Source organism: Nematostella vectensis, chromosome 13 (assembly GCF_932526225.1).
Source record: "Nematostella vectensis chromosome 13, jaNemVect1.1, whole genome shotgun sequence".
NCBI lineage: Eukaryota > Metazoa > Cnidaria > Anthozoa > Actiniaria > Edwardsiidae > Nematostella > Nematostella vectensis.
In genome coordinates, this window is record NC_064046.1 from 4003532 (window position 1) to 4283614 (window position 280083).

The window sequence follows — 280083 nt, forward strand, 5'->3', positions numbered from 1 at the left end:
GCTGAAGAAGTGGCAAGCTTTCAAATAAACGTCTGCTCTGGGATGGCAGACTTGCCACTGTGCGTTTGCGGGCAAACCACTGGTGAGTCCGCGAATGCTACCTCGTGTTGACACCGCGCGTCAGTGCTTGCCGTTCCGGCGGTGTTCACATGACGTGCTACGTGTAACGCCCCGACGGCTAAAGCCATCAAACGACCGCAGCGTAGAAACAGGCTTCCGCACAATGTGCGGAGCTCGTTGTTGATGATGTAGTCGGACACTAGGTTATTGTGAAGGTCGACCACACTGTCTATCGGCAGCGCCATGCCTAATAGCTTGGTCGTAAGCTTCAGAAAGCAGTCTGCCAGGGCGTCTGTAGTCCGGCTGGCTAGAGCGGTCTCGTATCGCTTCTCGTACTTCCTCACCTCCTCGGCGCTCATGCGTTTGACGTCGTCGTGAGTCAGGGCCTTGCCTACCATTTCTCTCGACTTCCCCGAGGCTACGAGAATCGCGAGTTTCTCCCTCGCGTCTGCTACCTCAGTTTGCTCACCTCCGGTTGCTGTTCCGGCAGGATGCGTCGAGCAGTCAAACGACTGCTCGACGCGGCGGCGCCCCCCTCAAGAAGACTCTCAAAGTATTCGCTCATCATTCACCCCCCTGCCGTGGCTAAGGTGCAACACGTGTGATTATATATGTATATATACGTTATGCCCTAGGGCGTACGTGGGCGGTGGTTTACTGCGCTTACCGTTCAACTAGGGCGATGGTATAAGGGTGACGCAAGCAAAACTCTAACTTCGAGAAGTTTTTCGTCTTGAGTGCTTTCATGTACTCTTTCATCTTCTCTTCTGAGAGCTCCGCGCCGTAGTCATGCAGGATAGCTTTCATGTCCGCCTTGCTCGGGGTATAGAAGACCACCAAGGCCGCGATGTCCTCACGGAACGGCTTCGTGATGCTGATGAGCTGCTGCGTGATCACCCACACGCTAATACCCACGTGGGGCGCGCTGAACGCCAAGTTGACGAGCTGGTCAGAGCGCCTCTTTACGTCTTTCGGGGCCGCACGGTCGTCGAGTATGATTAGCGTATTAGTACCTTCGAAGAGAGCGGAGACAAGCCTCAGCAGTATGTCGATCTGACCCGCCTCAGGTGCGATGACAAAAAGACGATTGTCGCCCTCGCCGAAGCCGTCTCATGTCTTGTTGTAGACAAAGGTAGGGCACATGAGTACGATGTAGTCAAACTTGCCCCGGAAAGGGCCGCGCAGCCGGTCTACTATGAATTGGGTCTTCCCGCATGACGTCGGGCCCACGATGAGAGCGTTAAATGGGATGTTTTTCGGGTCCATACCGCGCTGCCGCAGCGCTTCGCGCAGAAACACGTTTCGGTGTCTGTGCTCAGTATTGTATGGACTCTAGCTGTCCGTTCATAAGGTTCATTTGGGCGTCGGCCACCACAATCACGGGACAGTTTACGGTACCCGTGCCGCTTGCCGTGCGTTTTATCTCGAGGTGCACAACGTCGCGGGTGTTGACCAATCGGAGACCACCCCCATGGATAGCACTGCCGTCCGTCGTTTGAAGGTCGATCCACAGAGCAAACTTATTATCGCCATAGAACGACTCGGGGCCGATTGCCGGGGCGGCAGGCGCTCCGCTGTGCCCCCCCCCCCCCCCCCCCCCCGGGGAGGGGGTGGACGAACCGCCTTTTCGCCTCCCTCCAGAAATCCGTGGGGCGCAGCCCCTGGCTGAAGACCTTGTTTGGCATGCCGTCGATTGTAACGCGAACGCTCTTGATGTCGGGGTACACGAACTTCTCAGAGTCGCGAGCCCCTGCCGTGTATGGCTCCACAAAGAGGAGCAACAGACCACTCATAGACCTTCGCTGCAGGTTGACATTCTCGATGATTATGCTGTCCGCCCCTTTGCTAATCACAAAGGTCTTGTGGAGGTTCACCTGCTCGTAGAAGAAGGTTGTGCCGTTTTGGTAGGCGGCGGCTGCAGACCGGGCGAGGTTGTCGTCCCTTAGGCTTTCGTATTCCAGCTCTAGATTTTTGATGCCATAGGATAATTTGGTAGCGTCGCTTCCGACTGCTACCTGGTCAACCGTTGCGAGCGTGATCTCGAAGAGCAGCGCCTCGGAGAGCGCCCTTGGGTACAGTACGCCGTGGTCCGTCAGCAGAGAATGGTCTAGCGGGACGGTGTACTTCGCCCCGTGGGCGTCGTTTAGAGCGTTCTCCTTGGCGTTGCTAGTCGCTTTATCGCCAGCCTTTGAGCGAAGCTTGCGCGTGTTTTCTGACTGTATGCCCTGCTCCAGGCGGTCCTCTCTCTCGACCTTGGACAGGTAAAGCTCCTCATACGTCTTGAAGACGTCGTAGCGGTTGGTGTCCTGAAGCGTTTCTCCTGCAAACGTGATTTTCAGGCGGCTCACGAGATTTCGGCCGACGTTGTTCACGACGGTGTTATTTGCGTGGCCTGAGATGGAGAGATCGAGACCGACCCTCAAGGAGCCAGGCACGAGCGTGACGCCTTCCGATAGCTTTGGGACCGCCACATATAGCGTCTCGCCTGGGGAGGCCGTCGACGGGTTGAGAGTGACCCGGTGAACAGTTCTCTCGGCTTTTAACCCCAGAGGAGTTGTGGGTGTTCGTTGGGGGTCAAGTTTATCGCTGACTGACATTACGTATATTATATATCGTATGCGTATGTATACATAAAGTACAAAGCCGCGGGGCTATGGTGCGGACTGTTAGACATGTCTCATATAGCATAGCACGAGTTATGCGCACGCATCATGGGTGATGTTGACGTCGACATTGACGATACCTTGCCGGGTGCGTCCGCCGATCGCGGAGCGGGGGACGACGAGACGACGCCCCTTATCCCGTTTGACCCCGACGATGGGGAGTCGATCCCAATGACGAGCACGTCGTCGCGTATGCATTCTGCGCATAGCATGGCTACGCGAAGCGCGTCGCAAATGACCGCCGAAACCTCGCTCACCACAGAGGGTGCAGCGACATGACTCGGTCTCCAGTCCCTCAGGGAGAAATACCCAGACCTTAACGAGAATCTGATACGGTTCCAGTCAGACCGGAGGGGAAAGACGCTAATACAGCTTCGCAACCTCGGCAAAGAGGGTTGGACTAAACCAAAACAGCTGTTCAATGAGGACGGGGGCGTTCGACAGGACGTTGCAAAGCTTAAAGGCTTCAAGCTAGCGATGGGGTCCGTGGCAGAGATAGAGGCGGTCATCCAGGAGAACACAGAACGAGTCCAAGATACAAGGGGTGGTAGCCACAGACAGGGAGACCATCGACGACCGTAACACGTCAGAGAGTAGCCGCCAAGAGGCCCGTGAGCGCAACGAGGAGAGGCTATCAGAGATTGACGAACTAGAACGCGAAAACCGAGAGCTCGAGAACCAAAAGCCACTAAGAGAGCGCATCAAAGCCATCTTCAAAAAGTACGGCTTTACCGTCACCGCTATCGTCTTGGCCGTAGCGACGACGATCGCGGCCATTGTGACGTCGCTCGGCAAGTCGCTCTCCTCCGTGGCCAGAGGGGTCGGTAACGGTCTTAAGGCTATCGGGAAAAAGCTAGGCGAGCTTCTCCCTGGGCTAGTAGGCAGCATCGCAGACTTCGTGTTTAATGCTGCAGGAGAAGCGGTGAAATTCCTTTGCGAAAATGCGTGGCTGCTCATTCTAGCCGTAGCCGCGTTCTTGGTTCGTCGAATGCAAAGCAATCATCGGAACAAGTAATACGCCGCGGCCACCGCGAGTGCCGACAACCCCGCCTTGAGGGCGGTGTGGTCACTTTTTTTGCCCGGTCCAGGTGCGCTTGCCGCTCCGGCGGCAGTCATGCTATGCGCAGCATGCATACGTGGAGAGGGGGCGGAGCCGCGCCCTCTGCGTGCACCTCCGCAGGGGCGGAAGCCTTGCTTCGCCCCCGGGACGGCACCCGGTCGATCCCGGGGTCAGTCAAGTGTTGCACCCTAGGATGCCCACCGGCCATGTTATGAACACCGACTGCCTTTGTCTCGGTGTTGATCTCGTTTGCGCCGAGCGTCATGGAGTCTGTGGCTTTCTGCAGCTTATTGTTGTAGCCCACGACGCTTTGCGTGTTTATCACCAGATCGCTCGGTATCAGCCACACTCCTGGTGCGACCGCGGCCTTCTTGTAGGGGTTACCTTTTTGCGTGAACGGGCTGACGCCAGGCAGGGGGGCGCCGAGCTCGTAGAGTATCCTCCGGGTGGTAAAGTAGACGTGAAACCTTAGAAATCCCCTGATGACAGAGGGGAGCGTGGCGAAAGCGGGGTCGACTAGGGACACCCCACATCCGGCGGTTGCGCACCAGACCGCAAAGTTGAGTTGCTGTGGCCAGTACCCATAGGAAGGCTCCGATAGCCACCGGCGAGACTCCTTGGCGGACTTGTGCGTGACTACTGTCTCTTTAAATATGTCTCGGACCCTAGTCGTGAATGATTTGTCCTCAGCCACGTGTATCTCTAGCTGCGTGAGTAGTGGGGTGATGTCTGAGGTCGTGCTCTCCACGGGGGTCGCGGGCACGGCGTAGAGCAGCTTTTGCGCGAGGGTCAGAGACCTAGGGAAACCGGTTTTTGCGCGTTTGACTTGTTCGGCTATAGCGTGCTTGATATGTTCGGCTATAGAGTCTCCAGCCGCAACTGCCGCCTTCTTCGTCTCCTCCTCCTCCCTTCGGGGAATCGCCTCCTCGTTCTGCATTCGCCAGCCCTCCCAATCCATGCTCAGCCCTATTAAACACGAAGGCGGGCTATGTTCAACACAATGGTGGTCCTACATGCTGTGTTCACCGAAGGCGAACTGACGCTCTTCTTCGAGCAGCCGATTAGGCGCCCACGCTTCGTGGCGCTCCGGCAGTGCTCGCTGTTTAACAGCTGGTATAATCTCGAGCGGGAGCATCAGATAACGACCATAGCCTCCCTCCCGCCCATCGCTACTCTGCCAGCCGGGGACCACACGGCCGAGTCCATCGTGGAAACGATCAACCGGGCTGAAAGCAAGATTCTGACCGCGAAGGTAGAACCCCTCACCGGGAAGATCGCGCTCATGTCCAAAGGCGTTGCGTTCCTGAATGCCGAGCTTTGCGCACTATTTGGCCTAGAGGCTAAACACGATCAGTTGGGGGGGAGGGGCCTCGCACTGCCCGTGGGGGGCCCCCACTTAAGGTGACTTTGCCGAAAATAGAGGCCCTCTACATCTTCTGCGATATCGTAGACCGCACGCAATGCCTCGCCTTAGACAGGCCTTCAAACGTTCTCGCTTGCCTGGAAACCCGCGGGAGGTCGCACGAGAAAGTCCTCTATGGGCCCGACATCCCCGTTTGTGTCGCAGCATCTTCCTCTGAGTTTGTCTCGAGTATCCGATTATGGATCAGGGATGACCGCGGTAGACGGGTGGACTTTAAGGGCAAGCCTGTTCGCCTCGTATTAGAGCTAACCTAGGTCCGACATAACAAGCATGGCAAACAGCGACGTTAGCAGCGGTGCCATATACCCCTCGCTTCCCAGCGTCTGCCCCCCGACTCGCCCGCAAACGCACATGACGCCCACCGCTCCGGCAAGCATCGGCGGCGACGTGCAAAGCTTCCGACTCCAGAAAATATGTGACACTCAGGCGGTTCTAGACAACGAGATAACGCATCATCGACAGGTGCGGAAGAAGTATAAGCGCGCCTTCGCCGTTACCCATGCTGTGTCTGTGGCATCCGGCATCGCTGCAGGGGGGCTTTCCAGCGCAGGGGTGGGGGTCTCTTTGAGTGGGATAGGGGTTCTGATCGGCGGTCCGCTGGCAGGTGTCGCTGGGCTGGTCGGTGTCGTGGGCGCGGGCGCGGAGGTAGTCTCTAGGGGTCTTACGACCAAGGTGGCTAAACACGAAAACACGATGGTTTTAGCGGAGAGTAAGAAAAACTCGATCAGCGAGCTGGTCTCTAAGGCTCTGCAGGACGGGCATATCTCAGACGAAGAGTTTCGGCTAATACTTCAGGAACAAGAGAGATACTACGCGCTCAAGGCCGCTATCAGAGCTCGACACGGCCTCGCACCGCGTGAGAAAAAAAGCAGGAAAGGGCCCTCCCTGGAGACACGCGAAAAGATGAAAAAGAGGCTGCGAGAAATTCGCGAGGAGTTCGGGAGCGAGGAGTTCGAATAGAACTCAGGTTTAAACGCCACGCCAGCGGCTTTGAATTTACGGCCGAAAAACGGTTGTTCCGTGCCCCGTAGGTTGGCGGCCCAATCCACGTTCCTCGTTTTCACGGCCCTCAGGTCCTAGCACAAGGCGCTGGCGTCCCCGACATAGACTAACCATCGCTATTTATCCATCTACGCGGAGTGTGTTTTGCGTAGACCTACTTCTGCTAAGTATCCATCTACGCGAAGTGGTCCCGACGTAGATTAATAACCAGCAATTATTAATCTACGCGAAACGTGTCACTGAAAGTCCCCAGCCTGGAATGGGGCTGGGGGGTCGGAGGCTCTGGGCCCCTCCCAAGCCTAAGACGGGGCTGGGAGGCCCGGAGGGGCGATCCTCACCTCCCACTCGTTTCTCTGAAAGTCCCCAGTCCCTCCCTTATTTGGTGCAACATTTCATTATCATTTCACAACCACACACCTCTACAAATCGAGACCTCGGGCATTGTTTGGACATATACTTATCGCGATTCTCAAAACATCGCGCCCCTGCGCCTTGACAACAGTGCTTTTGGTTAGTTCGTGGACGTCAATCATCCGCTTTTCCATAACGATCGTAGTTTCGCAGTCAACTTCATTTGTTTGCCGAGGGTAGAAAATGCAGGTTGCAGGTCGATGCAGGTTTTTTGTTTTTGTTTTTTTTTGCTTTCTCTATTTCTTTCAATTTCTACCGCTCACGTTATGCGTTAAAATATTAAATACTGAGATTTTCGTTTATTACTAAGCAATGACGTGACTGTGGTAATAATACGAATATCTCGCCAGCGAGTTGCTGCTTTCAGGTCTATCAGACCAGCGTTCTGATGAAGAGAAAGAATCTATTGTAAATGAGTTTTTCCGACGATATGAAGCTGAAGTTGCTAATAATCCCAAGAACCATGGCGCGGATATTGAAGATAATGGAATAAGGTCTTTTACAGGAAGCATCTTTTTTTTTTCTCGCCACGACTTTATTTCTACATTAGGGAGTGTTCATTAAATACACTGAAGGGGGAGGGGGGGGGATCCGAAAAGTTTTAACCGCAAAAAGAGGGGGGGGGGGACTCCGGAAAAAAAGATCCTTCAAAGGGGGTGGGGGGGCTCTGAAATTTTTAGGAGCCGTACTTTTCAGCTTAAATATTTTACTGATATGATCGATTCTAAATTACCAATGCATTTAATACTTTTGTCTTTATAAACCATAATATAGATATTTCCAGCTTTCAGTACATAACAGTTGGATTTACTGATACAGTTTATTATCAGTTAACAGGAACAAATGAAAATAAACTTCTAAACAGTGGTGGAGCCTGCAAATCTACAAAACAATATACAACGTTTCATACGTTGGACATTATCCCTTTTTATACAGAAAAATATTCTTAACAAAAACAAATGTATACTTCTTCACAGGCGTCCTTATTGGCGGACCATTTGATTCTTAACAAAAACAAATGTATGCAAATGTATACTTCTTCACAGGCGTCCTTATTGGCGGACCATTTGATTCTTAACAAAAACAAATGTATGCAAATGTATAATTCTTCACAGGCGTCCTTATTGGCGGACCATTTGAGTTTTGAGGGGGGGGGGGGGGGTTTGAAAAAAAAAACAAGAGATGTCAGAATGAAATAATGATGAACTTGACTGGATCATCAACTCGGAAGAGTGCAACTTTGCAGTATTCATTTTCCAGATTTTAAGATTTTTTTGTTTATTGAGGTCGTAAGGGGGGAATCTGTAAATTTTGGGGTTCTGAAAGGGGAAACAAATGATTTCCAATGTAAGAGGGACTCTAAAATGTTGAGGTGTCTTGAGCGAAAATCTTCCTTTCCCTCCCTCGGCGTATTTTATGAACACTCGTATTTTATGAACACCTTCCTTAGCTGGATTTGCTCCCAGCAAAGCTCGCGGGCAAATTCACCCTTGCTGTTTTTTCTTCCGACGTGATAACATAGTAGCTACTTACACATGAGCTGTAGCTACAATAAACGTAAAAGTTGAATTGAGGCTTAAAAAAAGAACACATGTTGACATTTGTTAATTTTTTTATTTCATAGATTGCTATCTTTAAAAACGAGTACAGAAGCATAAATGATGAATGTCAATAGTTAAATTACTACACTATTAGAGACTTCGACATAAGTCAATGGTGTTTGTCCATGGGAAAGGCGAGCCCTGCAACTAACCTATAACGTAAGTTATTGTCCATTTCCAAATGTAAACCATAAAACGTTGATAACAGCAGGAAGCACCATTCCACGGACTCTACATCATGACCTTGTAGGCGATAATAGCAATGGCAACCACAACCGCTGCAGGAAGAAGAAATGATTGAATCCTGGAAGAAAATAAAGTGGAATTTAAAGCGGGGTTAATTATGCAAATAAATCAGGTGGCAGGGAATTCAATTAACAAAGACTTGGGTTGAGGCAATAAATATAGAAGTAAATAAAAATCTAGTTTATGGGAGAGTTTATAGTATCAACTATCTGGGAGTAGCCTTTTCCACAACAAAATTTTATCCTGTGTTTCCAACTTTGCGGGTGCGCCCAAATGTAAGTGACCTTTAAGAGCGCACTCAAAGTACGCTGGATCCTCGAGCATGTCCAATCTATAGAATTTTGAATTTAAGATTTATACAAGAAGACCCCATGCCCTACACAAGGGAAAACCCTCTCACAACTAAATAAAATATTATGAGGAGGATAATCCCGTGAGATAATTCTATCTATAGTAATCCACATGGCTCAGTCTTCATGCTACAGTTTTTAGTGTCATACACAAAGACTTTAATGGTTTGCAATTACACAGCTTGCATTAACTTTTATTTATGACATTCTCGAAGCAAAGCATGCCGATTTGTTTTAGCTCGGCTACTAAGCCTCTGTCTTGTCTAGTTTAGAAGATAAATCTCAAGATATCATAAAGTACAATAATGTGTAACCAATGTTTGCTACACAGAATATTTTTTAAAGGATATTAGATGCGAAAATGAATCACAAGGCAGAAATGGCTTAATGACAAAGAAATCCGTTAGACAGGGGTGTGTGAAGTAAACCCCTAGACTTGCCCAAAAGTCGCCCTCTTTGATTTTTTCCAATAGGAGCGCCATCTAATGGGTATTTTCCTCAATAATCAGTAAAAAATCAGGCGTGCGGAGAGGACGACTTGTTACATTTGCACGATTTCGATTTTAATTTGCAAATTTTTGCCGTGAAAAACATATGCGCACGCTATTCTTTATTGCGCACATGAAAATAACGAAACTTGAAATCGTTTTTGCTTCAAAATCTTTCCAGTCTTTATTTCTTTAATGTCAAGTGACCAGGAAAGACTGAAAATTTAGTTGTCTTTACTAATGATGTTAACCCGAATTTGATATCTTACGAGAACGAAAGAGCTGCAAGAAACAAGATTTCTGAAAGTAACCATGACGTTTACTATGGCGTCGGCATCATTCTCGTGCTTCGATTGGATGTTTATGAGACACGTCACCGACCTAAATCTAGGTAGGTAAAAATTGGCGGACAGCGAACTAGAAAAGCCCGTTGTACAGCAGAAGCCAGTTTCTAAAAAGCTGGCCAGAGGACTTTGAGAAAGTCTATAAACCCGCCTGCCCTTGTCTGTGCAGCCCATGTGGTAATGTATAAGGAATTACAGTACCTGAGCCCGGGGGCTTGTACTGTCTCACTGTACTGAGCTGGAAAATGTTTAACAAGATGTTCAAAGACATGGATGGACTTTTTTGTTTGATGTCTAATGCATTTTTATATTAAGCAGTTATGTTACATAGTAAGTTCCTGTACTACTGTGAGTGGTTTAATTCGAAATTTATTGCAGGAGTTATTCTTAACTGACTTTATGACTTCTGATGTTTGGGTGAACCAAGTGAAAATTCAAGCACAATTTTTTCAACATTTTTTTTTCAAAAATATTTTAAATAATAATAATAGCAATCCAACGATTGTGTTGCTGTTTTACTGGCTGCATTGACTTGACATTTTCAAAATAAGAAACCAATAATGTCCCCCTTAACCTACAGAGAATATTATTGGTTCCTTTTTATATTATTACTCTTATGTTACCACCAATTTACTTTTCGGCCAATAATAATATCTGATGATTTTGAATGAAAAAAAAATATTTCAAAAAATAAATCACAAACGTGTGTCTATTGGAAGTTTCTTTTAGGATTTGAGTGACAATTTAGAAGAGTTTAAGAATAACATCTAATAGAGTTTGTCTTTTGTTGTTTGAGGTTTCTGTCAACCTGCCAGAGGTAAACTGGTCAGGTTGCTGCTTTAATGGTACCACACTTACCATGAAGATCCTTCACTATTATCAGGAGCTGGGTAGGCAGTGTTCTTGGGCTGGTAACAAAAAAAAAAGAAAAGAAAAAAAAAACTCTTAGAGATACATCTGTACAACATTTTACATGGGACTTGTTCCACTTCATACTGTTCAAGTTTTTGTTACAGGAACTGTGGAACTGGTCTTATCGTCAGGCAGTCAGTGTGGCCCTGTTAAGCCTCAACAGGAACTAGTTGCATGAAAGATGGAAAAGTCAAGCTAAAAGCTGAGCTGAAATAGCTGAGATTAGTGTGCACACGCATTTTGAGAGCCTGTTTCGCAGGGTAGACCCAGTTTGGTGGTATTGGTTTCACTGCTGGCCTTGTTTTGTGCCAGTGTTAACTTGACACCAGGTTCAAATGCTTGATTCATTCAGAACCCTCTTTACTTTTGGTTACTTAAATGTTTATAACTGGATAAAAAATCATGTCCTTAGATAAGATAAAGATATAATATAATAAAGTATCCCAATAAGGGTTTTTGATGCATAAGGGAAGTACGATTGCCATGTTTATGTGAAGTCTATTGACCTTGATCAAAAGGAATAAAGAATGCTTAGAATAGATAAACAATTAATGTGCTTTTTAAATAAGCACATACCTTTACATCGTCTTTCCTATCAGCCTGTAAAACATAAAGCCAAAACATCAAATTTTAGTTACTCTTCAATGATCATACAAACAACAGGTGGCCACTATAACTTGATCTAGCATGCATACAGATGCTAACCTGGTTACAATTTACACACTTTGTCTCTGCCTAAAGTTTGAGTTGGACTAGTAGAAAACCAATAGGCTGGTCATTCAATAAATAATCAAAGGATAATAATTTTTAAAGGCCTTCAATTTTGTGCTGAAGTAGCAATTAATTTTGTTTTATTGGATCAAATAATTTGATTATGTACAATTTCAGAACATGTTTTCTAGATATGCCTTGAATATTATTTCTGTCCATTTAAAAACTTACCTCTCTCAATTCACCAATACAATATTCATTCATTAATTCTCTAGCATCAGATGAGTGGCCAACATCCTCAAAGCTTTCAGAAGCATCTCCACCTTAAAAAGGGATAATAGGAAAAAGATATGAGCTTAATAACTACAGGATCTTGGATCTCAAGCTTGTTCCTGAAGGCCTTATCTGTGTAATCAATATGTGATATCCAAAAGCCAAAAGGATTTTGATGTAGCATGGCCACAACTGGGTTCAAAATAACTTTTTAAAATCTTCTAGATTTTGCCAGTTTTCTGGATTTTGGTGGCGAAAAAAGACTAAATTATGAAAGGGAAATACATAAAAAAAGAGCCAGCAATGACCAGAAAACAGCCGGCTATCGCAGACAGCCGTGCACTATTTTGAACCCTGCACAAAATTACACTGAGCAGGTTTGGTGAACAACACAAAATATGATGGACTTTTTTGGTTTTTATCTCAAAATGACTTGACAAATGCACAGACCATCATGTTGAAGGGCAGGTGACACTCTGTCCATGTAGACAGGTGTACATACCTGCTTGCTCAAGAAGAACCTCCTCGCCTCCTGGATGCTAAAAGGCAAATCATAGCAATCATCAGAATAGTGTAAAAATCTTTAGACTATACAGCAAGAATGGATTGGCTCAAGAAGGGTGGATACAAAAACGGGGGTTAATATCATCCCTTTACCCCCCCCCCCCCCCCCTTCCTTCCCCCCAATTTCAGGGTAAATACAGTAATAGTCATGTAGTATAAATTAACAAATAAAGTGTTTAACTTATGTTCGGAAAGTCAATTCCCTTGACCACCTTATAAAACTCTAGTTCTGATCTTTATTAGGGGGTGGAGGTTTTTGGGGAGGGAGGACAGAATGCTCCACATAGGAAAAATGATGGTAGATATCTTGCATCACACTGTGATAAGATAAAAATGTCAAATAAGTTAATATTATGCAATAGTAATATGATGAACGGGTCAGCTACAGAAAACGGATCTTTGATCAAAAACAAGAAAACTAGAAACAGGCAGGTTAAATACAATATGGGACCACATTTATTTAAGCAATAGAATAAAAAAAGTGTGAATCCGATATCAAATGAAGCTACGAGCGATGGGGTCAAATAACTACAAATGAGCGTGCAGTCGCTCACATACCTCGTCTAAAAACTTTGTCACATCAAATACTTTGTTGTGTATAACTAGCCAGCATCCTCCTGCTTTATTGTGGTTTTTTACTTCGTCAAATGTGTAGAGCTTTTTATCCTCGTTGTCCGCCATTTTTATAGACGCTTTGCAGAGGTCCAAGAGTTCGAAATGACGTAATTTGAACCCAGTCTCTCTCAACTCGTTAGGCGCACAGGTAGTACAAAATTGACGAATTACGCAAGAAATATTTTTCCACCGTCCTGTGATCGAACTATAGCAGCTTTTTCAGATAGAGTGTTTGTTCGTTCTTTCTTCTCTACCATAATCTTATGTAATTTAAGTTTTTTTTCAATTTCTATAGACTGTGTCAATGATAGCAGGGAAATAAGTAATTCTGCAGTAGTAAAATGTGGTTTGTATACACCTATTTAAAAAAAAGTTTGACGATAAGAGAATGGAAAATAGAACAAAGTTTGGCCAATAATAATGTTTCCTTGTATTTAAAATTCGTTCATTAATTACAAGGACCTCGCTACAAACTTAAGTTAGCCTCACTAAATGTCATACATGACTTGTTTTCCCTAACAAGCGGTGTTTGGCATTCATCATTTTCCATTTTCTCATAGTCAACCTTAATGAAATAGCAGGGGAATAAGTAATTCTGCAGTAGTAAAATGTGGTTTGTATTGGAGCTCTTGAAGTAAGAACGAATCTGCCGTTTGTATTATTCAATCACGTACGTATCACAGTCAACACAAATCTGATTGGTCAGTAAACAATTGCCGGGGGTCATGTCGGAGGTGGGGTCCAGTTTGGACCAACCAGAATAGAGAAGTCTCAGCAAAAAATGAATGTTTTATGAACCGTGTTCTGGAGGCGAGTGATTTTCGCAGACGACACGCGATTTTTCGCTTCTGTTCCTCTTTTGCCCGTTAAAAACACGAGGATTAATGCCAAGTGAAGCCAAGAATCCTGTTGAACACGAGGTAAGGCGACTGAATTGAAAGTTCAAGTAGAATTTGCTTGGGTTTAGTGTTATGGTGACACAAAACGTGGCACAAATTACCATAACTTACAAACGATTTTGATCTTCGTTTCAATCCAATAGTAAATCTTCTAGTACAATCCCTGTGTATATGTGTTATTTATTCTCATAAAAAAGAGCTATATAATTTTTTTTACGGAAATGTTATGTCCCTGCACATGGGTAAAATTGTCCACACTACTTAGCTTTCTTCGCTTGAAGAACATAGGTCAAGAATACAAGAGTATTCTGCTGTTTACTTTTACTACTAGATGACGCTCAGGCTTCAATCAAGGGGTTTAATATTCTCTTCATTTTTTGGGACATCACTTCTGTTATGTGAGGCTTCGATGTGTATGATTCGGTCTAAAAGCCTGACATAGATCCCACCGGGGTATCTCTGTTTGACTATATCGCGATCGATTCCCTACGATGCGACGAGTCTTTTAGCATTCAAGAAAAAAAAACAGCCGAAAATATAATTACTCTAAAATCATCAACCACAGCAGCTTTTATCAAAAAATTCTTTTTTCTAAACCCCTAGCGTATGGTTTGAAGTCAATGATGCACATTAAAACTAGTAGCATTGCGTAACATTTCGTGTTATCTTAAAAAAGTTTTCCTACCATACAACAGTTTAAATGCCCTTTTTATTTGAAGGAGATAGCGCTTTTTACTAAAGAATCCACCATAAAATAATTGGACAATAAGCTAAAATTATGTGTAAACTTGTAAAAAGCTAAACTGCAAATTTCAGATACTAAGGGGTGAATTTGTATCTTTTGTTTACACAGAAATGTAAATTGAAACGCGCGTTGTGACTTTATAAGTTGATGCGTTTTCCTATTTTCTAATAGCTCTCAGCATGCATAGCAGGATATTATTCTCGTATAAGTTTGTACATTTTTTTCCTCTCTTCCAATTCAACGGATGATGAAATGTGAAAGTTTCCCAAGTTTTAAACTACTATTTATAAGATGATAAAAACATAGCAAATTGGTACTTGTGTTTATATTTTTTAGTGTTTGATATTTTTTGGCCTGAATCACTTCAGAAAATGACCTTTAGAAAATGTGACCCAACATTCACTTTACTATGGGGTGGATGATTCTCGATCAAACAAAACTTTGGGCGGTTACAAAAAAGTTTGAAAGCGAGTTGCACGTTTTGCCACAGGTAGCCCAAGCTCTTTATTTGTCCCTGTTGATTTTACGGTAAACATAGGAACAAAAACAAAATTAGTGAAAAATTAAAAAACAACGTTCGTTTAAAAATTCCAAATCGTGAATCTTGAATCTTGAAAAAGGCGCTTTAATACGGCCAAAGAACACACAAAAAGTAAACATAAACACAACACTAGACTACACACGTCTTTTCAACAAGTTGTTTTTTATTTTGCATTAATTTTGTTTTTCTTCCTATGTTACCGTAAAATCAATCAAGGGACAAATAAAAAGCTTGGGCTACCTGTGGTTTTGCCACTGGCGAAACCAACTGTTACAGCAAGTTTTTTTTGTCACAAATTGAAGTAATACTGATTTTTGATTGGCCAATGCAACTGCTTGCATATGCTTGAAGTCCCTTTGCTGTGAGAAAAGTTGGGTTGTTGTAGTAATACTTTTTTCAGCAATTTTTTGTACTTACAACAGCATGTTTTTCACAGCAATGCTGCCCCAAAAATTGTTTGATTATGTTGCTTGTATTACTGTCCCTTAGCTACATATTTGCACAGACAATTCTGAGAGAATTTTAAACAAACCCCATTTTCCTATTCACTTCAAATCTGCAAACTTATTAATTTTTTCATCTCTCAGCTCAACATGATTGAACCTGTGGAGGTCAACAAGAAAAAGAAATGGCTCATTCAGTCATCAGTGTCAGCTAAGAACACTTTTAACCCAATCAGAGCAATTGTTGACACAATGAAAATCAAACCCAACCCAGACAAGCCCATGATTGCTCTTTCTATTGGTGACCCTACAGTCTTCGGCAACCTTCAACCACCAAAGGAAGCAGTTGAAGCTATTACAGAGAGTGCTCAATCAGGAAAGAACAATGGCTATGCCCCATCTTCAGGGTATCTCAAATCAAAAGAGGCTATTGCTAAATACTGCTCACGGCCAAATGCTGAGGTTGAGGCCAAGGATGTGGTGATAACCAGTGGGTGTTCACATGCCCTTGAAATGGCTATAAGTGTATTATTAAACCCTGGGGACAATCTTCTTATACCGTTACCTGGATTTAGTATATACCAGACTGCCTCTATATCTAAAGGCTATGAAGTGCGGCACTACAATCTGCTGGTAAGGATGCACATTGTTACAATGATTTTTTTATTTGTGTCAATGGCAGTAAGAGCAATGATGATGATGACCATGATGATGATAGGGTGGTTAGGCTATTGGGAATAGTACTGATAATATACAAATCTGTTGATTGATTGATGACAGGTGCATACCCAGGATTGGCTGAGGGGGTGCGCAGTTTCATAGGTATCATATGGAAAGAGCATAGTATTTGAAGATTCTCTAATAAGGAATGACTCACTTTTGGCCGCCAAGGGGGCATGGACGCACACCCTGCGCACCCCCTTGCGATGTGCCTGTATGATGATAATGATGATGATAATAATAAGGAATGACAAGAAAGGTTATGATCATCACTTTTGCCAACAAATTCCAAATGCACCATTTTCTTTAAGTCCAATAGTCACATTCATCACATTTTAGTTCTTAACATGTGTTTAACACTGGTTTAATATCGTCTTTGTACGCCCCTTTCTAGCCAGAAAAGTCATGGGAAGTTGACTTAGAGCACATGGAGTCAATGATTGACTCACGGACAAGAGCTATACTGGTGAACAGTCCGTCTAACCCATGTGGGTCTGTGTACAACAAAGAACACCTAGAAGCTATAATTGCAGGTAAAGAAAATTATGTTCACATGCAGCTATTTGTCAAACACCATGAAACGTCATAATATATAATATTCATTATATTGACATGCATAATATTCACAAGCACTCAAGAAAGGCACACTGCTTAGGCTTAGTTCCAGGCCTTTGTTGTTTTGCTTTTAGGTGCACCATGTTTTGCTCAGATTTTTTTAGGCGAGAGTAGTTATGAGCTAGAGGGATCAATCTGTTCCACTCGATTAGGAAAAAAACAGCATCCCACCCAAACTGCAAGATCCATCACTGGAATCACATATTATACAAGATTCGTCATATGAAAAAATATCACTTTTTGGTGGCTTAAGGATGTTAGGGTGTATTACTTGTAACAGGTTTTGAACATTTACAGTTGATTAAAAAGGGAGAAACGCCAGTCTAGGACTCGCATAACTCGCCAGTTTTAACTAATTTGGTCTTTTAATTTGAAGTTGCGGAGAAGCACATTTTGCCTATCATCTCTGACGAAGTGTATGCTGACGTGGTACGTACTGTGAGGGGGAGGGAGAGTCCGGGGAGTGTCCACCAACCAAAGACTTGCATAGTAATCTACAAGAGAGTTGTAGGTGGGAGGGTGACGGGGTGACAGGTGCTGAATCGATGAGGAAGAATATTTTGACCTGAAAAAGAACACACCCAGTTTTTCGAAACTTTTTATGTTTTCCAGTTTTTTCCCTGTTGATAGTTGTTTTTTTTTTGTGTGTCAGGTTTTCTCTGGACAAACATTCTACCCGATGGCGAGCCTTTCAAAAAATGTCCCCATCTTGACGTGCGGCGCTGTATCAAAAAGGTTGGCTAGACTCAATAATACACCTTCCCCATATCTTCCCACAACTATTTCCGACACGAGCCTGAAAACGAGGTCAGGCGTCAAAATGGTAAACAAGATGGCAAATTTTGTTTTTATCCTCGTTTTCACGTGCGCGTCGCAAAAAGTTGTGGGAAGATGGGGGGAAGGTGAACGCTTTGTTCAAAACATTGGGCTTGATTATTGTACCCAGGCCGCGTAGCTAGAACGGCCAAATAAAAGGAATGAATGATATTGCCCTGCTAGACATAGAAAAAATATTGTAGCTACGACCTTACGACCGGAATTTGTAAACTCTATGTAAACTCTGAAGTTTTCAATAAGAACCGAGACTTTAAGTGCATCGAGGCTAGCTTTAATTGAGATAATACAGGCGCTTTTTGACATTTATGTATAGTTATTAAGAAATGCCCCCCCTTCCAAAAAAAAAAAAGTATAATAATAATAACAACGGGAAAAGTGGTGGAGAAACCGGGATTGTCCCCGAAACAAAGCGATATGACGGAGAAGAAGCACACGTGCTGCCCTCTTCGATAGTTTTGGGCGGACGCCTCCCCCTGAACTTTGTAATCGTCTAATCTCTATGTTATGAGTACAGAAAGCTAATGGATGTCGATATTTCCGCTTCAGGTTCCTTGCGCCAGGCTGGAGGGTCGGGTGGGTTCTTATACACGATCGTAACGGAGCATTCGAGGATGAGGTAAAATGTAATTTCTTGAAATAGTTTCACGTTTAATAAATGTGACCGCATTGTCAAGTTAAATTTAATTACATGTCTATATGCGGCACATTTGCTCCAAACCGAAGTGTTAATAAGTCTAACCACGCAGTCATTTTATCCTCCCGCACAATACAGTTTGTCAGTCGCGAAAGCGCTGCGAAGGAGACTTAAACCCAGTCACTCGAGCAAGGAGCTGAGATGCTTTCAAATATCGTTAATAAAGTATCACTGTCTTCAAGCGTGGAAAACATAATAATCTTAAACAAAAAATCAGAAATGACTATTTTCGTCACATCAGATAACGACGAAAAAATAAAATGTTTAAATGAAACTAAAGCCTCTCTGAAAAAATGAATTTTGTTTTTTTTTCTTAAGTGCTAAAGAAGTTGCCCTTTTGTTGCTGTTATTTTGCCGCTCAAAGGCTGAGCGCACGCTAGTTTACCACCCAAAAAGTCATGTGACCTCTTAGCGCAAGTCCCCTATTTGGAAGATTTCTAGCAAATAAACCGTTTAATTTCTATTAGATATACATTGTTATTACAATGACAAAAAAATGGTTGAGTGGCCTTAGTTAAAGCACCCCACTCAAACCCTAGCAACGAGCTAGGAAGTACGAACACGGACACGATTGTCGCTGCCGGGTAAGAATGTCGAAAAAAACACTCCTTTGTTTTTGTTTATTATTGAAAATTCAATGGTTTATTCGCAAGGAAACTTCAAAATAACATATTACGAATGCAATCTGATGCGTTATTGACTATATTTGATTATAATTATCTTGGTTACTCGCTTGAATTAGCCGATGGAAATGGATGCTTTGTGTGACTCGGCATTGAGCGGGAGCATAAAATGGCGGCGTGGTTGGCCTTTTTTACTGATTGAATCCGCAGTGGTTATTCAACAGTGCAGGCGTGTACACAGGGGGTTCGCGTCCCCCCCCCCCCCTCCCCCCCTTGGCGGCCAAAAAGTTGATCGTTTCTTATTAAGGAAACTTCAAATACTATGCGTTTCCATATGATAGCTATGACTGCGCACCTCCCTTCAGCCAATCCTGGGTACGGGCCTGCAATGTTTGTCTTTGAGCTAATATTATTCGTCTTGATGGTTGTCCAGGTACGGCCAGGGCTAACTGCGCTGTCTACCATCCTTCTTGGCGCCAACACCGTGATCCAGGCAGCGCTACCTGACATCCTGGCCAAGACCCCAGACAGCTTCTACGAGAACGCCATCAACGTCATGCAGGTATACCGACATTACCCGATATTAACGCCACACAGTTATACCGACATTACCCGATATTAACGCCACACAGGTATACCGACATTAACGCCACACAGGTATACCGACATTACCCAATATTAACGTCATGCATGTATACCAACATAGCGACATAATACGACATCAGTATATCATTATGCAGATCTGATATATGTTAAAGTTCTGCGATCGATTTATTTCAGACTAATGCCAAACTGGTGTACGAAGAGTTGTGCAGAATTCCGGGACTGACTCCCATCATGCCTTGCGGTGCCATGTACATGATGGTAGGGCGCTTGTCCTTTCATAGCATCTTTTTAGATCAATCAGCAGCAATCCCACCAGCTTACTTCCGGTCAATGACGTAAACATTTCCGATGATTTTTAACGGACAACCCGAAAAATATTTCAAAACTGTAAAACCAGTATGTCTTTTGAAAGTTTCTTCGAGCATGTGACTGATAGTTTAGGGCGGATGGCCTGTTGGATAGTGCAGATTCTAATAGATTCTTTTGACTTTTGGTTGAGGTTTCTGTCTGCCCTCCGGAAGTAAACTGTTGCAATTGCGGCTTTAAATTATTGTGGTTCCGGTCGTGACGTCACTTCAGATGCCCAGTAAACGATGAACTTAGAAATCTAGTGTATAGAGAATGATGTGATATTATTGCCTTTTTAACCCTACCCTACCGCTTCCATTACGTATATTGGAACTACTTTATGTAGTTAGGCATTCGTCTTCCCTTAATCTTATCTTGTCGTGCCTTGCAGGTTGGAATTGACATAAGTCAATTTCCAGACATTAAAGATGATGTGGACTTCACTGAGAAACTTGTGGCGGAGCAATCAGTGTTCTGTCTTCCTGCAAAGGTAGTCATTTCATTGTTTTGGACTATTTCCTCTTGGCTATCATTGCTTTGTTACCAAATTTCTGTAAAAAGGGGGGATTGAACTCTTTTGATTTTATGAAACAGCGTTTTCTCTACCCTTAACTTTAGGTATGTTTTAGAGCACCAATCTCTCCAGTTTATTCCGTCAGGCCGACGAAAACCTCAACAAACACGATACAAAAGAACCTGCGCTATTTAACAGGCCATCCGCTCTTAATTATCATCAGTCACTTCCTTGAAGAAACCTCCAATAGACGCCCTGCTTTTACAGTCTTGAAATATTTTTCTCGTTTACCGTCAAAAAATTATCAAAGATTGTTACGTAATCGACCGTGATTTCTCAAACCCTTATAATTTTGAATGTTTTTATTCCGAACCGTTGTGTATGTTTAACACAATGTTTACACTATCATAACCATTATATGTATTTTGATAGAGTGTTTCTACTATAAAAAAATCGATTTATGTATATTTTATTTCTCAGTGTTTCCACTATCCCAACTATTTCCGTATCGTTTTGACTACACCTGAGCCGATGACGAAGGAGGCGTGTATTCGGATTGCCGACTTCTGTGCGACACATCGCGACTCCGCGGAGAATGGCTTGTCGAACGGTCACTCGCAGAAAAGGTCGACCTCCGTTTAATCAAAACCAACCATCGGGTACTCGGTATACAAGCATGGAGGGTTCCGATTTGTCGGGGGTGAAAACATTAGGATAAATATTCAGGGGTTTACCAAAAGGGAGTTAAGTTTTTATAACGAAGTTGAGTAATATTTTAATCCTGGGTATTTATTTACTTTTTTAAGTTAAGATATTTTGGATGCATCGTACTCCCCCACCCTACCCCCCTTCAAGTATTCTCTCCCCCACACCCCCCCCCCCGAATCATGAGACTCCTTTCTATTTGAACGTCAGTTTTAGCCATACGAATTTAATGTGGGGCCAGGGATTACACGACCGAGTGTGCGCACATTAGGTCTAATTTATTTAAGGCTTAGAGACGGACCTTTTGATATTTGACGGGGGGAGCATTTTTTTTTTTTTTTTTTTTTGCTCGAATTTTTTTGTCAGGGCAGTTTTGCTGTTTGATTTTTTCCCGAAGTATATTATTTTTGTCTGCCAGTCTTTGCTTTCCCGCCTTTTTAAGGGCCTGCGCCTTGCTCGAATTTTTTTTTCGTTGAATCAGCTCCTCCCCCCCCCCTCCCTCCCCGTAATATACCAAATGGTTGGTCCCTAAGGGTGTGGTCATAGGTAAGGTGCACTAGAACTAGTGCTCTTACTTATATAAAGCGAAATTTTGTTTTACATCGTGAGAAGGGGGAAGTTTCAAATGCAATTTTCCTGACATAAGCATGTATCGCTATGCTATAAGCAATGGCGGTTTTCTTAACGTGTTTGAATTAAACGCATGAAATGCGGTGTTTTAAAAATGGTTAAAATAAAATATTTACGCATGAGCGTACTTTGTTTTAAAAGTGTGTTATCCAATATTTCATAATCTGCTTGCAGGCTTTTAACCCGGTGTTTTTGTTTTTTTTTTGCTAGGCGCCGAGTTGTGGCCGCCAATATTGTTTTTTTTTTTTTTTTATGCGTGCCGAGTAGAACAAATCAAGATGGCGCCTAGCGAAAGCAAGCGGTTGTAAACATAGCGAAAACCCAATTCCCATAATTTCCCTCAAAGACAGAGAAGGTCGGCTCTCATGTCAGGTTGTCTCACTCATGATTTCGACTGGATGCAACAGTCTGCATTATATCGGTCATTTGATGTCATTTTATTTGGGGGCGAGCGCGCGGAAAACCTGCAAAGTAAGCGCGAATTCCAGCAAGTTGACGTGGAAATTCACGACGTACACAGTTCTGGGATGATAAAAAAGCGATTGCTATACTGCGTGGGGTAGGATGATAAAAAAGCGATTGCTATACTGCGTGGGGTAGTCCGCATCTATACTAAGGGGGGGGGGGGGGGGGGGGGGAGAGACGGCACGAATTAGCGGATGATATAGCTTTATTGTTTCAAAATTGCTGATAACAGACCATCAAGAATTGTATTTTTTCATTTTGTTATTACGATCCACTTTTCATCTCGCCTTTAATAGCAGTAAATGTTTTTTGTGAGGTGCGAGTCGCGTTCCCATTGCAGAACATCAGAAAGTTCGTCCGTCCCAGAATGCTTTGCGCACCTCGTCAGTCTTCATGACTTGGTATACGAGTCTGATTTTTAAAACACAATTGATAAAAGATAAAAGCGCTTTAAGCATCGTAATTTTTATACAAACAGCTAAGAATACTGCAAAGATAGAAATTAACAATACCCTACGGAACCCGAGGCTGGGACCTTTCTCTTTTGCTAACGGTTAGCATATATGATATGGACCTCGGTTTCGCTTCGTTCCTTGTCGGAAATCGAGTCCCTGGTTTCCAGGGTACGGGGAAAAAATACCCGACCTCGTACCCAGGCCCTCTTCTTTTTCAATAATAACAGGAAAGGGAAAGGGCCTGGGAACGAGTTTGATAAACTACCGTGAAAACGAAAATCCCCGAGTTTTCATTAAAACACCTCATAGAGATACCGGGTGCCATTTTTTAAGGCTGCCTGTAGCCATTTCGTCCGGAGTTGAAACGATTAACCGAGGCTTTTTGCTTGAATTCCATCATCATCATGTCTGGATCTTCGTCTGCAGTTTGACTTCGGATAGCTATCTCGTCTTGACCGTGTCGTATTTTTCTCGTCTGTCGGTCGTGAGCGTTCGTGAGCATATTTGCTTTTTGGCTTGAATGACATTAGCATCATGATGGGTTCTTCTTGTGCCATTGTATTTCTGCCACACTTCTCTGACAAATAAAAAAAATACAGAAACATTCAAAGTTGTCCCTGTTATTGTAAGAATATTAACATAGCCAATAACATTTACTAATTTACCAATTCTTTACCGATGCATTCTCAGAGTGATAAAAAGAGTTTTAGATTTTTTTATGAATTTCAGGAAACAAAACTGGACGTCTCCTGAAACAAACTTCAACATTGCTATCTATGTTTACGTAAAACGTAAAACGAATTAAAAATTGTTAGGGAAAAAGGGATGTAGGTTTCTCAGGAAATTAAGGTGGATTTTTCTGTCTGTAGGCGTACAGGACTCGGCAAGATGCAAGAACTTAAACATAAAATTCGAGATCTGTACCAAATTCAAACTGTTTTTTGTGTGTGTGTGTGTGTTTAATTCTCCAGCCTGCATACAGGCTCGCAAGAGATCTACCTTCGGCAGTTGATGACTTGACATCTGTGGGACGCTTTTCTCCAGCTTTTCTTTTAAAAACATTTATAAAAACAAATTTTGGCATTATTCTCCGCAGCTATCCTATTCACTTACTTTTACCCTTCGCCGCAGAACGAAGGTGCTTACATACTAAAGTGTTTTGATATAAAATGTATTTACAAACTTTTATAATAGAAACGGGTCTGTTTATTGGATCTTTCGTAATCACAGTCGTCAGTGTGACGTCAACCAAACTCAGGCCCAATCTCCTAGCCGCATGAATTGAGCGAAGGCAAGCTATACACGATTTGAGGGGGGGGGGGGGAGGTTCTTAACGGAATTTATGACTTCTCTCCCCCTACTAAGGAAAGAAAAGGTTGGAGGCGCCATTTTCGGTAGCACTCAAATACCGTCGAAATTCGAGAGTAAAAAACAACAAACAAAATATTTTTATCTCGCAGACCTATGCCAGGGTACACTTACATTCGATATGTGGCAACAAAACATCCGAGCTACTATTTTCCCTTGCCGCTAGCCGTATTTTAAAACTTGAAAGTAGCCAGGATTAGCTATAAAATTGCCTTAAAACGTAGAACATGGCTTAATTTTATTGACAACATTTCACAAAAAACGCTTTACTCGTCCCCTCTCAGAACAGCCGAATTCCGAGCTACGAACAAGCAACCATTCCCTGGGCTACCTGTGGTAATTTCGCTAGTAACACCTTCCAAAATACAATTTTGACATCTAAGGTACAAAACTGTATTGTTCTGACCCTTAATTTGCCTAATAAATAATATTGATAGCAAAATGTTTGTCAATACCGAGTCTCATTTGATTGATTTCAAAGTCAGTTGATTTATCCGAAATTCTAATTGTTAATCATCACTTGACGTTGTTAATGACGACTTGACGTCAGCATACTGGTGAATGTGAAGGCAAGCTTCAGCTTAGCCTGCGTGCAGCCGGAAATAGTTCCAATATTAATGAATAATGGAGCTATTTCCGGCTGCACTCAGGCTAGCTTCAGCTAGGCCACAGTTCATTTTCGTGAATAGATCAATACGCTATCGGCTTAGCCTCGTGAATTGCTCCCCAAGCTATCCGACCCATCCTCGGGCAGGATTCCCCGATAGACTAGCTAGGTTTATATCCAGCTGTCCTCGTGACGGACTCGCCAAGCTATCGGTCAATCCTCGGGAAGGATTCGCCGATAGACTAGCTAGGTTTATATCCAGCTGTCCTCGTGACGGACTCGCCAAGCTATCGGTCCATCCTCGTAAAGAATTCGCTTTAGCTAACCGTCATCCACCAAAGTAGCCAAACATGAAACGCTCACGAATAAGTGGGGAGCGGGTCTGGAATTTGCGAAGACAGGGAAGTAACAAAAGAAAAACGAAAGAAAAGAAAAACTGGGGAAAAAGGCACGCAGAAAACAACACTCCAAAAGGCAACCCGGAAAAACGTAGAGACTTTATGCGTCCAGTCTGCACTACTCTTACAAAAAAATCTAATTGAAAAAACTTGTCTCAAGAATACTTGATAAAATCTATTTCATTTACACACCATTACATATAACTCCGGTGATAAGATACCTATACTATTCTACAAATCTTCTAGGATAATGCGAGAGATTTGTGGTCCATTTTTGAGGGAACTTAATTATTATTTTTCATCATAAGTTTGGGGGTGTTTCTTTGGGAACAATTCCGCCACATGCAGACAAAACTTCTTCGTTATTTCAACTTAAGTGCTCTCGCTACAGGAAGTTAATTTAAAAACACATTCATTATTATTCGAAGTTCGTTCTATCCATTAAAAAATCCGCACATGCGATACTTAGATATATTGCTGGAACGTTTTAAAAGTTTAAAAAATTAATTCTTTTTTGTTTAAGTTTCTTTCAATGAAAATTTAGTATTTATTTTAGATTTTCGAAAAAAAAAAAGGATGATTAGTGCACTTGTGTTGACCACCCGTTTTCTCTGCTTGGGAGCTATTAAAGTTCCTAGAAGTTCTAGAAGTTTTATAGCCCCCAAGCAATCGCCGCTTTAACGGTCGACACAGCGATAACGTTACATGCTGAGGGAAATTTATTTTTATATAGAAGTCAAAGTGACTCAATGCTCTTAAGCAAGGCACCAACTAAGAATTAGCTATTAACAAATATAAAAATTTGTCAAGAATGCCAATAATTGAGGCCTTACGTCTGATATTTTTAGAAAATTTTAAACTTAGTTATCACGCTTTCACGTATTGGACGCACAATGTAAACAAAACTACGAGTTATGTTTCTTAACGACACTATTCAAGTCCTTTGTATTCTTCGCAAAAATGCGAAATAGCGCCCTAAGAAACCATTAATAATTAACCATTTGCAAAGATCAGTGATATCTGAAAAGTCGACAGAACTCAAGGGGATGGAATCTAGGATGGACTCCTTGTGTTGCTTTTACTTTGTTTTGACAGTTTTTGGTAAGTACAAAGAGAAATGCTCGTTGAAAGCACTAATGATGCCAATCTTTAACGTGATGCCCACCGAAAAGGGGAGAAAGATTCCCTAAAAATAATAATAACTACTCATTTATTCATCTATAACATTGTACAGTTTCAGTTTTACTGGGGGATGTGAAATGCGATGCCGTTTGCTCCGATGGAGAGGTATGTCTATGGTAAAGACGTGTAGCTCATGTTTCATCAAACTTGAAGAAACATATATAAGTCTAGAAAGTTTGTTTTTATTTCTTCTGAAACAAATAACAAGCTCTTCGAAATCCTTAAACATCTATTATAAATTCTTCTAAAATTCCGTCGAATTGTATGGTGTGTTTGCGAAACAAATTTATGCATTTTCCCTTAATTTTTTTTTTCACAATTTAGAAAGATACTTTGAAATCAGTTTTACTTAATAGCTTGTATCATTTTAAGACTTAAACTAGTCCTCGTTTAGCCGTTCTTAGTAAGAGCCTCAAAGAGATAAGTAAAAACATTTTTTGAAAGCACTTTATCGGAAGAAAAAAAATATATGTGTTAATTTTTGGCAGAACTAAGAGAGACGACACATTTATAAAATTGATTTAGAAATAGTCAGATAGTCTGTGCACATAAGGTGCCAAACCTAATAAATGGCGATATTCTAGCGCAAGAAATTACCCTTTATTGCGTGTGTTTGCACTTTTAAAGTCTATTTCGTGCATTGTCATTCAAATGAAGAAGCACTTTAGAATAGTTTTGGCGGCAAAATAAAACTAAAAAGTAGCTTATTGAGCGCCTGAGAATCAGCCAGATATAATTTCTCCGTCAGAAAGGGCAAACTGTGATGCATAGCTCTTCAGGATTCTAGAGGCTCGAATGTATATTTATGAGAGCGCCAAATATACACCTTTTAACAATTAGGCGCTCGCAACATTAAAGCCAGGTATCCCGGGGCCCACAGCGAGATCTAATAGAGTTTGCATTCGAGTGAAATTTAGTTCGACATAAATCCTGTTGAAAAAATATTCTGACTTCATAACAGACTTCATAAGCAGTTTGACGACCTAACTATGGTATTTAGCCCTACTGCCGCTCAAATCCGCTGCAAATTAGCATTATTTTATGCAAACAAGATTTTCTACACTCGTCGTGTAAGAAGCTTGGGCTACCTGTGCTAAAAAAAAGTCGCGTCATTCAAATTACAGTCGAACCTCTATTAAGCGGTCACCCCCGGGACTTAGCTTAGTGACCGCTTAATAGAGGTTGACCGCTTTATAGAGGCTTCGCTATTTTTGCCCCTGAATTAGCGTAAATCGGGCTGTAATTATACGTAAGAACTTTTTATTATAATAAACAACAGTAACAATCATGTTAGCCCTAAGACGGGCCTGGTGCATTCAAATTTGACCCAGAAATGTTTGAAACCGCCTAGTCAGTTTGTTTTTACGGCCCTTGTGGCTTTGCCCAATTCTATGGGCATGAGCTACTTTCGCTGGCGTTATGTAAAGTAAATGAGTGCGTTAAGGTGATGTTACACGCGTCGTTTCCGTCGATATCCGTCATTAAGCGTTTGCGCGATTTTGGAAGTCGAATCAAAAACTCGCAGTGCGTTGCCGTACCCAAAAACTCACAAATCTGACCCAGTTGCATTCATTCGGGGATACCATAAATACATGACTGAGTGGGAACCAGCACTAGAAGATGTTTACAAACTTATGCGGGAACCAACTAACATAAAGGATCCGAATTGTGTTGCAATCGTAAGAGAAAAAGCCGACAAAACGGTGATGGATGGAGACGGTCACCCGAATACTCTAGTTGACGATTACGAAGTTATGAGGCATATTTCCAAACTGATGTCAACGTGGGTTACCAAATATCTCAAGAGACCTACGAACTGTGAGAAAGTCGTAGTCAAAGGGAAGTGGGTGAACAGAGGTGGTGGCTATGGACTCGAGATTCCTTGTGAATACATATTTGAAGGTGACAGTTTTTCTTCTAGCTGGCTAAAGCGGAAATTGGTAATCGAGGAATTTGATGCGACTGATCCGCACAAGACCACACAAGTCTCACAAGACGATTAGCCATAGTAATTAGATTAGACAGTTAAAAATATGACGAAATATGACGTGCACTATCTGTTGTCATGCTGACAAATATTGATGATGACCGTTTAATAGAGGTGAAAAACAATGAAATCAACCAATTGGGACCCTCCTTTGGTGACCGCGTCCGCTTAATAGAGGTGACCGCTCAATAGAGGTCAAATTTACAGTAAACATAAGGGGGAAAATTTGGGACATTGGTAAATGACCGTTGAATAGAGGGTGACCGCTCAATAGAGGGCCGCTTAATAGAGGTTCGACTGTATATGGTAATGTCGGGGTTTTAATTTCGCGCTACATAAAGTACGAATATAAATAGCGTTTGACATTAAAAATATTTCAAAATTAAAAGCAGTTTTGTGGAAGTCGTGTTCGTTATACCATAGAAATAAATGGGAAAATCTCAATAATTGTCGTTTCAAAACTGCTAGAATATTCACTGTAGTGAGTAAAGGTTGTCAAGGTGTGACAAATATAATATGTTGTTTATAGTGTGATGGCAGAAGAGTGAGGCGAAGCCTTGGGGCGCAACATACGAATTGTACGGGAGGGAGAAATACCAGCGAGGTAAAGATCACCATAATTATCATGATAACCGTCATTATTATCCATCGATTACATCATCATCTCACCCTCCCCCTCCTTCTCATCATCATCATAATAACTATTAATAATATTCATCCATCAATAAACTCCTCCGCGTGATCCATCAACATTCTCACATAATAAAAGTCATCCTAGAAATCATCATAATATGATATTGTACTCAAAACCAATACATCATTGTCGTCATTTTGTTTTGTCATTGCTTAAATCTTTTTATTCACTAAAATAAAAAGAAGTTCCAAAATGTTTCTGTATATTGCCCTCTCTCTCCAAATTTTTAGACATACAGCTCTGCAATAGAATTGTTTTTTTTAGTGTAGCAGTTAAGCCAGAAAAAGAGAGAGAGCAAAGACATTCGAGTGTGGTATAACTGAAATTAGTGTATACCACGGGTTTAAGAGAACTTCTCACGATACAATTATATGTTTTTATTTATAATTGCATTGCATTAGGTATTGCCTGACCTTCAAGGCTTCGATGCCATTATCACCCATAACAACTACGATAACGTTACCATGGAGAATAAACAACTGTTCATATCGACCACGGCAAACGTGTCGGTATCCCTGTGTCGCGGGTCATCCCTCGGGTCTCCCGCGGTGGAGGCGCCGGGCGCTGTTCACGGGAGCGTGAAGGCCCAGAGAATAGAGTGCACGAGTGACGCCTCAACAATGACCAGTCCGGACTGCACTGGCTGCTTAGAGAAACAAGCAGAGGTACGTGGAGGGGAACCCGGGACCCTTGATATCTTGGACATGACAATATCCCGTTGCTCGACGTGTTTTACTTTGCATACAGTTGACCCTCGATATCTTGGACATCACTTCACGGCTTATTGCTCGACGTGTTTAACTACACATACAATTGACCCTCGATCTCTTGGACATCACAATAACTCTAAGCTTGAGCTGTTTTTCTTTTTATAAAGATGACCCTAGATATCTTGGACATCACGAAAACTCGTTGCTCCACGTGTTCTACTTAACATACCAATTGACCCTGGGACATTCCAATGCTCGGAGTTCGATGTGTTTTACTTTATATACAGATGACCTCGACATATTAACCCTCTATGTAGCGGACTTCACACTCTTCTATCGCTCTTTACTTCCGCTGAAACCGCACAGAAACTTGCCACTCAGGCTTATTGGTCTCTGTTTCCCCAGTTCTCCGTCTCTGCCGATTTAACCTGTCCGAATGCGACCAACAGCAGCAGTGACTGTCCCGGACTCTGCCTTGCGACCACGGCCATGTCCAAAGACCTGTACCGCAACCGCTCAACCGTTTGTCTGACCGAAGTTGTGCGGGCCCAACTCTATGACCTGTCCGGCGGACAGTCCCTGACCAATGGCACGCAAATGAACGTCACGTTTATGGTAAAGCACAAGGCAAGATACCAAGTAAGTGCTTACTGCTGGAAGCGAAAGGGAATGGCACTAGGAACGGATTGGTTATTTTCTCCGGCTGAAAGGGGCAGGGGTAATCAATTTCGTGTCTGCAAAGAGGTGAAAATTAGAGGAAGTGGCATGCGTAGAATTCACCCATAATTGGGTCCACGATCACAGCGGTATAAGAACACAGGTAACCCATGACAGCGGCCAAGTAAATATACTAAACCTTTTATCATTCTGTTCACTTTTAGTGTCAGTTCTGGAAGGACGGTGATTGGCAGCCCGACACATGCACTACGGTGTACCTTTGGAAAAGGGAGGCATTCCACTACTATCATTGCCTATGTCCTTTAATCGGAACCTTGTGTATGTCTCTACCACGAACTGGAGGAGGTAAGATAGACATAAGTGACTAAGGGGGTGGGGGTGGGGGGGGTTGGGTTGTGGTCGGTCACACCCTAAAACGTGATGATAAGAGGGTGGATGTCGTTTATTTCCTTTTCTTTATACAGTTATTTATTGTTGTAGTATTATAGATAAAGTATTATAGATAAAAAGAATTTGAGCATGACAAGGAAGCCTAGGGAAACTGTTTAAGCTTGTTGGTTTAGCCTCCCTTGTCTAGGGTTGCAGATACCTTATTATACTTAATTTTCGCGTCACATTAATTTTGCAAATTTCGCGATTTAAAAGATTCGCGAAAATAAAGTCCACTAGTTTGAGTTCAATTTGATGAAAACACACATCTCTCGGAATTTCCTCCGTAAAGGAGCTATGAATTTTAATGAAATGACATATCAGCCTTTTCATCAATCTCAGGAATTTAGAATAGATTATTTCTTCTTCAGGAGGCTCAGACAATACAACATCTGGTGAAGGAGGGGCAACTCAGTCCCCAGGGGGTACCACACAGTCTAGTGGAGGAGGGTCGACACAATCATCCGGGAACTCAACACATTCTGGTGGAACAACTCAGTCTCCTTGGGGTACTACACAGTCTGGCGGAGGAGGGACAACTCAGTTCCCTGGGGGTACTACACAGTCTGGTGGAGGATCGACTACGCAATCCTCTGCGGGAGGGCCTGCAACTACACAACCTGCCCCAGGTAGATTCCTTGATATCGATTTCTAGTTTTTGCATTCTTCAAGTAGAATAGTACCTCCATTAGGGAGTCTGCCAGCCGAATTTTTGTCATCCTAGCAAAGTAAGAATTGTGAGAAAGCATCCATTTCCATCTGATTGTTTGGCGAAGACATTGCGATATTTTCGATTAAATTTGGCGAATAAAGCAAAAGGTTTTATTTTAAGGTGATTTCTTCTTGTAATTTGTCTTCCAATATAGTTGAAAACAATGACAAATGCTGGCATATTTGACTAGTCGAAGCGTGATAGTCAGTAGAACACAAAAGAGAACAATACACTCTTTTTTTATTAGAACCTTTTTTATAAGAACGTCCAGCCTGAGATTTCACCAGATTTTAAGAACATGCAATAATGGCTAGGCTCAGATAGCAGAATTTTTTTTTCCTGACAATAAAGTATAATATATAAGTGTAGTTCACGGGTTAATGAAAATCACTCTATACTAAACTGCGAAGCCACAGTTTTTGAATTCATTGAACGATCCAATAGATGAAGGAATGATCGTCAATGCTATTCTTTTTCCATTTGACAGCTATAACTGCGCCCTCTACCCAACCCCCCCCCCCCTCCCGCCATCATCAACCATTCCAGCCAAGACTGTGTACGCACCTTAAAGCAGCGCTAAAACATTCTATTCTTTTTTTAAGGCACCGCATTGTTCATCCAGATCCACTTTAGCGGGAAATGCGAGGAGATAATCGACACGCCTAAAGAACCCAAGTTCTTAGAAGACGCCAAAAAGAATATCGTACACATGTTTAATGTCCAGAAGGACAAGATCGTGAACCTAAGAGCAAGGTAAGTTGGCCACTTACTTTATTATGGATACTCAAGCCCCCCCCCCCCCTCCCCAATAATTCGAGGCCTGCTACGGCTATGCGACACTATAGCACTAGTTGCGTGAAAACAGAAAAGCCGAGCTTAGTTGCACGAAAAAACGGAGATCATAGCGAGCAGATTTAGAGCCTATTTCCGGGAGCTTTTACGGGGCGCGTTTCGAGAGCCTATTCGCAGGCTACACACACTACAGCTTTGATGATTTTGTCAAACAAATTCCAGTTTCATAATACGTACGCCTTTCTGGCATGTGACCAAATGTAAGCCTTGTCCCAGGCATTATTACCGGGTTCCTGTGCTTAAAAAATAAACCGTTCGGCCGCTTGGGGTAGGGACAAGTTTTTCTGTGATGTCATACATCTTACGAACCACAGGTAGCCCGATCATAAACCCGGGTAAGATAGCCTGGGACTAGTCTGACCTAATGAGTAATGTTTTAAGGTGCGGCTCAATTATCGTCGAGTTTGCCATCAAGTACGATAGCCCCGAGGCTCTCCAGGGCGGTTCACAGATCATGGCTCAGGTCGCGAGTACAGGCTATCCGCCCGTAACTGTCGATAATCAGATGTTTGCTTTCGCCAAAGCCCTCAGTGGACCGAACCCGGGGAACATGACAGACGTCACGGTGAGCATACACAAAATTAAAAAATCAAGCCGCCATCTTATGCTCCCGCTCAATACCGAAACACACAATGTATTCATTTCCATCTGCTAATTCAAGCGAGCAACTAAGATATACCCCATCCTCCCTCTCACCACACCCCTCTTCACCCGTCCTAAATCTGTTTAATATCCTCCCTCATATACTACTCTACTCAAAACAGCCGGCAACCCCATCCGTCCTCACACCTTCAACCCCCCGTCCCAAATCTGTTTACTTTCCTCCCTCGTATATTACTTTACCCGGAACACTCGGCATCCGCAACCTACCTTCCATCTCCCCCCCCCCCCCCCCCCCCGTCCTAAACCCGTTTAATTTCATCCCTCATATGCTACTTTACCCGCAACACTCGTCCACCGCAACCTTCCTCCTACCCCCACCTCCCGTCCTAAATCCGTGTTTACTTTCCTCCCTCGTATACTACTTAACTCGCAACAGCCGGCACCAACAACCTCAGGACCAACTACCATCCGCTACCCTCTGGTGTTTGACTACACACCAATGATGATGGCCGTTGCCATAGTGTTCGCCTGCGTCGTGTTCTTTGTGTGTTGTTCGTGCATCATGCACTCGTGGTATCTGCGTAAGAAGAAGTTCACTAAGTATAACAGTATGAGTGCCAAGGAGTACGAGCAACGTCAGAGGGCTGAGGAAAGAAAGAAAAGACTGCAGGAGACGCAGGAGAACGAGTACGAAATGACGGGTGAGTCATACTTTTAATGCTGCTATGCTTCTAATGCTGACACTCGATCACGTGATCATGTACGATTATATGGAAGCTCACCATACGATCATGTACGATTATATGGAAGCTCACCATACGATCATGTACGATTATATGGAAGCTCACCATACGATCATGTACGATTATATGGAAGCTCACCATACGATCGTGTGCGATTATATGGAAGCCCACCATACGATCATGTACGATTATGGAAGCTCACCATACGATCGTGTGCGATTATATGGAAGCTCACCATACGATCATGTACGATTATATGGAAGCTCACCATACGATCATGTACGATTATATGGAAGCTCACCATTCGATCGTGTGCAATTATATGGAAGCTCACCATTCGATCGTGTGCAATTATATGGAAGCTCACCATACGATCATGTACGATTATATGGAAGCTCACCATATGATCGTGTGCGATCATATGGAAAAAAACTTTGCGATCGGTTGGGATTGTTCGGTCAAATTAGCTGCGGGTTGCGGGTGAATAGTGCGGAATAGGGGTTAATAGTGCGGGTTGCGGGTGGATGGTGCGGGTAGCGAGTGATAGTGCGGGTTGCTGGGGAATAGTGCGGGTTGCGGGTGAATAGTGCGGATTGCGGGTTAAAAGTGCGGGTTGCGAGTGGATGGTGCGGGTAACGAGTGATAGTGCGGGTTGCTGGGGAATAGTGCGGGTTGCGGGTGAATAGTTTTGGTTGCGGGTAAATAGTGCGGGTTGCGGGCGAATAGTACGGGTTGCGAGTGAATAGTAAGGGTTGCGGGTGAATAGTGCGGCTTGCGGGTGAAAAGTGCGGCTTGCAAGTGAACAGTTGATGTTGCGAGTTAATGGTGCGAGTTGTAAGTGAATAGTGCTTGTTGCGGGTGAATAGTGCGGATTGCGTTTTAATAGTGTGGGTTGAAAGTGTATAGTGCATATTGGGGAGAAAGAGTATGAATTAAAAGGTTCGTGGCGATGCTTGAGCTGTATTTGTGGCTCGCAGTTGTGTGAGAGTAAAGCCCTATCTACACTAACAATTTTTAGTTGACAATTTTTATGTGACAATTTTTATTTGCCAGCGTAGGAGGAGCAAAATCGGCATTTTTATGTGGCAACTTTAGTTGCTCAAAAGCTAGCAGGTTTGAAAAATTGCTAGTGTAGCAGCAAACAAATATTGTTGTCAACTAAAAATTGTCAATTGAAAATTGTTAGTGTAGCTGCGGCTTTGCATGCTGACAGAAGATGAAACAAGTCTGACAGGGTGTTGATGACAGGAAAGCTTCGCGACCCCAGTAATTGTGTTATCATGTCTAAATTCAATTCACTGTCCCTTCAGCGCATAACGTAAAAGTTGCACCCGAGCCCCCAAAATTCGACATGACGAACAAAAGAATGCCTAAGGTGAACGAGACAAGCTTCACAAACTATGACTGGGCGTACACCTCCCATCTCCCGGCTATGCTCGCACGACCATCGGCGACCGAAAATCATTACGACGTGCCTCGGCTCATCCTCGACAGTGACTCGGAAAACGAGGACAACAACGGTAGAATCTACGAGAACGACCCCCTCCCCTGCACCAACACCTCCCACTTGTCCCTCGACACCGCGTCCGTCCACTTCAGCAGGAGGTGCTCGGGGGCGAGCCAGGGGGGACTCGGACCACTTGGAGAACCGGAACCGCCGGCAGAGGACGAGTACGAGGATATTATCATCAGTGATGCACCCCCCGGCGTGCCGGATTACGAGGCTATCCCAAGGTCTGTTTCTCCCAGACCAGGGGGGACCCCTGATAATCCTGACCCCGGGTATGAGAATCTTGCGGGTCCGCAGTACGATAACGTCCTAAAGCCGCCATCGCCGCGCCCCGGGACATCCTCCCGCCCCGGAACCCCTAAAGTGGGAGGTGCTCCAAAGTATGAGAATTTGGAAAAGGAGGACCCTCTGGAGGAATACCAGAAAATGATGGATAAAGATAAAAAACGGGGGCAAGCCTACGAAAACATGCCACCTCAAGATGCTGACCAAGCCTACGACAACCCCATCACCGACGATGACGAGAAGCCCCCAGCCACGCCCAAGCGTCCCGACACAGGGGGGAAGGCCACGCCCAAGACTCCCGATACAGAGGGCAGACCAGCGTCACAAACTAGTGAGAGTCGCCCACCAAACTCGGCTAGAAAGACGGCTAACTTAAGTGACCTTGGAGTTGAGTCATTCGAAGACCCCGACTACGAGGCAGTGATGTGATAATTATCTCCTTTTTCTTAGAATGAGATGACCCTGTCCATCTAAGGAATATGAATAGTTTCTAAACATCTTTCCTTTCTTAGAATGAGAAGACGTTGTCCTTGGAATATGACTAGTTTTTCAACATCCTCACTTTCTTAGAATCTGATGAAGCTGTCCTAGGAATATAGCTAGTTTTTCAACATCCTTCCTTTCTTAGAATCAACAGTTGCTGTTCTACGGATATGACTAGTTTATCAACATCCTCCTTTTCTTAGAATCAGATCAAAAGATGCTGTTCCACGGATATGACAAGTTTAACTATACTTTTCTTTCTTAGAATTAAAAAAACATTGCAATTTGATTCCATAAACTCGCAATGATAGGAAATTAAGGTAATTCTAAGAAATTTAAAGAAAATTGCTGAGTTTTACACATTCACGTTGTCCCTACAAGAAAAGCTTTTTGCCGAATGGTAAACCATCTTTCCAAATACAAAACACATTTAGGGCATTTAGGACACATTAGTTAAGTGTCGAGGAGAAGTGATTGACGCTCAGGGAAATGCACACTATCTTATATGAAAATACTGGTGCCATATTTCTCATAGTAAAATTTCTAGTTTGCTTTAAGTACTATTACACATTCATACAACTTTTTGTAATAATTTAGATAGAAATAAACACAATAAAATCAAACACATGACACTTGAAGTTTTGATGCGTTTCTAAGATCAGAATCAGATATTTGTCAGGTGAATTTTGATCAGTAATAATTGGCTACAAAAATAGTATCTGTTGGGTTCCCTGTGTTGTTGTCCTAGGGCATTCCTCCAGTACTGCATGCAGGCCCGTACCCAGGATTTTTCTTGGAGGGGAGGGGGGGTGCGAAATCCTAAAAAGTGGACCTTTTTTTTCTGGGGGGAGGGGGAGGGAGGGAGTTCTCTGATAAAAATCTAACCACCTCCGAAAGAACAAAAAAGGATTTTTTATGCCTTTGCAGCATGCCTTTGCCTTTTGGCCGTTGTGTGTGTGTGTGTGTGTGTGTGGGGGGGGGGGGGGGGGGGGGGGGGGGGGGGGGGGGTGCATTCCCGCCCTGGGTACGGGCATGCGGTTCAAAGGCGGACTGCATTCACCTTCCCACGACTCTTTGCGACGACGCGCGCGTGAAAACGAGGATAAAAACAAACTTTGCCATCTTGTTCACCATTTTGACGCCTCGGTCTCACGTGCGCGTTTGTTTTGGTATTTGGTTGTATGTTTGTGTTTTGGCTATTTCATTGATCAGAACATAACACAACGTATAAACCAGGGACGAGTTACTGCGATTTTGAACATTCAGCGAAATCTTGCCAACAATTTCCAACAGCTAAATCGACTTCTGGCTTCCGTTATTCAAATTCCTTGAAGCGTTTGGAGCGAGCTTAACGAAAGTGACGCAAAATACGAAAGTGCAATATAAGATAAATACAGACTCGTACCCAGTCGCCAAAATGAGAAGAAAAAAAGGGAAACATAATTTATGCGCGGTAGCGGAAAGCGAACTTACCCGATTTTTTCAATAAAATATGTATCATAGTAACGTTTAGGTGTATTTATCTCAGACTCGTACCCAGTCGCCAAAATGAGAAGAATAAGGGAAACATAACTTATGCGCGGGTCGCCTGTGGTGATTAACTAGGCACGCGGTGCCGTGTGGTTTGACGCGCGGTGCCGTTTGGGTTGTATTTTACCCACACGGCACCACGCGCCTAGTCAATCACCACAGACAACCCGCGCATAAATTATGTTTTCTTCGCATTTTGGCGACTGGGTACGAGTCTGAGATAAATACACACAAACGATAATATGGTATTTTATTGAAAAAATCGGGTAAGTTCGCCGGGTAATCGGGTAAGTTCTCCATACGAAAGTACAAAAAAAATACTAAAATTGTTAGAGAGAAAAGGAAAGAAATGGAAGAATTTCTGTATGGTAAAATAGCTTGGAACTTACAATTATGGGAGATTATCCAAGTTGTTACTCTTATCTATAAATAGAAAAGTATATTTAATGTGCACGTTATTGTGTGGTAACAGTTTCAGATAGATATTAAACGTCATGTGCGATAATTAAATGATATTGTTGTATACGTAAATCAAAACTAAAGCTCAATACTAAAATCCTTACTTAAAACAATATACATTTGACGGAAAACTAAGATGAGGAGACAACGCAACCGGAATTTCCAAAATTATCCTGCCCATGTATTTATATAGCTTCTATCAACTTGTCAACATAATGACGTGTTGAAATATATGATATTTTTTTAAACCTCACACCATTAAACTCATTCTTAAAAAATAAACAAACGAGAAAAGATTTTGAAATTATTATCGAAATGTGGTTCGCACATTTTAATAAGCGATTTCTAAACAAAATGTCGTTGGGCTAAAAAAAACAAATTAAGTTATAACTCTAAATTACATTGAGCACCCAACTCTGCGGACGAGCGCGTGTTATTTTTGCTCGAAAGTTGCGTCATTCAGAGATGGAGATCTTATTCTAAAATTATCTAAAAGAGAATCTCATTATATTACTTCAATTTCTGAGGAATAACCTCAAGAAAATTTTATGGGTTCATTATTTATGTATGAAATAGTTATCCATTATGAGTAGATCGTAAAAACAATATTTGTGTCAATAGTTTTAACAGTGTCAGACGCTATCTTTTTTTAGCTATTTTTTTACTCAAAATTATCACTTTAATCTCATACAAATGAGTAATGTGAAGAAAACCCTTCAAAAACACTGGATTATGAGCACGTACAGTCCCACGCATGAGAAAAGACATAATAGATCACTGACAAACTGTCGGAGATACGGAGACTCAGTCAAAAGCCTGCATAGCTTATATAAATGACAATAGGATATTGCAAGACAGTATGTCATACATCAAAAGCGAGTGGTAACAACGATTTTGAGAGGTGTTATATATAACAAGTCTTAAATCTTTGTATAATATTTGGTGAAGCTAAAAAGCAAGACAGTATGTCAAACATCAATAGCGGGGGGGGATAGCGAGTGGTAACGATTGTAAAATTTGTAGCGTCTTTGAGAGGCCTTAGGTAAAACCAGTCCCAAATCTTTTTATAACATAATAAACGTAAAGTCATAAAGCTGTACAAAGCTTTGCGGGAGTAAAATCGCCCTACACTTATTTACTTTTTCTCGCGCTACTCCACCCCCTACATTTATTATATATCTAGGCATTTTCCCGTCTTTTCAGTAAGTGAATCTGAATTTCAGGTGACTGTTATTTTTCGCGTCATTTAGATTTCGCACTTCTAGTTGTGGGTATTAAACTGGCTAAAATTGATCGACAAATTGCTGGAATGTTTATTTACGTGATTGCGTGAATTCTCGAAAGTTGAAGAAAACACATTATTTTATACATACAAACACACCTCTTAAATACCTCTATCGTAAATATGGCCAGATGTTAAACAAATATTTAAAGAAGTACCTGCCTATGTTCTTTTAGAAATGGACGTGGGCGCATTTCTATTCGCGACATAGAGTTCGTATTTACAGTTCGCGAGGGAAACTGCACGCAAAAGTTCGCACGAAGGGACTGTTAATAGTCAAAATAAAAACACGTCTTTAACATTTAATGCCAGGGGCGTAGCCAAGGGGGTGGCTAAGTGCCCCCCCTTCCAGCAGCCAAAAATACAGTTAATGTATGAGACATTATCTAAAATACAGGAGAAAATGCCTTGAAAGGGCCTTTTAGGCCCCCTCCTGTTACAAATCCTGGCTCGCCGCTGGATGCCGTGGTAGCTTTCTTGCAGACCATAGATGGTGTTACCGCAGAAAATTAGCGGGATCCCGCGGGATAAAGGACAAACGGAAACATTGCGGCTGATTAGTATGGCGCGAGTTCCCGCAGTAACCACTATTCACCCCCTGAAAGAAGGCTAGCTCTGTACATATAAATCCTATTCTTTGTAAAAAAAAATATGTTGGTTGAATCATTTTCATACAAGATTCTGAAATGAAGTCGAGTGGTAAGGCCGCCGCCGTTCGGCGTTTGATTGCCTTGCGTTCGGGAGTTCGGCGACACGATTACCTCGATTACAAGTTTCAAGTCAATTCACGTAATGCTGTTATTTGAATCATTTATATTTTAAGACAACAACAAAGAAAACAGCAAAGAAAACAAGTATTATAATTCTTACAAGAATCCGACTTTTTAAAACATATTTTAAATCCTAAAATACGGTAATTACTCCATTACATCTAAGCTTGTAGATACATCTGCCTTGGATGGATCATTTAGGGCATAATTCGAATGATTATGCGTTCTTGCGGAAATCTGTAGGTTCTTCTCGTCGATCAGTGGTTCCATAATCTAAAACGCTTCTATTTATGATAAGAGGTAATCAAGGGATTATTGAGCTAAAAGACGACCACAATGTGTTTTATGGGGTATATAATCCGCTTTGGAGATATATGTTGTGTACAGACTAGACTAATCCACGGATTGGGTTGAAAACAGCATTAATAGACCACTATACTTATATCTTGATGATTGAGGCCAAGGATATGCGTGAATGAATACTTTTGTCTCTTAATGGGAAAAGTGTCATGTTCACTGAGTTCAAGTTCGACTCAGATAACGAGGTTTAAGAAAGGTTTTAATAATTTCATTCATTGTATAAAACCTCATTCAATTATCCTAGAATACACGCCCATTTTCACGTTGAAATCATCAGTATACACTAAAAAAAGCAGCAAAACAATATTTACAAGAAAAAGGGTTTCAACTGGTTTGGAGTCCCGCGTGAATTTTATTGACTCAGTTCACAGGGGTGGAACGAAGAGAGGTCCCAAACTCCCCTTTCTATACCCTCCGCTTCTAGTGGCCAGAACTAATGTATGGGACATTATTATAAAACACTTTATCAGCCAAATCTCTGTTATTGTTTTTATAGAAGATTGAAAGACAATTAGTTATTGTGTAGTTCCAGAAAATATGGGATTGGAAATTTCGGGGGGGGGGGGGGGGGTGGGGGGGTTCAAACGCCCACGAATTTCCGGAGGGGAGGGGGGAATGTCCTTTTTCCTTAACGGTTATTACTGTATTTTTTTTCAGGGGTTTGGAAATTCCAGAGTGGTGGGGGGTCACACCTCAGACCCACCCCATGGGGGTATGGATATTTTCTGGAACTACACATTTCAAAAAATTTTGAACCATTTTTATCGGTGAAAATGTATTCTTTCTCGCATTTGATGACAAAATGGTGGCTGATAGACCGCACTTCCCTTTCCTTTACCTGTCTACGCCTCTCGTATACTAAAGCAAGAGGAAAACACTGAATATTATCGCTCCAATTATTACGCTCAAAAATACAGTTCTTTTTGTAGCATCAATATGCATCAGATTATTGAGATATGAAAAGTTTGAGAAAAACAAATGATCCGCTATGCTAATTGGCCAAACCTATATTGCAGTCATATCATAACATCAAAGATAATAGAAAAAAATAACATTGGAAGTATAAACATTGGAACATTGGAAATATATCGAGAAAGAATATCGAGAATGAAAAGAAAAGGAATTATATTGTATTTATGGATTTTATGGAGCTAATAAAAATACAGATCAAAAACACAGGAAAGGGAAGAGAAATAAAAAGCTGGTTTAGAGATTAGAAACGTCACTGAAGATACCGTTGAACCAATTAGTCAACTCTTGTTTCTATAAACACTGGCGGGTTCTTCTATACTATCCCCCCGACAGCGAAACCTATGCGACATACACAAAAGAAAGTCTGTTGAATACAGTCCATGTGGGTTGGGAAATTAACCCCCTAGCCCGTCAAGGCATCTTGAAACGTCTAGAGGTATTATATTGCTTCATATATTGTTTGCAATATATATATATTTATATTTTTGTGGTGCTTCAATGTCATCATTTTCGGGCAATGTGATGAAAGCAAACAAATGTATCTCTAAAATATCACGTTTCCTTACTCGGAGAACAAAAACAAACCGACGAATTATAACTAAAACAGCCCTTCTCAGGCACATATTGGAAGACGATTTATGAGAAGAAATCTCAAAATAACAACCTGAAAATAAATTATAATGGTTTATTTACCAAATTAAGTCGAAAATATCCTTGCAGCTTCCTCAAATTAACCAATATGAATTAATGTTTTCTCACACTTCTCAAATGCAAGAATGACAAAACGGCGGCTGATAAGGACTTTCCAAAAATTAAAGAAAACCCAGTTTTTTAAATGAAACCCGTTAAGGGGGGACGTAGGGGTATCTTATTACCGCAATACCGCACGAAATTTTGAAAATATCGCATACCGCACAAAAGGACGAGGTTTAGAAGAGCATGCGCGACATCCCGTTAACACTGCAACATTTTATTTTTTTACCGCAAGAAAAATCTCGCAGCTTGCAGTGTTTTGAAATACCGCATCGCCACATGTTTTTTTGCTCTTTTACCGCAATATCGTACAAAAAAGGGCCAATAAGGCAAAACCCAACCGTTAAAAATAGAAGCCGGAAGCGCATGGATAAAAAAACGTGCCCAGATAGCTGCAAATTTCACCTCTGATCTTTAGTCTTTATACTTGTTGGTGGATTAGGCAAAAACCGGATAGCGAAAACACTAATGCGTCTATGAGCAAGTCCTTCTTGAAATGTAGGATTTTTGCGATTTAGAAAGTGGGCGGCAGACGGATTTACTGTGAAACGAGCACGTTAACCTTTGAAAATAACCTCATAATCTAATAGCGTGGACAAACTCATAACTTCTCTCTCGACGATAGGTAATGAAACAACAAGTTCTAATTGCCTATACTGAGTGGAAACATGACACGTATATGTGATTAGCGAGGTGTGGTTAGTTTTGAACTCCGAGAGGTTAAAGTTTAAGAACCAAAGAGGAGAAAATAAGATATCAATAACCGCAAATATTGTACTTCCCTTCACAAATAGATAGGGATGAGTCTGATAATCTCTGTTCACTCTAAATTGTTTCAAGGGTTGAAAAAAACTAAAAAAAATCTTCAGGGTGGATACTAGATGTAAAAAACATTTTAGGTTAGCTGCAAAGCTCTCAAAAATAACGCAAAAAAATAACAATAATAAAACCACTTTGCCAAAAAGGTGAACAAACAATAAAATATGTTGTCAGCAAAATATGTAAAATGTCTAGTGTTACCTATTCAGTACTTTTGGCTATGTTAATTCAAGCACTCTAATAGTCACCCGAAATTTTGATGTGCTCGCATGCTCGCGCAATTTTTTCCGCCGTGCTCGCATTGTATTTTTCGATTTGCTCGCTGATCGATTTATTCAACAACTAAAAATGCTCGGTCTTGCATAAAAAACGGGGTGCTCGCAAGCTCGCAAGTGCTCGCCAAAGACCATTCGGGTGCCCTTTTTAAGCCTCTGTCAAACGTACGGTGTCGCAAATACGTGAGCAAACAAAATAAGAGGAATACACCAAGCCTCCTCGATCCAATATGCCTAGCGATATGAGATATATCATGAGCAACAAAAAGTTACACCGGAAAAACAATAGCCGCGCGTGTCAAAATCATATCTTTTAATTATCGTAAAAATAGAATAAGGACTTCCCACTCTTTGGGTCGCTTTCATAATCCTTTGAACCTGATAAGATCGTCATTTAACATGTACTTTCCCTAGGGAAGCCAGGAAACCGTGAATACAGTATTAGTATTCCTGTATAATTTAGTCAATTTAATACACTTACTTTTTAGAGCGACAATTATGAATTATAAAAGTAAACTCTATTAATCAGAGTCATACGATAAAGTTTTGAAAATCTCTGTCTTTTATTAATACAAATAAATGGAATATTGTAGGACCTCGATTTCGCATTAGGGTGAAAAAATATATAAACAACACTCGTGTCTTGCTTACTATCGGCAATTAGATGGAAAAAAATATCCTTGAAAGTAATTTAGATTAAATCTTAAAGGTGCTTAATCTTAAAGGCGTAACAAAATATTCTAAGGAAATATGTTGCTGTTTTTCATATATTCCATGTGTCGTGTCTCGCATGCAATATTTATCGCATTGAAAATTCGTCTCGGATCCTTCCTTTGAAAGCGAGCCGATATCCTAAGGCTTTGTGGCTGCACTCCCCCAAACGGAACCTTCCACACTGCCCCAATGTTTATTTAAAGAAAAACTGAAGGACTTCGTTCATAAAAGGTAAGGTCTCCTATTTAGCGCAAAACACTTTCCAGCGCGAAAACAAAACGCTGTGCCAATGACGTCATGACTCAGAGATGTGACGTCATTGAGGTAATGGTAGCGGAGTGGGAAGCCCCACGTTCCCATTTCTAATAAGCGCGAAATCATATCAAACATATTCCCCACGGATAGTGTCCTTCGTATGCATTGCCTTATATGGGCATTGATGCCCATATTTAGAAGAGCTAAAGTTTTCCCGCTCCATGATCTCCAGAAAACATGGTGCAAAATGCTGATTCCTGTCAATTTGAGACTCGAGGCAAAAATGTGTCAAAAAAAAACTTTATCGCTTGGTCAAATCTTTATCACACAAGCCTTGAAAAGCCCTTAGACCCAGGCCTCCAAGAGATTGGCCGAGCGAGTTTTAAGGTCACCCAAATATTGATATGCTCGCACATTACGCTATTACACAAAGGATAAAAACAAGTAAAGAATGGCTGAGATCTATTACCGTATCATATTTATTCTTGAAGAAAAAATATGAGAACCATTATAAATCTTTTAAAGGCACTGAGAATATTTGTACGGCTACACGACTTAAGTGGAAGTAAAAATAGTGTTTATTTTGACTTTTTTATGACATAAGCTCTTAATTTATTTCATCTATGTACTTGTGTAATAAGTGTTGCGTCGTTGTGAATTAAAAGATTAAAAAAATCCATGGTACGCTTCTATTTCCCGTAGAGAGAGAATTGAAGAAAAGACTTGATGCTTTGAGCTCCAATAACAGTCAAACGTATCATCGCCATTCTTTAAAGAAAAGGACGTTTTTGGTTGAAAATCATTATAAAAATCTCAATCAGGATAAGGGTATTTTAGTAATCGAATGCTAAAAAGCAAGGCGGGGCTTTTGCCTGAATGCGCACTGAAAGGGTGGAATTACGCGATAAGATCGCGATACACGCGAGTTGTTTACTGTACGTGAGAGTTTCTCACGTATCGAAAATAACCACCGAAGATGGCCTTACTAGGAAGAGCTGTAAAAAGGGCGACAGTGTTTCAGAATAGATGCATATAAAGATGCAAGTCTTTTTACGCCGCCGAAAAACCCTCCGGAAAAAAGATACCATAATTTTAGGATATCGAGCAGGATTTGCAAATTGAGATCGGACTCGCCAAAACATAGTTGCGACCATTGTATTCATTTTCTTTCTTAAACGAAAGGAAAACTTTATTGTAGAACTTGGGCTATGGCCGGTATGATTGTGTAACCAAAATAAAAATACAAATAAAACAGTTTCTTTTATTTTTGCGAGTAGGAAGCATTAAAGGCAATTTTTGATTTGCTTAATTGCATCTTATTTTTGCGTCCCCTAGTGCGCAGGAATGACGGAATTGTGCAATAGAAACAACGAAATCTAGATTTGACCCGAGTGTTGAAGACCGACAAAGCTAAGACTTGGATCCTCATAGCTACATGACGCGCGCAAATACTTACATACGCATATAGCTAGAAGGTCATAGCACTTGGATTAATAACCGAAAAAAGCGCTGCCCACTAGGGAGAGCGTTTTCTATTTGTCTATCCGTTGAAGTCGCTTCATGTTGATTTACAAGACAACGAGAATCTGCATGGTATTTTCTTTTGTCTTACAAAGTGCGAAGACAGGAAGTAAACTACGTCTTAGCTATATCAGGAGATGATCATTATTTTACTTAAATCACGAATCCCGGGTTACTGTCTCGGGGTCTCTAATTATGTGTAATGTTTCAGGGGCCAATGAAAATCGTCAGTGACGTAGGCTAAAATAGATATAAAAAGCACTTGATACGGATGAGATCCAGTTGCAATCGAATCTGTTTACAGTGTGTCTGTCAGAAATACAGCAAATCGGAAACATAAATCACGACCGAAGATTTATACCAAGGAAAGTATTTCATTTGGACGGGGGTGATTTTTTCGAGATACATTTCGGAGGAGCAATTTTGGAAGATGGAAAGAAAGATGAATTCAGAAATACCATGTGATAAAGTTACGGACGAACCGAAAGGCGACTCGACTTCATCGCAAAGACTTTTTTACGCGCGAAGTGCATTCTCTAAAACAAGGAAAACTTCTAATTCATTGAACGAGGCGAAAGTCAAAGTACAATGGGGAAAACCGCCGTGCAAAGTCACACCATTCACGGAGACGGTATCTGCAGCTAAGACTTTAAATTCAAGTGGAATGCTTGCCAAACAAGAGACGATAGAAAAAATAGAAGAAATAATTATAGAAAAAGAAACTGTAGAATTGGAGGACAAAAAAGAAAACAAAAGCACGACGAGTGAGTTTACGAGCGAGTTAAAAATACAGAGAAGAGTTCGCGTTGGCTCATGCAAGCACCCGGCCAAGAAAGCAGACTTTGAAACGGTCTTCGGTGACGTTGCCAACATTATCCCCGAGTACTTCCCTATGGTGTGTGAGCATAACAGCTTGGACGATAAAACATGGACAACACACGAGGCGTGCAAACGGCGAGCACGAATTCTAAAACAGACTTCGATAGAGAAAATTGACAGAGAACTTGGCGACAGAGAAACAAAACTTATTGCGGATTCTTGGCTCCAAATTTACAGTTGAATATTTGCAAACTATGTCTATTTATAAATTCTTGTTTGAAAAAAAAAAACATTTTTACAATCGAGAACGAAAAATAAATAACACTGTTATATAATTCTCAGGCTTTATTTGTCCTACTTGGGAATAAAATATATTTTTTTGACTACTCGCATGTCTTAGTTTAGGGTTATCAACTTTTTCATAAAGTTCAATTTTTAGCTTTAATCTTCCATGGGAACCTATTAACGTCTGTATTACGTATTTTTTTATCCTATTATTTTAATTTTTAGCGAGAAGCGGTCCCTTATTTTGTTTGTGGACAAACGATTAAAATAATTCATGAAAGTCGCTCGCTTCGTTTCAACTTTTATAATTAAAGGGAATTTAAGTTTTGTTAGTAAAGTGAAAATGACTTTTTTTAGTTCTACACTAATCATTGATTCGTTTTAAAATACTGAAATTGAAAATGCACGTTTTCTAGGGTTGATTTCTATGGTGGTGGAAAAACAACATTCTGTATGTAACCAGTGGGTCTGGAAATACAATTAAAAAAATCGAGTCCCACAACCAGAATCTATATAAGCCGACGCGGTCCAAACCACGATCTCTTGTAATGCTATTCAACAATTGCACTCTTTCACACTATCCGAAAGTTAAATCTATTGTCTGAAATCATTTTAATGTGAATAACCTATTTGAAAAATAATCCTAAAATTGAATATTTCCCTGAAATGGAATGGGCAATATCAATCAAATATGCATTAGTATTCACTGATGAAATTATCGGTCTTAAGTGTCCAATCCGAATTCTGGCTCATACCCATTAGACCGACGCTAGGATCCATGCTGATGGGATATGATAAATGATGTAGGACCTCAAAATGTTGTGGACCAAAAATGTAAACACAATTAATCCAAAAAGGTACCCAAGTGCGAATACGCACAGCGAGTAATTCATTTATGTAAAATCGTTACTATCGGAAATTCTCTTTCTTTTGTGGGATGTCTCCGGTCATCGGTAACTAAATAAAAGCTGCTCCACAGTAAAGGTCATGTAAAAGAAACAAGAACCTTGAACGCCAAAAAGTTGCTCATCCCTTATAGAATGACTTTAAATATTTTTTTCCATAATCCTATAAATACTTTTTCTATATCCCTTTAACTGCACACATCTCCACCCTATCGACCGACAAAAAGTGGTTCATTTCTTCAAGAGCGGACTTCAAATATTATACTTCCAAACGTATGACGGCGCAACCCTATTCACCCAGCAAATTCTGCCCCCTTTTAGCGTGTATTAGTGTCATATACTTTATTGAGTAATGTGGGGAGAAATTAAATTGAGACAGGCTTTTATAAGCCATCACCTACGATACTACAGTATCTATGGCACTATTATCTATATTCACTCTTTTTTTTATAAGAACGTCGGTCGAGAACGTCTAATTTTCTGTTGAGGCTGGCCCGTTCTTATTTCTGGAGCGTGAATTTGTTCTTAACGATGTTCTTAAATTTTAGTGTATTGATATACAAATATAATTCCCAATAAATTATTAGGAAGAGAATTTTACAAATGATCAATAGTAATAAACGGTTGTTATTGTGAGCACAATTTGATTCTGCATTTTTTAGAACGCATCAGGACTAAAAAAAGCAATATTTTTCTGATATCTGAGCCTCGGCATGTTCTTTGCAAGTTCTTCAAATTTGGTGGAATCTCAAGCTGAACGAATAAAAAAAAGAGTGTAGTATTTCGTTGTCTTCAACGATTTCTTTGTAGTTCCATTCTAATTGCAAAGATTCATTATATAGACTGTATTGCGTTACGTAACTATCGTAGTTTATTTGAATGCCAAGCAGGTATAACGTATTAAGAGTGAAATATAACATACGACTTCCAAAATCTATATACGAAAACGAGAAGGCGGGACATTCTTTCTTTTATTTCCCGAACCATTATTATTTCAAGTTACATTGATATTTTACTGCTAGAAATCTAGAAAGTCAGTGGCTTCATGGTTATGTGCATAAATACATTATTATTGGTTTTATACAATAAAAAAGATTATTTTAAAGAGTGTCAATCAGCCCGCTCCCGGCTCAGCACCGAGTCAAACAAGGCATCCATTTCCATTGGCTGATTCAAGCGAGTAACCAGTTCATTCATTCACTTAATTCATTCGTAGATAGTTATTTTGAAGTTTCCTTGCAAATTAACCGTTGAATTTCTAATTATAAACAATAACAAAGGAGTGGTGGATCGGCATTCTTTAAAGAATGTCGATAGCCACTCTTTTATTTTTGTTTACAATAGCAACGGTCTTTTTGCAAGAAGACCTGATAAAAATAATCATTAACAATGAAAAATAATCATTAACAATTGAAGTCCAATACTTAGATAACAATATTTGATTAAAATCATATCATTCATTCGCTTGGAAATGGGTATTATCTGTGACGCGGTATTGCACGGGAGTTGAACGAAAAAAAGTTCCTGTTCACTCAATCAGTGTATAGATAAAAATAAAACAATTATTTGTGATATGGGTTGACGGAGGTTTCATTAGGCCCCGGCGACCGGCGGAACCGCCAGCTATTTTCCAACGAGCGCCGGCTACTTAAAAAAAAAACTTATAAAATAACTTCCATCCCCTACTTGTCAATCTCCACCGCCTACCCTGAAACTTAATTAAACCTTGTGATTAGCCTGAGTTAGTTCCTCTAAAAAAGTTCCTGTTTAGGTACTTCATTCGTCTATAACAGTTCAAACAAAATAACAACAAGGAACACATCACGACTTACTGTAGAGAAAAAAAAAACACCACTTTCATGAAGTTTCACCTAAAAATTTTTCTCGTGAAATTTTATTTACTTGAATACAAATATTTGTGTGTTTTTCCTTTAGTAGATGCACAGAAAGCATCACAGTGTGTCATGAAAAATGGAACTGGGTCTTGTTTTAACATCATCTTTGCATTTATTTTAGAGGAAAAAAGCAAGCCAAAATGAGAGCTATTTGTTACATTCAAATTATTTATTGCCCGACCTTGACGAATCCAAATCCCTCGTCTTGTTTGGGAAAAGCGCATAATCAGATCCAAGCTTTGGGAGTTGTTTGTCTGGTTTTGATTGTTTGGTTTGATTGACTGCGTGTTTCTCCCAAATAAAGAAGGATTTTGGATTCTGGCAAGTTGTGCAGCAACAAATATGGCTATAAATATAATGTATCAGGGCCGTGTAGGAGGGGAATTGGTTATTTTGGGCCCTTTATGGTAATCTTGGACCCTTTTCTGGAGTTTGGAAGAGTTAATCCTCCATACTTTTCAGGATGCTCCAAAGTCCATGATTTTGGTGTAGCTGTTTCACTTGATCTTAAAGTAGTCTCTTTTTCCTGGGTATTTGTTAACTGTGTCCAATAATTTGTTGATCCCAAATTATCCAAAGTGGTTCTTTAGGGCTGTAGATAATAAATAGGTCTTCACTATTTAGAAACAATCTTAGTCTGCAAACACTTGCTTTCAAATTCATGCCATCACCTTTGCTGTTGTCTTTATCCTCACCCTTGTGCAACAAGTACTGTACATCCCATGTAGGCCATGCTATAAATTTCATGTACATTTCAGCCTGCAAGACTTCACTATCAGCTTTATTTATCAAGACCTGTCCTCACCTCATCATGTAGCAAGCCCTGAGACCTCAAAAGCTGCCATATTCTCTGCCTTGTGCAATACATACATCTTTATGGGGAGAGGGATAGGAAGTTCCTTAACTTTCCTGATAAAATCTGAATGCATGACATCCCTAATAACCATGCGACAAAGCTCTCGTAGAGAGCCTGTACACTTCTTGGGCTTGTAGTCATAGACCTTGATAAGATTTGTGTTATTTTCATTTACGCTGACAACCAACTGTCCAAGATGATTTAACCTTATTTGGCCAAGTGGGTCTATATCTGTTGCAATCTCCTGAGCCCACAAGCTTTCAGTATCCAGGAGTGCTATTCCATCTTCATTGAACGCTACAATTACATGGTCTCCATCATATGCTATACCACTCACTTTTACCAGACACTTTAACTCATAATCAATAACAAACCGTCTCATAATCTTTTTCAGGGCAGAGTTATTTGCTGAATTTACTGTCGCATTAAGTGGTTGATCTACATCTGGTCTAGCCCTTTGAAGATGTTGCTCTTTAAGCCATGTAAACTCGGATGTGAATACTATAGATTCACCTAGACAAATATACTTATAGTTGTTGATATCTGGTTCCAAATATACCTCACCCTCCTCAAGGAAATCATCTGCAGGGCTCTCTCCTAGTAATTCACCTCTCACTAGCTTAACTTTTTCCCAATCAAAGAAAAGTTCTCGAATTTCTTCACTATTATTTCCATCTTTCCCAACAACCACTAGTGTTTTTTCAGGCGTGACATAAATACCCATGGAGAATAAAAGGCCGAAATCTCCCATACAAAACTGATACGCATCAAAACCTTCATCTTTCCTGATCAATATAACAATCTTCCCAGGATTGGTTAAGCTAACAATGCAGATTGAAACTGCTATTATATTTTCAGACACGAAAGCCAAATCTTTTGCGTACGACACCATTTCATTGTCGATATTGGCAAGAACTTTGCAACATGCTGGGTCCCACAGATAAACACCACGGTTTGATAATGTGGCAAAGAAACCCGAAGTTGGGTTATAATCAGAAGTAATAACATCACCTTGGATCTCATCTGGAATACGTATTTCCCGAATAAGATTATCTGGAACGGTTAGTTTCTTTGCTTGTTCCATTTGTGCCGCGTTTTCAACAAGTTCAACCTAACAATCAACAGTTCAAATTTTGTTAAGGTGTTCCACCAGAACAAGAGTGGGATTAGGCCCTAGTTTTACTTACACAGGCAACCCAAATGAAAGACTCGAGATTCCTCAGATTCACACATTTCGTACAGATGAATGCTTGTCCGTTCTCTTGAATTGTTTTCAAAACGTACGATTGAATGCCCCAAATTAAGCATATTCCCAAATGCAAATTCTCAAATAACAAAAGAAAATACTATGTTTAGATCAACTGCACCTATATTTCGGCTGTTTACAATAGCCTTCCTCAGTATTTTCTCATGTTACTAGTCATATTGTATCGAGAATCTAGTTTTGACAGCACAAAGAAATGCTTGAGATTTATCTATCATAGCTGTCAACTCACCAGCATTATACAGGTGTAGATTTTGGACCTCACGTAAGCATAATTTTTGTGAGAATGTTCATACATTCTCTGTTTTCACCCGCATTGGCTCTCTTGGGGTTTTTCACGTATTTAATGTATTTCACCCGGGGAGGGAGGGGGGGGGGGGAGGGTGGGAGGGAGAAGGGGGAGGGGGCTGTAGGGACAACATTGGTTCGTGTTTGCATGCTAAAAATCGAGCCCAAGTTGCCCCGCCCGGGGACGGCCAGGATGAACGTCGCTTTGTAGCCTCCCCTTGTTGGTCGGAAAGTAACAAAAAGGGTCGACACGCATGCGCACTTTAGGCAAAGTTGTCCCTAACCCCGGGAAACTCGGGTTGGCAACTCTGTGCCTATGGTTATTCCTACCTTCTAGACCGAGAAAGGTCGGGCCCTGGAGACGAGTGCGGACATTGTTCACCCCCCCCCCCCCCCCCCCCACCCCGACCCACCCCTCCTGCTGCTCTAATATCAAACAGTCACCCTTACAGGAATTCCTTACAGGGTGGGTACAGACGCTAGTAGGTGCGAAGCCAGGATTTGCTGAGAGGGAGCGGGGCGCAGTCAAAAATATCATATCCAATAGATAGAGGATCCTTTAATAAGGAATGATTAACTTTTTTGGGCCAGGGGGGGGGGGAGGTGCACCCCGTGCACTCTCTAGGTTTTCACCTGGTGAGGTAGGTAGGTATGATTTATACTTTTAAACTTTCCTCTAAAATCGTTTTGACGAGATCAAAACATCTCAATAGGCCATTCCAGCTATAAATTCGCACGCGCATTGCCATAGAAACCTACCTCAACTACCAGAATGCAGCGCGCGCTTTTTAAAGCTTGCACCACACGAAGTGCGTACTGCATGACGGCAATTGAAGTGAATAGTGAATGCGCATGGTCATACCTGGAATGGCCTATTGCAGTGAGAAAATAAATGTATAGATGATTAAATTGTTATTTATTAAAGAGGCATATGGTTACAAAAAATGTTTAGGCGCAATTCTTCACAGTGGGAACTCGAACAATCGAATATGCGGATGTTAAGACCCCCTTTTTTCCTTGCAGCTATAACACAAATGTGCCTAACTGTGAATTTTCAGTCTAAACTTGTCCCCAGGTGTCTCTCACATTTTTTATAACATCACTTGATTTCCCGCTTGATTTCCCGTCGTGCTCCAAGAACGTCCGCCATTTTTTAATCGGAATAAGTAGAGTTTGTCGAGAGTAGCCTGGGGGCGAGGATCATTTCAGTCAATGCGTTTTGCAGTCATTCTTACTAAAGACCCCTTTCTGCACGTTTCTCGTATAAGCTCCGTCCCCAGGATCAAAATTTCCTTGTGGATAGTACCGTACAACAACGTATGCGCAGGTTCCTGTCATTTCGGATTTCTTTGCTATTCCAATCCCAATTTTTTTGCTGCCTTTCCATACCATCTGAGTAAAGTGGTTGGCGCCGGGTTGGGGTCCTCCGCTGGCAAAATCGTACTTGCAAACCTCGTTATACCTGATGGAGAACCACATGGCGTTTTTAATGAGTATTAATGAATGATCTAAAAGAGCGAGCGGGACACCTGTGGCAATCTAAAACATTTCAATCTGGGTCCATCGGGATGGCAGCCCGTGATAAACAAAAAATCTGCAAGTTTGAAAACTAGCGCAGTCCTAGGGAGGTAAACAAAAAGCGAAAATATCATTGGCCAATCTAAGCTCCTGCAACCAAGTAACACAAAGAATCCGCTTCCATCGGCTAATTGGAATAAGTAACTGACAAAGTTTCAATAAAATAAAATCGTCAATAAAGTATCCGACTTCATTTGTGCATGTCTATTTCTAAGTGTTCTTGCAAGGCCTTTGTTTTTTTTCTAAAATTACAAAGAAATTGTCAAGAAGGGGCGTGGCTGTTCTCCTCAAATGTGCCCCCCAGTTTTCCGATTACGACCGTTACGACCCTGAATTATAAGCGACAACGAGCAACTAAAAAAGAGTGACATGCAGTGTTCAACAGGCTTTACCATTTATTGATAGCGTCGTTGATGCTAGCGTCCAGTCCCTTGCCGCAGACTATCGTCACACTCTCCCCTTGCTCGGGACGTTCGCTGTACCCAGAATGCACCAGCGTGTCAAGATCGGCCATCTTCTGCGCATACTCCTGTGCCTGTCGACTCATGTCGCAGCTCAGCGACATCGCGGTCGCGTTATGCAGGGCGCGGTATTTGTTATGTGTTTCCATGACGCGCTTCATGACTTGTCCATCTTGAAGAAAACAGCCTATAAGAGAGAGCATTGACGTTGTTGAGCCACAGTACATGTAGGCAAAGAATATAAATAGTTGTATATTGATTTTGGCGCTATTAAAAGTAAAATAGATTAAGAACTAAAATAAAAAATCGTAAATAAATCGATTGAGAACTAAACTTTATTAGCGATAAATACAGCACATACAGGGAAATTCATTGTTTATAAATCGATGACAATATCGTTGAAATATGAGAAAGCCAATGTGAACTAAATGATATGAAGATTTATACCATTCAGTGGCGCTTTTGTTGGGAGTTCTTAAAAATGCAAAATTTCAGCCTGTAGGTTCTTAATCTCTAAGTTCTTTTATACAGGTTTTATTTTACTCTATATTCACGTACCGTTGGGTGTGGGTGGTGACGCTGGGCATATGCAGATGTTGAACAGTCCCTCTTGAGCTGGTGCAGGCTTTGTAGTTGGGATCGTCGAGCTGACAGGCGTCGTAGTTGGCGGCTTGGTTGAATTATCTGCCGCTATAGGTTGTATCGTTGGCGTCGTTGTATTTCCGGTCGCCGGCCCTGTCGTAGGCGTCGTTTGAGTTGTAGACTCGATCGTTGGCGTCGTTGTAACTTCAGGCGTCATAAGTTCTGTCGTTAGATTTGATGCCTCTGTTGTTGTTGGGGTCGTAGGCTTTATCGCTGACGTCGTTTTGTCTCCAGACGTCGTAGGCCCCGTCGTTAGATACGCTGTATTATCGGCTATCGTTGGTGTAGTAGGCGTAGGCTTTGACCTTGTTGAATGCCCTGTCGTAGATGTCGTGGGCTCTTTCGCTGGCATCTTTCTACCTCCAGACATCGTTGGGGTCGATGTGTTATTCGATGTGATAGGCCCTTTTGTTGGTGTCGTAATATTTCCAGGCGCTGCTGTAGAAGTTGTAGCGGCAGTTGTAGTCGCTTGATCTTCTAGTGTAAGCTTCATGCTTAGTCTTAGCCCTGACTTGCTGATTGAGAAATCACCTTCCCCGACTCCGTTTGGAATATGAAACTTAAAACTCCCTGTTCGTTTAATTAAAGGTTGTGTACGCCGAAGAAGCATTCCTCCAACGTGCCTAGACATTTGCCTCCTTTTGAGGCGTCTTCTTAAAAGTTCGCGCAAGAATCGGTCAACTAATTGCTTACGTGTCGAAACTTTTAGAGAAGATTCTTTGTCAGGCGTGTTTTCCTTTTTCTTAATGAGACTCTGTCCATGTAACAGCTTCAGATGATTTACCTTTGACTCCTTTCTTTCCATTGCAAGTTGTTGCTTTAGGTTTTCTATTTGTTTTTCTCTGCTTAAGTGTTGAGCTTTTTGTTTCAGCCATTTGTTCTCTTTAGCTGTATGTTCTCCGGTAATAATGCCGGAGACTTTCTCACCTTCAGTTATGTGTTTTGAACCTGATCCAATTGGTTGTGCCATTGTCTTTGCCAATCTACTTCCCAATACCGCACCTCTTTCTGGTCCCGTGATCGTTCTGAAGCCCGCTGATGATCCCTTCCCGTGAATCACCGGATTCTTCAAGTAGAGTTCCCTTAACAAATTCTCAAACACGCCGTTCTTCTTCAAATTCGCTATCATATATTCCTTACTCCAAAGTCGTTGCAAATTGTTTCCAAAAGAACGGGACGCTTTATGAAGATCGACAGTCCTTCTTGGAAAATCATAATCTTCTCTTGGAGAGGTTTTCAGGGTTCCGAACAGATGTTGCACCGAGGGCATGTTCATCATGACGTCATCGTTGCGCCGCACACCGATTGGTGCATTGATAGAGGTGACTAAAGACAATATATAATAACTGTACTTTCTTCTGAGAGTGCATATTAGCCATTTTCAACCTCGTAACTAAGGGCGCGTTTTTTTTTTTTTTCTATTCGAGTCATTCTGCTACGGGTAGCAGAATGGGTGGAATTGCCTTTATTCCATTCCGGAATAGGAAAGCGGGATAAACGAACGCGCGCTTTTTCTATTCTAAACATTCTCATTCCGGAATCACAAGTAAAAAAAATATATATATATATAATTATTTGAAATCAAAGTATTACTCGTTTCCCTTGAAATGTGTTATCATTATAGAGAGCCAGGATAGTTAAGTGATACGGGATCCGCCCCAGTGGACTGGGGTTCAATCCCAGATCAGGCCAGCTCGGGATTTGAGGTAAAAACTTGGCTCTTTACATTTGGGACTTTGTATCCCTTGTCTTAAGAAAATTAAGCCGGCGGTCCCGTTCTACTCAAGCTGCATTAACCTGTAAAGAACCGCTGGGGACCCTGGCCCGTGGTACCATCTTCAGTTGTTGTTGTTATTGCTGCTGCTGCTGTTGTTGTTGCCGTTGTCGTTGTCGTCGTTGTTGTTGTTGTTGTTGTTGCTGCTGTTGTTGTTTTGCCGTTGTTGTTGCCGTTGTTGTTGTTGTTGTTGTTGTTGTTGTTGCCGTTGTCGTAGTCGTTGTAGTTGTCGTTGTTGTTGTCGTTGTTGTTGTTGTTGTCGTTGTCGTTGTCGTTGTTGTTGTTGTTGTTGTTGTTGTTGTTTCCCTGAAAATACTTTTTAAATTTGGCTCCACAGTGAAAAGCCTTTTTTTATGCCCAGGTTAGTACATTCAAATTTTGATATCATTTCCTTATATTACGAAGAAAACCGCGAATCTGTTTCTTTGATAAAGAAAGAGATTCATGGTTTTGTGGTATTACTAGATAAACTAAATACAAACTGTAAAAATAATTATTGTTCTAAGTAGGCGGTGTAGAAATAAATTACCACAGGGATGAAGTGATACTGCTCGAAACGCCAACGAATCTACTTTTTCAAAGATGCGATTAACCACTTCAAACCTGAGTTGATTTATTTCCCTTCATGGTTGTTTGGTTTCACAATAACTTAACGTACCTCTCACAGCAAATAACTCAAAGGTCAACAGCAAGGCGACAAGAAATTTGTCTCCCATTGTAAACTCGCCCTATCCTTCAATCAACAGCGATTACTTCAAATTGCCATTACCTTAAAATGGCTGTTCTTATTTGTGATCTTAAATTTCTGGTATAAAACTGTGTCTTGTTTCTCTGAGGTTTTTATTGAAGGCGCGAGTTTTTACACGCCTTTGGTTAATGGCGTGAGACAGGAAGGTGCTCAGTGGCCCTCGACATATGAACAATAGCGGTACTTGTTCGAGCCATGCTTTAGTATTACGGACACATCGTGAAAAGCACGCTACTTATACAAAGTTTTGAGAGCGAATCAGCTTACGATAATCATATTTGATTGACGAATTAGGAGAATTCTTTCGTGCTTTCGTTTTCCTCGCTTGTTGACTACGTGAGGTTAATGTAAGGCCCCGTCTACACGTATACGGAATCGAATGTATCCTCAATTTTTTCTTTCCGTAATCGAAATGTTTCCCGTCCACACGTAGCATAATCGTATCGTTATCGCCCGTCCACTCGTATACGGCGACTCTGTAATCGCTCTAGCTTTACACATTGCGACGCCATCTCGTTTTATTCTACGGTTAGAGACTAAGTAGGATTTTGACGTCATCGTAATCGAAAAGTTACGGATTCAACCGTCCACACGGATTCCGTAATCGAAAAGATTCGGATTCGACCGTCCACACGTATACGGAATCGTAGCGTATTCATTTCCACCTGCTACACCAGCTTCACCCGCTACACTACCTTCACTAGGTACCATTGTCTACAGCACACCAGCCATATTAGTGACACCAGCATGGAATCGCTATATTCGTGACGGTAGTCATAGAATTATAACCCGTTTCGTTCCGCTTTTGTTTGCGGATTTAAAAGGTTGCGGATTCGCCAGCGTAATCGTCGTATACGTGTGGGCGATAGCTGTATCCGAAACATAAAATATAGTTGCGGATTCATTCGATTCCGTATACGTGTGGACGGGGTCGTGGACGGTGTCTCGCATCCTTATTCCGCACGGTAATGCCTAGTGCACACTAGCGACATATCGACATAACGACATGGGCGCGCGCACTTTTATTTTCGACATAACGACATGGACATAACGACTTTTATGTCATTATGTCGGGATAAACATAGCGCGCGCCCATGTCGTTATGTTGTTTTGTTGCTAGTGTGCACTAGGCGTAAAACTTAATTGATTAAATATACTATTTTTATTTTCCAATGAATTATTACTCAACACTGATACCCCTGTTTGTTTTTCAGATGACATCGTTTTCAAATGAAAAGTATTAAAATTTTAATAGGGATATTTCGTCCATCACCCAAACCTTGATTGTCCAAACGTCTGGTTAACTGTGGTTAACCATTATCTTCCATTAAATTAGGTGCCGTTTTGCCGTTTTCGTTCTCGCAATAAACCAAGTGTGAGAAAGCACCACTTCCATCGCCTGATTTGGGAAACTATTAAGATAACTTTGATCGAAACTGCTAAATAACGTATAAAATTTCTTTAATTAATTTGTCTTGGAATTTGGAACAAAAGCAAAAACTGTAGCTGACAATGGCGTTTAAATCAATCCCCCTGGAGGGTGGTCTTCTTCGATTCCTTCTAGGGTCACATTTCTGGTGAGAAGACAAGTAAGCATTCCTCTCTCTCCCCATAAACAATCGTCCAGGGGTTACACAACTGCTTAAACATTGTTGCACGCTTCCTTTGCCAGTGACAAGCTCGGTTAAACATTATTACAATAGCTGGGGTCAAATTTTCCGCGAAGAACTTTCTCCTTGAACTGGTTGTTGAAGTTCCCCGGTGGTCGGTACCTCCCAACGACGAACACGCAAGGTATGCCATTTAATTTCCCCGTCGCTTTTCCCATACCGAGCTCAATACTGTCGGTCCACACAACCTGGGTAAAATGACCGGTCTCCATAGCGAAGGCGCCATTATTGAAGTCATACTTGCAGACCTCGTTATACCTTGAAGAAATAAGCACGTGAATGCGTAACATTTCTAACAATGAGTCATATGTTTTTTTAGAAGGGAATTTAATCAACGACAAAGGCAACACGAACGGCGACGGCAGAAAACAAGTGAAATTCAAAGAATCAGACGTGAAAAACACTCGGAAATGGATTCCGTCTGATACATTTCTGTCTTTGTCCTTCAAACTACAACGTGAAAACTCCAAGTTTCACGGTCTAAAGAGGACGGGGACGTGTGCGATAAAACTAGACTTTCCTTGTTCGCTTTGTTGGAAATATGATTCTAGGCTTGTCAATAGTTTTTTGGGACTACAAAAGCGAGTGAATTTGATCAAACCAGTTTAGAATTGAGCGCAAAGCGTGAAAGGTTTTTCGGGGGTTACGTTATCCTTGCCATCATCACTGCCGTAGTTGCTTAAATTCCCTAGACACTGTGTTGTGTGGTATGGCATGGTGTCGTGTGGTTTAGGGGCAGTGTTGTCTTGTGTGGTGTCTCACATGGTGATGTAGTACGACTTTATGTCAGTGGCGTAGTTTTTGTTTATCTTGGCTCTCACCAGCCATACCTTTGTCATTAAATCATGCCAAGAAATTTCGAAATAATCATCTAAAAACAAAGTTTTATTCATCATTCACATCTAAAATACCCCAATCGCGTCCCAAACTCAGCCGATGGAATTTGATACTTTCTTCAACATTTTGCTAGGATGATAAAACGGCGGCTAAAAGAGACTATTCAACGTTGCATATCCCTCACCAGTTAGTGACAGCCTCTTTGCCCGTTAGAGGCACTCCGAACGACTTGCATCCCACGGCGAGGTTCTCGCCCACGTCCTCTCCCCGCTCACCGCTGGAGGAATGCTGCAGTGCACCTAGATTTGCGATCTTTTCTGCATATCCCTTTGCCTGCAAGCTTAGCTCGCGGTTTAGCGTCATGGGAGGCGCGTTGTGAACTTGACGGAAGTTGTTATGAGTAAGCAAGGCCTCTTCCTCAAACTCCGCATCTCCTAGAAAATTTCAAGTTATACGTCAACGTCCAATGCGAAAACAGTGGTACCTCTATTAAGCGGCCATCCCGGGGACCGTGCTAAGTGATGTATACAGTGGTACCTCTATAAAGCAACCACCCTTGAGACCGTGCCAAGTGATGTATACATTGGTACCTCTATAAAGCAACCACCCTTGAGACCGTGCCAAGTGATGCATACATTGGTACCTCTATTAAGCGGCCACCCTAGGGACCGTGCCAAGTGATGTATACAGTGGTACCTCTATAAAGCAACCACCCTTGAGACCGTGCCAAGTGATGTATACATTGGTACCTCTATTAAGCGGCCACCCCGGGGACCTTGCCAAGTGATGTATACATTGGTACCTCTATTAAGCGGCCCCCTGAAACCGTACCAAGTGATGTATACATTGGTACCTCTATTAAGCGGCCCCCTGAAACCGTACCAAGTGATGTATACATTGGTATATCTATTAAAAGGCAACCCTGGGGACCTTGCCAAGTGATGTATACATTGGTACCTCTATTAAGCGGCCCCCTGAAACCGTACCAAGTGATGTATACATTGGTACCTCTATTAAGCGGCCACCCTGGGACCGCACCAAGTGATAAAGTGATGTATACATTGGTACCTCTATTAAGCGGCCACCCTGGGACCGTACCAAGTGATGTATACAGTGGTATCTCTATTAAGCGGCCTTGCCAAGTGATGTATACATTGGTACCTCTATTAAGCGGCCACCCTAGGGACCGTGCCGAGTGATGTATACAGTAGTATCTCTATTAAGCGGCCACCCTGGGGACCTTGCCAAGTGATGTATACATTGGTATATCTATTAAAAGGCAACCCTGGGGACCTTGCCAAGTGATGTATACATTGGTACCTCTATTAAGCGGCCACCCTAGGGACCTTGCCAAGTGATGTATACATTGGTATATCTATTAAAAGGCAACCCTGGGGACCTTTCCAAGTGATGTATAGATTGGTATCTCAATTAAGCGGCCACCCTGGAACCGTACCAAGTGATGTATACATTGGTACCTCTATTAAAAGGCAACCCTGGGGACCTTTCCAAGTGATGTATAGATTGGTATCTCAATTAAGCGGCCACCCTGGGGACCTTCACAAGTGATGTATACATTGGTATATCTATTAAAAGGCAACCCTGGGGACCTTTCCAAGTGATGTATAGATTGGTATCTCTATTAAGCGGCCCCCTGGAACCGTATCTATTAAAAGGCAACCCTGGGGACCTTGCCAAGTGATGTATACATTGGTATCTCTATTAAGCGGCCACCCTGGAACCTTACCAAGTGATGTATACAGTGGTATATCTATCAAAAGGCAACCCTTGGCTACCCCTTGGGTCATGCTAATTGGCCGCTTGATTGAGGTTAGCCGTAAGTATAACAAGGCAATGGAACTGGAAAAATATGGTTCAATCTCCTCAGTTAATGTCGCGATCAGCTGCAGGCGAGTACAGGCGAGTGGATGCGCACCCCCTTCCCCCCTGGCGACCAAAAAGTGGATCATTTCTTATTAAGGAATCTTCAAATAAAAGTTAACCACGTCCTCTTGGACATGGAAGGTGGTAGTCTGCTTAGCAGCCGCTTTACAGGTTCCACTGTATTGTCGAGAAAACAAGAAAACACGTAGAAAACAATGCTTGTGGGGCAGACAATGTTTTGTCATATGACACAATGTTGTCTGCCGCTGCAAGGCTTGATAGAGAGATGGGGGTTCTAAGAGCATGTACGTTACTCAACAAAATTTCGCAACTTGTAGTGTAAAAGAAGGGGTAAAGAACACAACAGTTTCTTGACGTGCTTATGTCTATGATAACCTATATGATAGCTTTGTTACCTTGTTCTGTCTTTGGTCCTACGCTTGGTACCTTGTCACCTCCAGGGGTTGAACCAGTACTCGATGCCGGAGGAGGAGGCGGAGGAGGAGGCGGCGGAGGAGGGGGAGGCGGAGGAGGAGGAGGAGGTGGTGGAGGACGTCGTGGACGTGGGCGTGGTCTCCGGTACCTAGACCTTCCCCTTCCCCTCCCTCTGTTCCAGCGGTAACCTTGGCTACTAATTGACAGGTCAGCTGGCTCGATGACTTCATTGCTTTCCAGAGGAATATCAGTGAATATGGCGTTTGTTTTTAGTTTTTCGAAGGCTTTGTAACCCTGGTTGGCATTGTCAGTTCCATTTAATCTTTTGATCATCGCTGAGCTTTTATTTACTTGCACATTCTTTAATCCATTTTCTTGTTTAGTTCCATTGGAGCTAGAGGGAGGGTCGCCAGACACTACTTGATTCGGTTTTAAAACACCATTATCAGCAGGTTTTGATATATCGACGAGCATTCCTTCTTTAAGTATATTTGCAGCTTTCCCCATGTCGGCTCCGTTTCTTCCAATCTCGGTAGAAATAGTGCCAAATCTGTCTTGCAGATTATCTGAATCAGTTGTTGACGCGAGAGTAGTGCCTTTAAGATTTGCATCAAAGTGCTTTTGGCTAAAGCCAACACCGTCGACCTTAAGTCCTTTTTGGGTGTCGTTCATCGTAGTAGCTCTTTCTCCCTCTCCTTGGGTCTTGTTTTGGTTAGGGTTAGGGCTAAGGCTAAAGCTAGGGTTATGACTAGGATTAGGGCCAAGGCTAGGGTTAGGGTTAGTGTTAGAGCTATGATTACGGTTAGGGCTAGTGCTAGGGTTAGGACTAGGATTAGGGCTAAGACTAGGGCTAGGATTAGAGCTAGGGTTAGGGTTACGGTTAGAATTAGAGTTAGAGTTACGGTTAGGGTTAGATATTAGGTTAGGGCTAGGGCGAACGCTAGGGCTGGAACTAGAGCTAGGGCTAAAGCTAAGACTAGGGTCAGAGCTAGGGTAAGGACTTGGGTCAGAGCTAGGGTTAGGGTTAGTATTAGTGCTAGGGTCAGGGCTAGAGCTAGGGTCAGGGCTAGGGCTAGAGCTAGGGTTAGGACTTGGGTCAGAGCTAGGGTTAGAGCTAGGGTTAGGGCTAGGGTTAGGGCTAGGGTTAGAGCTAGGGTCAGGGCTAGGGTTAGAGCTAGGGTGAGGGCTAGGGCTAGGGTTTGAGATAGGACTAGTTCTTATGCTGGGGTTAGAGATAGGGTTAGAGGTTTTCTGATATGCAGTTAATTCTTTATAATCTTTACTAAAATGCTTGTCAAATGTTTGACTTTTGTGGTCGTTTCCTTCAGATTCCTGCTGAGCATCATTACCAAGTGCCTTATCAGATATGCTTCCAATCCTTTTGTCATACGCTTTTCTTATCGAACTAACATTGCTGCTCGAAACATTCACCTCTTCTACAGAACTGCCTTTTTCCAGTAATGGCTTATTCCCCTGGCTAGTAGTTTGATCAGCATTTACTATTCCAGGTATTCTGTCCGAGTGCATCTTGTAACCAGCCTGTTTAATTATCTGTCCAAGGAATGGAGCAGGTCCTTCACTTGCAGCATTCAATGACTGCGCTCTCTGTGATGCATTTAACGATGTCTGTATGTTGATCAAAGAATCCTGTCCAGTATTATTCTTATTTGCTTGAAAGGAAGGCAGTCTCTCAAAATTCTCAGCAGATTCCACTTTCTTGGAATTACTCGTCTTATTGAGAACGTTCTCTGACGTTGACGTCGTTGTGTGGTGTGCTGTACGAAGATGAGAGGGTTCGAACCCGGCCAGGGGTCTTCCTCTTAGTGGCATCGTCACTTCTTTTACCCCTCTATTTCTCTCCTTCTTACCATCAGTATCATCATCAGTAAATATCTTCATTGTCCGCTGACTTTCCATTACATCTTGGAAGGGACGGGTTTTGCTACTGTCCATGCCATCTTGTCCAGATGGCCTTGATGAAGAGTTTTCTGATGCGTTTTTCACTGAAACATTTTCTCCGCCATGCGTTACCTTCGTGGGCTCACTTACTGGGTTTCTTTCTTCTTGACCTCCCAGTTTTATAGCCTTATGCTCACCCACAGTAGTCGCAGTAGAATTATTTACATTTCCATCATTTCTTCCAGGGCCAGCATGCTGGTTTTGTGTTTGAGTTGAAGACACATCTTTGTTATCATCAATGCCAGCTGGTGGTGGGATTTGCTTCACCAGAATTTTCCTGATACTAACAACGCCTTCGTTTTTAAGGGGATCTACTTGAGTGCCTTGACTAACATCCCTAGCACTAGGGATAGGACCTCTTGCCAGTCCATTATCCATTGTCCCTCTTTCAGACAAAGCAACAACAGGTGAGTCTTGATTGGTGGCTGTTTCTACGGGGGTATCCATAGCAACTGTTTTAGTATTCCCCTGGGTGCTGTGTTCCTGAAGAGGTCCTGCGTTCCCAGGGTTCAGCGGTAACCCTGTCAGTGTTAGAGAATCAAGAAGATGTTGAGTTGCCGTGATGTTGTCTACTTTGGGATCCCCCTTTGAGCTTGCGATTACCGCACCGCTTGTTAATGCTATGAGGAACGTTAAATTGTGTTAGTGTGGTGTGCCACGAGCTTGATACTGGGGCCTAGTCTCCTGTTTTAGATGACCTGTTTTGGCAAGACGAAATAAATACTTTAAAAATGGGGGTGACGAACTGCCGGAATGATGGTAAAGTAAATCATTGCTTGTGTCGAAATAACGTACGATGGGGTTTTAAAAAAACACCTGTTTTATTTTCTTGGATGTTGCGCGAAAAAGGCGACAAATCCACAACGGTAAACGAAAAAAATATATGTTACACTTACCGATAACGATGACACATCTAATGAGAACCTCCACACCCATTCTATCGTAAGCTGGCGAACTTAGGCCCGTATAACTACTTTTTTTGTCCTAAGTAAGGACCAAACATTTATTTTTTTCTGACGGATAAAATGCATCCATTTCCGCAAAAAAAATAATTTAGCGTCTGACAGGTCGTCAACTTGAACTATTACGCCATCATTCTTAGGTCAAGTAGTTTTCTCTTGTATGTAAACGATGAAAAGAGGAGACCTGCCAAGAGCAACGAGCCATGGGAATGTTCAACTATTGTTAACGGACTACATACTCTGCTCACACAGTTTCAGTGTCATTATGACAACAGTTTGTTGGTAGTTTAACGATTGCTAACAGACTCGATAAATCTTATGCTGCGCCTGGTTTCATTTTAGTGTGGACCCAGCTTGCTTTTTGTATCCTATATCGACTTTCCCGAATTCAAACCAAGAAAGCTGGGAATCATTAAACCTTTCTAAGAGCGAAACGCGCTTCGGCCACCTTGACGACTTTTAGAAGGCTGGCCAATTAGGATTAGAGAAAGGCTACTATCGACACGAATCGTCAATCAGTGTGGCAAAAATATAATACTCAGAGCACGTAGCATATCCTTTCTTGGTGGTCACGGTAGCGCGCGTCACAATGCAGAGACGTAACCGCTCCATATGCTTTATTTTTTTCTTGGGTGTTTGGAATCTTCGATTGTTGGGTTTCTCAAGCTCGTTGCCACGCAATCATTCTTGGCGGGTTGACATGACGGAAAAACCTGCAAAACGCACAATTCCAGATAGAGAGAGAAGACACAATTTCTTACAATTGCTAAAGTTTCCTTATTACGGACTGATTTTCAAAACACAAATAACGCGAGGCCGAAGTGCAGATAACCAGATTTTGGCTTTTCAAGATAATTTTTCCTTGATCATCATTGTCCTATATATCAGTTCAGGGACGAAAAGCTCAAATTTGAATGACACTTTACAAAAGTCGCATCAATTTTAAAAAAGTCGCACTTACTAAGTACTCAGAGAAATTCTGCGCCTTATTCGATGTGAAATGGGCTTATTTGAAGCGTCACGTCATGTTTTTCCGTCCTGCTTGGCGGGTTGTTATAAAAATCAAAACAGTTCAGGGTGGCACGGGGAACTAATGAAAAACAGTTATTATGTTCACGCACAAGAACTTGTTCAGTGAGTTGCGTTTGATACAATAATAGTCGAACCCCTATCTGATGATACCTACTTAAAATGGCTCTGGCAGCCGCCATTTTGTCATCGTAGCCTAGACCAAGTGTAAGAAAGCATCCCAGCCTAGTCCCGGGCGTTCTTACCGGGTTTCCTGTGCTCGGAGATGAACCGTGAGGTAGCCTGGGGGCTGGGACAAGCTCAACCACAGAACGGGGAGATGGGTTGTTTACAATTTAAAATCGGATATTTCGGAATGAGATCCCAGTTTTTCCGGGATGCTATAATGGTGAAAAAAAGTTACCTATATATTACAGAATTTCCAGGGTGACTTATGTACCATTTTCTTCTGTACCCAGAACTTCTACTTTTGGGGTCCTGGGGAATAGTGGCCGATGGGGGCCTCGGTCAAATAATTCTATGGGAAACTGCAAATTGTACACGATTTCCGGAATTTCCGGTATCCCCGGTGAAAGTGGACTACCTCTCAAGCAACTCCACACTTTCCGTTAATTTTCCAGTGTTAGGAATTTGTACCATTAACAAAATAACCAGAAGTACCGGAATTTTCGATTAAATGGTAAACAACCATGGTTTCCTGTGACGTCACAACCCTTACCATCCACAGGAAACCCAATAACAGGAAACCAGATAAGAGCGCCAGGTACTAGGCTGAAAGCATCCGTTTCTATCGGCTGATTTGGGGAGGGTCATACGATATTTTAGATTGAATTTAACAATAACAAAGGTATCACCTAGCCTCTGTCAGCCGTCATTTTGTCATCAAAGTATCAAGTGTGAAAAGAAGGAAGGGAAGCCAATGCGATATTTTCGATTGGATTTGGAAAATAAAGTATCAATATTTGTAATTTGGTTATTTTTAGATTTTAACAAAGGTGTGTCCAAGAAGGGCACTTTAAAACGTGGCTAAGATGTCACTTGTAGTGCATTATGTTATTTATCAAAAACCCGTGAAATAATATTTAGTCTATTAAGTACTAATACACTAATTTCTTTGTTCTCTTTTGTTATGGTTTGACTATTACAGTTAAGGTTGGTTCTCACTAGGACTCAAGCGCAAGCGTAAACGGAACACAAGTGATAATCGGTCAAACACAAGGGCAAGAAAATCAAGCAGTTGAGTTCTCTTGCGCTTCCGTTTGCGCTTCTAATGTTCTAATGAGAATCGGAAAATTACGTGCGTTCCGCTTGCGCTTACGTCCAAGTGAGAACCAACCTTAACAACTACATTTTGTTGCACGGGATTTGGAAAACCACTCTATCAGACAAGTACTAAAAGCAAGAGGCACTTCTTACATGGACAGGTTTAATTTACAGGTAAAAATGTGCACAAAATACATCTGAACGAGTTAAGAAATATCACAAGAGAAGAAAAAGCGAGAGTATCAAAACTGGAGTCCATTGACGAATTGGCACAAACGCGGTGGACTGAGAAGAACATAAAATAATAATTAGCAAGCCTTTAATAGTACGGTAAGCATAGCACAGTGCTCCCCCAATATAGTATAGTAAGCCGACGAAAGACACAACTTTGTTTTTGGATGGATCTTCGAAATTCATGTGAAAATATCAGGTAAACAAAGAAGTGTCTTTCAAACCAAACTGTGGTCGATAATGATCAAAAGATATTAAAAGCTCGTGGAATTGTCGAAGAATGCCGCTCACAAAAAAAGCACTATCAGTACGTGACGCCATGGTACGGACAAGAAACATCAGGTGTCATTCGTCATGCAACACACATCACGTGTCCTAAGTCACACAACGCACATCACGTGTCATTCGTCACGCAATGCACATCACGTGTCATTCATCACGCAAGGCGTACCACGTGTCATTCGTCTCGCAACGCACACCACGTGTCATTCGTCATACAACGCACATCACGTGTCATTCGTCACGCAACGCAAGACGGAGTAAAGCATGCTCTGAACATCTCATGGTAGTATGAGTCATTATATAGATACAAAAGTGAGTGAAGTCTAGTAAAAAAGCGTCAACCTAATCCTCTTCCCCATCCTGTTTCTTCTCTGGTGGTTCCCCCTCCCCCTCCCCCTCTTCTTCGTGCTTTCGCTTCCTCGTCTGTGTAGACCCTGACTCCTCCTCAGCAGCCTCCGCCTTGGCTTCCTCCTCACCCGCATCAGGAGCTTCATCAGTACCTGGGGCTGCTGGTTCTTCGACCTTCTCTTGTGACGCCTTGACGGCCGCTTCAATGGCTGCCTTGGCGGCTGCTTCTTCTGCTTCCCTTGCCTCGGCTGCCGCCTTCTTCTGGCGCTCAATTTCAGGGTCGATTTTCTCAAATGCAAAGGCAAGGTATAGGCCTGAGGGAAATGACATATACTTGGAATTATCAAACTGTTCCATATTTTAAAGTCAGATGAAAGTCAAGATAAGCTTATATGCATATGCACAGGATTCTTCTGTTGTCTGACTGTACATTTGTTTGTCAATCCATTTATATGACTAGAAAAGCTACAGACAGAAAAACTAGGCGGTCTGCGTAGGTGCAGTGAAAAAAGGGAAATAAATCAGCACTAGGTTACAAGGGTATGTTTCACATCTGTTTGAAAAACAAAGTAGTTTTGCTGACGTTTCAAGCGTTAGCCTTTCGTCGGAGCAGAAGAGACACTAATTATGTCCTTCCGTCTGTCCATCAGTCCGTCTAGTATCCGTCAGTCTGTCTATCCGTTTATTCATCAGTCCATCCATCCATCAGATTATCTGTCTGCCAGTATGTCTATCCGTCAGTCCATCTATCTATCAGTCTGTCTATCCGTCAGTCTGTCTATTTATCAGTCTGTCTATCTATCAGTCCGTCTATCTGTCAGTTTTTCTATCTATCAGTCTGTCTATCCGTCAGTCTGTCTATCTATTAGTCTGTCTATCCGTTGGTTTGTTTATCCAACAGTCCCTCTATCCTTCAGGCCCTCTATCGGTCAGTCCCTCTGTCTATCCGTCAGTCTGTCCATTTATCAGTCCGTCCATTTATCAGTTTGTCCATTTATCAGTTTGTCCATTTATCAGTCCATCAGTCTGTCTATCTGTCAGTCCATCAGTCTGTCGATCTGTCAGTCCATCAGTCTGTCTAAAGGGAATTCCACTTGCCTACTGCTTCCCACTCGTCTTTGGATAGCGTTCCCTGAAAAGCAAATATTAACTATCAGTGGCGCAACGGAATAACCCATAACTGAGAGACCATTAAAATAGTGAACCTCCCCCCCCCCCCATAAAAAAATGTGAATAAATGCTAATCGATGTCTATCGATTGATGTAAAAAAAAACATGTTTTTTTTTATGGCAGTCTAAACATCACAATCTAGCTATAACCTAACTATTTTTAAATCATAGAATTCATGTTGGTACACAGTTTTGGCAGTGTGGTGCTTGAATTTCTGATTTATTCTCTCATGTATATAGATACAGAGACGAGTTTCAAATTGATCACTCACCACTACGTTGTGTGCTCTGTGGTCGCGATATCTACTTGATGGGGACTCCTCAGTCTTGCTTGCTGCAGCATTAAGACCATCCAGGAAGTCCTTGGCATGTGAATAAGCATTCTCGTTACTAGAGGCTTGTGATTCGCCCTCACGTTTGGGGTAGGTCTGGAAAAGATGCAACCTTGAATTGAGCAATTTTCCAAACTTACAATAGTTCAAATCTAAACAACAGGTCTTTTTTTGGATCTCAAGCTAACCCAACAGCTTTTGCCACTATCTTGAGGGAAGTCAGTGGGTGAGCAAAATCAATTTCAACTTTTCTCTCCCCCACCTATCCTTAGAGAGTGTCTCCCACCCCCCCATCCATCCCTAGAGGGTGTCTCCCTTCCCCCCTCCATCCCTAGAGGGTGTCCCCTCTCCCCCACCCATTCCTAGAGGGTGTCTCCCATCCCCCCATTCATCCCTAGAGGGTGTCTCCCATCCCCCCATCCATCCCTAGAGGGTGTCCCCCCTCCCCCACCCATTCCTAGAGGGTGTCCCCCCTCCCCCACCCATTCCTAGAGGGTGTCTCCCATCCCCCCATTCATCCCTAGAGGGTGTCTCCCATCCCCCCATCCATCCCTAGAGGGTGTCCCCCCTCCCCACCCATTCCTAGAGGGTGTCCCCCCTCCCCCACCCATTCCTAGAGGGTGTCCCCCCTCCCCCACCCATTCCTAGGGGGTGTCCCCCCTCCCCCACCCATTCCTAGGGGGTGTCTCCCATCCCCCCTCCCCCACCCATCCCTAGAGGGTGTCTCCCATTCCCCTCCCCACCCATCTTTAAAGGGTGTCTCCCATCCCTCCCCCATCCATCCCTAGCTTTTGAGCCTGTTATATGTGAACTACACAGCACTGTACCTCCAATGCATTCATGCGATACAGCAGGTTAAGGGAATCATTTTGGTGGTCATGGAAGAACTCATGGAAAGTCTTAACAAACACTAGTTTCATGTCGTATTTTTCTGCCATCCTGAAACACAAAATATATTCTGTTTATCTCTTTTCAGCATTGTGAAACCCCGTACAATAAGACAAGCATGGATTTTGAAACAAGCAAGTTCAAAGTCATAGTTTAGAAAGGGAAGTTTGCAAAGTGCAAATAGTGTTGTAGACATTGAAGGAGACTGTAAATAACAAGGGTGAGAATTACATTGTAATAATAACATTATAATAATTGTAACAAGAAAATGAAGAGTTTGCCGCCAAGGAAAAACACTCACTTCTCAAAGAGTGGAAAGTAGACCAGAAACTCTGGACAATCCACGACTCCTTCAAGGTGAAAGTCATATTTGCAGCCATAGAGAGGAAAGTCTTCCTTGTTTTCAAACTTAATTCTGTAAACTTCGTTCCCAAACTCAAGACCCTCTGCTTCCCGCAGTCGATGTCTGCAAGGAGAGACATTTTAATGCATTACTTTACAGTAGGTTCATTCACTTAACCTGTTGCCAAGATGGTACCTAAGTATGGCTCAAGCTAAATTTGTTCTTATTACAATATTAGAAGCGCACTGAGTATTCAGATCTATTCAAGGCCATGTAGTTATGGAGGAAATTATGACAGAGAAGAAAGCAGAGACATAACATGCTTATATTGTGGGTGAAAATTAGCTTTGCAAATGGGGACGGAAGAAACAGAGCAGTTTCTTTCCTTTCTTCCTTGTGTACAGTAGAATCTGCACTATATGGGGTGATGAATTGCAGCTTTTACTGTAAATGCACTGGCCAACATTGGGAGACTTGTACTAAGAAATCATGTGACATTTTGGGTGACTAACTTGTGCACGCTCTAGTTTTTCGCAACAAAATAACAACAAAACGCAACTTATTCAGCACTTATGAATCAGCCAGTTATTTCAGAGCTTACTGTATTTTTATTACTTTATTTTTTTCATCACTCTCTGGCTGAAGGTCCTTAACATTTCTGTGTTTATTTTGGCGCCAGTTTGCAACTTAAAAAGTCACATGATTTCTCAATGCAAGTTGCCTATTTGCAAGACGAATTGTTGTGGTAAACCCTTCTATATTATAGCATGAGTACTTACACAAGTTCTGAGCCATTTGGAGTCGTTCCGATAAAGAACCCCCCTGGTTTAAGCTTCTCACATGCATTTTTGAGCATCATGTCTGCTTGTTCGTAGCTCTCAAATGAGTAATGGTAAGAAAATTGGCAACTTGTGAGGTCAAACTGTAGTTCAGGGTCAGTAAACTGGTCTGCAATTCTTTCCTGGAAATATAGAAGAAAAAATTACCAAAAAGAGAAATATAAAAATCTATTTTATTGGTCTTATAAGCTTTGCCCTATTGGAAATACAAAACAACCAACAAGTGCTTAAGTGTTTTTTCTTGGTCACTCCATCGCCATTGTTACATCATTTAGTTCCTAGTACAATAATACACACACATAATTATAAATGGCATAGAGCAATCAGTATCTTTAGATATATAATGCAGATGAAAACATCACTATTGATACAGTATTAGTTCAAAACCAATACAAAGCATTTACCTTACTGCAATCTGCAGTTATAAACTGTGTGTAAAATATCCCATCACGATATCTTCTCTCCTCAGCTGTCTGCTTCATCTCATTATACCTCTCTTTGCATTGATTGACAGACACCTCCGCGATGTCAGCACACACGAGTTGCCTTATCCGGCCCCTCTGCCATTTGAGTAAATCTCCACCTTTTCCGCAACACAAATCCAGAACGCTGATGTCTCTGTAATTATACCTTTAAAAATACGCCAATGAGTGCACAGTTTGAGGTCCAAATAACTGCACATATAAGAAACCTAAAATTATCAAGATCAGGCTGAATAGGTTTTTATAAATTGGGGTACCCTTTGACAAATCAGGCTGTTTAGGTTCTTGTAATTGGTTCTTTTTTTTTTTTCATATACACTGAACCATAATGACCACTATAACATTAACAATTGATGCTAGAAACAACATAAGCCCATGTTGTATTTAGCATACAATGCATCAAACATTTATTAAATGTATATTATCTCTTTTGTACTCAACAGTAAATCAGAATTTTATCAAAACATTTAAGCGATCTTTCAAAGAAGAACCTATGTTTTCCACCAGGCTGATTAGATTCTTATAAAAAGAGTGCTTGAGTGACAAGCTGGTAGGTTCTTTATCTCTAGGTTTTTATAGGTTGGTCTTTATTGTGATGTATTTAAGATGTTATAGTCTACCACTCACCTTTTGATTTTGTTCAAGAAGTCACCAATCAACACACTTTTGACCCAGTTGTTGAAGTTGCGCATGTGGAATATCCTGCTATCCTTACGACTCTCCTTACTCCCCTCAGGGTGCTCATTGTAGTGCTTAGCAACTGTTGCACCCAGAGCACCTTTCTCCTTTTGTTCATCTTCAGATTTTTTATCGTCTGTGCTACTCCCATTCAAAGCTTTCGGTGCTTCATCTAGAATCACAATGCGTACCTTATTACACTTAATTTTCGTGAATTTCACGATTTTAAAAGATTCGCAAAAATAAACTTGGTACCAATTGTTTCGGTTTTGATGATTACAGTACATTATAATTCCACTTGTTTTGCTTGATTTTATTATCCCAAAATCGTGAAAATAAAGTGATCTGATCTGATAGGAAAATCGTGCAAATAAAGTGTCAGGAAATATCGCCATCTCAAAATCGTGAAATGTTGAAGTCGTGAAAATTAAGTGTAACAAGGTAGTCGATCTCTGACCCCTATCTTAATTTTGTAGCCCAACCAGGCAGAGACAAGGCTTCGGGGTTCAGACTACATTTTCTGTATTTATAACTTGATCCTGGTGCAAATTCTGTTAGTAACTTGGAAGGGGGGTGCGGTGACAAAGTTGGGGCAAATTCTTCCTTTCCTGCAAATCCCTGCATTTACCCGAGTTAGAAGGGGGAAGGGGAAGGTTTTCAAGTTAAGCGCTTACAAGTTAAGAGCTTACATCCTAGTTAAAACCAACAGTTACAGCTACTTAACCCTCCATGCTTACTTTAAAGCATCAGTTAACAATATAATTTAATATAGATATTTCGCGTTCCATGTTTAAACGAGGTAAATCGCGTTTTGGCTGCTTGTGTCTGGTTGCTATTTTTTTCTTCTCGTAGATGGGATTTGGACGTTACCAACCACAAGAAATAAGAACTCGCATAGATTTTTGAGTTCCGACTGGATGAAAATACTTGAAAATCAGCGAAATACCTGGCGAAACTGACCAAAATCCAAAGATATTCTTATTTCAAACTAAACCACGTGTTTGTAGAACGCTAAACTTTTTGAAAACTAGATAAGTTAGTGCCGGCAAAAACCAAAGTTTCGCACATTTCATAGATAATGGTAGTACATCGTATAGAAATTTCCCCTACCTGTCTCTGTCTTTTCTTCAGAAGAAGTTTTTTCGACGGTTTCGAGCGCATCTGTACATTTTTCTGCCTCAGACGTTTGAACCACCGTTTCGGTTTCTTCAGCCACGGCCGCCATTTTGAGAAATGCGAAGGAGAAGAGGAGAGACTGGGACGGGGAGCGTCAAAGAGGTTGGCAGAGGATTGTGGGTATCAAAGTCTTGCAAAGATTCGATGGGGAGGAGAGGGGGTGTTTGCGATTCATATTAAATTTGAAAACGTAAGGAATAAAATGAACACCTAAATCCTTTTATTATTTTATTTTATTACTGCGCTTCAGGGGTGTTTTCACATAAAATGCAGGGTTGGATCTATTTACTGACATCGGAAATTTTTTGAAAATAGAAAACAATTTTTCAGACCCTTTTACAGGTGATTGCGCAGAGTGTACATACACCCCCATGGCTGCAAAATTTTGGTTATTTCTTATTGAAGGACCCTAAAAAATATACTTATATATCTATGTGATACCTATGACTGCGTAAAATCCCTTAGCTTTTCAAGTGCCCAAAGCTAGGTAGACTGCGAGTAGGAACATGGAGTGGAAATTACTTCACAATCTTTTAATACACAGCGATCTATAACATAACACACACATTTCTAAATGCACAACATACATGAGTGCAAACTCTAAACCGAAGCGCTTCTCAATTCCATACATTCCATTGATAAACACTAAATGTTTGTCCTCTTTAAAATACAGTTTAGTGCTGTACACTTTCTTCAAAGTTAAGAGTAAGTTTAGCTCTGTCCTTTTCATCTTCACTTTTTTGGTCTCTATATTATCTACAAAACAAAAGGAACAAAAAAGCAGACAAATCAAGGGGAAAACATGATGTTAAAATCAGAACATTAGAGCAGAGGCAGTCCACAACCCATGGAAATGCTGTTAGGTAAAAATAGAGACATGCAATGTTCAGGGCATACCATGGATTCGCTGAGGGGGGGGGGGGGATACGCAGTCATAGAAATTGAGAAAAGATATTATTCCACAATAACTTGAAAACAAATGACCTACTTTTTGGCTGTTTATACACCGACCTGATGTCTAAGGAGAATCAGGTACACAAAGAGAAGCAAAATACTTTTTATCAGAGAGATGCAGAATGTAGAATCAGAATGTGTTTATATACAATTGACCTGAAATCAGATTGCATCTGTGCTGTTATTAATCAGTTGTGTAATTCTGTTATTATAATCTGATATACAATAGTGTCATTGAAATTTATATTTATATCTGCATTTTCTCAAAAGATAAGAATGGATCATCAGCATCAACTGAAAATAAGACATTCTCATAAACCGTAAAAAAACAGCATATCGTGCAACATCAACTAACAAAAATAATAACAAGCATCTACTAAAAAACAATAACACAAGCCACTTCCTTGTATAGAAATTCCCTTCACAAAAAGACAATCATTCCCTACTCTTTAGTATCTTATAATTAACACAAGTTATCTTCCTTTATTCAAAGCTCCGCACAGCGATCCATACTAACAGAGAAAAGAAAATACAAATCGGATTATATTTTCAAACAGAAAATGGGTACGCTTATACTGTATTAGCTGTATTTGTATCTTGTGGTAAATTGGAAAAAATATAAATAAACTTAAAAAATCTTGGAAGTTTAATTAATCTAAAGCATGAAACAATAAGCAAACAACGTTTTGGAGTCCTAAGTAGAAATAATTTAGGATTTCTACGAAAGTCATTCAATGTTTGTTGTCGAGGATCGAAACATCGCCTTATGATTTTAGAACATTTTGACTTGCATCTCTTTGTAAAATGAAAGTTGAGACGTAAATTGCCATTTAATACAATGTCTGGATAATATTTATAGCTATCGCTGTAGTAATACTACCTGCCATAGTTAATCCTTGACGCTAGACGGAGACAAACGAAGCAAACAAACACACTTTGCCACCGCCATCTTGTGCGATAGCATGTCGACCCTGGTTCCGCAGAGGTCCGCATATACTGAATATAGTTGCGGCGTGTGGCGCACAAACATCAGTACTCGCTATCATTTGCACCGAGAACAACACAAGTCTACTCAATATGTCTTCCACCGAAGCGAAACCCGCCAAGAAGCCTGCAGAGCATCCCAAGTACACCGAGATGGTTGCAACAGCTATCGGTGCACTGAAGGAACGCGGCGGATCTTCCCGCCAGGCCATCGAGAAATACATCAAGGCCAACTACAAGGTCGGAGACAAAGTTAGCACCCAACTGAAGATGGCTCTCAAGCGCATGAGCGAGAAAGGCACTCTAGTCCACACAAAAGGCACTGGAGCTTCTGGCTCGTTCAAATTGAACAAGGCAGCCGTGAAGGCTGAGAAGCCAAAGAAAGCGAAGAAGCCAGCGGCAAAGAAACCCAAGGCTGCCAAGAAACCCGCCGCCAAAAAACCTGCCGCTAAGAAAGCCAAATCCCCCAAGAAAGCAGCAGCTAAGAAGTCACCCAAGAAGGCAGCGAAAAAGCCTGCTGCTAAGAAACCAGCAGCCGCCAAGCCCAAGAAGGCCGCGGCAAAGAAGCCAGCCGCCAAGAAAGCAGCGAAGAAGCCGGCAGCAAAGAAGGCCGCAAAAAAGCCAGCCAAGAAGTAAAGCGACTATACAGTCACTTTACACCAAACAACGGTTCTTTTAAGAGCCACACACTTATACGAAAGTTATGCCACACCATCTATTTCTACGTATTCCTTCTCTTTATACGACCAAAAATACAAGTGTACATAAAGCCATTAATTCGCAACGATACCTTGACCTAGTGAGCAGTCTATCGAGTTGACTCTCAATAAATTTTCACATAACGGGTATGCTATTATTTTTGTTTTCCAAGTTTTTACTTTCCTGGACTGTGCTCCTCTCTTTTCTCGCAAAGCGCACCGTTTCCAATGCCTTGATGAAAACGACTGGTCAGAAAGATCTCTCACTTAGTTTACAAGTTATTACTCGCAATAACTTAGCAGAGAAATATGAGCTGGAAAATGGACAGGGAAGTATTCAAGGTTTTTTATTAAAATTTTTATAATATGAACGTGAGGAAGAATATTCTAATCACGGGGAAGCATGGACCATTGACTTTATTGCATGTGGTGGCTCCTAAAAGAGCCGTTTTGTTGTGTTCTTGTGAGGAACTGTTTACGCTCTCGCCACGGATGCGGCGGGCAAGCTGGATGTCCTTGGGCATGATGGTGACTCGCTTGGCGTGGATGGCGCACAAGTTGGTGTCCTCAAACAGACCAACGAGGTAAGCCTCGCTAGCCTCCTGAAGAGCCATCACGGCAGAGCTCTGGAAGCGCAGGTCGGTCTTGAAGTCCTGAGCGATCTCACGGACCAGACGCTGGAAGGGCAGCTTGCGGATCAGAAGCTCGGTCGACTTCTGGTAGCGACGGATCTCTCGGAGAGCGACGGTACCGGGCCTGTAACGATGAGGCTTCTTCACTCCACCGGTGGCGGGAGCACTTTTACGTGCTGCCTTGGTGGCGAGCTGCTTACGGGGCGCCTTTCCTCCGGTAGATTTACGGGCGGTTTGCTTGGTACGAGCCATTTCGTCTGCAAAGCGGTTGAACAAATAGTAAGGATTGAGTGTCGAGGGTCAGTTCAATAAATTTATACTTGCCGCCTCTAAATCTGATTGGCTAGAATTTGCCCGATCTGATTGGTCAGTCTTCTACTAAGAAAAGCCCGCCAAGTCTTTACTGTGTTTTTGACTGCCAAGTTTTCCTAAAATATCTTTCGATCCCAAATGTTATATCAAACAAATTTACATTAATATAGTAGATTTAATTACTAATCGTCTTCCGCCGCTAAATTTACAAGATATATGTGAAAGAGCAATGATTTAATAGAAGTTAAATAGGCTCGGACCAATGTGATCGGATCGAAATGCTAGTCTTTTGAATTGTAAATATCGGTTGGACTCTTGACCCTTGGGTTAATTATCATACACAATGGGTCTATCGGGTATATAAACCCCAAACTGCCAGAGCAGGTTGTTATTCAGGTTTGAATTCACACTCATCATGTCTGGTCGCGGCAAAGGAGGAAAAGGTCTAGGAAAGGGAGGCGCCAAGCGTCATCGCAAGATCCTTCGGGATAACATCCAGGGCATCACCAAGCCCGCCATTCGTCGTCTCGCCCGCCGTGGTGGAGTCAAGCGAATCTCTGGCCTTATCTACGAGGAGACCCGTGGCGTTCTCAAAGTCTTCCTTGAGAACGTTATCCGTGACGCGGTCACCTACACCGAGCACGCCAAGCGCAAGACTGTCACCGCCATGGACGTGGTCTACGCTCTGAAGCGACAAGGCCGAACCCTGTACGGATTCGGCGGCTAGAGTGTCTAGTCAACTCAAACAAACACCGGCTCTTTTAGGAGCCACCACATGCATTTAAAGTTATGATCGAATGCATTCAAATGTTCCTTTGTGTGTACTGTTATAAATTGTTTTCGTGTCATCTACAAATCTGCCTTATACTTTTGGGGGGGAAGTTCGCAAAAATCGCGCCATCAATGAAATCATTTTTTCCCGTGAATTACCACTCGTTCGCTATTTTTAATAGTTAACGGTTTTTGGCGGGAAACTAGCCCTATATCCTTCGTCACTGAAAATAATTGAAATGTAGCTTTTACTTGATTCCTAATAAATAAATCAATCAAATTCTTTACTAGGGAATTACGAGTATTTTCTTGTGTATATTTGGACATTTTTCTAGATCCCCAAAAAGATAAAGGCAATGTCTTTAGTGCTAGGGTATCTTGCGAGCCCAGATCTGTGCTGTAATAGAGCGGATGTTAAGGTAGGAGGAAAGAGACTGCATGTTTGGCAATGACTTTGATGTCATTTGGGTGGCTCCTAAAAGAGCCGTTTGTTTGTGCAGCAGTAGAAACTGCTTATGCCTTGGGCTTCTTCTCGGTCTTCTTGGGCAGAAGCACGGCCTGGATGTTGGGCAGCACACCACCCTGAGAGATGGTGACACCGCGGAGCAGCCTGTTCAACTCTTCGTCGTTCCTGACAGCCAACTGCAAGTGACGGGGGATGATCCTGGTCTTTTTGTTGTCGCGGGCAGCGTTGCCGGCCAACTCGAGGATCTCAGCGCTCAGGTACTCGAGCACGGCGGCCATGTAGACCGGTGCGCCAGCACCAACACGCTCGGCGTAGTTGCCTTTGCGCAGATGACGGTGGATACGACCGACGGGGAACTGAAGCCCTGCACGGGATGAACGAGTCTTGGACTTGGTGCCCTTAGCTTTGCCTTTGCCGCGACCTGACATTTTGCAAGTTTGGTAATAATACTCTGACGAGAGAATAAACCGAAATACTGCCTGTTTCGAGTTTATGTACCCCCAGCTTGGTAATCACCGGATCGAAATGCACCAATCACAAATCACTATTTCCTAATAGAACCATGACCTGTGACATCGAATATTCATGTCTATGTTTCCTAAGAAGTAACCTTACCAAATTATCATATTAACTTTAAATCAGCCAATCACAAATAGGGATTTTCGATCCGCGACCCTATGTTATTCCTCGTCGGTTGGATATAAATACGGCCACTTACCCTCTGAGCGGCTATTGTCAATTTGCAAAATCAATAGCAAAATGCCGCCAAAACCTCCAGTCGGGAAATCCACAGGCAAGAAGGCCGTCAAGAAGCAGGTCGGAGAAGGAAAGAAGAAGAGAAAGTCAAGACGTAAGGAAAGCTATGCTATCTACATCTACAAGGTGCTGAAGCAAGTCCACCCCGACACCGGTATCTCAAGCAAGGCCATGGGCATCATGAACTGTTTCGTGAACGACATCTTCGAGCGCATCGCTGGTGAAGCTTCCCGCCTGGCGCACTACAACAAGAAGTCCACCATCACGAGCAGGGAAATCCAGACGGCCGTTCGTCTGCTCCTTCCCGGTGAGCTGGCCAAGCACGCCGTGAGCGAGGGAACCAAGGCCGTCACCAAGTACACCAGCAGCAAGTAAACGGCGCAATCCGTGCTGCACCAAACAACGGCTCTTTTAGGAGCCACCCAAATGACACGAAAGTCATGACCATGCAATCAATATCCATGAGACCCCTTTGATATACACCTATTACACAAAAGATTGTCAGTGCAAATGGTAAATTGCTTATGGGTTCTAATTATTTGTAAAATTACTGTCGAATCCGTTGTATCGCGACCCGCGTTTTCAAAACACAATTTGTTTTGGTATTCTGTTCCATCAGTAAAACCATTCTGAGCCAATCAGAGTCTCGCTTTGTGCACTTCCCTGGCTATCCTCTGGACGAAAACCAGACAGTGTCGCGACAGAAAGCCGGGCAACTGCACTAGGCGAGAGATGGCAAGAATCTGATTGGCTTAGAATAATTTGGCTGTCGGAAAAGAACAAATCGATGTGTTAAAAATGCGGCGTCGCGATACAACGGATTCGACAGTAAAAGTGTTAAATAAAGTCCAGCAATCTCAGAGCAAAGCATTGGTAACCTTCAATAATTGTTTTTATTTATCCATCTTCTTCGAGACGCATGGTTACTTTTGGTCGTAAAACTGCCATTTGCACCGCCTTAGTCAACTACAGTTAGTCAAAGTAAAAATAAAAACATGGTAATCGTCCGGATAGGATCAAAATAGGAAGCATGCGGCCCTTTTGATTTATTATTTTTCATTTACTTCTTTTCTCTCCTTCATCAAAGATTTGTACGATTCACAAAGGATATTCCCGCGATGTTGCGAACGGGTGAAAAAAATGTAAAAGAAAAGCCTTGAAACGGGAACGTCTGCCTTTATTTCAGTGCCCAGGCACCGCCGACGCACGAAATTTGAACTTCTGAGGAACAAACAATAAAAAAGCAACAGAAATAAATAAGTCGCAATTTCCGATCTCTGAGAATAAGCAGGGTTGGGACTGGACAGACCCCTCGGGACATATATGCCTTCAACTAATGTACCTGAATTACACCAGTTGGCAGATGGACGATATATTTTTTTAAAATTTATTAATAACTTAGTACATCAAAACATTTGTCGGCATGTATTCTTCAAACATTACAGGGATAATTTCTTTGTATAATGTAGAAATTTTTAAATGTACATGGCTCTTCATGAATCCTTTATTAGGCAACAGACAAATTTCTAAGACACTCTAGGACATTCCCTGCTAGCAGAGGCCTCTTTTCTCTGTATTTCGAACGCCAGCCCAGCTAAAAAAAGTGAAGAGAGGCCTCTGCTAGCAGGGAAATAGGACATAGTTTTAGACTGTGATTGTTAATACTTCTGGGATTCATGTCAAGACTGGAAACTGAATTTGGGGGAAAGTTGAAAATTTATGCTTAAATGGGCAGATCAAGGGATTGGCCTAGAGGGCATCGGGTCCGCTATTTTCTGAGATTTTGCTTACAGATGTAAAGAGTTATCCCATGGAAGAGCAATGAATCCAGCCCCTCCTTTATGAAAATTCTAGCTTTCAACCCTTTTCGTAGAAACTCCTGGATCTTTCTGGCTTCTTTCAAAATTTCAGTTGTATGTATTCCATTTAATCCCTGTGAAACATCACACGACATAGCCAGGGCAGCTGACAGGTAGCCCAAACTCTTTATTTGTCCCTATTGATTTTACGGTATACATAGGGTGAAAATCAAGTAACTAAATTGTTAAAATTTTTGTCATAGCAGAGCGGATACAGGGGGGTGGATTGGGTGGATATCCACCCCCCTTTTTGAGTAAAAAGTTACTTTGTTTGAAAATAATTGTCTGAGGGTCAGGAGGTACTGTCCAATTTCCTTCGCCTGCATGACTTTGTTGACGCTACAACTCCAATTCAGCGTGAAGTAATGTATTGAGATCTATGTAGTGACCTACCAAGAACCACTGGATCAGTTATAAGCCATCTATCCGGCCATTATCCACCCTCCATTTTGAAATTCTGGATCCGCCCCTGCATAGGACTGAAAACCTCAGTCATAAACATGGCCTGAACAATTTCCAGCCCTGCATGAAGAAGCATACCTTTTTATGTTCTTGAAAAAAAAATTGTGCAGACATACTACCAACATGCCTCGCCCGGACACATTTCTGCATGGTTGCTTATTATGTAACCTTCTTTACAGTACACGATGAACGAAAACTAAATCTAGATCCAGGCACATCTGCTAGGGGTGATTGTTTGGTGGGCCCAAAAAAACAGTAGTTTCTATAGAATCACCAAATCTTAGATTTTTTGCATGTGATATCTCTGAATGCACACCTTTCTCCCCTTAACAAACCCTGGCTATGTGCCTATCAACACTATCAAAGTAAACATGTGAATATTTTTGAATAACCAGAAGATTAGAGCTGTATTATCTGGCCTGGTCTTTGTTAAGTGTTGGTGAGTCAGGGTCAATCTGCATTTCTTGTTCTTCTGACTCACATCCTGCAATAGATGATCTTACTGTCATCAGGTCACTAAAGTCTATTGCCGTGCCTTCCTTTTCCTGAGAGAGTAAAAAATAATAGTATGTAAGCTTAGCAAAATTGTTTGTATCCAGTTATTTATTGTCAAAGATTAAAATGAAAGACATATTGAGGAAGGTCAGCCAGATATAATATATTACCGAGGCAAATTTGACCATCAAAATCAAAAAACTTGACTATTTGTTTGTTTTTATGTAAAATGGTAGAACCAGACTATAATTCATATGGTAATTGGTAATATGGTAATTGTATGAGCTTGCAGTCTTTTTTAATAATATTGGTTCTATCAATAAAACATCCTTGGTTCTAATTAACTAAACAAATAAGGCAAATGCCACACTTTCCCCATGTTGGCTAAGGCCCGGAAAAGCCTTGGTATGGGTTGTTTTGGGAATTTCAATGGATACATTGCTCTGCTAAAGCAGGACTGCAAATTATTTCTTCACTTTATATCAAACACTTGTCAGCCCCTGGGAAACTTTGTGGAAAAAATGCTAAATTTGGTGGGATATCAAGGCCCATTTATAGGTCATTATTTTATACATCAATGAATAAGTAACTTGACTTACAGCCTTATAATCTAGCATTGTCTGTTTGAAAGCCAGGAAATCTGTAAAACTGATCAGTATATCATAAATGTCTCCGTCTATCTGCTCTGGTCTCCGTCTGAAATACAAATATAATAAAAAATGATATTAGTTTCAGTCTATCACAGAGACATAAAAAGTAAAATAAATTTTTTTTTATCTATTAAGAACCAAGGGTCCTAAACACATCACCCAGAGATGGGGTGCTTATTATCCATGACCACTCACTTGGGAGGTTACCCCCACCCAGGACCGCTTACATACTAGGGGGGGGGGGGGTATCACACAGGACCATAGCAGTAAAGCCTCTCTACCAAACAGAGAGTTCCAACTCTCATGACCATTTGACCATGCTCTCTCACACCCACCCAATGAAAGTTCAATTTCTCATGACCATTTGACCATGCTTTCTCACACCCTCTCATCAACCCTTCTTATTCATAAAAAAAATTAAAATGAGAGGCAACATTTGACCATATCCATTAGAGCTAATAAGAGTATTTTGGTCTGTCTTTTTACCAATTTGGATAAAAATGTGACTATTCACTCTCAAAGACAATTTGATCACAGCCCGATGAGAGCTGAAAAAGAGAATCTAGAGGCTTAAGTCTAAGAGTCCAGCTACTATTCCTTGGACAGGATGCTAGTCCATTGTGGCTCCCTCGCCTTATGCTAGCACCCACGGAACAAGCACAAGTAATATTTTTATCTTTTTGGTATGTTGTGGCTGGGGCTTTTACCAATGACCTCCCCCTCAAGAATTAGAGTCCCTACCATTAATCCATCTTAGCTGTAAGGCTAAAATATATTTCAAGGTTAAATTTCTAATTCTTGCCTTCATTAATAAAACAGCTATTTGAAATGGTATGTTTTATCCCTCTGGGATTAGATTTGCTAATGTTTCAGGTGTTACTGTAAGCCATTTGCTCTGACAAAGAGCTAACACTCAAGGCCCTATCACATGCAAGCTAGGCATGTTGTCAGAGTAGGGATAGGGATAGGGAAATGGCCTGTTATAACCTAGTGGTTAAGGCAAAGAATATTGGCCTCCTTATGTCTCTTATCCCAGTCCCAGTGGCTAACACCCATGGCTATGGCCTACAGTCTGGCTCAGCGACCGTTGCCCCGGTTACTAAGCAAACTGACAAGCTGAATAGCTTTTGTACATATCGCTATCAGTAGTATTTATATATCTATCTATTTTGACTGTATGCTGACTGCCCTGTAATTCAGGTCTAACTACGAATTATTCATTCATTCAGAATTTCAGCAAAGCTGATCTGTTTTCACAGGGCGTAAAACATAACCTCCTTGTTTTGATGAATTTCCCTGATTCTACCACGCCTGAGCAGACTACCTTGTTATTCTACAGCTTGTCTGTTGTTTTTCTAGCGATATCATTTTATGAAGTGGTTATAATATTTTACCATCACAAACTTACTGTAAATTTTTCATGAACTCTTCCATGTTAAAAGACTGCATTCTTCTATGCAACTGTTCATCAATGTATTTTTCAATTTTATTAACCTAGAAAATAAAAGACTTTGTAAAGTTACTTTCACTTTTCACTTTGAAAGTGGATGAAGTGGATTTAAAGTAAGTAGGGAAAAATATAACAGTAGCACACAAACTTACATATTCTTTAAATATGTCTGTATATATTAACTTGTTTTCTTCTGTGTCCTCAAAATGCTGATAGTGTTCCTCCATAAAATTTTTGACAATAGTCTGAAAAGACTCCTCTACAAATAGAACATAATAATAAACATTTGCAGAGAAGGGTACATATTAATAGAAAAAAATGCTCCTCTACAAATAGAAACAAAAAAAAATACATTTGCAGATAAGAGTAAGTGGAATATCCTTCATTGCAATATTTCTTGGAAAAAATCCACAACACACAAAACCCTACCCATTATGATATCTTCTAGATGACCAACTGTTGTGTCAAACTTTTTATCTGAGCGACTGCTTGACCTAACGAATGCGAACAAATAGCATGAGATGTGTTATTATCCATGAAACAAAAAAATAAAATCAAACAGACGAAATTTTATGACGTCTATGTAACTGTGGGTAACTGTGGGTAACCACTATCATGTACTTCAACACTGGTAAATAAAGTAATTTCAGGTCAGAATCATGCTAAAAACAATAGTACAATTAGATCAATATCCAAGCAACAAAAACATCACTTAAAAAAGAACAACAACATAAAACATTCCACAGATTTTCACCTCGAAATTACAAACTAATCTTAAAAACAGCCACATTTTCAATTTCAATTCATACAATTATGATCATTATAAACCATAATGTTCTACCACTGATTCGAAAACAGACAAAACATCTTGTCTTCAAAGGAGTCAAAAGTATGCTCAAAAACCAAATCGATTATTCTTATTTAAAATCACACCCACCTTCCAACAGCCAAATTTTCCTCCATATTTAAAGGATGTAGCCCTATAAAATGGTTGAAAATAATTTGTTAGGGTTTTGGTCACCAGGTAAAACAAGCGAGAGAAAAAATATAAATGTTTTGTTCTTCTCACCCGCCATCTTGGATTCTAACTGCCATAATGGGAGAATCCGCTGCCCCTGAGATTGCTTTATATAAACGGGATGACGCGGGATAGAACGGGACTACTGCGGGTTAGTGTGGCCCTTTCTAGCTCACGGATTTATTATTTTTTTTGTTGTTGTTGTTTTGAAATGGAACACTTTATGGTCACATAAAATGTCTTACTTGCTTTGAATAAATGTTTTGGAATATATATTATATCTCAATAAAATGGGAACTTTGCCCAGTCCCCTAGCATACGCGTCCCAGCCTCGAATTTCACGTGTAATATTATTCGGAAATTGTCCAGACCGACTCCCGACAGAGTCTTCCATGCAAAGGCCATGCGAGATCGAGCTCATCGAGCAGACCCATTACACGAAGAAGTATCATCTCTTAAATCCATCACTTAAAATTGATGTCGAGGTTTGAGAGGAACCTTTGAGAGTGTGGTCCATATTTTAGTGCATAAGTGAGACGAATTGGACCCAAGACTCCCCTGCTAACGACGTGAGAACGACCAGTCGACTACCAAAATAAACAATTCACGATCAAGAGAGAAAGAACAAAACTTTCAAGCTCCGAGAAAACGTAGCCGAGATTCTTTTGGAGACCCTTCAAGTGCCAATGTGGTTTAGCATTTGAATGGGTTCCGCATAATGTTGACAATTTGACGTTGGCTGGTTTGTATTCTTTTGAGTTCCTTTGGGAACCATGGACGTCTGGGAGGATAAAGGCATGCGATAATGATGATCTCTAAGCCTGGGAAAAACAAGTAAACCACGATGGGCTGCTGTGGAACGAAATCGAGAAAGTCGATCGATTTGGACGGTGGCTCTTATACCAAGGAAATCAAACTCGGGCTGAAGTAAGTTCAGTTGATTATACATTATAGTGCTAAACATGATCATTCCTAATATATTGGCATTTTGGACACTGCAAAGGATATACTTTTTGTGATGGCGTTGGCGATAATTTTTACTAGGGCGAATCTTCGTGTGTTTGAATTTTAATGCGCAGAATTATTTTCCCGCTTGGATAATTATTGATCATTTTGCGCCCGAGCGAGCTTTTAAATTTCTCGTGTGTGCGAGAATTCTATTTCTGGTTTCCGGAATAATTGACGCTTTAATTAATGACTCAGAACAAGGCAAAACATATGTCGCCATGAATGAATGTTTTAAGGTTGTTTTAAATTGTTGTTTTTTGTGTGCTAGTAAGTGAATTTCACCTAACCGTTATGTACATTTCATGGCATGATACATTTCCGTGTCTTGTATGACATATAGCTCAATTGGATGATAAGTCTTGCCCGATTATAATCTAGAAGAAAAAAATAACCTTTAAAAAGCAAAAACCGCGATCTTCTCTATGAAAACAGTTGTTTCACGTTTCTGGTAAAATGTAATGCTACCTTCCTCACACGGGATAACATGCTGAGCCATCACAAGTGGACCTTATTAATTTCTTACTCTTCATTCATTAAAAGACATTAAACCTCATAAAAAGGGCTTAATAAGGTTTAAATGCACTTCAACGCCAAGTTCTAATTCTTTTTTTGTAATTGAGAATGGATCATGATAACAATACCTCATCGAGCCAAGTCTGTTGCGCTGGAATAAAATAGGGTGTGTTAACCTCTACTCCTGTTTGCAATTATTGTAGACACCTGGTCATGCTCATTCGTTGCTACTCGGATAAGTCAAACCCCCCGCTAAATCAAGCTAACATTGTATTCCCTAGATGTTAATTTTTATTTATTGCTACTCGGATAAGTCGAACTCCCCGCTAACTCAAGCTAACATTGTATTCCCTAGAAGTTAATTTTGATTCATTGCTACTCGGAAAAGTCGAACTCCCCGCCAACTCGAGCTACTGTGAGACACGATTAATAGAACTCGGATAAAATTAAATTTAAAGCCGCATTGTCACCAGTTTACTTCCGGTCGATTACGTAACAATATCCGATGATTTTTAACGGAAAACGGGAAAAATATTTCAAAATATTGAAAGCAGTGTGTTTATTGGAAGTTTCTTTGAGGATGTGATTGATAATTTAGAGCGGATGGCCTGTTTAATATCTCGGATTTTAATAGATTCTTTTGTCTTTTAACGGTTGAGGTTTCCGTCGGACCTCCGGAAGTAAACTGGTGACAATGCGGCTTTAATATGAGAGGGGAGACTCTGCATTAATCTACCTTTAGGGGTATACAAAAATTTTCTCTGCTATCCCTTAGGGGGTCTTACCCCAATGTTGATCCAACGCCCGAATCTTTTTTTACCAAAAAAACACAAGTCAACTGAGCGCAATACTTCCGCCTTTATTGTCAGTACCTAACGGAAGAGCTATCTATAGACCACGCCCAGTGTGCTATCCCTTAGGGGTAATAATTGCTGTTGACCACACCAAAATTACTATCCATGTAGGGTTTATTTAATTGTATTGCAAATTGTGTAAATTTATTTTGCCGAGGATAACGCCCATCGGTTTTAACGTATCACACTCGCGATGTTTTTCCCATTTTTAGAAATCCTATGATGCTCTCCTTTTATTCACGAGTGGATTAATGGTTCCAAGTGCGGCATTATAAAAGCTTTTAGAAATAGGAAGATAAGATGTAGGGTTTTAATGCCATTCATTTATCCTCTCCTATGTTTTCAAGTGTAATATGATAAGGGAAATTGAAGGAGTCTTTTTGGACTCCTAGAGGCTGGTTCTCACTAACTATGCTAGGACGCATGCGAAACAAACGCAATTTTACCGATTCCCACTGAAACGCTAGTTCAAGAGCAATAAAAAGATACACTTCTTGATTTCTTGTCTTCTTGGCGTTCGTGTCCGACCCGTTCTCACTTGTGTTGCGCTTGACAGATTATCTCACTTGTGTTTGTTTGACTGATTTCCACTTTATGTGTTGCGTTTGTGTTTGACCGATTTTCACTTGTGTCGCTTGCGTTTGTGTTTGAACGATTCTCACTTGTGCTGCGCTTCTGTTTGACACCGATTCTCACTTGTTGTATTGCACTTGCTTTTTGTTTGTCCGAATGAGTAAAAAATAAATAAAATTATAAAAAAAAGACTAAACTCAGTTTTAAACTGTCTATCATGTCATTTCATGTTGTGTGGTATCCAAATTTACCCAGAAAAAAGTTATGGGTTTAATAAAGACGGATATTATAATTTCCATGAAAAGACTTAGTAATTATTTTTGTGACAGTTACGGAAACAGATTTTATGATGTTTATGAAATGATGTAATGTCACACCAAAATACGTGCTCATATTGGAGAAATTTCCCTTGTTAGGTTAATGGGGAATGATGTTAAGTTATAAAAAGATTCACACTTAGATATCACGTGACTTTTTGGGCGGCAAACTGCGCGCTCTGCGGCTTTAGGCGGCAAAATAACAACAAAAAACAGTTTTTATGTTAGAAGGGTTTTTTTGGTTGAAATATCTCTTTTTTTGTCGCCCTCTGGCGTGAATCGAGTAAAAGCTCATGAGACGCGACTCGTCGTGACATCTGCTTGTCAATGGATGTCATATGTTTTGGGGCTGACGCCAATAGTTAAGAGGCATTTTTGTGATTGGCTGGGGGGGGGGATGCGCAGGCATAGGTATCATATGGAAAAAGCATAGTATTTTAAGATTCGTTAATAAGAAATGCGCACCCCCCTGTGCGTACCCCCCTGTGTAATTGCCTGCCAAATAACCACCGTCCAGGGGAGGGAGAGTATCTACAAACATCATTGGTAATCCTGTGATTCTCCTCGAATGTTTGCTTATTGTTGAAAAGTAGTCGTACATACATCATGTGAAGTTTAACTTTATTTTGTTTTGACAAAAATTTCAAACTCAAGGAGTTTTACATCGGAGTTCTATAATTATCCTGAAAGTGTACCGAAAGACATATGGATACTTTACGACGCAGCTTAAGGAAGGTTCGATTTAGGTATGAATCATGTCTTCCAAATTCTGAATAATTTTATATTATTGTTGACTCATTACACACCAGGTCCCATACAATAACCATTATCTTTTGACCTTGTAAAACAGCTTTCAGCATAAAACTGCCAAATCTTAGAGCTATAACTACGATTTATAATCACACTTTATGAAAATATCTACTCTTTTTAATGTAAGTATGCTTAGTGAGTCATAAGCTTGTATATTGGTTTTAACTATATATTCAGCTATATATTGATAGTTTATTTATTAAATCATAAGCTTGTGTATTTGTTTTTCAATGTATATTTAGCTATATATTTATGGTTTATTTAGAAAGTCATAAGAGCTTGTATAATTGATTATACCTAGTAATTGAGATTTATATTCGTCCTTTATTCAGGGATACCAAACACGGCAGCTACCAATCCCTTAACAGGCTTAACGAAGTGGCAGCCACAGAGAACTATGAATCACCGACTAAGGACTTCCAACTCTCTCTCCCAAACTACGAGTCGTCCACAAAGGACTTTCACTCAAGCACAGAACTGGTTAAAGAGTCTACGACATCTCTTGAGCAGTTACTGGGCAAAAGACACAAAAAGCCGTCACAAGGGATCAACGGAAAGTACTCTGACGGCCGCCGTGTACACTCGCTTGAATTCCTGGATTCTACTGGTGAAAGGGAGGGAAATAATTTGTCACGAAGCACAGGCGCGCTATCACCGGGGTCAATAAATGTCGATATTAACCCGATAGCTAAGCATAAAGACGACCCTGGAATGGGGATTCACTCACTTGAACGGGAGCCACGTAGATTGCAACCGGCTAAACGAGAAAAAGAAAAGTGGAAAAGTGAGCCGATTTTGTCTGAATTCCCGGACGATGAACGCCGCCCAAAGGAAAAAGTCGGCTCATTCCCCAACGTGTTGCAAGAGCCCGCAGAAGAACGGACCAGCGGTCGTAAACACAGACGTGCCCATGCGCGTGGGGATCCTCAAACGGTCGACGAACTTCGCGCGCAAGTGTTCATGGGGAATTTGGAGGTTAAGGTTCCGAACACAGATAAGATTGTGCGGATTTTCACCAGTTCTACGTTTACTGGTAGGTGAGGGATGGCCAGAATTTTCTGAACGAGAAAGGGGTGCGCAGATAGACACCCTGTCCCCATGTATCCGTTTTCGTTTGACAACGCAACTTTTTTGTTGCGGATACGGGTGGCCTCCACACGGAAACGCGAAAACGATGACCGAAAACGGAACAATTTGAAAACGATACCCTTTCGTAGCCGTGGGGACGGACGAAAACGGAACCTTTCAAAAAATAACTCAGGTCCAGTCCACTTGGCGCGCGAGTACGCATGTGCGTTTTCGTGGGACGGGTCATATCAAAATGAAAACGCTTCGTGTGGACGCGGATCGTTTTGAAAAAGGAACAAAAAGGTCGCGGATAACGAATACGTGGGGACCGGGTCCAAGGGTGTATACTGAGAATCCATGTGTCGTAGATCGCAGTGCCCCATGGGTATCACATAAATGAGCAAATAAGGAAAAAATCTTTAGGTTTAAGAAATGATTGTATTTTTGTTTGTGTACCTGTTAACAATAATATGGTTTTCAAAGATCGCGATTCAACCTTTTATACGGCACCCATGAGCCACCGCGGGCTACGACCCGTGGATTCTCAAGTGCAACGTTTTAAATAGGTGTAGATGTCACTCAAAAAAACCGTTATACAACATTGGATGCTCCAGTCACGCGCAGAATTCTAGACTTATTTTATGGCGTCATTGCTATGACGTCAATGTGCATCTGCCAGTGAGCATGCGTTTTACTAGTCAATTCAAGTGCGTATTACCATAAATCATTCAGTTCTTTCTCAAATATTAGACTTTTCTCCCGTGGGGGGACTCTTCCTAAACAATGTACATATTATGCTCTTCCTATTTCTTAGGATATAAAATTCGCCCCAAGTGCTATCCCTTAGGGTCTTCTGGAAATCTGCTATTCCTTAGGGTATAAAATTCGCCCCAAGGGCTATCCCCTTAGGGTCTTCTGGAAATCTGCTATTCCTTAGGGTGTAAAAGTCGCCCCAAGTGCTATCCCTTAGGGTGTCTACCAGAGGACCCGACCCCCCAAAATTACAAATCACACTTCCTGTTAGAGTTTTTAAGACTTTCTGTTTAATCAAATTTCAATCAGGCGTTAATGAATCCCAGAAAGCTGGTTATTCATTTGTTTTACCTGCTATTCTTAGCGGGGAAAAAACAGAAACCACGCCCATTTTGCTATCCCTTAGGGTTAATATTCTCGATGAGCATATGTACAATTTTCTTAGGGAGTGTCCCCCCGGAACTTTTCTCCATATGCATTCTGCCCATGCACCCGTTTTTGCAAAAAAAAAAAAAATCAAACTAGAGAATGCTCAATCCGGCCGCTGCTTTATCACGCGGTCTCTCCACCAATCAGAGCATTGTTTCCTTATCACACGATCTCTCCACAAATCAGAGCTTGCAATCTTTATCACACAGTCTCTCCACCAATATCGTTGTTTTAGACACGCAAGCTGAGCGCAACACACTGATGGAGCGCGTCTATCCCAAGCTGAAGGAGTTCTGCCAGGAGCATGGGTACGAGTTCCAGGTAGTTGACATGCGATGGGGTGTGCGTGACGCCAGCACAGATGATCACGCAACCACAGAGCTCTGTCTTCGTGAGCTAAAAGCATGCCAGAAGCTCTCAACTGGACCCAACTTTGTGGTAAGATAACAATGCGAGGTTTCAATTGACTACAGTGTATATTTGGACTTTTGAAAGGGAGCCTCTAAAACGCACCCCTCTGCTCCCATCCCGTTTCCAGCCCAAGGACCTGAAGATAGTTAAAGACCATCTTTTATACACTTTTGATTTCTGACTTTTTTTTGTCGGTTTTGTCGTTGACCACGTAGAAAGCGCAAAGGATAGGGGAAGTAGGTCCTTTTCCGCGTGTCGTTGACCACGTAGAAAGCGCAAAGGATAGGGGAAGTAGGTCCTTTTCCGCGTGGGCCCTCGTGAGCCATTTCCTCCCAGGGGCGGCGGAGTGGTCCCATAAGTGGGGGGGAATGGGGGCGAAAGTTTAGGGGAGGGGTGGGTAGTAGTTTCAGGGGGAGGGGTGGCTGGTGGTTTCAGGGGGGAGGGGTGGGTGTGGTTTCAAATTTTTAAGCGCTATTTATAACGCAGGGGATAACCTAGGTTTTTATGCACGGGATTTTAAACTGTTCAACAAATTTGTTGTCGTTTGCTTATGTACCGCTTGGTTTAACAAAACGTTCATATATAAAGAAACATCCGCTCAGAAAAGTGGGGGGCGCTACCCCCCCCCCCCCCCCACTTTCAAAGGTGAGGGGGGATGGTGCCCCCTGCCCCTCCCCTTCCGCCGCCCCTGCCTCCCTTCACGCGCCATTCAACGCTGTCTTCTTGCGCTTGTCACGTGGCCTATTCGCCATTCAACGCTGTCTTCTTTCGCTTGTTACGTGGCCTATTCGCCATTCAACGCTGTCTTCTTGTGCTTGTTACCTGGCCTATTCGCCATTCAACGCTGTCTTCTTGCGCTTGCTAGGCAGGCTCATAGCACAAAGCATCCGCGTTTCGGAGCTATTAGAAAACAGTTAGGGAATTCTGTGCAGCGCTTCGAGTGACGGACGCTAAGGGGAAACCTTTCGTTCTTTTGTCTCTCTCTCTCAGACATTCTTTGGACAAAAGTACGGCTTTCGTCCTTTCCCGCCAAAGATCCTCTCCACGGAATACGACAAACTTTACAGCGCTGTGGACAATACCGAAGATAAGAAACTCCTTGACGTCTGGTTCAAACTAGACGAGAACGCCGTCCCCCCGGAATACGTGCTTCAGCCAATCAGCTCTCAGTTCCCGGCTTTTGTGGACCCCCCTAACAAGGAAGCTCGTCGCACGGCCCAGAGGGAATGGTGGGACGTCTACTTGAATCTCCAGAATACATTGCGGGCCGCGGCAAAGAAGGTGCTTAGTAAAGAGGAGGCCCATAAATACTTCATGTCAGGTAACAGAATATGCGCCTTGTGTGCTTTCAGCTTCCCCTTATCTTCCCACAACTCTTTGCTACGCGCGCGTGAAACCGAGGTTAAAAAGAAGCTTCGCCAACTGTTTACAATTTTGACGTCTGACCTCGGTTTCATGCGCGCATCGCAAAGAGTTGTGGGGAATGTGAATTGGAATATATCTTCTAGAGACACGGGGCGGGTACCCAACGGAAATATCTCCAAATACTTTCCATTACCCTTATTAAATTATCTGGGAGACATTTTTTGCCAACCAAGACATTTAGTAACATTTTTCCTTTGTATTTCTCTTTTATTTCTCAGTGACTGAGAATGAAATTCGTCATGGAATCATCGAGTCATCGCAGCCAAATGATAAAGTGCTATGGTTCAAACGTACAATAACCGATATCGGCGACAACATAAAAAGCGAGAAGTCGGCTAAGTTCATCGACATTGTCGAAGTCGCGAAACGGAAACGAAGTAAGAACTCGCAAGTTCGGGAAGTCGACAAGCCCGCTCAATACCTACTGAAGAATCTTCAAAGTGAGATTCGTTCGACACTCGACAAATCGAATATCTTTTCTTACGACATCAAGTGGACATCGGAAGGTGTCACACCCGAGGGTAACTTGACACACGGACAGTACCTAGGAAAGCTCTGCACGGAGTTCTACGATGTCATGAAAAAGAAGATCACAGACGCCATAACAAAGCGAGCAGCAGGCGAAGTCCGAGACAAAGAACATTTATTCCAAGAGGTAGCTCAGCACGCGACTTTCTGTAACCTAAAATGTGAAAACTTTCACGGGCGAGAGGATATTTTAGAGAAAATTCGCACTTATATCTCGGGCTCCGGTCAAAAGCCATTGGTCCTCTATGGAGACTCTGGCTGCGGAAAGACGTCACTGGTTGCCATGACAGCCAAGCTGGTACCGTCGTGGACTGAGTACGAGCCTGTTGTAGTTCTGCGGTTCCTGGGGACGACTCCTGACTCGTCAAATATCCGTCTTGTTCTTCGCAGCGCTTGCCTTCAGTTATGTAAGGCTTTTGGGACCAGCACTAAAGTAGTGCCTCAGGTGAGTTATCTACCGGTAGGGGCGTGGTCAGTGGCCTTTTTGGGCCCCTCATATAGGTGCCTTAGAACCGGCGCTTGCCATCAGGGGCGGGGTCAGTGGCCTTTTTGGAGTCCCTCCTACAGGTGCCTTAGATTCAGTGCTTGCCATCAGGGGCGTGGTCAGTGGCCTCATGGGGCCACTCCTATAGGTGTCTTAGATTCGGCGCTTGCCATCAGGGGCGTGGTCAGTGGCCTTTTGGGGCCCCTCTATAAGGTGCCTTAGATTCAGCGCTTGCCATCAGAGGCGTGGTCAGTGGCCTTTTGGGGCCCCTCCTATAGGTGCCTTAGAACCAGTGCTTGCCATCAGCTGCATAATGCCCATGCGAACAGCGCCGGATTACAGGAGAAAAGTACAAAATATTTCTGGATGTTTTTTTACACTGCGTTGTATTGAGTAGCGAGGTAGTCTTATGATCAACCGAGCGAAGCCTGGGACGGAGAAATTGCGTCCACTGGGTGAGGGAAGGGAAATCCTCGGCGTAAGAGGTGCGTTTTTCAAAAGCTTAAAAAGTGCGTTTTTCACAAGCGTAGAAGGTGCACGTTTCAAAAGGGCAAGAAAGGTGCATTTTTCAAAGGGTAAAAGGTGCGTTTCTTTTTTCAAAAGCGTAAAAGGTACACGTTTCAAAAGCGTAAAAAAGCGCACGTCCCTAGTGTATGAAAAATGGGCGCGCAAAGGCTAAAGCGTTAGTTTTTAATAATCTTCATTCCATTATTCCATCTTTTGTCCAAAGGATTACCAAGACTTGCTACGTGAGTTTCAAGACCGGTTAAAAATGGCCAAACCAAACCGACCAATTGTAGTGATTCTAGACTCCGCGGACCAGCTCACCACCACTGATGACGCACACCAGATGGTCTGGTTGCCAAGGAAACTACCCAAGCACGTGTACGTGCTGGTCAGCACGCTGAAGGATCCGAAGTACGTGTGCTACTCAGCGCTAAAGGTAAGATCAACCAGGAGCCTGAGATCAAAGGAAAGATTCTCTTTCCTTTGTCAAAGGTAAGACAAATCGAAAGCCTGAGGTCAAAAGAGAAATTCCTTTCACTGTCAAAGGTAAGACCACTCAGAAGTCCTGAGATCAAAAGAGAGATTCTCTTTACTGTGAAAGGTAAGACCAATCAAAAGTCCTGAGATTAAAAAAGAGATTCTCTTTACTGTCAAAGGTAAGACCAATCAAAAGTCCTGAGATCAAAAGAGAGATTCTCGCGAACATTAAAGTGGAAAAAGGAAAACGCGAAATAATTAGGATATTTTCTCGGATATACGCGCATTTTACTATTACGTACTCATCGGTCTTGTTTGAAATTTTTCCACCTTTTTTTTCAGTTTTACTTTTTTTACGTTTACAGTTTGCAGTACTCTATTATTATTTTGAGGTCTAGTCATTTTGTTACATTTGGAAAGAGTAAAATATTGTCTTTCTTCCGTTTCAGAAATTACTTCTTGACTCGAATTGTTTTGTGGAGGTATCCAGTCTCCCCTCGGAAGTCGCCTGTAACATCCTGACATCTTGGCTCAGCAATGACAACCGCAGGCTCACTGACAGTCAGCGGAAAATTGTGCTAAATGCGTTTAACCGCTGTCCGCTTCCACTATACCTCAGGCTCGTGTATGACCACGCGGTCACGTGGAAATCTTACACGCCACTCGAAAAGTCGGTTCTCGAGAAAAACGTACAAGGTACGTGTACATTGTAACTCGCATAGAGGGAAACGGCTACGTGGGACAAAGAAAAAAAATGGCAAGTTTTCCCAAAATAAGTTCTGGTTAACTTCGGTAAGCTTGAATTTTTGCATAGAGGTTCCTTATAAAGCCAACTTTGCTCGCTAATATCTAAATTGCTATGCCTTGTCCTTATCTCCCTTTTGTTCCCCCCCTCCCCCACTCACCCAGGCGCGGCCAAAAAGTGGGTCATTTCTTTTGGGTGAATCTTTAAATACAATGCGTTTTCAATATTATACCTATGACTGTGCACCCCCTACGTGAAAAGGCTTTATTGGTTTATCTGTGTAGTCTAGAATGGACTTTGGTTTTTTATTGCCCATGTGATATTGTGTGAGACACGCTTATCTTTCTCTTCTTCACTAGGTATGATCAAGGCACTGTTCAAGCGCTTGGAGAGGCGTCACGGCACGGTCTTAGTACGACACGCACTTGCTTATATCACGGCAGCCAAACACGGTCTGAGCGAGCCCGAGCTCGAAGATATCCTGAGCTGCGATGAGGAGGTCTTGGACGAGGTCTTTCAGTACTGGACGCCGCCTGTTAGACGCATACCTCCGTTATTGTGGGCCAGAATACGCGCCGAGTTGAACTCGTACGTTGTCGAGCGTGGTACGGACGGTGCTCGGGTGGTGACGTGGTATCACCGACAATTTCACGAGGTCGCCACGAAGAGATATCTGACCTCAGATGATATGGACTTGAAGACGGTGCACTCTGTTTTGGCGGATTTTTTCCACGGTCGCTGGTCTCAGGGAGCTAAAAAGGATGACGGCAAAGGTGGGCTGAAAAATCGGCACGTGTCCGCCCAACCGTACAAGTTCAGCCCGACCGTATACAACCTGAGAAAGTTGAACGAACTTCCTTATCACCTCATTAACTCGAACGATGTCGAGAAACTAAAGCAGCACGCCTTGTGTAATCTCGAGTTTTTGTCGAGTAAGCTAAGCGCGACGTCGCCACGACACCTTCTCGAAGACTTCGCGGACGCGCTCGGGGTCTTTCCGGCAGACAAGGACATTAAACTCGTCTGCGAGACCTTACAGCTGTCACGTGACGCTCTGACAATATCCGCTGACCAACTTCCGGCTCAACTAATCGGCCGTCTCTCCTCGCCTCGTTCCCCCTCGGACGTTATCGCGCGGTTGCTAAGACAAGCGCATCATCCAATCAACGCCTCGTTCATCCCAAACATTGCGTGTCTTACTCGGCCTGGTGGAAAACTTGTTCACTCGTTACCAGGCCTCTACGGCTCGCTTGTTCTTAGCAAAGACAGTTCCAGGGCGCTTTCTGGAACACTCGGTAAGGTATTAAAATTATGGGATGTTCTGAGTGGACACGTATTGAAGTCCATTGAGACATCTTCCGAGGTTGGACAGATTGCGTTTTATTCCGATGAGAAATACGCTGTAGCGTCGCTCCGGGGGGCGATCCAGTCGTGGGATCTCAACACAGGTAAGATGGAGAATGATCTAGAAGGAGCAACGCCCCCGGCGCCCATCACGATTGCAGGGGATCATGGGAATATCCTCGTCGCTATTCTGGACACGTTTGTTAAGATTGTTGATCTTTCGAAGCGATGCCAGCTCAAGAGATTCGAAGACGAGGACTACGTTCACGACAGAATTGCGAGCCTGAAAAACCACGTCGCCTTCGCGAGCTCTTCCGAACGCTACGTTCGAGTCTTCGACTTGTCAAACCTCGAGCTCCCGAAAACGATCGAAGCGTTCGGAGCCGACTCGCCCGACGTCGTAAGCACGTTAATCCTTAGTCCTTTCAACGACGGTCAACTTATTGTATCATCACAGAAGTCCTTCAACCTAAGGGTGTTCGACCTGGGGTCCTTGAATTGCCTGCACGTGCTGGGCCCTGATATTCTGTACCCTGCCGTGACCGGGGATGGTCGGTTCATGCTTTGCGCCAATTGCTATAACGACGTTAGTGTTTGGAATGTGGAGACTGCGACCAAGGAGCGAAACGTGATCAGGCACCCGCCCACCACCGCCATCACGCACATCGTCACTAATGACATGAAGATCATAGTGACCGTGTCTGACGACAAGCTCGTCAGGGTCTGGGACCTAGAGCGGGAAGAGGTGAGGCCAGTGTATGACCTTGACCTTGTGTATCAACTTGACCTTTTGTATGACCTTGACCTTGTGTATGAACATGACTTTGTGTTTGATTTTGTGTAAGAACTTAACTTTGTGTATGACCTTGTTTATAATCTTGACCTTGTGCATGACCTTGACCTTGTATATGATATTGACCTTGTGTATGACTTGACCTTGTGCATGACCTTGACCTTGTGTATGACCTTGACTTTGTGCATGACCCTGACCTTGTGTATGAGCGGTAATACGCGTGATTTTGACTTTGTGTGCTTTTATGGCTGGTAATTCCTTTCTATGGCTGTTTTTCGTAGTCTGCCAACGTTGACTTTGAAGACAACAAGGGTGATAATAGTATTGAGCATCTCATGCTTATCAAGAGCATTGTGCAGAAACAAGTCGTCACCAAGTCACGTGCTAAAGGTAAGACAATCGCAGATGATCACCAAGTCACGTGCTTAGGGTAATCCAATAGCGGAGGGTCACCAAGTCACGTGCTATAGGCGAGCCAATAGCGGAGGGTCACCAGGTCATGTGATAAAGGTAAGCCAATAGCAGAGGGTCACCAAGTCACGTGCTTAAGGTAAGCCAATAGCGGAGGGTCACAAAGTCACGTGCTAACCGTAAGCCAATAGCGGAAGGGTCTCCAAGTCACGTGTCGCACTTCTAAAGCGAAAGTAAGCAAATAGCAACATAACAACCACGTGCTCATGGTAAGCCAATTATTACAAGTCGCTTCAAATTACGTGCAAAAATTCATGTTAGCGAGCTTTCTCTAAGGTAATTTTATAACAAGTGGTCCTCAAGTCCTAAATAAAACCAGCGTAAAAATGACAGCTTAGAAAAACCCTAAATGAATCGCTAATAAGTTAATTTTAAGTAGAACTTGTAAAACCTATAAGAATCGCAAATACGTTAATTTTGTGTAAAGCTTGTCTTGATAACTCATTTATAGGTCCTATTTGCGTATGGAACGTCAGCAACTGCCAACCAATCAGAACACTGATCGGAACCGAGGCTGATGAGGTACTGGTTGTCGACGAGACACGTGCAGTCATTCGCTCCGGGGCCAAACTCGCGCTGGTCGACCTACAAGAAGGAAAACTCGTCAAGAAAATGCGCTCGGAATTCAACACTAAAACAGAAAAAGTTAACCGGCACGCCAGCTCTCTCTACAAACGTCGAGATCTGGCTATTCGTCTAGCTGAAAGTCCACACGTAAACCCCCGCTACCAAACCAGAACGAGAAAATTCAACGACTGCGCTCTGGTGGGCAACACACACGTCCTCGTGCTGTCCAAGGATCGTCTTTACATGAAGCTAGCGTCCCTAGCGACCGGGGAGCCTGTGGCGAAACTAAAGGCCGGGCAGAAGGCGATCATTGAGACGATCATGGTCAGCGGTAATGGCGCAGTGGCGGTATGCGCGTGCGAGAGTTTTCCGCTGCTGGTATGGGATATCAAGGAAAGGAGAAAGCGCTTTGCTTTGGAGATGGAGGGCAGTTTTCCTCAGCTGGCTGTTGCGGATATCAGCCATAATGGGGCGTACCTTGTGGATGTCATACGGCTTGATCGCTCCCACAGGTTAGAAGAAAACAATTTGTGACTTTTGAAGACTTGATACCGAGTCTTTTACTGACCCCCCCCCCCCCCCCCCTACAACCCCCAAGTGGGGGTGGGACATTTTTAAGGTTCTTCCATCTAGAGCCAAGTATACCTTAGTCAATAGGAGTCGCGTTCCTACTAAGCCGCAAATGATATTTTAAACTTGCGCTCACCTTGGCTAGGGTCGTCAATAACTTTTTTTGGATTTTTTTCTGATGCAAACAAAATTGTACATTCCAGTATAGCGAACTAAATAAATTGGTGTGAACCCGAATTCATATTAAAATGAAATACTGCATTGTTTTATTTGTGGAGTGCAGTATCTTACGATAATGGTATTTTCCAAAATGATATTTCAGTATACGAAACAAAACAAAACGACAGTGTCACGCGAGTCGAATCCAGGATAAGGGGGGAGGGGTGGTAGGGGAGGGTAGTTTGAAAGACACGCGTGTGGACCCCTAAAGAGGGGCGATAGTACGGGGTCGTCAAAAAGGATATTATAAGCAAAAGGTGATAAGTGCGTAGGGGATATTTCGCGCAGGGGATATTTCGCGCAGGCAGCACATCTACCCTTCTGTTATTTTTTGGAATAAAAGCTTTTGGCTTTATGGAGCGAATATCAGGATTTTCATTTCATACGATTCAGGTCTTGGTTCCCCCCACTCAGCTCTAGCTCTCACCTCGCGCTTTCTCTCATGAAAGGAATCATTGTTTAAGATTGGATTTGTTTGCATTACTTCTTCCAGGTCAGTGGTCACGTGGGATATGACGTCAGGGACAGTCAAGCATGTGATTGGACAAGGCTTAAATGTCTGGTCAGTGGCTATATCGTGTGAGAGCATGCGCATGGTGGTAACCGGAAGTAGCGGCTCAGGGGAAACCATGCGTATCTACGATCTGAACACCGGTGAATTCAAGCACCAATTGGGCGGCCACACAGAGCCAATCAAAGGACTTTCTCTGTCACGTGACGGGCGAAGACTTCTGAGTTACGTCCCTATGGGGGCCAGGGACCGTAGCGTGTGCCTGTGGGACGTTATCACGGGGTGTCCGATCGCATCGTTCACTCCGGACCTTCCAGTCTCCAGCTGCGTCCTCAGTGACGATGGTGACCAGGTTGTCATGGTGATAAACAAATCTCGACCAATCGTGTCGCTTGTCTTGACGCATGAAGTTGGATCACGTGAGCTGTCGGTTGATGTGTCTAATCAGTACTTCAGCCACCCCACCCTCCACGGGGCGGTGTTTGACATGAGCGAGACGATGAACTGGGATGACACAGCAGACGATGGAGAGTGACTGGACCCTCCACCCCCTACCCCATGGGCCAACGGGGCCACTACACCACCCATCACGAGACGATGTTTGACATTAGCGAGAGGATGAACTTGGACGACACTGCGGACCATCCCCACTCCACCTCCCCCCTGGGCCAACTGGTGCCTCTATCCCACACATGAAAATGTTAATATTATTAAGTACTTCCCTACCCCACCCCTCATGGGAGTAATATCCATCTGGAGAGTCACTGGAGAGTGGCTGGAGAGTCACTGGAGATTCATTTGAGAGTCACTGGATTGTGGCTTGAGAGTGGCTGGACAGTCACTGGAGAGTGACTGGAGAGTTACTGGATAGTCACTGGAAAGTAGCTGGAGACTGGCTGGAGAGTTACTGAAGAGTGGCTGGAGAGTTACTGAAGAGTGGCTGGAGAGTGGCTGAAGAGTGGTAGGCATGGCTTTACTATAATGGACATACCTTAATCTAGACGAGCAAACTCACGCCCCTCATCATTCCCTTAAAAATGGGGACATTTAAAACGGGTCGCTTTGTCAGAATATCAAATGACAAAGGAATAACATAGAAAGGACGTGTGGTGACAGTATTAGTCTCATGTGAATGTTAAGAAGCAGTCTTCAAATCATCCTTAGCGGAAATTCACGTGAAGATCGTGTTGCATCCGGACTCCGTGTAGTTATCGGTATTTTTGAACTGAAAGCTCTAATATAGACGAATACTCTACAGGTACTAAAGAGAATCGCACACGCAAAAATAGACAGGAAGTCATAGATAGCTATTTTATTTTGTTATGACGATAAAGCTCATAATATGTTTTAAAGCATTGTTTCCAGAGCATTTCGTATGTAAAGCTTCTGACTTGTGTTTCGCAAGTAAGCGGCTACACGTAGACTTTCAATAACCCCACCCCTTGTACCCAATCCCATCCCCGCGCACCCCCTAGACAAGCAAAAATACTGTCAAAAGGAAAGAAAGTGGAGTGGGAAAATATGAGCCCATTAGCCGACGAATCTAGTCAGATCACATGAAATAGAAAAAATAGACCATACTTCCGGACATACGCTGAGACACCGTGTATGGCAGCTAAAGCCGATCGGCTGGAGATTTCGGCCCCAGCAACGCTATCTGTCTAGCGAACTCTGCAATACAGAGGTATCAGAGGCCCGGGGGGTACTCCGATATCAAACGGACGGGGATCATCGTCGGGTTTTTTTTAACAACCCTAAAAAATACTAAAGTGGGCGTGGTCTGGTTATATTTTAACCCTAAAGGATACTAAAGTGGGCGAGGTTAGGCAAGAATTTACCCCCTAAAAGATGCCTCAAACAAATGTAAATAATTTGTAAAAAAAAACGTTTATTTAAAACTAACTCTAATGGAAGATTGACACGTTGTTTTAAATGCATTAAAATGCTCTTTCATAAATAGCACCCTAAAAGATACCGAGATAAAAAAAATCTGGGCATTTTCATTTTCACTCCTAAAAGATACCCAAGGCTCCAAATTTACACCCTAAAAGATACGACGATGATCCCCGTCCGATGAATATAAGGAGTTAACCCTCCGGGATCAGTGGCACCCTCGCATTAATGGGGAGGTGTTCCAGGCCTACCTTATTCAGTTACGCCACGCAAAGCATGCTGAAGACGTAGAGTGAAAAATATCGGGGTCTTTTTTATGCTAGCGTGTTTTGGGAACTAGTGAATCATGCACAGCACGACCAGGGTCTTAGCCGTCATTCATACGCGTGGGTTCGACAACAAGAGCTTAAGATTAAAAATGAATTATGCTGAGATGTAAGCGATCTAAAGATGGTTTGTGTGCTCGGTATCCGAGCTAAGATCCTAAGAAAGCTCTCATACTACCATCTTATAATTTCCTGTGAAGATTAATGAAATGTACCTTTAATATTTTCGTCCTTCACCGTCATCGGGGCTTTAGCCCTTTAGAACGTCGTGTAAAAAACGCTATAGGTATATCGCTTTCATGAAACGAAAGTAATGCGATTAGAAGTTTAGTGTCGAACAAACATATACAGTCAATGCATTTGGCTAACGCTTATTTGACATTTTGTACCGCCATATTACAAAGCCTTATTGTCACTTGACCAGTTTTAAATGCCCATTGTATCTACCAAATGCGTTTCCGACTTCCCGATAACACTCAACGTAATCGTTTATTCCCCTTGTAAGTCCGAGTTCGGTAGTCGACTCGACTAGGTTAATTAAAACAGGCGCGATGCCAAGAGTGGGCGAAAGCGGCGTGAGTAATCCTTTTAATTGTGGACTAGACGATGTATTCGCATATATGCGTTTGGCGGAGGGATTTCAAATCTGCATGACAAAATGCAGATTTGAAATGCTTCCGCCGAACGCACCCTATATGCAGCCGATACAACCAATGATACAGCAGTATCGAGTTACTAGCACGGTATGGACTTGTGTGTACACGTCTTCATCTCTTTTTTACTCACGCACAGAGAGGTCTGATTAAGATGGGAACCATCACGACAACTAGACGGTAAGAGAATGGTTTTCCCTGCTTTTACATTCAGATATTTGCATCTCGATGGTGACTGCTCACAGAAACCTGAATTGTGAAGGATATTAGTAAACTCTATCTTTCTATGTTGAGCTTCTTCGTTTCACACCCTGCATTTTGTTTGCATGCAAAACTCCTTTTTGTGAATAGTATATCTGAGCTGAATAATCATATAGATAATTCTAGAAGTTTAGGCCGTGTGCAATGAGCCTGTCATCTGGAACCAGCCACTTTGTTTTCCCAGTTACTCTTGTAGTAGTAGTAATAATAATAATAATAATAATAATAATAATAATAATAATAATAATAACAATAACAATAACAATAATAATAATAATAATAATAATAATAATAATAATAATAATAATAATAATAATAATAATAATAATAATAATAATAATATAACTTTTTAATCAATAAGCAAAACACGTACATCTTGATGTACGCCGTTTCATCCCCCCCCCCCCCCCCCCGAAGAAAAAAAAATAGGCTAAAATTTACCCTCAACTGCTCAATGTAACGCCACCCAAAGTGTAGAAATTTCGTATTACATGTGATGCCATTAAACGGTTCAAAGGCCGACAACGATAAAGCTACTTTGTATTTATATGCCACCGGTTTTCGGAGTGATTATAGACTTCTGATACCACAGTAAACCCGTGACACTGTTCCTTGTACACGCCTATTTCACGTACATATAAGGCAATGATTGTAAATATGCATGAGCATCGCCAAGATATTTAGTCAATCGCAACGATCAAATCTTCCAAATCGTGGCCGCTGTTTTGCCGTTCTAGAATGTCTGGTGAATTCAATCCTGTCTCTAGAGGGTAAGGCGAACAGTTTATAATTTAAATGTTGTGATTTTGGTTTTGTTATTTAATGTGAGGGCTAAAGTACAAGAAAATAACATAGCAGGATTTGTTTACTACAAGAAAAAAAGTGTGTACACGTCTACACGATTTTGAAAAGAGCAACTTTAAGCCACTTTTCCTTGATTTTTTACAATTCCTGCTAGAAATTTGGATATAATAACCGATGTAAAATGCAGGTTAGCGTCTGTTAATGCGTCGTTCTATTTGAACTCCATAACTCCGTTTGTGCCGCATCTGCTGTACATCTATTTGTTTATGTGTCGATTCCACGCTGGGTAAAGGGACTTGTCTTGGGTCAAAGCAGCTTGAGAGACTAATAATTCTGAGAAATTGAACTTTCTTAGACTGATCATTTTACAGTCTTTAGTTTTTTATTCTTGAATTAATTACAAGCGCATTATTATGCAAAAATAAACTTTCATTTTGCCAATTGAGAGAAGTTGATATATCAATTAAGTTATACTGTTAGGTGCTAAATCTCAATTAAAATAATTTCATTTATTTAGGGTTTTTTTCTATGTTAACCTACCTTTAGTCAATCAATCACCTTTTTATTTATTTGAGTACTAATACATCTGTACTGGGTTAATCTTGAACACTTGGACAAAGACTTCACGCCTGAGTTTCCATAGAACAAGACACATCACACAATTGAAAAACCCTGGGAATGCAAATTAGCTAAGAGTACTAAAAAAATCAATTAATTATTTGAAAAACCCTGGGAATGCAAATTAGCTAAGAGTACTAAAAAAATCAATTAATTATTTGTGTATGGTTTATTCATTATGTATAGAATAAAATAAAGAATGTTCTCTGGGGGTTGGGGGTTTATTTATTATGTATAGAATAGAATAAAGAATGTTCCCTGGGGGGTTGGGTTGGGTTGTGGTAGGGCTAGAACAGAGGGGCACTGTTTGGTCTAAGGGGGATTTGGAAGGGACAAAAGTAATATTGGGTAATTGGAGTGCAATTTCAAGAAGGACGGTTTGCATACATGCCAATTTGAGCAAGAATGACTATGGAAAACAAACAATTTTACAAAACAAAAAAACAGAATCTTACAGTTTTTGTCAAAAATATTATTGTAGCAGGTTGAGACTGTTGTAGTGACTGTTGCAACAGGGCCGTAGCAGGGTGTGGCTGTACCCCCTTAGTATTTTCTGAATGTTTCTGTTTTGTGACCCCTGCCCCCCCCCCCCAATCTGTCGAGGCCTGCTACGGCTCTGTGCAATGTTGTAACATGAAGTAAGGTAAAACACCCGCTACTGCACACTGCAAGAAAAGGGTCAGTACGCAGCTCTTACAAGCTGCAATTTGATTGGGCAAATGAACAATATCCGCACCTTGACACAAAGAACGAGAAGAATAGAGACAAAAGAACTCCTTTGTAGAACAAAGATAATAGGAGACAAAGCAGCTGCGTACTTCAAGAAAAGGGTTGGGACAATAGTTGCAGGCAAAACTAATAAAATATAATATATGAATAAATAAATATTATGCATTTATTACTTGATTACAGACTGGACTGTATGATCTATTCATTTTCAGACATGAGTACAGCCACAAGTATGATGAGGTTGATGCAATTTGTCAAAATATCCGTAACCAGACCAGCTATCAGCCTACGATAGGGGTCATCTGTGGCTCAGGGCTCTCATCTTTAGGAGATCTAGTCACTGAAAAGACCGTCATACCATATGAGAAGATTCCCCAGTTCCCTAGAAGCACAGGTACCTATTGAGACACAGTTACTAGAGGTACCCACAATCTGCAAAAAAGTAGGACTACATCCTCAATATCAGAGCATACATTTCAACTTATGTCATTTTCTGGACATTACTTATTTTAGTTCCTGGACATCAGGGCCAGTTATTGTTTGGTCATCTCAATGGAACAACTGTCATCATGAGACCCTTCTCAATATCAGAGCATACAGTTGAACTAATGTCATTTTCTGGACATTACATATTTCAGTTCCTGGACATCAGGGCCAGTTAGTGTTTGGTCGTCTCAATGGCACCACTGTCGTCATGATGCAAGGGCGGACTCACCTGTACGAGGGTTACGACCCAGGCCAGGTAAGTCACCATCATCATCCTTTTGTGCATCACAGATAAGAGGGTGGTTTTAGCACTTTGCCAAGATGGCCCATACAATCTCTCCCCACACCCACCATTTCACTTGGCAGATTATGGATCCCCATGTTCTAGAGATTAAATCAGGGAAAGAAAATTTCCTGGACCTCACAGGGAGCTGGCCAGGGTTTGATAAGATCAACAGGAGACTGTCTAATCTCAATTAAGGGTTACACTTGAGTTGGAGCCATGCTTTGTTGTGTCAATTTCCTGGACCTCACAGGGAGCTGGCCAGGGTTTGATAAGATCAGCAGGAGACTGTCTAATCTCAGTTAAGGGTTACACTTGAGTTGGAGCCATGCTTTGTTGTGTCAATTTCCTGGACCTCACAGGGAGCTGGCCAGGGTTTGATAAGATCAGCAGGAGACTGTCTAATCTCAGTTAAGGGTTACACTTGAGTTGGAGCCATGCTTTGTTGTGTCAACCTTCAATATGTGTTATAGTGATAGAAGCCTTATAATTAAAATAAATAAATAAATCAGGTATATTTCAAAGTTTGCCCAGTTGGGGACTAGTGAGAGACAAGGGTGGGCACTAAGAATGAGATTTTTTTTAATTGTAATTATACAATTTGAGGAATGTTTATGTAGAGTCAAACTTTTAGATAAGTTAGAAGGAAATTATTGATTTAATCTTACCATACTTCCAAGGTGAATGCTCAGGCGTGTACCCAGGACTGGCTAAAGGTGTGCGTGGTCATAGGTTTTATATGGAAATAGCACAGTATTTAAAGGTTCCTTTATAAGAAATGACCCACTTTTTCTCCGCCAAGGGGGAGGTGGGGGGTGCATACCCTTTGCACAAAATCCCCCTCCCCTCTGCGCACAACCTGCCCACCATCCCTGTGTATTCACCTGAATACTTGATTGCATGCTTCAAACTGGATATCAAAAGCTGGATACTTGCATCCTAAAGGCTGGATTTCATGTCATAGATCACTCTTCCAGTGCGTGTGATGGTACATCTTGGCATAAAACACCTGGTGGTTACCAACGCTGCTGGTGGCTTACGCCAAGACTGGAATGTTGGTGATATCATGGTCATAAAGGATCACATCAACTTGGCTGGCTTGACTGGACTTAGTCCATTGCGTGGCTGTAATGATTCCAGGTAGGGTAGACTGTTTATCACTGTTAGGTGAGCTAACCTTTCTCACTCTGTACAAGAGAGCTGCCTGGAATTCAAGTCATGTTTTTTGCTAGTTAATTGCTCCTTACATAGAAAAGGAGCAATTGAGGCAATAAGTAGAAAAGGAGACAGAAATACAGATAGACAGGCCAACAGACAGACAGACGGACAGACAGACAAATGTTAGACAGGTTAAAGCAGTGTCTTTTAAAATAGATGTGTTTAAAAACAGGTCACTTCACAAGGAGGGGGATTTTGTGACACCACTCTTTTGAAAACTTGCAAAATTAAATTGACAAAATATATTTGGAAATAGGTAACTGCATGATATGGAGATGAAATCTTAATTAAATCTCAAAGTTTACTTGTGTAGGTTTGGATTGAGGTTTCCTGCCCTGTCAGATGCCTACAATAAAGACTTACAGAAGCTGGCCCTAGAGACGGCATCGGAGCTTGGATTTGCTGATTTTACTCGTAATGGAGTATATTGTGCACAAGTTGGCCCTTGTTTTGAGACACCAGCGGAATGCAGGTTTCTGCAAAATGTAAGCTGTCTGGTTTGGCATAGATGATAGTGATGGAGGTGATGTGACGTTTATTATTTACATAATAGAATATGAAGTTCATGATATAATGATGATAATGACGATGAAAGTTGTGATGGTGGATGATAATACACAAGATAGAGTATGTGATAGAGTATGTGAAAGTGATTATTCAGTGTTGATGATTGTAATCATGATGAAGTGGTATAATTTGTTTGTTATGTCTCTGTTTCTAATGATGATGATGGTGATTTAATTAAAGCAAGTCAAAATAAATAGCATTATTCCAAAACGACCATTATAGTGCACGTGATTGTGACCAAAAAAGGAAAAATTCTAGATTTGCTGTCACACAATTTTTTAGCAATCATTTTTCTCTTGGTGATGTGTGCTTTGAGCTTTGCTTGAGCTCTGTAATAATAATGATATCGCTAACCTGAGAATGTGATAATGATACAATAATGGACGCGAAAAACATGATGATGTTCACTGCTGAAAGAAGCTCCCTGCTGCGATTTTATCTACTAGTAAAATGCCGATTTCAATTGGATTTGGTGAACACAGTATAGAACTTTGAGTTTAGGTGATTCTTTTGAGATTTCTGTACATAATGTCTGTCAATATTTAATGAAAACAATAACAAAGGCTTGGCTGACAAGGGCTCTTTAAATGCACCCCATGCACAGAGTGACAGCTCACAGTACTTTTCAACCCACAGGCTGGCGTGGATGCAATTGGCATGAGCACGGTGCACGAGGTGTCTGTGGCTAGGCATGCAGGCGTCACTGTACTGGGAATATCACTAATTACCAACATTGCAGTGCTTGGCTATGGCGATAACGAACAGCCAGCCAATCATGAGGAAGTACTGGAGACAGGCAGAAGACGAGCAAGTGATATGCAGAAATTAGTGTCAACAATTCTCCAAAAGCTTAACTAGCAATGCGATTTTATTAGGAAATTATGATTCTTGAAAATGTTTGGGACAAAAGCAATACTGTACACAGAATATTTTCTTTAAAAATTGGTTATGTAATGTTATTGGTTATGTAAAAACCATGCAGTATTTAATCTGACTCTATTTGTGAAATGGTGGTTTTTACAAAATTATGACTTTGCTCTGTTTTAATGGTGGTCATTTGGATACTTCATTGGGGTTGTTTTATTTAGTATTTTGTGGGGAGAGGGGGACCCTGTTGAATGCAGTCAAAGCATAAAACTGTTAGAATTTTAAGCTTGGCAAGTCTGTATACTCATTTGGCTCACAATGGATAATATAGTATATGAGGTACCAAAGCCGCTTGTGAACTTATTTAAAACCAGGGATTTATTTGAAAACACAGGTAGGTATTAATAAAACTCTCAGTGCCATCAGTTTGACTTATTAGTAATTTCAACCCATGTAGTCTTTTACATTTTAATAAAAATGTATATTCTTGTGAGAATAATTGCTTTGTCATGGATCATACAGAAAATAAAACACTTGTCACCCATTTACTCCATGGGTGTGGCAATACCCCCTTGACCCTACCCTTTATTCCATGGGTTTGGCAATACCCCCTTGACCCTACCCTTTATTCCATGGGTGTGGCAATACCCCCTTGAGCCTACCCTTTTTTCCATGGGTGTGGCAATACCCCTTGACACTAGCCTTTATTCCATGGGTGTGACAATACCCCTTTGACCCTACCCTCATTCCATGGGTGTGGCAATACCCCTTTGACCCTACCCTTTATTTCATGGGTGTGACAATACCCCCTTGACCCTACCCTCATTCCATGGTTGTGGCAATACCCCCTTGACACTACCCTTTATTCCATGGGTGTGGCAGTACCCCCTTGACACTACCCTCATTCCATGGTTGTGGCAATACCCCCTTGACCCTACCCTCATTCCATGCGTGTGGCAATACCCCCTTGACACTACCCTCATTCCATGGGTGTGGCAATACCCCCTTGACCCTACTCTTTATTCCATGGGTGTGGCAATACCCCCTTGACACTACCCTCATTCCATGGGTGTGGCAATACCCCCTTGACCCTACTCTTTATTCCATGGGTGTGGCAATACCCCCTTGACACTACCCTTATTTCATGGGTGTGGAAATACCCCCTTGACCCTACTCTTTATTTCATTGGTGTGGCAATACCCCCTTGACCCTACTCTTTACTCCATGGGTGTGGCAATACCTCCTTAACCTTTTTGTCTATTTTTCTCCCTAAAATATCTTGATGACAGCCCCATTTATGTCTTGTATCCAGTATGTAGATTCCAATGTGAAATTGATGTACTAATAATATAAGAAATATGTAATAAATATATAAATCTTGTAATTCCAGACATTTTGTTATAGAGGAATTTATAGTCTACATGCTAAGCATGAGAAATTTGTGCTTGGCTATTTTTGCCAATTATAATCTTTTGATAATAAAATAATTTCTCTTGTATTGTGACACTCCTATTATGATGAGAGTGGATTATTTGGTGACTGCCCTTGAATTATTGGAAACCTCACTAAAATCTGTATTATTAAAATTGTCTATTTTGTTGAGTAAATAAACTACATCCTATTCTTGCTAAATCGTTTTTATCTGCTACCTGTTGCTGCCACCTAACTCTCTTCATCTTGCATCTCCTCGTCGGCACGACTGAGCAGCAGCATTTCCATGGCCTCTTCCCCATTGATGAGGGACTTCTTTAAATTCATCTTCTCGAATTCTTTCCCATTTTCGCTATCTAAAAATTATATACATTGCACTTTTAGTCCCAGCAAGGATAAAATTGGCAACAACAATGATATATGGCCATACAGGCAGCAAACCCCTCACCAAAAGCAGCCACCCCCCCACAGTAAAGTCAGTATTTCTCCCTTGCCCAGTTAAGTCAGTATTTCCCCCTCCCCCAGTTAAGTCAGTATTTCCCCCTCCCCCAGTAAAGTCAGTATTTCCCCCTCCCCCAGTAAAGTCAGTATTTCTCCCTTGCCCAGTAAAGTCAGTATTTCTCCCTTGCCCAGTTAAGTCAGTATTTCCCCCTCCCCCAGTAAAGTCAGTATTTCCCCCTCCCCCAGTAAAGTAAGTATTTCTCCCTCCCCCAGTAAAGTCAGTATTTCTCCCTTGCCCAGTTAAGTCAGTATTTCTCCCTCCCCCAGTAAAGTCAGTATTTCCCCCTCCCCCAGTAAAGTCAGTATTTCCCCCTCCCCCAGTAAAGTCAGTATTTCTCCCTTGCCCAGTTAAGTCAGTATTTCCCCCTCCCCCAGTAAAGTCAGTATTTCCCCCTCCCCCAGTAAAGTCAGTATTTCCCCCTCCCCCAGTAAAGTCAGTATTTCCCCCTCCCCCAGTAATGTCAGTTTTTCCCCCTCCCCCAGTAAAGTCAGTATTTTCCCCTCCCCCAGTAAAGTCAGTTTTTCCCCTCCCCCAGTAAAGTCAGTATTTCCCCCTCCCCCAGTTAAGTCAGTATTTCCCCCTCCCCCAGTAAAGTCAGTATTTCCCCCTCCCCCAGTAAAGTCAGTATTTCTCCCTTGCCCAGTAAAGTCAGTATTTCTCCCTTGCCCAGTTAAGTCAGTATTTCCCCCTCCCCCAGTAAAGTCAGTATTTCCCCCTCCCCCAGTAAAGTCAGTATTTCTCCCTTGCCCAGTTAAGTCAGTATTTCCCCCTCCCCCAGTAAAGTCAGTATTCCCCCCTCCCCCAGTAAAGTCAGTATTTCCCCCTCCCCCAGTAAAGTCAGTATTTCTCCCTTGCCCAGTTAAGTCAGTATTTCCCCCTCCCCCAGTAAAGTCAGTATTTCCCCCTCCCCCAGTAAAGTCAGTATTTCCCCCTCCCCCAGTAAAGTCAGTATTTCTCCCTTGCCCAGTTAAGTCAGTATTTCCCCCTCCCCCAGTAAAGTCAGTATTTCCCCCTCCCCCAGTAAAGTCAGTATTTCCCCCTCCCCCAGTAAAGTCAGTATTTCCCCCTCCCCCAGTAAAGTCAGTATTTCCCCCTCCCCCAGTAATGTCAGTTTTTCCCCCTCCCCCAGTAAAGTCAGTATTTTCCCCTCCCCCAGTAAAGTCAGTTTTTCCCCTCCCCCAGTAAAGTCAGTTTTCCCCCTTCCCCAGTAAAGTCAGTATTTCCCCCTCCCCCAGTAAAGTCAGTATTTCCCCCTCCCCCAGTAAAGTCAGTATTTCCCCCTCCCCCAGTAAAGTCAGTATTTCCCCCTCCCCCAGTAATGTCAGTATTTCCCCTCCCCCAATAAAGTCAGTATTTCCCCCTCCCCCAGTAAAGTCAGTATTTCCCCCTCCCCCAGTAAAGTCAGTATTTCCCCTCCCCCAGTAAAGTCAGTATTTTCCCCTCCCCCAGTAAAGTCAGTATTTCCCCCTCCCTCACCTGAATAGGAATGCCATTAGACTATGCCATTATCAATCATTATGGATCAGATGGTAATACACAAGCATTAATTCTTAAACATCATAACTTGAATACCTTTGCTTGCATTGGTAACCACATGCACAGCAATGCCAGTCAAGCACAGGACCAGCCCACAAAAGTTGACGATATTCATCTCATCGCCGCCAAACTCTGTAGCAAGTGACAGGGTACACACCTCCTACAAGAGATTATAGAGTCGATTGCCTCAAAATCATTAGGGGTGGACCAAGTGCTCTAATGCCAATAGGGGTGGGTGGGAGGTGGGTGTGCCCTACCAACGGGTCAGTACACACCTCCTACAAGAGATTATGATTGCCTCAAAATCATTAGGGGTGGACCAAGTGCTGTAATGCCAATAGGGGTGGGTGGGAGGTGGGTTTGCCCTACCAACGGGTCAGTACACACCTCCTACAAGAGATTATGATTGCCTCAAAATCATTAGGGGTGGACCAAGTGCTCTAATGCCAATAGGGGTGGGTGGGAGGTGGGTGTTCTCTACCAACAGGTCAGAACGCAGCTCTTACAAGCTGCAATTTGATTGGGCAAATGAACAATATCCGCACCTTGACACAAAGAACAAAAAGAATACAGACAAAAGAACTCCTTTGTAGAACAAAGATAATAGGAGACAAAGCAGCTGTGTACTAACTCCCACCAACTTCTTTTTCTAAATGAAAAAATGATGACCAAAGGGATGGTGTGGCTGTGCATCCACTCACAGAACCCCCCACCCCCACCCCCACCCCACCCCCCAAAAAAACATCTTATCTTGTGAAAAGCATTTTTTTAAATATCTTTCTGGGCTACGCATTCCTAGCCCACAGCAATATTGTCTTGTTAAGTCCTTTAGGTCTTTGCAAAGTCAAGGATGTTGTGACCAAGTAAACTATTTTTATACTTGGTAGCAGCGTAGCCAGGATTTTTAACAGATGGGGGCCCAAAAGGGCCCTTTCAATGCATTATTTCTCCTGTATTTTAGATAATGTCTCATACATTTAATTTTTGGCTGCTAGAAAGGGGGCCACCCCCTGGCTACGACCCTGATTAGCGGCAAATTCCACCAACTGATATGAATTCCCCATTGTTTCCTGCTCTTAAAGTACTTCTCTACTGCTGTAATTGCTTAAATGAATTCAGGAAAAAAAAAACGTGTAACGTGTAAGCACACCTTGAAAATTCCAGAGATGGAAAGAGTGAGACTGGACGTGTGTGAGAGAAGCATAAACTCCGAGACACTGAGCATGAATGCGAGAAAACATCCAAAAAACACCATGGAGGCTGACGTAATGGCAACATGCATGGAAGGCGCATTGAACAGCTGCTCGGAGAGGGCCATTGACGGACCTAAAATATAAAAGAAAACAAACTAATCCCTTAGTATACAGAAACCACAGAAAATGGTAGTGGGTGTAAGTGCTTTTTGTACAACAAATGAGTACTGTAAGAAATTAGAATATTCTGAGAACCAAAACAAATTTATCTTCCAATGATAAAATGTTGAGAAAGGTAATGCTGGCTTTCTATCAAGTGCATCAAATGGAGGAGAGGTGAGGAGCTTTCATTTTTAACTCGTGAATGCTTGCAAAGCATTTACAAGTTATTGTAGGGACTTTTGTGTCACTCGGTCGCCGGATGGTTGGATGGTCGGATCAATCATCTGTAAACTTTTTGTGGTCTTTATGTGCTTTCCCAACACAGCAATCCTTAGATCATATATACTTCGGGTGTTCAACTTCCGGTTATAGCCTAGTACTATAAAAGGGCCCTGTCATCGACCTGAGACCGCTGTGGTCATTATTAGGTATGACCGTAAAAGTATATATCAGCTAGTTTCTTCAGATGAGTCCTCCATTAGGGTTGAGCGTGCGCATGCGCCTTTGTCACTGGCGTCAATTTGTTTTCTATGGTTCCTTCCAATTCAAGCTGTTAGTTTGCAAACAAAACAAGTAAAATGCAAGCAAAGCTTTTAATTCACTTTGTTTAGAACTTGCTGATTCGCGTCTCTGGGTTTTCGCGTTGTTTGTTTGAATTTGTGCTGAAAGAGCGACTATCCAAAACTGCCACTTTTACGTCTGAGAAACGCAAGGGAAAAACCTCTGTTAGCAGGGTCTTTGATTGCAGGGTAATAAAAAAAAGCCTCCGAAAAATAGAAGAGGATAGATTTCCACAAATTAAGTTTTTCACAATTCTCCCCAATCAGCTAAACTAAATATCAAACAAAACTCTTTTGTTTGTAGTACAAACACACGGCCCTCGCTTATTCATTGAATAATGATTTTGCGCCTTTTTAGAATGTTAGCATGTATAAAACACATTGTATGACAGTAGCATGATCAATTATTGCTGGTATTTTATTTTGTTTCCGGAAAGAATATGCTGAAATTTGACATGCTAGCTAAAACTTTTTGAATGGTATGATACCAAAAGCATAAAAAACAATTTTAGTTACAAGTAGACTCAGCAATGACATGTTAGTCTAGCGTTGCAGAAAATTGTCTCCAACCACAGCGACCCGGGTTCTATTCCCACTGATAGAGCTGTTTTTTCTGTTTTTTTTTGTTGTTGTTTTTTTTGGTGTATCATGACGTTGAAAAGAAAAAAGGTATAAGGACATTTTTATGTACTCTCAGCATCTTGGATGTGTTCATGCTTTGTTCAGTATCCTGTACATCTTTTATGTGCACAAGAAAATAACTAGAAAACTAAATTTGCATTCACGAGTTTGCTCACAGAGCCTTTGTTTTTCTCTTAGGCGAGTCAATCATTTGAGGAAAGCGGACATGTTTTTGGTGGTGCATATATTTGAGGGAGGCACTTATTTCCGAGGGGCTTTATTCAAGTAATTGAGGTAGTATGATATTGTTTTTGTGAAGGTACCTTCTATGGTAAAGGCCAATGGTGTTAATGCTAACGCCATCAAGGGTTGCAGATGATAGATTGTATCCAGGGGATTGTGTAGACCTGTAAATTGGACAGGATTTTAGCTGCACTGAAAGACTTTTGGAACAAGCAAATCATTTTATAATTGAGAAAAATTATATTGATAGTGTTGATGATGATGGATGTGATGACCATAGATATGATGATGATGATGAATTATGATGATAATGGTGATGATGATGGTGATGAAGATAGATATGTAAATGCTCTGCCCAACAATTAGTTTGACAATAAACTAGTGCACAAGATCCACCTTAATGGTGATGATCTGATGACAATGATAAAAATGATGCCGATGATAAAAATGATGATTCTTTGGTGACGGAAGGATGGAGAAGGTAACATTTGTTATTCTTATAATATCTTTTAAATAAAGATATGATTGCTGTTGCTGCTGATGCTTCTGGTGACGATGATAAAAGATGATGATAGTGGTAGTGGTGATGTTGATGATGATGATGATGGCCATGTTGATGATGCTTATGATGCTAATGCCAATGATTTGTTCTTGAGATGGTATAAGCTGTTGCTGCAACTGTACCTAAAGAATCTTTCTGCATAATCATCTGTGTAAGTGTCCATCGGATCCCACTCAGCCCAGATGCAGTTAAACACTGCATAAAACAAAATACAGGTGATAAAAGTTTACTCTTATGTGGTGCAATAGCTCTGATAATAAGAACAATCAACCACAGTTTAGGACAGGATAATCAACACCTACTATGAGAAAACCCTCGGCATTAAACTGAGTTGACTGGTAGGTAAACATGAAGAGTCCTCCAGCAATTAGCAGAACAATGACCAGCAAAGATGGCCGCTGAAAACAAAATTGTGATGATCAACCAGAGTGTGAGTCTTCAAGTATTGATAGCTTATGTACATTACTCACCCATTTTTCCAGTCTGAACAGCAATGCACATATCATAATAAAAACAATACTAGTGGATTTAGTCATGGTGTATCTGAATAAAAAAAGAGAAAGGAATCATAAATAATATATAATAAATAATTAATAAAAGAAATTAATAAAATATCATGGTAGATTTCTTGAGTAAGGAGATCAGGATCAGAAGCCAGTTCAGGAAAAATTGGGATTTTATATACAAAAACCAGAGTAAAAACCCATGTCTTCATGATTAAGGAGGTCCAGGGGTCACTCACCATACTTCATTACTTGTATTGTAACCATCTTAAAAGTGACAGTTCTGCTCACAAACATACTCAAACTCATGATTGCTAAAGCCGCATTGTCACCAGTCAATTCCAGAGGTCCAATGGAAACCTCAACCAATAAAAGACAAAAGAATCTATTAGAATCTGAGATATTCAACAGGCCATCCGCTCTAAATAATTAATCACATTCTCAAAGAAACTTCCAATAGACACACTACATTGAATATTTTGAATTCACATTCTCGTTTAAAATCATCGGAGATTGTTAGGTAATTGTTACGACCCGAAGTAAACTGGTAACCATGCAGCTTTAACTGCATAGAGCAGTCCGTATCTTCAGTTGCATGTGAAGGGCAATCATGTCTGGTAAAGTTAGTTAAAGCTACTCAGATACTAAACACTTTTTATCTATCAGTCATAGAGCTTGCCAATTGAACATTTGACATTTGCACTGACAACACTTTTTCGAAAAGGTCATCCAGAATGCACTTTTATATGCTTACAGTGATACAGTAATAAACATGAAACTCCAGTTTGAAAGGCCAATGTCAAGAGCACTTGCAACAGCTGGAATAAAACAAATAAAAACATTAAAATATGCATTTATCTCAGGGTATTTATCACAGGGATCACTTTCATTACATAACTAACCAGTTGGTAGAACTCTTCTTATGTAGATTGACCATGAGAGAATAATTCGCTTTTTGCCCTTGTGGAATTCCCATGCCCGTCGGAGTATTGCTGAGATGATAAAGACCATACAGTAATGCACGACAGACACAGACAGCGGGAAGTGAAACCTCTGGAGAAATAAAAAATCAAATTACTTCATGAAACAGCCCTTGTCTTCCACACCCTTGTTCTTGTTTTCATTCAACATTTAACGACAAATTATGTGATAGATAAAAAATGGCGGCTAACAGGGGCTCATCTTCAATGATGATTACTAATGAATCTTACACCTACCAAATCCTAAATCCTTGTTATGTTTGGGAATAGCATGAAGTCAATCTAAAAATCTAATTGTTTTTTATTGTTTGGTAGGCTTTGTAATATTCCCAATGAAGACAAGGATTTTGGGTTCTTGGCGCCAGCGCACCATAGAATCGCCACCCTACACAACTCTTGTTCATATTTCAAATTTTTTTTTATTTGGATTGAATTATGCAAATAATTATTCAAGGCAGGGCATTTTTTGACAACACAACATGGTTTGATAGTAATCTAGAAATAAGAAAATGGCATGGATAATGCATGGAAAGGATAATTTGTTTTCCTACGAAGAAACTTGAGGTATTCTGATACTTGTAAAGTACAAGTAAACTAGAGTAAAAATCATAGGTGAAAAAACCGTAAAGTTATCTTTCAATGAGCCAAATTCAGAAAATTATAAGAGAACTTCTCCTAGGCTCTTATTCCTATGCTAGAATTTTATTTAACTGAACAGTCTTAAAGCAAATAATTCCAAAATCTCATGTATAAATTAGCAAAAAAACAGCTTGCTAAATTACTAATATCGTAAATATTTTTTTCTTCTTATACATTACTTATAACATTAGCATTCACATAAATACTCACTCTATATTTAAAAAAAAATTCTAGGTGAAATATCAACTAATGATGAGATATGTAAAAGGAATAGCACCTTCTATTTGTTTTATTTTATTCAGTGTTTAAACGGCATTCAAATGTTCAAGTCTACAACATAGACATTTTACATCAATAATACGAAGGGAAAAAAATCTTACCTTTATCATCCATTTGTTGTAGAATGTCAAACTAATTGAGAACGTATAGAAGAACAGTACCAATGCCACTGTTTTCACTCCTGAAGCTAACTGCTGAAAGCCAAACTTCCTTCTCATCTCTTCGTTCTCATCTACGCGATGTGGTTTTGAAGACGATGATGTGGAAATAAAAATCTAACACGAACAAATCCTTGCTTTCATAGCTTTTCAAAGCCATTTTCCCATCTGCCTGCATCAACAGGAATACATCATAATAAAAAAATCAAGTTTAGACATCGAGCGATCTCCCTTTGATCGCCTAAAGGTTATTGTGAAAAGATCGGCTTGACCTCCATCTTGGATTGTTGAAGTTTTGGGCTCCCTGTGATCTCACTTCCTCCTTCTTTCGTTTGCCCACGGGCTATAGGATACTGTTAATTCAACATTTTTATGTCTGATGTCTTGTTAGTGTTGAATAAAGCACGTATTTCTACCTAAACTGGTGGTATTTTTGCTTCTCAAGCAGGTTCTGTTTGTTCCTACGCGTTATCTCGTACCCTGGGGTTGCGTGTTGTTGTTTTGCCAACTCGATAGGGATGAAAAGAGATAATGTAAAATAACTCGGAAGAAGAAAACAAGTCTAACTTAACAAATATACTCACAGAAAGCAAAATCCCTGAATAGTTTGACTGTTTCGTTTGTCTGAGCGGCGAAGTCAAGTCAAGAAGAAAAAAAACACCGACGAGAGATAAAATGGCTGTGATACCGCGTTCGATTCAAATCCCGACTCCAGCTTGTATAATATACTTTATAGTTATAGAAATGTCTGGAAACAACATCAAAGAATATTATCTAGAGTAATATCTCCCTCTTTATTTTCTCACTATCAGGGAAAGTTAATTTACCATACCTAGGGGGGGGGGGGGCGTGAGGATTTTGATAAAAGTGAGGGATAAAATTAGATGACCCCCCCCCTTCAGGAGTAACAAAAGTTTTCAAGTCCCCCCTTCCGCTTGCCCCATATTTTCGGTGCCCCCCCTCCCTCCGAAAACCGAAGAAAGAAGGAGCAATGGAAGGAACGGCAATGACAATGTCTAAGGAACGCGAGTAAGAGATAAGCTGCAAGCTGGACAAAAAGTGCAGGGGAAGGAATTGGATGAAAACATTAATTCAGAAAAAGTAAAGGCACTCAATTTCTCAAAGATGGTTGCAACCTGATAATAGTTGATGCTATAGATGACGTAAAAGAAGCAAGAAAAGCGCAGTACGAGAGAAAAAAGAGAGCGAGGAAGACAAGAGAATCAGATATGAGCGAGGATTTTGATGATGGAGAATATAAGCGCTTATAGCATTAAAACGTTTTGTTTATATTTTAGATATGGAACATAAGCACTTTATAATATTATATAGCGGAGACCATTAAAAAGATGTATTTAGGGTGTATACAGATTTGCATTGCATAGATAAAACGTGGCTTAATCAGGCCCGTACACAGGATTTTCTTGGGGGGATGCGAAATCCGAGAAAGTGGACCTAGAAAACAAAAAATGATTTTTTTATGCATTTGCAGTAACTCCACGGGACGTTTTTTTGTCGGATTTGGCTATATACCAGAGTGATCTAGCTTATGCTTTATAGTTTTGTATACAAATAGTACGTCTATTAAGAACCGGAAGTGGACCTTCAATTTTTGCCTTCCTTTGCAACTTTTGAGCAACAAAATGGCATAAAATCGATCCAAACCATAAAAAAGTTCGTTATTTCATCTAAAAATGGTCCTGGACAGTCCTCACTCGTTTTACGTGTGCACACGAAATCTGGAAAGCGGCTATTATAACGGGCGTTAAAATATCCAGCGGTGATATCGAGGTTGCAAGGGACGCTGGGGCAACTCTCATTAAACCCAGAAGCGCATCGATCTGAATAAAGGAAAAAACAGGCAACGATAGAGCGAACACCCCACCCCCCCTCCCCCCCCCCCCCCCACAACGGCGAAGGTCCACTTTCGGCTCCCAATAGACGTGCTATTTGTAGACGAACTTATAAAGCATTTTTGGTTTAGTGTTCAAATCAAACGTATTGAATAATGAAAACCCCTAAAAAATACCATTTCTAATAGAAAAGCCTATCTTCTCTCAGATACCCCTAAAAATACGTAAAAAGTACGCGAGGCCGGATTTTGACCCCTAAAAATACGACGAACAGCCCTATCAGGTCGACTTTCTCCTATAGCCCGTGGTATGCAAATTGGTATGATTGCTGGGGTGGGAGGCTAGGGATAGATGCTCTTCGAGGAAGACAAGGTGAAATGGAAGGCGACGGATAGCTGCTGGTCGAGGAAGACAAGAGGGGATGGGAGGCTAGGGATAACTGCTGGTCGAGGAAGACAAGAGGGGATGGGAGGCTAGGGATAGCTGCTGGTCGAGGGAGACAAGGTGGAATGGGAGGCTAGGGAAAGCTGCTGGTCGGGGGAGACAAGGTGGAATGGGAGGCTAGGGATAACTGCTGGTCGAGGAAGACAAGAGGGGATGGGAGGCTAGGGAAAGCTGCTGTTCGAGGAAGACGAGGTGGAATGGGAGGCTAGGGAAAGCTGCTGTTCGAGGGAGGCAAGAGGAGATGGGAGGCTGGGGATAGCTGCTGTTCGAGGGAGACAAGGTGGAATGGGAGGCTAGGGATAGCTGCTGTTCGAGGGAGACAAGGTGGAATGGGAGGCTAGGGATAGCTGCTGTTCGAGGGAGACAAGGTGGAATGGGAGGCTAGGGATAGCTGCTGTTCGAGGAAGACAAGCTGTGATGGAAGGCTAGGGATAGCTGCTGGTCGAGGAAGACAAGGTGTGATGGAAGGCTAGGGATAGCTGCTCTTCGAGGAAGACAAGGTGGGATGGAAGGCAACGGATAGCTGCTTGTTGAAGAAGACAAGGTGGGGTGGAAGGCGAGGGATAGCTGCTGTTCGAGGGAGACAAGGTGGGATGAAAGGCTAGTGATAGCTGCTGGTTGAGGGAAACAAGGTGGGATGGAAGGCTAGGGATAGCTGCTTGTTGAAGAAGACAAGGTGGGATGGAAGTCTAGGGATAGCTGCTGTTCGAGAAAGACAAGGTGTGGTGGAAGGCTAGGGAAAGCTGCTGGTCGAGGGAGAGAAGGTGGGATGTGAGGCTGGGTATAGCTGCTGGTTGAGGGAAACAAGGTGGGATGGAAGGCTAGGGATAGCTGCTGGTCAAAAGAGACAAGGTGGGGTGGAAGGCTAGGTATAGCTGCTGGTCGAGGAAGAAAAGGTGGGATGCAAGGCTAGGGATAGCTGCTGGTCAAGGGAGACAAGGTGGGGTGGAAGGCTAGGTATAGCTGCTGGTCGAGTAAGAAAAGGTGGGATGGAAGGCTAGGGATAGCTGCTGGTCAAGGGAGACAAGGTGGGGTGGAAGGCTAGGTATAGCTGCTGGTCGAGTAAGAAAAGGTGGGATAGAAGGCTAGGAATAGCTGCTGGTCAAGTGAGACAAGGTGGGGTGGAAGGCTAGGGATAGCTGCTGTTCGAGGGAGACAAGGTGGGATGTGAGGCTAGGGATAGCTGCTGTTCGAGGAAGACAAGGATGGATGGAAGGCTGGGGATAGCTGCTGGTCGAAGGAGACAAGGTGGGATGGGAGGCTAGGGATAGCTGCTGGTCGAGGAAGACAAGGTAAATGGGAGGCTAGGGATAGCTGATGGTGGAGGGAGACAAGGTGGGATGTGAGGCTAGGGATAGCTGTTGGTCGAGGGAGAAAAGGATGGATGAAAGGCTAGGGATAGCTGCTGTTCGAGGGAGACAAGGATGGATGGAAAGCTAGGGATAGCTGCTGTTCGAGAAAGACAAGGTGTGGTGGAAGGCTAGGGAAAGCTGCTGGTCGAGGGAGACAAGGTGGGATGTGAGGCTGGGTATAGCTGCTGGTCGAGGGAGCAAGGATATTTTTGCGAGTCAGCGGTTACACGTAAGCTTTTATTTGGAAAAAGTGCTTGTAAAGGTAGCAGTGTAGGACAGGGTGAAGATGCATCGTGGTGTCCCCATCTGTCACGAGGATAACATGTAACACTGCAAGGCGCAACTCGGACAAACTCATTTTCATGTGAATGGTTTATTCATCTGTTCGAGATAAAATCATTTCTATTACATACACGAATGAAAACATAACGACAAGCAAATATAAAAGGTTGTCATGTAACAAAAAATCAGGGAATACGTTTTCACAGTATCCACACACCAAGTTAGGGGTAAAATCAAGGCTAACGCTCTGCACGATAATCAGTAGAGAAATGACGCCTAAACTTCTCTGAAACACTAGGGGAATCCTATATAAATACAGCTACTTATCATGCCAAGATTTCATCTCCCAAAATTCGATTCCTACCGCCCTTTTAGCGGGAGATTCTTATTGCCCATATGGCTGGAGATTCCTACCGCCCTTGTAGCGGTAGATTCCTACCACCGTTTAAGAGGGAGATTCCTACCGCCCTTGTAGCGGTAGATTCCTACCACCGTTTAAGAGGGAGATTCCTACCGCCCTTGTAGCGGTAGATTCCTAGCGCCTTTGCAACGGGAGATTCTTATTGCCCATATGGCGGGAGATTTCTTTCGCCTTTAATACAGACCCTCGCGTCTCATTGCAAAGGTTGATTGACAGATGGTAACGCCCAATGAAGTTATGACCCATAAAGTTATGACAGATATTTAACATTTAGTTACTATACAGGAAGTGTAAAAGTCCGATGTATAAAAGCAATGATATTACATACTCTTCCAAAACTGAATTGAATTATTTACCCATCTTAGACCGCATGGTCGAACGAAAGAAGTCCTGTCAGCATCATTATTGATGGCTACTTCACTATTCGTATTGGAAAAGACAATCGAGTTAAATGATAGACTGTGATAAAAATGTACAGGTAAAAACAGAAGTCTACCGTCGTCTAAAGTTACGGCTACGGCTTCGACTCCGCGAAGGACTGGCTCGCCTTCTACTCACGGGGGATTTGGATCGAGCGCGACCACGTGGCGGAGACCTGGCGCGATCACCTGATCTGTCACGTGCACGCATGCGTGTTTCTTCGCGCTCTTTTTCGCGCTGTTCTCGCAGTCGCTCGCGCTCTTTCTCCCTTTCTTGTTCTTTCTCTTTTTTCTCTTCTTCCTCTTTGGCGAGTTCGGCTTGTCGCTGAATCCGGCGTTCTTCTTTTTCGCGGAAACGCGCCTCTGCCTGCCAGTAAGTAATAACAGTACAGCTAGATGAGTAAAAAGTTATCGCTATGATCATAAGACAGACAGCAGCTTTCAATAGGTTTGGTAAACTGCATTGAATAACAATTACAGCGGCGGATGAAGTGAAATGGCTGGGGTGGGGTGTTTGGGAATAGCCCTCAAGTAGGGGGTCTTGTTCCTATAAAAACACAATTGAACATTGGGAAGCGCTGAAGTGACCACACCTATCTAGTCCAGAGTGAGTTTCGACTCGATTCCTTTAAAGCTACATTGTCAGCAGTTGACTTCCGGTGGTCTAACGGAAACCTCAACCGACAAGAGACAAAATAATCTAATAGAATCTGCGCTATTTTAAAAACAGGCCATCCGTTTTAAATTATCAGTCATATCCTTGAAGAAAATTCCAATAGACACACTGCTTTTACAACTTTGAAATAAACTAATCTGAGATTGTTACGTAATTGACCGGAAGTAAACTGGTAAACCAGTGACAATACGGCTTTAAATCCCCTAAATAGTGATACCGCTTCTAGCAAGCAAGTCTGGTAATGGATGGGAGCAAACTTGGAAAGTATGGGCAATATATCAATGAATGTGAGCATAACAAAGGCATTTATACCGGTCAGCGCTCTTAAATGTAGCCCATATAAATTTGGGAAGTTTTCTTGCTCACACTTGGTATTTTGCTAGAATGACACATGGAGCATGGCAGAGTTCTAAGGGCCCCCCTCTCACACAAGCACAACACACACAAACGCTAGAGGGGGGGTTGGCTCGGTGATAAAGGGGGAAGAGGTAATTCTTTTTTGTTACATATGGCTTTCTGGCAGCCCAAAGGTGGGGGGGGGGGGTTCAAACCCCCTAAACCCTCGCCTTAGATATGCTACTGTAAACAGACATGTAGACACACCTGTTCGGTGGTGAGCGGCAGCCAGTAGAGACAAGGCGTGGCCTTTGTCTTTCTGAACAAACTGTCAAGCAAGTTGGCGGGGTTTTTGTCATCCTCTTCCTCAACCATTTTCTCCTCTACAGAACACAAAATTAGAATAAGTATTAAAATGGAAAATTGTACAAACTAAGGCTGCTATGTAGGCGCTTAGAAGTTGCCAATCGCTCAATAGATGTCTGTTGGTTTCCTAAAAACACACAAGATATTTGAGAAGGGGTAGGGCATAAACATGGTAGCCTAAAAACTGGGGCAGGTTACAAATCATTGGCTGTGGATGAGAATGATTGACACTCTCTAGTTTCTAAATTGCTTTCTATCTCACTCATTTGTTTGCTACAGCAGATTAGTTAATGATCTCAGCTAGATTTAATGTACATGCTTTTCCCTCCTCCATATCAGATAACAAGAAACAGCAAATACATTATCAATCAACCGTCAATGAGTCAACGAGTGCTCTGGGCGCTACATTCAAATTTTATTTTCTAAACCTTATTAAATGTCACCTCTAGACTTGTCCACCTAAAATGGTTCTATTTATAAAATATTAGTAAAATAATGCTATACCAAGCTGTGTGTGCTCTAAAATCAAGCATTTTCATCACAGCACGAGAATAATTCATGCAGATGCGTTAGATTATGGATAGATAGCGCAAAATTTAAAATTTTGCATCGAAAACGAGTGGAGAGCAAATAACTAATTTATCAATCTCTTAACACAACTGTCTTGTTACCTGCGCAAAAATTGTTTTATTTCAGCCGACTGACGCTCTGAGATAAGCAATTTTACAAGAGACATATAATTTGCGACTTCTAGCGTTGCAGTGTTCTTATTATAAATGCAAATTCAAGCCCGGGGGTGGGAGAAGTTTTAACTTTTATAGCAGAACCTCGTGTTTAAAGGGACCCACAGTTTTCCTCACCCTTGACTTCTGCAACAGGCTGCTCCTCACGAAGTGCCTCCATCTTGACATCTTGATCGATGGGCTGTTTGCCAAGTGCTCCTGCAGTGTCATGAAGCATCTAAACCCAACATCATGCAAAAGAAGAAAACATGAGATCACAATATCCAGGAGAGTCCTACTAGGATAGTCCAGTCTTGAATGCCCCTGTGCCTGATGGTCATATCCACTATTGTTTTATTCTAAGCTCCAAGGATTCTCGAAAACTAGACTGATTTTAAAGAAGGGGGATTAGAGGGTTAAAATTTTGACATTTTTTTGTTACTTTGAACAAAATGAAGAGACAAGAATTTTACCCTTTTTACTCCAAAAGGGGATTGATATCCACCTAACCAGCCCTCCCTCACCTATCCACCCCTGCATGAAAGGCAGGGGCGGATCCATGAGTTCCAAAAGGGGATGGGGGGGGCAAAGCAAGGGTTTAAAAAAGGGGGGTGGGATCCATTGTTCTTACGAAGATTCCCTTTTTATATTATTTTATTTTTAAGCAAAATATCTGAAAAAAGGGGGGGCCAGGAACTGAAGGCTGTATACAGACTTATGCTAGAATCTCTTGCGTACCTGCTTGTCGTCGGCAAAGTCTACGCTGAGAATCTTTGGACTGGTGGGCGGCCATTTCACCCCATGCAGGGCCGCACGGGTTGCCACGGCTCCTTCGACAGTGGTGTACTAGCAACCCAGAGAGAATACATGATTTAGCTACATGACTGCAGCAGAATTTGAAAATATGATGTATAATTTTGCTAGACTTGAAAAACAAAAAGTCTAAAAGATTATTGAATTCATGGCTTAAAGAGCCTCTTTTAGCAGCTATTTTGTTATCCTAGAAAATAACCAAGTGTCAGAAATCATCCATTTCTGATTAGTGAAAACTAAATATTGAAAACTGAAATTGAATCTTTGGGATTTTGGAATCTGTGATTTTTCCTTAGAAAAATAAAAAATAATTGTGGATGTATTAATATAAGCTACATAAATACATTTTATACATGCATGATCTTTTAAGGTATATAAAAGCCCGATCTTACCACAACATAGCAATGGGATTTGATCCGGTCAATCCAGAATCCATCCTCTTCCAGGGTTCCTGATTTTCCAAGGAGTTCTTTTAGTTGTCTGAGAGTAAAGGGTCTCACAAGGTTCTGCACATGGATATTGGTGCTCTCTGGGTTCCTAGCGGGGGATGGGGAGTGATCAACACGCACCGGTGACTGGCTTGGGATAACAGGGACCTTTACATCAGGGGCTGGAAAGGATGATACTGACAATTAGAGAGAGCATTGAAATGTCAAGATTGATGCTTTGGCCAACACGATTAACATATTAAGCACAATGCACAACCCAATCTGAAGAGAAAGAGAAATAATAAACAAGAAATTCGGCTAAAAGGGCTGTTCGAAAAATGACAACACTTTGTCACAAATTTACAAATGAAATCACATCAAACAAAAATTATACTAATAACAGCCTTATATGCATCTGCCATGCTGCTTTTAGACTGGATTGTACAGAGTGTGTGGATTACCGCAGGTACATGGGAAGGTGACCGACTTTTACCCTTCAGCTGCGGGAGGAAGCTTTGGGCTTGAGGATAAAACTGGGGTTGGTTGGATTGTAAGTAGCCTGCATGGCTAATGTTCATCCATATCGACTAGAATCGACTCTCCATATCCACATAACTTTGTGCTGTGTTATACTTGGCAATAGAGCTTGTATTGTAACATCTTTTATTCATCATTGTTCCACCTTTCTGTTATGTGTCTGAAACTGCTGTGTTCATGTTTCTTTTTTTCTCTTCTTTTCCTTTTCTCCATTTTCTTTTCCTTTTTTCTTTTTTTATGGTTTTATAACTGCTCATTGCATTTTGTTCTTAAATGTTTTTTTTTAATTGTGCTCATTGGCTTTTGATATTTGTGTTTGTATTTTTTCAATACAGTACATATGCCTTTTTTATCCTTTTTTTCAGTTTTTTATTTCGACACAGCAGATTTCTCCCTTTTCATTTACTCCATCAAGCATGAGTTCATGTTGTGTTTTCTTCAACTCCATTACAATACTTCCATTACATATCTTCTGCAATAATTTGTTCAGATGATTATGTCTAGTCATTGGCAATGACTCCTTTCCCATGACAATGCAGATTTAGCAGATTATTATCCACTTCTTGTAATTTTGTTAGTTCTTTCTGTAAGTTGTTTCCTTTGCCTCCTTCTTGGTCAAGTTTATTTCTGACCACTTTCTTGTACAACAAATGTTGCATTTTAATTGCCTTTAAGTTCTCTGCCGTTGCTTGTAATTCTTTCTGTTTCTCAACGTAAAGTGTACAACTCTATCTTTATACTTGTTTCCCTCTGCTCTGTCTGTAATCAAACTTCCTCTCTTTTTTTCATAACAGTTTATTCAGAAAACTCTTTGTGCTTGAGTTGACTGATTTCTTGAACAATGCAAGGAACAAAGGTTGTAACCATGATTCTTCTACCATCTGAGTTCTTATGTTGTTCAACAAAGCAGTGTATTTTTCACTTGCTTTTTTTTGCACTCACTGTGCTTGAATTTTGCATCAGGATGCAGGCAATCCGCATGCGCATTCCACCATCACCCAAGTCCAACAACGCATCCAACAGGAGCAATCAAGCCCAAAGGGGAACAGCGCAAGTCGCTTTTGCACACACGGACAGTTGGAGAGTAAAGTAGGCCCATACACAAGGGAGCTAATAACTGTAGGCAAACGTGGCAACAAACAATGCACAGGTTACTGGAGTAATATTAAGACTGAAGCGGAACAAATATACATTACTCCAGCAACAAATTCAAGGTATGATGAAATGGTTAAGGTGTGGAATTGTTGTACCAAAATGTTCTTTTGCAGTTGGTATATGAGTACAATATACGATTTAACAACCAAGAGGGTCAAAGCAAACTTTTTGAGAATGCACAACTGTTACTGTTGACTACAATGTGTTCGTCTTAGATGGCAGCCTCTAATTTTCCCCACTTCTTGTCTAGGAATAGCACATAATCAAACCGCTTTGACATAGGAAAGGTCCAATTGTTTGGAGTCAGATTGTGACAAAGTTCAAATCATAGACTGTAATGATTGATTAATTTGTATGGTTGATTAACTATGCACAGTTCCTAGACGACAATGCATTTTGGAAAATAGACAAAACACAATTAATAGTCCAGTTTGAGTTTACCTACAGTACAGTATGTATGCCTTTTAGAAAAATAGACTAAGGATGCACAAATACATTGCAAGTCTTGGTTTGGGACAAGTTCTATGTTCATACTAGTGAGAATACCTTGGAGCTTTGAATAAAACAATGCAAAAATATGGAAAGAAAAAAAAAACATTTGAAAACTGTTTCCTGAAACTGCTGTTCACACTGTATTTATGAGTCCTTAGTGCCTCAGTATGTCCAGAGGGCAGAGTGGAATTCAAAACTGAACTGTTTGACTGTAATATAACTTATCTTTACAAAAAATAATATTGTGAGTTAACTCACCTTGTGCTATCTCCATACTCTCATCACCTTTCCCTTCCTCTAAAACCTTCACCTCAGATTCCTGCCGATTGAGCTTAATCTTCCTCTTGCTCTCCTCAACTTTAACCACCCTCTCCCTCTTACGCCTGGGCGTGGTGACTTCCGGCGACTCTACCTCCTTGGCTGTCGGCTGTTCCTGGTCTTCGTCCAGGTTGTTAGACTTATTCTCTTTGTTTAAGCCAGCCTCCTCTTCCTGGTCTTTGGTTTCAGGGTCGTAATCCAGGTCTTCTTTGCCAAAGTCCATGAGGGCCTCAAATGCAGGGGTGGAGTGAACTTGCACATCTGGTATTAGCTCCTGGTCAAAAGAAAAGATGACTTTTCTAAAGAACTGCTAACACTATTTCTTGCTAGACAGGGCTTGGATTGTGTTTTTTCAAGAATAAAACAAAAGTCACATGACTACAATCTTAACTGCTGAAGCACATACAGCTTTTAGAGTGAGATCATGGTGGGTGGAGTATTTAAAATATTTGTTCATTTTTCATTTATTTATTCATATATTTATTTACCAGAATGTGGTAAGGCAAACCCAACAGAGTGTTATTGTTAACTTAAAAACAAAAACAACAACAACAAGAACTGACATGAAAAAAATAAAAATTACATACAGTTATAATAAATACTAACTCTAATGGCTAAAAGCATTAAGGTAATACCGTTTAGGCTGGAAATCGCCTAAAAGCATATGCATACCAAAGATTGTACTCAAAATATTCATCGTCGCCGATTTTCAAGAAATTCCGCCCTTTTATTATGCTCGAAAATGCAAATTTAAAATCGGGTTTTTCGCACGAATTCATGAAATGTGAGCTTCAAAACATTGAGCAAAGCACAGCGGGGATTGGGAGTAACACCTAGTTCACACTTTGTTATATCCAGCAAACATCAAATTACTTCAAGTTCATATGCAAATTTTCGTCAATCGCCTCGCCGCTCAAGTTTCACTCGAGCTTCTACAAGTATAGCACTCAATCCAAAATGCTGAGAACTGAGCAACCATCCATTCACACCTCAAGTCAGTTTCCTGCCAAACAAAGCATGCTGTAGCTCGACCATATAAAGTTTATAGGCCCATATAGAGCAAAAAAGGCTTATTACCGCTGTTTAAGTTTCACGGGCTCACGAACATGCTGACACAACAGACTACGAACGAAGACGCAATTCTCGAAAGATTTCAGCAAAAAATCTCGCGTTAATCACCTGTAGAAGCATCACAACACAATTGTAGCAAAGTTTGCTTCTAGCTATTTTACTAGCGTTTAAATATTTCTGCACGAAATTTTTAGACAAGTGAGAATACTGCAAAATCTAAATTCTCCCTGGAGTGCGACATCATCAAACAAATTCTCTTCGAATGCCGGTTGATTTTCGATTTTTTCCAATCATCATTCTTATTTCGCTCCCCCAAAAAATTTAACTGAATATTTCGTGTCGCACTCCGGCTAGATTTTTTAAAATAATTAAGGAAGGTGCTTATCAATTTTTATATCGATAGCTTGCATAGTCGCGGAGAAATTCGCCACAAAGTCGAAATTTGACAAGTTCGCCTGGCTCTCAGATTGCGGGTATCAGATTTTGCATTTTCCCACGTATTGACTTGAAAATATTTTTCCTATAAACCTGAATAACTTCTTAAACTTGTCTTGAATTCGGAAGTCGGCTTTTTGTGTAGAAGATATCACAGCTCAAACTTGGTAAACAATTTCTGAGAAATAGCCTCCGATAGTACCTTAAGACAATTGGTCCATAAATCTTCAAGGGCGGCAGCACTTCAAGCAAATAGATTTCCAAGTTATAATATTATCGTCATTGAAAGTAGTTTGGAGGGTCTGGCTATGTCTGGCTACTAATTTATTTTCAAAAGAGGGTACAAGGATGATGTAGTGAGTATATATACAGGGTGTGTATTTTACACCTTGAGAATCTGCTTGAAAAAGGATTTTAAAAAGAGTTTAGTTTTACATTAGGGGTAGCATCTATGCTGGGACGATCTTAGAGATGGCAAGGGTTTATAAATGAAGCATAAGAAATATTATAATGTCCATTGAGGGATTTGTACATGGAAACAAGGTCTTCATCTCGTGTCAGTAGGAAAGAGACCAGGGTAAGACTCACCTTGAGAGACTCTGTGCTAATGGGAACTGATCTTTTCTTCTTGGAGACCAGGGTAAGACTCACCTTAAGTGACTCTGTGCTAATGGGAACTGATGTCTTCTTCTTGGAGACCAGGGTAAGACTCACCTTGAGAGACTCTGTGCTAATGGGAACTGATGTCTTCTTCTTGGACGATGATGAGCCCCACCTTCTTTTACGGGCTCCTGGTTCAGTGGTGGTGGACGGCTGGGGGCTAGCTGCTGATAGATTAACGCAACATTCTAATTATTCTCTCTTACAAATTGACCCTTGATATTGTGAATAAATGTGCTTGAGCTTTTTATAGTATATATTATTTCGGCCAATGTGAAAAATGTGATATATGGTACTATTTCTAGAAATTACAGAAGCAAATCTATACAAATGCATTTCTATTCATGCAGAAACAGACACTTAAAAATTCCCCTGAGGCATGGCCATAATGGTACTTACATGGTATTGAAACTTTTCTCGTTTTTGTGATAATAGGAGCTCTGGTTTTCTGTAAAGATTGAACATATACCATTACTAAATAAGCAGCTTCACATATCCAGAACCAGAAGTTGGGAGGTTCTCTTGGCTCTTTGAGCAGAAGCATGATCAATAGTGTCTCTGCCACGGTGTAATACAATTTACAGAAAAATAGAGGGGGTAACTTCGCAGTCTACCACCTCTAAAAGCTTTAAAGTACATGAATGCGTTGTGATTTCTTGATTGAATGGTGTACAAAGCAACATTTAAAGTCAAAGGCATCAGACAGAACCATGTGGGCTCTCGGCAAAACTGAAAGTAATCCTTAAGTCAAGGGGCACTGATTGAGGACAGATATTAATGGGCTGAAAATGCTTTTATGTATATCAGGTTCTAGGTTCTGTTCTGGGAACATGATCTTGACACTTTGAAACTTGTAAAATGCCAAAGAAAACACTGTTAAGCCTTCACTGAAACCCCCTATTTTTCTCACTTATTTTCACATAATTGATCTACCCCCCCCCCCGGCCACGTATATGCACGTAAACAAAAAAAAGCATGAAACACACCTTTGGCTGGGGTGGCTTGACCTCCCCCACAAGGGACTGGTCCATCTCTTCTGTCTCCACTTTGAAAACCACTTCATCTTTCTTCGGAGGTTCAGAGGGACTGTTCACCTCCCCTTCCTCCAAGCTGAGCGTCTCCTCCTTAGCAACATCTCCTTCCTTAGCAGCCACCTCATCTTGACCATCAAAGGTGGCAGCAACTGGGGTTTCCACTTCACCCTTTCTAGGCATGGTAGGGGCATCCTCCTCTACAGGGGATTGGGCATGTACAGCTGCCTTCTCTGCAGCCTCTCCCTTTTCTTCTTCTGGAGACTCTTCCTCTATCTCCCTCTTTTCAGGAGTCCCTTCCCCTTTAGCAGGCATAGGTGAGGTCTCCTCTTCATCCTTAGATGGGACAGGAGAAGCTTCCTCCTTTTCTTCCTCTGGCTCTGGTGACTGGTTAGCGCTAGGCTGTGCAGAAGAGGGTTCACTCTTGTACTCCTCAGTGGCCGAGGAAGATTTGTCATCCTCCTGAGGGGCTGGAGATGAATCATTACTTGTTTGAACACTTGAGCCAGCAGAAGATGAGTCTACTTCTTGAGGTTTAGGTTGAACTGGTTGTGTGGCTATGGCTGGGTCCTCCTGCATTGGTAATGTCTTATTATGTCCCTAGGATAGAAATAAGACAGTATATATTTTTAGGGATAAAATGTGTTACTTGACAAGGCATACTATCTGGCTGTTAGTGTGGCATTATCACGGGACTCATTAATGTTGTTATAAAATAGGTGGACCATTGACAAGGCATATAGTATGACTTGTTGTAAGTGCGGCACTATCACAGGATTTATTAATGTTGGGATAAAATGTGTTAATCAATGACAAGGCATACTAACTGTCATTAACACAGGATTGTGATAAAATGGGCAAATCAATGACAGTACTAACTGGGTGCAAGTGCTGGGCTTGTGATGTCATTACAGGGCTGGATACGTCTGGTTCAGGATGGAAAAGTTGCTGCTGCTGATTGTTGTGTTGCAGAAACTGATTAAACAAGGGGTTGTGCTGATCTTGTTGGAATGGCATCTGCCCAAAGGGTGGAAGTTGATGGTGCTGTTGTGGTGACTGTTGCTGCTCGGGAACTTGCTGGAAGAATGCAGCGGCTTGAGTTGTCATAGGCTGTGCATTATGATTAGAGGGGGACTGGAGCTGCTGGGGCTGTTGCTGGGGTAGATGGTGTAAAGCCTGGAAAAATCACCACCAGAAAAAAAAATTAGAGGAACCTAACCAATACAATACAATAATCTTTATTCATGGAGGGTCACATTAGAACTGTGAAGGTTTTTAACTAACAGTGGCAGGGAGAACATGACCCCCAAAAAAGATTTCATTGACTGAGAAAAAATTAAAGGCTCTGTGAGCCAACTTGTGAATGACAATGTTTTTTCCTAGTTATTTTCTTGTGTGCATAAAATATATACAGGATACTGAACAAAGCATGAACACATCAAAGATGCTGAGAGTACATAAAAATGTCCTTATGCTGTTTTTCTATTCAATGAGATGACAGTAGAACATTGATTGACAACGGTGACAAATGTCAAAGGCGCATGTGCACAGTCATTCCATATGGAAGACTTTTCTGATATATCTATCTTATAAATACTTTACAGCTATGTTAGACAATGACCGTGGTGATCACAGGTCGATTACATAACCCTTTTATAGTACTAAGCTTTAACTGGAAGTTGCACAGGAAGACCACAAAAAGTTTACAGATGATTGATCTGACCATCCAATCATCCAACGAAAGAGTGACACAGAAGTCCCACCAAAACCTCGTAAATGCTTTGCAAGCATTCACAAGTTAAAAATTATAGTTCCCAAAAAATAAAAGACAAGCCTAGAATGTAATTTCAAAAACAATATGAAATCTGGTTTTCTGTGTGTACATGGAGGCTGGAAGAGACTCACGAATATTAAACCAATAGAAGGGGGGTGTCTTATTCTTAACATTCCGATGACATCACCTCCTGTCTAAAGGATCCTATGACATCACCTCCTATCTAAAGGATTTCTGTCGGACAAAAAGTAGCTCTGTTTGTGTTAGCTATACTGTATTATTATTAATACAGCCATAGTTCACCTGTTGTTGGAAGATCTGTGGTTGATTAGGCGACTGAGGATGGAAAGGCGGATTGTCAAAGATGTTCCCTGGCTGTTGGTGTCCTTGTTGCTGGAAGAACGTCTGCTGCTGGGTAGGTTGGTGTGTCGCCTGGATTTGCTGGTACTGTGGTGGTGCCGCTTGCTGCTGGTTCTGGTAAGATACAGCTGGATGCTGGCCCTGTGCCTGGAAATGCGCGGGCTGTTCTACTGGTGGTTGTGTTTTCTCAGGTTGAGGAGACTCATAAAGTTCTTTGAGGAGAAACTGCAAGAAGGATGATTTAAAATTAGAGTAATAAAAGTCAGAGAATTAGAGTAAAGTTGGTGTCCTTTGATAGGTCTTTAAAAAGGAAGAATGGGTTACAACCATCTTATATTAACTTAAACACAATTACAATACAAAATATAAAACAAACAAAAAATTGTCAAATGGACACAAGGTCCCAGTGAGGAAAAATCCCGACATTTAAGATATTAAGCCCATTCTACCCTTTTTAATGTAGAGGTTGAAGAGGTGGAAAGCAACATTGGGTAGGAGGAGTTGAAATAGCAGAAGAGTAACAGCTCAAGGTAGCAGAGTGACATGCTGAGGTGTCCAAAACAGATTTCACCCAAATAGAACTGTCAACAGTTTTGTTATTGATTACAACCATTGAAAACATTTTTATCAGTGTCTTGACAGAACATAGAATATAGACACAACAAACACAGGCACACACAGACATCTATCAATATTATTCCTGTCGCATTATGACGAATCAACATTATCTTTGTAACAACAATGCTTTCAGTTACAGTTTAAATCACGATCAAAACCAATAGTTACTGTATATTTTCTAATTATTCTGCTTTTGCCTTAAGAAAAAAAAGTAGAAATCAGCAATAAAACAGTGAATCTATAAGAAACCTGTGAAATAGTGTGATAGAATCGTAAGAATTCCAAGGATTGATAAGTTCGCAAATTTAGCTTCTCTTGTTTTGGTATTTCTTGTGTCTCCTGTTACCACATGCTGGAGTTAAACACTGACATATTACTACAAACTAAGAAAAGTATAAGACCAAGTCAAGGTGTGTTAAGAAAATTAATTTTACATGATCTCTGCTATGTCTTCATTCATTATCAGCCACCACCTTCATTACGACATTAGAGAAAAACCAAATGCCATTTTGCATAGAGATATGCAACCGTCTTCCATATTGAAATGTTCTTACCATATCTAGATTTGTGTAATACACTGTGACAATATCTTATAAAACTAGTCTTGACGTTATCCAACACACAGTTATCAAAACGACCTACGTTGAAACACAATGCGACCGCCATATTAGCGTCTACATTCGAAGGAAAGATCAATGTATTGAAAACACTAGAACCCCATAAATTTTACTATTGCTTCAAGTCATGTAACGTTACTTTTTCAAACCTATACACCCCAAGCATAGAAATAAAACATTAAGTATCATTGTTAAATAGTATATCAAAGGGGGAACACCGCCATATTACGGCTGCTGTCTTTTTCAACGTAACATTTTAGTTAGCATTATCTCTTCAAGCCAGGTGATGGTATGAATTCACCTCAGTTTGAATTTGAACACTGTAGACTTAGACGCAGATAGATATATCTACTAACCTCACTTAGTCTTTCAATCAATACAGGCTTATTCCCACTCTTCTTCAAGCCCCGTTTTTCTAGTTCCTGTTTGAGTTCATCGACTTTTAACTGCGAAAGCCGGCGGCCTCCGATCAACAAAAACTCAGGACCGATTTCCGCCATCTTGGATGCCCGCGTGAAAGCACATCCGGGACTCGAGAAAATATTTTTATCGTTCACTATCTCTGATTGGCGGATAAAAATAATGTCCAATGAGATGAGCTGTAATATTTGTAAACTCAAGAAAAATACGAAAGTTTTGTCTTTCAATAGGAAGTATCGATAAAAGAGAAATCCAGAAATTACCAAAAACCAATCAAAATACTCCTTATAAGATCCATAATATTTACCCATGAACCTTTTGTGTCTCTTGTAAACATGGCTGCTTCTCTGCGAGACGTAGTCAAGTGGTATTTTGCAATTCCACAATTCCACTAAATTCCGTACCACTGCGTTTGCTGATAAGCTCCAATAAAAATGGCGTTTAGTATATCTGCTTGCATGCCGACGGTTTTGAAATTGGTTGACGATGCGACAGCCTTGGATTCGGGCAATTGTTTCAAGGTATAATAACATGATGTCATTATCAGACATGCTGTTGCTGTATCTTTATCGATTTGTAATCAAGTCATGTGTTGTACCTCCAGGAGGCATATTGTCAGTATCTTAGCTGCTGTGAATTTATTTCACAAATTTTAAAAGATGATGCTTGGGAAAAGGGTGAGTATCTTCGCTTTTACTCTCATTTAATCATCTTGATTTTACTTCCTGCTTTTGTTGTATTATACAGGGTCCATATCCCTTGCTATCATACGCTTAGCTAGAGGTGTGCAGAAAGGGCTGTGGTGGAGAAAGGGCTATATGCCATCTGAACGCATCCCTAGCTATGCACCTAATAGTAAGGTCAGGCTGTTTTTTTATGCTGAGATCATGGCATGGCAGAACAAATATTTTAGAATTCCGACTTCAGCTTAAAAGAATAACGGTCATGTCTTATGTCAAATGTCAATGTATTTTCTGGTCAGAGGACCAGCCGTATGTGTTTCTTCAGGCTCCCTAGCGGACCAGCCCTATGTGTTTCTTCAGGCTCCCTAGCGGACCAGCCTTATGTGTTTCTTCAGGCTCCCTAGCGGACCAGCCCTATGTGTTTCTTCAGGCTCCCTAGTAACCTAAGTATCAGGCCCTCCTATGTTTCTATCGCGTGGGCGAGAAACAAGACAAGGGCCTGATACAAGTACTGTTCAAATCGCATTTTCTCATGCCGGATTCCTGCATGACTCCTGATTGGTTAAAAAAAAACAAAGGGTACTCGAATGGGACGCGCTGATTGGTTCAGCTATATATAGTGCCCTAGCCCGTCGACTGCTCGTTCTCAGAGTAATGGCTGACTTCAAAAGTACTTTTGACCTTGCGTTAGCAGAATCAGAGAAATCGTTTTTTATAACATTTAAAAAATATATGTTTTCCTCTCTTCATTTTCTTCGGAAAAATTCCGCCTGATACTCAGGTTAGGTGTCCAAATGTTCTGCCCAAGCCATTCATTGCGTGTGTTTATTTCTTATTGGTATTGTTTTTCAAAGCGAAGATCTACTAGTTATATCAAAGGCGCTGGATGTCGTAGAAGCTGCTTAATACTACAGACATCATTAGTAGTAGCTATCAAATTTTTGGACAGACCACGTGCCGAATATTCGAGAAATTTGTCTGTGAGAGCACGAAGAATGCTAGGGATTGTTTGTGGCACTTCCTGCGAGTTGTTGATCTTGTGGACTTATCAAATAATGGCATTTGTGTTCAAGCAGCGGTTTGTCTATTTAGACGAAAAAGCCTGTAGTAAATTGGTGATGTGAATATCCTGTTGTGATAAGTAAGTAAGTTAGTAGGTAAGTTAGTGATGTGTGGATCTGCAGTCGTATCGTAAATCTCCTGAGCTGTGAACTATCTTTGCGTTTCAAATCATTTAGCGAACCGGGGTTCGTCGTTACTAAAATTATTTACCCTTGCATTTAACACCAATGTAGTTTTCTTTTACATAAATGCTGTTTATAATTTGATTTGGGCATTTGATTGTGCCGCTACGCGAGTCATTGGAAAATTGACAGCCGACATATTTTGACAGTGGCCTGAAAATGGGCGGCGCATCCAGTATTTGTGTCAGGCGTACTTATATTTTTTCTCGCCGACTTTTGAAAATTAAATCACCTAATACTCAGGCTAGCTCCCTAGCAGACCAGCCTTATGTGTTTCTTTGGGCTCCCTAGCAGACCAGCCCTATGTGTTTCTTCAGGCTCCCTAGCGGGCCAGCCCTATGTGTTTCTTCAGGCTCCCTAGTGGACCAGCCTTATGTGTTTCTTCAGGCTCCCCCTAGCAGACCAGCCCTATGTGTTTCTTCGGGCTCCCTAGCGGGCCAGCCCTATGTGTTTCTTCAGGCTCCCTAGTGGACCAGCCTTATGTGTTTCTTCAGGCTCCCCCTAGCAGACCAGCCCTATGTGTTTCTTCAGGCTCCCTAGCAGACCAGCCCTATGTGTTTCTTCAGGCTCCCTTGAGGACCAACCCTATGTGTTTCTTCAGGCTCCCTAGCGGACCAGCCCTATGTGTTTCTTCAGGCTCCCTAGCAGACCAGCCCTATGTGTTTCTTCAGGCTCCCTAGCAGACCAGGCCCATGTGTTTCTTCAGGTTCCCTAGCAGACCAGCCCTATGTGTTTCTTCAGGCTCCCTAGCAGACCAGCCCTATGTGTTTCTTCAGGCTCTTACCAGGGGTTGATCCAGACAGATTTAAATGATTGCAGTGAATCACTCAAAATCCCAGAAAGATGGTTTTTTTGTGGATTTGAATTTTAGAATGTTAAAAAAAAAATAACAACCATCTGTTGTCGGTTATTTAAACACTATTGTACCTGCTTCCTGGGTTGTCTGAGAAGTTAGAATCAAGTCCGAGAAGTTGGAATTAATGGTGAAGGAAATGGCGACCTGAAGATAGTTCTTTCAAATTCTCTATGACAATGGAAAGTGGTTGCCTTCGTAACTGAAATACATAAAGTTTTTAGCATCACCCCTGGGCAGAGTATTCTCAGTAGATTAATGTCATTTTTGTTTGCCCTGTGTTTCATTTGGGAAGATTTTCGGCCGTTATTTGGGTAAGGTAAATAGGCTGGTGAAATCACCTCTTGTACTTTCGACATTAGCATATGATACCATACAAGCAAAATTGCCCAGTACACGAATTTTCGGTGCTTCTAATGGATGAATCTAGCAGAACATGCACAGAGGAGCAATGCCAATAGATCAGCAACTAGATGAGATAATGCACCGTAAAACTGCTTAGAATCGAGAGGTCATGGAGTCAATTATTGATACGAGTTACTGTCTGCGGCACAAGCTACATTACATTTGGATATTGCCAAGGGGTATTTAAAAAGAATTACTGGTACTTGCCTTGCCACACTTTCAAGAACACAAATTAGGTTAAATTAGGTAAGAATAGTGTATTTATTATCTGACTGATCGATGAATGAAGGTGTAATTTCGTAAATTACCTGTGGGGGGTATGCCCCCCCCCCCCCCCCGCCCTTGATTGGTCTGTGACCATTTGGAATCAGTCAACTTTAGGTCTAGATCCATCCCTGCTCACCTAGCCTCTGCTATTTTGTTCCTGCTTGCCTACCCAATTAAAGTCATTCCTATCTGGCATTTGCAGTTTTCCTTGAAATTAATGAAAGATTGATAACACTATGGATTTTGTATCTTTTTAAAGATATTCATGCTGTATACAGCAGAGATGTTGCGAAACTGCTCCGGCTGATTCAACTTTGTCAAGAGAGGGCTCTCAGTATTGTTTCCTCACAAGGTAGTGTGTTATTATACATCCCAGGGGACTCCCCTTTAAAGCTGCATTGTTACCTTAGGGCCGGGGAAAACCTCAACTGTTAGAGACAAGAGAATCTATTAGAATCCGGGCGATTTAACAGGCCACATTCTAAAATATAAATCACTTCCTCAAAGAAACTTTCAATTGACACACTGCTTTCACAATTTTGAGATATTTTTCACGTTTTCCATTTAAAAGCATCAGAGATTGTTATGTAATCAATTGGAAGTAAACTGGTAAAAAAGCTGCTAACTGTTGTCAACAGCAATTTTAAAGTAAAAGATGTACATTATAACACTTAAATCATGATTGTTTAGTTTTGACCTTCCTTTTAATCAACAGTTTTCAAATGAAAACAGTTTAGAAGGAGTGATTATTGGAATTCTTCAAGTTTTGTATGGATTTTAATTTCTTTCAGCTCCAAAGTCATGCAGTCCCCCAGGATCTCCTCAGCTTGATGCTCAAAGAAAGGCCAACTCTGAAACTAGCTTGTCATTACAACCACCCAATTACACCAACCGCAAGTACTCAGATCCCATACCACCCAGAAGAGAGGGTGTGGCTGGTCCTGCCCGAACTGGGATACACACCCGCAACAACTCAGCCGGGTCAATTTCTTCCAATGACTCACAAGCAGGAGTTAGACCATTACAGTTCCCATCACCACCTTCCTCTCCAGTCATATCTCGAAGGTATTCTGCTTTACAGGTAGCTAGGGGTGGACACAGTGACTTCCATTAAAGTTTTTTTTTATTGGAGAATCAAAGAATCTCATACTTTTCACATATGATATCTTTACCTGCAACTTCCTCTCCTCTTTGCAAATTCTGGTTATGTGTCTGATACCACCAAGACGTTTTCACTTCAGGGCCAATGCTGCCATGTTGGAGAAACACATGGTTAGAGATATGTACCCAGGGTAAGAGGTATACAGGTTAAGAGATACATAACATTTATTTGCTGAAAGCGAAGTGTGTAGCAGGGAATAACCGGACTATTCACCGCTATTCGCTGAGCCTGAAGCGAATAATTGTTTTAGTATATATATGGCGAGTACTGAACAAGACATATATTACTGTTATTTTAATTGTTATTATGTTATAGAATATAAAACTTTATTTACTTAGTAGAGAAGTGGTCCATAAGATGTCTTTTTCTAATGGTAGGAGGGAGACTGGTTCAGGCTTGGCAGAGGGTTACCATGGCAACCAGCTGTTTATCCAGGCATATAGGACAAGGACAGAGCAGATTGGGGGGTTGAAGAGAGGGCCAAATAGGGACACCATTTCCAAGGTACTTGACATCTAGACTTTTAACACTTTATATATTATTTATTCCGGTCAGTACACAGCTCTTACAAGCTGCAATTTGATTGGGCAAATGAACAATATCTGCACCTCGACACAAAGAACGAGAAGAATAGAGACAAAAGAACTCCTTTGTAGAACAAAGATAATAGGAGACAAAGCAGCTGCGTACTTACTCGTTTATTCCAATGACCATAAAGAAAATGAAACAAATATTTATCAAAATGGGGGATAAGTAGCCACCAAATGAGAGCCAACCTTAAGTTTTCTTCAGGAGGTAAATTTTATTACTTAAAAAAACTAGAAAGACTACAAATGAGCTGCTGAAAATTAGGTGGTCTGCTTAGCCATAGTGCAGACAAGGTATAAATCAACACAAAGGTTGAAAAAGTATGTTGAACGGCAATTGAAGCACAGGCCTGTACCCAGGGGGAGTGCAGAGGGGGGGGGGACGCACTGCCACACACACACACACAATGGTCCACTTTTGGTTCTCAATGTAGCCAAATCCGACAATAAACGTCCGGCGGAGATACCGCAGAAGGCATGGTCAGATTTTTATCAGAGATCTTCTCCCCCCCCCCCAGAAATATTAGGCCCACTTTCTTGGAATTTGCACCCCCCTAAGAAAAATCCTGGGTACGGGCCTGAAGCAGAATAATTGTAGTAACATTTTAAGCATTAGCCCTTCGTCTAAGCAAAATAAAAAAGAAGATGGGCTAACACTCAAAATGTCAGCACAATTTCTTTGTTTCACAGAGGTGAAACAAAACATACTTTCAATCTTATGTTGATTTATAGCTTTTTAAGGGGTTCATGTCTGGTTACTATTCTGGAGAATACTCTGTGTTTATAGTATTGGTAAGTTGGATACCATTCAATGCTTGATAAAGGTGATGAGGTGAAATTCTAGGTTTATAGTGTTTTAACTTGAGGTTCACTATTTGCAGAGTCTTAGTATGATGCGGAAAATGGCAGAGAATCAAGAGATTGCCAGGGCAAGAGAGGAAGCCGTATCCTAATGACAATCACATGACGGAAAACCCATATGCATATTGCGACTAATGAAATCACAATATTTTACAGTAGCCATCAGTTCCTTGCATTCTTCAGCTTGATTTTCCAGCTTTAAAAAACTGATACCATGAGGGTGAAATACATACACCCTGGGAAAAAAGTTACAAATCTCAATTATACTTTACGAAAAGTGGAATCAATTGATATTTTGTTTGATATTTGTTCTCCTTCTTCATTATGAAATGAGTTTATTTGAAATATTGTTAGTCTTGTCAATCTCTTAAAAATACAGGATAGAGCTTTTTATCAAATAAATAAATACTTTTTGCAATGAAGAAATGGTTTATTAACAGGAATATGCAACCACCCAATATTTGATCATTCAATCATTCTCAATCTCTACAGTCTGAATGTTTACTATCTATTCTATGATGTTCCTCTTAACAAAATTAAAAAGTTGAAAAAGAAGAAGCTGGAAAGACAGCAGAGGTTGCGGGCGGAAACTGACAGGTATGTATACTGTTTTGTAACTTACTAGAGAGCCAGGATCTGTTCTATTTGTGTGGGTATAAAGCTAAAAATTTGGGCCTTTATAGCTCAACTGTGCTCCCTAGAAATTTAGATGATGGCAAGTCTTTGACAAAATATATGTTGGCTTACAATGCAGGGGCGGATCTAGGGTGGGCCAGGCAGGCCACCTGAGGGCCCCCTGATGTTTGGCTGAAAAATAACAAGGAAATAATATAAGGAAATCCGGGGTAGAAAAATGAATTCAGCCCCCCTTTCTTTAAACCGTTGCTCCCCCCCATCTTTAAGGAACTCTTGGATCCTCCTTTGCAATTAAAGACTTCATAAATTATCAAGAGTAGTTACACTGCACTTTGGTACCAAAACACACATGCAAAACCTGCTGGCAGGGACATGACGAAAAAACCTGGGAAACACGCAATTCCAGATAGAGAAAGAAGACACAATTTCTTACAATGGCCATCGGTTTCATATATTACGAGTTGAATTTCAAAACACAAATAACGTAAGGCCAAAATGCAAACATACCCAAATTTTAAGATAAATTTTTCCATGATCATCATTGCGCTATGCATCATCTCAGGGACAAAAAGCTCAAATTTCAATGACACTTTACAAAAAGTCGCATCAAATTAAAAAAAAAGTCGCACTATATATTTTGTTTGATATAACTTACTTAGTACTCAGATAAATTTTCCGCCTTATTAGATGTGAAAGGGGCTTATTTGAAGCGTCATGTCATGTTTTTTCGTCATGTCGGTGGCAGGGCTAACATCAAAGAAATGAATTAGAGCTGAGTTGATGCGGTTTTCACTGTGAATGGCTTTCTATCACGCAAGTGTTGCATTGTCTTGCTTGCTCAACAGGTGCTAGTTGCGTGAAGGACAGAAAAGCCGAGCTGCGCTAGTTGCGTGAAAAGAAGCGCTCGAGCGCTATGTTCGATAGAATGCTTTTCTAGGCGCTTTTTTGGGGCACATTTCACAGGCTATCAGTTGTCTTGACCATGTTGCTAATTTATCTTTAGGCGTTTTGCATTTTCAACTCTGGCAAGCAGAGAAGCCCAAGAACAGCGTGTCATCTACACACAGATTTTAGAATTTGAACAAGAAACGGTATTCGTCTAAGAAATGATTTTATAGTGTAAATAATCATCGATTTTACTTTGAATTTCTATTCTTTATCAGATCTGGCCAAAACAGCTCCGTCAAAAGCTGAAAAATTCTCCAGAGGACTCGAACATCATTAATAAGATTATGCAGCAAATTTTCAGGTAGAGGGCTATCAATGTCACTGCCACGAGATGATTATAATTAACATCCTCATAAAAATCATCAACATCATGAGCATCTTCATTATAATAATTGGCTTCAGCAGCAATATACTGACACCATCTACGATCATCATCATCATTATTGTCACCGTAGTCCTATAATTACCACCAACACTGTCACCATCATCATCACCATTCTGTTATCAGAGCTCATCATCCTATTATTTCCATCGACACTGTCACCATCACCATTATACCATCAGAGGTCATTATCATATAATTACAATCAACACTGTCATCATCATCGCCATTTTATTGTCGGAGGTCATCATCCTATAATTGCCATCAACACTGTCATCATCATCATCAGAGGTCATCATTATATAATTACAATCAACACTGTTAGCATCATCATCGTCATCACCATTCTGTTATCAGAGCTCATCATCCTATTATTTCCATTGACACTGTCACCGTCACCATTATACCATCAGAGGTCATCATCATATAATTACCATCAACACTGTCATCATCATCATCATCATTATCATCACCATTCTGTTATCAGAGCTCATCATCCTATTATTTCCATCGACACTGTCACCGTCACCATTATACCATCAGATGTTATCATCATATAATTACCATCAACACTGTTATCATCATCATCATCATCACCAATTTATTATCAGGGGTCATCCTATAATCACCATCAACACTGGCATCATCACCATTATCGGCATAGGTCATCATCATATAATTACCATCAACACGGTTATCATCATCATCATTATTTTATTTTTGGAGGTCATCATCCTATAATTGCCATCAACACTGTCATCATCATCAGCAGAGGTCATCATTATATAATTACAATCAACACTGTTATCATCATCATCGTCATCACCATTCTGTTATCAGAGCTCATCATCCTATTATTTCCATCGACACTGTCACCGTCACCATTATACCATCAGAGGTCATCATCATATAATTACCATCAACACTGTCATCATCATTATCACCATTCTGTTATCAGAGCATATCATCCTATTATTTCCATCGACACTGTCACCATCACCATTATACCATCAGAGGTCATCATCATATAATTACCATCAACACTGTTATCATCATCATCATCATCACCAATTTATTATCAGGGGTCATCCTATAATCACCATCAACACTGGCATCATCACCATTATCGCCAGAGGTCATCATCATATAATTACCATCAACACGGTTATCATCATGATCACCATTATATCGTCAGAGGTCATCATCATCCAATAACCAACAGCACTGTTATCATCATCATCACCATTATATAATCAAAGGTGATCATCATGTAATCACCGCCAACACTGTCATCGTCATATCATCAGAATTTTTTTTACAAACTGTATGCTTATTGACCCAGCATTTAACTCCTACACAATGCTCAATAATATTACTTTAAATTTAGTCTAACAATTGCATCATCCCCAGTTCCAAAGAACACCCTTTGACGCGCTACCTGCTGCAGTACCAATACCTCATATACCAGAAACTTGGACCTCTTGTAAGGGACGACCGCTTCTCTTACCCTGCTAGTGTAACCACACGCCTGGCTGATACATCTGGGAGGGGTCAAGGAGATGACACAGATGGCCTAGCGGATACACCCGGTACAGGGCAAAGCGGTGATACAGATGGCCTAGCGGATACACCCGGTACAGGGCAAAGCGGTGATACAGATGGCCTAGCGGATACACCCGGTATAGGGCAAAGCGGTGATACAGATGGCCTAGCGGATACACCCTGTACAGGGCAAAGCGGTGATACAGATGGCCTAGCGGATACACCCTGTACAGGGCAAAGCGGTGATACAGATGGCCTAGCGGATACACCCGGTACAGGGCAAAGCGGTGATACAGATGGCCTAGCGGATACACCCGGTACAGGGCAAAGCGGTGATACAGATGGCCTAGCGGATACACCCGGTACAGGGCAAAGCAATGATACAGATGACCTAGTTGATACATCCGGTACAGGGCAAAGTGATGATACAGATGGCCTAGTTGATACATCCGGTACAGGGCAAAGTGATGATACAGATGGCCCAGTTGATACATCCGGTACAGGGCAAAGTGATGATTCAGATGGCCCAGTTGATACATCCGGTACAGAGCAAAGTGATGATACAGAATGCCCAGTTGATACACCCGATACAGGGCAAGAAAGCGACACAGAACTCCAAGCTGATACAACCGGTATAAAGCAGAGTATGAATAGATCACTACAGAATGTAAGAACACAGGAGGGGTCTCATGACATTGACAAAAAATCGGAGTCTGATGAGAGCTCAGGCATTGTTGATAAAGCAGATAAGAATGTCATGTCATTCTCGTCGCTTGAAGGTAAAGAAGAGCTGGATGAGGAATGTGGTGTTGAGTGGAAACATCAACATTGTCAGGTGATAAATAGCACTAACAATCGCATTGTAAATGATGGTGAGGATGTGGGTTTTGTGGAAGGAGATCAGGGTGGGACATGCCAAGGAGGAGAGAAACGATTTCATCTCATTGGTGGCGGAGATGTGCTAGAAGAGAAAGAAGTAAATGGAGAAGTTGATCATAAAAACTACTTCCTTCCAGAAGGTGCTGAGTTGGAATCCATTTCAAGTGGCAATGAGCATAAAGCAACTAATCATCATGATGATAACGACAGGAATAAGGTAGAAAAATTGGTGGAGGAACCAGAATCAGACCAGGACAAATTGGACCGACTTGAAAGTTTTACAGTAGAAACTGAATCAAATCATGATAAAGAATTGATGGAGAAACCGGGGTCAGACAAGCTCAACCGGAAGACGAGAGGACAATTAGACAGTTGTAAGAACTCTCAAGATGAAACTGAATTATTTGAGGATATTGGTATGGTGGAGAAACCGGGCTTAAAAAAATCCACACCGGATGACGAGAGTGCTATTTTGGACGGTTGTGAAAACTTTGCAGAGGAAGTTGTATTTAATGAACATAAGGAATCGTTGGATAAATCGAGATTGAATGAATATAATCAGGATGACGAGAGTGGTGACTTGAAAAAATCTGAAGACTTTTCAGATAGGCTACCCTTTAATAAAAGTACCCATGCAGCGAATGTGGACGATACTTCAGACCGTGGGGCTCATAACCCGCAACTTGAAGATCCCGAAGATGCTGAAGAAAAACGTGGTAAAGCTGTAAAAACGACGGATGCCAGGTTAACAAAAATTAATAGTCTTGACTTGGATTCGGACTTCCTGGAGCTTGAAGAGGAAATGCTGAAATGGGAAAGCAGTGACGATGAAGACCATGATGATGGTAATATTCCAGCTGTTTTTGGTGATGGTGATGGCAGGGAAGGTGAAGAACAGTCATCAAAGAAATGCGCTACAGGTATTAGCAATAGCGAGTCGACGGCTGAAGATCCTAAGGTTGGTCCAGATTCAACTTCGAGTGAACACAGAGGTAGGGTATGTGATAGCGGTTACTGTGCTGATTCGAAGGGATTAAGATCCATAGAGTCTAAAAGAATTGAGAAGGAGAATGATGGAAACCACAAGGAGGAGCTGACGCAAGAAGTAAGCCTCGAAGAAACAAGAAAACAGCTGAAAGATATCTTTGTGGATATTCGCTTCTTTTTAGGTAAGCAAACATAAACTATTGTGTAATATAATGATATAAAACTCGTTTACTATCTGAGTAAAGTCAGTCACATTGAACACATAATGTCTTGTGATGTAAATTTGCTACTGAACATTTATTTCATAGAAAAGCTGCAAAAGCTACTGATACTAGCCTATGAGGAGCTGGATACGCCTACTGGGCATGATCAATGCTACGCCAGCGTGGAGCACCCCTTTTTCCGGCCTCTGTGGCCACTGCTCCTTGCTGTCTTAAGGTCAGTGCTGAGCAACCAACTTAGGACGAGTCGGTATAGTCATGATCGGAGTTGAAATGTTGATCATATAACTTAAGGATGATTTTGTGTAGTTCAAGAGTACGTCAGAGGGTTAATACTCATCATTTAACTTTAGGGTACGAGTTTGTATAGTTGGTACCCTCCTGCGCAGAGCTTTCTGTGTCGCACGATATGGAGCAAAGGGAACTAGCGACACAAAAAGTACTGCGCAGGAGGGTATATAGTTGGAGCAGTATAATATTGAGTCAGAAGTTTCTTCTGACTCAATATTATACTGCTCCAACTATATACTCTCCTGCGCATAAGTTACTTTAGGGTGAGCTTGTATAGTTTGAGATGGAGTCAGAAGGTATCTTATACATCATATAACTTTGTGATGGCTTGGTGTATCTCAAGTAAGTTGAAAGATCGATACTCATCAACCGTCTTTGGATTGACTCTGATAAACTGGACATTTCCTTTTTGATAGGCGAGTAAATTACGAGAAGGAAGAGACGCTTGGTTACGTCATGACTAAACACATTCGAGATACTCCCGCAGGAATGAGTGTCACAGAACGCCTCTGCATGCAAGATGAGGTGAATCATGTTGTCGTGGTGATGTCGCCAATGGTGATGATTGAATGTGCTTGACCATTGTACAACTTCTCGATGGGCCTGATTTATCCGTATTGCGTGTCTTTCTGATGTTGTGTGACTTTTGGATGTTTTCTTAGATAATATCCATGTTTCGACCCAAATGATATTGCATGACCTACCAGTGTTGTGGTTGTGCAGTGACTTGTCAATGTGTGTGATTTTTTGATGTGGCGTGTCTTACTGATGTGGTTCGTAACTTTGTAATGTTGTATGACTTGTCAATGTGTGTGATTTATTGATGTGGCGTGTCTTACTGATGTGGTTCGTAACTTTGTAATGTTGTATGACTTGTCAATGGGTGTGATTTTTTGATGTGGCGTGTCTTACTGATGTGGTGAGTAACTTTGTAATGTTGTATGACTTGTCAATGTGTGTGATTTTTTGATGTGGCGTGTCTTACTGATGTGGTTCGTAACTTTGTAATGTTGTATGACTTGTCAATGTGTGTGATTTTTTGATGTGGCGTGTCTTACTGATGTGGTTCGTAACTTTGTAATGTTGGATGGGCCCTTCTTAATGCATATTAGGTTATTTAATGTAACACGCGCTATGTAAATAATATCAGTTTGACGTGCTTTGTACAAGTAATCAATTTTGTTCGAAATCAGACCGCGCTGGAAGCCACAGGAAACCACTACCCTTATCAGCTTGCGGTGGATGAGCTTCACAAGGTGGTCACGTATGTCTGCCCATTGGAGAAACTCGAGTGCTTAGGTAATATACTTGTCTGCTTAGCAGCTGCTAAGGAGAAGGCGTGCGTGACACTTAAAGCGGCTGCTTGGCAGACCAGTAATATACAAGCACACATAATCAGACTCGCTTGGTGAGCTAAGGTAGGCCATAACAAAATATCAAGTTTGAGAAAGCATCTATTTCCATCAACTGACTTGGGAGAGCTATTGGATTAGAACAATAGTGAAAGCTCTTTAATGGAATGTTTTTGTTCCCAGTTCGCACGTCTAGAAATATCTGTCAGTGTGTTGAGGACTACTGGGAGTGCAAAGGCAAGCCAAGGCACTGCTCTGAGACATCCATGTAAGAGCCACCTCTTATCCCCCTATGTACACCCTCCCTCTGTCCTCCCCCCAACGCTAATTCCCCTCTCCCCACTTTCATTCCCATTCCCACTTACCCTCCCTCACTTTCATTCCCATTCCCATTTACCCTCCTTCACTGTAATTCTCACACCTCACTCACCCTCCCTCGCTTTTATTCTAATCCCCACTCACCCTCCCTCACTTTCATTCTAATCCCCACTCACCCTTCCTCACTTTCATTCTAATCCCCACTCACCCTCCCTCGCTTCCATTCTAATCCCCACTCACCCTCCCTCAATTTCATTCTAATCCCAAATCACCCTCCCTCACTTTTATTCTCATCCCCCACTCACCCTCCCTTACTTTCATTCACTTTCCCCATTCACCCTTCCTCACATTCATTCACTTTCCCCACTCACCCTCCCTCACTCTCATTCTAATCCCCACTCACCCTTCCTCACTCTCATTCTAATCCCCACTCACCCTCCCTCACTTTCATTCTAATCCCAAATCACCCTCCCTTACTTTCATTCTAATCCCCACTCACCCTCCCTCACTTTCATTCTAATCCCCACTCATCCTTCCTCACAATCATTCTAATCCCCACTCACCCTCCCTCACTTTCATTCACTTTCCCCACTCACCCTCCCTCAATTTCATTCTAATCCCAAATCACCCTCCCTCACTTTTATTCTCATCCCCCACTCACCCTCCCTCACTTTAATTCTAATCCCCACTCACCCTCCCTCACTTTCATTCTAATCCCCACTCACCCTCCCTCACTTTCATTCTAATCCCCACTCACCCTCCCTCTCTTTCATTCTAATCCCCACTCACCCTCCCTCACTTCCATTCTAATCCCAAATCACCCTCCCTCACTTTTATTCTCATCCCCTTCTCACCCTCCCTCACATTCATTCACTTTCCCCACTTACCCTCCCTATCATTCTCAACCCCCACTCACCCTCCCTCACATTTATCCACTTTCCCCTCTCCCATCTCCCTCTTTCCCCCTCCTCCTTCTCTCCCCACTCTCACACTCGCCCCTCCCATAATACACCTGCATGACAAAACGTTCTAACGGTTTTCCCACTTTCTTGCGGTTACGACAATCTCCCCATCCTCGCTCTTCCATAAATGAATTCGTCCTACCTCCCCCTGTGTGCGCCCATGCAATCACCATCTTCATTGTTTTGGCGCATTGCGATCCCACACCTGGGTGTTCTTACGTGTTTCCCGTTTCTCTAGAGGATGCGATGACCTCCTCCCAGTCCTAGGCTACGTGATCGTTCGTAGTGGAATGGCACAGCTGATATCTGAGTGTCACGCAATGGAAGAGTTTATACCGGAAGGGTGAGTGTCACGCAATAGATGAGTTTATACCGGAAGGGTGTGTCACGCGATGGAAGAATTTATACCGGAAGGGTGAGTGTCACTCAATGAAAGAGCTTCTACCGAAAGGGTGAGTGTCACGCAATAAAAAAGAAAGACTGTTAGTGATGGGATAGTCTCCTCTTGTTCTTATGCCTTCGTACGGTCTGATGGATGTATCTGATTGGCGTTATATAGGTATCTGATGGGTGAAGAGGGATATTGCCTCACAACTCTGCAAACAGCACTTGCCTATCTCATAACCATGGACACGTCTGTGCAAAGAACATAGGAAGGATAGTGGCGCTACAGCTCACGCAAGGCTTGTCACGTCTGCGCGACGCTTTATTTTTTTTTTGCACAAAGGAGCAAATAAATAAGAACACATTCACCCAGATAACTTTGCCTAGGATTGAGAATTCATTAATTAAAGCAGCGTTGCTAGCACATAGTCTACTATATTCCTTTCTTGTTTTTTTTTTTCGTTGATCCGAAATATAAGAACTCAATAAGCTTGAATCCCAAAAATGCACCCAACGGGTGCTTTTATGTGCGTTTTTTTTGTATTTTAACAAAACAATACGTTATGGTAGCTTATGCAGTTTCACATGAGATCGAATTATGACGTCACACGTAGGCGTGATTGTGTGACCAAATTATAATGTATTGTTACTAAGTGATAACTTAGAATAAGATATTTTTTTATCATCAAGAGGGGATATGTAATGACGGCATTCATAATAATAAAAAATTACTACAATTCAGGAATGACGTGATATGACTCGTTTATTTTCCCATTTCATACAATTAAATTAACATTTAATCTACAGTATCTAACAACGCGTATTTTAACGTTTGTATAGGTATGCACCTAACACTAAAATTTGATTGCTGCTACTTGGGTTCCCTGTGGGACATTGGTGTGTAGTTCCCGTTTGCAGTAGCCACAGGGAACCCAAGTTCCAGTCACTTGATTTGTGTTGCAATGCATGTTATAATGAGCGAAATTCCTAACGATTAAACGGTCCTGATGCCAATTGTTATGGTAGCTCAATTCGCATGTTGGAAAATGGATGAATATGATGAAAGTTCTTGAGATCCACAAATACCACTAGTGAATTTGAGATAATGCTAATGGAATTTTATATACACTTTCTTACAATATTCATTCAAATTAAATAATCGGGTAAATACCTTATCATATTTTATGCTTAAAAGAATAAAAACTTTGCTATGTTGCTCAAGTCTCTGAGAGAGATGGAACCACGCTTCGACGACATTGATTCTGTTCATGCCACTACACTACCTTGTAACACAACTCTTCCCGCCAAAAAATCCTAGGCGCTAAGGACCAGATCCTTAGCACTTAGGCAGACAGATTCACCTTAACATTTCTAATTGTTTCTCACGATAATATTAAAATAATGAAAATTCCTACTAGATCAATTTAGTTGTGGATACATATTATCGCCCATATTATTCCTAGTTAAGTTAAATATTATGCTTGCAATCAGTATTAAAAGGCTGTCTCATTTCTGACTTGAGAAAGGTCTTGGGTACGAGATTGCCAAGAAGCATGCTGGGAGACAAAGCGTTCTTTGAGGGCGCGGGCGAAAGGTCCCTATAGGCTAATTCAGGCAGAACGATTTACTCGTATGCGACCTGCCTACGACATGTCTTCGCCCTGAATTACACACTACGACTTTCGTAATCGAGCGTCGTAGCGGAGTCGTAGGTCGATTGACACTCTTCGACCCGAGTTGTAGAGATGTTGCGGGCAAGTCGCATACGACTAATAAATCGTGCTGTCTAAACCAGCCTCATCGCATATTATTTCGCGGTCGAAGAAGAAAGCGCTGGACCATCGAGCATGTGACAATTTGCAACTTCAATTATTCCTGAGATCTTTAGTATTCTTATAACGGAAGTAAAACTACAGACGCTTCTTTGCCTGTAACCTTCTTGAAACCTCGCGAGGTGAGGGTGCTAGTCATCATTCTAAACACATCACTCGTAACACAACACTTGTTTTACACCAATTGAGTACTTGCTAGACATCACGTGTCGGTCATCACGTGCCAGACACGTGATTTAATCCTCGTATTTGGCGGGAATCTCCTCTTCGTCATCGATGAGATCGGGACGCTCTTCGAGGCTCAAGTCAAACCACTTTTGTACGTTCCACAGAAATTTGTCTGTTGGAGAAAACAAGACGTGTCATAAAAAGCTTTAAAGGAGGCCAATCAGGCCGCCATTTTATGCCCCCGCTTAATGGAGAAACAGGCAAAGCATTTCCATCGGATAATACAAGCGAGTAATCTATATATTTTCAATCAAATATCGTCAAAAACATATCAGATTTCATTCTTAGATTGTTATTTTGAAGTTTTCTTGTAATAAACCGCTGTATTTTCAAAGCAAAGAGTGGGTAATCGACCTTCTTTAAATTGAAGCCATTTGGTTTTGTACAAAATCAACAAATACTGCTCCAGTCTCTCTCCACACAGGGTGACCGTACTCACCTACAGAAGGTCCGCACATCTTTCCTAAGATATCCCATTTACAGAACAGGAAGTACACAGGTATCCCGAGCACGATGAAGATGAGAGCCATGGAGGACTCGACGGGTTCCTTGGCGAAGGGCGTGATGAGAAGGTAGAGGGCGGCGCACGCGGCGATGACGGGGATCACGAGCCAGACCTGGAGATCATGAAGATCAGGATTAGGAAAAAAAACGTGGAGAGATCAGGAGAAGAGATCAGGAGAAGAGATCAGGAGAAGTGATCAGGAGAAGAGATCAGGAGAGGAGATCAGGAGAAGAGATCAGGAGAAGAGATCAGGAGAAGAGATCAGGAGAAGAGATCAGGAGAGGAGATCAGGAGAGGAGATCAGGAGAAGAGATCATGAGAAGAGATCAGGAGAGGAGATCAGGAGAGGAGATCAGGAGAAGAGATCAGGAGAGGAGATCAGGAGAAGAGATCAGGAGAAGAGATCAGGAGAGGAGATCAGGAGAAGAGATAAGGAGAAGAGATCGGGAGAGGAAATCAGGAGAAGAGATCACGATAATCAAAATCAGGATCATGAGGAGAGACCATGAGAAGGGATCGTGAGATGAGAGAGCCACGATCACTTCGAGAAGCAGGTTTTCCCAAGCCAGAAAATCTCTGGCCGGTTGAGCTTCATTTTGGGAACTTTTTTCGGCTTTATTTAAAGTCCGAGGTAGCACATTAAAACGGGCTTTACTTCCTACAGAAAGCCTATCACGTCGCCAATTTAAAGCCGCAATGTCACCAGTTTACTTACGTAACAATCTCCGATGATTTTTAACGGAAAACGCGAAAAATATTTCAAAATATTGAAAGCAGTGTGTCTTTTGGAAGTTATTTTGAGGATGTGATCGATAATTTAGAGCGGGTGGCCTGTTATCTCGGATTCTAATAGATTGAGAATAATTGAAGTTTCCGTCGGACCTCCGGAAGTAAACTGGTGACAATGCGCTTTTAAGCTCCCGCACAATACCTAGTCTACTTTAAGAATCAATCGTCATCGGCTTATTCAAGCAATTAACTGATAAGCTTTTAAAATATCAATAATAAAGTTGAATCTGAAACAACGTATTTTCCTTAAATCCATTAAAATTCAGATTGTTTTCTATTGCAATGCCACCCACAATGAAGCGAAGAATAATTTAAAGTCGAGAATTGTATGCGGAAAAAGAAAATATCGTTTTGTTGTAGGTTTCAAAAACAGCGCGCGTTCTTGAGAATGTCGCCATTCTTGATTGCGAATGCAGCGCGCGCGCACAATGCAAAAACAATTCAAAGAATAAAAAATATCTGCTAAATTTTGCAGATTTGTTTCCTGAAGTTAAATAATTATTTGAAAACCAGGTTGAGATATAAAGATGACGGTAAAACTTGTAACCACACAACGATCTTCAGCAATAACTAAGAAAACATAAAGACGGGAACCGGATTAGCGCGCGCATATGTTTTCTCATGTAATTTGGTTGACATCTCGATCTACGTCACAAATGACTGGACCCGGGCCTTTCAGTTCACGGCCTTTTTTCCGAAGGTTGACCAAAATACCTCAATATTACAGATTTGAGTTATTCGCGCGAACGCGTGTTTTATAGGGTCCATACGAACCACATACCATTTGGAAGATGAAAATGTAAAGAATTGACAAAGTCTATCAGCTCTGAAAGGTTATATGGACTTTAATCGTGGACGGTTATTTTGAAGTTTTCCTGCAGCTGGATTTTAGATATGAACAACAACAAAGAAGTGGCTGAAGCTTCGGGTGCGTACCTTGTAAGGGCGGTGTGCGTTCGGTCGTTTCCATCTCAAGTACAGCAGGGCGCAGATGACCGCGAAGTAAGACAACCATGCGGCAAAACTGAAGTAGTTCACTAAGGTGCCGAACTCGCTCGCATCCGGAATTAACATGATGAGGGCTATAGTGTTCTGGAACAAAAACACTACAGTATGAGCATTTGTACATTGAGCTAAGGCCCTAAAAATACGGCATTTTCTCATACTAGTTAAGTTCTACGTGTGAAAAAAAAGATCCATTTCCATCGACTGATTTGAAGGAGCTATTGCGATATCTTAGGATGAAGCCGGTTAATAAAGTAAAAAACCTTATTCTCAGTGCTCCATGGTTGCCAGCCTAGTTCCAGGCGTTTTATCCGGGTTTCCTGTCCTTGGAGATGAAGCGTAAGGTGACTTTGGGTCTTGGACGAGCTTCCTGTGAGGTCAAAACTCTTACCAGACACAGGAAGCCCGAAACCCAGGTAAGAACGCCTGAGACTTCGTTGTTGCAACAATGTCTTACCATAAAGATGATGGATGGCATGGGGGTCTGGCACTTGTTGTGGATCATGGCTAGCAGTCGAGGCATGTGGCCGTTACGAGCCGAAACGTACACCAACCTGAAAACACAACACAATCTTAGTTACCACAACACTTAACAGTAGGGGCGTTCCCCTTGTGCCCCATAAGGCAAGTGCGCGCGGCTACGGTACATGCACTGAGTGAGTTAAGAGCGGGTGTTCCAGCATAGCACACAGCTCTCCGTGTAAGGTCTACGGTGAATTATTTGTCGACTACGCGGAAGACAGACAATCCTCTCGAAGCTTAGATCAAGACACCAAGACAATCCTCTCGAAGCTTTGATCAAGCCACCAAGACAATCCTCTCGAAGCTTTGATCAACCCACCTGGCTCCGCTGAAGAGCAGACCATTGACACAACCAAACGTGGAGCACGCAACAAAGATGGGGATGATCCAGGACATAGGGCCGAGGTACATGTCTCCCACAGTCTGGAAAATAATGAAAGCTCAGATTAGACAAGGAAAAATGGCCTTGTATACCTTATGGGAACTTTATTAGAACGCGCGCTTTGATTGGCTCGCTATATTGGAATAATGGACTGTCTCCACGCCCTTTGATCGCCAGCAAAACATAGCTGCGTATTTACCATGGCAACAGCTCCGGACGATAGAATGCCCTCGCGACCGACGACCGCGATGTAGGCGATGTTTGTAAGCAGGTAGCAGATGGTAACCAAGGGAATGCCAATAATCAGGGCACGCGGGAGGTCCCTAAAAAGATCGCAAAATTATTGATATCTCTTCAAATGCAATCAATATGAAATTTCCCCTTACTATAATAATGGTCTAGCAATGCGGTCTGGTGACGAGAATTTACCTGGCTGGGTTCTTCATCTCTTCAGTAACAAAGTTGAGCGCGTTCCTGGGAAGAGGCAAGATAAAAAATGTTATATTTAACCTGATAGGGTCAAACGACTTTTCCGCGTCAATAATAAAATAAGCCTTCTTGAACGTGTATAAAGACGGCCTATCACGCCGGCGATTTCACTCCCGCACGATACCGACCCACTTAGGGTATCCATTTCCATCGGCTTATTCAGTACTTGAGATACTTTCGATCAATCGTTAAAAGGTTTTTCCCTTCAATCGATGGTTATTTTGAAGTTTCTTGAATATGAACCGTTGTATTTTTCATTGTAAACAATAAAAAAATGAGTGGATGGACGACATTCTTTAAGCAGTGTTTTAGAAGTAGGAACTGAAATACATCGAGGGTCTTTGATTTACAGCGGACAAACGACACAAAATGGCGACCGAGACGCATAGCATAACATTGCACTAAAAACATACGAGTAATGATTATGAGCAGACTATTCCCAAGTGCGTACCTAAGGGTTGCGCAAGGCGGGTGCGCACCCACTCCCTCCCCTCTTTACCTATGACTGCGAAAATCCTAGGTACGCGTCTGATTCCACCCTTGTAGTATTATGCAATGTACAAGCGCTAAAACTATTACAAGGTTCTTTCCATCCGTCGTAGGCTCAGAGACCCGAAGGCTAAAACTATGACAAGGGTCTTACCATCCATCGTAGGCCCAGAGACCCGAGTAGAAAGCGAGTCCAATAGCGGCGGGGTTGGGCGTACTTTTCTCGAATGGATCCTCCAAGTACTCTACCTGACCTGTGAACAACAAAACGGTTGGCATGACAACTAAGCCTGCGACACACTAGGCGTCTTCGTACGCTCGTAGACGCGAATTCAATCGCCAAACCCCAGCGAATTTGATCGCCAGTAGCGGACTAAGGTCCGTAGCCGGGGGGGGGGGGGGGGGGGGGGGAGAGGGGGTTCTGAAGAACCTTCCCACTCGACTGGAAGGGCCGCTCTAATATAGGAAAATTCAGTACCACTGCGAGCTAGGGCGAGCTACCTAAAAGGAAAGGAACCCCTTCAGCTACGGGACTGGAATCAGACATCTAGATATCGACGAATTCGCGGCCGCGGCAGCAGACAGATCGAGATCTGGCGTCTTTCAGTCGGCGATTGAAATATGCGCGTACGAGCGGACAAAATCGCCCGTTGTGTCGCAGGCTTAAGTCTGACTGGGAAAAATCTTGCACTGATGTATTTTGTCTATCTTCACTATGAAAACACAGCATTTCTGTAAGGATAACATATAGGCCTGGTTCACACGCAGGAATAGCCCGATGTGTGAATGCACCTTACCTTTGGCGATGGTGATGATGCCAAGGATCACGAGGATAGCAATAGCGATGAGTTTTCCGAGTGTGAAGCTGTCTTGAATACGAGTTGCCCATCGCACGCTTGCGCAGTTGATAAATAGAGTAAGAGCTGGAAGATAAATCGCAACCTCGGTCAAAAAATGTTTGATACAAATTATCCTCGAAAACCCAGGGGTACTTCCCTCTAACGTTCCACTCGCGAGTTAAACTTTAATGGGAAATACCCCTGGGTGTCCCAGGATTGATAAAAATACGCAGCAAAAGACGCAAGTGATTGATTTGTAATAACATGTCATAATATTTAATTCGCTGGCGCGAGAAAGGGGGAAATATATAACTCACTAGCTCATATCACGCGAGAAAGGGGAAAATATATATTAACACACTAACCCATATCACAAACAAAACCATTTCTACTCTTTTTATCTTTTGACGCTGCTCATATTCAAGTGGACACATGGTGGAAGTATTTTGTATTTTCCCGCATTCGCTCACGAGCCTCTCTTTGGTGTAAAACTACAGTCCTCCCAAGTATTGTATTTCGCGAAAAGTGATCTAGCTTTTTGCAAAATTGAAAAGGTACCAAAAGTGTTTTTTTTAATCGGTGTACGAGTGCCCGCCGGCATTTGACCTTCAAAACCATCATGGGAATTTCCGGATCTCTAACCGACGAATATAATCATATAAACACTGGCTAAGGGGGTATGATAAATGCACGCTCTTTGAAGTAAATTAAACATTCACCCCTGCTGAGAGCTAAAGGCGCTTGAAAATCAATTTGTGCACAGATAGTCACGGAATGCAAAAAGGAAGACGAGGATTTGAATATTGCTATGGTTGCTAGAGCCTATGTTCGTTTATTTTTTTCATGAGATTTTCATTTTTCATTAGATATGTTCAATTTGTAATGAAAGTCCGGGTTTGACCCATGGAGAGGTTATAAAGGCTAAATAAGAGGATGATAGGATAATGGCGTTGTGGGGAAGTTTGATGGGAAAAAAGCGTGCACTTCGAACATGATAGTTTTTAAAACGCAATATAAACAAGAGAATAACAAGATTAAGCCAAGAACTCAAAATAACGATAAGAATGATCATAGGGTAATTATTATTTACAAAGCTTAGTATTATTTCATTGCAAAAATGCAGGTTTGTGATTTGGTTGTATCGCATAGGAATTAATTGTGACAGCTCCGATGATTAAAACATTAGAAGGCCTGAAGGCGTTGCCAAAAACAAGCGCTTGGAAGTTCAATTATATCTATACAGCCTTCTTTTGTATAACAACATATTATTTTCAGTTGAGGCTGAGCCGTTCTTATTTTTTAAGTATTCTACGGCTTAAAACGTCCTTGCGAATGTTCTTAAAAATCTAACATCGCAGGCTTAAATACGTTAACCAGCTATTGTATTCAAGATAATAATAAAAACAAAGTATGAGAAAAAGAGAATTAAACAAATAATAAATAACAACAGTATTTTCAGGTCGCAAGTACGAACACAACTTGATTGTGTATATTTGTAGAACGCATCACTCTTATAAAAACAATTTTGCTGTTCTTGGCATGTTTTCAGAATTTGGTAAAAAAAAAGGTTCTTATAAAACAAAAATAGCATTTGCTTTTCCAACAGTCAAGGTATTAAACATAGGACACAAAAACAAAATAAGCATTCGACAGGATATGACTTCGTGATGTTTTTGTCCATTCAAATAATGTCGAAAACAGATCAACTCTAACCTCCAGAAATATGTTAATGAGAAAAGACCTCTTGAAACATCCAAGTTCGCTACTGCAAATAAAAAAACCTGACGACTCGCACGAGTAAAAACGAACAGCGGCTATAAATTCTCGACGGATTTTTTTTTACCACTTATTAATAAAAAAAGCAGATTAGATTATCTAATTAAAACTTATGTTCGATGTCTCACGTTTTATTTCAAAGCGGAAATGAAAGGCCGAGGCCGCATGCCATTGACCTCTAGAAGATATTACACAAATACAATATTGACTGCTAACACGTTCATAAACTAGCATGAGAAAAGCCCTTCGAATATTTGAATATTTTCGCGTAAATAGCGATATGATGATAAAATTCACAGATTAAATATTAAAGAGAAAGAAGTTGTTTATAAACATTTGAAAGAGCACGGCTGTTCTAACTTCAATAATAACAACAGAACCTTGTGTGTTCTACTATCAATATGTGTTTTTTCTCTATTTCACACAAGTGGGGAGCCATTCATCAGTCATGGCACGGGCAGCCAATAGTAATTGAGAGATCTTGTATGTAAATCGCCGCCTACGAAAGCCATTCAAGTGTTACTCGTCGCTCGGCTGATGCAATGATTTTTCACAGTTTCTAATGCTCGAAGGATTTCGCCATAAAAATTAAGCCAAATCCCATTGGTCTTATAATATACCCGAATTTTTTTACTTGAAGACAGTAAAGATCTATCCAACCAAGTAACTCGTGACAACTGCACCACGCCGGCAAACAAAAAAACTCTAATCAACGTGGCATGATGTAAATAAGTTTACGCCGGTTCGTAGTAAAACGAATATACTACATAAAACCCATGTTCTCTTAGTTATAATATGTTACAGTTGTGATATTTTCTTACCTAAACAACACGCAGCCAGGATCTTTCTTACAGAAAGAGGGCTTATTTCACAATTGGGAAAGAAAGGTTGTGTGACGTATCTTGCAAATGTAAGACTCACGATGGCCAGTGAAGACGGCCGGATGATAAGAGCCAGGGTCCAACTGTACAGGAAAGCGGGAAGAGGACCAAACGCGTCCTTCAGATAGGAGTACTCGGCACCAGACTTGGGGATCATTGTCCCCATTTCACAATAACACAAAGAACCAAAAAGAGCCAACAACCCACAACCGGCCCATACCACTAAACTTAGACCTACGGAACCGGTCTGTTGTAAAACACCTTTCGGGGAAATAAAGATTCCTGACCCGATCATAACACCGACTACCAGTGCTACGCCATTAATGAGAGAGACTTCTTTTTTCAGATGAATTTCCTTGATTTCAACCGGCGGTATATCGCCATTTTCGCCGACTGTAAGAGGTTCCATAGCTTCGGGTTCCCCGTCTTTTTCTTTATTTGACGCCATTATCAATAATTATACAGGGACCACCAACTCCGAAGGCACTTTTCTGAGATAAGCAGAAAATAAAGGAGAGTTTAGGTTTTATAGCTCTTGAAAGCACATGTTTCGTTTTGTCTCTCGAGCCATTCAATCGTAACGAGTGAAAACTAATACTACGGTAGCGAGAAATAAAGTCGGATATTACACAATATATATCATACCTTTTATGTACTTCCGCGAAGAATACGTCGGTATTCGTAGTAAGTCGGATTCCCTACCAGAACAGCAACTTAAATCTATAGGTCTCGTGATTATACGAGGCTATAAGACTAGCGCGCCAAACACCACCTAAAATATTCATGTAAACAAAGCTGGAAAGAAGTCTGCTGATTGGCTGGATTTTCCTGCTCAACCAGTTAGGTTTGCCCTTTGGATCTCATACTAATCGCTCATTTCATATCCTAACCCACGTGGCAAGCGCGTGGGAATCATTTCAAACATATAAATGTATATTTTATTTTTATAAAATGTCCATCGTATCCTATGGCATATTAACAAATTGTAAACATAAGCGACCTATTTTGACCCCGAAGAATTATACATGGCAGAAATGCAGTGTAATTTCTCATAAGCATTTTGGCTTGTCACAAGTGCCAGGGTAAATAAATACAGACCCTTTCAATGAATTGTCCATACTCAAGGAAAAGTAAACAACTGCATAGCAGTTCTAAATAATTTTTACCCATTATTTTCATGTTTAAAAGTCTAACGAGTATAGATAATCTAGGTTTACACGCAATGCCAGCTACAAGAGGTTCAGTGGTAGCGTGACCCAAGACTGACAAAACACAACGTGAACAGGCACATTAACAGCTATCTGTCATCCAAATGTTGACCCTTCTTTAGCTTGGTAGCTCATGGTATGCTTCCAAACCTTCTCTGAAAAAATTATAACAGTATAATGTTTCTATGCTCTCGACTTAACGTCACATGACACCGTCGCAGTCGCAGGCTAACCGCGCCCAGTATCAGCTAATCCAGGAGGGTTTTTTTATGGCCTAGAATGCACGAAAACCATTGTCTGTTGATATTATGCGAGTTCTTGAAGAAAGGTACGAGTATTCGTAGGCAGGACAAATGTAATTACTACACCAACGATGCTTTTGTTTTCTTACGAGTATTAAAAACAGCCTCTGGCCTCTCCTCATATTGGGCTTGAGGTAGACCTCTCGATGACGTGAATGACCCCTACCTTAGCGTTATGCTTATGACAAAGTTTAGGCGTAGTCTTGTTGTGAATGGTGAGGGTGTTAGAACAGACACAGTTAAATAAGACACACCTGGTGCAAAGTCGTAACTAACAGGTTGTTTTTACTGAATGTTTTACTGCTTACTTGTAATCTGAAAGTTCTTGAAGCGGCACCACGAAATAGTCTTCAAAAAAATGTACTCGAATTTTTTAAAGTGAGTCACACCTTTGCCCCTGATAGCTGCTCTAACGACATAACAACATAGGCGCGCGCACTCTTTTAAGCCCGACATACAACATGGAAATAATGACATAAAAAAAACATGTTTTTTTTTCTCTTATGTCGTTATGTTCATGTCGTTATGTTGGGCTTCAGTCAAAATGTCGAACTATTCACACTTGAACATATGGACATTAGGGTGCACGCGCCTATGTCATTATGTTGTTATGTCACTAGTGTGCATCAGGCATTACATACGCAAAGAACGGCGCGCGAGTAAAGGCGGAAATGCATTCTGAAATGGACTCTGTCTGATACATTTCAGCCGTGTCCCTTCAAATGTGGACTTGAAAACTGCTGACTCGGGAGTAAAGAGTAAGATAGATAATCACATAAATGTACAACACATGTTTAAAGCCACACGAAAAGCGTGCATTGAATATCACTCCATAGCCACCAGTCTGCAGCTGCATCTATTTATTACCGTGGTAATAACCGGTTTGTTAACACGTGGACCACCAGCTATTGCCATGGGAACGATAAGAAAGCCGTAAAACATCCTGCTTACGTTTGTTATGTCTGGATAATCACGTATGAATATAGTGCGGTGTGAGACGCATGGCAGATAGCGGGGTGATTAGTTTCCTTTCCTGGATTAAAAACAAACAAAAAACTATAAAAATAAAAAAAAGAACAAATGATACAAGGCAGATAGATAGAAGACTGTCATGTCTGTTTAATGAGGCGCCTATGATTTTAGAATCATTCCGTCTAGTTAAGCCACTTAAAGATTATACGGCAATTATATACTTCCAATGGCCAATCACACTGATAAACGGATGAAAGTAGATAATAAAAGCAACGACAGGTATTGTCGTTACCAGGCTTCTGACCGTGCCAGTAAGCATGACGTCCGCGTTCCATTGCGCGTGCGTACTGGTGGCTCCCAACATGGCGGAGAGACAGTGAAGATAGACGCGAGATCGTAAAAACACAAGTACAACCATGAGCAAAAATACCTAGCTAGCATCACGCTTGCACTAAACATGCCTTATTCCTTCAAGGTATTCCTCCGCTCAAATATTTGATAACTAGTTGGCGCTGTCATTTTGGATTTCACGTTTAATTTGAGAGCATTTTTGAGAAGTTGTTTTTCGTTTTCGTGTAGGGGTTGACTTTTGGGAGTTTCTCAGTTGACGAGTCGGAAGAACTATTTGGTGCTAGCGCACAAAGACGCAGTTCTAAGCCGCCAGTGGAGGTATTAAATTTCTAGTCTTTTATCGACTTTCTTGTCTGTTTCAACATCTGTACTATTCTATGTTTTCATTCTAGAGCCTCTGATCTATGTTCCTTGTTATTTGTTTATAGTTTCTGTTCGAATACGAGGTTGACGAACAAGGATGCGAAAACAGCGAGGGTACGTCCAAACTATGGAAAGAGTTTAATATCCTTTTTTATTGTTTTATGACCATTTTATTTTTATATGAGTTTGAAGGGTAGAATTTCTCTCATAATTGTACATGAAAGCCGGTTTCTTTTAAGCTATCACATCCATCATTCATCAACCAAATTTTTTTATAATAAATGCCTTAGGAAGTATATTTTTTAAACATTTCTTTTTTGATTACAATTGAATTGGGTGGGGTATAAATCACAGTTCAAAGAATATAGAAAACCTGTTACAGGAGCCATTGTGCACAGTCATAGATATCAGATGGAGTTTTTGAGGATAGTTCAATAGGAAACAACCCACTTTTGGGCAGCCAAGCGAGGGGTTGCATGTACCCTCTGCCACCCCCCCCCCCCCCCCCCAACACCCAGGTATGCGCTAGCCTAGTGTTTCTGTGGGGTTTCGACAAAATAAAGGACAAACAGAGTATGACCACTGGAGAATGGGGAGACAGGCAAAGAACTCTCTTGATTTTCCCTTCTGTCATTCATTCTCTTTCTGCTAAAACCTCACAGAAACACTTGCTATACAGGCTATGTGTCTGACAGTGGAATTTCCTCTTGCAGAGGGAGCTAGTAGAGAGGGCAGCATCAAGAATGTTCCCAACGGTCCTGATGATTCAGGTGTGGAAGTTGGACTTGAAAGCGAACAGGAATGTCAGCCAAGCAGCAGCAGCCATTCCCTTTTCTCTCCAGAGGAAAAGGGGGAGGCCTGCAGGAAGGGAAAGGATAGTGGCGCAGACATCTCTTTTGGAGTAGCCAGTCTGGTGGAAGACAACGAGAAGCTTGCACCAAATCATAGGTAATTACTGGGGAATAGATAGACACAATATTGATATTGTGTGATTAATTCAAGAACAAAGCAGTTTGGCTGACATTTCAAGTATTAGTCCTTTGTCCTTTTTTTTAAATGCTCCAACAAAGGGCTTATACCCAAACAAAGCTGCTCTGTTTTGGCAGAGGCATCAAACATACCATTTCAACCTTGTGTTGATTTCTTTCCCTGATTCCAATATGCCTACACACATGCCACCCTTAAGGAAAAAAAACACCTGTAATTACAAATGGTTTGGCTAGAAAAAATACAAGCAGCTGTAGAATAACTACAATCTTTTACAAAACTAATGGGACACTTTCCCTCCCCCTTCCTCAATGTTGGAGGGCAAATGATCACCTTGCTTCTGCTTGTGTTTTGAGCGGAAAAATCGCCTCTAACCAATATTAATCGGGTGGAGAGGGTTGGCGGTTGTTCGTATGGGAAGTGTCCCACTTACTTTTGTTGAGGATTGTAGGTCTAGGACAGTGTAGGAATGGTGGAATCGGGGAAAATAAATCAACACAATGTTGAAATGGTATGATTTACACCTTTGCGAAAGCAGACTACGTAGTTTTGCTAACATTTAAAACGCTAGGATACAAAGGATACAAAGAAAGAATAAGTATAATTGACTGCACAATTCTTATTTTAAAAGTTTAACAGTTCTCTTTTGTAAGTTTCAACTTTATTTTCTTTTTTCAGCCCAACTTCCCCTCAAGATGGAGAGTTGCTGGATGGTGACCGGTCTAAAAGGCGACGACGAAAGAGGAAGCAGCATCAGCGGTCAGGTGATGTGCCCTGCTCCTCCAGTGATGACAGTGATCGTGACAGAAGCCCCGCCCCCGAGAGGATGACTCGTGGCCGTAGCGGCAGTGGTGTTGTGTTGTCAGAGAGTAAAATGGCGGCTGACATGAAGAATTCTAATGGTATGTCTTTCTGATTCTTGAATTCAAGGCATTTGTATCTGTTATTCACATTTTTCTAGTGAATCAAGCAAAAATAGCATGATTGTATTTGCCATATGGCTATGTGCACGATGTTGATACTCAACAGCGGATCAGTGAGCCTACTCGAATAAATTAATGTATTTTTGCCAAAACATTTGCAAAGTGTCTAGACAAACCAGCGCGATAATTTTTTTTTCACTGCGCTTAATCGAGAATATTACATGTTTCTAAAATCAACATTAGTTTCTCTTTCCATTGCTGTGTTACCCATTGATGTAGGATGATCGATAAGGGAGTAATTGAACAACGAATGTGTAACGACAACATGTCTCCCCGCAAGAGCACTCAAAGTTTGTATGTCAAAATCGTCTATATTAAAACTTGTTAACGTCAAGACTTACCAACCCAGGGATCCAACAGGAGATGATATATCCAAATCCTCTTAAATTTCATTCTTAAAGCAACAATTTGTGTATATAATATGCAACATTTTCGGGAGAGAATGCTGTGTCCTCCTAATTCTGAGATCTCGTAAACAGCCTGGCTATGACACCGAATCTTACCTGCTCGAACTCAGTTTTGAATGATGTAAGTGCACAAAGTAACACACATTAAACCTCGTTCTACCCGCATCCGTGTTCAAGCCGTGAGAGACCGGGGAAAGTTGAACGCTTTGATAATATTTATACCCGGTCTGATACCACATCTAACCCTGTCGAACTTAGTTTCGAATGACGTAAGCACACTAACCAACATGCATCAAGGCCTGTTCTACCCGCATCCGTGTTCAAGCGCATAAGAGACCAGGGAAAAGTTCAAAGCTTTGAAAATATTTACACCCGGTCCGATACCGCATCTTGCCCGGTCAAACTTAGTTTCGAATAATCTAAGTGCACTAACCATCACACATCAAGCCCTATTCTACCCCGCATCCGTGTTGTTATTGTGCAGCGTGTTTGGCAGGAGACAACAAGAACTGTAGCAACTCTGATTATGTCCACGCATGGGAGACTCTTGATCTAGAGCACGATAATTCTGCTAAGCGCACTACAACTGCAGGCTCCGAACAGCTGACAAGATCGAAATGCTGATCTCTCTCAAAGCGGGATAGGGTGATCGCGATCTCATCCGGTGACCCAGGTGAAGAATGCTACTTGTTAAAAGTTACCGGTGATGGCCTGAAGTTTTAAAAGAGGAAAAGAACAATCCGTATTCCAGCACGGCGGTAGAAGTTGAAAGTAGTATACAATGTGTGGTACTCATCTTCCAATGGATAATATATTTTTCGTCGATACAACAGAAACTGTTAGGTTGAATGTAAATTCAAGTATCAGGGATTTATACGTTAGCAAAGTTGTAAAGAATTGCTGGAATGTGTTTCAGCTTTTCTGAACTCTGAGAACGTAGATTTAATTTCTTTTTTCGCTTATATAAGCAAGCTGGATTTCTCACTTTCAACCACATTTTGACAGCTTATTTTCAAATAATAATTAGAAAAACATTTCTGGCTGCATTGTGTTATCTCTCTAAAAGCCTTCAAAGTTTCATCGCACACCTTTGGTTTGTGAGCGCTTCCTTTGCTATCAAATACCATGCTACGCAAGAACGATTCGAGTCGCAGCGAAGCTCAGAGCCTCTGGGACCCGCCTCTGGGCGGTAGAAGTTGAAAGTAGTATACAATGTGTGGTACTCATCTTCCAATGGATAATATATTTTTCGTCGATACAACAGAAACTGTTAGGTTGAATGTAAATTCAAGTATCAGGGATTTATACGTTAGCAAAGTTGTAAAGAATTGCTGGAATGTGTTTCAGCTTTTCTGAGCTCTGAGAACGTAGATTTAATTTCTTTTTTCGCTTATATAAGCAAGCTGGATTTCTCACTTTCAACCACATTTTGACAGCTTATTTTCAAATAATAATTAGAAAAACATTTCTGGCTGCATTGTGTTATCTCTCTAAAAGCCTTCAAAGTTTCATCGCACACCTTTGGTTTGTGAGCGCTTCCTTTGCTATCAAATACCATGCTACGCAAGAACGATTCGAGTCGCAGCGAAGCTCAGAGCCTCTGGGACCCAGGGTTATACCATGCACTAAACCGTTTTGGTGATCGATATATGTAACATCTGTTTCGTGTGTCGTCGTAGTTAAAACCCAACAGCGGAATAGGACTTTACACCTTGATTTCTATAGAACTAGCCAGTAAATACAATGAATATGCAAATTATTCCGGGTGTTCTGAAGTTTAGCCAATGAAACGGTTTTTAAATAATAACATAGGAAGTTTTTTGGATGCATTTTTGTTTTGTGCATCTTCACAAGCTCACTGTACCAGGAGACGTCAACAGCCAATTAACCTACTGTGTTGTTTAGACAGTTGTTGCGCTAAATAAAGAGTAGCTATTGACAGCACGTCCCTTCTAGCAGAGGCCTCTTTTCTCTGTATTATGCTGGGCTGGCATAGCGAAATACAGAGAAAAGAGGCCTCTGCTAGCAGGGAAAGGCTCTTGGCTTATGCAAGATGCTGTGCTTCATATTGTTCTAGGGTGCTTCATAACTATTCTTTGAAAAGTAAATTTTCCTATATACAGTGAAAAAAAAATGGTCTAATCATGCCTATAGATGTCAAATCCTATCAAATCAAATCACTGAAACAGTGCTTCTGTTTCACAACAAAAAAGCCTATTTTGGTTGATCATGGGCCTTTTAACTGAAGGCTCAAACCAATATTTTCTTTTGTAGCAGAGAGCAGTGGAAGTAATGACTCCAAGAGCACAGAATCTCCCCTAAGCCCTTCCCAGAGTGACGCTGACAACACCTCCCCCCTGAAGGCATCAACCCCAGAGGATAAAGGCACCAACAAACCTACTACTGAGGAAAAGCCTGCCCCTGCCAAGTCCACCTGGGCTGACTTGTTCAGGGGGGTGCCAAAACCCACTCCTCCAGTTGCAGCGCTGCCTCCCAAACCCAAAGTTGTGGCTACTCCCCCCCTTGAAACCAAAAAGATTGAAGATCCTGCCCTTGCTGTTGTTTCTGTTGGAGAAGACAAGGCTGCACAACAAATTGCAGGTCTGTAGATTATAATTTCAAGAGCAATGCTACTTGTGTTAGTTGTTATTCTATTATGATTTTTAACTCTGTTGTTATTGTTGTTTTTGCTTAGAAATGCTGAACAAAGCCAGTCTGGATAATGAGTCTAAGCCCTTGTTATTAAGAGGGCTAGTAAACAAAGCCAACTGGTGCTACATCAATGCTGTATCCTTTTTATCTGACTTATCTTACAAGTGGCCCTTGCATGGCTCAAGAGTGATTTTAACATCTTTTGGAATAATCAAAAACATTTTGTAGAATAACTATCCTAATAAAAGAAATATTGTTTTTTTCATCCCCTGTAAATCCTCTGTTTTATAGTATTTTTTCTTGCAAGTAGACTGATGTATTTTAGGGTTCAAAATAACTTTTTAAAATCTGCTAGATTTTGCCGGCTTTTATGGGTTTTGTAGTGGGGGGGTAAGCCTGCATACTCAAAATATAAAGGGGAGTACAGAAAAAAGAGCCTGTCGCTATTTTGAACCCTGTATTTCCAGATGTAAACAATAACTAAGGAATGGCTTATCGACGTTCTTAAAGGAAACATTGAGTTTCTTGCCTTGAAGCTCATGTTAATGTCACGGGCTAGGCCTTAATTACAAGCTCATCAGTGACATCCATGCGATGATAATACAAGTAATTGCAGTACAAAATTATAAATAGACACAATTATAAAGTACTGGTACTTATAAATAAAGAAGGTATAAAGCAAACAGTATGTCCAACCACAAGGCAACTAGACAGCTCTCCAGACTGCAAGCCATAAGCATGGGTGTTAAATAATAGGGGATGGAATGACTGCCTGGAATGGATCCCCATCCTGGCCAGGCAGACTTGAGAATGTCAGGCCTTTGCCCTTTGATTGGGTGATGTGAGGTAGAAAGGCAAGAGTAAACCATGTGTGGATAGTTGCCACTTCTTAACAGCGTACCTCTAGACACTACAGGCCTTGCTTGTCTGTCCCCCATTCTTCAATCTAATGCGGCAAGTTGAGTTGATCCCTGAAAGAGAAGCTTCAACATCTACTCCAATCCTGGACTCAATGTAAGTATCACAGAACAGCCATTGTCTTCTTGGATGAATTTTCGCTAACTAAACTTCCCATCTGCCAACTATTGAATAGTGCCAGTATTATTTTAGCTGTTGAAATGGGCATACATGATAAAACATTTAAATGCATTATAAACAATATGTTGACTTTGAAACATGTTTTCTACTAAAAATCTCCTCCTTTAGCTGGATAATAATGTAAGAGTCCATCTAATTATAGGTATTCAGGAACTATTTAGAAGAAATTCATTTGGTTTCAAAAGGCCATGACATTCACACTGTACATGTGCCAAGGAATATTGGAACCTGTATAAAATCAGCCAGTGATTTTACCTTCAATATCTCCATCTTTGTGGATCAGATTAAAGTAACTGCATGCTTCTTTTCAGGGTGAAATTTTGCCACGAATTCAACATCACACCCAAACAAGGTATGCAAAATCCTTCTATGCATGCACATACATCTTTTAATACTACAAGCATACTGTACACGCACATAGACCTTTAGTTACTACAAACATAAATCCTTGCATGGTAGTTATCTTTGGAAACTTATATTGTCCAGCATTGTTATTTTCAGCAAACACTGGGAAGACCCCCAAGTCAGATTTCCGGACAGGACCCAACTTGGAACCCTCTTACATAGGGAAGATGCTGGCTACCATAGAAAGCACACTGTCTGCAAAGGTATCCCGTCTTCCTAGTTGTTTTTGATAACCATTGGATTGACACAAAGTCACTTGAACAACAAGTACAAACTTTGCTTCCAAATCCTTAGGGGTCTGGTCCAAAGCAGCTTTGGTCAGCTTGAAATTTATTGGATTTGTAATACCCTGGCTCTCAGTTAAGAATGCTGAGCTAGGGGTCTCATCTCTCTAGATTAATTTGACTAGTCTGTAAGGAGTTGATGCTAGCAATTCCCCTTTACCTCTGATGTCCATCTCCTTTTGGTATTCAATTTACCAGGGTTGCATTGTAAAATGATGTATAAATTATTAGACTATTTAAATTGCATGATCCTGCCGATGAAATCATGGCATTTTTAGAGGGTACATTGATTTTGCAAATATGTGAGTTGCCGCAAAGCATCCAATAAACTAGAGTTGCAAAGTAAATCTAGGTACATCTTAGGGTGTGTGACTTGTCAGTTGACTTGCTTTGAGTGAACTGTTCACTGGTACCCCTTTCTACTAATTGGCCTTTTATTAATTGAGCTAGGGTTTTCTCCATACATCGATTAATGCTGATGAGTAATCAGGAAAGGTGATACACTGTTGAATCCTCAATATACACACTTGTTTTGATCAGGGACATCAAGAAGATGCGGAGGAGTTTCTTAGTTGTTTGCTTAACGGCATCCATGAAGAAATGATAGTCCTCTCCAAGCTGGATCCACCCCTACCCAAGCCAGAGTCCCACGAGAGCTCAGAGGGTGTGCAAGATGACCTAAATATAGTAGCTGTGGAGGGGCAGACCATGGATAAGGAGGAGGAGGATGCTGGCGACTGGGAGCAAGTGGGACCAAGGAACAAGTCCAGTATTACTAGGGTGGTAAGTATCAAGCGCATCCCAAGGATTGTGTTTGGGGAGTTGCGCCAGTCAACAGTATCATGTGAAAAGGGTAGAGCTGAGCAATCTTCAGTAAGGACCAACTTTTTAGTGGTCAAGGGGGTTTATGTCAGAGTACAGTGTAGCCTGGATTTTACGATACTGGATTTTATGATAACCTCAGTTTTATGATGGCTTTCCTTTCTCCCAGCGGAAATACAGAGAAATGTGTAAGAAATAACCTCAATCTAACAATTTTGGATACAATGATATTCTTGATTTTACGATACTAATCTGTTCTCACAAGCATAATTTTGACCTCGATACAAAAATATTATTTATTCTGTCTATCAACAAAGAGCAAAAAACTCCACATGTACAGTACAGCTAATCGATTTATTTACTTGACAGTTTTTGTTAAATACAGATTACAGTCTGATAGAGAGGAACTAAGCAGTTTTTCCCAGAGTACGGTTACAATACTATTATTTAGTAAAAGTTGATTATTATTGCTACAACAATGTTTTCAATGGATTTTCCTTTATAAAATGAAAGACCTCTTTGTAACAATACCTCGATTTTTGATACATTTCTTTCTCCCAAGGCATATCGTAAAATCCAGGTTCCACCGTGAGGGGGGGGGGTAAGGAGTGTAGATTACTCTGTAGTATTACTAAAGGGTTGAAATTTAGGTAAACAGGATTGAAGGGAGGAAAGCAGCGAGGAGTGAGCGAGGAGTGTTAGGAAATAAGCAAAAGTAGTGGAAAATCTTAAAAGGAATGAAGATGAAGTGAGAGATCAGGGTTGGATTTTTCTTATTTTTTCAGGCTTCATTCCCTTCATCCCTCATATCTGACATCTTCGGTGGTTGTCTTCGCTCATCCGTCCACCAGACAGGTGCCAAGGAGTCGGCAAATGTTGAGCCTTTTTTCTGTTTGCAGCTTGACATACAGGTAATCACCTCAGAAGATTAGATAACACCACTATGTGGTTAATAGAAAAGTCTTTACTTTTCTCCTGTAGTCTAAAGTCTAAAAATAGTCTGCAAATGTTGAGCCTTTTTTTCTATTTGCAGCTTCACAAACAGGTAATCACCTCAGAAGATTAGATAACACCACTATGTGGTTTATAGAAAAGTCTTTACTTTTCTCCTGTAGTCTAAAAAATAGTCTGCAAATGTTGAGCCTTTTTCCTATTTGCAGCTTGACAAACAGGTAATCACCTCAGAAGATTAGATAACACCGCTATGTGGTTAATAGAAAAGTCTTTTACTTTTCTGTAGTCGTACGTCTATTAGCTTAAGCTGAAGCTAATTTGAAAGCCTTGTACAGGTAGACCAGCTACCATTCCCATATTGATGCCTTGTACGTAATTTCAGAATGTTTCCTGCATAGAAGATGCCCTGAATCACTTGACAGTGAAGGAAGAGCTCCAAGGTTTCACGTGCTCCAAGACCAATGCACAGGTTGGACCTCTTATCTGGAATATAAGATTACATGTCATATAAGCCTTACCATCACTTACACTGATCTGTATATTTCCCCAATTCTTTCTTGTGTGTTATAATACCTTACCTTGCTCCTGTGACGTGATGAGTAATTATGGCGTTTTCTACTGAATCAGTTTGACTCTGTGTTTGGCACCTTCATCAGTAGTCAATTTATTTTCTGTGCATTTGGAGTTTGGTAATGGATTTAGTGACATATATCCTGAGCTAAGAATGCTCATTTATTTCACAACGCTAGTTACAGTGGAACCTGGATTTTACGATATGCCTCGTGAGAAAGAAAATGTATCCCAAAATCGAGGTATCGTTAAAAAGAGGTCCTCGATTTTACGATATCAAGGAAAATCCATTGAAAATATTGTTGTAGCGAGGTCGTGTTAATAATTAACTTTGACAAAATAATAATATTGTAACCGCACTCTGGGTGCGGTTACTGCACAGTTACTCTCTGTAAGACTGTAATCTGTGTTTAACAAGATCTGTCAAGTCAAAAAATCGATTAACTGTACTGTACGTGTCTTGAGTTTTTGTCCTTTAGAGGATAGACAGAATAAGTAATATTGTTGTATCAAGGTCAAAATTACGCTTGGGAGGACAGATTTGTATCATAAAATCGAGAATATCACTGTATCCAATATCGTTAGATCGAGGTAATTTCTCATACATTTTACTGTATTTCCGCCGGGGGAGAGGAACGTCATCGTAAAATAGAGGTTATCGTAAAATCCAGGTTCCGCTGTAATTACTACTCTGGACCAACACCCTGCGTTTTTTAGTCACGCCCCTGGTATCATGAGTTCATTGATAATCTTTTTGTAGATTGATGTGTCTCGCCGTGTGAGTTTTGAGGTGCTTCCTAAAGTTCTCATCTTGCACCTGAAGAGATTTATTTACTCAAAGAACGGAAGTCAGAAACTCCAGAAGCATGTGGACTACCCCCTAGAGCTTGTGATTGGAAGAGGTGAGTCGACTATGCCCCCTAGAGCTTGTGATTGGTAGAATTGGGTAGACTATCACCTGGAGCTTGTGATTGGAAGAGGTGAGTGGACTATGCCCCCTAGAGCTTGTGATTGGAAGAGGTGAGTGGACTATCCCCCCTAGAGCTTGTGATTGGTAGAATTAGCTGGACTATCACCTGGAGCTTGTGATTGGTAGAGGTGAGTGGACTATCCCCTAGAGCTTGTGATTGGTAGAATTGAGTGGACTATCACCTGGAGCTTGTGATTGGTAGAGGTGAGTGGACTATCACCTGGAGCTTGTGATTGGAAGAGGTGAGTGGACTATCCCCCCTAGAGCTTGTGATTGGAAGAGGTGAGTGGACTATCACCTGGAGCTTGTGATTGGAAGAGGTGAGTGGACTACCACCTGGAGCTTGTGATTGGAAGAGGTGAGTGGACTATCACCTAGAGCTTGTGATTGGAAGAGGTGAGTGGACTATCACCTGGAGCTTGTGATTGGAAGAGGTGAGTGGACTATCACCTGGAGCTTGTGATTGGAAGAGGTTAGTGGACTATGCCCCCTAGAGCTTGTGATTGGTAGAATTGAGTGGACTATCACCTGGAGCTTGTGATTGGAAGAGGTGAGTGGACTATGCCCCCTAGAGCTTTTGATTGGTAGAATTGAGTGGACTATCACCTAGAGCTTGTGATTAATAGAATTGAGTGGACTATCACCTGGAGCTTGTGATTGGTAGAATTGAGTGGACTATGCCCCCTAGAGCTTGTGATTGGAAGAAGTGAGGGGACTATGCCCTCTAGAGCTTGTGATTGGTAGAATTGAGTGGACTATGCCCTCTAGAGCTTGTGATTGGTAGAATTGAGTGGACTATGCCCCCTAGAGCTTGTGATTAGTATAATTGAGTGGACTATCACCTGGAGCTTGTGATTGGAAGAATTGAGTGGACTATCATCTGGAGCTTGTGATTGGAAGAGATGAGTGGACTATGCCCCCTAGAGCTTGTGATTGGTAGGAGCATGTGGACTACCCCTAGAACTTGTAATTGGAAGTGGTGAGAAAACTATCCTTTAGAGCCTGTAGATTGTGATTGGTGGAGGTAGTCGGTATCTGGTTGTTAGGAAACTGTCCACTATGCAACTGACCTAACCAGTTGCGTTGGCACTCATCAACGGTTGCCTAATGACTTGAGTCATTACCGTTTTTTCGGAGGGTACCTTTCGAAGTCAAGTAATTTGAAATCATGGTACCAAAAGCACAACTGACTTAAGTACGGATTTTCTTCGTCTTTTTTCGACTTTTAAGGAGTCATTACAAAGAAATAACCAACCTAGAATAAAGATAGGCATAAACCTCTACTGAAGATAGAACATAGAGATTGTGATAGGTGTAGTTAAAGCGGACTTTTCTCTTCATGATCTTTGCTGGAACATCTTTTAATTGTTGTGATACCAGTACTTTCCCATGACTAAAGTTTGTCAGTTTAGAGGTGGGCTGACCAAAGAAAGGGATTTCATGGAGTTATATCACTAATGGCTTGTATTTGTGTAATATTTGTGTACCATTGTTTCAGAACTTTTGTCTCCAAACGTCAAAGGGAAATACACTTTGCCAAAGAAGACATACAAGCTATGTGCAGGTAGACTTAATAGATATTCCTGTGCTTTTTCTCTATATCTAAAGTGAACTGAAATGATTTACACGATTTTGATTTATGAGTATGGGGATTTATGAGAAAGCCATGGAAGTTTTCAAAATTTGAATTATTTGATATGGGGATATCATAGATTCTTTGTTACCAGGCTAAAAAGTTTGATAAAGTGGCAGAAAGCTATTTACATCATTTTATTTGTGGTGACTAATGCTATATTTTTAGTTGAATTTGGTAAATGAGGTATAAACTTTGATTTTAGATTTTTATTTGAGGTTTTATTGCATCATTTGTCTCCCAATATTAAAAGCAAACAATAACAAACTTTTTGCTGAATTTTAACATTCAATGTTTTGTCATCTTCAGTTGTGTATCACCATGGGAAGATATCATCTGGTGGTCACTACACGGCGGACATACTCCACCCCACCCATGGATGGGTGCACACAGACGACACTAAGCTCAAGCTAGTCTCCTCTAGTTTTGTCCTCAAACCTTCTCCATCCAAGAACCCATACCTGCTATACTATCGCAGGGCAGATCAGATTATGAAATGAGATGGTTTACATCAAGTGGTCATGAATAGATTCGTCTTGACGAAGTTAATAGAAGTATTTTGATAGGTGGTGTAGTCTTCAATAGTTGCATGATTTTTAGTCATCTTCATCAGGGCATCATCTGGCCATGATGAAATCATTACTATTACACTAGAGGAAATCATTGTCGTCATGCCATTATATGGCCTTAAGAGAAACATGACGATATCCTCATTGTATTATCTGTCATTGGGAGAACCATGACATCAACTGAACTTAACAGAATCAGTCATCATGACATTATCTGATCTTGAGGAAATCATTGTCATCATTTGACCTTGAGAAAATCACTGTTATCATGGCATCATATGACCTTGAAGCTCAGGTGAATTTCTGTCATCATCTGAACTTCTAAAATTGCATGACATCACCTGTACTGTTTGGAATCATTGTCATCATCTCTCCTTCATGGAATAACTGTCATCATCTGATGAGGAAATCACTATCTTCAATTCCATCCATGCACCCCTGACTGGTACAGCATCCTTGACCACAGCTCTAAATACATATCAACACCACCCGCAACTGCAAAGGACCCTGATACTTAAACTTCATTAACTAAGCTCCATACCAAATCCCTTTTGTTTCATTTAAAGGTTAAGGCTACAGAGTTTCATTGGTTGAAGCTTCGTTGCAATGTGCATATTTGTTTGAAGTTTATATATTGCAATGATTGTAGATGTGTGGAGTCTTAAAAGACATCAAGGAATGAAGGATTTGTTAATAAAAGACAAAAAAAAAAACGCACTGTTTGATATTTTATCAGGGTGCACCCAGCTGTGCCCTGCAAAGCATTTCAAACATCTGAATAGAAGAGACATGATGGTAGGATTAGATTTGCAGTTTTTCCATAAATCCATTTACAAAAAACGCTTAAAAATAACGTAGTCAAAGGTATTCCCAACGAAGAGCATCTTAAATTTCCTAATCATGCGTTTTGTAAGAAATAAGCCCCAAAGAAAATCGCTAGAAAAACAGCAATTATTTATGCCTTCTTCGCGATTTTCTTGTTGTCCGCGTTCAGCGATAAGAATAACAGCTTAACAGTTGTACCAAGATGCTCTGCTTTGGCCTAAGGATTCCCTTGCTATTTCTAACATTTTTTCTGGAAAAAGCGCTAAAAAATTGGTGTGCGGATTATGCGCGGGTGCGAATTATACAAGCGTAAATGCGGAAATTACACTTTGCATATGACATTCATTTCATGGGTTAATTAAAACCACTCTATTTTGCACAACTCGATACACAAATAATCACACGCATCTTGATTAATTTTTTTTAGTTTACTGAAACTATAGTATTTACTATGCATTACAAGCAGCATACATAGTGTTTTATTATACAAGATTGAATCTCCACCCTAGAGATAGGGGTTAGAAGAGGCCTAGCATGATTTACGACCTCAATTCTTTACCAAAAATGATTTTTATCTTTGGCCATTTATAAACAGCATGGTCACGATACAGTGTTATCTACCACTTGAGAGCTCTTCTAAGCAGACACAGCCTTCTTGGCTTAGAACTGGATGGCTTTCTAAAACCTAGGATTGGATTGGTGGTTACGGTAGAGGCTGGCGTTTTGCAGGAATGGCTTAGCCTTATCTGGGAATTGCTCAGCCTTGTCTGGGAATGGCTCAGCCTTGTCTGGGAATGGCTTAGTCCTATCTGGAAATGGCTCAGCCTTGTCTGGGAATGACTTAGCCCTATCTGGAAATGGCTCAGCCTTGTCTGGGAATGACTAAGCCCTATCTGGAAATGGCTCAGCCCTATGTGGAATCGGCTGGCAGCCCTGTCTGGAAATGGCTGGCCCTATTTGAGAAAGAAGTCCTATTTGGAAATTTTCTATTTTGAGGTTATATCAAAGGTTTTCCAACAGACGTGACTGGAATGCTGGCACTACAACTCCTCTCTGAACTAAGGAAACACTAAGGGAACACCTCTCTTCACAGATGACTCAGTATCAATTGCTCATTCTCTCGACCCAAAAAAAAATAAACAAACAAACAAAACAAGTGAAGCCGGAGCTCTGCAAAGAAGATCAGACGTCCAGTTCTGATTTCTAGTTCAAAAATCTTTTCTCTGTCAGCACTATGTTGGTATCGTCCCGCTAGGCGCAGGGGCTTCAGGTTCGTCGTCGTTCTGTAGGCCTTGAAGTCCTTTGGGCAGGGAGGTGTCTTCAGTCTCGCTCCCAGTCCCCGCAACAAACTCCTCATAGGTAGACTTCTCCTTGAAGGGCCTGGGCCCTAACAGGTCAATCATGTCCTCACGATCAAGGACTTCCTTCTCAAGCAATCGCTTAGCAACCTGATGAGAAATTTTTAAAAAAATGTGATGAATAATTAGATTGAGACTTTTATTTTAGTTTTGGAAATGCACAAATAATGTGACAAATTGGTTGGGAAACATGCTAAGCACTTAGAATCAGCCACTGAGTTGCTATGTCAGCAAGGGCTTATATTTAGTGAACGATTTTATTTCTTCATGGCTCTCTTGCATGACAGCCGCAGTCATTTCTGTGTTTACTTTGACACGAGTTTGCAACTCAAGTGGTTACATAAATTTCATAGAGCAAGTAATTAGCGCTACCTTCTCCACATCATCCTTGTGCTTTTCCAGAAGTTCTGTGGTGCGCCCGTAGGCACTGTTGATCAGTTCCCTTGCTTGCTCGTCAATGAGTTGCGCCGTGGCTTCACTGTAAGGCTTGTCAAAGCTTGGCTCACCCTCGCGAGGGAGGTCAAACGAGACATTACCCAGTTTGGAGTTCATGCCATATGTGACTACCTGTAAGCACAAGTGTGAATAGATTGATGTGATAGTTAAGAGATCTGCACAAAATAAGATACAATATTTTAAATGGCTCCTGGGGGATCCCTTAAAAGTCACATTAACTTCTTAAACATGAATTTTGTACCCTTAAGAGATAGCAAAAAAGCATAGTCAGAAAGTAATAATCCAAAATCATATATTTCTTGGGCTTTCTGGAAGTAATTGCACCTGTTCAGAAATATAATCAATGCAGAAATGATTTTCTGTAAGTGAATCAAGGTCTTCAGCTAAATTGAGACTACTAAGGGATAGCACTTCCTAAGGGATACCACAAACGTGATTTTTTTGGCTAGTCCCCTCGTGAGATGGCAAGACAAGGTGCATTAGATGGTATAACAAAGTCAGTGTCATCTGCAAGTTGATAGCTACTTTTAAGTACTCTAGGCTCCAGGGGTTCTCACACTGCCAAAACTTTTATTCAGCTTCCCCTTTCAATACACTTTTTTTTCTGAATTGTATTAAGCCCCAACATTTTACATTTTTATACTTAGCCCCCCCCCCCCCCTCCTCCTGCCAATAGTGTAATAAGCCTTTAACCCACTGCAAACCATGACAGCCGCTTAAAGATGGCAGACACTTTAGGGTGATGATGCTTGTTAGTGGACACACTCAATGTGGGTTTTTACCTGAGCATACGCACTCTTGGTGACTTTACTGAGATCATCTTGTGCACCAGTAGTAATTTAGGGTGATGATGCTTGTTAGTGGACACACTCAATGTGGGTTTTTACCTGAGCATACGCACTCTTGGTGACTTTACTGAGATCATCTTGTGCACCAGTAGTAATTTAGGGTGATGATGCTTGTTAGTGGACACACTCAATGTGGGTTTTTACCTGAGCATACGCACTCTTGGTGACTTTACTGAGATCATCTTGTGCACCAGTAGTAATCTTCTGGAAGAAAAGCTGCTCTGACACGCGACCGCCCAACGTCATACACATACGGTCCAGCAGCTACAAAAGAGAAATCCATGTCTTTAAAATAAACAGGATGGAAATCTAATACTATCCCTAGAAATACAGTGAAGCATCCCCATTTATGGTAATAGAATTCTGTAATTTCATACATCACAAGCCTTTACAAGGTTTTGTTGTAAAATATTTGCTTGGGAAGCTGACCAATTGCATTACCTTCAATGACAGTGCTAACACACTAACTCAGTCTAATGTTTGTAAACTGTGTTGAGCATATCTCTACTGAGATGTGTTCTCAGTTTCATTTGAAGCGCAGGAGAGTATAATTACATAGATATTTGCGCTACTGAAAGGCAACACATTAATTTCTTTGATTAACATTGACTCACTTGTTCTGTGGTGTAGAGATATTGTTCTTTTGGAAGGTACTGGGCATAACCCAAACCTTTACCGCGTGGGATTATAGAAACCTACAAAACACAAGTCATCCTGTCAGCATTTATCTAAAAATTCACTTCTGTAAATATACAATCAGGCAAAAACACAGACTTTAATTGCCCATTGATAAGTACAACCAAAAAGAATGTGAAAAGGACATTGTATTTTTAAATGTAAAAAAAAAATAGAAAAAAATTGGGTAAACTCTAGAAATCAGTAACAGAGCCAGGATTTTGGAGAGAACATGCCTTGTAAATAGTGAAACTTACCTTAAGTAATGGGTCAGCGTGTTCTAGGAACCATCCAGCCACTGCATGCCCTGCCTCATGGTAAGCAACCGTCTTCTTTTCTTCAGGCTGCAGAACTTGAGTTTTCTTCTCAAGACCTAGACATTCAAACAATTCACACATGTAGATGGGGTTGGATTGTGAACTCATAGATTTAGGACCACTTGAAAACTCCAACTACCCACCTATCCCCCACCCACACACAAACCTACCTCAATAACATGACGATGTTGGCACAGGGTGTACACAAGTTCCTCCACCCCCACCCCTTTCACCCCCTTGGCAGCCAAAGAGTGGGTATCTTAATGAAGGATTGTCAAGCATTATTCCGTATGATACTTGTTACTGTGCAACCCCCCTCAGCGGATTCTGTGTAGCAGCTGCTCCCATAACAAACTAATCAACTCTGACACTGGTACATATGACATACCGCCAATCACACGCTCAATGGCTTGTTCGAAGTGCTTCTCCTCCACAAACGGCGCCAAGTATCGAGCAGCAATCAACGCAGCCTCATTACAAACATTAGCAATGTCTGCGCCTGTCAATAAGATGATGGGGTTACATACGACAAGCATTTTAACATTGTATAGACAGTACTACAAGAACATAGCCCCACAGTTAGAGTAACATTCAGTAAAAAACTGATGGTAAAAACCTGCATGGTCGTTCCCAAGGAACTAAAAAAAGATGAATGTTAAGGATAGAGGGCCAGTCAAATTGCCATTTTACATTACCAAATCACACAAATTTCCATGTTCATTGGCTAATTCAAGCGAGTATTAATGAGATATTTTTAATCAAATATTGTTGATAATGTATCAGACTTCATTCATTTCTTTCTTGCAAATAATTGTTTTTGCAATTGTAAACAAGAATAATGGAGTTTGATGGAGGTTGATAGACAATCTTTAAAGAAGGCCAATCATGCTGCCATTTTATGCTCTGGCTAAATGCAGATTCACAAAAAGAATTCATTTCCATCTGCTAATTTAAGCAAGAAACAAAGACATATTCAATTAAATATCGCCAATAACATATCAGACTTCATTCGTAGATTGTTATTTTGAAGTTCCTTGCGAATAAACCGCTGTATTTTAAATGATAAACAATAACAAAGGAGTAGGTGATCGACATTCTTTAATGAAGAACAAGATAATTTTGATTAATAACTTGGTTCCTAGTGTGTGTCTTCTCAAGAAAAGATTCACCAGGATAATAAGAATAAGGATGCCTATGGAATTTATTGGTTAAGAGTTACCTGTGAACCCTGGGGTAAGGGCAGCCATTTTACGAGCCAACTTCTCTTCATCTACATTCTTCTTTATAGGCTTGAGATGAACCTTAAAGATTGAACACCTGTACAAGAACAGATACGTCCATGAAAATTCACAACAATATGTAACGAAACAACACACTGTGAACAATGTCAATCAGAGAGTGGTGTGACAGCTCAGTATTACAATCCCAGGTCAGGTCAAATTGATTTTTTTTCTCTGTAAAAACCTGGGTCTTTATATTTGGGACTGTGAATCCCTCATTTACTCGGATGAGGATGTTAAGTCCTGTCTCCCTGAAGTAAAATAACAGATGGGGTTATCACTTTGGCTTCCCCCTTGTCTCCAATATAGAAGTCACCTAAAAAATAGGAGGGTTACTAAGTCCCTGAAAAAATTACCATGCACAGAATATTCACAGTGTCATTCGTACCTGCCCTTGATGTCTGGAGCAGGCAAATGGATCTGTCTGTCGAATCTTCCTGGACGCAAGAGGGCGGGGTCGAGCACGTCTGGCCTGTTGGTGCCGGAGAGGACCACAACATTTGTAGATGAGCTGAAGCCTGTTGAATGAAATATATATTTAATTTTCCTTATTTGAAAATAAGTTTAATTCCAGGTGCTTACGTAGAGGGTGGGGTGTACACACACTTTTTACCAACAATAAGTGTGCGTTTTTTATTGAATTTTATTCCATAGAAAGTAGAAATTTTAGTTCAAGATCAAGTTTATTATAAATACTGGAAGATATTTTGCAGGAACCATCTGACCGGCTAAACTAGGCTGACCAGACGTCATTTGTATCATATTATTATCATTATTTATTATTTAGAGTTTACAATATATCATTTATTTTTGAGCCGCAAACCCTTGTTGCTACTGTACATTAGCCTTGATACAACTCTTACCATCCATTTCAACAAGGAGCTGGTTGAGGGTGTTCTCTCGTTCGTCGTGGCCACCAAACTGCCCCCCTCGGCCACGAGCCCTCCCTACTGCGTCAATCTCATCAATAAAGATAATGCAGGGAGCATTCTTCCTGGCCTGGGCAAACAGGTCTCGCACCCTTGCAGGGCCGACACCCACAAACATTTCCAGGAATTCTGAGCCTGATATGCTCAGGAAAGGTACCCCTGCTTCTCCTGCAACGGCTTTGGCCAACAAGGTCTTTCCTGTCCCCGGCGGTCCAGAGAGAATAGCTCCCTGTAAAAGAGATTGTAATCCAGTAAGCGCCCTGGGATAAAAATACATAGCAACCTAGTTAGAAAATGTGATTGAAAAGAATTAATTGGTCAGACATGGCTATAACCCTAATCTAACAGACAGGTTCAACTATAGACTCTCTAGTTTATAAGGCCCATCGGTAAGTTTCTTCAGGCTTATTGGCATATCTCACAACTCAGCTTTGTTTACAAATTCAATGGGCTTCGATGGCCAAACTGAAAAATTTTGAGCATAAGCATCATCATCTAGAAATAATACAGTAAAACAAATAAAAATAGATCAGAAATTAAATATAAGGTGCCCTTCCATTTTGCCTTTTTTTTATACGTTTCCAGTATAACAAATCACTTATCCAGAATACTGGGTTACGGCCACTCTTTACCCTGATTTTGGCCAAATTTGGAAGATATCATTTATTAGTGTATTCAGTGGTTTTAATGCTTTTTATTAGCAATCCAACTTGTCCATCCTAAAGAAAGTGAACTAGACTTTCAATTTTTGTGAGTTTTGACAAGGGTGTGGTCTTCATATCTACACACTGGCCACCTGATGAGCCATTACTGCCAATTAAACCAAATCCATTCAAACTCTTATATAACAGCCTGATCATTTGAGCTTTTGCCTTGAATCTTTGTAAATTAATACTTCTGTTCACAGAATAAAATTCAATGATGGGGTTTTGTTATACAAGCTCACTTATCCAGAATGAGCCAAGTTGATCAAAGGGCGGGATACCTTAGGAATCTTGGCACCAAGTTCATGATACTGCTGAGGGTTTTTCAGAAAGTTCACAAACTCCATGATTTCCAGCTTCGCTTCCTCACAGCCAGCCACATCTCTGAAAACAAAATATATAATATATATATATAAATATATATTTTGTGAATGTTAACAGTACAATAAAAATGAATTTTCAATATAAAAAGGTTTCAAAAACTCACTTGAATTTCATTTTGACAGCAGTTTCTTTATTGTAAAATTTGGCTGTGGTCTGTCCAACACCAAATATACCCTGCAACATTAAATATAAAACATAAACAGACAATCAAAAACAATAAGAACTAAATAGAAAACTGCCTTTGGACAGCCTAAACATAAAAGTGCTAGCAAATGGAATTTTTAAGCGATTTTGTGACTGTTTCTCACCTACAATCGGATTGCCGCATTTTCTTATTGATTTTCGCTTTTTATCATACTAAGAACAAAGGGTTCCACATATATTGTGCAACCCGTTTTTCGAGGTCATTTTGGGATTAAAAAGTGTGCATTATACGCCGGTAAATACGGTATTTAGTTATTTAATGATAGCTACCTCCTAACCATTCCCTTACTCACCCCTCCCCCACTCTTTACAATGGCTTACAATGGCCCTACTATAAGATGCCAAACTACCCCCACCCTCCCAGCCAAGGCAGCTAATGTTACACACTCACCCCTTGGCCCTTTGTACCCGCTGACAATCTGCGACTGAAGTAGATCAGAGCTCCAATGATCAGCAGAGTTGGGGTTAATTTGATCACTTCCTTACTGCAAAAGATAAAAAGTATAATCATAAAATAGGACAAACATGTTCTAACTATATTACCACTAAACAGGTGATCAAATTGCACATGTGACACTTAATTCATTCTGATTCTTTGACATAAGTCATATATTACCACTAAACAGGTGATCAAATTGCACATGTGACACTTACATCCATTCAGATTCTTTGACATACGTCACAGGCACCCAGTAGGATGGGTCAATATTCATCTCTTGCTGTACAGATTCAAGGTTACGCTCGAAGTTTTCAACACTGCCGATGGTGAAGGTCAAGGCGCCCTGAGAGAACATCATAATGTTGGGTAACCACATGCATCCCTTGGTCAACAGTGTGTTAGTTCTCATTGAAGGGTCATTAAATACTTTTTTTCCATATAATACCTATGGCAGTGCACCTTCCACACTTCTCTCAGCAAATCCAAGTTACACACCTGAGTTAGGCCACTGCATTAGAAGCTTAGATGGGGTTTATTTTTACTGACATTTCTATTTGGAAAACCCCATCCATCTATAGCAGGAGGAGCACAGCCGAAGCAGGCCCCAAATTATTGGGGGGGGGGGCACGATACAGAAACATTAAGACAAATTGGGGAGTGGCCACGCCCAGCTACTGGTAAATTCCTTATAATTTTTTTTAAATGGGAGAGGCAGATGCCCCCAGTGCCCCACCTCCTGCTACAGCCCTGGGGTGGACCACTGGGGACATGTCCCCTAATATTTAATAAAAAAAGGAAATGAATATTTGAATTTTGGCTCATGTCCAGACTTGAAATAACACTCATCATGGTGTAACAGGTCTCAGAACTCTTGCCATTAATTGTATCTTGGGTTTCATGGCTCCTACTGTATTATCATACAATATCTCAAATAAAGTGGAGGCTTAAATGGTAGAATACTCACATTGTGGGGATCACTTTTGGGGTAGACCTTCACTTGGCTTTTATTGGAAACAATCAATTTCTCAACCTAAAACAATAATAATACCGATGATTGATCAGATGATTGTTTTTAAAAGCTTCATGTCAAAATAGACTTGCAGAAAACAAGATATGCTGGTACCTAATAAATTTCTTATTTTCAGAAACCTGGTGATATAGAAAAATGCTGGGTTGAAATCAAGAAAATCTATAATTTAGTGGGTATATACACAGACACATACATCAGATATATAGCTCCATTTATTCTCTCAAGTTCAACCAAATTTTGCTCCATGGTGGCCACTCACTGTGGTGCTGGCTCAATTGTTTGCGATTTGCTTATAAAATTGACAAAATTTTGACCATGCTGCTATGCATTTGGGAGGTGCTGTGAAGTAGTGTGCTAACATTTCCTTTGCCTTGCTGTCAACTGAGCATAGTGCAGTGCATTGGTGCTGGTACTGTTTACATAGGGCTAAAAACAACAGCTTGCAAAAGTATGGATGTTTGAAATAGAAAATGAGTTAATTGTTGAATATTTGGTTATTTTTTAAATCAAACATGCTTTCAAAAAAAGAAATAGTAAGGACGATTTACTTAAAAATAAAATGACAGACTACACTAATAGATCATTTTGGTTTTTCGTTGCGGCCAATGAAATAGCTTGAATAATTTTGTTAAAAATAGCAATTACCATTTTCAACACCTTTATTTCTATCTTTTGCAAAACTTCAAGCAGGTATATCTCCAAATTCTGTACTTACATCTCCCTTTTCCAGGTAGTTAGTGCGGAACTCCTGCCAATTGATCTCCCTGGTAGGCGGGCCTGAGTTCATCAGAAGGTATCCAGCGCCGATAGCGAGAACCAGTGCAACAGCTATCTGCTGCTGGTGGCCCTCAAGGTCCTGCCACCACGGCTTGCCAGGCTTCTTGCTACCCCCACCTGAGCCGCCACTACTCCCCTCTTCTCCACCCTCATCCCTCTTGGAATCTGTACACCAAGGAGATCACATGTCTAATTAGTAGGGTGTAATGTATATACTTTATAAAATACAAGGAGCTTGAAAATGTCAACTTGAACGAACAAAAGGGAGACTTATGCCAAGAACCCCCTTAAGAAAGAATTTGAAGATTCCTTGATTACACTGAGAGTATAGAATCAAAGATGGCTGACAAAAGATGCTATCCTTAGATTTTGGGATGTTTCCCTAAATAAGATTTCAGCCTACCTTCTTTTTCATTGCTCTTTCTTGATCCCGAAGGAAAGAATTTCTCAAAACCTTTAACAAAAAGGGAAAACAAAAATCATTGTGAGGACAATAAGATACTTTCAAAGTATTTGACTTAACATCTTTATTAAAAAAAAAAACTTGAAAAAAGTATGGAATAGTATTTTTATATTTTCTGTTTAAGTTACTAGGGGAACAGGTTATCCATGGCAGGTCTGTACAACGGTTATTGAGCAGAGGGAAGTGGGTGTTTGCATTTAGCAGACCATATTTTCTTTGGTTTCTTGTCCTAGTCATTATCTTGTAATTGTACTTATTTTTATTTTATTTAAGTAGACCTTCTCTTTTAGTCTGATCTTAGTGGGTCTTTCAAAGTCCCCCCACCCCCCATCTTGGTAATGGACATGTACTGTCAAGATTATGTGCAAATGAATATAATTTTACCCCGGGGGGTTCTTCCCACGTTTACATGATAGAGATGCTCGTCATATTTTTTAGGGGTCAAAATCGGGCATCAGGTATTTTTTAGGGGGCATCCAGGAAAATAATAGGCTTTTCTCCTAGAATTGGTATTTTTAATGGATTCTGGGGTATTTTTTTAATGTAACAGGTTTTTGGTTTGCAGATATTTTTAGGGGTATTTTTCGAATTTCCCGATGAGCATCCCTATCACTCCCCCCCCCCCCCCCCCCCCCCCCCCGGGGGGATCTACATAACAACTTCCTAGAGAACATTTTACACTCAAAACGACAAGTTTTCATTATTGTATCTGAACCGGATAAATAAGATAAATAAAAGTACACTATAACAGACGCTTCACCTTTAGGAGGTTGTGACGTTAAGAGAGCAGGAAAATACAACTTGCTACTCAAAGGTCGAGTCTGACTCAGCAAAACCCGAGTAGAGCAAGAAATCTGGCCAACCTAAAACACAGAGAGAAAACGCTAAAAAGTCATCAAATATACAGCTAAGGAACAAGTGAATATAAACAGCAAGTAACCGAATAAAAGTAACGGATCATGACCTTTGTGCTTATGAAATATTTAAAAAGTAGAGAAGGGAGGAAATGACAACAACAACGAACAAAACAAACCTGGACGGGAGACTTTAGCGCCCGATGAGAGAATCGGCTAAGTAATGGAGCTAGACCTCTCGATGACAGCCTGTATGCCATTTCTAACAAGAAATATGCCTTTCCTAAATTTATCGAGGGTTATAACTGATAAGTTGTAAAGAAACAGTCACATTTCTTCCGTGTTTTCGTTCTATTTTCGTAAGCGCTTATGCAACATGGCGGCCGATAACACCAAACTAGAGCCAGTCTACCGCGGGCAGGTAAATACACAGGAACCTCTTCAAACCGAAAGAACTTTAAAAAAATAGAAATAACAAGCTAGATAAGCTTTATTTTTGTACATTAAAGCCAATAGATAATCTGATAGGAAAATGATGGTCTGTTTTATACCGTTAATTTTAATTAACGTTTAATTAACGTTGATTTTAAGTTTTAGGATTAATTTTCAAACTGATGTGCACCAAAGTCCACAACAATGTTCTATTCTCTTTTATTTTTACAAGAATTCTGCTCTAAAATGGTTTAAAACATAAAGGTTTACACAACTTTCTAATCTAATTATGAAATCCTAGACACACAGGTATCCTGAACTACGTCATGTGATCGCCAAAACAAAATGGCGGGTAGAAACATAAGTTACACGAAGCAAGCGACCCCTGCTTTTATACAACAATTCAAAGAAAGGGTAGGCTACAAAGAGCCGGATAACGTGGACAGCAAGCGCGCCGAGGCTGAGAAAAGTCAGAAAGAAGACGAAGTTGACCGGGAAGGCGAGCAACCAGTGGTAGTACTTGGGAAAAACGTTAGCGAGGCGGAGGCAGAAAGCTTTCTAGCGAGTCAACTGGAGAATGAAAGCCAAGGTACGAGAGCTTCAGATGTTGGATGAAATGCAATGTTTAGTTTTTTTATAGCGCAAATTAACATCGCGGGACGTGATCAAATGCGCTTCACATGTGACTGACTCTACTCTTCATTGACATGTTGCATAAGATTGTATACCTGCCAACTCTCCCGGTTTTCTCGGGAGACTCTCGGTTTTTCGCCTTAATCTCCCGGCAAAAAAATCAAAACTTCCAAGAAATTAACTGTGGAGATACTGTGTATCGCCCGGTAAAATTCATCGCCATTGAAAAGCCTATATCTTTTTCCATGCCACAGCTCTGACACACAGCATCATGGTTATAAAAGACCTACTTTCTTTTACTACATTAGTGGAAGTATTAACCAGGTCCCACTATATTGCAATTAACATGACTAAGCCCATATTTATGGGCAGAGATTTCTTTTGTCTTTGGTTCCTGCTTTGAAGAAGGGCAAGCCCCCCCCCCCCCCCCCTGGGGGGGGGACTTTGAGAAAATATATGGAGGTGCTTGACAGCAAAATTAATTTTAACCCTAAGGGATGGCACTAAGGGCATGGTCAACAACAATTCTTACCCCTAAGAGATAGCACATTGGGTGTGGTCAAAGGAATTTTAAACCCTAAGGGTTAGCATTATCAAAAACAAACATAGTTTTAGTTTTCCTGAATTTTATACCAGTTACTACCATCAAGCACATCTCTTTTCTATTGACTTTAAAGGGTAGTGTCATCTAATCTGCAAGCCATTGTTATTGGATAGGATGATATCCATTGTCCTAAAAGATAGTACCTAAAAAATAGCAGAATCGGAAAAATCCTCCTCCCCGGGCCTGTAGACCCCTAAAAGATAGCAGAATCGGAAAAATCCCTAAACACCCCCCTTAGAGATAGCAGTTGGTAAGAATTTTATACCCTAAAAGATAGGCTGAGCACCCCCACCTACTTTTTATTAGAGCCCCCCCCCCCCCCCAGAGGAAGCTCCCTAGACCCACCCTGGTTCAGCCACAGTGGTAGTTGTTTTTCTTTGATCACAATATTGCAAAGTGTAATATTTTGTTCATGTGATTAAAAAACCTTAACCAAGTGTAATGTTTTATACATTTTTGTATGGCGGTCAAGTGCTAAGCGACTTTATTATCTCTAAACCGTGACGTCATACAACGTCACACAATCATACATAATACAACATCCCCCTTTCAGTTTACACAAGATCATGTCCATAAACTTATAACTAACAAGCTTGAATTGGAAAGGTATAAATGCTAATTTGCATCCACACTGAATAATCATCATAATCAGGTGTTCAGTGACACTTGTGAACGTCCAACTAATAATAAATTATGTCTGGATTATTAGTGGGCTTTAAAAGTCTGCCCGACCTTCTAACTACTGCCTTAGATGGGCTAGGGGAGGGAGACGCAGCAAGTCCTGGCGATCCTTCTCCTTCGCGTACTGGTGGTCGGGTGGAAGGGCTTGGTAAGGAGCTGGACTCTCCAGACGTCGCCACCGGTTCATGGACTAACGCTCTTCTGTTCCTTCTGATCCCTGAGCCATTTTCTGTTACCAGTTGGTAGGATCTCGGGCTTGCAAGTTTCTTCTCTATCTCTCCGTACCTTTGCTGGTCCCTTATGAACACCTTGTCTCCTTGGTGGAGTGTTGGGAGATCCACAGCCCTGTGGCTAGAGTTGTAGTTACTGGAGTAGCGCTCTCGATATTCTTGTTCTCTCTTAAGCAGCTGCTCTTGGTCGATCTTTCATGGTCTTAGGTTCTCGGAGACTGATGGCAATTTGTTACGCAGTTTCCGCCCCATCAGAATCTCACTAGGGGCTAGGCCATTTGCCAGGGGGGCAGAACGGTATGCTAGGAGACCAATATGTGGGTTTGTGTTCTTCCGCAGGATGTTCTTGGCGGTCTGAACTGCTCTCTCAACCTCACCATTTGCTTGTGGGTAGTGTGGAGAGGAGGTGATGTGGGTGAACCCCATGTCCTTGGCAAAGTTGTTAAATTCCTGGCTAACATACTGGGGTCCGTTATCCGAGACGACTGTGTCCGGTATTCCGTGTAGAGCAATGATCTCGCACATGTGGCGCGTGACTACAGCTGAGGTAGTTGATCCTAGCTTTCAGGATTCAAACCATCGGCTTGCGTAGTTGACAACGATAAGGTAGTCGGTCTGTTCTAGTTCAAAGAGGTCTGTACCGACCCGGCTCCATGGTAGGTTTGGGAAAGACAGCGCCAGAAGGGGTTCTCTTCGCTCTGGTCTGAGTTTGGCGCAAGTTTGGCATCTGTTGACCGTTGTTTCTATCTGCTTGGTTATGAGCGGCCACCACACCGGGGAGCTCGCGCGCCCTTGGCACTTGGTAATGCCAAGATGGCCTTCATGAATGGTCTTCAGCATCTCTAGTTGCATGCTTGAGGGGATAACTAGCCTGTGATCATACATCAGGATTCCTCGGTTGACCGTCAAGTGTTGCTTCTTCTCCCAGTATGGCTTTAGGAGTGGTAGGGATGGCATAATGGGAGGCCATCCCTCTAAGCAGTAGGTCTTCACCTGCTTGCATATGGCGTCGCAGTCCTGGGCTTCCTGGATGTCTTTGAGGCGCCGTTCCGTTGCAGGTAGGGACTCTAGGACTGCGTATCGCTTCTCCGTGTCGTTTAGAGAGCGTGAAGCGAAGGCGATTGGGCGCCGGTTACCGCTGCTGTCGCTTTGCAGTAAGACTGCTCCAAGCCCGTCCTGGCATGCATCGGCAGCGACGATGCTTCGTTTGTTTGGATCGTAGTGTGCCAGCACATCTGTAGAGGTCAGTTTCGTCTTGATCGCCTGGAAGGCCCTTTCCTGAGGCTGATCCCAAAGCCACTGCTGCTCTTTCTTAAGTAGCTGGCGTAGGGGCTCATTGATGGTTGCTAGGTCGGGTATAAACTTGGCCAGCTGGTTGACCATACCATTGAAACGCTGGAGCTCTGTCACAGTGGTAGGTCAGGGAAAATCTTGGATTGCTTTTGTTTTCTCCGGGTCTGCTTCTACCCCATCCTCCGAGATTACATGCCCGAGGAACTTCCTGCGCTGTTTAGAGAACTCACATTTCTCGTTCAATGTGACTCCAGCCTCCTTGGGCTGCTGTAACACTTTTCGGACACGGCTCTGTCACAGTGGTAGGTCAGGGAAAATCTTGGATTGCTTTGGTTTTCTCCGGGTCTGCTTCTACCCCATCCTCCGAGATTACATGCCCGAGGAACTTCCTGCGCTGTTTAGAGAACTCACATTTCTCGTTCAATGTGACTCCAGCCTCCTTGAGCTGCTGTAACACTTTTCGGACACGGCTGTCGTGAAGCTCCTGTGTCGACCCATGTATGAGGATGTCATCCATGTGACAAACTGTGCCATCGAGGCCCCTTTAGGATTCGAGACATGGTACACTGAAAGATCTCAGGGGCTGAGCTGATTCCAAATTGGAGGCGGTTGAAGCAGTACCTGCCAAATGGTGTGACAAAGATGGTGAGCAACCGAGACTCCTCGTCGAGGGGTATTTGCCAAAATCCAGAGCTGGCGTCTAGCTTGGTGAAGACTTCGCTGTCCTTAAGCTTTGCCAAGTTCTCGTCGACACTTGCCATAGGGTGGATCTCTCGTTTTACTGCCTTGTTCAGCGGTGTCAGGTCAACGCAGATCCTTACATCACCATTGCGCTTGGGGGCGATCACCATGTCTGAGCACCAGTCTGTGGGCTCACTTACTGGTGAGATTACCTTCTGACGAACCATGGCCAGTAGCTTCTCTTTGACCTTAGGGAGAAGTGGGTGCGGTAAACGTCGGGGTGTGTATAGACAAACTGATACTGCGTCCGGTTTCAGGGGTATCTTGTACTTATCCTTCATGAGGCCCAGCCCTTTGAACAACTCGGGGAATTCTGCCTTGAAATTCGGGGCGGTCTCCACATTGTGCACTGCTGCTGACGGTATTAACAGCTGGAGTGCCTGGATTGCTGACTTGGAAAGTAGATTCTTAGATTGGTTCTTCATGACGTAAACATTTTCGCGGTGTGTCTTCCCTCCGACTGCAATTAAGGCGTCTGTGATCTGTCCTTTTATCAAGTGGGACAGGTTCACTCCACCGGGTCCTCTGAACATTGCTTGTCACCTTGTCCAGTCGCCTGTTTTCCAACCACGGTGCCTTGTCGCCAACCACTGTCACCTTTGACCCACTATCAAGTTTTAAGGTACAGGGGTTGTGGTTTATGAACACTTCCGCTGACCAGAAATCATCGTTGGTGGTGCTCACTTCGCCCATGAAGTAGCAGTCGTCTAAATAGTAATCTTCCTGGTAGCTTCCTTCCTCTTCTCTATTTACTTCATGCACTTGTTTGTCTGACCGACATACTACGGCGTAGTGGCCTGTTTTGCCGCAGTTACGGCACTTTGCGTCTTTAGCAGGACAATCTTTCTTGACGTGGTCTGCCTTTTTTCCACACCAGTGACAGGAGGTGGAGGAGTTATGGCTTCCCGGGGTTGGTGGTCTAAGGTCTTGGGTTTGCCTTCTTTTGTTCCCGTTTGTTTTTTGTTGTCCACCGTTGTTACCGTTGTTACCCCGGCCCTTTCTTTGGTTGTTTCTTCTGTTCGGCTGCCTCTTATCTGTATGGTGAATGGTTTCTGCCTGGCTCGAGTATGGTTTCGCGCTGATCACTTGTCGGTGAGTTCTTGAGATCTCGGCAGCTCGAAGGCTTTCCACCACTTTATCTAGGCTTGGCACCGGCCGTTCCCTCAAAAGGCGTTCACGTCCACTCTCATCGGTAGTACCTATGACTATCCGATCTCGGATGAGAGAGTCCTTCAAGTCACCGAACTCACAAGAGTTTGCTAGATGACGCAGGCGGACGACATATTCGTCGACGGACTCGGAGGGCTTCTGTGTTGCAGAGTTGAAAACAAACCGTTTATACAGCACGTTGCGTTGGGGTACAAAGTATTTTCTAAACTCTTCTATAATCCTCTTCGGGTCTTTCTTGTCGGCGTTGGTCAGGTGGTCAGGGTGCTTTCAGGGCCCATTACCGTGCAAAGTGTTGCGGCTACTATTTCCTTGTCTGGAGGGGATGTCAATTTCGACCTTAGATCGGTAGCAATGGTATAATAGTCCCATGAGGATTCGAAGTCCCGCCAGTTCTCCACTACGTCTTCCTGTAACGACATTGGGGGTGAGGCTGGGATCTGATATGTAGCCATTGCTGTAAATAAATTCGCACAATAACAAAGACAGAGTGATAATTTTAAGAAGTAAATAACGCTTAAAAAATATCTGAAAAAATATGCGCGAAAAAACGTCGCGAAATCGCGAAAGATATCGTACTAGAAAATTCTAGCGTGCGCGGTGTACCTGTGTTACGGTCCCAGGCCGCGCGCGGTCAAAAGCGTCGATGGCACGTTTTATTTTCGTGAATGAAAATTTTTCAAAGCAATCGCCGAGTCTCTAAATACGGCGCTAAACTACGGAAATCGGTACTTTTATCTACTCTAACTCACTACAATAATTAGAGTTCTGTCTAACTACGGCAAGAGTCCATAAATACTTGTTTTGGGATGGAATTCCTCGCTTCTAGGGTTGGAATTTATGATGAATCTGCCGGCTTGTCGTAGTTTATTTCTGACAACGGTAAGCTTGTCTTTGTAAGCTTATTTACGGAAAATACTCTTTGAATAAATCAACTCAGCTGTTAAGTCGACGTAGATTGTACTTCCCAATGTGTGGTAGCTGTCTGTGGTTCTTGTGTTTCTTTCCAGCTCGGTGAATTGAAGTCGGCGGTATGTTGTCCCTTGACTTGAACTATACTAGCTGAACTATACTCGTTTTTGTGCAGTGTCGAACGGATCGTGTCTCCCAAAGGTTTTTTTTCCCTGTTTTTTTTTTTTTTCGGTTTTTCCAACGGAATGTCCCAGATAAAACGCTGACTTGTTCACTTGGATATTAGGCTGCTAAAAACTTATTTTTAGCAAGTCCTCAGGGCTGCCACCATTTTGTATGGCGGTCAAGTGCTAAGTGACTTTATTATCTCTAAACAATCATACATAATACAACACATGTATACATGTCGCTCTTGTTCTTGCTAGATAGTGATACATTTGATTTCATAGCAAGCATCTGGTCTACCTGGGAAAAGCAATAGTAGCTGAATATCAAAGACTTGTCAATATTAGTCAACACTCCAGTCATTTTACCATGAAATTACCATGAAAGGTCAAACTGGTCGAGAATTGTAAAGATGACAGGAAACTTGTAACAGCAATGCGAATAGATGTTACGGAGGACTAGTAAACTGTATGGACATAATATTGAGCTATCAATTCTGAGGGGTTATTTGGGCTTTAACATTTCCTTTTTTAACCTTTCTCCTGTGAAATATGTACAATTTTGTGTCAACTACTAAGCTGAGAATCAATGATACAACTCTTGAAGCCATGGATCTGGCTCTGTTCTGATGTTTCTTATGTTTTTATCTTTTCCATCCCTTTTTATAGATAATCAAGATGAGGAGGAAGAAGATAAGAAAAATGAAGTAGAAGGAAAATTCGTTTTCAAGAAACCAAAAAAGAGAAAATCAGAGAAAAGCAAATTAAAAGAGGATGAAAAGGACAAAGCTAAACGTAAGAAGTCAAGTAGTATGAAGAAAGTGAAAAACACTAAACTGTTGTCTTTTGGGGATGATGAAGATGATGTAGACTAAAGTTGCACCACAGGTAGTCAAGGAATGATACACAGGTAGCTCACGCACCTATCAAGGCATGCGTTTAGGACCTTACCATGGCTATATTCCTTCTAATTTTTACTGAGAGCCCAGTTCTAGTAAGTCTCGTGCACAGCCATCATTAGTGTCCATCTGAAAGGAATTTTATCCTGACACTAATAACGGCTGGAGTATGACTCCCGGGCATTCTAGCCTGCATAGCTGGCAATTAATATGAGTTTTACCGGGTGCCCCTCACACTAGCCCCAGCTCTCTCGCTTGGCCTTTCAAAAAGCTAACAAAGCAAACTATGAATCAGTAACGAATATTCACCGATAGAAAATTGCTTTGAAACTTGACATAACCGCCAGCAACGAAAAGCTACAGGCATTCCTACTGGGTTTCCTGTTCTTGGAGATGAACCTTTGGTTTCCTGTGACGTCACAACTCTTACCAACCACAGGTAGCCCACAAGAAACCCAGGCTACAACTCCAAGGACAAAGCTGGCTTATATATAAACATGGAGTGGGGGGTGGGGGTCCAGATGCATCATTCTTCTGCTTCACATTTAGTACCCTTCAAACACATGGTAATAAATTCACACCACTTACCCCCTCCCCCCTCCAAAAAAAATAAGATCAAGTAAATATATGTTGGGCACCCTGTGGAGTGAAAAGGCGGCTATCTCTACTCCCCAGCCATTGGGGAATCAATAAAAAAATACTTATCGCAAGATGGTAGTTTTTATCTAAATAACAACCGTCATCTTTCCCTTCCGGACTTAATTTTCTTTTCGAGAGAAGTAAAAAAAAATGAAAAAAAATTAAGGAAGCCAAAGAAATGTTCCGTTCATCCGACTATGTGAAGGTAAATGTGAATGTTCCGTTCATCCGACTAGCGTGACGCATTCCATTTGAAACACGGTGAATTTCAAACCATCTCACGATGTAAACAGCTCAGATCTATTTCGGAAGTACCAAATAATGCAGGGAACTTAAAATTGAATTTTAAAAAAACTGTCGAGTTTGGACAAAGCACCTATCCCCACTACCGTACCGGATGGCTGCGCGTTGAAAAAGGCGCGAACTTACTTTTACTCGTGAATTCAAAGGTGGTTAGATAAAGCCTAGAAACCTTATTTATCTTCTAACGGAAGGTGTTATGTAAAATGCCAATAACACCGTTCACGAGAGTTTAAAAAGTTGGCTTATTATCGCCACGAACTCATCGATGAGTCTCAAGGATATATATTGCTGCACAGCCATGACTTTCGTGTCATTTGGGTGGCTCCTAAAAGAGCCGTTGTTTGGTTTGTGCAGCACGGATTGCGCCGTTTACTTGCTGCTGGTGTACTTGGTGACGGCCTTGGTTCCCTCGCTCACGGCGTGTTTGGCCAGCTCACCGGGGAGAAGCAGACGAACGGCCGTCTGGATTTCCCTGCTCGTGATCGTGGACTTCTTGTTGTAGTGCGCCAGGCGGGAAGCTTCACCAGCGATGCGCTCGAAGATGTCGTTCACGAACGAGTTCATGATGCCCATGGCCTTGCTTGAGATACCGGTGTCGTGGTGGACTTGCTTCAGCACCTAGATGTAGATAGCATAGCTTTCCTTGCGTCTTCCCTTTCTCTTCTTGTCAGGTCGTGGCAAAGCCGTGCCTCTGCCCAAGAAGACCGAGAAGAAGCTCAAGGCATTAGCAGTTTCTACTGCTTTACAAAACAACGGCTCTTTTAGGAGCCACCAAAATGACTTTGAAGTCATTACTTAACATGCAGTCTATTTCCCTGTATCTGTACCTACTACGTCCAAGTATCACATGTCTTATATGTAAAGCTTCCAAAATTCCCCATTTTGAGGAAGCTCCTAAGGTTGAGTACAAAAAAAAATCCCATATAAAAGTCTTGGTTCCCCAGTAAAAAAAAAACCCTGAGCGAACAGGAATAACGTAACTTATAATTCACTTAAACTCATCGTCTGATAAGTTTGGGGTCAGGTATCGGATAGCTTGGTAACCGCCTAACCAAGCGCACCCGAGGAGCCAGGCATCCGGGCCTCAGCTCCCCCCCCCCCTCCCCAGGGGGGATACCTGTCACAACTTTCGGTGGAATATACTTACCCAATAGATACGCTCCACATAAGGGAGTGGTGGGGGTGGGGGTATCCCCGAATCCCGTGCTGAGTCATGAATTTGCAGGAATTCAAGAGAGAGTGCAAACGTGCCACGGCTTGAATGGAAATGGGCCCAGGCGCCAGCGAACATCCTCGATTTTAACTTATGCTAAATTATGCTAATGTAGCATACATTTATTTTCTGCGCGGAAGGAAAGGCGTTTGGTTCCCGCCAAAACCGTTAGCTTTGTATTCTTGAACAAACTTATATCTTGGACCATCGTAGTTCTATACTTAGGAGTTAAAAATTACCCTTCGCACAAAATCCCGCTCTTTGCAAATATGTCGCTCTCAACGAACGCTTGATTATTCATTCCATTAATGGCTAACTTTTGCGAACATTTCCAAAAACGTACGGGAGACAGATTTACGGTTACTACGACATGAAAGCAGTATTTGCGGACCTCTGCGGAACCAGGATCGACATGCTTTCGCACAAGAAAATATATATTAAGATTTGTATTTTCTCTTATTATGTTGGGGATATCAAATATACCAGGCAAATCACGATAAGAGGAGAACTTTGGTTTGCATTTTCTCTTATTATGTTGGGGATTTCGAATATACCGGGCAAATCACGACAAGAGGAGAACTGACTTTTGGAAAAAAAATATTTGGAAACCTCTTTTTCGTAGTAAAAGAGACTAAAGCCGGATGGGGGTGACGCTGTGCGCACGAGCCGACACTCGAAAGGGACAATAGGCGATTAGAGCGGGGCGCGCGTATAGGAATCGTAATTTATGCGGCGTATAGTTTGAGTTGTGCAACCAAGAAGTATAATTACGTATGTTCTCTTTCTGAATGCGCGAGTCATTTGCGCCGTTGTGTAAAGAATTGCTGTAAATAGATAAGTAGTCTGCATAGCTGCCGAGGAGGCTAAGTTATCAAGAGATAATGGACTTGATTTGGAATGAATTGTTAGATGTATATCATTTGGCGCGAACGATAATGCTCGCTATTCGGTGTAGGATTGTTTATAATGTGTATTTTTGGAGCAAGTTATGCAATGATGAGTAAGACATGACTTTCGTTTAGGTGTGTGGCTCCTAAAAGAGCCGTTTTTTGTGTGTAAAATGACCGTATAGTCTCTTTATTTCTTGGCTGGTCTCTTGGCGGCCTTCTTTGCCGCGGGCTTGTTCGCTGCCTTCTTGGGCTTGGCAACTGCTGGTTTCTTAGCAACCGGCTTTTTCGGTGCCTTCTTGGGCGACTTTGTTGCCTTCTTAGGTGCTGGCTTCTTGGGGGATTTGGCTTTCTTGGAGAGAGTTGTTTTGGCGGCGGGTTTCTTGGCAGCCTTGGGTTTCTTTGCCGCTGGCTTCTTCGCTTTCTTTGGCTTCTCAGCCTTCACGGCGGCCTTGTTCAATTTGAACGAGCCAGAAGCTCCAGTGCCTTTTGTGTGGACTAGAGTGCCTTTCCCGCTCATGCGCTTGAGGGCCAGCTTCAAATAGGTGTCGACGTTATCCCCGACCTTGTAGTTGGCCTTGATGTATTTCTCGATAGCCTGGCGGGAAGATCCGCTGCGTTCCTTTAGTGCATCGATAGCTGCAGCAACCATCTCGGTGTACTTGGGGTGCTCTGCAGGCTTCTTGGCGGGTTTTGCTGCGGTAGACATATTGCTTTGAGTTGTGTTGTTGTCGGTGCGACTGCTAGTGAGTACTGATGTTTGTGCGCAAACGCCGCAAATATATTCAGTATTTGCGGACCTCTGCGGAACCAGGGTCGACATGCTATCGCACAAGATGGCGGTGGCAAAGTGTGTTTGTTTCGTTTGTCTCCGTCTAGCTTTAAGAGTTTAATATGGCAGGTAGAATTGCTACAATAATAGCTATAAGCAATATGTAAACATTGTACTATATGGCGTTTTACGTCTCAACTTTCATAATACAGAGAGATACAACTCGAAATCTTCGAGAATTATTAGGCGATGTTTCGATCCTCGACCATTAACATTGAAATGACTTCCGTAGAAATCCTAAATTATTTCTACTTAGAACTCCAAAACGTCGTTAACTCATCATGTTATACTGCTGATGAATTAAATCTACAAGAATATTCAGTTTGTTAACAATTTTCCCAATTTACCACAGGATATATATACAGTGTGAAGGGCGTGCCTGAACTTTGTATATAAACATTTCCATTTTCTGTTTGAAAATATAGCACCGAACACCCTATTAAAAGATATTAAGCCTATATTAAGATTTGTATTTTCTCTTATTATGTTGGGGATATCAAATATACCAGGAAAATCACGATAAGAGGAGAACTTGGATTTGCATTTTCTCTTATTATGTTGGGGATTTCGAATATACCGGGCAAATCACGACAAGAGAAAAACTGACTTTTTAAAAAAAAAAAATATTTGGAAACCTCTTTTTCGTAGTAAAAGAGACTAAAGCCGGATGGGGGTGATGCTGTACGCACGAGCCGACACTCGAAAGGGACAATAGGCGATTAGAGCGGGGCGCGCGTATAGGAATCGTAATTTATGCGGCGTATAGTTTGAGTTGTGCAACCAAGAAGTATAATTACGTATGTTCTGTTTCTGAATGCGCGAGTCATTTGCGCCGTTGTGTAAAGAATTACTGTAAATAGATAAGTAGTCTGCATAGCTGCCGAGGAGGCTAAGTTATCAAGAGATAATGACTTGATTTGGAATGAATTGTAAGATGTATATCATTTGGCGCGAACGATAATGCTCGCTATTCGGTATAGGATTGTTTATAATGTGTATTTTTGGAGCAAATTATGCAAAGATGAGTGAGACATGACTTTCGTATAGGTGTGTGGCTCCTAAAAGAGCCGTTTTTTGTGTGTAAAATGACTGTATAGTTTCTTTATTTCTTGGCTGGTTTCTTGGCGGCCTTCTTTGCCGCGGGCTTGTTCGCTGCCTTCTTGGGCTTGGCAACTGCTGGTTTCTTAGCAACCGGCTTTTTCTCTGCCTTCTTGGGCGACTTTGTTGCCTTATTAGGTGCTGGCTTCTTGGGGGATTTGGCTTTCTTGGAGGGAGTTAATTTGGCGGCGGGTTTCTTGGCAGCCTTGGGTTTCTTTGCCGCTGGCTTTTTCGCTTTCTTTGGCTTCTCAGCCTTCACGGCGGCCTTGTTCAATTTGAACGAGCCAGAAGCTCCAGTGCCTTTTGTGTGGACTAGAGTGCCTTTCTCGCTCATGCGCTTGAGGGCCAGCTTCAAATAGGTGTCGACGTTATCCCCGACCTTGTAGTTGGCCTTGATGTATTTCTCGATGGCCTGGCGGGAAGATCCGCTGCGTTCCTTTAGTGCATCGATAGCTGAGCAACCATCTCGGTGTACTTGGGGTGCTCTGCAGGCTTCTTGGCGGGTTTTGCTGCGGTAGACATATTGCTTTGAGTTGTGTTGTTGTCGGTGCGACTGCCAGTGAGTACTGATGTTTGTGCGCCAAACGCCGCAAATATATTCAGTATTTGCGGACCTCTGCGGAACCACGGTCGACATGCTAGCGCACAAGATGGCGGTGGCAAAGTGTGTTTGTTTGTTTCGTTTGTCTCCGTCTAGCTTTAAGAGTTTAATATGGCAGGTAGAATTGTTACAATAATAGCTATAAGCAATATGTAAACATTGTACTATATGGCGTTTTACGTCTCAACTTTCATAATACAGAGAGATACAACTCGAAATCTTCGAGAATTATTAGGCGATGTTTCGATCCTCGACAATTAACATTGAAATGACTTCCGTAGAAATCCTAAATTATTTCTACTTAGAACTCCAAAACGTCGTCAACTTATCATGTTATACTGCTGATGAATTAAATCTACAAGAATATTTAAGTTTGTTGACAATTTTCTCAATTTACCGCAGCATACATATACAACGTGAAGGGCGTGCCTGAACATTGTATATAAAAATTTCTATTTTCTGTTTGAAAATATAGCACCGAACACCCTATTAAAAGATATTAAGCCTATATTAAGATTTGTATTTTCTCTTATTATGTTGGGGATATCAGATATACCAGGCAAATCACGATAAGAGGAGAACTTGGATTTGCATTTTCTCTTATTATGTTGGGGATTTCGAATATACCGGGCAAATCACGACAAGAGGAGAACTGACTTTTTGAAAAAAAAATATTTGGAAACCTCTTTTTCGTAGTAAAAGAGGCTAAAGCCGGATGGGGGTGATGCTGTGCGCGCCAGCCGACACTCGAAAGGGACAATAGGCGATTAGAGCGGGGCGCGCGTATAGGAATCGTAATTTATGCGGCGTATAGTTTGAGTTGTGCAACCAAGAAGTATAATTACGTATGTTCTCTTTCTGAATGCGCGAGTCATTTGCGCCGTTGTGTAAAGAATTACTGTAAATAGATAAGTAGTCTGCATAGCTGCCGAGGAGGCTAAGTTATCAAGAGATAATGACTTGATTTGGAATGAATTGTAAGATGTATATCATTTGGCGCGAACGATAATGCTCGCTATTCGGTATAGGGTTGTTTATAATGTGTATTTTTGGAGCAAGTTATGCAAAGATGAGTGAGACAGGACTTTCGTATAGGTGTGTGGCTCCTAAAAGAGCCGTTTTTTTGTGTGTAAAATGACTGTATAGTCTGTTTATTTCTTGGCTGGTTTCTTGGCGGCCTTCTTTGCAGCGGGCTTGTTCGTTGCCTTCTTGGGCTTGGCAACTGCTGGTTTCTTAGCAACCGGCTTTTTCGCTGCCTTCTTGTGCGACTTTGTTGCCTTCTTAGGTGCTGGCTTCTTGGGGGATTTGGCTTTCTTGGAGGGAGTTGTTTTGGCGGCGGGTTTCTTGGCAGCCTTGGGTTTCTTTGCCGCTGGCTTCTTCGCTTTCTTTGGCTTCTCAGCCTTCACGGCGGCCTTGTTCAATTTGAACGAGCCAGAAGCTCCAGTGCCTTTCTCCAGTTTGGACTAGAGTGCCTTTCTCGCTCATGCGCTTGAGGGCCAGCTTCAAATAGGTGTCGACGTTATCCCCGACCTTGTAGTTGGCCTTGATGTATTTCTCGATGGCCTGGCGGAAAGATCCGCTGCGTTCCTTTAGTGCATCGATAGCTGCAGCAACCATCTCGGTGTACTTGGTGTGCTCTGCAGGCTTCTTGGCGGGTTTTGCTGCGGTAGACATATTGCTTTGAGTTGTGTTGTTGTCGGTGCGACTGCCAGTGAGTACTGATGTTTGTGCGCCAAACGCCGCAAATATATTCAGTATTTGCGGACCTCTGCGGAACCAGGGTCGACATGCTATCGCACAAGATGGCGGTGGCAAAGTGTGTTTGTTTGTTTCGTTTGTCTCCGTCTAGCTTTAAGAGTTTAATATGGCAGGTAGAATTGTTACAATAATAGCTATAAGCAATATGTAAACATTGTACTATATGGCGTTTTACGTCTCAACTTTCATAATACAGAGAGATACAACTCGAAATCTTCGAGAATTATTAGGCGATGTTTCGATCCTCGACAATTAACATTGAAATGACTTCCGTAGAAATCCTAAATTATTTCTACTTAGAACTCCAAAACGTCGTTAACTCATCATGTTATACTGCTGATGAATTAAATCTACAAGAATATTCAGTTTGTTAACAATTTTCCCAATTTACCACAGGATATATATACAGTGTGAAGGGCGTGCCTGAACTTTGTATATAAACATTTCCATTTTCTGTTTGAAAATATAGCACCGAACACCCTATTAAAAGATATTAAGCCTATATTAAGATTTGTATTTTCTCTTATTATGTTGGGGATATCAAATATACCAGGAAAATCACGATAAGAGGAGAACTTGGATTTGCATTTTCTCTTATTATGTTGGGGATTTCGAATATACCGGGCAAATCACGACAAGAGAAAAACTGACTTTTTAAAAAAAAAAAATATTTGGAAACCTCTTTTTCGTAGTAAAAGAGACTAAAGCCGGATGGGGGTGATGCTGTACGCACGAGCCGACACTCGAAAGGGACAATAGGCGATTAGAGCGGGGCGCGCGTATAGGAATCGTAATTTATGCGGCGTATAGTTTGAGTTGTGCAACCAAGAAGTATAATTACGTATGTTCTGTTTCTGAATGCGCGAGTCATTTGCGCCGTTGTGTAAAGAATTACTGTAAATAGATAAGTAGTCTGCATAGCTGCCGAGGAGGCTAAGTTATCAAGAGATAATGACTTGATTTGGAATGAATTGTAAGATGTATATCATTTGGCGCGAACGATAATGCTCGCTATTCGGTATAGGATTGTTTATAATGTGTATTTTTGGAGCAAGTTATGCAAAGATGAGTGAGACATGACTTTCGTATAGGTGTGTGGCTCCTAAAAGAGCCGTTTTTTGTGTGTAAAATGACTGTATAGTTTCTTTATTTCTTGGCTGGTTTCTTGGCGGCCTTCTTTGCCGCGGGCTTGTTCGCTGCCTTCTTGGGCTTGGCAACTGCTGGTTTCTTAGCAACCGGCTTTTTCTCTGCCTTCTTGGGCGACTTTGTTGCCTTATTAGGTGCTGGCTTCTTGGGGGATTTGGCTTTCTTGGAGGGAGTTAATTTGGCGGCGGGTTTCTTGGCAGCCTTGGGTTTCTTTGCCGCTGGCTTTTTCGCTTTCTTTGGCTTCTCAGCCTTCACGGCGGCCTTGTTCAATTTGAACGAGCCAGAAGCTCCAGTGCCTTTTGTGTGGACTAGAGTGCCTTTCTCGCTCATGCGCTTGAGGGCCAGCTTCAAATAGGTGTCGACGTTATCCCCGACCTTGTAGTTGGCCTTGATGTATTTCTCGATGGCCTGGCGGGAAGATCCGCTGCGTTCCTTTAGTGCATCGATAGCTGAGCAACCATCTCGGTGTACTTGGGGTGCTCTGCAGGCTTCTTGGCGGGTTTTGCTGCGGTAGACATATTGCTTTGAGTTGTGTTGTTGTCGGTGCGACTGCCAGTGAGTACTGATGTTTGTGCGCCAAACGCCGCAAATATATTCAGTATTTGCGGACCTCTGCGGAACCACGGTCGACATGCTAGCGCACAAGATGGCGGTGGCAAAGTGTGTTTGTTTGTTTCGTTTGTCTCCGTCTAGCTTTAAGAGTTTAATATGGCAGGTAGAATTGTTACAATAATAGCTATAAGCAATATGTAAACATTGTACTATATGGCGTTTTACGTCTCAACTTTCATAATACAGAGAGATACAACTCGAAATCTTCGAGAATTATTAGGCGATGTTTCGATCCTCGACAATTAACATTGAAATGACTTCCGTAGAAATCCTAAATTATTTCTACTTAGAACTCCAAAACGTCGTCAACTTATCATGTTATACTGCTGATGAATTAAATCTACAAGAATATTTAAGTTTGTTGACAATTTTCTCAATTTACCGCAGCATACATATACAACGTGAAGGGCGTGCCTGAACATTGTATATAAAAATTTCTATTTTCTGTTTGAAAATATAGCACCGAACACCCTATTAAAAGATATTAAGCCTATATTAAGATTTGTATTTTCTCTTATTATGTTGGGGATATCAGATATACCAGGCAAATCACGATAAGAGGAGAACTTGGATTTGCATTTGCATTTTTGATTTGGATTTTTCAAAAAAATGCAAATAATCTGTCATGGCGGCCAGCCACGGCCTCGAGGGCTCTCTAACTTTGGAAAGCCTACGCAAACTATGGAAGGACGAACTCCTGAAGGATGTTCGAAATGAAGTTAAAGTTGCTGTTATACAACTTAAAGAAGAAATGAATTTATTTCGCAAGAAAATCGATGAAATCGAGGCATCTCAAAAATTTCTTGCAAGTCAATACGATAAAGTCCTGAGTAATTTACAAGGTACCAACCGATCTGTCCAAGACATGAATGCCAATATACAGCATGTAACGCAAGATCTAATCGAGACCAAAGAGTGGCTCGATGAACTCGACTCTCGCCTAGACGAACAACAACAATACGGTCGACGGGATTGCCTTGAGTTCGTCGGGATACCAAAAGTCGACAACGATGATCCTGTCAAGCTTGTCATCGAAACGGCAGCCTTGGCTGGAGTGGAGGTTAAAGAAGATGACATTTCCATTGCACATCGCCTAAAACCTACAAAGAAAGGGCAAGATAGGATAATCGCCAAGTTCATTAGAAGATCCAAGCGAGACGAAGTCTATTCTAATCGGAAAAACCTCAAACAGAAGCGTACGAAGGATCTACCTACAGTTCGAGATCAGCCAGCAGAATCCGGCGTCAGCCGAACAGCACATATCTTTATAAACGAGAGTTTAACACCTTATAGGAAGAAACTGTTTAGTCGGATTTCTAAATACAGACGTCAATGCAACTTTAAATTTATTTGGACAGCAAATGGAAAAATTTGGCTTCGTGAAAGCGAAACCTCAAATTCCATCGGATTTATATCCGACGCTGAATTTAATGAATTTTTAGATTGCCAGTCTCAACATTACTAGAATGGCCAACGAGGAAATCGAGGAAATTGTAAGTAATCCCCTGCCTTTTAGCTCGCTTTCCGATCAAAGATTCAATGTTTTTGTTGGAAACTGGTCAGGAGATATTGCTAACAGCAACATGCATAATGACATCTTTAATCTACTCACTAACCCTGATAAATCTGATGAATCTGATTCTGACCTCATGCTCTCTAGTCCATCTTCCGAATACTTTTCGATCAAAAAAATTACAATTTTTTTCACAATGACTCTAAAACCAATGCTGGTGGCTCTGCCTTATATATTAACAATTCTTTAAATGCTATACCCCGTGAAGATATAAAACTTGACATGGATTTAGTTGAATCAACTTGGTGTGAGATTGAAAATGGGAAAAATAAGAAAAATATTATTGTAGGTTGTATTTATAGACATCCCACAGATAATCTTAATGAATTTACAATTCAGTTAGATAACATAATCAAATCTATTGACCCAAACAAAGTTGACTTATTCCTGTGTGGCGATATAAATATAGATTTTTTGAAAGCTAATTCCCATTTCCAGACTGATGAATACCTCGATATGCTTTTCTCTAATGGCTTAATGCCAATTATAACTAAGCCTACTCGTATAACCAGTCACACTGCCACACTGATTGATCATATCTACACTAATTGTCCCATTTCCCATGTCACTCCTGGTATTCTCACAGTTGATATCTCTGACCATCTGCCCATTTTCTGCACCTTTAAGTCCCATCTCAAGAAAACTTGTGAACAGCAAAGTTTTAGAGATTTTTCTAAATTTAATAGTGAAAATTTCTTGTATGATATGAACCAGCTTGATTGGAATTCCCTTCACCAATCAACTAAAACATTAAATGAAAAAACTGAAGACACAATTCATGCCATCCATTCTGTTATCGATAAACATGCACCAATGAAAATTGCCTCTCGTGCAAAAAAAAGACAACTTAGTAAACCATGGATTACCAATGGCATCTTAAAATCAATAAAGCACAAGCAAAAAATGTACCGAAGTCACTTTTTTAGCAAAAACCAAGAAAAAGTAATAGCATACAAGCAATATTCTAATACTTTATCACATCTTCTCAACAAAAGTAAAAAGGAATATTTCCATTCTCAATTTATTAGCTGTAAAAACAACCTCAAAGCTACCTGGAAATTAATCGGCAAGCTGATACAAAGGAAAACAAAGGGGCAAAGTGCTCCTAGTCGCATTACTTCAGGAAATAGGTCGTTTACCAATCCTTCTGATATTGCTGATCAGTTGAACAAATTTTTTACAAATGTAGGAACCAATCTAGCTTCCCAAATTAAAGATGACAAATCCATATCTCCTACATCCTATATTAAACAATCTACAACTTCTTCTTTTGTTATGTCTCCAGTTTCAGAAGCACAGGTTTTTTTACTTTTTGCATCTCTTAATGAAAATAAATCATATATTACTATTCCTAATAAATTTATAAAATTGTCAGCATCCATCCTAGCCTCTCCCTTTACTGCCATTTATAATGAATCTATAGCAAGTGGTGAAGTCCCTGATATTTTCAAAATCTCAAGGGTTACTCCTATATATAAAAGTGGGGATGCCACTGAACCAGGGAATTATAGACCAATATCAATAATCTGTTCATTTAGCAAGATTCTTGAGAAGCTTATCTACAACCAGCTGATTTTTTTTCTTGAAAAACATAAAATTTTATTTGAATTTCAATTTGGATTTCGGAAAGGCCATTCAACCGAACATGCCATATTAGAAACTGTTGAGACCCTCAAGTCTTCTATTGACCAAGGTATGACTACATGTGCTATTTTCTTAGATTTTTCAAAGGCATTTGATACTATTAACCACGACATCTTATTAGCTAAAATGTACAAATATGGAGTCAGGGGAACCCCCGCAAAATGGTTTTCTAGTTATCTCTCTAATCGTCATCAGTTTGTCAAAATTGGCAATGCGGAATCATCTATGCTACCAATCTCTTGCGGAGTTCCTCAAGGATCTACCCTTGGTCCCTTATTATTCCTCTTATATATTAATGATCTCCCCAACTCTTCTAAGAAACTGAAATTTAGAATATTTGCAGATGATACAAATCTATTTTATACTTCAAAAAACCCCAAAGATTTAGAAACCACTGTTAATAGTGAATTAGACAATGTCATCAAATACTGTAACGCTAACAAGTTGTCCATTAATTTTAAGAAAACACATCATATCACTGTCACCTCCCCCAGAAAAAGTGTTTCTATTGACTTAACAGCATATGGTATAAAGAATACTAACAACATAAAATACTTAGGTGTCTTTATTGATGAACATCTCAAATGGAATTCACAACTAAATCATGTTAATAAATGCCTCGCAAAAAATCTTGGAATCATTTCCAAGTTACGTTATTTTCTTCCCCTGACTACTTTAACACAACTATACTATAATTTAATTTACCCATATATTTCTTATGGTATAATGAGCTGGGGCTCGGCAAGCCAAACACGGCTTCGCCCTATCAAAACGAAGCAGAATAAATGCATTCGCTCTATTTTCTTTGCTCCCCAAAGGGAAAGTCCATCGAATTATTACCAACTGCTTAGGATCCTGAATCTTGATAACATACATAATCTAAGGATATCATCTCTTGTTTATAAGCTCCAACACTTTCCTGATACTATGCCTAAGCCATTATGTAATCTAATCCTGCCTGCCACTCAAGTTCACTCACATAATACCAGATATGCTTCCAAAGGCAATCTCTTTAGGCCAGCTTCCAAAACCAATTATGGATTAACTAAATTTACAGCCATGTCTTCTAGATTTTGGGAAAAAATACCAAATTGCATTAAGTCCTTACCTTACAATTCCTTCATAGAACAACTGAAATTGCATTTATTAAATAATCAGAATTAATATTGATCCACCCTGGCCAGATTTACTTTTCCTCACTCTAAAATATTATATTTTGTTTATGTATATATTATATATTGTAAAAAAAAAAAAAAAAAAATAATAATAATAATAATATTATAATAATATTATAATAATATCCTGTAAGACCCTCGAAATCTGACTGTGGCAGTGACCATCTCGAAAGCTTATGCTTCTATGGTCACTGCGCACCTTAAATTTTTTTTTCTTCTTAAGTACCGTAAATAGTTAACTTCCCCTTTTTTCTACCTGTATCCAAATATTCTTTATCTTATTCAAAATAGTGCAAAATAAAAAAATGAATGAATGAATGAATGCATTTTCTCTTATTATGTTGGGGATTTCGAATATACCGGGCAAATCACGACAAGAGGAGAACTGACTTTTTGAAAAAAAAATATTTGGAAACCTCTTTTTCGTAGTAAAAGAGGCTAAAGCCGGATGGGGGTGATGCTGTGCGCGCCAGCCGACACTCGAAAGGGACAATAGGCGATTAGAGCGGGGCGCGCGTATAGGAATCGTAATTTATGCGGCGTATAGTTTGAGTTGTGCAACCAAGAAGTATAATTACGTATGTTCTCTTTCTGAATGCGCGAGTCATTTGCGCCGTTGTGTAAAGAATTACTGTAAATAGATAAGTAGTCTGCATAGCTGCCGAGGAGGCTAAGTTATCAAGAGATAATGACTTGATTTGGAATGAATTGTAAGATGTATATCATTTGGCGCGAACGATAATGCTCGCTATTCGGTATAGGGTTGTTTATAATGTGTATTTTTGGAGCAAGTTATGCAAAGATGAGTGAGACAGGACTTTCGTATAGGTGTGTGGCTCCTAAAAGAGCCGTTTTTTTGTGTGTAAAATGACTGTATAGTCTGTTTATTTCTTGGCTGGTTTCTTGGCGGCCTTCTTTGCAGCGGGCTTGTTCGTTGCCTTCTTGGGCTTGGCAACTGCTGGTTTCTTAGCAACCGGCTTTTTCGCTGCCTTCTTGTGCGACTTTGTTGCCTTCTTAGGTGCTGGCTTCTTGGGGGATTTGGCTTTCTTGGAGGGAGTTGTTTTGGCGGCGGGTTTCTTGGCAGCCTTGGGTTTCTTTGCCGCTGGCTTCTTCGCTTTCTTTGGCTTCTCAGCCTTCACGGCGGCCTTGTTCAATTTGAACGAGCCAGAAGCTCCAGTGCCTTTCTCCAGTTTGGACTAGAGTGCCTTTCTCGCTCATGCGCTTGAGGGCCAGCTTCAAATAGGTGTCGACGTTATCCCCGACCTTGTAGTTGGCCTTGATGTATTTCTCGATGGCCTGGCGGAAAGATCCGCTGCGTTCCTTTAGTGCATCGATAGCTGCAGCAACCATCTCGGTGTACTTGGTGTGCTCTGCAGGCTTCTTGGCGGGTTTTGCTGCGGTAGACATATTGCTTTGAGTTGTGTTGTTGTCGGTGCGACTGCCAGTGAGTACTGATGTTTGTGCGCCAAACGCCGCAAATATATTCAGTATTTGCGGACCTCTGCGGAACCAGGGTCGACATGCTATCGCACAAGATGGCGGTGGCAAAGTGTGTTTGTTTGTTTCGTTTGTCTCCGTCTAGCTTTAAGAGTTTAATATGGCAGGTAGAATTGTTACAATAATAGCTATAAGCAATATGTAAACATTGTACTATATGGCGTTTTACGTCTCAACTTTCATAATACAGAGAGATACAACTCGAAATCTTCGAGAATTATTAGGCGATGTTTCGATCCTCGACAATTAACATTGAAATGACTTCCGTAGAAATCCTAAATTATTTCTACTTAGAACTCCAAAACGTCGTCAACTTATCATGTTATACTGCTGATGAATTAAATCTACAAGAATATTTAAGTTTGTTGACAATTTTCTCAATTTACCGCAGCATACATATACAACGTGAAGGGCGTGCCTGAACATTGTATATAAACATTTCCATTTTCTGTTTTAAAATATAGCATCGAACACCCTATTGAAAGATATTAAGCCTATATTAAGATTTGTATTTTCTCTTATTATGTTGGGGATATCAAATATACTAGGCAAATCACGATCAGAGGAGAACTTGGATTTGCATTTTCTCTTATAATGTTGGGGATTTCGAATATATCGGGCAAATCACGATAAGAAGAGAACTGACTTTTTTAAAAAAAATATTTGGAAACCTCTTTTTCGTAGTTAAAAAGACTAAAGCCGGATGGGGGTGATGCTGTGCGCACGAGCCGACACTGGAAAGGGACAATAGGCGATTAGCGCGGGGCGCGCGTATAGAAATCGTATTTTATGCGGCGTATAGTTTGAAGTGTGCAACCAAGAAATATAATTTTTCTGTTCTCTTTTTGAATGCGCGAGTCATTTGCGCCGTTGTGTAAAGAATTGCTGTAAATAGATAAGTAGTCTGCATAGCTGCCGAGAAGGCTAAGTTATCAAGAGATAATGGACTTGATTTGGAATGAATTGTTAGATGTATATCATTTGGCGCGAACGATAACGCTCGCTATTCGGTGTAGGATTGTTTATAATGTGTATTTTTGGAGCAAGTTATGCAAAGATGAGTGAGACATGACTTTTGTATAGGTGTGTGACTCCTAAAAGAGCCGTTTTTTGTGTGTAAAATGACCGTATAGTCTCTTTATTTCTTAAATGGTCTCTTGGCGGCCTTCTTTGCCGCGGGTTTGTCCGCTGCCTTCTTGGGCTTGGCAACTGCTGGTTTCTTAGCAACCGGCTTTTTCGCTGCCTTCTTGGGCGACTTTGTTGCCTTCTTAGGTGCTGGCTTCTTGGGTGATTTGGCTTTCTTGGAGGAAGTTAATTTGGCGGCGGGTTTCTTGGCAGCCTTGGGTTTCTTTGCCGCTGGCTTTTTCGCTTTCTTTGGCTTCTCAGCCTTCACAGCGGCCTTGATCAATTTGAACGAGCCAGAAGCTCCAGTTCCTTTTGTGTGGACTAGAGTGCCTTTCTCGCTCATGCGCTTGAGGGCCAGCTTCAAATAGGTGTCGACGTTATCCCCGACCTTGTAGTTGGCCTTGATGTATTTCTCGATGGCCTGGCGGGAAGATCCGCTGCGTTCCTTTAGTGCATCGATAGCTGAGCAACCATCTCGGTGTACTTGGGGTGCTCTGCAGGCTTCTTGGCGGGTTTTGCTGCGGTAGACATATTGCTTTGAGTTGTGTTGTTGTCGGTGCGACTGCCAGTGAGTACTGATGTTTGTGCGCCAAACGCCGCAAATATATTCAGTATTTGCGGACCTCTGCGGAACCACGGTCGACATGCTAGCGCACAAGATGGCGGTGGCAAAGTGTGTTTGTTTGTTTCGTTTGTCTCCGTCTAGCTTTAAGAGTTTGATATGGCAGGTAGAATTGTTACAATAATAGCTATAAGCAATATGTAAACATTGTACTATATGGCGTTTTACGTCTCAACTTTCATAATACAGAGAGATACAACTCGAAATCTTCGAGAATTATTAGGCGATGTTTCGATCCTCGACCATTAACATTGAAATGACTTCCGTAGAAATCCTAAATTATTTCTACTTACAACCCCAAAACGTCGTTAACTTATCATGTTATACTGTTGATGAATTAAATCTATAAGAATATTTAAGTTTGTTAACAATTTTCTCAATTTACCGCAGGATACATATACAACGTGAAGGGCGTGCCTGAACATTGTATATAAACATTTCCATTTTCTGTTTGAAAATATAGCACCGAACACCCTATTGAAAGATATTAAGCCTATATTAAGATTTGTATTTTCTCTTATTATGTTGGGGATATCAAATATACTAGGCAAATCACGATCAGAGGAGAACTTGGATTTGCATTTTCTCTTATTATGTTGGGGATTTCGAATATATCGGGCAAATCACGATAAGAGGAGAACTGACTTTTTAAAAAAAAAATATTTGGAAACCTCTTTTTCGTAGTTAAAAAGACTAAAGCCGGATGGGGGTGATTTTGTGCGCACGAGCCGACACTGGAAAGGGACAATAGGCGATTAGCGCGGGGCGCGCGTATAGAAATCGTATTTTATGCGGCGTATAGTTTGGAGTGTGCAACCAAGAAATATAATTTTTCTGTTCTCTTTTTGAATGCGCGAGTCATTTGCGCCGTTGTGTAAAGAATTGCTGTAAATAGATAAGTAGTCTGCATAGCTGCCGAGGAGGCTAAGTTATCAAGAGATAATGGACTTGATTTGGAATGAATTGTTAGATGTATATCATTTGGCGCGAACGATAATGCTCGCTATTCGGTGTAGGATTGTTTATAATGTGTATTTTTGGAGCAAGTTATGCAAAGATGAGTGAGACATGACTTTCGTATAGGTGTGTGGCTCCTAAGAGAGCCGTTTTTTGTGTGTAAAATGACTTTATAGTCTCTTTATTTCTTGGCTGGTTTCTTGGCGGCCTTCTTTGCCGCGGGCTTGTTCGCTGCCTTCTTGGGCTTGGCAACTGCTGGTTTCTTAGCAACCGGCTTTTTCGCTGCCTCCTTTCCCGCTCATGCGCTTGAGGGCCAGCTTCAAATAGGTGTCGACGTTATCCCCGACCTTGTAGTTGGCCTTGATGTATTTCTCGATGTCCTGGCGGGAAGATCCGCTGCGTTCCTTTAGTGCATCGATAGCTGCAGCAACCATCTCGGTGTACTTGGGGTGCTCTGCAGGCTTCTTGGCGGGTTTTGCTGCGGTAGACATATTGCTTTGAGTTGTGTTGTTGTCGGTGCGACTGCCAGTGAGTACTGATGTTTGTGCGCCAAACGCCGCAAATATATTCAGTATTTGCGGACCTCTGCGGAACCACGGTCGACATGCTAGCGCACAAGATGGCGGTGGTAAAGTGTGTTTGTTTGTTTCGTTTGTCTCCGTCTAGCTTTAAGAGTTTAATATGGCAGGTAGAATTGTTACAATAATAGCTATAAGCAATATGTAAACATTGTACTATATGGCGTTTTACGTCTCAACTTTCATAATACAGAGAGATACAACTGGAAATCTTCGAGAATTATTAGGCGATGTTTCGATCCTCGACCATTAACATTGAAATGACTTCCGTAGAAATCCTAAATTATTTCTACTTACAACTCCAAAACGTCGTTAACTTATCATGTTATACTGTTGATGTATTAAATCTATAAGAATATTTAAGTTTGTTAACAATTTTCTCAATTTACCGCAGGATACATATACAACGTTAAGGGCGTGCCTGAACATTGTATATAAACATTTCTATTTTCTGTTTGAAAATATAGCACCGAACATCCTATTGAAAGATATTAAGCCTATATTAAGATTTGTATTTTCTCTTATTATGTTGGGGATATCAAATATACTAGGCAAATCACGATCAGAGGAGAACTTGGATTTGCATTTTCTCTTATTATGTTGGGGATTTCGAATATATCGGGCAAATCACGATAAGAGGAGAACTGACTTTTTAAAAAAAAATATTTGGAAACCTCTTTTTCGTAGTTAAAAAGACTAAAGCCGGATGGGGGTGATGCTGTGCGCACGAGCCGACACTGGAAAGGGACAATAGGCGATTAGAGCGGGGCGCGCGTATAGGAATCGTAATTTATGCGGCGTATAGTTTGAGTTGTGCAACCAAGAAATATAATTTTTCTGTTCTCTTTCTGAATGCGCGAGTCATTTGCGCAGTTGTGTAACGAATTGCTGTAAATAGATAAGTAGTCTGCATAGCTTCAGGGGAGGCTAAGTTATCAAGAGATAATGGACTTGATTTGGAATGAATTGTTAGATGTATATCATTTGGCGCGAACGATAATTCTCGCTATTTGGTGTAAGATTGTTTATAATGTGTATTTTTGGAGCAAGTTATACAAGGATGAGTGAGACATGACTTTCGTATAGGTGTGTGGCTCCTAAAAGAGCCGTTTTTTGTGTGTAAAATAACTTTATAGTCTTTTTATTTCTTGGCTGGTTTCTTGGCGGCCTTCTTTGCCGTGGGCTTTTTCGTTGCCTTCTTGGGCTTGGCAACTGCTGGTTTCTTAGCAACCGGCTTTTTCGCTGCCTTCTTGGGCGACTTTGTTGCCTTCTTAGGTGCTGGCTTCTTGGGGGATTTGGCTTTGTTGGAGGGAGTTGTTTTGGCGGCGGGTTTCTTGGTAGCCTTGGGTTTCTTTGCCGCTGGCTTTTTCGCTTTCTTTGGCTTCTCAGCCTTCACGGCGGCCTTGTTCAATTTGAACGAGCCACAAGCTCCAGTGCCTTTTGTGTGGACTAGAGTGCCTTTCTCGCTCATGCGCTTGAGGGCCAGCTTCAAATAGGTGTCGACGTTATCCCCGACCTTGTAGTTGGCCTTGATGTATTTCTCGATGGCCTGGCGGGAAGATCCGCTGCGTTCCTTTAGTGCATCGATAGCTGCAGCAACCATCTCGGTGTACTTGGGGTGCTCTGCAGGCTTCTTGGCGGGTTTTGCTGCGGTAGACAAATTGCTTTGAGTTGTGTTGTTGTCGGTGCGACTGTTAGTAAGTATTGATTTTTGTGCGCAAACGCCGCAAATATATTCAGTATTTGCGGACCTCTGCGGAACCAGGGTCGACATGCTATCGCACAAGATGGCGGTGGCAAAGTGTGTTTGTATGTTTCGTTTGTCTCCGTCTAGCTTTAAGAGTTTAATATGGCAGGTAGAATTGTTACAATAATAGCTATAAGCAATATGTAAACAGTGTACTATATGGCGTTTTACGTCTCAACTTTCATAATACAGAGAGATACAACTCGAAATCTTCGATAATTATTAGGCGACGTTTCGATCCTCGACCATTAACATTGAAATTACTTCCGTAGAAATCCTAAATTATTTCTACTTAGAACTCCAAAACGTCGTTAACTCATCATGTTATACTGCTGATGAATTAAATCTACAAGAATATTTAAGTTTGTTGACAATTTTCTCAATTTACCGCAGGATACATATACAGCGTGAAGGGCATGCCTGAACATTGTATATAAACATTTCCATTTTCTGTTTGAAAATATAGCACCGAACACCTTATTGAAAAATATTAAGCCTATATTAAGATTTGTATTTTCTCTTATTATGTTGGGGATATCAAATATACCAGGCAAATCACGATAAGAGGAGAACTTGGATTTGCATTTTCTCATATTATGTTGGGGATTTCGAATTTACCGGGCAAATCACGATAAGAGGAGAACTGACTTTTGGAAAAAAAAATATTTGGAAACCCCTTTTTCGTAGTAAAAGAGACTAAAGCCGGATGGGGGTGACGCTGTGCGCACGAGCCGACACTCGAAAGGGACAATAGGCGATTAGAGCGGGGCGCGCGTATAGGAATCGTAATTTATGCGGCGTATAGTTTGAGTTGTGCAACCAAGAAATATAATTTTTCTGTTCTCTTTCTGAATGCGCTAGTCATTTGCGCAGTTGTGTAACGAATTGCTGTAAATAGATAAGTAGTCTGCATAGCTGCAGGGGAGGCTAAGTTATCAAGAGATAATGGACTTGATTTGGAATGAATTGTTAGATGTATATCATTTGGCGCGAACGATAATTCTCGCTATTTGGTGTAAGATTGTTTATAATGTGTATTTTTGGAGCAAGTTATACAAAGATGAGTGAGACATGACTTTCGTATAGGTGTGTGGCTCCTAAAAGAGCCGTTTTTTGTGTGTAAAATAACTTTATAGTCTTTTTATTTCTTGGCTGGTTTCTTGGCGGCCTTCTTTGCCGTGAGCTTGTTCGCTGCCTTCTTGGGCTTGGCAACTGCTGGTTTCTTAGCAACCGGCTTTTTCGCTGCCTTCTTGGGCGACTTTGTTGCCTTCTTAGGTGCTGGCTTCTTGGGGGATTTGGCTTTCTTGAAGGGAGTTGTTTTTGCGGCGGGTTTCTTGGCAGCCTTGGGTTTCTTTGCCGCTGGCTTCTTCGCTTTCTTTGGCTTCTCAGCCTTCACGGCGGCCTTGTTCAATTTGAACGAGCCAGAAGCTCCAGTGCCTTTTGTGTGGACTAGAGTGCCTTTCTCGCTCATGCGCTTGAGGGCCAGCTTCAAATAGGTGTCGACGTTATCCCCGACCTTGTAGTTGGCCTTGATGCATTTCTCGATGGCCTGGCGGGAAGATCCGCTGCGTTCCTTTAGTGCATCGATAGCTGCAGCAACCATCTCGGTGTACTTGGGGTGCTCTGCAGGCTTCTTGGCGGGTTTTGCTGCGGTAGACATATTGCTTTGAGTTGTGTTGTTGTCGGTGCGACTGCTAGTGAGTAATGATGTTTGTGCGCCACACGCCGCAAATATATTCAGTATTTGCGGACCTCTGCGGAACCAGGGTCGACATGCTATCGCACAAGATGGCGGTGGCAAAGTGTGTTTGTTTGTTTCGTTTGTCTCCGTCTAGCTTTAAGAGTTTAATATGGCAGGTAGAATTGTTACAATAATAGCTATAAGCAATATGTAAACATTGTACTATATGGCGTTTTACGTCTCAACTTTCATAATACAGAGAGATACAACTAGAAATCTTCGGGAATTATTAGGCGATGTTTCGATCCTCGACCATTAACATTGAAATGACTTCCGTAGAAATCCTAAATTATTTCTACTTAGAACTCCAAAACGTCGTTAACTCATCATGTTATACTGCTGATGAATTAAATCTACAAGAATATTTAAGTTTGTTGACAATTTTCTCAATTTACCGCAGGATACATATACAGCGTGAAGGGCGTGCCTGAACTTTGTATATAAAAATTTCTATTTTCTGTTTGAAAATATAGCACCGAACACCCTATTAAAAGATATTAAGCCTATATTAAGATTTGTATTTTCTCTTATTATGTTGGGGATATCAAATATACCAGGCAATTCACGATAAGAGGAGAACTTGGATTTGCATTTTCTCTTATTATGTTGGGGATTTCGAATATACCGGGCAAATAACGATAAGAGGAGAACTGACTTTTTGAAAAAAAAAATTTGGAAACCTCTTTTTTGTAGTAAAAAAGACTAAAGCCGGATGGGGGTGATGCTGTGCGCGCCAGCCGACACTCGAAAGGGACAATAGGCGATTAGAGCGTGGCGCGCGTATAGGAATCGTAATTTATGCGGCGTATAGTTTGAGTTGTGCAACCAAGAAGCATAATTACGTATGTTCTCTTTCTGAATGCGCGAGTCATTTGCGCCGTTGTGTGAAAAATTGCTGTAAATAGATAAGTAGTCTGCATAGCTGCCGAGGAGGCTAAGTTATCAAGAGATAATGGACTTGATTTGGAATGAATTGTTAGATGTATATCATTTGGCGCGAACGATAATGCTCGCTATTCGGTGTAGGATTGTTTATAATGTGTATTTTTGGAGCAAGTTATGCAAAGATGAGTGAGACATGACTTTCGTATATGTGTGTGGCTCCTAAAAGAGCCGTGCTATCGCACAAGATGGCGGTGGCAAAGTGTGTTTGTTTGTTTCGTTTGTCTCCGTCTAGCTAGAGTTTAATATGGCAGGTAGAATTGTTACAATAATAGCTATAAGCAATATGTAAACATTGTACTATATGGCGTTTTACGTCTCAACTTTCATAATACAGAGAGATACAACTGGAAATCTTCGAGAATTATTAGGCGATGTTTCGATCCTGCTCCGACTGTATAGTCTTTATTTCTTGGCTGCCTTTTTTGCAGCGGGCTTGTTCGCGGCCTTCTTGGGCTTGGCAACTGCTGGTTTCTTAGCAACCGGCTTTTTCGCTGCCTTCTTGGGCGACTTTGTTGCCTTCTAAGGTGCTGGCTTCTTGGGGGGATTTGGCTTTCATGGAGGGAGTTAATTTGGCGGCGGGTTTAGTTGCCGCTGACGTTTTCGCTTGTCAGCCTTGTTCAACTTGAACGAGCCAGAAGGTCCTACCGTGGCTTTAAGGAGTTTAGTGAGTTATTGGAACCCTGATGTTTTTAGCATTAAAAGCTTCTTTCAAAAGGATATGAAGGAAGAAATACCCAAGCCTAGCCTTCTTAGATCAAAGAAGAAGCATGAACCTTTGACTTTTATATAATGTGGTGGCCCTTAAAAGGGCCTTTTTGTTGTGTTCTTGTGAGGAACTGTTTACGCTCTCTCGCCACGGATGCGGCGGGCAAGCTGGATGTCCTTGGGCATGATGGTGACTCGCTTGGCGTGGATGGCGCACAAGTTGGTGTCCTCAAACAGACCAACAAGGTAGGCCTCGCTAGCCTCCTGAAGAGCCATCACGGCAGAGCTCTGGAAGCGCAGGTCGGTCTTGAAGTCCTGAGCGATCTCACGGACCAGACGCTGGAAGGGCAGCTTGCGGATCAGAAGCTCGGTCGACTTCTGGTAGCGACGGATCTCTCGGAGAGCGACGGTACCGGGCCTGTAACGATGAGGCTTTTTCACTCCACCGGTGGCGGGAGCACTTTTACGTGCCGCCTTGGTTGCGAGCTGCTTACGGGGAGCCTTTCCTCCGGTGGATTTACGGGCAGTTTGCTTAGTACGTGCCATTTTTAACACAGTGAAGAGTTTCCAAATCTGAAATATAACAAACTTGGATTTTTTGCAAATTTATATTGACCGCGCTTTTCGTTGATTGGTCGACTAATTCGTACTGTGATTGGATGTCTAACTTCATATGTCGCTATGATTGGTGGAATTTCGATCCGAACAAACCAAATGTTTGGAAAAGTCGAAGCTCACCGTATTTTAAAGCCTTATAAAAATAAGTAGGTATGAGAAAATGCTGGTAATTCTTCGGAAACTGATAAACACTAGTAAAAGTAACAGTTCTTTATAATCAGATTGTGTATTTCTAGCAAAACGTTTGAGTTAGAAGCTTTTAAAAAAAGTCGAGCTTTGGTTCTGTCACAAATTCGGATCAGAATATCTGATTAGCATATAGAAGCTTGCAACCAATCAAATCCTTTCTGTGTTGTCAAGTGCTTTTTTGGGCGCGCTATATAAACCGATTCACTTCTAACAACTGATCATACTCATTTAAAGAACTCAAATTTATAATGTCTGGTCGCGGCAAAGGAGGAAAAGGTCTAGGAAAGGGAGGCGCGAAGCGTCATCGCAAGATCCTTCGGGATAACATCCAGGGCATCACCAAGCCCGCCATTCGTCGTCTCGCCCGCCGTGGAGGAGTCAAGCGAATCTCTGGCCTTATCTACGAGGAGACACGTGGCGTTCTCAAAGTCTTCCTTGAGAACGTTATCCGTGACGCGGTCACCTACACCGAGCACGCCAAGCGCAAGACTGTCACCGCCATGGACGTGGTCTACGCTCTGAAGCGACAAGGCCGAACCCTGTACGGATTCGGCGGCTAGACTATCTAGTCAACTCAAACAAACACCGGCTCTTTTAGGAGCCACCACATGCAACAAAAGTCATGCCAAATGCGTTGTTTGCCCTTTTCATATGGTGTTCAAGCTCGAGTTATTGAAAAAAAAAAAGCTGTGTTACTCGTAAAAGTCATAAATATTTTTTTCTTCATAGCGAGTGAAACGTTTAGTACGTTATTATCATCCGAGCATTTTTCGAGCGTCCCGTCTGTTTTGTGTAGGGCCGCTTTTGCTTACGAAGGAGCCAGGCTTGTTCTATACACCACTTATCGTATTTTTATGATATGGTTATTTTGGCATTTGACCCCAAATCGAGGAAACAAAAACCACTACAGCAAGAGAAATGATGTGCAGGCCTGGGCCACTTTTGCTGCTTGCCAAGTACGCAAACTAACTGATTATTTATGCTCCTGCTCGATGTTTTTCTTCGCTGTAAGTCTTTTTTTTTGGAACTCAGGCTTGCCAGCCCGTCTCTTTACAGTTGGGTTTCCTGTGCTAACCCTGGCCACGTGAGGACTAGTCCTAGGTGGATTACGTATTTCTTATGACTCAGGAGAAAAGTCACGCTGCCGTGTCGAAGGAACCATCAAAATATTTGAAACAATTCTCTCGCTATGGAAGCCGTAGTTGATACTAATAATTTTGTGTTACTGTTATGGTCCGGAGCACAACCCCCTAAGGATATTGAGGCGGTTGTTGGAAGTTTAACAAAGAAAGTAGGCCCGAACGGCAAAGTGTCATTAGAACACTCCGACCGCCTTCACATCGGTAAGAAATATTAATTGCCTTCTAGTTTTCTTTCTGTTTGCCCCAGTTTTTTTTGTCATATTTGAAAATAATTCCCATATTAGTGAAATTTCTCTCATTTAGCAATCGATTCATTCCTCTCACATCTGGATTCAAAGACGAATTCATTCATAGCTCATCGTTGACTGAAAAGATGCGTTTGTTCATAGCCCCAGGGGGGGGGGGGGGCGGTTATAGGTGTCCATGATAGAGGTGAAAGGTACGAACATTCATAAAATTATCAAATTTCCATCCTATAGTCCTACGAGTTGTTTTCTCAGTCAAACCTAAAGCCCTCTCTCTATCAACATAAACTATACAAAATTTGGGAACTTTATGTACTTATTTGTGACTGGCCCAATTGGAGCACACTCAGAACTCTATGGAAATCCTGTGATGATGCAGCATTTCAGTCAACAACCCAGTGAATTCCAACAACTTTTGCATTTAATCTCTTAAAAAATAACATTCCTTGTGAGAGAAACGTGTGCCAGTTAAATAAGAAACTCCAAACAAACAGAAAACCTTTGTGTTTGTTTGAGGAATTCTCAAACAGATCTTGAAGCTCTTGACCTGTTGTCTGCAATTTAATTCTCCCATACTAAAACACCTCTGTTTTCAAAATGCATCTAAGGCATGTAATGAGAATAATATATTTTAACACTGAAAGAAATCCAAGTCCCCTTATCTTGTGGTATTTTACTGCTGTGGTATTAATTAAAGCCTTGTTATGCACCTTGTTCAATGTTCTTAATAATCATCTCTGGTTTATTCTTATAAGCTTATGCAGAGCCATTGTGAGTCAGCATTCAACATTTGGGTATCTCCAATAGATAGAAATTTAAATGGAATTTTAATCCTTTTAAACTTTTGATGTTTAAAAGGGGATTCATTAGAACTTCACCAAAACCAAAGCAGCAGGCTTTCAACTTTCTGGTAGAGATTTTTAATGCCTATTGATGAAAACTGCTCAACATCCTGCTCAAACTTGTCTTAACATCTTTGAACTTTGAGTCCCATTTCATTTATTCTCAAGTATCCCAGGAGTACTTTAAATATGATTTTTGATATAACTTTTGTCACTGACTAATCTACAACCATAAGTTGTATAAAGAAGGAGAACCATTAAATTTGAAGTTGTTGAATGAGATCTTTAGTAGATGATCTATGCTATGGAAAAGAGGGCACTTTGTGCTTCTGTAAAAACAGTACTAAAGTCTATTAAATTTCATGTATTTAAACAACCATTAGATTTGAAGTTGTTGAATGAGATCTTTAGTAGATGATCTATGCTATGGAAAAGAGAGCACTTTGTGCTTCTGTAAAAACAGTACTAAAACCTATTAAATTCCATGTATTTAAACAATGTCATGCAATCGAATTTAATCAGATTTTCATCTCAATGTATCATAGTTTCATTTTGAATGTCCCTTTAGAATACAGGCAGTAGATAATAACCTTGATCTGCTAAGTGAAATGGCAGACCGTTTATTGCGTCCCCAGTGGTTTTTTTTTACGTCCCTTTGGTTCAGGTTGTAGTGCAGCTTGAAGAGGTCCTTATCCGAGAAGACTGGAAACATGAAATTATTCAACTCACAAGTGATTTGAATAATTTCAACTCAGTTGTGACACAAATTAGAATCAAGGCAGGAACCCTGAAAAAATCCCCAGTTTGAGCCAGGATTCAAACCTGAGCCACAGCAGTGAGAGGCCGACGCCCACCACCCATGCTTCGAATACTTAGGCTTTTAAGAATGAGCACCTCTTTGTTTTTCTTCAGCTTCCCATGCCATGTCATCATTTGATGTTGTGTTGTCTGGTGTGTGCGAGAGCCCCAGCCTTATTCACAGCATGGAGCTACTGTCAGAGCTTGCCAAACTTCTGAAACCTGATGGCAAGCTCATTCTCAGGGAACCAGTTGGTGGGTGATACTGTATTCTAGTGCCAAAAAAGGTTGCACTCAGAGGATCCATTGTGTCATCCCACAAAGTGCTTCATGGGTATCAAATAAGTAAATATACGAAAAAGTTCTGGAAAGCTGTAGAGTTTTTGCAAAGTTTTGTTTGCTAGAAAATTGAGGGCTGATACTGCTTGAACAATTTGATTAAAAGTACATCAGTCACTTGCTTGAATAAGTCGATAGAAATTGATTCTTTGAGTGACTGAGACTGTAAAATGGCAGCGTGGGCTTTTTTACAGAACAGGATCCAGTCAATTGTATGTTACCCATGAACCACTGCAGGTTACGACACATTGATTGATTCTCCATTGCCAACTTATTTGAAAAAGATGTATACCATGTTTTGATTTTAGCAGTTCCCAATGTTATTGGGTGAGCTAGACTTAAATATCTCTTTTGTCTTTCTTGTTTATATGTGTGCCTTATGTGTGTTTTTAAAAGAAAACACACCATGCTTTATGTAGAATCTCCTAGACTGACAGAGTAAAGTAAGGAGTAACAACCATAAGCCTTTTTCAAGGCATAAAAATTTAGGAAAACATGGCTTGTTTAATTATTGTATTGTTGTTTCAAGGCTCTAATGACTCAAGAAGTCCAGAAAAAATAATCTCCACCCTCAAGTTGTCTGGGTTTGTCTCTATTTCTCAAGTGAGTATGATGTTTTAGCAATAAGCTTGCAGCTTTGAACCATTTGATTAACAGGTCTCTTGTTTTCTTTACCAAGGCAAATGAAGTGAAGCCTTCTATTGTCGAGGTAAGCAAGGTGATGGATGGTTTATCAAAGGGTGGAATTTTATAAACATTATGTTTTTTGTTTTTTTTACAGCTAGTCATAGGGTGATTTTTTTTAAGCATGAGGTCATAGGACAATGTGCTCTGGTTCCAAGATAAAAATTTAAGGACCATGTCCTGCTAGACTTTTTGTTTTCCACATGCAAAAGCAAATAGTCTGGTATGGTAGGCGGAATGTTGCAAAATTCAAGAACATGAATATCGACCACATTCAACGAGTGAAATCACGTTCAACGAGTGAAATCACATTCAGCGCTTGTAATCACATTCACATCCAAGGACAGTTTTTATATTCAAAGAACTAAATAACAGTCAAGAAACAAAATCACATTCAGTATTATATTTCACGCTCAACCTCGATCACACCCTAGGTGGGAAGTCACATTCAAGGATACTAATTATACATTGAACGATTGAAATCACATCCAATACTTGTTATTACATTCATTAATCATCATCATTAAATCAAGAAACAAAACTACATTCAACAATATATTTATAAGTAATGATAAGCGGAAGTACTGCACATGTTTTAAGTCTGCTTACTTGACATCTCTTCTCAGATATCAGCACAGAAACCCAGCTTTGAAGTGGGGGCAAAGACTGCCCTTTCTCTTTCATTTGCTCCCAAACCAGGTGAGACACATTGCTATGAGTGTGGAAAATATGTCCATTTAAAAAAAAAACAGTAAAAAGCATACCTGAGAATTTAATAAGACTAAATTATGTTGATAAAGAATATAATATTTTCATACATTGTGGAACCTCAATAAACAACTGTACCAAAATTGATTGTAAATGTTTCTCAAGACTTTCTATAAAACAATTTTTTGATAGAACAATAGAGTTTGGAACAGTCTAGAGGTTCTACTGTACTTTTTATCAACAAGGACCCAGGAATTTAGTCTAGAATTTGACCAAATTTTCATGAAGTATCTTTTTATTGTTCCAATTTAATGATTGCTGCTCTTTTTCTAGCACAACCCAAGGCTGAGACAAGTGCAGCACAGATCTGGACGTTGTCTGCACAAGACATTGATGATGAAGATGTGGTATGTGTCTGAGTGGAGGATTTGTCCTTTCTAAGTGGCAAATATTTTGTGATGCTTATTGTATTTTCATGTCCAATTACTGTTAGAATGGATAATTTGAATGAATTTGTTATAAATCAACATTTGCCATTTTTAGGGTGTATATATTTTTTGATAGCAGAATTAATATGACGTTCATTTTAATCTTTTCTGTCAGGACCTGCTTGACTCTGATACCTTACTGGATGAAGATGATCTCAAGAAACCAGACCCTCTTTCTTTAAAAGGTTAGATTCTTTGAGAGTATTTAGACTCCTAATAAATGGTCCAGGCTTGCTGCTAGGCGTAAGGCTTGTTGTTTGCCGTGGAAACGGGCATACACACCTCCTCGGCCATGCAAAGATCAAATGTATTCTTATTGAAGAATTACCAAGTCATACACATTTAGTATGATACCTATGCCCGCACATCTCCCCTTTGCAAATCCTGTCTGTATGCTATAGAGGGCATTTGTGTTATTCACTATGACATCTGCTTTTATGTGATTATCTTATATCTTATCTTAGACCACTGCCTTATTTTGACTTTCTTCACAGCTGCTTGTGGTCCTGGTAGTGGCAAAAAGAAGGCCTGCAAGAACTGGTAGGTTATACACCTATTTCACAGGTTGTCAGTGCAAATGGCGAATGGTAAATGGCTTATGGATACTAACTATTTGTAAAATTAAAGGTGTTAAATTAAGTCCAGCAATATCAGGGCCAAGCATTGATAATTGTTTTGATTTATCCATATTCTTCAAGACGCACGGTTACTTTCGGTCGTATAACTGCCGTTTGCCAATCGCCATTTGCACTGACAACCTTAATTGAAATAGGTGAATATGAAAAGACTTACAATGTATTGGCTTTTATATTGACTCTAGGCTTCTGATAAAAGGGTGAAGACTGAAAGAATTACCCAAAAAGGATGCTACCTTTTTACAGTTGCTTTAGATGCTAAAATAGCTAAAAGATAAAATCTTTATCAGGAGCCTTTAATAATGTGTTTTCTGCTGACAGCACATGTGGACTAGCAGAACAAGAAAACGGAGATGCAACTGAGAAGAAAAGTGTGACCTCATCTTGTGGAAGTGTAAGTATTATGGCCACAGCTAGAATATTTCACCTGAGGGTAGGCAGAGGAGGATTTTGGGGTAGGCCGAGCCCCCCCCCCCCCCCCCCCCCACCTAATCCAAGATATTTGGGTGAAAATTAACAAGTAATATAAGGAAATACACTGAAGAACATTGAATCCGGCTCCCCCTTTCTTGAAACACTTACTTCCCCCCCCTTTTTGGAGCTCCTGGATCTGCCCCTGGTATGGGATTTTATATGTTTATGTATAGCTTTAGCTAGAACATTAAATAGGAGGGGGTTGGGTGTGTGTGTGTGTGGGGGGGGGGGAGGGCGATCCTAAGTCATTCCATGTATTTTCAGGGGGCATGATGCCGTTTTTCTTCAATACATTTTAATTGTAATTTTTTTACTCTTACTGGCAGGTGTAAACTTGGTTGTTGCCAAACCCAATTGACCATATGATCAAAATAGCTCATTTTGCAGATTTTTTTCTAGTAAGGGACTGATCATGTGATAGTTTCCAGTAGTTGGTGGAGATTTTGAAAAGAAACTCAAGAAAAATTTTTTTTTTTACATTGTGTACCCTCCTAAAAGGTACATGATGGTTCAGAGACCATAAATTTTTAGTTATTTGCTCAACCACCAGCTTGCAGCATGGTAGTGTTATGCACGCGCAAACTTATAGCTGGAATGGCCTAATAGGGTTTGATTCCGGAGAGGGAGCCTGAGAAAGGGCTACCACATCCAAGGAAGGCAGCAGGCACGCAAATTACCCAATCCTGACTCAGGGAGGTAGTGACAAGAAATAACAATAGAGGGCTTTTCTAAGTCTTGTAATTGGAATGAGTACAACTTAAATCCAGTATACCATAAATTTTCTCATTGTCAATAAAATGTATTTTGGTAGAAATACAGCAAACACCTCTCAAGGAGATGTGTGAGCTTTTCAACACTATAAGGGGACGCTCCATTTTAACCCCGATTTTGTCTGCTTGTCTAAAGGACGCTATCAACCTGTAACTCTAGATTTTAATGATTATTTTTCTGCCTCTACAGTGCTATCTTGGAGATGCATTTCGTTGTTCCACCTGCCCGTACCTGGGAATGCCAGCCTTCAAACCTGGGGAGAAAATTGCTCTCACTGACCGCCAGCTAAAAGGAGACCTATAAAGAACTATCAAACTCACTGACTGCCAGCTAAAAGTTGACCTATAAAGAACTATCAAACTCGCTGACTGCCAGCTAAAAGGAGACATATAAAGAACTAACAAACTCACTGACTGCCAGCTAAAAGGAGACCTATAAAGAACTATCAACTATCAAACTCACTGACTGCCAGCTAAAAGGAGACCTATAAAGAACTTCTATCAAACTCACTGACCGCCAGCTAAAAGGATACCTATGAAGAACTATCAAACTCACTGACTGCCAGCTAAAAGGAGACACACGAAGAACTGACTGATCACCAGCTAAAAGAAGACTAAGGGCTTTTATCCACTTCACCATAGAGAATCATCCTAATAACCAGGGTTCTGATGGGGATCTTGATTCCATCTTTCTTGTGACTTTTGCTCCCCGACGCCCTCTACCTGGTTTTACTTTAATATAAATTTAATTTCCATTCCTGTGATTCCACCTGTTCCTGGCTTAAAATCAAGGCAATCCTGGTTTATACCTTCAGAGTTAAAATCATGAGTGTTGAAGCAGAAATTTACTTTTGAGATATTTCTGGTAGAACTAAGATAGCTGAATGTTTTGTTTTTTTTCATTAAGGAACGATTTTCTCACAGAAACATATAAGAGCTTCAGCACATTAAAGCTTAGTGCTAACTAGCCTACGTGTAGCCGCTGACTCGCGAAAAAAAAATTTCATGAGTCAGTGGCTACACGTAGGCTAAGTGCTAACTAACTACAAACGTTGAAGCCTTTGTTTTGACGAATCTAGGCAAGATATCTACATAAATAGAATAAACTTTGGTATTGTAGAGTGGTTTTCATTTGTGTCTAGCTATTACTCATCCAACATTACTTTATTTCGTGGGTTTAATAAGAAACACCCAATAGCTTTATGCATTGGTGCCTTTTTTCATCCACCCTCATCAGACTAGCAGGGCGGTTTTATGTTATTTTGGTTCCAAGTTGACCTCCCTAAACCTAACTGCAACTTGCTTCCTGCTTACTCTATATGTCTTCTTTTTTAAAGGCATGGGTAGTAAGTACACCTCCCCTCCTCATGTTTCTTGGCCAAATTACAATTCACAGGTTTCTCTCCAGTATTCCTACCACTTGCTCCCTCTCATCCTAATTTCTCTCCACTTCCATTTTTTTTATCTCCCCAACCAGTTTTAAAAGTGAAAAAAATAGTTGGATAATTATAATATCTTGCAAATAGTTTAAAGAAAGCATCTGTAAACTCATCTTTTATATTTGTTTATCATTTAGGAAACTTAGAAACTTTAAGAAATTTTAACACAGGGATAATGTTACTATACTAAAAGTTGACCAATATGTTTCTATCCTACAATTTTGCAATAAGAAAATACTGTTTTTTTGTAGTCAACGGGGGTGGGGGCATCAACCCCCCTTTAGGCAGCTACAAACAACCCTCCTCCAGCCTTCGATTAAAACAACGACGCACAGCAAGGAAATCATTAAAATTTATAAAAGAGGCAGTCAACCCATAACGCCTGCGGTAGCTAGTGGTGGTATACCCCTATCCCCCAATAGACTGGAGTGTCCGCTCTAATGAAGGGAAATTGAGTACCATTGCAAGCTACCTTTGAGAAAATGGTCCGCTTAATAGGTAAACGGACCCCCTTGCCCAAAATCCCTGCTACAGGCCTGAATATCGGAACCTTGAGTTCGGGAGTTGGTGAAAACCGGAGAAAAACTTTGGACGAGTGGGCTTTCTGTCTTTTGAGCCTGCATTCAGCGGAGTACGCTACTCTTCAAACCGAGGCTTGGTCGCCATTTGTAGGGAAGCAATTTCCCACGGACGTAGATTGTGGAAGAGTCCGCGGCCTTGCAGCGGTCATACCCAGCCTCTCAATCGGAAACTTCCGAATAAGCATCCTCGGAATCGAGCATCATAAAAGAAGATTGCGGCCATGTGACAAAAGAGTTACGTCTCTCTCTTATGTAGCCATACGAGTAGGAGAGACAATTCCTGCCTTTGTTGTATGCTGAATGAAATTTTCCAACCATTTTCATTTAAATTTTCTGATAATGTATCTGATCTTATATAACTTTGAACCATGACAGCTCGCTGGTGCTTTTACTTGTTTTTCTTTGTTCTATTTTACTAAAGTTATTAGTGTAAGTTCAATTAAGTACTTATTTTACTTACTTTAATGGGTACCTCTTAGCATATGAAGTTTTATTCACAATGCAACATGTCTTTGATACCTGCTTTTCTTTTTCTATATCAATTAATTTTGAGGGTTTGCATGGATATATATACTCTTATCATAAGTAACTTATTATAAGTACTTTAAAAATTTTAATTAAAACTCACAGAATTTTTTTTATATGATACCTATGTCTTCGCAACCCCTCCACTCCCATGAGGGAAAAACCTGGAAAACGCGCAATTCCAGATAGAGAGTAGACATAATTTCTTAAAATGGCTATAGATTCCTTGTATTACGGACTGATTTTCAAAATACAAATAACGTGAGGCCGAAGTGCACATTACCAGATTTTGGCTTTTTAAGATAATTTTTCCTTGATCATCATTGCCCTGTGTATCATCAGTTCAGGGACAAAAAGCTCAAATTTCAATGACACTTTAAAAAAAGTCGCATCAATTAAAAAAAAGTCGCACTTGATATTTTGTTTGCTAAAAGTAACTTAGTACTCAGAGAAGTTCTACGCCTTATTCGGTGTGAAATGGGCGTATTTGAAGCGTCACGTCATGTTTTTCGTCATTTCGCCTGCTAAACGTTTACGTTCTTGTTGTGATTTACCAGAGATAAAACGCAAAACAACGAACCCGCGCGTTACTAAGACGAGATTAGGAAACTAATTGGCTGACTCGTCCGTTCTTGCTCATTTAATTTTTTAATCTGCCTGACGACATATAAATTAATAAACACTAAATAAATAAACTAAGACTAGATATTTATATGATCTGTCACCACACACCAAAGTCGGATCGCCATCTTGGATTTCTCCGACAATCTCGCAATCTCGCAGATGGTGATCGGAAAATTCCGACTGTGTGGTAACTACTTTAAGTACGCATCCTGAAGTGTATCATAAGATAGTGTATACCACAACATACGTACACACGATACACACCTTCCACACCATCCACAGCTATCTACACCATACACAGCCATCCACACCATACACAGCTATCCACACCATACACAGCTATCCACACCATACACAGCTATCTACACCATACACAGCTATCTACACCATACACAGCTACACAGCTATCCATAGCTATCCACACCATACACAGCCATCCACGCCATACACAGCTATCCACGCCATACACAGCTATCCACACCATACACAGCTATCTACACCATACACAGCTATCCACACCATACACAGCCATCCACGCCATACACAGCCATCCACGCCATACACAGCTATCCACACCATACACAGCCATCCACACCATACACAGCTATCCACACCATACACAGCTATCCACACCATACACAGCTATCCACACCATACACAGCTATCCACGCCATACACAGCTATCCACACCATACACAGCTATCCACACCATACACAGCTATCCACACCATACACAGCCATCCACGCCATACACAGCCATCCACGCCATACACAGCTATCCACACCATACACAGCCATCCACACCATACACAGCTATCCACACTATACAAGGGAGGAAAAAACCGTGAGAGAGGCCCTCAAGAAGGCAGGTGCCACTGGGTCAAAGAAGGGCTGGTTTTTTTCTGGCGAAAGTGTCCTCTCCTTACTCTTCTCGCAGAAGAGGGCGGGGCCAAACAAGAACGTAAAACAACTAAATGGTGTTAGTTTGCCCTACGAGTGTCTGGAGAAGGATACACGAAAATCGTTCGAGGATCGTGAGTATGAATAACATACATTTTATTTGCATTACAAATAGCAGTCCACGCCTTTTGCGTTTGAATTTGACTGGAATCGTTATCCGGATTTTATGTTGAAGTTGTCCCGATTTCATGAAAATCCACTTAGTGTCTTTGTTACTTATGACACGTGGGGTGTTAGTAAATCGTGGAATGACGGAACCCGCCAACACCAAGAAAATAGCCGTTTTTCAGTGTTTTTTTTTTACACTTTCATGACGGTGATGTTCTGAGACCACGCGTTCTTGACCTTACCTTTATAAAGTTACTCTCATTTTTGCCGATAAATAAGTAGATCTACGTAAGATCTAGATTCCGAGCGAGGCGAACGAAAGATGTCTATTTCAAAAGTTGTCTATTTTTGTAAGGGTTCGTGGTCGCAAATACCATGCCCTTATCCCCAAAGAACTATTTCTGTTCTTGTGTGTAGCATTTGGCCACGTTTGTGTCATTCTCGATTAACATCTCTAAGAAAATCGCGTCATTTCATTTTCAAAGCCTACCTGGGCTTCAAATAACCCCATAATTTAGGCCGTGGGAACGCTTCCTCGAAATAAATAGCAATTAAATTTATCTAATAGTTGGAAATCGAATGGCACAAGACAAGGCAAAGGGCAAACAGGCAACAGCCAATGCAACGCAAACTCGACGTAAGTAGAGCTATTATAGTTTCTTGACATCTTACCGCGCAGTGCCTTGTCGATTTCGATCATAGGAGACATCATATCATCATTTTCTTTTTAAGTAGAGCCTTACCTGGATAATAATGCCACGTGTGCAAATTATGCCATGGATGCCACGGGTGCTGCCGCAGGTGGGAAATTAACTCATATTTATCGGCAATTTTCTTCAATTATTGTTCATTCCTTGTATTGTTATCTTTTTTTATACAATTATAACGCGCTCATGATCATTCTATGCAATGAGCGCAATAGAAGTATCAAATGACTAATATTGTATTTTTTATTGTAATATTCTAAATGATTTAAAATTGATCATGCCTTGTATGCTAATGTACCCATCGCTTTAAAGGGGAGTTCGCCCATTACTCCAAACATTAAAAATGCCTCTTTCTTTTTTTTTTTTTTCTTTTTTTTTTTACAGTAGAGCCTTTCCTGGGAGCTGCGGGTGCTGCCGCAGGTCAGTAATTAACTTGCATTTGTCGGCAATTTTGTTTAAATTCTTTAAAATTCAATGATAGCGAGCACGTACTCTGAATCATTAGCCAATTATATTGCTTAGAGCAAACAATTGTCATTACTTTGAAAGGAAATTCATTTTTTGGAGTCACAATTTTTATTTACTTCGCTCCCTGATTGATTTTATGTTGAATTTCTTTTGCGTTTTATTTGACAGTGAATTGTTTATGATTCGCTTTCATGACAGTCATATGAAAATTTCCCATGCGCAATAATGGCAAAGAGTACTGAATCAATGTGGTTGGTCTTTATTATAGGATCGCAACAGAAACGGAAAACATCAGAAAAATCAGGTATGCATGAGCTGACTCTCCTAGCAGAATGCAATATGATATCAATATGCCGGTTTATACGGAGTTGAGGACCCAGGGTCGAGCCTTGACAAGCCATTCAAGACCATCCTCAGAGATCCAGGGGAATTTGTCATGTGTCATGATGTGTGGCTTGCGAAAGGGAATATCACACTCGCATACATACATCGATTTATAATCAAAACGTATTTATTTTCATGGGCTTGGGCTGTATTACGGCAGCATTTTCGCTACTCACTATCGCCCGATAGATAGTGAGTGGCGGAAACAATCAGAATGCAGGATTCATGATTGTATGCGTGGGGGATTTTACTCATTCTTGATATACCCAGGTGGGTATTTCGTGGGTGTTTGGAGGATACATGTAAACCAAATGCGCGGCAGGGCGAGCGGGCGGCGCCAAACTAATTTCACTGAACTGCCCTAGTTCCCCCCCCCCCCCCCCCCCCCCCTCAGCGGTGGTAGCGATGCAACCGTTTTTGCTGCAAAGATTCAGCCCACATTTTAATCTGTTTTGTTTGAAATCATTTAAAACAGGGCGAAAAGTCAAAGTAAGCAAGAGTAAGGGTAAGTAAAGGCAGTGTTGTATTCGCCTGACGTTTTTGCCGGCTGTCATGCTCAGGGGCGGATACAGGGGGGTGGATTGGGTGGATATCCACCCCTCTTTATAAGAAAAATTAAGAAAAGTCACTTTGTTTGAGGGACGGGAGGTACTGTCCATGTGCCTTCGCCATGCTTGACTTTGCTGACGCGACAAATCCAATTCAGCTTGAAGTATCTTTAGATCTATGTGACTTACCAAAAAACACTGGATCAGTTATCAGCCGACTTCTGCCTTTATCCACCCCCCATTTTGAAATTTTGGATCCGCCACTGGAGCTCGTAATTTATAATCATATGTAAAACTTTTGCGACAAACCTCTTCGTCATCCGACATATTCTCATTTCCAGGTTTCTGCTTGGCCTCGTTTCTATTCTATTTATAAACAAAAAAAAAAAAAAAACAAGATGGCGGTCGGTCGTGTAACAAATCTCTCGAGTCATTACCCCGGGGGGTTTTCAATGAAAAATATAGACTTTTTTACGGTTACGGTTAATGCGAAAACCATTGTTTGAAATTATTTCACTTCTTACAGTTTAGCTTTTTTTAGCTAGCTTAAATTAGTTTATCCTTGCGATTATATGGAAATCAGCTTTTTGCGTAAGCTGTGATAAGCACAATTTTTTTGTGTGTGTGTGATGCCCCAATTAATATCCTCATATTCACGAGCACAAAACGACACTCTCCTCCGCTGGAACGTCATATTCCGTCGTTTCTATGTGTTCTGATGCCAAAAATATAAATTTTAAAAGTTGCTGGGAAAGATTTATCTGTTCCTTTTTCCAGCAGATAGCTCGAAAAACACTTTCCCAGCAAATTACGGGTCGATATTGATGGGTCGTAATTGAAAAAGAAGTACACCCGGCCCATAAATGACGGTGTTTGTAAATATTCCCTCGCCTTTTTCGCAAATTCTAAAATGAAACTGAAATGTCATTCCGTTTTTTGGCAACTTGATATCATTTATCCTCTACAGGTTGAATAAATATTCTTTTAATTTTTGTGAATTATCACTAAATACTCTTCGTATTTCCTTTCAGGAATCAAAACATCCAAGAATCTGTGCAACCTGTGTAATAGGAGAACACAATCCAACATGGTTTTGTGTTCATCGTGCCAGCAATGGCAGCATAGAGGCTGCGCGAAAATAAGTCTCTCTGACTACACATCCAACTGGCGCTGCGTCTTTTGTAACAACTGATTCTTATACACTGTCTTCTTGAGTTACAGATAGAAAAATACTTGCTCTAGAAAATAAAAAAATTTCCAGATGACACCATTCTTATACCTATTTTGTTACATATTTCAGTTCACATATTTTGTTGCCACGTCGTGGGCTGCTACGTTTTGGGGGTGGTTCGTAATTTTTTTCAACGCAGTTTGAGGGGAAGGTCGGGATTTCCTTGGTCGGGATAAACCTTGTTTAAGGAAAGAGATATGATTTTTAGACAGTGCTACCGGTTCCTGATTTTTTGTGGAAAGAAAAGGTTTTGAAAACAACTGATTGATGCTAACGGCTCATCGAAAATTTCCCTCATATCGACTCAGACAGTAGTCTGAATTTCAGGGAAAAGGCGCCTGAAATTCAGGCTACTCAGACTGTGAAGTTGAAATGTGAAAAAGATGTCGGGAAAAAAAAACGACACAGCCACCTAGATCCCAGTGAAAACAAACTATCGCGCCCCCAAAATATTCACACTCCCCATGAAACATAAAATGGTCCTTCTCGTCCCTGCACATCTCTTAAACGGATACCAATCTGCAGGGCCATTTTGTTCACCATTTGGGACGAGGGCAAGGTTGGTGGCGAAAACAATCGAGCAAGCTGACACTGCATTATCCTGGGTGCTTTTTTACATTGTTTTTTTTTTTAGGTCAGTCATTGACGCCATTCATTGGTTTGACCTACCACTAATTGAAAAAGGTTTCTCTAAATATTGACCGGACAACTACTGTAAACAACAAGCTATCTAAAAAAAATCTTGCACGGAAAAGCCTTACGAAATTTATATAATAAATATTCTCGCCCTACAACAATATTATTAAACTGGGTCCAGGAGTAGTTTTGAGAAAGGTTAGAAATATCGAACAATCATTCCCAAAAGGGGAGATGAATATTGAACAATTATTCCCCAAAGGGAAGATGAATATCCACGAAAATTCCGAGATACAAGAGCCAATCAGAGCGCGCAAAAATCGCTATCCACTGGTTTGGGGGAAACTAATGGTGGATATATCCTGCCGCTGTTCATCGACCCTGAGGCTAAGTTCAAACGTCGTATTATCCATGAGCCGTATTAAATGCAAATGCATGAAGATGAAACAATCGATTCGATTCATTTGCATGCATTTGCATTTAATACGGCTCACTCATAATACGACGTTTAAACTTAGCCTGAGGGGAATAATTGTTTTAGTATTCCCCAACTCAGTTAGATTAAATAAGAATTTGTTTTTAATATTACCGAAAAATGTCTTAGATTGGCATTGAATCTTGCGCGCGACGCGAAACTCGGATATCCCAAGATAAAGGAGCAAATCAAAGCTATCTACTGGTTTGGGGAATCCCTAAAAGCTGGTTATTTACCGGCTTGAAGGTCCGTATAGTTAAATTGTGACCGAGGTTCTGAATAGGTGCTGACCGAGGCCATTTTGAGATCAGTGAATTTTCAGAGATGAAAAATACGACGAGCATCCCTATCAGTTCGATTAAAGCTTTGGATTGCTGTGTATAATGTGGATAGCTGTGTATGGTGTAGATAGTTATGTATGGTGTGGATAGTTGTGGATGGTGTAGATAGGTGTGGATAGCTATGGATGGTGTGGATAGCTGTGGATGGTGTGGATAGGTGTGTACGGTGTAGATAATTGTGGATGGTGTAGATTGTTGTGGATGGTGTGCATAGCTGTGGATGGTGTAGATAGCTGTGGATGGTGTGGATAGCTGTGTATGGTGTAGATAGCTGTGTATGGTGTGGATAGCTGTGTATGGCGTGGATAGCTGTGTATGGTGTGGATAGGTGTGTATGGTGTGGATAGCTGTGTATGGTGTGGATAGCTGTGGATGGTTTGGATAGGTGTGTATGGTGTGGATAGCTGTGTATGGTGTGGATAGCTGTGGATGGTTTGGATAGCTGAGTATGGCCGTGCATGGCGTGGATAGCTGTGTATGGTGTGGATAGCTGTGTATGGCTGTGTATAGTGTGGATAGCTGTGGATGGTGTGGATAGCTGTGGATGGTGTGGATAGCTGTGGATGGTGTGGATAGCTGTGGATAGCTGTGTATGGTGTGGATAGCTGTGGATGGTGTGGATGGCTGTGGATGGTGTGGATAGTTGTGTATGGCCGTGTATAGTGTGGATAGCTGTGGATGGTGTGGATAGCTGTGGATGGTGTGGATAGCTGTGGATAGCTGTGGATGGTGTGGATAGCTGTGGATGGTGTGGATGCTGTGGATAGCTGTGGATGGCTGTGTATGGTGTGGATAGCTGTGTATGGCGTGGATAGCTGTGTATGGTGTAGATAGCTGTGTATGGTGTGGATAGGTGTGTATGGTGTGGATAGCTGTGTATGGTGTGGATAGCTGTGGATGGTTTGGATAGCTGAGTATGGCCGTGCATGGCGTGGATAGCTGTGTATGGTGTGGATAGCTGTGTATGGCTGTGTATAGCATGGATAGCTGTGTATGGCGTGGATGGCTGTGTATGGTGTGGATTGCTGTGTATGGTGTGGATAGCTGTGGATGGTGTGGATAGCTGAGTATGGCCGTGCATGGTGTGGATGGTTGTGGATGGTGTGGATAGCTGTGTATGGCCGTGTATAATGTGGATAGCTGTGGATGGTGTGGATAGCTGTGGATGGTGTGGATAGCTGTGGATAATGTGGATAGCTGTGGATGGTATGGATAGCTGTGGATGGTGTGGATGGCTGTGTATGATGTGGATAGCTGTGTATAGCGTGGATAGCTGTGTATGGTGTGGATAGCTGTGTATGGCGTAGATAGCTGTGTATGGTGTGGATAGCTGTGTATGGTGTGGATAGCTGTGTATGGGGTGGATAGCTGTGTATGGTGTGGATAGCTGTGGATGGTGTGGATAGCTGTGGATGGTGTGGATAGCTGTGGATGGCTGTGTATGGTGTGTATGGTGTGGATAGCTGTGTATGGTGTGGATAGCTGTGTATGGGGTGGATAGCTGTGTATGGTGTGGATAGCTGTGGATGGTGTGGATAGCTGTGGATGGTGTGGATAGCTGTGGATGGTGTGGATGGTGTGGATCGCTGTGGATGGCTGTGTATGGTGTAGATAGCTGTGTATGGTGTGTATGGCTGTGTATGGTGTGGATAGCTGTGTATGGTGTGGATAGCTGTGTATGATGTAGATAGCTGTGTATGGTGTGGATAGCTGTGTATGGTGCGGATAGCTGTGGATGGTGTGGATAGCTGTGGATGGTGTGGATAGCTGTGTATGGTGCTAATAGCTGTGTATAGTGTGGATAGCTGTGTATAGTGTGGATAGCTGTGTATGGTGTGGATGGCTGTGTATGGTGTAGATAGCTGTGTATCGTGTGTATAGCTGTGTATGGTGTAGATAGCTGTGTATCGTGTGTATAGCTGTGTATGGTGTGTATGGCTGTGTATGGTGTGGATAGCTGTGTATGGTGTGGATAGCTGTGGATGGTGTGGATAGCTGTGGATGGTGTGGATAGCTGTGGATGGTGTGGATGCTGTGGATAGCTGTGTATGGCTGTGTATGGTGTGGATAGCTGTGTATGGCGTGGATAGCTGTGTATGGGGTGGATAGCTGTGTATGGTGTGGATAGCTGTGTATGGTGTGGATAGCTATGGATAGCTGTGTATGGTGTGTATGGTGTGGATAGCTGTGTATGGTGTGGATAGCTGTGTATGGCGTGGATAGCTGTGTATGGTGTAGATAGCTGTGTATGGTGTGGATAGCTGTGTATGGTGTAGATAGCTGTGTATCGTGTTGATAGCTGTGTATGATACACTTCAGGATGCGTACTTAAAGTACTTACCGACTGTGTTGGGTATGACCGCTGGGATTCCGCGGACTCGACCACAATCTACGTCCGTGGGAAATTGCTTCCCCCATTTGTATTTTCCTTGTGTAATGCGAAATAAACATGACATCGTTTTCAGCAAGTACACTAGAAAAGAAACTCCATGATCTATCTAATACACAACAGAGTGTACAGACATTATCGCTATGGCTGATCCATCACAGAAAACACGCCAAGACCGTGGTACAAGTTTGGAATAAGGAAATCCGTAAAGGTTAGTCAGTAAGCTTTCGAATCGACAACTATTTGTTTTGACAAAGAAAATGCGAAACCACGTCAGTGGTTCATTTAACATGTGACCTAGACAGCTTAAGGCAAGAATTGATTCCTGGTAAAATGAATATAAGGTGTTGATGTTGATTAATTCCTACTAGTAGTAATAACTTTCTAGGAATTGTAAAATTGAATTATCCCGTCTAAATATTAAGATCATGTAAGAATTTTTACTTATGCCTAGTGCACACTAGCGATAGCGACATATCGACATAACGACATGGGCGCGCACAGACATAACGACATGGACATAATGACATAAAAGAAAAAACATCATAACGACATGGACATAACGACATAAGAGAAAAAACATGTTTTTTCTTTTATGTCATTATGTCCTTGTCGTTATGTCGGGCTAAACATAGTGTGCGCGCCCATGTCGTTATGTTGCTAGTGTGCACTAGGCATTATTGCATATGCGTTATGTCGTTTCTGCTTTTCAGTAAAAACAAGCAAGAGGCTGACTTTTATGTACTTAGCAAATGATGTGCTTCAAAACAGCAAAAAGAAAGGAAATGAATACAATCTTGAGTTCAAGGCTGCCATGCCTTCTGCCTTCAAATTTGTTGGACAGTGAGTAGACTTGTAGACCCAGGACACCAAATTGTTACAGTTTTAATATCTGAAGCCTTGTTTTAAATGTTGAAGCCTTGGGAGCCTTTAATCTATTGAATCAACCTTTGAAAAACCCTATTTCCTCTACTGAAACTGTTTGAAAGATTACATATTTTATTTTTAGAGGTGGAGATAAAGACACAGCCAAAGGCTTGGAGAGATTGCTGAATATTTGGTCAGAAAGGGGAGTATTTGAACTCTCTTTCATAGAAAAAATACGCAAAGGATTAGGTAAGTGTTAAGGTTAGCTCTCACTTGGACATAAGCGCAAGCGAAACACACATAGTTTTCCGATTCTCACTAGATTAATAAGCACAAGAGAACGCAACTGTGTGATTTTCTTGCGCTTGTGCTTATGTTTGGCCGATTCACATGTGTCACGCTTCCGTTTGCACTTATGCTTGTGCTTAAGTCCTAGTGAGAACCAGCCTTTACTTAAGCTTTTATATTGCTGATATTAGGAAGCCTTGTGGTAGCACAGGACTCCCAAAGACCAAGCACAACAAATTTACTGGACATGATGGAAAAACCTTGTATATTCACACTGCAAAGAGATGTTTAATAGCTACAACATCTTACAATGGCTATTGGTTCCTTACATCCTGCACTGATTTTTCCTATTCAAATTATTATTACCATCAGTGCTTACCGTATTTACTTTAATAAGCGCTCTAGCGTTTATTAAATTTTTCGACTGTCAGACGGGGTGCTTATTCGGGGAAGTTGCTTATTCTAGGGCAGGCACTTATTAAAAAAGGCAAATTTTCAAAACAAAAGGCCAACAGTGTTTAAATTCATTTAATATCAATTTTATTCTACAATTTTATTTTAGTTTCTTTTCTCTATATCATTATTACAACTTGGACGCAGCTTTTTTCAATTTTCACCCATTAAATACTCTTTCTCTCTTTCTCTTGTCCTTTCTTTGAGCTCCAGGGTTTTTCTTAGAACTACATTGTGACAGTCATTTTACTCATCTACATAAAACCTGGGGAGGGGAGGGGGGCGCTTATTCAGGGGAATAGGGTGGTAGTTGCCCTATGTTAGCTATGGCTCGATACCTATGTTAGCTATGGCTCGATACCTATGTTAGCTATGGCTCGATAGAAATAGTCTTGTGATTTTTAACTTTTGTCAGAGATTTGAAAGAGCCACTGTACTGTAGATACACGGTCCTGTACTGATAATGCATTCAATCATCCACAGCAATTGGGTCTCCTGTTGAATCTCCTCCACCAAGCAAAAAGTCTAGAATAGAGGATGACAGCAAAGATAGTAGTCCGGTTCCCGCTCCTGATGTAAGTCAATTTATTATTTTTTTTTATGGATTGAGTAATTATTATTAGGACTATAGATTAGATTAGATTTATATGGCATGTAAGAATAAACCTTGTTTATCCAAACCGTTTTAAGGTCATTCAAGGATTTTGTTTTTATTTTGAATCTTCTTAACTCACATTATTTTATTGAAATACAATGTACAAATTTTCCATATATTTTTTTAAACTTTAAAAAAAGAATTGAACTGTTTGGTTGTAAGCGAGATTGAAATTCACTGTGATTCATAGCCTATGAAACGACTGTATGCATCAAGCAAGTTGGATTGACTGGCTTAAAGGGAGATGAAAAAGGACTGATTAAGGAGGGAGCTTTAATTATTCTATATTCAATTAAAACTATCTTGAAATTATTCTCTAAGGAAGCTAAAAGTTAGTACATGTTAGCAAGGATTGCTATTCCCTTATCTGAACAGGTAGAGGAGCTTATTAAAGCGCTGCAAGAGCTAGAGGAATCAGCCTCACAGGATGCTGCCGTACGTGAAAAGATTGCTAATCTACCAGCTGAGGTCCAAGATGTGTCATTGTTGGAAAAAATTGAAGGTATTGAATTGGAGGGGCTACTATGAGAGTCTGTTTGCTTCACCTTATCATGTCACTTGTTTTTTTTTCTAATTTTGTAGCATGAAGAAAGCAGCTAACTAGCTAACTAAATAAATAGCATGCTCTTCCACACTCTCTCCACACATCCACACATTTTATTTTTAGTTTTTGTGTGCAATAGTCCCATAGCTATTGTTCCCTTTTGTAGACAAAGAGACAGGCGAGAGATTAACAGAATTGTTGACAAAGCTTGTGTCTTGATGACTAACTAGATGAATAGCATGCTCTTCCACACTCTTTCAAGTTTTCTTTGACAGAGACACTTAAAACTAAGGCTCTGTTTTATAGTTTTTGTGTGCAATAGTCCCATAGCTATTGTTCCCTTTTATAGACAAAGAGACAGGCGAGAGATTAACAAGAATTGTTGACAAAGCCTGTGTCTTGCTGGCTGAGTACAATGGAAGACTATCTGCTGAACTTGAGGACAGAATAACACTTTCCAAGATGCTAACAGCATTTATTTCTCTACAAAAACAAAAACTCCAAGAGGCAGAAAAGAGGCTTGAGGTAAGTAACCATGTGTAGAGGTAGCCATGTGTAGAGGTAGCCATGTGTTGAGGTAGCCATGTGTTGAGGTAGCCATGTGTTTAGGTAGCCATGTGTAGAGGTAGCCATGTTATGTGGTAGCCATGTGTAGAGGTACTGTAGCCATGTTGTGGAAAGATCAGGGAGATCTTGGGAAAGGGGGGTACTAAGTCCCTGTTTGTGTATAGGAGTGCTGCCAAGGATCTGTAACAACAACAACAAAAAAAATGAAACAGCATACCCTGTTTAGAACAAAAAAAAAGACAATTTTAATACACTGTTTAGGATACTAGTAAAGGACAATACATGAATACCCCCAAAGGGCTTCACAACATTCTGGTTTCATGGCTTCACAACATTCTGCCTGACAATTCATGTAAAATGTCACATGTTGATAAGTTGGCTAGCTTCATATGTTCTTGATTTGTTGGTCAATAGGTGACTTGCAATAAAACTCACCCAAAATATACACAGAAGTGGCTGTAGATGTCATGCCAGCAAGCAAAAAAGAATAAAATTAAAATAAGCCTTTTCTAACATAGACACCTTTTGGCTGACTTGTAAGTGCTTAATAAATTTCTTTTTGTTGTTGCTGTTTTGAAACCAAATGCCAGAGTGCATTGGAGCTTGTCACCCAAAAGGCAGCATTATTTGACATTCTAGAAGTTTTCTTAGCATTGTTTGGGGTTGATGTTCTGTAACTGAACGACTGTCTAAGAATACTTTTGATGCTTCTATGATTCAGGAATTCAGAGGAAAACTTGAAAAAGTCACTATTGTTCGCAAAGAGTTGAAATCCCACCTGGACAACTTACCAGACCTGTCAAAGCTTCCAGATGTTGATGGAGGCCTGGCACCTCTACCATCAGCAGGGGATCTATTTGCCAGCTCTTCTGGACACAGATCATGACATTCAGCTATTTAAAGGGTGTGGGTAACTTTTTTTTAGCAACATGATTTTTAAGGATAGTAGTTGTTCTTCAGATTTCTCACTGCTTGGTTTTTGAAAAAATTCACCCAGAAAGGCCATAGGGACTCTCCACCCCCAAAGGCCAAAGAAACTCCCCCCCCCTCCCCCCCAAAGACGCCTTAAGAAACCCCTCCCCCAAAGAGGCCATTAGAACTTCTCCCCCAAAGATACCATACGCACCCCCTCCCCTAAAGTGGCCTTAAGAGCCCCACCCCCCCTTCTACCCCGTTTTTTTTTAACACTTGAATTATCAAGGGATTATAGTTCCCTCTTGGAAAACACCCCGAGTATTTGTTATTTGCCTGGGTTCACATTGTAGAATTACATGAGACAAAAAAGCACACTCTTCTGTTGGAAATTGAAGGCTTAGGAACAGATCTAGAGAGAAAAAAAAAAACATGGCATGGAATGATATGATACTATAGTTCCTTTCCATTTAAATCATTGGGTGATTGCCTAGTTATGTTTTGTTTTTGAAATAGAGGAATCATTCTTTTTAGCATTAATATTTAATCGACATTTAATCTGACATTAAGAACGAGACTATCAAATAAGTCGTGCCTGTTTGTCTCATTGCATTATATGCCTAAAGCAAAAAACCTCTCTCTGATGAAAACGTTTTGTGAGTCGACGATAAGAAATACTATCTTTTGAATGGTAGCAACGAGTTTTAAATTATAACAAAGTTAAAAACTTTAAAACAAGTTTATTGTCGGCCCTTGGAAGGCTTAATTGGCCGCCGCCCTCCAGATTTAAAATTTGAGCACTAAATGAGGCATTGACAAATTGGAGTGTTTGCAGCCGTCTTTTGCAGTTTTTTACTCTTTGTTCGTATACGATAAAGCGGTAATTCCGCAAGAAAAAGATGACCAAAAATTGTAAATAAAAGGCTGTAAACAAATGCTAATTGACAAAGCCTTGCTTTCGCGTTCGCATAACATATCTGGAAAACGGGGCATTTTAGGGAGCTTCAAAATTCCCCCACTGGTTATTTTAAAGACATTCCTGGAATTACTTTAGTCAATGTGCACTTTTGCCCGAAATGGTATTTCCGTTGCTGGGGGAAGCAATGTCTTTTAGTGTCGATTACTAGGGGGTGGGGTGTGTCTGTGTGTGTGTGTGTGGGGTCTTTGAGAAGATCTCTTTAGGGGGGTTTGGATTTTTTGAAATCACACATAACCTTAAAGTAAGTAGCGAGATATTAGGATGTTTTTTCCTAATTTAGAATAAAAAGGCAGCAAAACAACTTTGAGGTTATTCTGTATCTAACTTCTAAGTCTCGCAACACGACGTCAATTTTCTAAACAATGTAGTTTACTTGTGGCTTTGGATGATGTAAATTTAGAATTCTTCTCATTATCTATAAACTTTACTAAATTCTCTGTAGTTTTCAGTTTTTTTCGAGCTCAGCCACTGTTGTATACCCTCTATTTATTCTTGTTGAGACGCAATTTGTCTTTCGATATTTAGTGAAAACAATAACAGGGCTGCTGACAGGGTCCTGTCATGCCGTAGATAGATGAGGAAAATTATGCTTTAGTTTTAAAAATAACCATCTTAGAAGTTTTATACTCTATTTACCGAATTCAATAAAAGATATTGGATAGGTTTCACCAAAACAGCCGATAATAGAATTGTCCAGCTTCGAATATCCGCTGTGCTTCTGGGCAGAGGCACTAGGAACTTATAAATCAGTGCGTGCCTTGGTTCCAGACAAATCATTTTCAAATGCGTTCCAAAATGCGAACGAAGGGGTATTTGACTCTAGCGCCAATTTGACTATAGCACTCTCCTAACAGCATTTTTTTTATGGCTTCGTCTGTAAACTCCACTTTGTACGACATTATAGATTAGCTGTGGTTCCCCAGTCTGGGACGTTTTGGATTTGCGCGCAACATGAAAACGGTCTCAACCAATCGTTTCATTCTAAGCTCCAAGGAATTCTCGCTGGTGTGCTGCATGTGTGCATTTGTCCTCGAGGATTGCAGTGTATTTTTGCGCTTTTTTGTAGTCCATTTATAGTCCGTTTGTCCTAGCGAGTTAGTAAATTCGAAACTGGACTATTGGATGTATTCACACGCTTGGTATCTTGCTATGATGACAATCTGACAATAGGGCGGCCGACAGAGACTGTAACAATCTTATCCCATGTGAGGAGTCTATTTGACAGAAGTGTCTAAATAAATGAATAGATTAATATACCATTCCTCCCGCCAGCGACCAACCCTTTCATATCCCCAGGGATGGAGCCACGCACCCGACGAAGGGCGGCGGCGGCCGGCGGCAAGAGGACACTGGATCACATAAGCCTGTTTAGCCAGCGATACGCCTTGCGGAATTTTATTTTCAACGTAACCCCCACTCCCCCCCCCCCCCCCCCCCCCCCCCCCCCCCCTAGCTGCGAGCCGGCTCTGAGTGGGTTAACTCGGAAATTCCTGTTTTGGAGATGTCGGGATTCCTTGGATCCTGAAATCCTGGACAACGAAAAAACACAGAAGAGCCGGCTCGCAGGGGTAGGGGGGATAGAAATTAGCGAGAAAAATTCCTCTGCCTCCTTTCTCTTCTCCTTTGCCCCCCCCCCCCCCCCCCCCCTCTTTCGTCGCCTCGTTCTCGCGCCTCTTTACGCTGACCTTGAAGCCCTGCCTTCCCAAGGATGACTACCCGCTCGGCTGGTGTACCGCAACCTTGGTCCCATTCCCTCGCACCTCTCCAGCCCGGTCGCAGCTCTAGATCCCACATGGATCAAAGCTGTGGTTTAAAGCACTTCGTTCGAGTCGAAGTCGCCCTGCAGTTTTTTTGCCGATGAAGTTTAACTGAGGCAAACCGGCTATGCCATGCTGACGAGTCCTAATAAGGACGAAACAGCTGTCCATGGTTGCCGAACTGCACGGGTAATAGACTGTGCTAGCGTCCCGTCTTGGCCCGACTGGTGCCAATGTGTGTATGCTAGTGTGCTTTTAAAGTCCACGTTTTGTTATGGATGCTAATACTATAGTACAGCATCAATTTCGCGTGGAACCATCAGTGACAAGTTGGTAAAAATTGTTACGCACGAAGGCTATTTTTGTGGTAATAAACTGACAGGTTTAAAAAAATTGATTATCAACTGACAGGTTTGGTATTCTAGCGATGCACAGACATCAAGCGGTACCCTTTGGGCCCAGGGTAGCTTTTGCTCTCGCATCCAGCTCGCGCGCGATCATAAATCCAAGATGGCACCCAAAACACGGAAAAGCGGTTTTTTTTTTTATCGCGGAAACACCAACAAACGCCTACTAGTAGGCTATTGTAAATTTCTCGGATAAACGCCGTCCCTTATTTGATTTTACCCAGAAGAGGCGCTTATTTCCATATCTATTTTATTTCTAGATAAAAAAAAGTACTGAATACGAACGTGAAAGTAAGAATCATCCCAAAGCCATAACAAGAAAAGCTTTCCATGATAAAATGTTGTTGCGAGTGGCACTATTAGTTATTGTTAATTTCCAACTAATGAACAGCCCCCTCGGTATTGGGTAGCCTCCTCCGCAGGCATCGCTTTGCCCAGAAAGCAGCAGAAAAGAAACACAGGCGCTCGGGATTCCTGTGGTAATGCTTTTGCCATTGTCCCCTCCCCTACTGGGATTGACTGGAGACTGAATTAGAGGTTGGTAAGCCTGTGGGGGAGTATTTACGTAGTTGACCGAGGTCAAAAGATGAACTAAGCTCAGCGATTAGCATCTTAACTCGACTTACGTAATGCTACACAGGCCAACTCTCAAACAGGCATAACACTTTGTCTAGAAAAGGACAGCAGTTTGTTACAGCTTATTTAAGAAAACTTATTATAACAAAAAGGTGATCTTATTCACATTCATACCTTTATATATCAATATAAAATGCTGCGTGCTTCAAAAAGTCAACATCGATAATGGTTTTCTTCGCTGATTGACGCCTGTGAAAAACGAGAAGCATTTGTCAACACTGCAATTTTAATTTCAACCGTCGTAGCGTCTTCTGTTACGTAATAATGCACGGGTATAAAGCTGTACACAGGGAGCGGCTTAGCGTACATATCACTTCGATATAGCACAGTGCACTTTGTAATTCCCTCGCTCGCCAAGTTCGTCCAGCCCTCGTCAAGATGGCAAATAGGTCCCTTATCCTTCGAAATGTGTTCATCATTGTCTCTGCATTGGCCTACGCTATGAACCTCATGTTTAGTAGGTTTTCGAACGCCAAGAACCGACCCGAAGCCTTTCAGGTGCTCTTTGGAAACGGGTCAAGCGTCGGTGGAATGTCGAGGAGGTTTTCCACAGATGTCACTCCGGCGCCCCCTACATTTCAAATCTGGATAGTGATCTATACTTGGCAGTGCTTGTGGATTGTCTACTCGTTCTCCCTCATCTGTCGCAAGGTCCCTGAGGTTTTCGACTGGCTGTTCTTCGTGTTTTTCACGCTCAGCTCCTGTATCGTCACCTCGTGGCTTGTCGTCCAGAGTCGGGGACTCAAGCAGCTGTCCTGTGGGATTCTGTTCTTTCACGGGTTCTCTCTGTACGCCGCTCTAGCCACAGCTTACTATCGCGTCGTTCCTCGCAACGAAGAGCTCGCCGCCTACTCCAAACTCGACTTCTTCGCGACGCATATCCTGGTGTTCAATGGAATCGTTACGTACACGACTTGGGTGACACTTGCGTCGCTGCTTAGTCTGAACGGGGCTTTGATCTACGCTCACGGTGTCTCCAAGGTAACAGCAGGGACAATTATTCTCTCCATTCTCGCTGTAGAGCTGCTGGTCTGGTTTGTGATCGAGAATTTTGTCCTTGAGAGGTACTTAAGGTTTACCTTCACTGTCTACCCCGTGGTCATTACTGGGCTGTCTGGGATTATTGCGCGCAACCCTAGCGAGACGAATAGAATCTTTACCATCGTCCTGCTCTCCATAGCCGTGGTTCTGTTCATCGTGCGCGTCGGTCTGTCCGTGTGGAGGTTTACGAGAGGAAGGAAAAGCGACGAAGTCACACTGCGTTTTAACAAGATGGAGGATAATGTATCGTATTGAATTTGTTAAGTGCAACATTTCAGCGATTAATCTACCCCCACCAGAGTTTTCTTATAGCCCTTATTGTTAGTCTGAATATCCATACTGCTTAGGAGTCTACGCCAGAAATGGCATCATAGAGGATTATTCGGATCCGATTTTTCATGAGGGTGTGGGGCATGAAATCTGTAAATATCATCGTAGGCCACGCCCACGAGGGCTTTGTTACACAAAGAGAGACTAGAAGAAAATTGTACAAACTACAATCTAACAAATTCACAGTATGTAATGCCGATTTTTTAGAGCATTGTATAATAATCACAAACATATAATAGTCCTATGTATCTTACCTATAGACCGATTATTTTGTATAATTATAAATAAATAATAGCTTTGAATTTGTGTTTACACTTTTGCTCGAAAAAAGGGAAAAATTGATCAATGTCCTTTGTTGTTATTGGTTAGTGGTGGACAAAGTTTTTTCTTGTTTCCAGTTGGTGTGCAGTCCAGGGCCTTACCCAGGATTTTATTTTGGGCGGGGGGGGGGGGGGGGGGGGGGGGGTGCGAAATCCGAAAAAAGGGGGCCTAATTTTTCAGGGGGGATGGAGTGAGAAATAACTGGGAACAAAAAGGAATTTTTTATGCATTGGCAGTATCTCCGCAGTGCATTGCAATGGCGGCCATTTTTGATGGCATCGAAATTCAAAACTTTTGAGAAAAGAGAAATTATTTAATATTCTTTCAATCTACATGAAAGATAGAAGTGTGTAAAAATTTATATCCACGATATTTCGGCAGGCCAATACCTGCCTTCTTCAGGTTATAAATGAGTTACAGTGGCATGTTACAGCTATTATGGTGTACAAAGTTCATTGGTCTGTTGGTGATTAACTAACAAAAGATAAAAATAGTAATTGAGTAAGGAGTAACTTAAGGAAAATAGTGGTTGATGATAAATAGGTTGGTGTGGTTTACTAAACGGTTTCTTCCCGTCGGTTGAGGCGGTTATTAAAGCTTTCTTCTGTAGAACAAATGCGGCGAATACGGAGGGCGAGGCTATAGGGGATAGCCCTTTTGGTGTGTGAGGGTGGCAAGATGAAAAAAGAAGGTGTTGGTGTTTGTCAGTAGGTTTGGAGTTTAGTAAAGGTCAGTTTAGATTTTACTATTAAGGGAGAAAAAACGCCAAGAAAAGATACATTGTTATAGGAGTGGGAGCTTGTAAATTTAATGGTGGGGTGTAGATTGTTGAAATAATCTACGAAAGCGTTCAATTTGTCTAGACCCTCAGAAACCAATGCATTGTGGGCAGGGTCCCCCCCCCCCCCCCCCCCCCTTGGTACATATTTCCAAAATCATATTGACGCGTTGTTCCTCGATAAAGCTCTCCACCGCCTCCACCCCTAGTTTTCTACACAGTCGTTCTAACCTATGTCACGCGATGCACTGGAGCTCAGGCGCATGGCGTGACAGAGGTCATAACTACTTTCACTCCCCCTCCTCTACCCCCTAATTCTTGTCCGATGACGTCATCAAAGGGATAAGGAAACGAACCTTCCCGATGCTTTAGCTAGCAGGCCTGCAAGAAATTTATGTCAATTCTAGCATGAGCTTGAATCCCGCAAGGCCAGTAGGAACAGAGTTTGTTTGGCTAAATTATGTGACTAAAAAATGTCGGGCACGTTTCGGCTATCGCGTCGGGGACAGTTCTCGCGCCACGGGGTAGTAGCTCAGATTACGCAACGTAACATGACCGGAGACCGCGTCGCAAACAAGGCACATTTTAGCCAAATTAGAGAAAATTCAGTGGTTTATTATCAGAATTTAGCCTAACAAACTCTGTTGCTACCGCATTTAGTCCCGCCTTTAGAATAGGCCGCAGAGTGCCAGTAAGAACGGGTTAGGTATTCATTATTCATAGAAGTATCGGGGAGAAAATGAAATCAGAGTTCTACTCGGCTAGAAATTATACACAACAACACTTCACCTCGTGAAAAAATCTTGACAAAAGCTAGATTCGCGAACAGTCCCTCAAATTATTTAAAATTACTAGGCCGTGTGACAAAACACGGGTCTCACTTACGTAACTTTCTAATGTTACGTAATGCCCCGGCACGTGAGCGCAAGTGAACTGCACGTGAGGTCAGCAACTCTAAATATAAAAAATGACTCATATATACTCGAGTAAATGGTTCTAGTTTGAATAAATATATATACGTTTGCTTATTCGTAAGGCTTTTTGTATCTTAAACAATGCCCTGCTTGGTCTGTTTTCTAGTATATAGTTTTAAACAATCAGCAAATTACAACTCGATTAGCAGTACAATTAATGCTCTTGGGGGTTAATTTTGTTGTAAAATGCAAATGAGACTCAAATAAGCCATAAAATGCACACAAACAATTCTTTTAATTATATGGAATATGATCAAAAATTGATTTACTCACTTCGACTTCTCTGACATGTTTTGAAACACGTGAGTAAACGATGACGTAGTTGATTGGTTACGTAAGAAATCAAGTGTATATAAAGCACGCTCAGCGGTTCTTTTTATAGTAAAACTCTTCACAAGCAACCTGTACTTGCAATGGCCATGGCCGCCAACTCTGCAATGGCACGGACTGTGTTAACTATTATTCTCATTCTAGCGTTCATAATAATGATAGCGCTCAACGGCTTCGCAACGCCGAATGTGAGGCCCGCGTTTCTTGAGCCTTTGTACGGGAATAACCTCTCAACCGGCGATGTGTCGGACATATACAGTACAGATATTACTCCAGCAGGATGGGCGTTCTCGATCTGGGGAGTCATCTATACTTGGCAAGTTCTAATGATCATTTACGTCACCAGTTTGATCTGCAGAAAGCATGTCCCCGATGTTCTTGACTGCACATTTCTCGGACTGTACCTCCTAAGTTGTTTCTTGAACGCAACTTGGATAGTAATCTGGCAACGAATGCATCTATCCGCGGCCTCGGTTATTCTATTCGCGATCTCCTTCACTCTGTACGCAACCCTCTTCGTGTCGTACTACCGACTCAATAAGATTGGCAAGCGGGAATTCCCAAAGTTTGACTTTTGGTGCGTACAAGCTTTGGTCCACAATGGCATCGCCTTCTACGCTACATGGTGTACGGTCGCCTCGCTGCTCAACATGACAATCGCTGTAACTTACGTACACGGCGTCGCCAGAGCCACTGCTGGTACCATCGCCCTCTCTATCCTCGCTGTCGAGATCATCGCTTGGTTTGTCATCGAAAACTTCGTCCTGGAGCGTTTCCTGCGCTACACGATCAGTCAGTACATTGTTCTCATCGTCGCCCTGTCCGCCATTTTGTATAGTCACTGGAAGCCAGACAATGTGAACGCGATCCTGACGCTTGTTCTTCTGTGCGTTGTGTGTGTGCTGTACCTATTTCGGCTAGTTAGAGTGGCATTGAAGATTAAGAGTGAGCGACACAATCGCTCAGAAAACTTAAGTCTTACAAAGGCTTGAGCTCCCTTGTAGCAAACCATAATAGGAAGTAGTTTGGAGCGGTGACACCACTTCGGTGGGGGAGGGGGGGGGGGGCACTGGTGTTGGCATCTCATCGATCGTGGCTTTTTTAATTTGTTCATTTGCAAGTTAACCATTTATTTCCAAATGTGAGGAATAATTAACCAAGAAGTAGATTTTAGGAGGAGCTCATTACTTATTGTTGCTTTTGGGAAATAGTCAAATAGTTATTGTTATCTAATTTGGGACTTTAGACTGCTTGTAGCCTCTCCCTTGGCAAACATCAGTAGAAATAAGAGAAAGATGTCTGTGTTGCTAATGTGGTCCTAGATCACCACAGGCTATTGGTTTATATTGCATTCAAAGAAGATGTATATGATTTTTACACGTCTCAATTTTTGACTATTTATTTTTGTTGTTGCTAGTATCACATTCAAGAAGGATGTATGTAATTTTTTACACATTTACTATATACCTAATAAAAAAATGTTTTCTGAGTTGTGCTACATGCTATTGCTATTTTCATTGAGCTTATTAGTGCGAATATGGGCAAGTTATTAGCATGACATCATCAGTCTGTACAAGTTGCCCGTGATGGGACGGTTTCTCCGGAATGCGTACAGGCTGGTTGTATTCTTGTATTGTTCTCGACCTAGCATAACATCATCACTCTCTACAAGTGGCTTGTAATGGGACGGGTGTCTCCAGGATTGCGTACAGGCTAGTTGTATTCTCTTATTGTGCCCAACATGGCGGCTCTTCTTTTGGCCCTGCCCGCCCTCCCCTTTCAGGATTTGTTTAAGCCATTTTAACTTCTCCCACAACTTTGAGCATAACATAGAGCACAATGAGATCAATGAAAATGGGGTGTTTTTCCCCTCAGCTTTTTTACTCAGGGCAGGGGAGCTAGTTTTTAAAATGGGTGCTGTGTTTAAATTTGTAATAGTTTCTAAGCTAGCTTTTTGTTGTCCCTCCCTCCCCCTCTTTCTATTAATAAATTGAATATATGGGCGGATACAGGGGTGGGCACGAAAACGCTCCAGAGCGTCCAAAAAATATTCCCAGCACAACTAGTTCGACTCCTCAAATTTGCCAGCGGAACCATTCGGGACGATTTTTTTTCCCAGCATCTTCCCAGCTCACAACTGGCAACGGAACAGATATATTGCGGAACATATCCTTTTGTGCCCTAGATTTATTACCATTTTCACTGGCAGGACAGGCTTTATTTTCTTACTACCAATCAGAATATTGTCGGTCTCATCAATGCTAAGTTGCTGTTTTGAACATTTGAACAAGACATCCACGCCCCACGCTCAAAATTGATTCACGCACGAGGTAGCCAATCAGAACACAGGACAGCAATGATTGACAAGCTAGAACAGGAGAGGCGCGCAGTTCCGATCATTCCTTCGCAAGATTTGCCAAACAGCACGTTTTGGAACAACGTTGTTCAAGAATTTCAAAAGACTGAAAAAGAGGTTCTTGCGTGTTAATCTACATTATGGAACACCTTCCAAGACGTTCAAGAAACCCTAGTTGTACTCTTTGCAGTAATCATGGTATCAGATCGGAGCTAAAAGGACATAAATACAATTGTCCTTACAGTTCGTGCAAGTGTGAGCTCTGCGACCGTGGCAGAGAAAGACGGGAAATCATGCGAAAACAAGTGAAATTACGGCGACATCAGATGAGAGATATTTTATCAGGGAGAGAAACCGCGGCTCCCGTTGAAAAATCGATTCAGGAAAACTTACAGGATCCTAAAGTATGCAATCAAAATGGTGAGTGAGTTTTGATTGTTCCTTCTCATTCATCATCGTTGTTACATGCGATACATGTGGTTGTTTGAAAATTGACTTTGAACTACAACTAAACTTAATAATTCGATTTATCTGAATTTTTTAAGGCATCACTTAGTATAGAGATTGATGTAACTCTTGCTTAACGAAGCATTTTTTGACGAACCAAAAAGTGAATTTCGCTTCGCTTTGCCCGGCACAATCACAACTTGTCTTTTCTTTTTACAAAACAAATCAAAGCCTGGCGCCTTTTTATTTGCCTCATGTCTGATTAACAAATATCCTTGTATATTTGTGTGACTTTATATTAAAAATTGAACCTAAAAAAACAATTCACACAGCCTTGTAAAATCAATGTTTCTAAAAAGTGGCGCACACTGGCGACATAACGGTCCATGTAACACTATGCCATTCGATGTTTTTGTAGTTTTTTTTTTAAGTAAAACAATAAAATTCGAATGTGATTTTCGTTCTAAATTTTCGTTTTCGAAATCCAATCCAAGCCCTCGTTTTTAATTTTGTGGTTTCATTTTTGTGTTTTAAAATCGAACATTAAAAAGGAGTACCTGTGTAACACTCCGCCATTCAATAGTTTGGCGCTTTTCAGAATAAAGTTAAAACAAGAGAATTGATTATTCTTGTTAATTTATAGGTTCCGTTAGAAATTAAAAACCAGCCAGTCTTTTTTTCCCTTGTGTTTTAAAGTAATAATAGATACCATTATACGATCTTTTTTTCTCTCTTTAAAATGAATAATGATGATGTTTAATGATAAATGAATTATGATTTAACTAATTTAAATATCCGTTTTTCTATTTTCATATCCATCCAATCTAACGAATGTAGGCTTCGGAGGGGGAGGGGGGAGGGCTGCCCCTAAAATGGATGCCATACTAACTAAGGGAGCGATGTTTTGGCAGTATAGTATCAAGATGAATTGATCTGAGGGAGGGAAGTGCTTGAGTTAGTCTCCCCCTGATAAATATATTTTTGACAAAATTAGTAATAGTCCCTCCCCTTTCTTCAAATGTACAACCTTTGACGGGTGTCCATATGAGCAAATGAGCTGAAAATAAAACACGAATATTTTACAAGTATGGAAATGAGTTTATTTCGATTGAGATTAATTCCCAGGACAAAAATCAGATAATGATACTTGTTATTTATTTTTCGATTTTTAAAGCCAAAAAATAGAAGTGTGAAGCCTTGAAATTTGATTTCTAAAATACATATTTTAATTAAAAATACATGTTTTTTTGTTTATGTTACTATAAAAAAACATAAAAATATTCTATGGCAGAGTTTTACTCAGACTTGATTTTTTATTTGATTTTCGATATTAAAACGCAAAATAAAAAATAAAAAATTAAAAAAAAGAGGGGCTGAATTTGATTTTTGATTTCTATAAGGGAAGTTTAAAATAAAAATCACGTTCAAATGTTTTTTCCCTTAAAAATACCAAATTATTAAATGGCAGAGTGTTACACGGACCCATAACGACCCAGGCGTGCATTGTTTTATGTTCTTATGACAGGGATATAACATGATATAATAAAAGAGGATTATTTTGGATTGTTTTCCTTTTTGGTAGTTGAAACAAGTATTTCTGATTGCTGACATTGCTCAAATAAGCGCCTCGTCTAAGAGGAGAAAACTGATTAAGTATGATGTTTCACCATCTGTAGTTAGAGGGTGGCAAAAAATTACTTCTTTATCAAGTGCTGTAGCAGGCTTCAAAATATTGGGGGAGCAAAATAAAAACCTTTAAGAAGATATTTATGGGCACAGCCATACTGGCCATTTTCTTGTATCTTTTAAAAATATTGAGGGGGGGAACACGTGATATGGCCCTGTTACCAAATTTACTATTATCATTTCCTAGGCTTCCAGAAGGAACCTGTAATTCCACCCATAGGTATGAGTCATCCAATTATTGGACTTCCTGAAAGTCCTCTCCTGAATACAAAAGTATTCTACCCTCGGTTCGCACACCCAAGCTCCCCAACACTACGCCACAATGCTCCGCCAGTACCAATGGTCTCATACTCACCCAACAGCAAATACTACTGTCACTACTCCCCATATCTGTCTCTCCGTGGCCTTCATGCTGAGCCGCAGCACCACTCTAGCCCACAAGGATACCAAATCAGCAAACCGGTACAGATTGGAGGCTTCAACACTTCAGAGAATAGCGCCTTTGAGAAGTGTGCAGGGGTGGTCTTTACTAACTCGAGCAGCATGCTTGCTACAGAGGCAGCAAGTGCCTTGGCTACTCTGGCACAGTCCTAGGAAACATATGATTGGCTAGTTTAGCACAGTCATAGGAGACATATGATTGGCTACTCTGGCACAGTCCTTGGAAACATATGATTGGCTACTCTGGCACAGTCCTTGGAAACATATGATTGGCTAGTTTAGCACAGTCATAGGAAACATATGATTGGCTACTCTGACATAGTCATAGGAAACAAATGATTGGCTACTCCGGCACAGTCATAGGAAACAAATGATTGTTAGTGCCTTGGCTACTTTAGCACAGTTATAGGAAACAAATGATTGTTAATGGGTTCACTACTCTAGCAAAGTCATAGGAAACAAAGAGTTTTCCCATATAATATCTATCACTGCTCCCTCCCTCCCCCCCCCAAGCAATTCCTGGCTAATCGCCTAGCTAAATCTTTAGCATTCCTTGCACTGAGAGGGTCTCCGTGTCGGCCACCATTTTGTCTTCTCCCAGCTTTTTTGAGACTATCTTTGCGTAATTTGTCTTGAAAAAACTGAATGAAAACAATAACAAAATTGTGGCAGACAACATTAAAGGCCCTTTAAAGCTTGCAGCTATCCCCCATACTCCTTTGCATGTCTTTTCTGTCTTCCCATTATGCGAGTTGAGCCACTGGTGAGGTTAAAGTCAGGCTATAAGAAACAACTGATTGTAAGAGAATACAGGAGTAAAGTGTATGGGACAATCAGCAAGATTTGTGTTGTACATTTTCAGATTTCATAAGATCAAGTATAACTAATAATTAATTTAATTGTAATTATGTGTGTGAACTGTTAATGTTACAGTTGGTCCTAGTTAGACCTATTTTTTGTTGAATAAATCTGATCATTTTTGCATAATAAGGAATAAAAAAGAAAAAGGAAATAGAGTTTTATTTTCTTTAGAAACTGGTAACAATAAAAGTGATTGTGGAATACAATAGGGGGGTTCTGAGATGGTCATAAATAAATAGATCAGAAATAAAACACAAAAATGTCACTTGTAACTGTTTCATGGAATTATCTTACTACCCTAATCATTTTTTTTTTACCATTTATACTTCTCTAGAGTGTAAGTAAAGTAGTAGAAAAGATAGAATAACTACAATTCCTTGGCATTATTCATTGGCTAAGGCTCGTTCCAATTTTACCCATTTTTGGGCACCCTGTGGAAACCTAAGACTTTCCCGCCATTTGTCAGGAGCGCGCGGCGCGATGGCTGACATGTTTTTTGTTTGTTTTTTCCTTTGTTCCAGCTTTCAGATTTGTTTGTTGATTTATCTGCCAGTCTTATTAGAGAAGCTATCAGATAATTAGCATTGAAAAATTCCACTCCTGTATCGTAGCGTTTTTTCCACTTAGACTTTGAAAGTCGTGAATTAATCATGAGTTCGTTCACGGGGTTGTTTTTCGGTTCGTTACCTAAACTCGGCGAGTTGATGGCGGTGTTGATGGAAGAAGTGAAGGAAAGTGATGTCGCAGCTATACAGCCAGGATGTTGCAGGTATTCTATGCGCATTATTGCTAAGGATAACCTTTAGGTATTAGAGCAAGACTATGCAAGATCTGAGTACTGTATACAAATAACATGATGACATGATAACGGAGCGAAACACAAGGAACGCTCTTTTCATCAATCGATAGCATGTCATTCATTAACTAGATAATAAAGATTAATTTTATCCTGAAAGTGTTTTCCATCGTGTATTTGTTTGATAATATTACTGGATAAAAGAGTGAAGTTGAATTTATGCTTTTCCAGGGAGTTAATATTTACAGAGTCCAGAGTGATACTGTCCCCATGTGTTGAAAACCCAAAGCAAGTATTTCTTATTTGCAAGGTAATAAGCTTACTACCCCTTAATTTTCTTTTTGTTCCAATGACCCCTTTATCTTACGGAATTCAAATTTTTCAACAATTTTGTTAAGGTTGATATTCCCAACATGACCAAAAAACCTGGAAAATTCGCAATTCGAGAGAAAAAAGACACAATTTCCTACAATGGCCATCGATTCCTTGTATTCCGGACTGATTTTTTAAACACAAATAACGTGAGGCCGAAATCCACATACCCAGATTTTTGCTTTTCAAGATACTTTGATCATCTTTGCGCTATGTATGAGCTCAGGGACGAAAAGCTCAAATTTCAATGTCACTTTACAAAAAGTTGCATTTGATATTTTGTTTGCTAGGACTCACTAAGTACTTAGAGAAATTTTCCGCTTTATTAGATCTGAAATGAAGTGTTAAGTCATGCCGTCATGTCGCTTGAACCCCCTCCTACACACTATTTGTGTAACCCCCATCCTGACCACCAAAAATATTCCCTTTTGAACAATTAGCAAAATCTTTGACTTTTCACATATATAATGGCTGTCACCATCAACCTTCAGCAAACCCTAGCAACGTGTCTGTTTTATTTCCATCAAAAAATGATAATGGTCCCAGTAAAGATTGTTATCAATTTATAAAAGATATTTACCAGCCTCCTGATTAATAGTTCTTTTTATACAGAGGGAAGTATGGGAATGTTCAAAGCTCCAAGCTAATCTGAACAAACTAAATCTTGAGGTAATTATTAAGTTGTGATGATATTTTTAGTTTGTAGAGGCTGGGGTCTATGAGGGGCAGCGGGAGGGAGAAGGTTTGGGTTCGCCCTTCCCCACTCTGCCACCGCCATCTGCCTCTGCTATCCAACCAATATTAGTGATAATTCAGTTCTAGTACTGAGTACTGGTTGCAGGAAATAGCCAGGGCTTTCATTAACTTTCAGAGTAGGTGGTGGAGATTGATAAGAAGGGGATGGAAGTTATTTGATCTTTTTAGTTCAATTAAATCTTAAGTCAACTTTTAAAAAAAAAGTATCCGGTGCTCAGTGGAAAATAGCTTGCGCTTCTGCCAGCCGCCGGGGCCTAATGAAACCCCTGATAGCCTATATTGAGTCCGATCATAAGTCATATGTCTCATATGTATTTCCCTTAGGTTGTTGAGGAGGTAGACATCAGTAAGAGTTTGTTCCAGTTCTGCCTTTTCCTAATAATTCAGCTCTAGTACTGAGTACTGGTTGCGGGGAATAGCCTAATTGAGTCGACGATCATAAGTCATAATGTCTCATATGTATTCCCCTTAGTTTGTTGAAGAGGTAGACATCAGTAAGAGTTTGTTCCAGTTCTGCCTGTCATTCACACTCACACAAAGACTGGCTCCTCTATGGAACAAGGCCGGGGACTATTTTATTCAAGGTATATATGTACCCTGACCAAAGGCTAGTGAACAATTCACATAATCCACATTAGAACACTGAAAAGCAGGTCATTATTGACAAAACAAAAGATCTTTTGGAAGGCAATATGCAAAAACCTTTATATGAAAGGTCGGCTCTTGTGCTTTGCATTTGTGACCATACCTCACACAGACCTCCCTCTAAGAACCTGTCTACATTTGGCTATCAGTTACTTAGATGGTTGGCTTTGCATACAGACCCATCTAAGAGCCAAACTACCCTTGCCTTTCACTAGATTTTTCATTTTTTCTGTTTGCATTTTTAATTTTTTTTTTTAAATAGTTTTTGAGGTTTTGAAAACCCTCCAATATCCAACACCCTCTCTCATGGGCGGGGGGGGGGGGGGGGGGGGGGTTAGCGGATTTGTCCCCGAAATGCTCACGGATTACGGAATTCGATGATTATTTCAGCGGTTTGGCAGATTTGGGAAATATGGCGGATCACGGATCTGTCTACAATTCTGGCGCGGATTTCTGATTTTGGATGCTTTAATAGTCCAATTTCGGGTATTAAATGAATTTCAATCGATGCTATTGTTTATCTGTCATACCATGCGGATCTAAAAATATCTGCGGATCCACGGATTTGCCCCGAAAATGTAGCGGATCGGAGGATTTACATACCCCTATTCACCCCCCCCCCCCTCATGAACCATGCCTGAGCTAAGTCACATCTTCATCTCAAACTTTAACTATATTTACATTTTTAATGTATTTAATTATCACATAGGGCGAGATTTCCTGGAAACATCCACAAAGCAGAATGCTGTCAGTGAGTAACTTAGAAACTGTCTGATATAAGGGAACTAATCTTCTTGCTCCTCTCATTAGAGAGACTGTCGTGGACTAGAATGACTACACTCTAACGCGATCTAGTACACAACAGAATTTATCACTCTTTCCATGAAGGCGTTACACAATTCTGTTATCCAGTCTTGGATTCTCTCTAGATAACATAGCTGTCGTGCTGTTTCACAGCTTATCTTAACGCTTAGCACAACCCTTAGCTTAGCCACTAAGCTCACCACTCAGCTCCCTAATTCACGAGCAAACTCCTTATATACTCTTGGGTGTCTCTAAATATACCTTATTACATCATAAATGTTGTTACAAATAAAAGAAACATTACATCATCCATTTTGTTATCATAAACTGCTGAGTCAGGGTTTTAGAATATTCTAGCAAACAGAACAACGATCCTAAGTAAAAAAAATCCTATTCTAGCGTGTTCTAATAGCATGTATTAACTTCTACAATGTTTCAAGTAAATGTTCTAGACATTACTCTGTCACAGAGACTCTGCCGCCATTTTTGTCATTCTAGCAAAATGCCAAGTGTGAGAAAGCATCCAATTCCATCGGCTTGATTTTGTTGAAAGAAGTGTAAGAACAAAGGTGTGACTGAGAATGGATCACTAAGCCCTGTTCTGTTTAAGTCCTAGATGTAAGCATAACTGACAAAGTCTGCATTGGACTTGAAGCTGTAAATCTTAAAATGCAGCCTTCTAAAGTAAGAATCATTGTAATTACCTATTTGAAATAGTTCTTTATGATCATAGCAAGTTTGAAAATCAATGTGTCGTATCATGCAATGGGTATCCAAAGATATAAGTAATAGCAGTCGCATTACCAGGATTGGCCGAGTTAGGAGGGGGGGGGGGCAGTCATAGGTATCATACAGTAAGAAAAACGCATAGTATCTGAAGATTCCTTAATAAGGAATGACTTATTTTTTGGCCGCACCTCCCTTGTACGCTCCTGAAAAGCATGCAGGTTTGGAACATTGTAGAATTCTTCATGCTAAAAAAATATGGGTTCATCCATTTATATGCTACACCTGAAGCACTGTAGGTTGCGACACATGAATTCCCAAGTGCGACCTTATTTGAAGAATGTATAAACTAGCCAAAGTTATGTACAGGGGCACGGTAAGAGTACAACAGGTGATGGTGAGGTTGAAACCTCCATAGTTGTTATTTTATGTTTGTTTTTTATGTACAACTACAGCTACAAGCTGCTATACAAATTGCTATATTATATATAATTTATAATATATGCTCACCAGGTGAATCAGTACTGTGTGAACTCCAAGCTACTGCAGAGTTTTAGCTGCTGTTTTGATGCCAGTATTGGTGACTGTGCTATCCAAGATGATTTGTGTTATGTGTTACCAAGGTATTAAAGCAAGTGACCATATATATCATCAGGGGCATTAAATGTGGGAATCCTCCGTTGTACCTCACTTAGGGGTGGTAGTGGTGGAGATTTTCATTGGAGAAAAGCTCCTGTTTTGCAAAGTCCAGTATTCAATGTCTGTTACCTGTTTGTTCAGGCACCTTTTAAAGAGTTTTATGAAATTTGTCATGAAATCTTCATTTAACGAAATAAGATCTGGAATCTGTAGTTTAAATATTTCAACCTTTAACAGCCTGAAGAAAGGACGAGTATTGAGTATTACCCACCAGCTTCCAGCAGACTCACCTTTTGCAAGCTACGAGGACATCAGGAAATATTGGAAACTGGTGGTAAGCTCTAGGTGGTTATGTCAACTCTCACACTGCAAGTCTCTTAGTGATGGGGTTTTGGAAACAGGAATATAATTTATGAATTTTGACTTGGAGGCTCTGAAGCTCCAATAATTGAAAATTACTGCAAAATTAATCGTTTCCATACATTTACTGCAACTCAAAGCATTTATTTTTGTAGGTAGCTGCCCCATCTTTGCCACTGCCTGAAATAAAGATGTGTGGTGTTGCTAAAACATGTTTGTATATTTTCAGTATGGTTACCGGTTGCCTGCTCATGAGAAGGTATTCTACAATGTGCGGTTTTTCTTCAGGAAGTCTAAAGTTTTCACGTATCCTATATTTCCATATGTGTAAGGGAAATTTTTTTTACTGTAATATCGTGATGTGCTCGTACTGCTACTCCTGGCAAAGCCTCACTTGGTTGAACTAAGAACCTCTTAACATGAACCATGTGGAACAGCACCTCTCAATATTTTGTGCAATCAGAGGCAGAGAGCTTCTTAGGTTATAGGTACTTTGTCAGCCTCCATTTTGTCACCCTAGAAAAATGTCACAAAATGTTGATGATAAGCACCACTTTCATAGGCTGATTTGGGGAAGAAATTGCATAGATTTTGAATTTAGTAAACGAATCATAAAACTTTGTTTTCAGATGGTTATTTTGAAATTTTTACTCACAGTTTGTCTTTAAATATTGCTATAAAGGGTGTAGCTAACTAGGCCTTTTAGGGGTCTGCACAAAAACAGAACAACATTGATTGATTTTTGTCTTTATGTTTTTGTGAAGGGAGGTTAAGCGGCTATCTTAGAAAACCAAAGAAAACCCAGGATCAAAACAAGTGTTCCCACCAGCATTTACCCCAAGGCATTAAATATACAGTATCACAACCTTGACATATGCCCAGTTACCCAGCCAGTTGCATCCATAGTGCAGCTCCCCATGTCTATCCCCGTTGTGACCAGCATGCTATCTTCACAGCCTTCATTAACAATCTTCAAAGCCGTGTGCCAAGTGTGTGTGGCACACCCTTCAGATTGACCTCAGCTCCTCTGTACTACACCAACCGCTTACACAGTGCTAGCCAGCCGCAGAGTAACCTTACACGCACTGAACCCGTACTGAAGCAATGTAGACCTTTCATGTCTACAATACAATGCAACTCAAAAAATGGTGCCACACGGATAGATAATTCACTGACTCACAATAGCACCATTGCATCAAAACCTGAGCATGCAGTTCAAAGCCATTATCAGCACTCGCTTCCACAAGGCCATTCAAGGAGCGGTACTTCCAGATCAGGCAGTGATGCTGCTGCTTATGCACCTTATATGAAGGCTGGGACAGTACAAGCCCAATCACCAGTTGATAATGTTACTAGAGTATCCTCCGAGAAATTGTCTTCTACCAACCTGACAGATACGGGAAGCAATCATGATTGTGCCCTTGTTGAACCGAAGCCTCGGATTGTTCCCCATTTTACAAACAATAAAGTGCATAAAAAGAAGAATTCTTTTCAAGAGAATCAAAAAGCAGCCCTGTCTTGTCATGACAGACCAAAGGTGGTACCCAAATTTAACCAGAAACTGGCCCAGAAGCTACCACAGCAGAGCTGCAACATTCACAGACGACAAAGTGAAAGGAATCCTGCAGAGAAAGATAAATGCCCACCTAGTGACACTAATTCAGTTGCAAGAAATACATCCTTCTCACATGACTATGACAACTATGCTATTCAAGACAAGCTTCTTACTCATGAACAGCCACACCCAGAACAGATTAGACAGAAAGTAACAATATATCCATTGCGACATGGTAAAATGAGATCCCCCCTCACCTCTGGGAAAACAATGCTACCACAGGCCATGAACCAAGCTAATAGGCCAGTTAGTCAGATGGAGGGCCAGGAAGGAATGCCAGGAAGACCAGTGTTACCACCGGCCATGAACCAAGCTAATAGGCCAGTTAGTCAGATGGAGGGCCAGGAAGGAATTCCAGGAAGACCAGTGTTACCACCGGCCATTAACCAGGCCAAGAGGCCATTTAGTCAGATGGAGGGCCAGGAAGGAATGCCAGGAAGACCAGTGTTACCACCGACCATTAACCAGGCCAAGAGGCCATTTAGTCAGATAGGGGGTTTCACTCAAAATATGTTTTTACCAGTTGTTCAAACAGCCACCAGTCACCTGGGACAACAAAGAAGTGATCCTTTCCGTGACGCAAGTGATATTCTTTCCCTGAGTTCCTCATATGGGAATGCTGGGAGTAGTGCTAAACCACTCAAACGATCTCAGGTAAAGTAAAGGACTGCACAACAAGAGGGCTTGTGAGAAAAGTGTAGGGATCTTGGGAAACTGTCAATGACAAAATAATGGTTGGAGGGTGTGGATAAAAAATGTTAAAAAAATGTTAAAAATGTTAAGGTTAGATATAAAGGGGGCTGTCTGGGACTTAATGGCTTTATGGGTGGAGGTAGCCAACTTCAGTTTATGAATCTTTTTCTACAGTCCAATGAAGCTGATAATCAACCAAAGAAAGCGCGACCTAAGTCAAAAGTGCAAGAGAATGTAGATGTTCGCCAAATGGCTTTAACAAATCAGGTACGCACACAATACTTATAGTGGTAGGACTGTTTATAGTTAACATCAGCCATAACTTAGACAACTGTGTACACATTGTGAACAACATAGTTGATTGACACATGACACCACACCTTATTGATTGATTGACACATGACACCACACCATATTGGCTGATTGACACATAACACCACACCCTATTGATTGATTGACACATGACACCACACCCTTTTGTTTTTTTGAAACATGACACCACAACCTATTGATTCATTGACACATGACACCACACCATATTGACTGATTGACACATGACACCACACCATATTGATTGATTGACACACGACACCACACCATATTGACTGTTGCACACATGTCACCACACCCTATTGATTGATTGACACATGACACCACACCATATTGATTTATTGACACATAACACCACACCATATTTGATTTATTGACACATGACACCACACCCTATTGATTTATTTACACATGACACCACACCCTATTGATTGATTGACACATGACACCACACCATATTGATTTATTGACACATGACATTTCACCCTATTAATTTGAATGACACATCACCACACCCTATTGATTGATTGACACATGACACCACACCCTATTGATTTATTGACACATGACACCACACCATAAGTGATTTATTGACACATGACACCACACCCTATTGATTGATTGACACATCACCAGACCCTATTGATTGATTGACACATGACACCACACCATATTGATTGATTGACACATGACACCACACGATATTGATTGATTGATACATGACACCATACCCTATTGATTGAATGACACATGACACCACACCATATTGATTGATTGACACAGGACACCTCAACCTATTGATTGATTGACACATAACACCACACCCTATTGATTGATTGACACGACACCTTACCCTATTTTTTGAATGACACATGACACCACATCCTATTGCTTGATTGACACATGACACCTCACCCTATTGATTGATTGACACATGACACCACAACCTATTGATTGATTGACACATGACACCACACCCTATTGATTGATTGACACATGACCCCACACCATATTTGATTTATTGACACATAACACCACACCATATTGATTTGAATGACACATCACCACACCATATTGATTTATTGAAACATGACACCACACTCTATTTATTGATTGACATATGACACCACACCCTATTGATTTATTGAAACATGACACCACACCCTATTTTTTTATTGACACATGACATCACACCCTATGTATTTATTGACACATAACACCACACCATATTGATTGATTGATACATGACACCATACCCTATTGATTTATTGACACATGACACCACACCATTTTGATTGATTGACACATGACACCACACCATATTGATTTACTGAAACATGACACCATACCCTATTAATTGATTGACACATGACACCACACCATATTGATTGATTGACACAGGACACCTCAACCTATTGATTGATTGACACATAACACCACACCCTATTGATTGATTGACACGACACCTTACCCTATTTTTTGAATGACACATGACACCACACCCTATTGCTTGATTGACACATGACACCACACCCTATTGATTGATTGACACATGACACCACAACCTATTGATTGATTGACACATGACACCACACCCTATTGATTGATTGACACATGACACCACACCCTATTGATTGATTGACACATGACACCACACCATATTGATTTGAATGACACATCACCACACCATATTGATTTATTGAAACATGACACCACACTCTATTTATTGATTGACATATGACACCACACCCTATTGATTTATTGAAACATGACACCACACCCTATTTTTTTTATTGACACATGACATCACACCCTATGTATTTATTGACACATAACACCACACCCTATTGATTGATTCACACATGACACCACACCCTATTGATTGATTGACACATGTCTACACAACCCTACCCTACTACCTACACAACCCTGGCCGACATGTGATGTCTTTCCCTACTGTACTTATGGATTAACTCTTTCTGTTGATCGATTGACTGTTTCATAAATTCAGACTTCATGTTAAACATTGAATAATAACTATCACAAGTTGAGTGACTGTTTGTTTTGTTCCTAGCTTCACAAAGTCAACAGTGTGACCCTGATCGACTGGCTGAGAAAGCATCATATTGCTGTAAAGTCTAAAGACAAGAAAGCCGAGCTGGTGGAGAGAGTGATGAGATATATGGCACTGCACCAGCATGAAGTTTAACAGGTAGAGACATACTGCTTAGGAGCAAAATATACGTTGGCCCATAGGCTTACTGGTCCCTTCCCTTTACATGGGATATATAACGCTACACTATCATGAAGTTTAACAGGTATAGGCATGCCAGTTAGGGGCAGGAGATTTGTAGGCCCATAGGATTTTGGGGAGGGGGTTTGGACGCACACGCACGCACGAACGAACGCTAGCACGCACGCACACACACACACACACACACACCACTGGCCCCTTCCCCTTACAGGGGATATATAACGCTGCACCAGTATGAAGTTTGACAGGTATATAGGCATACCGATGAGGGGCAGATTTGTAGGCCCATAGGCTGGGTGGAGGGGGGTTTGGACACACATACACTACTGGCCACCCGGGGGGGGGGGGGGGGGGTTCAGGGTAAAAGTTATGATGCTTGTCGGGAAATTCAAATAATACCCCTAAAACTTATACCTGTACGCCAAAAATTGCTACCATAAAAATACCCCAATATCCCAAGTCTTGAAAAACAAGTGTTTTGTTTAGAAGTACAAAGTATAAATAATCTAAAAAAACGTTGGTTGGTAGCACCACTTTCTGAAAACCCCTAAAAATACCATTTCTAATAGAAAAGTCTATTTTCTCTCAGACACCCCTAAAAAAAGAATTTTAATCCGTAAAAAATACGACGAGCATCCCGGTTGACTTGGGAAGAAATCCCCAGGGACCGACCCCTTCCACTTATATGGTTTTCTGTCAACCTTGATAACGTATTTGATTCCAAACAAAATCATATTCTGTCGTGGAGGGAATTAAAAATTATAGGGGTAAGAGGTTAGGGTCTAAGTTCAATTTATAACTAAAGAAAAATGTAATAGTTGGATTTTTAAAAAATCGGGAAATTCATCACATGTAATGTTTAAAACTTAGTGCTGATAACCAGCTTACTTACCTTTCTTTCAATACATGTTCGCCTGAAATTGCTAAAAAAAATAGAGCGGTCGTATCTTTCCTAAATGTATGTCGAATAATTCATTTCAATTACAAACAACGTATTGATAGTTTGTGTCGCTAAAACGAAATATTATGTTATTAAGTGCAAACCTAAACAAAAAAAATATGAGTAAAAACAAAGAAGTTATAAATTATCTAAAATTAATCGGTTTACTCCAGTCGCTGGATTTGAAAAAAAAAAAGGACAAATATTGTCGGTTTAAAGTAAGCAAAAAAAGTTGAACAAAAACGGTATATTATGATGGGTTGATTTGAACAAAAAGCTTTCGCAAATAGTTAAACAAAGAAAACTCAGCTGAAGGGAAGTACAAAAAAACGGAACAAAGGGGTTTATTGTGTCTTTGGAAAGTTAAAAAAAGAAGTTTAAGAGTTTATACTGAAAGTTGAACCAAACAATTATAGGCACAACAAAAATCGTAACTAAAACTACAAGAGGTTGATCAATATCAAGTCTATAGCTTAAAAAGATAAATAAAAGTTTGTACAAAGTGTTTAAAAGCCTTTTGTGAAAAGCTAATTTCGATGAGACGAGGGCAAGAAGGATTTCACAAGTTTTATCATCACGCTTTCTCGACAACACTTGAGACCTCATACTACTCGGCGCCAGCACTCTATTCGCTAAACACGTGGTATGTCTTCGTGACATTATAATCTGCTTGTAAACCTATAAACGCCCACGGAAGACGAAGCCGTGGAAAAGAACTCAAGGCCGCTGCCACCATAAGCAATAGAAAGTGACCTTTCTTGTATCTCGATTGTTCCACCACAAAGGCTCATATTGTGGCGTTTTCTTAAGCCTCCCGTTGCTTCCCTTATTAAATGAAATTAGACACTTGAAGACGAGCGTACACAATGGCCAAAGCACGTTATGCGGGTGGCTAATGAGATTGCCAGCGAACAATAGCGGACAATGTGCCGCGCTCGACACAAAACGTGTGGCTCTGCAAATATTGAATCAGGGTCATGGTCTAATATTGCGCTTGCTATTATTAGCAGTGATTTGACTTCCTTGATGATCAAGCTAACGCGAGCAAGGTCATTGCATGCTCGGTTTTGTACCTACGATTGTGGCTATTCGACTGTTTTAGACATTTCCGTACAATATATGTATCAAAAATTGATTAAACTGGATGAATTTTGATCTGACTATTCGAAAAAAGTTGTTTAGAACTCTGAAAATAGGTTAGGAATGTATTTATTTTATAAACATTTCAAATAGTTTTAAACGAGTTCCGATTCTGTGTAAACTTATAAAACTCTTATTAAAAAAAAACAATTGTACGTAAATAACAACGGTTACCCGAAAAAGTGCTCTACATTGAAGGAGAATTATCATCCATGAAAAAAGTATTTCAACTTCCGATGACCATTTCTTTGACACTACTGTTTCGTAGGCGTTCCCACCCACTGCTAAGTTAAACTTACACACTAGTGTATAACTAGGTGTTGTATTTAAAGCAGCGGTTTTAAAGTTCTAGGTCCTTAGAAACTAAAAGTGAAATGACCTTTATTTCTATATGTTGAAAGTCGAGGTGCATCTATAAGAATAATCTTTATGAAACTCGTGCTGTGTCTTTCGTATTCATACTTTGTGGCGTGTCTATAATACGCTAGCACAAAGCTCTAGCTCAGGCTTGACGTTTTCCACTTTGTGGGATACTTGGTAGAATTTATTAAAAGACTGATTATACCAATATTCATTCGCTTGTCACTGAACTCATAATGAGCTTATTAAGAAATCTGAGGGAAAAGCCCTATGATTTATAAGGCGATCCCTTATCTCTGTGCCCTATCACAAGTCCCGATTCATTATACCCCCTCCCCTCCCTAGCTAGAAGACCTGCGCTAGTGTCCTATCACAAGTCCCGATTCATCATACCCCCTCCCCTCCCTAGCTAGTAACCCTGCGTAAGTGTGCTATCACAAGTCCCGATTCATCATACCCCCTCCCCTCCCTAGCTAGCAGCCATGCTTTTGTGCGCTAGTAATTACAAGTCCCGATTTATCATACCCCCTCCCCCATAGGCAGTAGCCATGCTTTTGTGCTCTTTTTATTACAAGTGCTGATTCGTCATACCCCGCGTCACGTTCCCTAATCCCGTCAAGTGCTTTCTAACCTCCGTGACACGACAACTTTTCCGTTGATTGGACACTTATTCATTCACTCCCCGTCAAACACGTAACTTCCTAGTTTTTTTTAAATAACTTCGTTTTTCATTTATTTCTTTTACTTTTGTTGTTTAACCTCTAGCTATTGTTTACTCGATTGTTGTGTGAAGACAACCCTCCATGGTTTGTCTGACATGATCATTATTCCTTTTTATTGTTTGTTATTCTTAACACACTCTTGCGACCTTGCACACCCCGTATTGTCTCTATTAGGTTATTAGGCCTTGTATATTTTCCCTTTGTTTTTCTTCTAAAGGAACGTTTTGTTCAACGTTTAGGTCTTACACTTTACCCGTAATTCTTATTGTGGCGAGAAATGATCTAAATAAGTCTATTACCTCCTTTGTGTTTTCTTTTATTTTTATGGAGCTATCCGACTCACAACAATTATTGAACAGTTAAACACTTACGCTTGTCGTTGGGGGAGTTCACTTTGTACCTTCCTATATTTACTCTTTACAAAAGGTTCCACGCCTTGTTCCCGATTGTACAGAAGTACACGCACTCTCCTTTCTTATAAGAATTTTTTATAAGAACGACCAGTGTAAAATTTTACCTGATTCTCTGAACATGCTGAGGCTCAAAAACTGTGATAGGTCCTACAATGAATTGTGTTCATGATAGTGACCTTAAATATGATAAAAAAAAAAAAAAAAAACAGAACGGCCCAGCCTTAACTAAAAATTAGACGTGTATCACTCCATATCCATGGTCTATTGCCTTATCTGTAAAACATGCTTTCTGTTGTGAGGTGTGGGGTGCGTTTCCCTATTCCCCACTGTACAGGGGTACATATCACTCTATATCCATGGTCTATTGCCTTGCTCTTATCTGTAAAACATGCTTTTTGTTGTTTAGTGTTACAAGGCTTTAACACTCTTTGTCCTCCCTCATCTGCCATACTGCACTCTCCCATTCTTCTCTCCTTATCTCGAACACGTTTTTAACATAGTTATAGACGTGCGCGCACAATAGCACCTTTGTTTGTATACACCACGTTTATTGAGGGATTATCACCTCGTTACGGATCAACATAGTCCATTATCGCACACTAAATACCGCAATATTGACCTGTCACATCAGAGGAAGTCGTCGCTCTCATGAGCAAGCTATGACCATGACGTCAGCCCACGCTCACGTGTGTCGGAAACACGTTGAGGAACAATATCTTCTGCTCCACGCAATGTTTGTTCCAGACTTATGACTTCTCAATAACTCTTTCATAAACGTTGAGAAGGTCGTTTTGTTTAAAAAGTGAAATACAAGGGTTTATTCACAAGAAAACTTCAAACAACCACCTACTATTGAAGCCTGGTACCTTAAAGATATTTGATTGAAAGTATCTTAGTTACTTGTTTTATTATTGTTGGATAATTTTTATAATGTGATATGCACGTTCTTGAATGGAAATCACGTATCATTGTTTTAAAAACATTTGACCTTAGAATCAGTCGATAATATTTATCGATAATCTAAAATAAAAATAAAAATGTGTATTTGATAGGAATAGAAGATCTGAATGTTGGTATTCTCGCCGTGGTAGCTGAGCAGGTTGTCCCAAGGGGTGTAAGAGCTCATTTTTCTTGATAGCGAAAAGCTGAGGTTGCGTTGACCAACTGAGCGAGTCGTGCAAACCCTAGGAGATCATTTGGATGATAAATGAGCTCTCACTCCTTGACAAGGCTTGCACGGCTATCTAGGTGTGAGATATGGGCAAGGTGAGTCCGCTACACTGCTATTCTTTCAAAATCAAGTGGACGACTACGTGAGTATTCTTGTGCTCAGTGATGGTTATACGTTATGGCCCCTCCCTGCGGCAGGTTTGATTGATTGCATTATACACCTATTTCAAAATACACCTATTTCACAAAAGGTTGTCAGTGCAAATGGCGAATAGTAAATGGCTAATGGTTACTAATTATTCGTGAAATTGAAGGTGTTAAATATAATCCAGCAATGTCAGAGCCAAGCATTGGTAACCTTAAATGGATAATTGTTTTGATTTATCCATATTCTTCCAGACGCATGGTTACTTTCGGTCGTAGAACTGCCTATCGCCATTTGCCTATCGCCGTTTGCCTATCGCCGTTTGCCATTCGCACTGGCAAATGGCAAATTCCAATTGTCAAATAGCAGTACTATCACAACATACCATGTAACTCGTCAAATTTCTAATGAATGTAGAAAAACGTGGATGATTTTTGCGATTATATTTCTCTTTATCATATATTTACAAATAATTTTATCCGTAAAGCAAGGGTTGGTTTTAGAACTGCCAGTACTGAAGGTACTTACTAACAATTAAGGCGAAATAGGTTCTTATTAGGTTCTTATTTTTATTAGGATTAATAATTACAGAAGTGTACCTGAAAACATAGCCACTTTGCTATAGATATCCTACGGTATATGAATGTTTTATCTTTCTTATCTTTATGGAAGAGCAAAATGGTTAGCAAATTTAATTTCAAAGCCCTACAATTTGCTAAGTATTTATCATGTAGTAACCCATCATTATAAGAACCCTTTTGAACTTTAGTTTCTTATATTTTGGGGTATTAAAATACGGAATTTCGGCCTGTAGGTTCTTAAATCACTTGAACCGTCTCTCTTTCATTTCTCCGCCCCGTGCTCAGTTGCCAACAGCTCCACGACAGCGAAATTCCATTTTATACCTAGCAAACTAAGTACCCAGCTGTAGTATAACTAGGTGGTCTGCGTAGGCGTGGTGGAATCAGAGAAATATAATCAACACAAAGTTGAATTGGTATTCTTTACGCCTCAGCGAAAACAGAATAGTTTCCCTGAGGTGTTGAGCGTTAGCCCTTCGTTGGAACAAAAGAGAGATTAAAGAATATCGATAACTCAATCCTTTATTATTGTTTATCATTGAAAATACATCGCTTTATCCGCAAAGAAACTTCAAAATAACAATCTACGAATGAAGTCTGATATGTTATATATATTTGCATTTTATTAACGCGATAAGGCACATACTTATTATTTCACCACTGCTTGGTAGAATCCTTGGTTATCTCTACGTGGCCTTGTGTATGAGATGGAGGGGGGGGGGCACCCATGAATCATGGATACTACGGTATACATTGAACTATTACTTGGGCACTATTAAAGAGCCCCTCTCAGCCATACCTTTGTCATTGTTTTCACCCAATATTGAAAGACAAATTATGTGATAAAAGGTCGAAATAACCATCTTAAAACAGGGTTATACGTAATGTACCGATTTCGACCACAATTATCTTTCCTAAAACAGACAAAATGGCGGAAACACAGGGGCCCCCTTAGTTCCAGTAAGATGTATTTTTTTACTTTTCATTAGAGTATGAATCTGGTTAAACATAGATTAGTGTTTTCCATAATCCCACGCCGCACGAGCTAAGCTGAATACCCCGCGCCCTACTGGCAACAGGCTAATTTACAAAGGAATGTCTTTGACGGTGACGCCCCGCGGGTATGTATAGAAAAAAAATACAAGCATTTGTATAGCGTCTGTTACATCGTTTCTAAGCGCTGAAAAGTAATAGCAATGTTGGACTTAGGAACACAAGCTTCTACTAAGCCCACAAATTTAACAAGTCAAATTCAGGGCAGAGAAACAGAAAGATACTCTCCATACTCTCCATGTCTTGAACGGGAATCGAACCCGGCGAGAGGCCCAATACGCTGACGCGCTAACACACTGGGCCACCTGTTATTTCTACATCCATGTCCCAAAACAACCAAGGCTACAACGCATAAGTAAACTATGACTATCGAGACCTACAATCTGCAAGAAAATAAGTGGGACGGTTTACCTGTCCCACCCCCTTGGGACCGCTGCGTTATTTAACATTGCTTCGGACTTATATTAATTATGGGGAGAAGTGTGTTAAGTGTCCCTTTTATCTTTATTTTATCTTTTGCAGATTGTAGCGTTCTTGTACACCAACCTTAGAAAAGATAAGAGATCAAGATAAAAGTATTTACGTAAAGCTGCTGGTGAAACCTAACAGGCGAGACCTACAAAAAGATCAAAGTCCCTGCGTCAGGCCACAGGTCCCGCTGGTAAACCATGGCGGGCGAGCCCTTGCGTTTTTATCCCGGACTTAAAAATAAAGGCCTTTACGTAACGGGTCCCGCTGAGATGGCACTATGCGCTAGTATGCTCATGCTGGTAGCAAGGGCGGGGATAAAGATCTTTTGTTAGGCTCACGATGGTGAACCGTCCACATGGTCAGAAATCTGTCTTTTGGCACACTAGCCACGCCTGTTTCTGAGTCATATAAATCGCGTACTCTACCTCGCGCCGTGCTTCCTAACCCTTCTACGAACAACGAGACTATTACACATTGCGGTCGAGGTTTTTTGTGTTATCAATATTTAAGCATGAACAATATCGCTTCAAATTTTGTTTTTATAATCGCTTTGTATTTTTGTTGAAATAAAGCGATCAATTGAAGTCCTCTCAATTTGCGGCGGATATACAACTAAAGCAATCTCAACGACAATACAACTACAAGCCAACACAATACTCGAGCGATTAGCAGACAGAGCTCGGACAATGCGCGCGTGGTAGTGAACGGTGCTTGTGAGTTGTTTTGCTTTAGTGTTTGTGTGGAGGCCGGATAAGATCAAGAACACCGCAGGCTATACGGGCCTCGTAACTCGTTCGTGCGTGATGGTTATTGCGCTATTATGAGTCACAGCGGGCGAGAAAAACACGGCGTGTGCGTGTAACGGTATAAGCCCTCTCTAAACACGATCACAGGATCTGTCGCCAAGAACCCTCCATACCCTAAGGCAGGACTCTTTGATAATTGCGTGAGTCGGCAAACTGGAACCGGACTTTGTTGACGTGTGAATAATAAATTTATTTTTTTAATTTCAGATCGCACTTAATCGCTTACCATTTTGCGAAAATATATCATTTTGAATAATGTTTTTAGTTTTGGGGTGGATTTAAGAGGTTTTATCTGCACTTGTTTAGTCCCCTCGTAGAAGTTTCATTGGCCATCATCATCGCTTAAGAAATTTTTCATTGTGCGTTATGGGACTCAAGTATTTCCCCCTAGGGCATTGAGGTTTAAAGTTGGTTATAACTGATTAATATAATGCTGTAAAGCACAATTTTGTGTCTCTAGAAAATTCTGTTTAGTCTTCGTCTTCCCGCAACTCGAGTCTCTCTAAGATTTGAACTTTCCGCCATTGTTAGACCTCGAACCGCAGTTTAACATTACTTTGAAAACTTTACGGTTGCCTGAAGAAATTTTGAAAGCGTCATTCTTTCTATTGTCCCGCGCGTAACATCATATCGCTACTAGTTTGACTTTAAACGCGAGTATAGGTCCATTATTCCGTATACTTTTCATTGTCCTGTTCCCTTTTTTCCAAATATCCGATCAACTTCATTGTTGCCGTAAACAATCCCGTATTATTCAATCCCGTCGTTCCCTTGTAGTTCCTTTATCCGAGTCTCTATGAGTAATTGTCTTGTGTTGAGTACTTTTCGTAGAGGGATGCTTCGCCCTTCAGTAACCTTCGTACCGGGGTCGTGTCTTGTGTTTTCACGCTATTGTTTTGTTTTCTATAAGACCCGTTATCATTCATTCTTTCACCACCACGGTAGCTATTCTTTTCATTCGTTGGACTACACAATTGAGATTCTACGAGGTTAAAAAAATAGTGATTTTTAATCTATTCCGCGCTTACTATGAACCATTCGATATACTCAAGCTCAAAGATCCAGCGCTTTTCTTTGGCCACGAAAAGCTAAGCCCAAATACCTCTACTGAAACACTTGCACTGAAGGCTTTAGCTTCAACCTTTCCCTAGTTGTATAGTTCAAAACATTCCCGCTCTCCCACTTGATTTTGAAGGCTAGAACCTTCCCATCCTTCAGATATTGCTTTTACGTCTTCCGATATACATTAAGCGCCGTAAAGTTTGAGTAAATACTTCTTTATATAGTTCGTAAAAGTTTTGATCGAATTAAAGTGTCCATGGCAATTGCCTGAACTTAAATTTCAATTGTTTCCTGAAGTATTCGCGATTTTTCCATTGTCTTTTCCGGGGTTCAATAAAGTTTAAGCATTTTTTGGTTGGCACCTTTGTACAAATGTTGAGCGCCGTGCAAGTCAAAGAAGAAAGATCACAAGAGGGTTGATAGAAACTTTACTCCCGAATATCCCTTTAGGATCACTGCACGTTTTCTGATACCATTAGATGTGATTTTATCTCAGGAAAACACATGATTTAGATTCCAACTCTCTTTTGGATCTCTTGATTTTTTCCCCCGAGAAATATGACGGATGTATTCCCTGCGAGAACAAACTTCAAAATATTATATGCGCGGTAGGAATTCGTTTGCATTTTCGAATTATTATCAACAACTTTTCGTGCTACTTATCCTTTGTTGTGCCGATATTGTACTTCCCCAAAGACCTCCACAATAAAGCTAAACATTGTTTAAACAGATTTAATTTCTCTGTCAATATTACAATACTTTTGACCAAGCTTTACAATATATTCGTACGCGAAACAAGCCGCTTGGACAATTTACAATTGTACACACATAAAGTGGCTACATAGTTGAGCGCGCACGAGCGCTTGCTACCAGCTTTTCAAGCGCGACAGGAAGAAACAGTCAAAAGTGAGAGATTTATATATCTCTTGTCAAATCGTATTTTTTTAGGTTATATACTTCTGTACAATATTTACAAGAGTTTTGAGAAATATAGTTTATTGAGCATATCTCTTTTATACGCATTTGCTGCCCCCCAATGACAGCGCTGATATTTGCCTTTTCGTGTCAGTAGGTTTTTAGTGAGAATAAGAAACATTCTCAAGAGTTCTGATTGTCCATGCAATCACTCGAAAACATTAAGAGATCTTTAATTGTCCTCTCATACAACGCCGCGATGTTATGTCAAACTTTTCCACACAAAGAGAAATTGGATCCCGAATCCAAGCAAATCGCAAGAGAAACATTTGGCGTGTATAGGACAAATCAAAAGCTCTCCCTGTCAAATTTGATTGACTAGTATCTTTTCAATTCTCTTTAGATACTCAAGAAGCTATTCTCGGGTATACTTGAGTTACTTGCTCGTTAAAGAAGTTTAGGGTATTAGAAATCTTAATTTATCGATTCTGCCTGCAGATTAAAGTATTTTAAAGATAGTTAGTTTAGTTGTTGACGAGTTATGCGCCATTCTCGCATGATGGCGGCTCGAGTAGTTATGAAGCGAGAGTGAGAGAGTTCTTTCGTTAATAGCGCCTTTCAAGCTTCACCTCATGAATCTAAAAGACAACAAGAACATCCAGTCAATGAAAATCAATTTCGTTTATTTTTTTCATCATAAAATGCTTTTCCTATATCTTAAATTACATATGATATAAGCCTTTCCTATTTTTTTTCAAACATCGCAGAAACGTAGCATAGGGCCAATATATATACATACATATGTTACTTTAGGTTTATTCTACAAAAATAAATAAACACCTATATAAATGCCTATTATGGAATAAATGTGGAGAGAGAAAACATTTCATTTGATAGAGTAAATAGTATTATTGAACCAAGATTTATGCTTTATTATTAAAAAGGTTAACACTTTCATCAACTCTGAACTTATTTGATGCAGTAGGTATGCTTGTTCACCCGAGAGGTACTTCTAGTTCTACGCTCGTTCTTCATACTTAGCAAAAAAAGACTCTTAAGTAGAGAAATATGCAGCGCGCGGTGGGATAATCTATTGATTTCCATAGCGTTTACTGAGGCAGAAGCTTTCGCGAGTGTCATGATTTACTAAATAAACCCTTATCGGCATCTTGATATCGGCATGTGTTGAGCTAGCATAGATATGTACACTTTTTAGACTAACAATCTCTCTGTCAACAACGCTTAGATCATAAATTTGTAACGTGTCAAGAATCTTCAATAAATTAATTCGGGTTGCCGAGTCACCTTGAGAAGTCCACGTGCGCTAGCTTAAACCTTTTCGAAATCCTCGTAATCCTATGGCTCTATAACGAGAATTAGTTTAAATGTTGCTTAAAAAACCTTCGAAGTGGAGCCGTATTTTTTTTCTTTGTTATAATGAGAAAGATCGAAAGCATGGTCACCGGAGCGCGTACACGCGTTCCACATGTGCTAGAATCTGAACAACAAATAACTCCAAATAAACCGTGTTCAGAAGAGAGCATATTGCCGATTTAGAAAGGTTCATCCTTATTATCCACCTAGATTGATACTTAGTAACGCAGTACTCAGCGTCAATTCACCCCGAAACTAAATGGCACCTTAAATTGCGCTCGCCGCCAATATGCAAAAATAGGATGGTTTCGTAATGTCCTTGGTCGAGTTCCGCAAACAAAGTGTCGCGCGCATTGTCAGAAACTTGTACGAAAAAGACGCAAACATGAGTATCATTTGGCTTGTGTTTAGAGGAAATCTAAGTCATGTATTTAGAAATTGTTTTGTTTCTTCGTTGACGTTTCTCTCTCATGTTATCACATAAACTGAATTACCGACTTTACATAACAAAAGTACTGCCTGATTTGTGTTGGTTTGGGGCCAAAGATTAGAGTATTGTTCCAAGGGACGGCCGATGAGCCCAAAAGGAAAGCATAGAGCTCGTAGTCTGGATTCGGATTTTCTAATCACTTTCTCCAGTGTGAAATTCCGCCTGGAAGAGAACCGTTTCTTGTTGATTACCCTGCTCGTTCGCAACCAAAATGCGCATATATTAAATCCAATTGCACTTTCGAGTTGGTGCGCGTTGAAGCCGTATCAGCTTTCGATTTTGGGCCCCGTGGCCAAGATAAATTAGCGATCAAGACGAATTTATAACAGTGGTATAGTTGTGCGTGTTAACCAAGTTATTGTGTGGTCTGTGCCATTAACCTTTTTGGCAAATAAGAAATTTCGACTCATTAAACATCATTTAGCGCAGCCCGAACGGAAATTTCACCACTAGAGAAAATATAGACCCCTAAATACTGTCATCGAGACCGGCCTCTTTGTCACTGACAAATTAGCACGTACTTATACCTAATAATCTACGCTCTCTCTCCCTCGACTCCGGTTTCAAATTTAAACTTTTCGAACTTAAATATACCGAACCTGCGTAAACAAGGTCATGGCCGAATCTAAACCCCTGCACATTGACTATTCAAGGTAGACAAAGGTTTTAACTGTCCTATATGTGAGTACTGGTGTTTTTATATACACTAGAGCAATACCGGTACGTAAGCGACGGGTCTGGTTAGGTCCTGCTGTGGCTGCCACACTCGTTGGTTACTCAGCTCGGAGCTCGAGTACGCTTTAGACATGGGGTCGGGACTTGACACGGGTGGACTCGGAGTCGCGTTCATGGACTTCATACCTCTGCTATCCTCCACTTGCGATAGTCGCTGCTGGACCTGCGAGTGGAGAGCCCCCTGGTAGCCCTGACTGCTATACACTGGTCGACCCGCCATCATATCACTCGCGCGAAACGAGTGAGTACTGTCCATGGCGCCGGCGAAGATTTGGCGGGAAGAAGGCGAGCCTGAGTGCACATTCCCTCCATTACTGACACTCGGGTATATCACGGGGTAACCCGGCGACACGGAGTGATGAAACGGCGGTCCACCATTTATTTTCGAATACATTGGATCCTGGGACAAAGCAACTGAATGAGCTATTGTTTGTGGCAATTGATTCGTCGAGAATTTGTCAACCGCCATCATAGATGCAGCGTACGGGGAGAAGACAGGGGAAGCGAGGTCTTTCTTCTGCACTGATTTGGGTTTGCGCCGTTTGGGTTTGTACTTATAGTCCGGGTGCTCCTGGATGTGAAGTGCTTGCAGGCGCTTTGCCTCCGCTATAAATGGCTCCTTCTCTTCAGCCGTCAACATTTTCCACTCCGCTCCTAACCTCTTGCTGATCTCAGAGTTGTGCATTCGTGGATTAATACTGGCGTAATGCTTTCTCTTGCCTCGTGACCAAACCATGAACGCATTCATCGGTCTCTTCACATGCCCGTCTTCTTGCTTGCCCATGTTGTAGGAACTGTGTGTATACTCTCCGCTGTGTCGCTATGTGATCGCTGAGCTGTGATCGCGAGCTCTGCTCTAGTGAACTGACGTTACCAAAGGAGCAACATCACAGTATTATGGTACCAGTGGTAGGCGCGTGATTATGGCTCGGCCTGATGGCTATAATGATATAATAGGACAATGCTAATATGGCATTTCAATAATAATACACCAAGTAAACAATAGGTGTTAATTATTTGTGGATGAATTATGCATACGCTGGCAAGCACCAATCAAAATGCAGCATCTCCCGGCGGTGGGCTCTCTATAATTCCGATGCGACACGTGTTACTGAGAGCTTTCTCGGACGCGTTTATTTTCCCTGTTCGCGTTTTGAGCCCGTTTGCGCGCTGCACGCCGTTCCTACGAGCTCTCCGTCCGAGGCTACTTGTGATTTCTGGGATTTTAAGGTGTATTTGTTTTTTAATTCAAACAATATTCAAATTTGAGTATTGTTGATGGAGAGTTACAGCACCTGCATGGCCGGGCAGGTGTAACCCGGGCCTATGACACCGTAATGATGTGTTTCCTACAATGAGAAGTCGCGCATCTGTGGTCAGCGCTATTGTCTCGCATGCACGTGTTTCATGAAGAA

At 41.3% G+C, this 280083-nt stretch overlaps 33 protein-coding genes, 1 long non-coding RNA gene and 5 pseudogenes across 45 annotated transcripts in view; 18 read left to right on the forward strand and 21 right to left on the reverse strand.

The window, feature by feature from the left end:
• Positions 1-8213: 8213 nt before the first annotated feature.
• On the reverse strand, positions 8214-12825 carry LOC5512255 (cytochrome b5). Its single transcript, XM_001632556.3, has 6 exons — positions 12667-12825; positions 12047-12083; positions 11503-11594; positions 11137-11160; positions 10507-10556; positions 8214-8524 (listed from the first exon to the last, which is right to left on the reverse strand). Exons 1-6 carry the CDS (start codon positions 12787-12789, stop codon positions 8452-8454), a joined length of 399 nt encoding a protein of 132 aa, XP_001632606.2. The 5' UTR covers positions 12790-12825; the 3' UTR covers positions 8214-8451.
• A 659-nt stretch (positions 12826-13484) lies between these two features.
• Positions 13485-21783, forward strand: LOC5512256 (tyrosine aminotransferase). Its single transcript, XM_001632526.3, has 10 exons — positions 13485-13643; positions 15496-15984; positions 16466-16604; positions 17063-17115; positions 17339-17421; positions 18070-18139; positions 19274-19402; positions 19621-19704; positions 20186-20284; positions 20789-21783. The coding sequence occupies exons 1-10, from the start codon at positions 13608-13610 to the stop codon at positions 20948-20950; spliced, it is 1344 nt and encodes a 447-aa protein (XP_001632576.3). The 5' UTR covers positions 13485-13607; the 3' UTR covers positions 20951-21783.
• A 586-nt stretch (positions 21784-22369) lies between these two features.
• On the reverse strand, positions 22370-23829 carry LOC125559064. The gene is made up of 2 exons (XR_007306314.1): positions 23563-23829; positions 22370-23140 (listed from the first exon to the last, which is right to left on the reverse strand). It is a non-coding gene; the product is annotated as an uncharacterized LOC125559064 (long non-coding RNA).
• Positions 23830-25554: 1725 nt separating this feature from the next.
• LOC5512257 lies at positions 25555-36436 on the forward strand. Its single transcript, XM_032381671.2, has 11 exons — positions 25555-26037; positions 26171-26223; positions 28635-28709; positions 29201-29464; positions 29915-30148; positions 30391-30532; positions 30988-31245; positions 31931-32081; positions 32562-32745; positions 33220-33484; positions 34837-36436. The coding sequence occupies exons 1-11, from the start codon at positions 25983-25985 to the stop codon at positions 35748-35750; spliced, it is 2595 nt and encodes an 864-aa protein (XP_032237562.2). The 5' UTR covers positions 25555-25982; the 3' UTR covers positions 35751-36436.
• A 16289-nt stretch (positions 36437-52725) lies between these two features.
• Positions 52726-66360, reverse strand: LOC5512258. The gene is made up of 8 exons (XM_048721037.1): positions 65963-66360; positions 64711-65489; positions 61837-64434; positions 59721-59970; positions 58716-58957; positions 54424-55833; positions 53797-54052; positions 52726-53288 (listed from the first exon to the last, which is right to left on the reverse strand). The coding sequence occupies exons 2-8, from the start codon at positions 64748-64750 to the stop codon at positions 53036-53038; spliced, it is 5049 nt and encodes a 1682-aa protein (XP_048576994.1). The 5' UTR covers positions 64751-65489; positions 65963-66360; the 3' UTR covers positions 52726-53035.
• An 857-nt stretch (positions 66361-67217) lies between these two features.
• LOC5512234 (mRNA cap guanine-N7 methyltransferase) lies at positions 67218-73926 on the reverse strand. 2 transcript variants are annotated; one of them, XM_001632559.3, is made up of 9 exons: positions 73772-73926; positions 72611-72833; positions 71906-72131; positions 71442-71623; positions 70621-70785; positions 70259-70370; positions 69372-69527; positions 69028-69061; positions 67218-68243 (listed from the first exon to the last, which is right to left on the reverse strand). In XM_001632559.3, exons 1-9 carry the CDS (start codon positions 73884-73886, stop codon positions 67924-67926), a joined length of 1533 nt encoding a protein of 510 aa, XP_001632609.3. In that variant the 5' UTR covers positions 73887-73926; the 3' UTR covers positions 67218-67923. The 2 variants fall into 2 exon arrangements, 1 of the variants encoding a protein (XP_001632609.3); XR_007306220.1 differs by lacking the exon at positions 67218-68243 and adding an exon at positions 68751-68891 and having other exon boundaries at positions 68924-69061.
• A 1878-nt stretch (positions 73927-75804) lies between these two features.
• LOC5512235 (late histone H1) lies at positions 75805-76645 on the forward strand. The gene has a single exon (XM_032381636.2). It carries the CDS (start codon positions 75869-75871, stop codon positions 76409-76411), a length of 543 nt encoding a protein of 180 aa, XP_032237527.2. The 5' UTR covers positions 75805-75868; the 3' UTR covers positions 76412-76645.
• A 184-nt stretch (positions 76646-76829) lies between these two features.
• Positions 76830-79492, reverse strand: LOC5512236 (histone H3). Its single transcript, XM_001632560.3, has 2 exons — positions 79373-79492; positions 76830-77362 (listed from the first exon to the last, which is right to left on the reverse strand). Exon 2 carries the CDS (start codon positions 77355-77357, stop codon positions 76833-76835), a length of 525 nt encoding a protein of 174 aa, XP_001632610.2. The 5' UTR covers positions 77358-77362; positions 79373-79492; the 3' UTR covers positions 76830-76832.
• Positions 77252-78263, forward strand: LOC5512237 (histone H4). Its single transcript, XM_032381640.2, has one exon. The coding sequence runs from the start codon at positions 77833-77835 to the stop codon at positions 78142-78144; it is 312 nt and encodes a 103-aa protein (XP_032237531.1). The 5' UTR covers positions 77252-77832; the 3' UTR covers positions 78145-78263.
• Positions 78690-79298, reverse strand: LOC116618181 (histone H2A-like). The gene has a single exon (XM_032381638.2). The coding sequence runs from the start codon at positions 79080-79082 to the stop codon at positions 78702-78704; it is 381 nt and encodes a 126-aa protein (XP_032237529.2). The 5' UTR covers positions 79083-79298; the 3' UTR covers positions 78690-78701.
• On the forward strand, positions 79414-79801 carry LOC116618182 (late histone H2B.L4-like). Its single transcript, XM_032381639.2, has one exon. The coding sequence runs from the start codon at positions 79414-79416 to the stop codon at positions 79783-79785; it is 372 nt and encodes a 123-aa protein (XP_032237530.2). The 3' UTR covers positions 79786-79801.
• A 1564-nt stretch (positions 79802-81365) lies between these two features.
• Positions 81366-85539, reverse strand: LOC5512260 (ADP-ribosylation factor-like protein 2-binding protein). Its single transcript, XM_032381637.2, has 7 exons — positions 85396-85539; positions 85264-85306; positions 84756-84820; positions 84479-84585; positions 84285-84370; positions 82826-82922; positions 81366-82276 (listed from the first exon to the last, which is right to left on the reverse strand). The coding sequence occupies exons 1-7, from the start codon at positions 85400-85402 to the stop codon at positions 82142-82144; spliced, it is 540 nt and encodes a 179-aa protein (XP_032237528.2). The 5' UTR covers positions 85403-85539; the 3' UTR covers positions 81366-82141.
• Positions 85540-86132: 593 nt separating this feature from the next.
• On the forward strand, positions 86133-102073 carry LOC5512238 (NACHT and WD repeat domain-containing protein 2). 2 transcript variants are annotated; one of them, XM_048720792.1, is made up of 12 exons: positions 86136-86271; positions 89264-89355; positions 89752-90452; positions 91905-92107; positions 93071-93401; positions 93724-94478; positions 95248-95460; positions 95951-96197; positions 96606-98335; positions 98665-98773; positions 99306-99933; positions 100704-102073. In XM_048720792.1, exons 2-12 carry the CDS (start codon positions 89315-89317, stop codon positions 101254-101256), a joined length of 5511 nt encoding a protein of 1836 aa, XP_048576749.1. In that variant the 5' UTR covers positions 86136-86271; positions 89264-89314; the 3' UTR covers positions 101257-102073. The 2 variants fall into 2 exon arrangements, with proteins under 2 accessions (XP_032237526.2, XP_048576749.1); XM_032381635.2 differs by lacking the exon at positions 89264-89355 and having other exon boundaries at positions 86133-86271.
• A 2397-nt stretch (positions 102074-104470) lies between these two features.
• LOC5512261 (purine nucleoside phosphorylase) lies at positions 104471-109922 on the forward strand. Its single transcript, XM_001632531.3, has 6 exons — positions 104471-104624; positions 106218-106399; positions 106644-106747; positions 107739-107914; positions 108306-108477; positions 109196-109922. The coding sequence occupies exons 1-6, from the start codon at positions 104593-104595 to the stop codon at positions 109415-109417; spliced, it is 888 nt and encodes a 295-aa protein (XP_001632581.2). The 5' UTR covers positions 104471-104592; the 3' UTR covers positions 109418-109922.
• Positions 109923-111069: 1147 nt separating this feature from the next.
• LOC5512239 (solute carrier family 35 member C2) lies at positions 111070-119403 on the reverse strand. Its single transcript, XM_001632562.3, has 11 exons — positions 119380-119403; positions 118739-118967; positions 117642-117792; positions 117494-117557; positions 116707-116779; positions 116539-116634; positions 116359-116431; positions 115755-115838; positions 114046-114221; positions 112932-113055; positions 111070-111213 (listed from the first exon to the last, which is right to left on the reverse strand). Exons 2-11 carry the CDS (start codon positions 118853-118855, stop codon positions 111089-111091), a joined length of 1083 nt encoding a protein of 360 aa, XP_001632612.2. The 5' UTR covers positions 118856-118967; positions 119380-119403; the 3' UTR covers positions 111070-111088.
• A 3398-nt stretch (positions 119404-122801) lies between these two features.
• Positions 122802-136507, reverse strand: LOC116618186 (apoptotic chromatin condensation inducer in the nucleus). The gene is made up of 12 exons (XM_032381646.2): positions 136332-136507; positions 134684-134965; positions 133486-133782; positions 132562-133206; positions 131975-132023; positions 131630-131742; positions 129350-129683; positions 126872-127089; positions 126405-126512; positions 125805-125904; positions 124846-124961; positions 122802-123933 (listed from the first exon to the last, which is right to left on the reverse strand). Exons 1-12 carry the CDS (start codon positions 136473-136475, stop codon positions 123640-123642), a joined length of 2700 nt encoding a protein of 899 aa, XP_032237537.2. The 5' UTR covers positions 136476-136507; the 3' UTR covers positions 122802-123639.
• Positions 136508-136706: 199 nt separating this feature from the next.
• On the forward strand, positions 136707-152104 carry LOC116618196 (dentin sialophosphoprotein-like). 5 transcript variants are annotated; one of them, XM_048720741.1, is made up of 18 exons: positions 136708-136916; positions 137000-137072; positions 140107-140199; positions 140639-140912; positions 141089-141139; positions 141387-141513; positions 142478-142540; positions 143002-143054; positions 144097-144184; positions 144257-144342; positions 145834-145991; positions 146037-148013; positions 148140-148269; positions 148760-148868; positions 149537-149642; positions 149879-149963; positions 151214-151318; positions 151535-152104. In XM_048720741.1, exons 1-18 carry the CDS (start codon positions 136830-136832, stop codon positions 151626-151628), a joined length of 3759 nt encoding a protein of 1252 aa, XP_048576698.1. In that variant the 5' UTR covers positions 136708-136829; the 3' UTR covers positions 151629-152104. The 5 variants fall into 5 exon arrangements, with proteins under 5 accessions (XP_048576701.1, XP_048576698.1, XP_048576700.1 ...); XM_048720743.1 differs by having other exon boundaries at positions 146217-148013; XM_048720740.1 differs by having other exon boundaries at positions 145834-148013.
• Positions 152105-161898, reverse strand: LOC5512241 (b(0,+)-type amino acid transporter 1). The gene is made up of 11 exons (XM_032381641.2): positions 161742-161898; positions 161037-161587; positions 158398-158523; positions 157755-157854; positions 157052-157096; positions 156822-156945; positions 156560-156663; positions 156176-156272; positions 155650-155805; positions 153859-154036; positions 152105-153531 (listed from the first exon to the last, which is right to left on the reverse strand). Exons 2-11 carry the CDS (start codon positions 161542-161544, stop codon positions 153428-153430), a joined length of 1542 nt encoding a protein of 513 aa, XP_032237532.1. The 5' UTR covers positions 161545-161587; positions 161742-161898; the 3' UTR covers positions 152105-153427.
• A 2000-nt stretch (positions 161899-163898) lies between these two features.
• LOC5512242 (ubiquitin carboxyl-terminal hydrolase 10) lies at positions 163899-177027 on the forward strand. Its single transcript, XM_032381631.2, has 16 exons — positions 163899-164053; positions 164158-164247; positions 164358-164406; positions 165006-165240; positions 165958-166181; positions 168944-169270; positions 169365-169456; positions 170229-170335; positions 170731-170771; positions 170921-171027; positions 171649-171891; positions 172716-172841; positions 173267-173353; positions 174215-174356; positions 175923-175988; positions 176367-177027. The coding sequence occupies exons 1-16, from the start codon at positions 164036-164038 to the stop codon at positions 176555-176557; spliced, it is 2145 nt and encodes a 714-aa protein (XP_032237522.1). The 5' UTR covers positions 163899-164035; the 3' UTR covers positions 176558-177027.
• Positions 177028-177864: 837 nt separating this feature from the next.
• Positions 177865-188574, reverse strand: LOC5512262 (AFG3-like protein 2). The gene is made up of 18 exons (XM_032381629.2): positions 188349-188574; positions 188076-188178; positions 187256-187306; positions 186791-187017; positions 186010-186075; positions 185261-185388; positions 184998-185091; positions 184506-184576; positions 184300-184402; positions 183249-183543; positions 182774-182903; positions 182325-182422; positions 181494-181604; positions 181046-181161; positions 180728-180808; positions 180258-180377; positions 179182-179376; positions 177865-178899 (listed from the first exon to the last, which is right to left on the reverse strand). Exons 1-18 carry the CDS (start codon positions 188427-188429, stop codon positions 178684-178686), a joined length of 2286 nt encoding a protein of 761 aa, XP_032237520.2. The 5' UTR covers positions 188430-188574; the 3' UTR covers positions 177865-178683.
• A 342-nt stretch (positions 188575-188916) lies between these two features.
• Positions 188917-196635, forward strand: LOC5512263 (uncharacterized protein KIAA1143 homolog). The gene is made up of 2 exons (XM_032381661.2): positions 188917-189190; positions 195696-196635. The coding sequence occupies exons 1-2, from the start codon at positions 188947-188949 to the stop codon at positions 195899-195901; spliced, it is 450 nt and encodes a 149-aa protein (XP_032237552.1). The 5' UTR covers positions 188917-188946; the 3' UTR covers positions 195902-196635.
• Positions 196636-197220: 585 nt separating this feature from the next.
• On the reverse strand, positions 197221-197659 carry LOC116618198 (annotated as a pseudogene).
• A 1311-nt stretch (positions 197660-198970) lies between these two features.
• On the reverse strand, positions 198971-200106 carry LOC116618192 (histone H1-delta-like). Its single transcript, XM_032381662.2, has one exon. The coding sequence runs from the start codon at positions 199788-199790 to the stop codon at positions 199158-199160; it is 633 nt and encodes a 210-aa protein (XP_032237553.2). The 5' UTR covers positions 199791-200106; the 3' UTR covers positions 198971-199157.
• A 742-nt stretch (positions 200107-200848) lies between these two features.
• LOC116618191 lies at positions 200849-203180 on the reverse strand (annotated as a pseudogene).
• A 979-nt stretch (positions 203181-204159) lies between these two features.
• LOC125559054 lies at positions 204160-204954 on the reverse strand (annotated as a pseudogene).
• A 5254-nt stretch (positions 204955-210208) lies between these two features.
• LOC125559053 lies at positions 210209-210821 on the reverse strand (annotated as a pseudogene).
• A 1193-nt stretch (positions 210822-212014) lies between these two features.
• LOC5498101 lies at positions 212015-214130 on the reverse strand (annotated as a pseudogene).
• A 1098-nt stretch (positions 214131-215228) lies between these two features.
• Positions 215229-215838, reverse strand: LOC125559141 (histone H1-delta-like). The gene has a single exon (XM_048721152.1). It carries the CDS (start codon positions 215786-215788, stop codon positions 215327-215329), a length of 462 nt encoding a protein of 153 aa, XP_048577109.1. The 5' UTR covers positions 215789-215838; the 3' UTR covers positions 215229-215326.
• Positions 215839-216941: 1103 nt separating this feature from the next.
• On the reverse strand, positions 216942-217624 carry LOC125559140 (histone H1-delta-like). The gene has a single exon (XM_048721151.1). It carries the CDS (start codon positions 217590-217592, stop codon positions 217074-217076), a length of 519 nt encoding a protein of 172 aa, XP_048577108.1. The 5' UTR covers positions 217593-217624; the 3' UTR covers positions 216942-217073.
• A 1206-nt stretch (positions 217625-218830) lies between these two features.
• Positions 218831-219895, reverse strand: LOC125559142 (histone H3). The gene has a single exon (XM_048721153.1). The coding sequence runs from the start codon at positions 219867-219869 to the stop codon at positions 219459-219461; it is 411 nt and encodes a 136-aa protein (XP_048577110.1). The 5' UTR covers positions 219870-219895; the 3' UTR covers positions 218831-219458.
• Positions 219896-220321: 426 nt separating this feature from the next.
• Positions 220322-220834, forward strand: LOC5512264 (histone H4). Its single transcript, XM_001632534.3, has one exon. The coding sequence runs from the start codon at positions 220379-220381 to the stop codon at positions 220688-220690; it is 312 nt and encodes a 103-aa protein (XP_001632584.1). The 5' UTR covers positions 220322-220378; the 3' UTR covers positions 220691-220834.
• A 393-nt stretch (positions 220835-221227) lies between these two features.
• Positions 221228-228374, forward strand: LOC5512265 (anamorsin homolog). The gene is made up of 10 exons (XM_001632535.3): positions 221228-221473; positions 223272-223412; positions 224026-224099; positions 224176-224205; positions 224807-224879; positions 225222-225295; positions 225492-225561; positions 225871-225916; positions 226333-226405; positions 227446-228374. The coding sequence occupies exons 1-10, from the start codon at positions 221320-221322 to the stop codon at positions 227557-227559; spliced, it is 849 nt and encodes a 282-aa protein (XP_001632585.2). The 5' UTR covers positions 221228-221319; the 3' UTR covers positions 227560-228374.
• Positions 228375-231152: 2778 nt separating this feature from the next.
• On the forward strand, positions 231153-234821 carry LOC5521721. Its single transcript, XM_048721143.1, has 6 exons — positions 231153-231458; positions 232061-232129; positions 232584-232619; positions 232936-232971; positions 233527-233556; positions 234631-234821. The coding sequence occupies exons 2-6, from the start codon at positions 232072-232074 to the stop codon at positions 234789-234791; spliced, it is 321 nt and encodes a 106-aa protein (XP_048577100.1). The 5' UTR covers positions 231153-231458; positions 232061-232071; the 3' UTR covers positions 234792-234821.
• A 3840-nt stretch (positions 234822-238661) lies between these two features.
• LOC5512246 (regulation of nuclear pre-mRNA domain-containing protein 1B) lies at positions 238662-244610 on the forward strand. The gene is made up of 7 exons (XM_048720568.1): positions 238662-238882; positions 239385-239514; positions 239681-239787; positions 240763-240854; positions 241310-241436; positions 241828-242003; positions 242767-244610. The coding sequence occupies exons 1-7, from the start codon at positions 238732-238734 to the stop codon at positions 242929-242931; spliced, it is 948 nt and encodes a 315-aa protein (XP_048576525.1). The 5' UTR covers positions 238662-238731; the 3' UTR covers positions 242932-244610.
• A 2086-nt stretch (positions 244611-246696) lies between these two features.
• On the forward strand, positions 246697-248409 carry LOC5512267. Its single transcript, XM_001632538.3, has one exon. The coding sequence runs from the start codon at positions 247115-247117 to the stop codon at positions 248030-248032; it is 918 nt and encodes a 305-aa protein (XP_001632588.1). The 5' UTR covers positions 246697-247114; the 3' UTR covers positions 248033-248409.
• A 2118-nt stretch (positions 248410-250527) lies between these two features.
• Positions 250528-251999, forward strand: LOC5512247. The gene has a single exon (XM_001632539.3). The coding sequence runs from the start codon at positions 250594-250596 to the stop codon at positions 251500-251502; it is 909 nt and encodes a 302-aa protein (XP_001632589.1). The 5' UTR covers positions 250528-250593; the 3' UTR covers positions 251503-251999.
• Positions 252000-252103: 104 nt separating this feature from the next.
• Positions 252104-256452, forward strand: LOC116618171 (doublesex- and mab-3-related transcription factor C2). Its single transcript, XM_032381617.2, has 2 exons — positions 252104-253286; positions 255187-256452. Exons 1-2 carry the CDS (start codon positions 253007-253009, stop codon positions 255591-255593), a joined length of 687 nt encoding a protein of 228 aa, XP_032237508.1. The 5' UTR covers positions 252104-253006; the 3' UTR covers positions 255594-256452.
• Positions 256453-256760: 308 nt separating this feature from the next.
• Positions 256761-280083, forward strand: part of LOC5512268 (uncharacterized protein C18orf63) — a 40399-nt gene continuing 17076 nt past the window's right edge. For 2 of the 6 annotated variants that reach the window (XM_048720571.1, XM_048720572.1), the window contains exons 1-12: positions 256761-257070; positions 257329-257407; positions 258082-258138; positions 258698-258809; positions 259580-259621; positions 260285-260358; positions 260914-261023; positions 261277-261373; positions 261629-261705; positions 262282-263668; positions 263882-263974; positions 266112-266249. In XM_048720571.1, coding sequence (XP_048576528.1) covers positions 256952-257070; positions 257329-257407; positions 258082-258138; positions 258698-258809; positions 259580-259621; positions 260285-260358; positions 260914-261023; positions 261277-261373; positions 261629-261705; positions 262282-263668; positions 263882-263974; positions 266112-266246 — 2382 coding nt within the window. In that variant the 5' untranslated portion in view covers positions 256761-256951 and the 3' untranslated portion in view covers positions 266247-266249. Of the gene's footprint in view, positions 257071-257328; positions 257408-258081; positions 258139-258697; positions 258810-259579; positions 259622-260284; positions 260359-260913; positions 261024-261276; positions 261374-261628; positions 261706-262281; positions 263669-263881; positions 263975-266111; positions 270893-273337; positions 275551-280083 lie in introns of those variants that run through there. The other 4 variants (XM_048720570.1, XM_048720569.1, XM_048720573.1 and 1 more) reach the window with 4 other exon arrangements.
• LOC5512248 (transcription factor Sox-21-A) lies at positions 275873-279595 on the reverse strand. Its single transcript, XM_001632568.3, has 2 exons — positions 278652-279595; positions 275873-276707 (listed from the first exon to the last, which is right to left on the reverse strand). The coding sequence occupies exons 1-2, from the start codon at positions 279450-279452 to the stop codon at positions 276675-276677; spliced, it is 834 nt and encodes a 277-aa protein (XP_001632618.3). The 5' UTR covers positions 279453-279595; the 3' UTR covers positions 275873-276674.

Excerpts from the sequence above, each read along its gene's own strand:
- LOC116618192 (XM_032381662.2), bottom strand. The coding sequence starts at position 199,790 with ATGTCGACCCTGGTTCCGCAGAGGTCCGCAAATACTGAATATATTTGC.
- LOC116618196 (XM_048720740.1), top strand. The coding sequence starts at position 136,830 with ATGGCGTTTAGTATATCTGCTTGCATGCCGACGGTTTTGAAATTGGTT. Across the intron at positions 141,514-142,477 it reads ATAGGGACACCATTTCCAAG|AGTCTTAGTATGATGCGGAA; the intron begins GTACTTGACATC and ends CACTATTTGCAG. Across the intron at positions 144,343-145,833 it reads ATTATGCAGCAAATTTTCAG|TTCCAAAGAACACCCTTTGA; the intron begins GTAGAGGGCTAT and ends CATCATCCCCAG.
- LOC5512263 (XM_032381661.2), top strand. The coding sequence starts at position 188,947 with ATGGCGGGTAGAAACATAAGTTACACGAAGCAAGCGACCCCTGCTTTT. Across the intron at positions 189,191-195,695 it reads ACTGGAGAATGAAAGCCAAG|ATAATCAAGATGAGGAGGAA; the intron begins GTACGAGAGCTT and ends CCCTTTTTATAG.
- LOC5512246 (XM_048720568.1), top strand. The coding sequence starts at position 238,732 with ATGACATCGTTTTCAGCAAGTACACTAGAAAAGAAACTCCATGATCTA. Across the intron at positions 238,883-239,384 it reads GAATAAGGAAATCCGTAAAG|TAAAAACAAGCAAGAGGCTG; the intron begins GTTAGTCAGTAA and ends TCTGCTTTTCAG. Across the intron at positions 239,515-239,680 it reads GCCTTCAAATTTGTTGGACA|AGGTGGAGATAAAGACACAG; the intron begins GTGAGTAGACTT and ends TTTTATTTTTAG.
- LOC125559141 (XM_048721152.1), bottom strand. The coding sequence starts at position 215,788 with ATGGTTGCTGCAGCTATCGATGCACTAAAGGAACGCAGCGGATCTTCC.
- LOC5512260 (XM_032381637.2), bottom strand. Across the intron at positions 84,371-84,478 it reads CAGACATATTTAAAGAATAT|GTTAATAAAATTGAAAAATA; the intron begins GTAAGTTTGTGT and ends TTTATTTTCTAG. Across the intron at positions 82,923-84,284 it reads GAGTTCATGAAAAATTTACA|ACGGAGACCAGAGCAGATAG; the intron begins GTAAGTTTGTGA and ends TTTGTATTTCAG.
- LOC5512242 (XM_032381631.2), top strand. Across the intron at positions 169,457-170,228 it reads ACTGGTGCTACATCAATGCT|ACACTACAGGCCTTGCTTGT; the intron begins GTATCCTTTTTA and ends GCGTACCTCTAG. Across the intron at positions 172,842-173,266 it reads GTTTGCAGCTTGACATACAG|AATGTTTCCTGCATAGAAGA; the intron begins GTAATCACCTCA and ends ACGTAATTTCAG.
- LOC5512236 (XM_001632560.3), bottom strand. The coding sequence starts at position 77,357 with ATGGCTCGTACCAAGCAAACCGCCCGTAAATCTACCGGAGGAAAGGCG.
- LOC5512264 (XM_001632534.3), top strand. The coding sequence starts at position 220,379 with ATGTCTGGTCGCGGCAAAGGAGGAAAAGGTCTAGGAAAGGGAGGCGCG.
- LOC5512265 (XM_001632535.3), top strand. The coding sequence starts at position 221,320 with ATGGAAGCCGTAGTTGATACTAATAATTTTGTGTTACTGTTATGGTCC. Across the intron at positions 221,474-223,271 it reads CTCCGACCGCCTTCACATCG|CTTCCCATGCCATGTCATCA; the intron begins GTAAGAAATATT and ends GTTTTTCTTCAG. Across the intron at positions 224,100-224,175 it reads GGTTTGTCTCTATTTCTCAA|GCAAATGAAGTGAAGCCTTC; the intron begins GTGAGTATGATG and ends TTCTTTACCAAG.
- LOC5512258 (XM_048721037.1), bottom strand. The coding sequence starts at position 64,750 with ATGGGTGTGGAGGTTCTCATTAGATGTGTCATCGTTATCG. Across the intron at positions 55,834-58,715 it reads CAGCTATTGTAATAATGTTT|TCACCTCTATCAATGCACCA; the intron begins AACCGAGCTTGT and ends TATTGTCTTTAG. Across the intron at positions 54,053-54,423 it reads GTCACCACCCACACCCAACG|GCTGTTTTCTTCAAGATGGA; the intron begins GTACGTGAATAT and ends TCTCTCTTATAG.
- LOC5512235 (XM_032381636.2), top strand. The coding sequence starts at position 75,869 with ATGTCTTCCACCGAAGCGAAACCCGCCAAGAAGCCTGCAGAGCATCCC.
- LOC5512257 (XM_032381671.2), top strand. The coding sequence starts at position 25,983 with ATGGAATCTAGGATGGACTCCTTGTGTTGCTTTTACTTTGTTTTGACA. Across the intron at positions 26,038-26,170 it reads CTTTGTTTTGACAGTTTTTG|TTTCAGTTTTACTGGGGGAT; the intron begins GTAAGTACAAAG and ends AACATTGTACAG. Across the intron at positions 30,149-30,390 it reads AGCACAAGGCAAGATACCAA|TGTCAGTTCTGGAAGGACGG; the intron begins GTAAGTGCTTAC and ends GTTCACTTTTAG.
- LOC5512267 (XM_001632538.3), top strand. The coding sequence starts at position 247,115 with ATGGCAAATAGGTCCCTTATCCTTCGAAATGTGTTCATCATTGTCTCT.
- LOC5512237 (XM_032381640.2), top strand. The coding sequence starts at position 77,833 with ATGTCTGGTCGCGGCAAAGGAGGAAAAGGTCTAGGAAAGGGAGGCGCC.
- LOC116618182 (XM_032381639.2), top strand. The coding sequence starts at position 79,414 with ATGCCGCCAAAACCTCCAGTCGGGAAATCCACAGGCAAGAAGGCCGTC.
- LOC5512248 (XM_001632568.3), bottom strand. The coding sequence starts at position 279,452 with ATGGGCAAGCAAGAAGACGGGCATGTGAAGAGACCGATGAATGCGTTC. Across the intron at positions 276,708-278,651 it reads GACCCGTCGCTTACGTACCG|ATTCATGAGGTGAAGCTTGA; the intron begins GTATTGCTCTAG and ends GTTGTCTTTTAG.
- LOC116618171 (XM_032381617.2), top strand. The coding sequence starts at position 253,007 with ATGGAACACCTTCCAAGACGTTCAAGAAACCCTAGTTGTACTCTTTGC. Across the intron at positions 253,287-255,186 it reads TAAAGTATGCAATCAAAATG|GCTTCCAGAAGGAACCTGTA; the intron begins GTGAGTGAGTTT and ends ATCATTTCCTAG.
- LOC5512262 (XM_032381629.2), bottom strand. The coding sequence starts at position 188,429 with ATGGCATACAGGCTGTCATCGAGAGGTCTAGCTCCATTACTTAGCCGA. Across the intron at positions 187,307-188,075 it reads AACGTCACAACCTCCTAAAG|GTTTTGAGAAATTCTTTCCT; the intron begins GTGAAGCGTCTG and ends TTTTTGTTAAAG. Across the intron at positions 182,904-183,248 it reads GCTCCTTGTTGAAATGGATG|GCTTCAGCTCATCTACAAAT; the intron begins GTAAGAGTTGTA and ends TTCATTCAACAG.
- LOC125559140 (XM_048721151.1), bottom strand. The coding sequence starts at position 217,592 with ATGTCTACCGCAGCAAAACCCGCCAAGAAGCCTGCAGAGCACCCCAAG.
- LOC5512261 (XM_001632531.3), top strand. The coding sequence starts at position 104,593 with ATGTCTGGTGAATTCAATCCTGTCTCTAGAGG. Across the intron at positions 107,915-108,305 it reads CGTGGCTGTAATGATTCCAG|GTTTGGATTGAGGTTTCCTG; the intron begins GTAGGGTAGACT and ends TTACTTGTGTAG. Across the intron at positions 108,478-109,195 it reads AATGCAGGTTTCTGCAAAAT|GCTGGCGTGGATGCAATTGG; the intron begins GTAAGCTGTCTG and ends TTCAACCCACAG.
- LOC116618181 (XM_032381638.2), bottom strand. The coding sequence starts at position 79,082 with ATGTCAGGTCGCGGCAAAGGCAAAGCTAAGGGCACCAAGTCCAAGACT.
- LOC125559142 (XM_048721153.1), bottom strand. The coding sequence starts at position 219,869 with ATGGCACGTACTAAGCAAACTGCCCGTAAATCCACCGGAGGAAAGGCT.
- LOC5512234 (XM_001632559.3), bottom strand. The coding sequence starts at position 73,886 with ATGGCGGCCGTGGCTGAAGAAACCGAAACGGTGGTTCAAACGTCTGAG. Across the intron at positions 71,624-71,905 it reads TAACTGCAGATTGCAGTAAG|GAAAGAATTGCAGACCAGTT; the intron begins GTAAATGCTTTG and ends CTATATTTCCAG. Across the intron at positions 69,062-69,371 it reads ACAGAGCACACAACGTAGTG|GGAACGCTATCCAAAGACGA; the intron begins GTGAGTGATCAA and ends TTTGCTTTTCAG.
- LOC5512238 (XM_032381635.2), top strand. The coding sequence starts at position 86,189 with ATGGGCTGCTGTGGAACGAAATCGAGAAAGTCGATCGATTTGGACGGT. Across the intron at positions 95,461-95,950 it reads TGTGCTACTCAGCGCTAAAG|AAATTACTTCTTGACTCGAA; the intron begins GTAAGATCAACC and ends CTTCCGTTTCAG. Across the intron at positions 96,198-96,605 it reads TCTCGAGAAAAACGTACAAG|GTATGATCAAGGCACTGTTC; the intron begins GTACGTGTACAT and ends CTTCTTCACTAG.
- LOC5521721 (XM_048721143.1), top strand. The coding sequence starts at position 232,072 with ATGGCACAAGACAAGGCAAAGGGCAAACAGGCAACAGCCAATGCAACG. Across the intron at positions 232,620-232,935 it reads AGCTGCGGGTGCTGCCGCAG|GATCGCAACAGAAACGGAAA; the intron begins GTCAGTAATTAA and ends TCTTTATTATAG. Across the intron at positions 232,972-233,526 it reads GAAAACATCAGAAAAATCAG|GGCGAAAAGTCAAAGTAAGC; the intron begins GTATGCATGAGC and ends CATTTAAAACAG.
- LOC5512247 (XM_001632539.3), top strand. The coding sequence starts at position 250,594 with ATGGCCATGGCCGCCAACTCTGCAATGGCACGGACTGTGTTAACTATT.
- LOC5512239 (XM_001632562.3), bottom strand. The coding sequence starts at position 118,855 with ATGAGAAGGAAGTTTGGCTTTCAGCAGTTAGCTTCAGGAGTGAAAACA. Across the intron at positions 117,558-117,641 it reads AAGAAGAGTTCTACCAACTG|CTGTTGCAAGTGCTCTTGAC; the intron begins GTTAGTTATGTA and ends GTTTTATTCCAG. Across the intron at positions 111,214-112,931 it reads GGTTACCAATGCAAGCAAAG|ATAGCGAAAATGGGAAAGAA; the intron begins GTATTCAAGTTA and ends TATAATTTTTAG.
- LOC5512256 (XM_001632526.3), top strand. The coding sequence starts at position 13,608 with ATGCCAAGTGAAGCCAAGAATCCTGTTGAACACGAG. Across the intron at positions 16,605-17,062 it reads CCTAGAAGCTATAATTGCAG|TTGCGGAGAAGCACATTTTG; the intron begins GTAAAGAAAATT and ends TTTAATTTGAAG. Across the intron at positions 18,140-19,273 it reads ACGGAGCATTCGAGGATGAG|GTACGGCCAGGGCTAACTGC; the intron begins GTAAAATGTAAT and ends ATGGTTGTCCAG.
- LOC116618186 (XM_032381646.2), bottom strand. The coding sequence starts at position 136,475 with ATGGCGGAAATCGGTCCTGAGTTTTTGTTGATCGGAGGCCGCCGGCTT. Across the intron at positions 133,783-134,683 it reads CACAGATCTTCCAACAACAG|GCTTTACACCATCTACCCCA; the intron begins GTGAACTATGGC and ends TGATTTTTCCAG. Across the intron at positions 127,090-129,349 it reads GAGTATGGAGATAGCACAAG|CCCCTGATGTAAAGGTCCCT; the intron begins GTGAGTTAACTC and ends CATCCTTTCCAG.
- LOC5512255 (XM_001632556.3), bottom strand. The coding sequence starts at position 12,789 with ATGGCGGACAACGAGGATAAAAAGCTCTACACATTTGACGAAGTAAAA. Across the intron at positions 12,084-12,666 it reads TGACAAAGTTTTTAGACGAG|CATCCAGGAGGCGAGGAGGT; the intron begins GTATGTGAGCGA and ends TTTGCCTTTTAG. Across the intron at positions 8,525-10,506 it reads AATAGTGAAGGATCTTCATG|GATTCAATCATTTCTTCTTC; the intron begins GTAAGTGTGGTA and ends ATTTTCTTCCAG.
- LOC5512241 (XM_032381641.2), bottom strand. The coding sequence starts at position 161,544 with ATGGCGTCAAATAAAGAAAAAGACGGGGAACCCGAAGCTATGGAACCT. Across the intron at positions 158,524-161,036 it reads CCTGGCTGCGTGTTGTTTAG|CTCTTACTCTATTTATCAAC; the intron begins GTAAGAAAATAT and ends TTTATCTTCCAG. Across the intron at positions 157,855-158,397 it reads CATCATCACCATCGCCAAAG|GTCAGGTAGAGTACTTGGAG; the intron begins GTAAGGTGCATT and ends TGTTGTTCACAG.